Below are 246,964 nucleotides of genomic sequence, written 5' to 3' on the forward strand. Positions count from 1 at the left end.
ACCCCCGGCACAGCCACAGGACTACACCTCCCGAAGGGCTACACGCTGGGGCAGCCTACAGGAGGAGGCCACGGGCGGGTCACTTTCGTTTCCCGCGTGCGGCCGGGGGCAGCGGCTGGGGGAGGAAGGCCTCTGCCTGCAGCTTTGAGCGAGGGGGGAGCATTTACCAGCTTCTGGCAAGGGAGGCCGCTTGCGGGTGGGGCCGGGGGAGAGGGCTGCAGCAGCTGTTGCTCTGCCCCGAGCGGGAAGCCGCAGGGACATGGAGGGGGCCGGGGCGCAGCAGGACGCGCCGCTGGTGCGCTGCCCCGTGTGCCTGTGGGAGCTGCCCGCCGAGCACATCAACTCGCACCTGGACGGGTGCTTGCAGGACTCGGGGGCGGGGAGGGGCGGCGAGCCGGAGCGGAGCCCGCAGCCCTCCAGCAAGAAAATGCGCCTCTCCGGGCCCCCGGGGGGGGAGGAGGAGCGGGAGGGTGGGAGCGGCCCCGCCACCCCCATGTTCTCCCTGTTCCACAAGGGCCGGGCGGCTGCAGCCCCCCCGGGAACGCCGGGCGGGGCAGCGGGGGCTCACGGGGCAGCGCCTGCTGCTGCTGCTGCTGCAGCCCGAGACCAGGAGCGGGGGGCAGGGCCGGCTGCCAGCCCCGGGAGCCACGCGGCTGCCCTGAGCGGGGAGACCGTGGCCCAGAAGCTGGAGGGGAAGCCCCTGGCCGATAAGCTGCGGCCGGGCACCTTGGGGGACTACGTGGGGCAGGATCAGGTGCTGGGAGAACAGACCCTGCTGCGGTCCCTGCTGGAGGCCCACGAAATCCCCTCGCTCGTCCTCTGGGGGCCCCCTGGCTGCGGCAAGGTGAGTGGCGCCGGGGCTGCTTGGGCGGCCCAAGGGAGCCCCTGCCTCAATGTCACTAGGCCGCACAGCCTCCTCCCCAGTGGTGAGCCCGGCTTGCACGGGGGCACCAGCACACTGACAGGGGCCTCACAGATCCCAGCCAACATGTAAGGTTGGGGGGCAGTTTTACCCAAACGTAGCTTCCCTCCCATTCTGTGTCTCTGCTCTGAATTTCTTTGCTCACCTGGTTAAATGAATACAGTACTGCACTAGGTAGGCAAAGTGAGGGAGGTAATATGTTTTATTGAACCAACTTCTGTTGGTGAGAGAGACAAGCTTTTGAGCCACACAGAGCTCATCTTCAGGTCTCTGTGGCTCCAAAACTTGTCTCTGTCCGCACCACAGAAATTGGCCTAATAAAAGATATTGTCACCTCCACCTTGTCTCTCTAATACACTGGGATGGACAGGGCTGCAACTGCACAAGTGTCAATAACTTGCAGTCCAGCTACTCCAGGTATTCTAATTGTTCTATGCATTTCCTTAGGGCTCAGTGCTGCCTTCAGTACCATGCATAGGCACTGACTCTGTGGTGGTTGCTCCAGGGTTGGAGCAACACCATGTCCCCGCTCCTCCACCTACTTCCCAGCGTTCCCCGCCTGGCTGCTGTCAAACATCTGTTTGGCAGCATTACCATGCTCTGGAAGGCACAAGAATGTGGCACACTTAGGGGAGGAGGCAGGGAATTTGGGGAAGGAGTTGGAATATTGGCAGGGAGGGGGTGGAGTTGGGATGGGGACTTTGGAGGAGGGGTTGAAATGGGGCAGAGGTGGGGCCTCATGGAAGGGGTGGAGTGGGGGCAGGGGCAAATGGGGGGGGAGGTTGGTGCTTATGGTGCCATGGGGCAGTGCTTACCAGGGTAATTACATGGCCTTCCCTGGAATGACTGGTGGTAATAAGCAGGACACTTGACAGTCTCTCTGTATCAGGTCCTGGTAGAAGATGGCTCTGTTTAGCTTCTGTAAGGTGCTGAGCTGTATGCTGCCGGTGCTCAACCAATAATATAGCCCCTCACCTCAAAACGTCTGCTAATAGATCAATTATTTGCTTCTAATTCATAGATTCCAAGTCCAGAAAGGACCACTGTGATCATGTAATCTGACTTCCTGTATAACTGAGGCCATAAAACTTCCCCAAAAATAATTCCTAGAGCACATCTTTTAGAAAAAAAATCCAATTTTGATTTAAAAAAATGGCAGTTGTGGAGACTCCACCATGACCTTTGGTAAATTGTTCCTATGGTTAGTTGCTCCTGTGGTTAAAAAATTACACCTTATTAAAATTTGCATCTTATAAATGTACTTATTGTGTGAATAATAATGGTGTTTCTATTAGAGAGAGGATCTGAAATGCACTGTATGAATCTTGAGGGGAGAGGGCTTTTTTGGGGGGGAGGCAGGATTGTTTTCTTTAATTTTGTTCAAGCCCTTCTCTGTAAGTAAATATGTATTTCTAAGTTAGTTAACTTTCAGCTTGTTCTGGTCTCACTATTCTCTCTCTTTCTTCCTGTTTCCACACTTCCATCCTTTTTATTCACTGACTGATTAATTTCAAAAAGCTATCTGAATTGTAAACATGAATATATGTCTGCAGTCCTGCAACATTTTTCTATGCTGACACAAAGCCCCGTTACTCTCAAGTGATCTCTTTTCCTTTGTGTTCAGGTCTGCCTAACACCATTTCCAGAATATTGGTAGAATTCAGCTTTATCTTGATCCCTCCTCTACTAAAATCTTAAAATATGCCTCAATCACTTCTCATTTAAACTGCTGGAAGTTTCTTTTCTTTTCTTTTTTTTTTAAATGTTCTTCTCTAAATTTCTGGTCTGTAAACTTCACGTGGTCCACACTGCTAAACCAAGATGACTCTAATGATGAGAAACAGGACTACATTGCTGTCTGTCATCTTTCTTGGCTTTTTGTCTTTGCTAGACCTAAGTATATCAAATAAGATTTTATACTAAAGAAATAATGGGGGATCTTACTGTGTGTGGATACAGTACTCTAAGAAACTAGTCTGATGGTGAAAAACTGCCTCTTCAGAGAAGGAAAGGGAGAACCTCAGTCAGCATTCAAAATCAAAAAGACCTTAGAAAGATGATTGCTCATACCACACAGTGACTGGGCAGAGGGAGAAAGCTTTCTTTTGTTCAAAGTCTGTATCTACCAATAAGCACCTCTCCAGAATTAAACATTTATTTTCTAGCTTTTAAAAATAATTTAATAAATCATTCAGTATCAATTTACTGAGACAGTATAGCAGATAAAGGTAAAATCATTTGGCACATCATCAGAATCTTATCAAAGCTTAAAAGACCTTAAAACATCTCAGGAAAAAAAAAGACTGCTCATCTTAAAATATTTATTTGTAACCTAAGCAATATAAATAAAAAACTATGTTTTGCAGCAAAGAACCAGATAATCTTGTATTTCCCATTTTTAGAAGAACCCTTGCTTCTCCCTCCCCCCCCTTCCGTCTTGTCTCCAGTACAGACTTCCTTGTGTTTCCTTAAGACTTTGCTCCACCATCTTAGCCAGGTTTTTCAGTGGAGAAATGTTAACAGACACCATATGTAATTTAGCTTCAAGTGTATCAAATCTTGATTCTAAGCCCTAGATACCAGAAAAATCGTCTCAAGTGTTTATGTGTTGAAGTAGGAATAGCATCAGATATCTTAGGCTAAATTCAGAAGTGATACATGAGGTGGTGTAAGTTAGACTCCCTTAGACCTATTAACAACTTCTACCCATGTCTATACTACAGCCGGGATCGACTTTCTGTGATCGATCCACCAGCAGTCAATTTAGCAGGTCTAGTAAAGATCCGCCAAATTGACTGCAGATTGCTCTCCAGTCGACCCCTGTACTCTACCCCCAATGAGAAGAGTAAGGTAAGTCAATGGGAGATTTTCTTCCGTCAACCCCCCTGTGTAGACCCTGACCTAAGGTGTAACGACCTAAGTTATGTCGGCTACGTTATTCACGTAGCCAGAGTTGTGTAGGTCGACTTACCACGGTAGTGTAGACATAGCAGGGAATCCAGTTGCAGGATTCTGCAACAGTTCTGTAGGCCTCTTAATTGTCATAAAAGTATCAGTTAAGAATTTTTCTGAAGCCCCATCGTTGTTTTTTCAGTCCTTTGAAATAGGGTAGCAGTCTTACATTACCTCCTTAAAACCAAAACTAGCAATATCAAGAATGCTTAACATAAATTGTAAACTTCAGAATGGGCTGTACCATCTCCTATTCATAGAAAAGCCTCAATATCCTTCTTGCTAAGAAAAGTAAGTCTTTTCAAACCTACCAAACAGCTAAATAACAATATTAAAATCCACATGAACCCCAATCATATCATTCAACAGAAGTTGAATAATATGAGCATACATACAGTTAAGGTGTATGAGAAACACTCCATAAAGAGTCTTATCTCATTATTTTTCTTATCTTCAAAAACAAGAAAAAGGGAGTACCCAGAGGCACAGTTAATATCCACCCACTCTCAGGTCTCAAACTTTCTGTAACATTGCTGAAATTGTTTTTATCCATCTACATTTGGTCCCAGTTCAGGGGGAACGGGTGCTGACAACGATAGAGAGAGAGGTGTGTGTGTGCTAGAGAGAGAGAGAGAGAGACTAGACAAATTATAGACTAACAGACGTTTTGCAGCATGAGCTTTTGTGGATGAATACCCATTTCTTCGGATGCAACTTGCATCCGAAGAAGTGGGTATTCACCCATGAAAGCTCATGCTGCAAAACGTCTGTTAGTCTATAAGGTGCCACAGGATTCTTTGCTGCTTTTACAGATCCAGACTAACACGGCTACCCTTCTGATACTAGACAAATTATGTTGAATTCAGCCCTGAATGAATATATATGTTTGAAGGGGTGTGTTCAAAATAATGAGACCAAATTAATGTACCTTTAGATTGGATATTTTTTAAGTTTTCCTGCTATTGAAAGGTTTGTCATGTTTTCCAAAAGGGGTACAGTCTTTAAAAGCCTGCTTTCTCAGTTGGGTTTGTTAAGGTCATGAATGTGTTTGCAACTTTTGTCCCTCTGCGCTATTCTTTTATGAACCAAAAGATACTGACTCTCTTGCTAACCCCCCTTCTTTTATTTTATTATGTATTATTTATATTTTACAGCACCCACAAGTGTGCTAGTAACTTATGTTCTTTTATACATTTCAATAGCCTTGCTCATAAAAAAATGAGCAGACAGAGCATGTAAATAACACCTTTCAAAGAAATGCCATGGTTATCTACCAGTGGACCCTGACTGTTCAAATTAAAAAAAAAAACCAACCTCTTATGAATGTCTATAGTGGCCCAGCTGCTCAAATCCAAGTTTGCAATTTGAGTAAGCTGTGCTGTGATTTATGACACTTTAATGTGGGGATTTAGATTTTTGCTTGTCTGCCATGGGACACCCAATTTTAGTAAAGAGACAGCAGGGGGATGTCCACACCAGTAGCTCAAGCACAGAATAACTTTGCTGTTACAAATAAGCTTTGGGACTGCAAAATCTGAACAATTTTGTATTTCAAAGTGATAACCTTCCTTTTCTTTTTTTTTATAAGCATGCTGTTACCCAGTTACCAACATTTCCCCCCCTCCATAGGTTAACTGGGACAGTGTTGCCTAGAAAATTTAGGGCAGAGGGCATTCAGCCACTGTTGCTTGGGTTTGTGTGTGCAATCCTATACTAGGTTAATGTAGGTAATGTTTATAGGAATGTGTAACACCAAAACATAGCAAGCTGTCCTTGCAATTTGTATTACATTTCATTGGGTTTATGTTTATCTATTTTTAACCAATCCCTTGTATTTGCTTTATTCAAAACTTCATCATGAGAAGGCACAAAATATTTGCAGATTGGGATTCTGGTCTCTTGGGTGTAAAATGTACTGTAACTGATCCTTCCCCCTCCCCCTTCTAATTAGCAATTGAGGCATCATCTGAACTATTTGAATATTTGGTTACATTTTATGTCCCCTCCTAATCCTTTGGGGCCTAAGTGAAAGCCCATTGAAGTCAATGAAAGTCTTTCCATTGACTTCAGTGAGCTTTAGTGCAGATCTTAACTAAGAATCAAGATGGCTTCTACAACAGTGCGGAGTTTAAAATTAAAAACAGATAAGGAAAAGTGATAGTCTCCGAACATAATGGGCTTGATTCTGATCTTGCACTGGTGTAAAACAGGAGTAGAGTTGTGCAAATAAGGGTTTTTTTGGTTTGCTGGCAATTCCAGGGGGGAAAAATCATTTAAGATCAGACCAAACCCAAACATTTTGGATAATTGAGAAGTTGGAAAACATTGCATTTGGAGTTGAATGAAATGTGGTCAATCCAAAATGAAATGTGTCATTTAGATTTTGAGCAATTTGTACAATTTTGAATTTTTTAAATAAAATTGAAGGAAATATTGAAACAAGTCATATGGAAACAAAAAATCAAAATGTTAAAGAAAATGTTTCATCTTTTTCATAACATTTTTGGGGCTGTAGGGGCAGGAGCTGGACACAATTTGGTGAAAACAACATACATTCACAGACTGTTTTGGTATGGCCAAATATGATTTGTTGTTGTTTTCTGTTTTTTTGTTTAGGTGGTGGTGGTGGTTGTTTTTTTTTTTTTTTAAATTAGGACAAAAAATTTTACCCAGCTCTCATTAGGCTTAACTTCATTGAGGTCAATGGAGTGATACTGGTGAAAGTGAGATCAGAATCGGCCCATTGTATTTGTAAAGCAGTTTAAATATAAAGGGACAAATTCAGACCTAGTGTAAGCAGGCACAGCTCTGCTTTCAGTAAGTATAATTCAGTGGCCTTGTGCCTGTTTACACCTGATCTGAATTGGGTTGTGTAGGTGTTATTAGCCAGATTCTGACTATTGTTGTTTACAGTGATCAATACCTTGCTCCTCAAGTAGTCTATAGTAGACTATTTTTGGAGTCAGGTACCACCCAAGGTGAGTAAGCATATTAGAGTCCTCCCATAGCTAAGTGATATCAATTTTTAAATTTTTATTGTCTCCACAGCCATTGCCACAGTTGAGCCATGCTCATCTGCTACCCTGCCAGCTTCCTTCAGTCTGAAGCTGACTTGACCTTGTGTCTCCCAGGCAGAATGGGGTTCCACAAGACTAGTTCAGTAATATATCTGCTGACACTCATAGTTTGCCTGGGGCAGATCACAGGTTTTGTAAACCCATCCCAGGGAACTGCTCTCCTGGCTGGTGTCCCGGGGCTGTTGGCAGGGTAGGTATCTGTAGCCAGGCTGTGAAATGAGCACATTTAGTTCCTTTCAGTGCTGCTCCATCCCAGCTGGCTGTCTCGCTCTATAATAGCAGTTGCTCCCAGTCCTGCTCCTTGCTTCGCATTGGTGCTAAAATTGTAGACTTCAAACTATGGGACCAATCCTGTTCTCACTTAAGTAAATGCCATTGAATTAAATAGGTGTGGGAGCAGTGCTTATATTGGCTATTAGCAAAGAAGACTATTTAAACAAGAAGTACTTGTACATTGTTCCAGTATGAGGAAGCAGACTATTACCTTGCTTAAATGTCTCCTCCAATTTACTGTGATGTGTTCTGATGGGAAATACTTTTAATTCATCTAAAAAACAAGCTTCAGTGTAACACTAACAATATAGCCCGCTTATGTTGTAAAAATCTAGGAACTTAATTTCATTTCAGATGTCCATACAATATCTGGTGCTTTTTTCTCCTTATACCATACTGGATTTTAGTAGTATTCAGATTTCATTTCATCCCCAGAATACACTATAACTAAATTTGTTGGAAAACGCCATAGTAGTTTGGCACATTTCCTCAAGCTTGTCTGTGCAAGCAACTGCATTCTTGGGAGGAGTTGTACTTTGGGCTCCTATTATGTCTCCACTAGAGTATATATTTTCTGGCTTCATTGTAGTTTGATACACTACAACAATTGTATGCTATTAGCTCTGGCTACAGGAATTATATCAAAATGCATAAATGAAAAAGTGAACTCAGAGGAAACTGATGGGGAAATAAGGAAACGATCCACACCTATGTAATAGGCAGTTTAATTCTAAAGGACTGATGGCACGGAATAATAAGGAAGAGGCCAAGAATATGACGACTGCTTTCAGCATTAGTTTTGAAATGCAGTTTACCCTATCCTAATGGCAGGACCTCTGACCTTTTGTGTGAAGGGAGTAGTATTGAGATTCATCAGCTTAAAAACTTACTACGTTCTCAGTTAAAATCTGTGACTCTAATGTTACCCTCAAGCTTTTTCCCCCCCAAATGTTTTTCTTTATCTAAATAATTTTTCAGAACATCCAAAAATATTTATATATCTGGGGGAGAGGAGCCTGTCAGGGGAGTAGGTTGTTTTATTTTAAAAGTAGCATGTTCAAGGACCCTAGCTCAAATTTGCTTCACAGGAAAATACAGTAATTACAAACTTTTTTAATACCAAAAGTGAATGTTTTTTTTAAGTTGTTTGCAAGAGAGGGACATAAATACAAGTGGCAGATCTGACCTGCATTTATGAATCCTGGATGCATTGATGGACAATTGTAGAAGGTAGAAATGAAAATTGGCTTCCCCTGCATTCTTCTGCAAGGCCTTGATTTAGAAAGATACTTAAGCATATGTCAATCTTAAGTGTGTGAGTGGTCCCATTAACATGTGGAATCACTGCCTAAATTCACTGTGGGGCATACCTTGCTGAGTGGAGCTAAAGGACAAATTCAGGAAAGTGAACAGCCAGCTAGTTGAGTCATCCATTTCTTCTGCCGCTTTCAAAGAAAATGGGAGATCAGTTTTTGTTTTCAGCCTTTAAACTGGATGAGCCAATGAGTCAGCGCACCCAGTATTTTAAAGTGTGGGCATACTCTCCTGCCTCCGTTTCTGAATCTATCATCCCACTTTGTAGGGACACACCAACTTTGGTTTTACCTTGGCAACTTAATTTATAAGGCGATAATGTTTTATTTTGTTTTGTTTAGATGTCTTTGCTTCCTGACTGAAGACAGGTCTGAGGGGCAGCTTTGGTGGTGATCTCCTGAGCAGAGCAGGACAGGCAATTTAAAGTGTTCCAGCATAGTCTTCTAGAGCACTCGAACAGGGAAATTAATACTTCTCCCCTCGTCTTCCTCCTCCTTTAGTGAACAGCTCAATGAGGTTGAGGAGGAGAGGTGTGGACTCTGTATGTGAGATGACTCTGGATTGGTTTCAGAAGATCAGGCACACTGAAACCAAACCTCATCTAAAGAAAATGGGGAAGGCACCTTCCATCAACACACAATGATTAGAGCAAGCAGGAGATACCTTAAAGGTATTCTCCCCTTTAGTCACTCCTCTCCTACTTGGGGACAGTCAGACTTAGAGCCACCTTGGGGGCCAGGAGAGGAGCCATTTAAAGGAGGAGAGAGCTGTTACTGAAGGAACCCCAAACAGGTTCCTGCTGGCATCATGGGTCACTCTTAGACTAGTAGATGATTCTGTTTCCACATCTTTCCCTGCAAGAGGATCAGGTTCAGTGCACCTGCTGCACTAATTTTGATCCTTGGAATATATCTTCAAGACAATCTTTGGCTTGCTAGCACTTGTCCCCCACATCATTAGTTAAGGAGGAGGCAGCTCAGGGAAAAAACTCTCCGCTTTTTGTTGCAGTGTTCCAGAACACAGAGCTGCCTGCTCTGCTTGGGACACACCAATATACCTGCCTTTACTCAGAAAGCTAAGGTGGTTCTGGAAGAAAAAAAATTCTGAAATGTGCACATTCAGTTTAGTGTGTCTGCCTATCAAGTGGAATTAAAAAGACAAGGTGGGTGAGGTAATACCTTTTATTGGACCGACTTCTGTTGGTGAAAGAGAGACGTTTTTGAGCTTCACAGAGCTTTTCTTCAGGTCCTGAAGTTGGTCCAATAAAAGATATTACTGCACCCATCTTATCTATTTAGTGTCCTGGGACCAACACAGCTGCAACAACACTGCAGACTATAAAGTAGCATTGCAGGCTGCTCCCATACTAAAATGAACGCAATTTAAATCCCTATAAATAAATACAGCTATGAAGGAGTGGTTGGTATAGAGCGGGTCATGGAGAGGAAAACAAGAAAACCATCCTTTAAAACAAGTTAAAAATTTGTTTGGCAGGTAGTAATTGCATTGTGTTTATCCAGGCCAGGTTTGGTTGCCTAGGAAATCCTATTTAGATTGTAAAGAGTCAGTTTTTTTTTTTTTTTAGTATTATAATTTCTCTTTATTAAAATGCTGAGGCTATATGGAGAACTACTTTTTGCTGAATATTTATTCATTTATTGTTTCATTTTCCTTGCAACAAGAACAGCAAATGCTGTGATTTGATTTTTAAAAATACTGTCTAATTTCATGTAGCTTTTTTTAAGCATCTCAGTATCCTCAGCTGTTGTGCTGTATGGTAACTTACAGCAATATCCCCCAATGAAGAGCAGCATATCTCCTGTCCTCTGTAGCAACAGCACATTTGGGGGAAGGGGCTTCCTTTTTCTTCAGTGGGTGAAAAAAACAGCTGTCACAAAAGCTGTGCTAAATTAGGGCACTGGCCCTTTCTATATTGATACCAAGTAGATACTTAACATGCAACTCTGGAAAATGGAGCTGGCAGACATCTCTAGCAGAATGTTTTCACATCTTCCCTATGCTAGAACAACATGAACTTCCTATTCTCGAGGGTGTCAACACTCTCGCTAGGTTAACATGCTGCTCTATTCTTGGCTTCTTTCCTTTAGGCAAATACTTTCTATGTCCAAAATGATTTTAAAAAGCTAGTTCTTTCCTCTGTTTCAGACTACCCTAGCACATATCATAGCCAGCAACAGCAAGAAGAATGGTACAAGATTTGTGACTTTATCAGCAACAAGTGCCAAGACAAATGATGTCCGAGATGTTATCAAGCAAGCAGAGAATGAAAAAAGACTCCTCAAGAGGAAGACCATCCTCTTTATTGATGAGATTCATCGTTTCAATAAATCTCAGCAGGTACTGCTCCACCTGAATGTCAGGAACAAAGTTCCTGTCAACATATTACTTGCTTAAAATGTATGTACCTTGGTGCTGAACAATAAATGTTTTTTCTACCTTTATATTTTAAGTCACTGCTTGATATATTCAGAAGCTTTAGTTTAGAAGTTAAAAATTAAATTAGATTTCTAATTTAAGAGTCTCAGTTGTGTACTGTGTGCCTTTCAGGAACTTCAGTTCAAAACCAAATCAGCTTTTGTAGAAGTTTTACATGCATTGTCACATCTGACTCTTTTTTTTTTTTTTGCCTGAAATTTTACTTCTTTATAGCTGTATTACAACTTCACTTCTTCTATGTATCTGCCTATTAAGAAGAGCCTTCATTTCAGTGATAACATTATTCAGTTTTTAATTAAGAGCACGTCACTAGGAAGCCTGCAGACATTCCTTGTTTGTTTTTTGTTTGTACATACCCACTCTTCTCTATTGAGAAAATAAAGCAAACCAAGACATGAAATGTATTTATGAATAGTACCTCACCACAGCCAATATGAATTTTTCCTCCTTAAGCATCATTTCCTTTATTCATATTCTTTAACACTTTACTACCATAGCTTCAAAACTTCAGATGCCCTTAGGAAAAAGTTCTACAAAAACTGGTAGGCATCAAACCAATAGGGTTTGACAGAAATGGAATATGGCTATATAGAAATTTCTTAAAACTGATAGGTTAGCTGTTTCTAGTCAATTTTTTCTGTAGTTTTTTGACCTATTCTATAGAATTTAATAGAGAATTATTATCCCTTCCATAGAATTCTAAACTTGGTTCAAAAAACTATAGGAAGTATCCTGGTTGGCTGTTAAATTCTATAAGACTTTTCCATAAGGGCAGCTTTTCATCGTATCTGCTGTCTGCCTAACAATAAAACAGAATCACAGTACTAAATGGTAATGACTTGCATTTTCCTAATGCTGTTCTTTTCAGTATCTCAGTTCATTCTTGGAGAAAGGACAGGTTATTAAGGTGAAATAACCATCATGCACTGTTTGAATGGAATGAATTCATTTAGGCAACTAGCTGATGAGCTCTCTTGTCAGTGAGCTCGTAAGGCATATCAGCTGGAAGCCTGGAGAATAGCAAGCCATGAAAAATGTACTTTAAAATGCCTAATAACTACTCACTTGGGATGGTTCAGGTTGTCGTTGATTAAGATCAATTTTTTCTGTTTCCCTCCCATGTTCAGGACACTTTCCTTCCTCACGTTGAGTGTGGGACTGTGACGCTGATCGGGGCAACCACCGAAAACCCTTCCTTCCAGGTCAATTCTGCTCTTCTGAGTCGATGTCGAGTTATTGTTCTCGAGAAGCTCTCTGTTGAGGCGATGGAATCGATTCTGATGCGGGCTATCAAGTCCTTGGGGATCCGGGTTTTAGGCCAAGATGAGCAACACACTAGTTCTGCGAATGGCAGCGACAGCAAGAGCTCTGAGTAAGTACTCTACGAACTGCCATGTGTTAACACACACGACCCGAGGAATCCATTGACAGGCTGCCAGAGAGAGCTGGGGGGGGGAAAGGAAATCTTAACCACTCCTAATAGTAAAGAAAAGAAAGTAGCAACATATGTTGGATGCTAGCGGGGTAAAAAGAATACAAAGCATTAGCTACCGGTGGATCCAAAAAAAAATCCTACTGTCTGAATTAGTACAGAGTTTTATACTTGGATTTGTCGCCTCTGACTCACCCACAGGATATGTAAATCTGTTCTGCAGCTGAGGATTTGCTTTGGAAGCTGTAACTGGGTCCTGTCATACCCTCATGCAGTACTTTTTGTTGTTGGTTGTAAAAGCATCATATTACTGTGAAGTGGTAGATAGGGCATCACATGTTACTTATTTTGAGCCCACCAGCCAAAAAGCTCCTGTATTTTGCATAACTTGTTTGAATGAGTTGGAGAGGGAACCTTTGTGAACCTACACAGCAAATGAAGTTGCTATATACCGCACACGACTTTATCTCTTCACTGTGTGGAGTGAATAAAATATTAATAACTACTTCCTGTTTCCTTCCTCTAATTGTCCAAATCAATCACGTTAAATTAAAGCCATGCTAAAAGTTTGGTACCTGAGAAACTAAAATCACAATTTCTTCTGAAGTTACAGTGGGGATTACAAGTATTTTTGAGTGAGCTTGAGGGTAAAAAGGGTAGAGAGGAGTGTAATGTCAAACATCCACTTTAATAAAATTTTCTTGGAAAATAAACTCTCTATTGTGCTCCCTCTTCCCCACACTGATTTGCAGTCATCATTTTAAAATGGGCAACTAATGAATTCAAAATAGTGCATAGGTCAGTTTAAATTTCATGTTTATTTCATTTGTTTCCATACTAGTGCTTAACTGTGTTATAATTAAGAACTTTGTGTGTTCTGTTGTATTACGTGAGCAATGTGGATTCCTATATTGTACAGTTTAGGGCAATGAATGAGGGAATTCTGTTACATTATTTAGGGCACCATTCCTGACATTGTTTACCCGTTTGTTGCTTTTATATATTACACAGGGATGTGAATTGTAGCCTGGAGGAGGGAGGGCTGCATGTCAACTTTAATGTAACAGCACAGCTGTGTTTGCGACTACACCCTGACTGGGTTTTGGAGGCTTTGTATATGGGATTAAAGTACAAGGCATAGTTTCAGTTGCATTTGGTGAGGGTTTAGGTTTCATTTGACTCCATATCTGTAACTGTCCACTAGCTCTGGATGAATTAAGCAGCACAAAGAGACAGATTTCTTTTGACTAGCATAGTTTCAGGAATTTGTCCATGAGGGACAGTGTCCCCGACCAGTGACAAAAATGAGGGCCTAGCTTTTTAAAAGTAAGGATAGAACTCCAGTTTTAACATTTTCTTTTCTTTAGCTCTTTCCTGGTGTTTCCTGCTTGTCTGTCTGACAAATGGTGCTCTTATTGGTCAAAAAAATATCCTTTTATATACATCTTGTCTCTTACCTTTGATTTGTCTTTTCTTTTGTTTGCTTTTTTGCTATCCTTCTAATTCTCTTCTTATTGCATGTTCCCTCTTTCCCCCTACCCCAGCCACTTTCATCTCATCCCTGTTTGCCATTCTTCTCCATCATCAATCCCATCACCCCAAAATACATCTAGCAGTAGATGCAGCTAGCTGATAGTTCATCATGCTGCACTGGGAGATAAGCACACGAGTTTGGATACAGTCCCAAGGCCTAAAAAGTTTTCTGTGGTGTTTTATTTTCATATAAAATGAAGTTTTCCTTGAAACTGAGGGATGAAGGGGATATATAGATTAAGGCAGAATTTCCCAAAGTGGTACATGCCCCCTGTTCAATGATGTGACGGAGTAGTTAAGGTGCGCAAAAGATGTATAAATTAAAGGGTCATCTTCTTAGTGTATACGCAATGTGCCTCAGGTGGCACATGACCAGGATTCATTACCGAATTTGGTCCACTGGTTGGATCATTGGCTTCCCAGCTTGGGCAGGTACTGATGGGGAGTGCGACATGAATGCGTCACATCATATGCTGGACTTCCTCTTGCCCTTTAGCTCCGGGGTTCTCAACCTTTTTCTTCCTGAGGCTCCTCCCAACGTGCTATCAAAACTCCACAGCCCAGCTGTGCCACAACTGTTTTTCTGAATATAAAAGCCAGGGCCGGCATTAAGGGGTAGCAAACAGGGCAATTGCCCAGGGCCCCACACCACAGAGGAGACCACAAAGCTAAGTTGCTCAGGATTTGGCTTCAGCCCCGGTGGTGGGGTTCGGGGTCCCTGGTTGCAGTCCTGCGCAGGAGGGCTTTGGCTTTCTGCCCTGGGCCCTAGCAAGTCTAACACTGGCCATGCTTGGTGGACCCCCTGAAACCTGTCTGCAGCCCCCTAGGAGGTCCCGGACCCTTGGTTGAGAACCACTGCTCTAGCTGAAGGTCCTCTGTCTTCAGGAGATGGGCTGCCTCCTGCTGCAGCAATGGAAGTGCCCTCTGAAGCTCCTTGAAGGATGTCCCAGTAAGGTTCCCTCCAAATTCCAGCACCACAAAACTGTATCTCTTTAATACAAATTTTAAAATCCACTTTGGGCCATAAATGACCCTTAAGAAGTAAAATTGTTGTGATATAGATGAGGGTGGTAATTAAAGCTTAGGAACATCTTTTCATTCTCCTGCTAGCATTGGATAGAATATTTAGTATTGGGTAGGAGCCCGGGTCCTAGTGTAGAACTTGTTCTTCTGGTCCAGAGGTAAGAGTTCTATCAACTGATCTATACTGTTACCCCCCGTTTTGATTATGAGCATATGCATGCAAAGATACAGTATGTTGTATTTGATGACAAGGGAGGTTGGTGATGGGACAACTCTAGTTTAAAGCACAAAGCTGGGGATTAGTCATAAAAAAGCATAAGCAAAAGATTTCAGTGTTCAGGATGATTCTCTCCTGAAGTCACTTTCTTATGTGTAGTGGACACATATGGCCCAAGGTTTTCAAACTTGGGTGCATGAAGTTACACTACTAAATTCATGTTCAGACTCCTATATGTAAAGTGATTTTCAAATATGCAAAGCAGCTACAGATCAACTTCTGTAGGCATTGAAGTACTGAGGACCTAGCAAAATGAAGCCTCTTACATGTGGGTGCCTAAATATGGATTCAGAGGCCTGACTATAGCCACCCAAGTTTGAAACCTTGGCCATAGTGTGTAACCCCTGGCATTTTAGGGACCCCTTCTGTAACTACAACTAAGTGGATTGTCCGCCTAATTTTTATTTCCTTATTTTTGTCAATTATTAAGTTAGAGTCCTAATGTTATTTTAACAACCTTTGAATTTAGTTATTAAAGTTCTGCAGCATAATGTCTATGTGTTACACTTGGGCCAGATTCACTGTAGCCAAGTTGCCCCTGCTTATGCCAGCTGTGAACATAGATACTAAGATGAAAAATGTTGCAAATTCTATGGTCCTAATTCTGTGCCCAAAGAAACTACTCCAGGTAAAGCACTCTCTTGTAAGTTTGCACCATGTTCTCAACCACTGTAAACCTGAGCCAGGAGGAAAAAGGAAGAGAGACAAAAATGTGAGGGGGAGAAGTAAGGAAAAAGAAGTCCGTACCAAAGATTAGACATGTTTCTGAAATGTAAAGAGAGGCTACCAACACTTCCATTTGTTGGGGGTCTTACTAATATACAATATGACTCTAAAATGTATTCATTCCTGCCTTGTTCTACATACAGTGATACATTGCACTTATACAATGTAACATTAATGTCAGGAAATCAAATTACTTTACAAATATTTTTTTTAACCCTCCCAACTTTGTCTGTTTAGAAAAACATGTATAAACACACATAGAAAGGTCACATAGCAAAGTAGTGGCCGAGTCAAGCAAAATGTAGGAGTTCATATCTCTAGTCCCCTGCACTATCAACCACTAGATGCCGTGCAATTCAGTCTAGTAATTAGTGCATTGTAATTAATGGAATATTGTTCCACTTACTTGGTTTATCTTAATCCTCTTGATTAAAATCTCCTAATTGATTTCAAGCCTTTTTAGAAAGTTGTTCCCCTCTTATCACAATATTCTCTCCAACTTTCCTGCAGACGTTGTAGCTGAGATGAAGGGCCAAATTCAGAAGTGATCTTGTAAGGTGGTGGAAGCTACATATTGTATCGTCAGTTATCTGTATTATTATTTTTATGAAGAACTAATTTATTTCTTTGAAAATTGTGCTTCAAAATTGATGTTATATGGCTCTGTTGAGAAGGGAGTCTACGCTAGTGGAATTTGCTGTTGGACTGTAAGGTTTGAGGGTATACATTAAAGAAATGAGGGGCTACTTTATATTGCACCCTGCTGTTTGTTGTATTTCCAGCCCTTCCACAAGTAGGTTACACTCACTTCCACTCCCTTGCACTCACTTATAGCATTTTGCACATCACCTCAGAATTTGGCCTGATGATGACAATTTTTTAGGATAGTTCATACTGGGATTCAGATGGATTCCGTAGTGGAGATAAGCTAGCGATATATTTACTCTTGAAAAAACTATCTAGCTGTGGTTTTCCTTCACCTTAGTTAGTATACCAGCTTGTTGTCAGTAAGTGATAGTTCCTGGGGTGCCCCTGTTTGTTTGTTTATATTTTTGTCTCCAAGTATCGCTAGTTACAAGGTACAAACATCAAGACTTGGCATCCAGTATGTTCCCTGTTAAATACTAGACAGTCCATTTGTAAGATGAGCATGAATCTGTTGAGAGGTCAGAGTAGTATTCAACAACTTGCAATTGTTAAGGCATGTAGGGTAAGGGGCAAGTCTGTAAAAACACAGAGAATGGGTTTGAGCTTCTGAGCATAGGATGGCAGGCCAGGGTAAAAAAGGTGAAATAGTTTGGTTTTCAAAACCAAACTGTTGACATAATTAAATGCTACTTTGTAATCAGGATCTTGCCTGCTAAAGCAAAATTAGCAAACACACTGTGTATGAAACTCTTAATCTGGAGTCTCTGGATCACAGCTACAATTTGTACTGAAATAGTAATTCTTAAGGGAAGAAATGCGATATTTGAATGAATTAGTGTAAGTATCAGTTTCCTCTGATGAAGGAGTATTCTCTTCTACTCAGGGCCGGCTCCAGAGCCCAGCGGGGCAAGCACCCGCCTGGGGCGGCCCTTTCCCGGGGGGGCGGCAGGCTGGGCCGGCGGACCTGCCGCAGTCATGCCTGCGGGAGGTCCACCGGAGCCCCGGGAGCAGCCGACCTGCCGCAGGCATGACTGCGGAGGGGACGCTCTGCCGGCGGCTCCAGTGGACCTCCCGCAGGCATGATTGCGGACGGTTCGCTGGTCCCGCGGCTCGGCTGGACCTCCCGCAGGCATGACTGCGGCAGCTCCAGCAGAGCCGCCGGACCTGCGAACCGCCCGCAGCTGCGGGAGGTCCAGCCGAGCCGCGCGACCAGCGGACCCTCCGCAGTCATGCCCGCGGGAGGTCCGCTGCTCCCGCGGCTCGGGGGCGCCTCCTGGGCATGACTGCTTGGGGCGGCCGAATTTGTAGAGCCGCCCCTGCTTCTACTGAAATATTTTGAGGGGATGGGGAGGAATCCCAACCTTATTTAAAACCACTGACTGTACTGTATTGTAAGCATGACTGTTTCATGCATGATAGTTTCTACACTCATTTCTGTTTTAATCTCACGTTCAATGTGCAATAATTTTTTTTAAATGTGCCTAGTGAAATATCATATTTTTCAGTCTTTTACCTTGTCTCCCTTTTCAAGCAGATTTTTTTTATTTACATCTTCCTCTGTGCTCTCAATGCCCTATTGTGGAGTCCTATTATTGCCTGCCTAAAATACCGTCGCCTGAAAACGAAGAGAGCAATGTCACTGTGATACTTCTGTCATTAATCAAGGTGCTCTCTCTATTCCCGTGGTGGATTTTAGCATAATACATAGAAAGCTTTTGGGGAGAGAGCCTGCTGTCTTGATCATGTTACATATTATTGACTTTTAATAAATAATAATGGAGCTGATAAGAATTTGTTATATAATACAGTCTACATTTAGATATTGAACCTTTTTTATTTAAAATAGCTATATTGTGCCACGTTTGGTATAATGCTGTTTTCATGAAATAAGACTACTACTTCTACACCATCCATAGATCTCAAAGCACTTTACCAAGAAGGGCAAGGATTATTGTCCCTGTCATTACAATAGAGTCGGGTATATAAACACCTTATCAGTACAACTGAGGCACTGAGAGGCTGAGGTCATACAATGAGTCAATAGCAGAGCCAATAATAGAACTCAAATGTATTATTATTTAACAATTAAATTGCAATAGGGCTGGTAGCCCTCAACAAGGTTGGGGCCTATCCAAACATAGGAAGTGATAATCCCTGCCCCTAAGAGCTCTCTTGACTCCCAGTCTGATGCCCTAGCCACTGGATGTGGGTTCAGTTTCAGCCTATATTCTGAATGCAAGAAGCCTGAAATGCCTCATGCCTTTTTTTAATCAGGCAAATGCCTGGTCTCTGTCAGAACTATTCTATGAATCCTCGTCTCTAATCTTCCCCACTGGGAAATCCAAAGTATTTTGTTTTTTAAACATACAGCATGTTGTTTGCTCTTGCTCTCTGTTGACGTAGGCACTTATACTACAAGTGCTTTTGCTGCCTGCTGTGCTTTAAAAATAACCTTTTATTCAGCTACAACTGATTAGTACCTACTGGTTTGTTTCAAAACGTAACAAAACCCAGTGGCCAACTTTAGCTCTGAAGGATGAATCCTGATACCTTGATATTTAAAGAGATTGTGATGATGTATTGTTACAATGAGATGTACTGTACAGTGCTTCCTTCATTCCACAGCGCCCTCCCGCCTGCCCGAAATGTTATTGGAAAAAGTAGTTATCTCAGTGTGGCGGATGTGCATTCCCTGCACACTGTGGAGCATGGCTCTCTGGGGCTGCTTGTGCACCGTTGGAGGAGAGAATGTGGGGATGGTGTGGACACAAGAATATGCAGATCCATAAGTCATTCCCAATCCTTCAAATCCACCACATAAAGGAGGTGGGGCACATAAGCTACAGACTACACCACTGAGGCATTAGCAACACCTGTTTAATGTTCTGTATTTGAGTCCCTCAGATAAAAGTACTAAGGTGTGGAGGGGAGTGACAGCTGAAGGCATGCGTATTATGTTATCTTTTTCTTAGCAAAAATGGCCCTCTGGTTTGGGAGTGTGCAGCAAGCGTTTAGTTTGAGAGGAATAAAAACTTGATATATATATCTGGTGTTGACATTCAGGTCTGCTTCTGACTAGGCTAAAATGAGAGGGAGTTACTGCTGCCCTTGTACCTGTAATTTCAGAGCCCTTGCAGCTGTTGCCTGCTCAGCTAAGATATTTATCATAACCCTATAGAGACCCAGGTCAAATAATAAAGATTAGCAGATCAGTATGTCTGGAAACACTGGCATTGGTAGCTGGCCTCGTCATGCATCATTTCTGATAATAGTAGTAAATCTTTCAGTGAATGAAGTGCAGAGCTGTGGGTGAATCCTAAATTATTTGGTGTGTCAGAAGTCACTTTACATTATGCTTCTCTTTTTCCTCCAACCCTCGGTCTGTCTTTCTGTTTATATTGTGTGTTCTTTAATGTCTCTTTCTGTGCGTTTGTACAGAGCTAGTACAATTACTATAATACAAATTATCCTCATAATAATGACTTCTTTATTCTTTAGTTTTATCTGCACACTCATGAAGATTTGGCTCCAAGACAAATTGCTTGTTATCTATTTTCTATGGTCTAAGACTTTTATACACTTTCAAGTGAACTTTAAATACCACTTTTTAACTTTAAAAAAGTGATCTGGTGTCAATTCTCTTGTTTACAGTAGCTTCAAAGGTCATATTGATTGCATAATGCCTCATTAGTCTATAATGTGAAGTTGGATAATTTCATGCTAAAAGTACCACATTTTTGTGCATAAGAATAGTTCTGAAGTGCCTTCCATCCAAGGATGTCAGTGTTTTATTAAATATTGATTGAGTGAAGTCCACAACACTCCCAGGACAGACAGGATGAGCTTTAAAATCACCTAATCTACCATTAAATAAACTTCCCTGTCCAATCTGATCTTGCAAAAACAAGGAAGTTCAGATATGGTTGAAATCTTCCATTCCAGCTTTTACACATGCCATTGTGCTTAAGCATTATAACACACATGATGCATAGGTCACATACTGTTCTCAGAGCCCCTGCAATACTTCAGCACAATGGCATGAATTAAAGGACAGCTCTTTAAACCCAGATACTTCTCTGTGAATGCTGTTTTAAAAAAAAAAAAACACATAACATTGTGAATAATTTCCAATGAAAAGAATGTAATATGAAAACAACGTGGGGTAATTCTGTTGCAGGTCCCCTGTGTACATAGAGGAAAAAGCTGTAAGCACTCTAGCTTACCTTTGTGATGGTGATGCAAGAACTGGACTGAATGGACTCCAGTTGGCTGTTCAAGCCAGATTAACTGCAGGGAAAACCTCTCATCAGGCTAGCACACAAGGTTGCTCTGTGGATGGAGTTCTTATAACAGAAGACCATGTGAAGGAAGGACTACAGCGATCCCATATCCTGTATGACCGAGCAGGTGAGCGGTTACCCTGAAGGTAGTGCTATGCAGCAAGGACTGATGATATAAAATTATATCTTATGAATTATTTATTTTTCCCAGCTGTCACTGATTTACAAACTAGTCTTGAATTGTGGTTCTACTCTGAAAAAAGGTCTGATATCTCCCCCCCCAAAAAAAGATATTGTGGGGTTTCTTATTTCTCTTAATGACTATATCAAATGTGCTCAGTTTCCAACTTTAGTCTAACTGCCAGCTCTACAAACTTGCCCTGAGAACTGAGAGTCAAGCTGGGCTCTTTCCATTTCAGGTGTGGGCCAAAATCAGATGAGGTTCACCTAGACTTATGTTGGCATAAACTTAGGCCCCATGATATGGAAAATTTGCCAGAGGGTAAAAACCAAGTGACTAAAACCTCTCCTCCATCTGGAGCCTAGAGGAAGCAATTGAAGCCCATTATGTATTTTGTTGCAAAGTGGTAATAGCAGTTTGGTCAGGGTTGACAGGGGATGCATGGATTTTTCTGGTAGGCATCCAAAAATGCTGTTTCAAATAAACAAAATCGTGTGTAGTTAAAATGTTGCTGGGAAATTGAGGGAGCACACCTCCCATTTCAAATAATTTTTTAAGACTTAGCCTAACATTTATTAACCTCAGTTTTTTTAATGCAATTTGGTTGGTTGAACCCAAATCACATGACCTAAAGTAGTGTGCTGGTCTCACAGAAGAGAGCACCACACAGGGGCACTGTAACAATTTGTATAGTGGGTTTGCGGAGTGCCTTTGAACCAAACTGTAAACCCTGTATATAATGGAAACCACTTAAAGCCAGCACTCCTAGTTCCAGCTCATGGTTTCAGGGAAATAGTTCACTGCTCATGTCTGATGTGGATGCCTGCAGACTGTCGATCTGGCAGAGGCTGCCAGCTGTGAAACACCAGTGCTCTGAGTCCCAGCCTAATCCCAGAGTGCTGGTTTCTGAAGGCCAGCAAGAGTTAGGAGTCTTTCCAGTGCCAGTGAGAGAGACTTTCCTTTCCGCTAATTCTAGGTCTCATCTGAGTCCTGGAGAAGCATTGCATCATGGTGATGTGTAAGGCCTGGAATGGAATAGCTGGAACGGCAGAGCAGAAGGTGCTTGTAGTACAGCGCAGGGCACCACCCCAGGGCCGTCAGTGCTTCTACTTGCACACCTTTCAGTAAAGAAGAAGCCAGGCCTGCCTCTCACCTGGACTGTTTGTCTGGGGCAGAAGGACCCTGCTATCTTTACCTAAAGAATCTCTGTGGAAGTATGGGTGGAGGGTTGCTGACAAGAGGATGGGAGACAAGAGGAGTGGAACAGCAGAGAGCTTTGTCTGTGCACACGAGCAGTCAGCAAGGAACAAAGTTAGAGGGGACAATAAAATAAATTCCAGATGTCCCTGGGGACTGTTAAATATAATTGATTTGCTGTTAGCTTAAAATATTTCCTGATATTGTATGTGTTACCCGAATATGTTGCTTTGGCTAGTACACTTCAACCTTAAGATCTGATTTTTTTTTTTTAATAATTTTATATGTAGCCTTTTTTAATAGAACAGTTAAATATTCACTCGGATGCAGTAGTAACTGTGTTGAAATACTGCCCTTAACATACCCAAGTTATCTTCTTTTACAGGACTGCTAAATGTCTAAATCTTTAGAGCAGTGGTTCTCTACCTTTTTCATATCAGGATCTCCTGGAACCTCCCTCCCCTCTGCTGGGATCCCTCTCCCATTTAGTATTATAGGAAGGGCAGGATGGTTGTGTTCTTCAGATTGAGAAATAGGCTTTAGAGCAGTATAGTACCTCTTTCGCACTATAAGCCAGTCAATATTCATCATATTTATTTCATGTAAGATAATTATTCTGAAGGATGGAAAATTAAATGTTTTATGAAAGATATAACTAATATCTTACATGGAATCCAGAAATAAATTTGTGACTGTAGTGATGTAAGTTGTCGTCATTTTTTTAGGCAACATTTAGTTGAGATTGGCCTGCCTAAAGGTGATTTAAAAACTCTAAAATGGTTATGTTGTTGCTGTTATGTATTTGGTTGGTAGGTGTTTGAGATAGAAGGATTTTTTAAATTAAATGTTTATTTTGTGGGGAAGATGGAATGCTTCAGTGGCATTTTTATTAGGTCTGAAAAGTCTTTCAGTGCTCATATTTGCAAAACCATTCAGATTTTCAAACTGCATTTTGAACTTTATTTTTGGAGTTGCTTTATAAGGTAATGAATTTTGTAGTTTGCTGATGTCAGGCCATCTACGTATAACTGCATGTAAGGATTCCTAATATGGTACCAGCTCTTGCTAAATTCGTGACTTGGCAACATTATATGTCTCAAATGCTGGCTATTTGTACCTTTTTATGCCGTAGATGTGGGAATTAGAGATTGAGTATTAAGGATTAGATGAGTTTCCTTATACTTAACAATTTATATGCTAGTGTTTTGGAAATATGTGAATGACCCTGCATCTTAGCTTCTAAAAATTATGCCAAGAAAAGTTTGGAAAATGGATTGACTTAATTTCCAGTAGATCAAGTGTGATGGATTATCTGTAATTACACTTACCAAAATTTGTAATGAGAGATTTTTGGGGGGGATTTTAACTTTGTATGGTGCTTTTAAGGTTTCTGTTGCAAAGAGAAACTGTAGTCTAAGAAAATAATCTTTGGGTAAAGGACACCCAGCCAGCAACTGATTTAATTGGGGGGAGTATGTGGGGGGGAGAGACAAAAGACCAGTGGTAGACAGCGCGCAAAAAAAAAAAAAGGCATTGGATAGAGATAGAAAGGAGAGGAAATTGTGGCATTAAGGAGACAAATGCCAAATTTCACATTCTGGGATTCACGAGTGTGTTATATACCTTTCCCCATCCTTTATCAGTTTGCTCTCTCTTTATTTCCCAGTCCTTTGAAATGCTTAACCCATCTTGTGAGGTGTTGAGTGCCCTCAGCTTCCACTCCTCTGTCTAGTTAGAATGTATCCAGGTGCCATAGTCTATGTCTCTCTGAAGCCACTAGTTCAAATATAAGCATATTGGGTCAGCTGCTTGCCCTTGAGGTAAATATACTGGGTTCCATGCAGTTTACCTGTTTGAATTTATCAGATATTGCCTTTGAAAGATTAACACACAGAGCAAACAATTTTTAAGAGCCCATGACGCATTCTGTAAGAGTCGAGGTTTGCCTTCCTATATCCTCCTACAACATTTCCCTTCTCCCTACTCTGTGAAATCTCATGTGTGCTGCTTAACAATTGCCCTCTATGCTAGAGGTCACTGCAGTTCAGTGATGCTTTAGGTATACAGTGTGTAAAGTGCTTCTAGACAGCAGGAGCTGTATACATACAGAATTTCTTACAATATGCTCTAACCGGGACATGGTGAATCAAGATTGCCCTTCTAGTAGAATATGTTCTAAGAAATGTATTTAGCCTAACAATAGTGAACGGTAATTATTGTTGCTTAATCATGATCGTAATAGCATAAACTCTATATAATAACTGTGCATTTAGCTAATCCAAGTGGTTAAGTGGCATTTAATCAGATGTTAAGTAAATATGAAATTGAGAGTTCTTGTCAGTTTATGCAAGTGTGGCCAAATAAATATTGAGGTGTATTTTCCTATATACTTCCACCAAGCACTAACCAGAAGCCTAGGGAGCAAGCCACTCTCAACCCAAAGTGTATAAATCCTTCCCCTCGTAGGGAAGCTGCTCTCTGTGTGTGCACACCAGCGAAGATTGAGTTGTACAGTGTAGCATCCAGATAAAGGAGGTGTTCTTGCCAAACTCAGCCACCAATTGAATGCTGCAGCATTTGCAATGTACCAGTAGATCTGAGGGGAACAAGTGATTCTGGTCATCTTGTAGTTTTTGGGGGGTTTTTTATCTTGATTTTTTTTCAGTATAATTTAAGGGTATGTAATGGTTGATACAGCACTCACTCTTGAACAGTGTCCATATTGTAGTATTGGTTATTTGTATTACCATAGTGCCTAGGAGCTTCAGTCATGGAGCAGGACCCTATTGTGCTTGGCACTGTACAAACCCATATCAAAAAGGAGATCCCTGTCTCTAAGAGCTTACAATCTAAGTATGGGACAAGCGACAAATAGATGGGGAAGCACAAGAAAACAGTTCCACAATATTGATATTTATGTTAATGGATTAATCGATACAACACTGCCTTTCAGTTACAAGTTTGTATACTACCCCATCACTTTTTACGTTTTATTTTCCTATTTGTGATTGTATTAGTGTTGATTTAATTGAAAACAACAATGATAAATAATCACTGTGATGTTTCTATTTATTTCTATAGTCATCATTGTTTTGCTTTATTCAGTCTTTGGCCTCTGAGTTTGTTTAGCTTAGCTTCTGGGAATATCTTATTATCTGGAAACCCCTTCAACTTATTAAAAAAAAAAGTCTTCCTTCTTCATGAAGTTGCAAAGAGCCCTACATTACTTATGTGCAGGCTGAGGGTTATGTACTGGCTTTTCATGCTTTCTTTCTCATAAGTCCCAGGCAGAAGACCTCTTCTTTTCAGTTCTATTGTTGTGGTCTCCCTTTTACTGTGTACTTGCTATCCCTTATCCACAGGCTGGCTACATTCTTCTCTGGCTGAAAAGGGCAGAATATGGGTGCGACAGGGACTATTGCTTGTTATCTGTACAGTGCCTAGCACTATGAGACGCTGACCTGGTTGAGGTCTCTAGCTGTAATTGTAATGTAAATGTAGAATAGTAATGTGGCCTTTTCCATGCCTGCTACCAACAAGACTTAAAGTCATCTGCTGTGAAATACATACCTTGTTGTGTTTCAGGGCTTATATACATGTGTGGGTTCTCCCCATCTGGTGTTGTATTACAAAGTGAACTCCCGTCTAGCAGCCTAAACAGCACAAGAAAGCACTTTCATTAGAAAGAGATGGGCAAGTGTGTCGTCTTTACTTTTAAGAGACCAAGAGACGCCTTTTCCGAGAGCATGATGCGAGTTCAGCTGCTTGGGTTTATTGCTACCAGCTGAAGTTGAAAGTTTGAGTGCTATGACGGAGCACAGATATCCTGCGTATGTTGGCATGATAATGACTGCATACCAGTGGACTCTGTGTGGAATACTATCAAAAATAGCTGTCTGCAGGCTTGTATGTTCCAGAAGATCACACTTGTGAGCCTAAAATCTGGATAGAGTAACAATATGATATTTACAATAACCATATGGGACTTGGGCCCAGGTCTTGCTCCCATGAAAGTCTGCAAGTGTTTTCCTTTTCAGTTCAATGGCAGAAGGTTTGGGGCCTTTGTACTCAAACTAACGTGCACAGCTTTTATTACACAACACCTATGAATGCTAAGGATATGGCCCTGTGGTTGTGAATTTTTGGGGGTAGAGGAGGACGAGAAATGTAACCGTTGTTTCCCTTTCTTAAGTTCCCCCTTTTATTCTTAGTTATATCCATTTTTGCTTTGCTCAAAAATTCCTTTTCCTCAGTTGTCTCCCTGGAGGAGTTAGTTAGCCAATTTCTGTATATTAAACTTCCTTGGCATTTCAGTCCTTCTAGCCCCATATGTAATTGCTTTCTTCCCTCCTGAGCTCCCATCCATTTGTCAGTGTCTGTCTGGTAAAGAAAGTGCCTGTAACTGAATCCAGTATTTCAGGATGCAGTTGCACCAGCGCTGTAGAGAAAAACTATTTCCTCCAGACTTTGTGATATGACATCTCTATGTATTCATCATAAAATTGCATTGGTTTCTTTGTTGGTATCTAACATTGCAAATTCACATCTGATTTACTGTCTTCTGTCATCCGTAGATCTCTTTCAGTATTGCATCTTTCCAGGTTTCTCCCTGTCTGAATGGGAAAAAATTGGCATAGGAGTGAAATACTTTTCCTTAATTTTTGCTGTATGTCGTCAGAGATATTGTTCAATTTATGGGAATATATTTGCTAGGCTCCTTTTCTCTTTGTTAGATCAGTAGTACAGTGTTTGTTTTTTGTCCAGTCTTCTGTCACCTCCCCAGTTTCCCATGAATATTCAAAAGTGGTAGCACAGTAAGCTTGTTGACAAATTCTTTACCCAGTAATACTCACCAATCGACTGGAATATTTTTCCCTTTTCTTGCTTCTCATCATTAGCTATTCTATAGGGCTTTCCTGATTCCCAGTTGCCCTAAAAAAATTTTTAATTTCTCTTGTTGAAGACAGATTTTAAAGGAGAACTTCCATAACAATTTTGTTTTTCAGTGTATAAAGAAAAGGTAAAAACTTTAAAAAATTGAATAAGCCCTGCTGCGTATCAGACACACCTTACACACACAGATTTAGGGTATTGGATCTGGAGATTTGGCCCATATCTAGTTATTACTTAGTTAAAAAAAATTCCCTTAAAATGTATTTACCATTGAAAGCACAAGTAATAAACAAATAGATGTTTTGTGGGTTTATTCAGTTAAATTTCTGTACATAACATTTCTCGCCATTTTTCCCCCTCTCTAAATAGGTGAAGAGCATTACAACTGTATTTCTGCACTTCATAAATCTATGCGAGGCTCAGATGAAAATGCTTCCCTCTACTGGCTTGCCCGAATGCTCGAAGGTGGTGAGGATCCACTGTATGTGGCAAGAAGGCTGGTGAGATTTGCAAGCGAAGATATAGGTGGGCATCACAATAATAGTACTGGAACATTTTAAAAAATAATATCTAGAAGTTCTTTGGTTTGCATCAGTTACTTTTGGAAAAATCTGTTTGTTTAAAAAGACAACAGTTCAAAGCCTGTTGCCATAACTAGAGTTCAGGGCTAAACTTTTTCTTTTGCAACAACTGATGATATCATTGACACCTCAGATTAAGTGGATGACTGCATTCAGCATTCCACTTTGGGTGTTAATGATTTGATCAACTGTTACAGGAAAAAAGAACAGGAGTACTTGTGGCACCTTAAAGAAGTACTCCTGTTCTTTTTGCGGATACAGACTAACACGGCTGCTACTCTGAAACCTCTTACAGGAAAAACACAGATCCCTGAATTCAGGTTTCAGTAGAGAATCAAAACATTTTATTTGATTTAACTAAAAATGTATTTTCATTTGAACTTAAATTATCCAGAGGGTGTTAGGGACACCCATATTTTCTGGTAATTGGGGAAACTAACTCTATAGATCACCCTGACTTCAAAGCCTGCTAGCTGTTTTCCCAGTTGTAAACACCCTGCTGGCTTATCCACGGCTGACTGATTCACCAAAACTTCCTTCATAATACTTTAGTGAAGATGTGATGGTTGCAGTCTTGGGGAAACCATCTACATATATTATCTAAAATGACCTGTTATCTGAAAAAGCCACCTCAAAATATACCTGCATACCTTTGTTTCAGTAGCACAGGTATGACTTTGTAGTGTAGATGAAGAACGACAGTACTTGCTCTGCTTTCCTGGTTTTAATTTACTTATCTATGATCCTTTTTGTTGTAGGACTGGCAGATCCTTTGGCATTAACACAAGCAGTTGCTGCATACCAAGGCTGTCATTTTATTGGCATGCCAGAATGTGAGGTAAGGCTGTCACAAAATTGTTTGTACGCGTATACACATATTTTTAACAAGTTTTATTTTGTCTTGTCACTCTTGGTTTCTTTGTATGATATTTACAACTTTGTATTCTAAGTTAGCTATTCTTTTGCTTCTTAATTAGCCAAAAGCAAGAGGAGGTGGTGGTGCTGGTGGTTTTGTTATTAAACATTATTAGTGCAATAGCAGCTACAGGCCAGACATGGCCCTTGTGCTACATGCTGTACAAACAAACTAAATTATGGTCTTTGTTCCAAAGAGATTACAATTTAACAGTCACGTAATATTGTTCTCCCTCTGTTTTGCAGGTCATACTAGCCCAATGTGTAGTCTACTTTGCTAGAGCACCCAAGTCTATTGAGGTGTACAGTGCATACAGCAATGTCAAAGCATGTTTGAGAAACCACCAGGGACCACTTCCACCTGTTCCACTGCACTTGAGAAATGCCCCAACCAGGCTCATGAAGGACTTGGGCTATGGTAAAGATTATAAATATAACCCCATGTACCAGGAACCTGTAGAGCAAGAATATCTGCCTGAAGAGCTGAAAGGAGTGGACTTTTTTAAGGGACAAAAAATGTAATAGTCTTACTGTGCCTTTATTTAAAAAAAAAAAAAAAGTGTTGTTGGTTTTTTTTTTGCAATTGAGTTGAAAATCTCTTCTCACTTCAGACATATGCCTGCTGGGATGACATGATGAAACTATTGGGCCCATGATGACACTGTTGTCCTTCTGTTTTGTAAACATTTTGGAGGATGTTTTAAAAACAATCTACAGTTGCACAAATTAGGAAACCAAAGGTGGCTTTTATTAACTTAGTAACATTTTGTGGTTGAAGCAACATGGCTTTTGCCCTTTAAGGAAAATAAATGTAAAACTGAGGAGAACAGACTGAAACTGTCAGAACAACACAATGAAGGAATATTATATATTTTAAAAGCCACCTTAATTTACTTCCTATTTTGAGGATGCTATTTAAAAAAAAACTGAAATTGCACAGAATAAAATATAAAATCCTATGGTAAAACAATATGTAATTACAATGTAATATTCATTATACTGTGTTTTAAACTGTTTTTGATATGACAAGATGTCATAAATTAATAAAACTGTTCCAAAATTATTGTAAGTTATTTATGTGTATGTGTGTTAAACATTTTTATGGTAGTGGTGGGGTTCTTAACATTATTGTGGTGTATTTATTTCTAATAACCAGCTTCCATACCAAATTCCAATCATTTGCTGGTAGACTAATTCAGGTTGAAAGTAGCATGACCACATCACATTGAAAAATAACATTTTATGTGTAGCTCTCTTTATTTTGTTTTTAATAATCTGATGCTTTCTTTAAATATAGCTTTTTGAGAAGTAAGACCCTATAATACTAAATTATCTGCTAAATACTTCCAGTCTTGCTCAAGAGTTTCCATTAGCTTTGAGTCAAGACAGTTGGGAGGCACAGATTTGACTTGTCTCATGGTAGGAATGGAATGGCAACTGTCTGTCTTGAAAGACAATGGTTTAGCCATCAAAGCAGTTCAGTTTCTGTGTGCACTCTTTAGCCACTCACGATGCTACAGAAGTCCAATTCTCAAGCAACAGTCCTTGCCACAGATAATGTGTGCCAGAAACTGAAGCTGGAACATGACTAGTGTTTGAGGCCCGTTGCGCTTTCCTCTTTGCTCTCTTCACTTTCACTCTCTTTGGTCTCTCTGACTTCCTGGCACATCCCTTCAGTATGGTCTGTTGCTAGCTGCATCTTCCCAGCTGGTGGTGTCAATGTTTCTAGCAGTTGCCTTAGTGCAACACTGCACTGACTCTCTGGATATATGCAGATATACAGATAATTGATCTACCGGCATAGACGCAAAAGAACTTGCAGTCTTTTGAGTGACCTGTGCTAATGTCTTGCCAGCAACTCTAAGGAGAGAGATTCCTCTGTAGCTGTTGCAATCACTTTGATCTCTTTTGGTTTTTGTACAATGTTGTGATGGTGGAATTCTTCATGTCTTGTGGTACACCTCCTTCCCTCCAACAGGCAACCAGGACATTGGCAGATGTTTAAGCACAATCTGTCCTCCTTGTTTCACTATGTCAGCAGGAATTCCATCTTTTCTTGTCACCTTTCCTGGGAAGTGATTGCCTTTTCAAGCAATAGGTGATTCTATATCTAGCTCTTGGATAATCTGACTGTGTTCCATGCTGCATCAGCATTCAGGGATGATGCAATCAATGACATAGCTTCGCTGAGATTTGCAATGAATTGAAGACACCTTGCTTGGTCTTTTGAGCTGATAATGCATAGGTGGCAGTGTTAATTGGTACAATGGATTTTTCTAGTAAAAGCCTTATTTTGCAGCACAGTCCAATCTTCACTGTGAAAACTGAAAGTATGGATAACATCCTGTAGGTGTTTTCTACAGGTGACAGTTAAGTCCAGTTGCTGCCAGTGTTCAAATCTGTGGTGTCTCCATGACCAGCACTGGCAATGAACATCTTGGAAGTAGCTGTTGATATCATAGAACAGGGGCAGGCAAACTTTTTGGCCTGAGGGCCATATCGGGTTTCGTAAATTGTATGGCGGGCCGGTTAGGGGTAGGTGTCTTGCCACCTTCAAGTCTGTCACTGAGTGGTTAGAGAGGTTGAAGTGTTCTCCCACTGGTTTTTTAATGTTATGATTCCTGATGTCAGATTTGTGTCCATTTATTGTTTTGCGTAGAGACTGTCCGGTTTGGCCAATGTACATGGCAGAGGGGCATTGCTGGCACATGATGGCATATATCACGTTGGTAGATGTGCAGGTGTACGAGCCCCTGATGGCGTGTCTGATGTGATTAGGTCCTATGATGGTGTCACTTGAATGGATATGTGGACAGAGCTGGCATCGGGCTTTGTTGCAAGACACAAATCTGACATCAGGAATCATAACATTCAAAAACCAGTGGGAGAACACTTCAACCTCTCTAACCACTCAGTGACAGACTTGAAGGTGGCAATTTTGCAACAAAAATCTTCAAAAACAGACTCCAAAGAGAAACTGCTGAACTTGAATTAATATGCAAATTAGATACAATTAACTCTGGCCTAAACAGAGACTGGGAATGGTTGGGTCATTACACTAATTGAATCTATTTCCCTATGTTAAGTTCTCCTCACACCTTCTATGGGCCATCTTAATTATCACTTCAAAAAGTTTTTTTTCCTCCTGCTGCTGATAGCTCATCTCAATTGATTAGACTTTTCCTGTTGTTATGCATACTTCCACTTTTTCATGTTCTCTGTATGTATAAAGATCTCCTGTCTGTGTGTTCCATTCTATGCATCCAAAGAAGTGAGCTGTAGCTCATGAAAGCTCGTGCTAAAATAAATTTGTTAGTCTTTAAGGTGCCACAAGTACTCCTGAATCATTACAATGATTCCTGTATTACCTGAATTTTCCTTGGCGGTCTATCCAAGCACAGAGTCACTCTGACCCAGCTTCGCTTGTGAGATTTGATGAAAGAGAACACCTTGTAGTGAAAAATCTGAAGGCTGTGGGTAATTGTATGTGTTTCATTGAAAGCTAAGAACTTAAATCCTGAGCTGCATGGGAGGCTTATGGAAAGTAAATTCAACAACCATACACCACTCAAAACCATACTGGCAGATTGTCTCTAATTCCTGAAAGGGCGAGTGGCCAAATCTGTAACAAACACTGCTAAAGAATAGTGTTTGTGATGCATCCAATGTTGTTGGACAAGAATCTGTCAATCTCAGCAACTTCACTTTAATTACTCCATCTCATTTTAACAAAATAGCACTATAGAAGTTATGGCACAGTTGTATCCTTTTGTAGTTTTTTTCCTTTTCATGGTTTCATTAGCAGTTTTCACAGGTTACTGTTGATGAAGAGTAGGAAGCTATTTCTTTCCATTCTGAACATTAGGTATGTAGCTGGGGTAGTCCTGGATTTGAGACTGCCGTGTCAGTTGTGACCTGGGAAGTGCAAAATGAACAAGTGCTGTTTTCCTCAGTGAATTCTGTGCCATGGAGAGAGAATGTGGGTCAGAAAAGTCCAGGCCTTCCACTATTGTTACTTGTTGGGGTCTGGTGAGATTGCAGACAAGTGGTGTGGAAGAATATCAAATCCCTGGCAAACTTTAATTTGTCTGGATTTATAAAATTTACTTCTAAATACTATTCATAGTTAGTAGGGAAGTTAGTACATACTAAGAGAATTTCTTTGCAACTAGTTCTAAACCAACACACTTCTGAAAGAGTTCAAATTCCATCCAAATTTCTAGTCAAAGCTATTAAGTGTCTGTCCACCAAAACTGTTGGCTGTAGATTTGAGCAATTTTGATTACAGAAAAGTTAGAGATACCCTCTCTGCTGTTTATATTTTGACATGTCGCATTGACCAGAAAGCTGAGAGATCTCTTCTTTAATTTTCTCAGATGTAAAGATTTCCCCGTCAGTTTTTGTCTTAAATAATATAGAGGCAGATGATAATGCCCTCATTCACATTGAATTGTTCCTCACGCTGTGAATAGTCCCAGCAACAGGATTGTATCCTTCATTTTTTGTTTCCGTGCAGTTCCCTTTCTGGATGTGCTAGTAATACTAGGCCTGGCTTAGTCTACTCCACAGCTGTTTCGATGTGGAACGATTCTTTCTTCCTCCTATTGTATATAATAGAATTGAACTTCATACTAATTATCAACAACTCCTGCATTCAGCAAGCCCATCTTTCTTAGAGAGAAATATCTGTGTACAAGGGCCATGCTTTGGATTTGGCCTCCTGTGGATCAGTTCATTTAATAAAGAATTCCTTTCCTATAAAGGTTTTTTGCCTAATAACTTGTTTCTGTGATTTCGACTCTTTCTACATTAAGAAAATGCATACCAGTCTGACTCTGAAGTGAGCTTCACCAGTGCAGTGTGTTTACATTAGGGGTTTACTGGTATAAGTACATTGGTACTAATATTGTTACAATGGTATGCATTTCCTTAATGTAGACAGAGCCTAAGTTATGACAGCATCTCTCACAATGAGATGCTTCTCAGACCTGTTTTGAAGGGGGTAAGAATTCTGATGTCCTTTGATAGGGAATTTAACTGAGAATGTCCAGATCTCAAAGGAGGAAGGACATGCACCTGCTTATGTCCCCCAAAAATGTCAGAAAGGCTGTAACAAGCCATTGTGCTGTCACTAAGAAGGCCACTGAGTGTAGATTTTGCTTATAATTCAAGATTAATTCCTCCTATCCTTCCTGCCCCATCTCAAAAAAAGATATAGTGGAATTGGAAACGGTTCAGGAAAGGGCAATGAAAATTATTAGGGGTATGGAATGGCTGCCATATAAAGAGAGGTTAATAAGACTGGGACTTTTCAGCTTGGAAAAGAGATGACAAAGGGGGAATATGATTGAGGTTTATAAAATCATGACTGGTGTGGAGAAAGTAAATAAGGAAGTGCTATTTACTCCTCATAATACAAGAACTAGGGGTCACCAAATAAAATTAAGAGGCAGCAGGTTTAAAACAAACAAAAGGAAATATTTTTTCACACAACGCACAGTCTTTGGAACTCCTTGCCAGAGGTTGTTGTGAAGGCCAGGACCATAACAGGGTTTAAAAAAGAACTAGATAAGTTCATGGAGTATAGGTCCATCAATGGCTATTAGCCAGGATGGGCAGGGATGGTGTCCCTAGGCTCTGTTTGCCAGAAGCTGGGAATGGGCAACAGGGATGGATCACTTTGCTGATTACATGTTCATAGAATCATAGAATATCAGGGTTGGAAGGGACCTCAGGAGATCATCTAGTCCAACCCCCTGCTCAAAGCAGGACCAATCCCCAGACAGATTTTTACCCCAGTTCCCAAAATGGCCTCCTCAGGGAGTGATCTTACAACCCTGGGTTTAGCAGGCCAATGCTCAAACCACTGAGCTATCCCTCAGTGTTCTGTTCATTCCCTCTGGGGTACCTTGCATTGGCTATGCTCTGGCAGGATACTAGGCTAGATCTGACCCAGTATGGAGGTTCTTATGTTCTTTTATTTTGTATTATACTTGTTAATCATATAAGCAAATATTAGCATGTTGCTTTGTACTCTGAGGAAAAAGGTTGTTGTAGCTTCTCTTTTTTGGGGGATGGGGGTGTTAAATATATGATTAATTGAAAACCCACTGGTGCCTCTTTGTAATATTTCATGCAATGATTAAAAACAAACAAATGACAACAAAAATGGGATGGCCACATGCCACACCATGAAGATAATTGGTAAAAGATAAAGCATTTGACAAGGTAAAAAAACTGCCTTCTGTTGGAAGCCGTATTGAACCCCTTGCTTCTGTGCCATGCTGTATGTGTGGTGCAACCCAGCCATCTGGTGGACAGCTACTTGATATACATGGATCACAGATATGTATTTATTGGAAATGTAGGTATGTTATTTCTGTTTCTGAAGGCAGCAGGCTGGATTCAGAAGGAATGCCAGGACCCCATAGCTATGGAATCAACCACGGAACTGTTAGCTCTTCATATGTATTTGAATATACAAAAGAAGGTAAATGGGTAGGGTTCCAATTCAGCAAGTTATTTGAGCAGATGCATAACTTTAAGCATGTAATTACATTGATGTTAATAGAATTAGTCATATGCTTAAAACTACTTTGCTGAATCAGGGCCTAAAACCTGTGTAACCCTTTAAAAATGTAGGGGATAATATTGCAAAAAGGCACTTATTATACAGATCTCTTAGGTGTTTATAGGAGGCCAAGGGCCAGATCCTATAAACTTTTACTCATGAAAGTACTTACTCAAAAGAGCAGCCCCATTTACTACAATGGGACTGCTTACTAACATTTGGACAACTTCCATGAGTAAAAGTTTGCCCTTATTTATTAAAAGAGGAACGGTGAGCACAAATCAAGTTTATTCCACCTATTGTGAAGGATGTTTAGGTATCTGCACATGTCAATAGCTCAATTTTAGAAGCAGGCATCTATTGAATAGCCTGTAAACTAAAGGCAAAAAATGATGCAATTTTGGTGTTTTATATTAACCTTTTTTTAACCAATACTGTGTGTAAAACTATATACCAGTATACACTTTTAGAATGAACATTTCATTTTTTCCCCTAAGAGGTAGTGTCAGTATAACTATTGCTTAAGATGTTCCAGATTGTCCCTTCACCTCCTTTTCAGCAAAACAAACCAACCCCTCAAAAAAGTAGAGCTGCGAGTCATGTAAAGGTATTTTTCCTTACAACTGTACAAGAGACTGATGTTGTTAACAACTCACAGGTGAAAAAATGCGAGCTAATGCAGGCTGAACTATTGTCTGACATAAGGGTTTCTTTACTCAGTATGTTCCCTTAAAATAATTAATTCAGTTCTCTTAGCTCAAAACAAGTTGAGTAAGGGAGCTTCTATGTGCCTGACCAAAGCTCAGACTGAATCAGCTAACATTCGCCTGTGGCTGTCACAGGGCAACACCACATTGTAGTTTCTTGCCTGTTTTAGGGAGAGCTGGTAGCTACATCTATTATCACGGTTGCCTAATGCTTTCCATGATTAGACCCTGTGTTCAGCTGCTTATCCCTTTGTCAAACTTCAGCTATTGGAGCTGAAATGTTCCATGCTGGGCTGTATCCCTGCGGCAATTTTTTGGGAATGTTTCAGTAAAAATAGTTCAGCCATTTCTCCGAATGCTAGGAGAAAAAATGTTATTTTGCCCATATTAAAGTCTTACAGCCCCTTCACTGAGAAGCTACAGTTGGAGCAAGGACTTGAAAATTTGGCAAGAGGCTCTCCCTAGTGGCAGGGATGTGCCTGTGGCTATCCCCATGAAAATTCCTCCAAAATTTGGTCAATTTATAAATCTTTGAAAAACTGCAGTTTGCATGTGTTCCATAGAGACTTTGCACCTACGTTTTCTGATGATTGTGTTTGTACATGGCTTGCTCCAGCCAGAGCTGCAGGGATTGACCAGGTCTTTCCCTGCAATTGTTACTTCCAGGAGCTAGAGGAGTGGGGGGTACTGTGGCACTAGATGGAGGAACTGAGAGTAAGGAGATTCTTTCCTTGCTTCCAGTGCTCCCCCGATGGGATTTCCTCCCTCCCCACCAGCCTTGAGGAAGAGGAGGAAACAGCCTGCCTCCACAAACACTATTTCCAGCTTTCTTTGCTCAAAAAGAACAGCTATGTGTCTATCAAGGTTGCCTGATATGTGGCACCAAACTGGTTATTCCTATGACATTCCAGTCATGAGTACTCCAAGATTGAGATGAAGACTATTTGGGAATGGTAAAAGAGAAAGTCCTGACCAGGAGTTTTGTGAGTTGGCAAGGAACTGATGCACAAATAGAGGAAATGGCAAAACAGCATCAAGGTTGTCAGCAAACCCAACATATGCCTCACATGCTTCATTGCATACCTGGGAGTGGCTAACTACCAGAAGCAATGAATATATATAGTCTGTGCTGGACTACGTATGAGACAGACATTTTTTATTGCAGTAGATGCCTATTTTAAAGGGCCTGAAGTATTCTGTATGAACTCAGCTAATTCAATGGAGATAGTGAAGGTGTAAAAACTGTTATTTTCAAGGATGTGGGGGGGGAGGGCATCCTTGAACAGGTTGTAATAATGAAACTCAATTCACAGCCAAAGAGTTTCAGATGTTCCTCAAAAGTAATGGTATCCATCATGTCGCATTAGTTGCTTACCATCCGACCACTAACGGTTGGTGGAATGCCTTAGCCAGACATTTGAGAGTAAGCCCCTGGGCTACAATAACTAACGGGATGGAGCTCTCAGGCCAGCTTCATTTGAATTACTATGTTTTTTACCCATAATTCCACCTACCAAATGTTGTTGTTTTGGTTGGAATTTGCTTATGATTTGATGAATAAATGTGACAATAGATTATTATTTTTATGGTACTCATAAAAGGACACAGGAATTGTGCAGATATACCATAGGTGCAGGGCCAGCTCTAGGCACCAGCGCCCCGAGCACGTGCTTGGGGCGGCACTTTTCAAGGGGCGGCACTCTAGCCTTTTTTTTGCTTGAAGTGGCAAAAAAACTAGAGCTGGCCCTGCCTAGGTGAGCTGTCAACCTGAGTTTATGAGTAATGGATGTTGGTTGGGTAATGAAGCTCAGGCTAAGAAAAACAATGGCAAAAGGCTGTATCCTGGAGATGAAGAGTGGTATCTCATGAACTCCATCCAAGCAACCTGTTTGTTTGTTTTTTTCATTTCCTCACCTGAACTCTCTCTGGAAGAATATCCTGGACTGGACCAGTGGCTATAGAAGCAGAGCTGACTCTACACTGAGGACTGAGGGGACTCAGGTGGCCCAGCGGTGGCAAGTAGAGATGATTTCAGGGCAAGGAGTGACTGGAGCAGCACTGGCTGCAGTGCTAAACTGACTTCCTCTGGCTCGTGGAAGCAGAGCTGAAATCACAAAACTGGACCAGATAGCTGCACGTTGGAGCAGGAGGAGCAGTTTTATCAGGCCTGGAGCAGATCAGTGGGGGACAGTCACCCTCAGATGTCTTTGACAACCACTAAGACTAACTCAACTCATGAGTGTGGTTTTAGGTGGGTGGGCATGTGGTGAGACAGAGTTCTGGATCTCCATAAACTGGACATTCATTATTTAGGACTGGGGATTTGTATTAATATATTAATTAGGGTTGCTCAGTTTCTTATATGCAAACCTAATACTGAGTTTCCATGTTTCTTTTTACTGATTCCTCCTCCCCCGTCCCCCACTCCCCATGCGTGCCATGTTCCCAAAAGACTTTTGAGTGATTGCATGTGAGGGGAAAACCTTTCAATGTGACCAGGGAGGTTTTATTTATTTATGTCCCAGAGTTAGAAGTAATACAGCTCTGGGTGGGCACTTGAGCCATAATTTTATTTATTTTATAAAAAGATTCCTGGATAGATTGAATCTGGCAAATGTTGCTGCCACCGGCACTTGACAGAAGGGTACACAAATGTGCGACCCACTCGAAATGTCGTTGTTTCCATAGTGTGCTGCAACTTCTTCCACAGCTCCTATGAAAATCTTTCCTACAGGAAATACTATTGTAATGCAGGTTTCCTGTAGGATCACACAGGATACAACTTTTGAATACGCGCATTGAAGGCATGATCTTGACTTAGTTCTGTTTCAGAGGTGGCAGAAGACTGAGCTCACAGTGAAAGATAATTAATTTTGTCCAGTGCAGCGGTCTATAAATTAAGAGGATAGAAAACACTTATCACCATTAATAAATAGGGAAATATATTGGGCAGTTAAGCATTACCCTGCTGTGAAGGACAGTTTTCATTGGTCCCGACTGCGTACGTTAGATGAGACATTGCATTTTTAATAAACCACTTCAGAGTGCTTGACATTTGCTAATTCACTTATGGATACATGCAATACCTTAGTGAGATTCTGCAGTCTAGAACAAAAAATCAATTATATTGTCATTAAATTGAGTCAGAATTTCATACTTGCAGCTGTCCATTCTCTCCCACAAGCTCCTTAGGTATCACTTTCCCATCCCACTTTATTTCAGCGGCACCCTGAAACTCTCCTATACCCACCCCCTGCCAGGGGCTCTGTCTCCCATTACTCCTTCCCACACACCAGGGTCCCCCATTTTTTCTCCCCCCCCCCCTCTGTGTGAGCCTTCATTCCTCCCTTCACCCTCACCTATTTTACTTTTTCTTTCTGACTGGGGCGGGGTGGGTGTGTCATTCAGCATGTCAACATTTTAAATCATATTTGGAGGATGGGCAGAGATGAGATGGAATGTTTTGATGCTGGAAGATGCTCATAGCTGCCATCCACAAGTTCTTTGATCTATAAACAAGTACAGAAGTGGCTGAAGCTGCTGGCTCCTCTAACCAGATGCCATGTGTCCCTCTTCTCTGGTTTTCTAGTCTTCACCAAAATCAGTCCATTAATGCCTAAAACAGTCCCTACAATTTTGGAATTTATTGGCTGTGGTGTTCGAAATTTTTCACATGGAGGTGAGACAGACAAACAGAGAAATGCCATTGAGTTGAGAGTGAGGCCTCACTTTGCTTCGCCGGTTATATTTCCAGGTTAAGTTAGGCACCATCCGTCAGAGGTACAACTTTTTTTACAATGTTATTCAGCTGAGTAAAATGTGCAGCCACCAGAGGGCATAACAGTTTTAAAAAGTAAATGGTTTCAACATCCTGTTATGCTGTATTTCCTAGTCTTTCTCATGTGAAGGCAAAATATAATTCGTAGTGAATGACAATCCACAATATTGACAAACTGGAATAAGATATTTTCAAAGCTTGTTGTTGCACAGGTGATCAATTCATACTCATTGATTTTTAAGATCAGATGGGACCATTATAACTAAGATGATGGAAAATCCACCACGTCCTTTGGTAACCTGTCCCAATGACTAATTAGCTTCACTGTTAAATATTAGCACTTTATTTCCCATTTGAATTTGTCTAGCTTCATCTTCCAACCTTTGGCTTTTGTTGTACGTGTGCCTGCTAGATTAAAGAGTCCTCGGTTAAGAGACAAGTTGGAAATGGACATTTAACTTTGAACCACTTCCTCTCCCCCATAAAGTCTGAGATAGATATAAGGCCAAAATGCCCACTTCCCCACTCCGATATCTCCCCTAAATTTTTCAATTTTCTGCACTATTGCCAACTCAAGCATTCAAAAATCATAAATCTGGCCCTTCCAAAATGAGACTGGATCAAAAAATCATAAGCAGGACTTTCAAATTTCTTGAATTGTCTTCTGACTTTTGAACATTTAGCATTCAGATTTTGAAGCTTGCAAGAGGACTAGAAATGTATTTTTTCAAACTGGAAGCTGAGATTCTGGGATATTCACTTGACTCCAAGGTCCAGGATGTTAAGACAAATGCCAAACATCTCAAGATTCATGCCAAAATCACAAGAATTGTCAATACCATTCTGCCTGGGCGCTGCCTTTCATACCAAATTATTCTTGCATTTTATGGTACATGTGCTGTATATAGTTGGTGATGAGCTTTGGGATTAAACATGCTGCAGATGTAAAGTATTGGTATGCAGCACTGCAAATGTGGGTCGCTACTATCTGCTTGTGTGTTACTGATATTTTTTTCTTTATTTATTATAAAGTTTTAATTAAAAATTTCCAAACAACTCCAAAAAGTGCATTGTACAGCCAGATTGCTTGTGGAAATTTTATGGACAGTAAAGAAAATTTGTAATCAGGATATAAAATAAGAAATTAAGAAAAATGAGGATAGCAGCTGACCCAAATAGTAACATACAAACCTCAAAAGTAGAGAGAGGCCAACAATATTATTTGAATAATCTAATGGATGAATAAGGTGATATTGTTCTAATGGATCTATTGAATCACCAGCTTATAGTGGTGGAGAGGCTTGCATGTCTCAATGCCACCTACAGCGATGCTGCCTGGAGTCATGTACTCCCTTAGGGTCAACCATGGCAGAATGATCAAGGGCAATATTCCAGACAAAGTGTGATCCAAGAAGTCCCTAACAGCAGAGCAGATGGAGGAGAACTGCACAATGGAGGTGAAACTGTTGTATAATGTTACAAAGCCTGTGGAGGTGGATGAAGGCTGCAGCAGGTAGAGATCCTCGAATCGTCATGGTGTCCATGCTATTGGTTTCAAGTCTTCTATCTGTTAAGGATAGTGTGGTGACTGCTGTGCACCAGTCTCCCCACTTTAAAAGAAGTCCCACACAGGCATCTTCCAGTTTGGGGGAAAATAACATTTGCACAAGTCAAAAATCCAGTGGCAATCGGTGAGTGGCAACGGGAACAGGACAGTGAAATCCGGAGGTTCCTAGTCACAGACCGACACACAGGCGATGTGTGTGTGATACAGTCGTCTTGCTCAAGGATTGAGGTGGGTCGAGCATCTCAGCAGCTGCACCCACAACTGAGCAGTCTCTTTTAGGATCCCCAGATGGGGATGAGGTTAGAAAAGGTACCCTAAAAATAGTCTTGCCTCTGTTTCTCCTGGCTGGATAGCCGCATCCAGCAGGAACACCACCTCAGCGGTCAAAAATGTAAGAAACTTTTCAACTTTGGACCTTGGAATGTATGTACCCTGATGGACAACTCAAACAGCAGTTGACCAGAGTGACGTACAGCCATTATTGCTCGTGAATTGAGTTGGTTTAACATCGATATTGCTGCTTTGTCCAAAACTAGAAGAGCTGATGAAGGACAGGTGAGGTAGGAGAAAGGAGGCTACACCTACTTCTGAGATACCAGCTGGCATCAATGAGCGGTTTATGATGCTCCTATTGAGGCTCACCAAAAATCAACAGGCAACTATTGTGAGTGCCTATGCACCAAGACTGGATGCAGATGAGAATGTAAAGGAAGATTTTTATTCTCAGCAGGAAACCATTTTATCGGAGACCCTTATAGAAGATAAGATCATCCTTCTGGGGGATTTCAATGCATGTGTTGGATGAGACTCAGACCTGTGGAAAGGAACAATCGGGAAAGAAGGAGTTGGCAAAAGTAATTCCAATGGAATTCTGCTCCTGACCAAGTGTGCTGAACATGAACTTATTATTATGAACACTCTTTTCCGACAAAAGGAAAAGTTCAAAACACCTTGGAGACACCTACAGTCAAAGCACTGGCATCTCCTTAACTACATCGTAGTTCGTGCCCGAGATCATAGTGACGTACTTCTCACAAGAGTAATGACAAGTGCTGATGACGGTTGGACTGATCATTGCCTTATTTGATTCACAATGAAAATTAAGATCGCTCCCAAATGGAGGCTGCAAAAGAAGCAAGTCAGGCGCAAGCTGAAGGTTCAAGATTTGAAGGACCCTCTTAATCGTGACCACTTCCAAGCAGTCTTAGAAGAAAAGCTCCTATCAGAGTTTCTGGAAGAAATTGAGGAACATTGGAGCCAGTTGAAAGCAGTAATCTTCAATGCCTGTGAGGAAACTATAGGCTACCAAACCAGAAAACATCAGGACTGGTTTGACAAGAATGATGCTGAAATTGAGCAACTCATCAATGAGAAGAGAATGGCATTTCATGCTTGGCAGAATGACATACATTGTAATATAAAGAGAGATGCCCATACAACGTAAAACCCGAGAACTTAAGAACAAAGGGTGGACTGAGAAAGCGCAAGAACTCCAACATCTCACGGACATCCACAATACATGTGATTTCTTTGGTGGCACCAAAGCTGTTTATGGGCCAATTTGTCATGGTATGAATCCTCTTCACTCTAAGGACGGAACCACACTTCTGAAGGACAACGAAGCCATCAATTCTCGCTGGAAAAAACATTTTGAAGATCTCCTTAACCGTAATTCTATGGTTGCAGATGAAGTCCTTGAGCAAATCCCTCAACAATATTTAGGGATGAGCTCGGAGACACTCCCAATTTGTATGAGGTACACAGTGCCACCAAGCAGATGAAGAACAACAAGGCAGCAGGTCTAGATAGGATCCCCACTGAAATCTTTAAAAATGGTGGACCACATCTAATTCGGCAGCCTTACCTGCTTATCCTTAAATCTGGATAAAGGAGGAGGTACCCAATGAAATAAGGGATGCCCTGATTGTCACCATCTTCAAGAAAGGGGCTAAAGTGGATTGTGGAAATTATCGTGGTATCTCCCTCCTAGCCATTGCAGGCAAAGTTCTGGCATGGATCTTTGCAACCCGCCTTCTACCCCGTCAGAAGGAATTCTACCAGAGTCACAAAGTGGTTTCTGACCATGTTGTGGAACTGCAGATATGATCTTCACAGCACAGCAGCTGCAAAAAAAGTGTTGGGAGCAAAATGGACCACTATACATGACTTTTATTGATCTAATTAAAGCCTTTGACTCAGTGAATCGCCGTGCCCTCTGGACTGTACTTTCTAAGATTGGATGTCCTGATAAATGCATCAATGTCCTAAAATTGCTTCATGATAACATGAAAGTGACTGTTCTGAGCATCATTGGCTCCCAGAGTGAACCTTTCAAAGTACAAACAGGAGTCAAACAGGGCTGTATCATTGCTCCAACCATGTTTGCACTTTTTATTGCTGTCATTATTCACCGAATTGCTGGGAAATTTACAGCTGGCATTGAAATCATTTACAGAATGGATGGAAAGCTGTTCAGGATTAGCAGGCTGAAAGCCAAGAGTAAGATTTCCACAACATCTGTTGTGGAACTTCAGTATGCTGATGAAATGCAATTTTTGCCCACTCTGAGAAAGATCTTCAAACTCTCTTGAATGTGTTTGCCGATGCTTATGCATGTCTTGGTTTCACTCTTAATATCAAGAAGACTAAAGTGCTGTATCAGCCCTCTCCAAATGATGTATTACATGCCCCATCTATCAAAATCAATGGAGTGGCACTGGAAAATGTCGATCATTTTCTCTACCTTGGAAGTCATCTTTCACCCAAGGCAGACATTGATGCAGAAATTCAACATCACCTGAGCTGTGCCAGTGCCATCAACGCTGCCTTCATAAGATTCTGAAGATCAAATGGGAAAACAGGCGCACCAGTATTAGTGTTCTGGAAGAGGCGAAGACCACCAGTATTGAGGCAATGATCATCCATCAGCAATTCTGCTTGACTGGTCACATTGTCTGGATGCCAGACCATTGCCTCCCAAAACAGGTCCTGTTCTCTCAGCTGAAAGAAGGGTACCATAACGTGGGTGGACAATGGAAGCGTTATAAGGACTTGCTAAAGGACAACTTAAACAAATGTAATATTGACATTGATACTTTGGAGACACTTGCCCAGGATCACTTAAAATGGAGTGAAGTCCTACGTGATGGTCCCTTGCATTTTGAACTTGCTCACCGACAAGCTGAAGAGGACACGAGGCGCAGGAGGAGGGAGAGACTGCTCTCATCATGGTCAACAGCCTCCTGCTGAGCCTGAAAACATCTGCCCTCATTGTAATAGAATTTGTGGTTCAAGGATTGGCCTTATTAGCCACCTGAGGACCCATAACTCCCATGGAAGATGATAATGCTCGGTAACGAGTGATCGTCCATCATCATCATTGTTCTAATAAATTAGCTAATGGATTTTCTTTCCATTATTTGCCCGGTTCTGCACTACCAGATGAGAGAACCAACCTGTTAAAACATGGGGGGGGGAGGAGTTATCCAGAAGTTCCCAATTTCCTTGTGCTATTTTCCAAAAGAGAGTTAATCCCCAATTAGCCTATGGACCATATCATTTTATCTGTTAAGGAGATTCTCTCATTTGTTGAAAGTTCATGTTTGCAGAAGCTACATAATATTTTTCATAATTATATGTAAAAATAAAATCTAACTGGGTAGATCCAGCCAAGTGGGGTAGACTTACTGCTATTGATTTGAAAATGCTAAATGCTAACTATGGTATGAAATAGAGTCCAAGAGCCAGATTCTGATGTCAATTACACCACATGTCAGTAAATCCCAAATCAAGTGGTCAAATGTCTCTCTCCAAGATATTTTCATAACTTGGCCAGCCAGCTTCATGCAGTTGACCATATAGTTGCTCATATGCAAACGATAGCAACGTTTAACAGAGTATGTGGTTTAATATTAAATCTTCTATGAATTAGATCTTTAACCAACCCAATTTAGTTCATTTCTAATTTCAGAAGACTTTAACCTGGAGATATCGGAAGTCCTTATGCAGAATGCACTGCTTAGTTTGCAGAAAGGGCTGTTCCAAGTGTGCAGATCAGACAATGACCAAATGTCAACATTCCTCTGGTATCTCATAGGCATGTACGTTGACACTGTTAAAAGCAAAGAGTCATAAAGAGGCCACGCAAGCAGCAAGACTAAGTCCAACTTATTCATCATTCCAAAATCACATACATTATGTTCTGCATTTTGTGATGCATGGTAGTTTCTGGTCAGGAGACACCAACATGAAACAAAATGGTATCCTTTAGAAATCCTCTACCCTATCCTAGAGAAAATTTTGTTGTGGCTTCTTATATTGTACCACCCCTATGAACTGGGGGCTAGATGGAAAAGCTAATTTTCAAACATTTACCAGTCCTTTAAAGGGAAACAAGTACACTTGTCTGACTATTTTCCAATAACACATAGGACTAGTATAAATGAGTTGGGTTTTTTTTAGAGAAAAATATATATTTTGTAGGTTTTGTGTGTGTGACTGTGCTTTGGCCAAGATGTGTGCCTGAAGTTAGACCCCGGATTCCATATTCAGGCCTCTAGGATGAAAAGCTGGCTTCAGTGAAGTCAATGGGGGTTTTGCCATTGATTTCAGTGGGGCTCCAATTTCATGCATAGTGCCTGATTAAGACCCCAAATGAGTGACCTGATTTTCAAAAATCCCACACACCTAGAATCTCCCACTGTCTTAAAGTGGAGGTGGTGTTTGCTCAGGTTTTAAAAATTAGGTAACTTATCTAGACACCTTAATCAGGATTTAGCCTGACTTTAAGCACCATTTTTATATATCTTGCCGGAGGCTATAGTCACTTTCACCATTCCCCAGTATAATCAGTTTTCCCTCTTTGTTTAAATTTCTGATATGAGAACAGGGGAGCCCATCTTAAAAAAAAAAATTGGAAAATGCGATCGTGGAACCACAAAACTCGGCAAGGAGATACGGGGACAAGTGTATTATGTCAAAATACTTTTTTTTTTTAATTGACCATATTTCAAGAAGTAGATGGTTTTACTTTTATCAATTGCTGTATTACAACCATTTGAACTCTGCATCTCACATTGCTGGAGAAAGACGTATTTGTATCTCACAATCACCAAACAACCAAAGCCAAAGGAAGGATTTAATAAGAGAGTTTCCATTCCCTAAATCCCTACATAACAGTCCAAAGACATGTCATGTCACATTATTCAAACTTGCTAAGTAATTTGTTTCTACATTCAGGGCTACATTTTTCAAACTGTTTTATGGTCTTTTCTATACTAAAAAGTTGTATTGCTTTAACCAGTATAATTAAAGCAATGCCATTGTATCAGTGTAGAGGGGCTTTTTATGGGTATAGCTTCTTCCCACGCAGGAAGGTGATAACTATACTAATATAAGTCACCTTTATTGGTATAATGACATCCACACTAGGGCTTGTAGAGATATACCAGTATCAGAGAAATAATCAGAGTCCTAACAGACATAGTTATACAGTAGAACTTTCAAGTGTAGACCAGGTCTAAGCGTGCAGTAAGGGAAAGAGTGTGCAATGAAACAGGACCTAACCATTACTTTGGCAAAAGCCCCGCTTGTTATCAACAGAAGTTTGACTTTTAAAGACTGAACAATCACCCCAGAATAATTTTCAGAAGGGAAACCAATGAGCCTAGTACAACTGAAAATAATTCTATATGAGGCATTTTGCAGACATGTTATTCCTCAAAACAAACAAAAAACCCCTCAGTATATCAGATTTCAGAGTAGCAGCTGTGTTAGTCTTTATCTCCAAAAAGAAGAGGAGTACTTGTGGCACCTTAAAGACTAACATTTATTTGAGCATAAGCTTTCGTGGGCTACAGCCCCACTTCATCAGATGCATGTAGTGGAAAATACAGTAGGAAAATGTATATACACAGAGAATATGAAACAATGGGTGTCACTATAAGGAGAGTGATCAGTTAAGGGGAGCTATTATCAGCAGGAGAGAAAAAGAACTGTTTGTAGTGGTAATGAAAATGGCCCATTTCCAGCAATTGACAAGGAGATGTAAGGAACTGGGGCGGGGGGTGGGGTGGGAAATAAGCATGCGGAAATAGTTTTACTTTGTGCAATGGCCCAGCCACTCCCAGTCTTTATTCAAGCCTAGTTTGATGGTGTCCAATATGCACATTAATTCCAATTCAGCAGTCTCTCGTCGAAGTCTGTTTTTGAAGTTTTTTGTTGTTGTAATATTGCACCTTTTAGGTCTGTAATCGAGTGGCCAGGGATTGTTATACAACAGTATATCTGAGTTTCTAAATCTCCAGGGATAGGCCATTGTGTTTGGACAGTGTGGATCTGTAATGTGGCCTTCCATAGCCCCCTCATATTTGGACTATACATACAAAGATTCTAGCAGCTCCTCCTCTGATCTGGTTCAAACAAACAGAGCCTTTGAACCCAAGACGTTAGTAACAGATTCAACCTTATTTTTTACTGATGCTGAAACCACACTGTTATGGAACATAATTTAAACGGTTAGTTGTTCTCCCCACATTGCTTTTAAGTTCTCAAAAGTATTAGCTGCAGTCTGTTACATTGACAGTTAGTCTTATGAACTTCCAGAGGAAGTTCAAAAATGATTTAAGGACGTGCCAGTTTCCTGAACACCCACATCATGAGTCGGTTCAGCTCCTAGCATCAGTGTTCTGCCCACCAATCACTCCTTCAGTTCCAGGCATCATTCCAAATATTTTCAGGTGCATTTAGCGCACAGATAGTGCAGCGGCTCCTGGTTCTCTCAACACTTCTGCCCGCCCCTTCCCAGGTTTAATCTCCAGTTCTCTGCTCTCCCTCTCCCATTGCAACAGGCTGGTGCCCAATAGCCACCAACTATTCTGAAAATGAAAAAGGAGAACTTATATAGCAGACCACACCCACCGACCCACTTGCTTACTTTGGTGTTATCACTTAAGTATCCAATGTTTTTGTGCTGTCAAACGCCACATTTTGTGCATAAAATTGCCTGCTGTGGACAAACAGATGCCTTTTTTTAATTAAATACAACCGTTTATTTGTACTTCCAAGGCAAAGTTATAGTGAGGTTCACAAAGGAATACAGAATTAGACACACAGAATATATCTGAGGTTATACTGTTAATGCACAGAAATAACTGTGCAGGATATACATTAAATTATACAGGCTACTAGTACTAACAGGAAGCAACAGCAGGATATTACGAGTACATAAGTACACCTGTTCCTAGAAATCAAACTGTCATTTGGTACAAAAATCAGTTTGTAAAGAGGCAGTAGGCAGCCAGCCAGCCATGTGGGCCAGAGCGCACTGTGGCATTAATATATATGAATTGTACTTAAGAAATTTGGAACAGCTACAGAGCAGTTCCCTGGAAAGCTGGGATCCTTCCTGTATTGATATTATAGTTTTAGACCAAGATTGCACAACCTTTTGGAAAGTTAGTTTCAACGATCTGAAAAGTCTTTCAAGCCCTCTCAAAATCTCCATACATTTTGAATGGATAAAACAGTTTTAATTTTTTTCTTCAAAATGTACAGAAGTGTTAAGATGTCTTAAAAACCATTAAGAAATTGCCTGTCCCATTTCTGCCTCCTCAGAAGCAATATCATACTAGAGTTCTGAAACAGTGATTGAAAGGGTTGCACGTGTTTAAACAGCTTAATGCTTAAATGCTAATTGACCTTTTATCCCAAGACATAAGGCCCACTCGGCTGTTCAATGCCTTCTGGTGCCAAACGGCATTTTGTTTAAAGGCCTCTAAAAGAAGAGACTCTAAGGGCACGGCTACACTTGCAGATGTAGAGCGCTGAGAGTTAAACCAGCCCTCAGAGAGCGCAGTAGGGAAAGCGCTGCAGTGTGTCCACACTGTCAGATTCGAGCGCACGGGTGTGGCCACATTAGCAGCTCTTGCAATGCCACAGAGAGCAGTGCATTGTGGTAGCTATCCCAGCATGCAAGTGGCTGCAACGTGCTTTTAATATGGGGTTGTGGTGAAGTGTGACAGGCAATGTGTTGTGTGTATGTGGGGGGAGAGAGAGTAGGTTTTTGGGGGCTGAGAGCATGTCAACATGCTGTCTTGTAAGTTCAGACAGCAGCAGACCCCTTCCTCCCCACCTCTCTCTCACACAGTCACAACAGCAGCATTCCACAGTAATGGCTAGCTTTGTCCCAGAGCAGAAAAGCATGTCGGCTGTCAGAAATGGAGCTTTGAAAGGGCATATCTGCATTCCTACAGCCGATTCCAAAACAATGACAAGAGTGGACACTTGACTTAAGGGGATTATGGGATGTTTCTGGAGGCCGATCAGAGTGCAGTAATGCAACACCACATTCACACTGACGCTGGGATGTTTCAGCCGAGGCAGAGCAAGCGTTATACTTCTCATGGAGGTGGATTACCAGGAGCGCTCCAGCTGCAGGGTCCTTGTCAGTGTGGATGGGTCGAGTTAGGACACCTAGGGCTACTTTAATGCGCTCTAACTTGCAAGTGTAGCTAAGCCCTAAGAAAGGAAAAGCCTTGCAAACTTATCCTGCTGAGCAAGCACATTGAATTACTGGATCAAAGTCAGCAGAGAGGGGAATTACACCAAAAGGAAGTCACTAACAGTTTATGGCAAAACCCACACAAGAGGACATTCATACTTTAGAGAATTTTCTGACTCAAGTAACCGTCTCAAAGAATCCCCAAAAGCACTATGTTCAATTCTGGTCCACCTTTATTAAAAGATCAACCATGTTGAGCAACCAGACTTTGTCAGCCCTGCAAGTCATTGCATAAGGCAGATTTTACTGTACACAAACAGATATCAGTGCTAAGGAATTGGAAAAGAAGCCCAGGAAGGATCTTAGGTATCAATTTCTGAGTCGTGATTTTATTGTGAAATGCAGAATTTCAATGAAAATTAGAAAGAACATAATTACAGGTTCCCACTGATTTAAGTAGAAATTCGATCAGGTCCTCAACTGTAGCTCTGTCTTCTCTTTTATGGCGAAGCATACCTGCCAAAGAAAAGTATGCTTCGTGTTGAGTTGTGACGGATGAAGAAAAGGAAAGGGTGATCAGCGTTGAAATCCTCTTCCATAAGCATGCAGAACATAGCAATGCCAGCAGTGGCAGCTGCAGCTTCTGTGCCTTCTTCATTCACTTCTATGAAAGACTTGTGTACAATTTTAGATAGAAAGAGGTCTCGTGCACCTGACATTCCAGACAAGTCAGCCTTGCCACTGTCAAATATATCCTGCAGGCCCAGACCTGATAAATCTGATTTAAGGTCATAGCTGTCTTCCAGCTTAAATTTAGGCAGATGCACGTGAACATCAATGGGATGCATATTTTGTGGCTGTGTCCATTCCTGGAGCTTTTCTAAGGTGATTTGCTTCTCTAGCTGAAATTAAAAGCACAGAGATCATTAAACTGTGTAGAGAGAGTCTGAATACCACCAGTGTAAAAGTATTTCTCTTCCAAAAACATTTAAAATGCAATATTGAAAAAGACGGTCTCTAAAGATACATGTATACAAAGTAAAGTAAATATAGACATAAAAGGCCTGACTCTGATCTTTGCTATCCCTGTAAAAACCCACAGTAATTCTATTAAATTCAATGGAGTTACTGCACATTTACACCCCAGTAATCAAGATCAGAATCTGACCCAAATCATCCAACTTTTTGCTGCTCTGTACAAAGGAGTTAAAGAAATACTGTACTAGTAACTAAAAAAAAAAAATTCTATCACTTCATCTAGCTACTTGGAAGTATAAGTCACTAAAACTCAATGAAAATAATTAACAATCAACAAGGGAGTTGCTTTTTCTTGACCCTTCAGTAAAGATAATCAGCTTCACCGTTTGAAAGCACAGAAAACACAACATCCAAAGCAGCTAAAAGATAAACTCCACCATTTAAAGGAAAATACAGGTTGACTATTATCTGTAACCTATTTTTATTTCACTTTGTCAACTACCTCATGGCTCAGTTTTGAGGATTAATTAATTGGTTGGGGTTTCTGCAGCACTTTGACAAAGTGAAGGCTGGTGTAAGTAACACTGGCTGCCAATAGATTTCTAAGGGACTGAACTGACCATCAGCAGAGTGCAAGGAAACTTCTGCCCTACTTTGGGCAACCCCACCCCAGGCCATCAGCAAGGAGAGGACTAGCATAGCATCCACTACACCCACCCAACTTGAGAAGATCCCCCTACTCAGAACTGACGCTCTTGGGGATAGTTAGTCAAGCTCCACGGCCGGATTCCTCCAACAGTGTGATGCAAAGCAGATGCACCACACCCTGGAAACTGGCCCAATATTTTATTTGATCAGTAAAACTCCTCCTACACTTCTAAAATAAATAACAATGAAAGTACTTAAGGACTATCAGAGGATGACGATAACTGGAAACAGCACGATTTTCCCCTTTTGTTATTAAATCTTTTCTGTTTTGTTGGTAGGATGAACAGGTGAAGGCATAATGTTAAAAGTTACAATTTGTGGGCTTTTGAATGGGTGAGGGGCAGACTGAAAACAAGGTTCTATATTACATGAAAACTGAAATGCTATCCAAGCAGAAACTGAGACTGGTTTGTGTAAATCACCTGCTGGAGTCCAGTGGAGTTATCATCAATGTCATCAGGTAACAAGATAATCATGCTAAGTTCTTTTCCATCATAGGGAAGCTCTAGCACACGACATTTCAGTTCAGAGATGTACCCCAAAGGATAGTTCTCTTTCTGATACATCATTTGCACTGTCTTTCTTTCATTCTGGATGGTTTACAAAAAATAAAGAACATTTTTTAAATTACAATTAAAAATCAGATTTCCTTACCTATGTTATTAACAATACCTTAGATTAAAATTGACTTTTAAAATCTAAATTTCTTTTCACTGTATGGTTTACCCCCTCTGCCCACATGGCAATGAAAATACTCACAGGTCAGATTCACGAATGCTTGATTTATTAACAATTCTTTGAAGACCTGGGGCTATGTAAATGCTAAGAATTATTAGCATATTATTATGTTCAGTTTTGCTTTCGGTTTCTCTTGCCTAGCATAATGTTTCCTTCTTCGACTGTAGAAACTAGCCCAGATTCTTCATTCAATTGTAGCTCCTTTACGCTCCTCCAATAGCAAGAGGGGCCACAAACTATATTAACGGCCTGTGAGAAATAGCCTCAGTGTAAAAGCTATCCCCAGGCACTGTAAAACTAATAGATTGCTCTGCATGGTCTAGGGTTGCCAACCCTCCAGGACTGTCCTGGAATCTCCAGGAATTCATATTTAATTAAAGATTATGTCATGTGAGGAAACCTTCAGGAACATGTCCAAGCAAAATTAGCAACCCTAGCATGGTTCCTCCCACAGTCACTGGCATAGGGGCATATATGGCAAGGAAAGAAGCCTTGGCCAAGTACAGGGTGATTCAGTTATGCTCAGCTAGCATAACTGCTTCCAGGGAGACATTAAAAGCATAATTTAAAGCTATGCTAAATTATATTTGGGGAAAACAGGTCCCGAGACAGAGTATTGGAGGGGCAAAATGTACTTCATGCCATATTTTCCTCCACTCTTCCATTCCTGCAGAAAATGGACAAGCAGTGAAACACAGAATCTAGCCCACTGATTTCAGGAACATGTTTATGTCAGTGTTTCTCAAACTTTTGTACTGGTGACCCCTTTCACATAGCAAACCTATGAGTGTGACACCCCCCCCCGGTAAATTAAAAACACTTTTTTTGTATTTAACACTATTATAAATGCTGGAGGCAAAGCGGGGTTTGGGGATGGAGGCTCACAGCTCATGATCCCCCATGTAATAACTTTGTGACCCCATTAGGGGTCACACCCCCCAGTTTGAGAACCCCTGGTTTATATCCAAACAAAAAACTGTTTGAATAAATTAAAGAACAAAACAAAAAACCAGAACGTGAAAATGTTTCTATTCATATTTGGTTTGTAATTTTAAAAAAATTTATAAAAACTTTAATTTGGGGCCTAAATTACCTGAGAGCATCCCTTTATAGATATTCTACAAGCAAAAAGATAACAGCATGTATCTACATTACCTTATTTAACCGAAATGGCATTGGTTTCGTGTTTGCTTCTTTAAATTTCTCAGCCCAATTTCCTTTGAAATAAATAGCATTCACCAACACTAGTTTGGTCATATTATTAACTGAGCCCTCAGACAACAGGTTGGGGATTTTATCTTAAAAGAAATAAAAAATCATTACAACATTATTTTACACCAGACATATCTACATTTAAAAAAAATCTGCTGTCTTAATTCAAGAAAAGATTTCTGATTTCCCCCCCCGATACAAATATAGTATATATAAGCACCATCCTCTTGTACTGTACTACATTATGCTGTGTATCATAATAATAGTCCATATATAATAACTTCACAAAAGTGTAAACCCTTATGGCCTAAATTTTCAGAAATGCTTCAATTTTTGGGTGCTCAACTCAAGACAACTTAAAGGGGCCTGATTTTCAGAAAGTGGTGAGCATATGCTATCTGGCATAGGGCTTCTTTAGGGTATCTGTAGTTTGGCACCCAACATTTAGGACTACATGATTTAGAAATAAGACCAAGATTTTCAAAACCAGATGCCTAAACTTAGGCTCCTAAATCCATATTTAGGCACCTATTTCGGCAATCGTTGGCCTTAATGTATGAAAATGCACATTTCTTTTGAGTTATATAGCTGCCATAAACACTATGTTCATGCATTTTCTGGTTTTACCAGCCATGTTATTGGATATCCCATAACAAGATGAAACAATTCTAACGGCAGCAGAAAATTAGGACATATCCCTAATGAGTAGCCACACAAAGACGCCCTTTATTTAACTAACCAAAATCTCTTACCTTCAGTCTGCTCTGCTACCCACTGGTTAATTTCTTTCCTTGCTTCATCTGAAGCAAGTAGAAAATCAACCGTAGCTAAATCAGCTCCATATAATTTCTGAGTCTTAGTCAAGAAGTCCTAGAATACACAGTCAGAAGGAATAGCTTTCATTGCACATAGAGAATATCTTTATAGCTATGTCTGGAAGGATTAGACTTTTTTCAGTACATGTTGGTAAACATCTATTTCATTCTACATATATAAACTGATGAAAAGACATTTCCATCAATAATAATTGAAATTTACAGAGAGGCACAGTAAGAAAAATGCTGCTTTCCAGAGTTTGATTTAAGGATCTTTGATTTCTATATTTTGACATATGATGTTGACAATTTGTGTTTTAACTATTATATATCTTAACTTTTTGAATCTCTATTGCTATTAAATCATTACTCTCTGACCTGCCCATTGTTAGAACCCCCCCCATAATTTCCCACAACTAGAAATTTAAATAGATAAATACAAAGGATAAAATGCTTAAAAATATTATCCGCCAACATTATAAAATAATAAAAAATAAATTCTGCCAAGCCTATTTAGAGCCTAGTGAAACAACACTAACTTAGGTCAGCTAAAGAATCTGTCTATCTCAAGGGTTGGGTGAACTGATCTTGCATTTTATTATTTTTGTTTCTGACAGATACAGGTGAACACTAATATTTCAATGCTCCCATTATGCATGAATATGAACTGATTGCTTATTACTGATGTTTCAGCGTTAGGCTTTTTAAATTGGGTGACGTTCTCCCCCGTGCAACAGGCCCATACAAGCCTAAGCACTACTGAACTCCCACTGAGATTTTAAGTGGGACATAAGTGGCCATCAGACCTCATGTAGGCTCTCTGCATAGGGGAGAATTTCACCTATGGAAGGTATGCTGGTTTTAAAGTATATCAGGTAGTGTACCACTGATATAACTAGCGAGTGGGATTTTCAAAAATACCTCAGTGACATAGCAGCACAATCCCCATTGAAAATCAATGGCAGTAGGCACCTAACTGCCACTTGTGCCCTTAAAAATCTCTCCCCCATATTTACAGATTTATCAGTTTGAGAGCCAGAAGCACAAATGGATATCAGACTGCTACTTCCCAAAGCAGGGTACTAAATTTGTAGCCAAAAATGGTTTGTCTTGTGGGTCCTTCAACTGACCTCAAATTTTTTACCTCATAAATATACAAATAATTAAGCTATTCTGCTTGGAATCAATCAATAACATGGCAGTTATGCAGTTTACTAAATTAATTCCAAATTGTATTAAGGTTTTATATAAATCCTGTTCCAGTGGGAGTTTTGCCACTGACTTCAAGAGGGGCAGGACCAGGCCCTAACAGAAATGGGAAGTAACTGATGATTGAGTTTTGAAAAATTCTACAGGAATTCTGTCACATGAACTCACTGCTAAAAAAACGTAGGACTTCTCTCCATAAAGCCGATTGGCAAGCTTCAACAGATAGGAAGCTCCACTTCTGTTTATGTCAGAGGTCAGGGTCTGAAATCTTGAATGAAGCTCTTCAACAACATCAAAATGAAGGGTCTAGATTAAAAAAAAATATCAATTAATACAGAATACTTAGTAGTAAGTGTTTGAACGATCAGGCCCTTTGAATAAGGAGGAAAACAAAAACAGTGTTTGCCTTCTGATTGATTGTAAGCTATCTGAAAACTTCAGCTAGTGCAAAATCTAGTGGTTGACTTAATGGCAACACAAATATATCACCTGTGCTCAGTCACTTGCACGGTCTACTAGTTTATATTTGGGCACAATTCAAGCTGTTTATTTTAATCTATAATATTTGGCAGCTCTCCCCCTATACGCCATCCAGCCATAGAGATCTGTTTGGACACTGATATTAGTCCCCAGATACTAAATCTGTATGCAAGGTGCTACCAACAAAGGGACCTTCAGTTCTCAAATTCACTTCTTTTGCTTTTGCTCCCTCAGAGCATATTGCAAGCCCTATCTATTCTCCCACACCTTATTTGAACATGTGAGTAAGGTGAGCTTGATCTGATTTAGTGTGGTTTTCTTTTATTTTTAATAGATGATAATATAAATGCTGCCACATATTATTGATGTCTGATAATTTAAAAATTAAATATGTTACTGTAGTGTCTCTTTAAGGGCATATTTTCTCTCTGAGTGATTCTCAGAGATAAGTTATTCAACAGGATATATGCATTATGGAGAGATCTACCTGAATCTAGATGGGCCGACGAGAGCGTATCAAGGACCTTCAATGCACAGAGAAATATTTGGACAAAGCTAAACTAAACCAGAGACCACACGTAGGACATGGTCTAGGGTCTTTTCCAACCCTGATATTCTATGACCTGATCCAAAGTCCATTGAACTCTATGGAAAGATTCTTATTGATTTCAATGGGCTTTGCATCAGGCCTCGGTGTCCTGGGAAGTTTCAATCTGCTTTGTATAGGCGAAAAGATTCAGTATTAAGGCACTATAAAATGGGTCCATTACCCACAGAAACAAATATCCACATGCATCTTAAAATCTTTGGTAGCTATAACCTTTCCCACAAGTTTCTCTGACCTCCCTCCTTCCGATGACGGTTAATGTATTTTCACAAATATTACAAAGTACTTTGAATTAGAACATAGAATATCACAGATTAGCATGTCGAAACTTGTCTGAGTGGTTTTCTATTAGCCCCTTTTCATGCTATTTCTGCTCTGAATAGGTTCAACCTGGGTTGGGCTGTTAGTTTAATTTAGATGATAGAATGGGAGTTAGTTTCTGAACAAAGTTCAGGTCTGACAGGTGGTGATGAAATAGTTTTATTGTTCTAATGGATAACTCAATGCTGCCTAACAACATAAAAGAGCCCCTCCTAAAGCCAACAATACAAAGGAGACAATATTCTTAAACAAATATATTGTGACCCCCAGCAGAGTGAATTCAAACATACCCTTTTACAACTCCATGTGCCATTCCAATAAAACAGAAAACCATGAATAGCTGAATCCCTCCTAAGCAATAAATCCCACATGAAATTAGTACCAATGCTGCCATCCAGAATTGTTTTTTGTATTTTAAAATTTATAAATACTAATTTTGAAATCTCCCATCTCTAAAACCAGAATTTAACCTACAGGAAATCTTCACCGCACTAGTTAATGCAGTTTTTTTACTGGCTGAATTTGATAAAGGCTGAACACAAAGAGCTCAGTTCTTCAACCCTTGCTTATATTCAATAGTGTTAATCCCTGCAGAGTACTCCCATTGATTTCACTAGAATTGGGGCCAGCCACAGTAATAAAACAAAATTGAACAGCTTTTGTTATTAAAAAATGTGGCTAATGTAAAGTTATGTGGAAGTGCCTGATTAAAGCCCATTGAACTCAAAGGGAGTCTTTCCATTGACTTCTGTGGACTCTGGATCAGGGCCATCAGGCACAAAATACAATGAAAACACAAAATACAGTGTTTAAAGTTAAGCATGTGCTTAAAGCCTTCATGACTTAAGCATTTAAGTGGTGTGCTGAAAAGGAAATAATTTCCAATCGGGGCCTTATTTAGAACATTAGGCACCTATTTTTGAAAATATTAGTCTGCAGATGTGCTCAGGGCTGACTCCAGCGGTTTTACCGCCTCAAGCAGCCAAAAAAAAAAAAAAAAGCTGCAATCGCGATCTGCAGCATTTCAGTGGGAGGTCCTTCGCTCTGACCGGGAGTGAGGGACCCTCTGCCGAATTGCCGCCGAATAGCTGGACCTGCCGCCCCTCTCTGGAGTGGCTGCCCCAAGCACCTGCTTGCTAAGCTGGTGCCTGGAGACGGCCCTGGATGTGCTGAATATTACTATTGTGGCTGATCTCATTCAGATCATCTTTGATATGAGACTGATAATGACTTGACTCTAAATGAGAAGGTGGGTGAGAATAGCTTTTATTGGACCAACTTCTGTTGGTGAAAGAGAGAAGCTTTCGAGATACCTTTCCCAGACCTGAAGAGCTCTGTGTATTCAGTGTCACAGACAAATAGAAGATTAAACAGGTAGTTTACCATCCTAGCCACTATGGATGTAAAAGCCCTCTACACCACATTCTACACAAAGATGGACTACAAGCCATCAGGAATAGCATCCCCAATACCATCACGGCAAACTGACAGTTGTGGGTGAGGACAAAGTCACAAAGTTCAGCCATTTCAGATTTGGGGACAATTTATACCTTCAAGTCAGCGGCTCTGCTATGGGTACCCGCATGGCCCCTCAGTATGCCAACATTTTTATGGCTGACTTAGAACAACGCTTCCTCAGCTCTCGTCCCCTTACGCTACATTGATGACATCTTCATCATCTGGACCCATAGGAAGGAGGCCCTTGAGGAATTCCACCATGATTTCAACCATTTCCACCCTACCATCAACCTCAGCCTGGACCAGTCCACACAAGAGGTCCACTTCCTAGATACTACAGTGCTAATAAGCAATGGTCACATAAACATCACCCTATACTGGAAACCTACTGACCGCTATACTTACCTACATGCCTTCAGCTTTCATCCAGACCACATCACACGATCCATTGTCTACAGCCAAGCTCTAAGATACACCCGCATTTGCTTCAACCCCTCAAACAGAGACAAACACCTACAGAATTTCTATCAAGTGTTCTTAAAACTGCAATACCTGGTGAAGTAAAGAAACGGATTGACAGAGCCAGAAGGGTACCGAGAAGTCACCTACTACAAGACAGACCCAACAAAGAAAGTAACAGAACACCACTAGCTGTCACCTACAGCTCCCAACTAAAACCTCTCCAGCGCATCATCAAGGATCTACAACCTATCCTGAAGGACAATCCCTCACTCTCACAGACCTTGGGAAACAGGCCAGTCCTCGCTTACAGACAGGCCCGCAGTGAGGAAATACTCACCAGCAACTACACACCACACAACAAAAACACCAACCTAGGAACAAAACTCTGCTACAAACCCCAGTGTGAACTCTGTCCACGTATCTATTCAAGGGACACCATCATAGGACCTAACCACGTCAGCCACACCATCTGGGGCTCCTTCACCTGCACATCTACCAATGTGATATATGCCATCATGTGCCAGCAATGCCCCTCTGCCATGTACATTGGCCAAACCAGACAGTCTCTACACAAAAGAATAAATGGATACAAATCTGACATCAGGAATCATAACATTCAAAAACCAGTAGGAGAACACTTCAATCTCTCTGGTCACTCAATAACAGACCTCAAAGTGGCAATTCTTCAACAAAAAACTTCAAAAAATAGACTCCAACATGAAGCTGCAGAACTGGAGTTAATTTGCAAACTGGATACTATCAGATTAGGCCTGAATAAAGACTGGGAGAGTTTGGGTCATTATAAAACCTAAACTTAATTTCCGCAGTGCTAATTTCTCCCTACTGTTGCTCACACTTTCTTGTCAACTGTCCATAATGGGCCACTCTCTTACCACTTCAAAAGTTATTTTTCCTCCCTTGATATCCTGATGTTAATTAATATATCTCGTTAGACTGACCTCACACTTGGTAAAGCAACCCCATCCTTTCATGTATTTATACCTGCTCCTGTATTTTTCACTTCATGCATCTGATGAAGTGGGTTCTAGTCCACGAAAGCTTATGCCAAAATAAATGTGTTAGTCTCTAAAGTACCACAAGGACTCCTAGTTTTTTTCCCCACATATTCTAAGGGGCCTTTCAAAGTGAAGCAGCCTGTTAATACCCCTGTAGTCATAAAATAAAAAAGGGGGCTAGTGGGTTACAGATTGTTGTAATAAACCATAAATCCAATGTCTTTATTAAGATCATGATTTTTGGTGTCTGGCAAAGTTATGAATTTAAGCTCCTAGGCTTGTCTTTGGAAAGTATTGTGCAGGTTTCGTTTGAGGATGGGGACTGAGAGGTCATGATTTATGGTTTATTACAACAATATGCCACTAATCCCCCTTTTTTGTCCTTTGACTGCAGGGGTATTAACAGGCCACTTCACCTTGAATGGTCCCTTGAAAGATGTATTAACTACTTACGCTAAACAATCTGTTCCAGCTTGTATTTAACTGTGACATGCTGAGTACCTTTTCTAGACCTGAAGGAGAGCTCTGTATAGCTCAAAAACTTGTCTCTCTCGTCAACACAAGTTGGTCCAACCTTGTCTTTCTAGTATCTTGGGACCAACATGGCTACAACAACACTGCAAACAACATTAACTGTGACTGGACTGAAATAAGATTCACATCTGTTGTACGTGTCTTGTGGGAGATAACAATCCCGTCATTTAACAAAATTCATGATCTCATGCAAAGATATTGTCATCATGCATTATCATAATTATGACACTTAAATTTAAAGGGGGGGGGAGGTGGGTTGAGTTTTTGTTTTTTAACATGGCCGCAGTATGCATAACATTATGTATTACAAAATCACCGATTTCTTTGCCAGAGTCGCACAGGGGATTTGGGCAAAATCTGAAACAGAGGCTCCCCTCCCTTCCAAAAAAATAAAAATTATCAAGGACCAGGGGAAGTGGAGAGTGAGCCCCCCCTGCACTCACCCCACAGTGATGAACCCTGTCCTGTGGGACTGGGCCTTGCTCCCCTCTCCAGGCATTGTGACCACTCAGTTTATGGGCCCTTTCAAACTGGGGGCCTGGAGCAGCCCTGCTCTTAGCATCAAAAGGCATGAAAACAAATTAAAAAATAATTTGCTTCCAGAGGTTTTGATCAAATTAATTAGTGACTGAATTAAGTGGGAAACAATAGGAAGGGTCAATGAATTCTTACATTTTTCTCTTAAAACTTATTTTCTATAACATTAAAAATCTAAACAAGAGAGAAATTTTCACTGACCTTCAACAGCTGTATCTCTGTGTTACCTTTAGCCCCTAAAAGGACCATGGCCAGTGCAGAAGAAATACTGACTGGCGAGAAAAAAATATTTCCTGTTGGGTTGGTTTCATTCAACTTTCTAAACAGATCGAGAGCAAAATGGGTGTTTGCATTACTCAGTTTCTCCATGGTTACAAGCTGAAAAATAAAATAAGTGCAATCAAGGCTCCAGGAAGTGATTTTTCAAAAACTAAATATCCTGCATCACGCAAAGCAAAGGTGAAACTAACAAAACAGCATTTGTAACATATGGAAATCAGGAATATTAACTTCAGTTTACCTTCCTCACACATTAACAAATTCACATAAATAGATATAACAGCTAGTAGATTGCTTACCCCAAATGTTCTGGTTACAACCTTACAGATGTTATATAATAAACTTCAGTAGCCTCTTATTTCTAAATTTGGAACAAACAAAGGTTAAGGAGGGTGCAGGAATGGACACTATAGTCCTCTTATTCCAAATTCACAAATTAGACACAGTCAAGACAACGGGTGGGTGACCTCCTCCTTGTTTTCCCACCAGTGGATTTATTAATTGTAATACACTAAGGCATCCAGTATAGTAGCTGGTGAAAGGTACTTAAATCTCCATCTCATCTGAGACCTGTTTCTGTTAAACAGACCACACCAAATTAAGGTCCTAGTCCTCCAAAGACTTACACATCTGCTTAACTTCATGCACTATGAGAACTCATCAAATTTACTGGTACTACTCAGTGTGTATCATGTTTAGCATGCGCCTAAATCTTTGCAGGATCAGAGCCCAAGAATGGAACCAAATGTGTACATGAGAGCTGGAGTTTTGAAATCAAAAGTGAAATACAGGATATACAAAGCCTGGGCCTGATACTGCAAAATCCTTTTGTCCGTTGATTTAACTTGCTCAATTTCTTTTGTCTGCCTATGCCTGCAGGCAAATCCCCCACTGATTTCAGGGGGAGTAAGCACTGCAGGATTTAGCCATTTATAATTCCTTTTCATTCTAAAATTTATTTTAAACTTAATAGTCTATATAGCTGACACTACAAATCAGAGCTTGCATCTGAAGAAGTGGGTATTCACCCACGAAAGCTCATGCTGCAAAACGTCTGTTAGTCTATAAGGTGCCACAGGATTCTTTGTTGCTTTTACAAATCAGAGCTGTTACTCAGGATCAGGAATATTGTTAAAACATGGTTTTGTCCCAAATACATACATACATACATACATAAACACATACCCCAAACCATGTTATAAAACTGTGCCCTGCTACGGTAGTTCTACACAAACTCTAAAATCTACAATTATCCCCTTTAACTGACAGCAAGGAATCATTCAGATTCAGACAGGTACTGACTGTTCTATAAAACTTTTCAATTACTATTAGCTAGGATGGTCAGTGATGGTTTGCCAAAAACTGGGAATGGGCGACAGGGGATGGATCACTTGATGACTACCTCTTCTGTTCATTCCCTCTGGGGCACCTGGCACTGGCCACTATCAGAAGACAGGATACTGGGTTAGATGGATCTTTGGTCTGACCCATTGTGGCTGTTATGTTCTTAACTTCTGCAATTCTGCTCTAATTCTCCACTAAAAATGAATTTAAAGCAAAAGAGAGTGTTTCTACTTTCTCCCAACACTGTAGGTATTTGCCTCAGTCTTTAACAAATATGGTAACAATTGATTTTTTTCAGACACAGAAAAAACAAACCAACCATATCATGTCACATAGGTGGAACAAAACTGTTTTAATTAAAATAAATAATTATAGCAATGTTTATGAATCATGCCACTGCCCCACCATTAGGTATTTGCTACAGCACAGACAGGCTTTCTGGCCTCTGGGGGTTTGTCCACACACTGAAGTTGTGATGTTTAACTGGTGCCGCTTTAAGTGTGAACGTTCTTACGTCATTTAAACCTGACTTGCACCCGTTTTGCTTCTGCCCGCGAGTGAAAATCGAGAAGGGAAATTATAAGAAAGGAAGGAGGAGGAGGAGGAACAGCTGCATCCAGGGCTTCCCCTGGAGGGCTGCGGAACCGGAAAACTTGCCATGGGCAGGTTATTGCGAAGCAGCTTCATCTCCCTGGGGGCGGGTGGGAGAGGCTCAGCCGGGACTGTGGGCTTTTCTCTCCTGCAGGGCTGTCTCCGGTCCCCTCTAGGCACGCAGTGAGGGGGGAGGAAGAACAGGCCGAGGCGCTCGGGACCAGCCCAAGCTGCACATTTCTAATACGCTGCACAGGGGGCAGATTGCAGGCGCCTGCTGGGTCCCCAGCACATGGCGCAGAGTCCTCCCCTTAGCCCCGTTTCTCGGAGCCAATGAGCGTCCCCCTCCCCTGCCCTGGGACTGGGACAAATTCCCACCGCTGCTGTTTCTTACCCTGCAGGCTGCAGCCAGCCGGGGAGTCACTGGTTCCAGGCCGTAGGAGAGACACGTGAACCGGTGACTCAGCCCTGTGGGCTTAGCCAGGCCGGGGCGGGGAGCGTGTGCGCGGGCTGGGCTGGGCTGGGCTGGGCTGCAGATAAGCCTTAGGGGAGGGAAACGCACCGACCGACCGAGGGAGGGTGCGGCTGCTCGGGGAGGACCGAGGCCGCCAGCCCCGCGCCAGCTGGGTGCGCTGTGACTGCCGGGGGAGGGGGCATGGATCGGGAGGGGAGGATGAGGGGAAAGTGGGGAATGGAGGGAGGAGATGAACCAGCTACGGCTGGGTGGAAGAGCGTAGGCACGAAAGCCTGTTTGGCTGGGGTCTGTGTGTAGGGTTGTTGTATCCCCGGGGGTCCCAGGACAGAGACCAGGTGTGGGAGGTAATAGCTTTTATTAGACCTGCATTCTCAGCACCTCTGCCTTTGCTAGAACTGGGGGTGTCACTAGGGCGAGGTTGGTGGTAGGGTCCCTAAGGCCTTTGTGGGCAAATGTGCCAAATGGTGGGCAGAAGAGAGGGGTAAAGGGGTAGGGGCAGCTTTCAGCATCAGTAGGTGGGAGGGGAAGGGCGAGCTAGGAAGAAATGGTGGGAAGACAGAAAAGAAGAAAATTAAGTTCAGAAGAGAAAAGGGAAATATGACAAGACATGAGACGGAAAAACCAGAGAACAGAAAGCTCATAATGAGGAAGAGGAGAAAAGAGATGTGTGTGTGCACACGTGTGCAAGAAAGAGGGGTGGGTCGGTCTGCCCAGGGGTGATAAATAGACTTGAAATGAATCGAATAGTACTGTAGATAGTATAGGAAAGGGGCTGAGACTGAGAGAAAACAGCAGACTGTTGTGTTCTCGCATCCTGCCTTTTCCTACAGTCTGTGCCCCAGTTTTCTGTTTGTGAAACAGGGAAAGTTGCTGTCTGAGGGTTGGCAGGCAGTGGACACCTTTCTCCTCACCAGTTGCCAGAAGCCCTTCCCACCCAGGCGCAGCTCAGGTTGCAGCATAGTAGTAGCAGGTTCCACAGCCACATTGTATTCCACTAGAAATTCAGCCGTAACTGTGATTTTTCTCTGTACTGTCTAACTGCAGTGTGTGTCTTGAATTTTGTTCTTGGCCCTGCACTGTAAATACAAAGCTACTCCACTGTATTTACAGTGTGTAATTGAGCAAAATTTGGCTCAATGTCTTTATTGAAGAATGAACAGTTTCCAAACAAAAAAAAATCCTGTACTGTGACCACAGTTTCCTCTCTCTCCAGTTGGATTTAGAAAAGGCTGCAACTGGTTGTTACAGTACTACTTTGTGTTGTTATAGCTCCTTCCAATGATTTCAAAATGCTTTACAAATAAGTAAACCAACTTTGTAACACAAAGATTATTTACAAATAGATGAATGGAGTTGGAAACCGGTTAATTTGCCCAAGGTCTATATGTCTCAGATCTGACTTCTAGCCCCATATATTTATTACAACAGCTTTAAATAATTCCCCCACAAGGAGTTTGGCAACACCTTTAGATGTGAAACAATGATAATACAATGAGGACAGACTGAAATATCCCCTCAAAACAAATTAAAAAATCTTTCATTAGAGAGGGAAGGACTTTAACATTTACCTAAAAAGTTTCAAAAGGGAGGAATGTGCATAAGAACAACCAGGCTAGGTCCAAATGATGGTCCATTGATCCCAATATCTTGTCTCTTGCCAGTGGTGAGTACCAGAGCTTCAAGGGAGAGTGTACAGAACAGGGCAATTTTGGAGAAATCTGCTGCTGTCTTCCCCTCTCAGCTTCTATCAGTCGGAGGTTTATTACCTCCCTCAGCTGAATGAGACTGACAAGATTTGCAGAAAAGATCTCTCAGCCCCTTATCCTGATATGCCAAGCTTTTGTTTTCCTCTGAAAAAGGCAGAGAGAGGAGCCCTTGCTTGTGGTTTTTTATGAACTCTGCAGGAAGCAGTGTGCCAGCTGGAAAAAGGTGCACAGATCTAGACTGCTGGTATTATCCACGCTTCAATGACATGGACAGTCTTTTCTGCCTCTGGTGAGGGAGCAGGCTGTCTCCCCCAGAAACACCTTTTCAACCACTGCCTTTTCTGTATGTTGCTTTTCTCTACTATGACGTGATACAGGATCCAGTAACTCCGTCTATTATTGTTAATGTTTCCCTTTTTTACTCAGTGGTAAGACCGTGTACATAGTTATGCTATATAGTAAACATTGTTCAAGTTAACTTAGTTTCTTTATCTGGTAGTTACGACATTGGAAGAGTTCATGGGCTACATGACTGAAAGGCAGAAAGTCTACACGACTGGGCCCCTGGAGCTACCTGCCTTTTTTTCAGCTGCAGTGCTGTATTTGCCTCTCTGAGTGCACAGAATCTCACTGGGTACTGCTGGCCGTGACATCATAAGGTAAAGAAAATACATTGCTAAGGAAACAACAAATGTTATCCAGGCCTTCATGAGTCTAGCTTTACAGGGGAGGCACCACTGATGTTCAGGTGACCATTTATTAGGTAATAGCCCACCTTTGACATGAAGATGACAAGAGCACCCTTCCCCTCTCTGTTGCAATAACAACCTTCAATTTTTAAAAGTCTCCAATTCCATTATTCTACCTACAATAGCTGCATATTTGCTGAACAGCCAGCTGGAAAGTCTTCCCTTCTTTTCCAGCTGGTGAGATGAGCTCCAGGGACTGTGTAGTCAGCACAGTTGTTGAACAGTTCTTCTGATTGGCTGCCGTGATATTTTAGTCAGCCCAAAGAGGAAAGCAGAAGGCAAGTAGTGAAGCAGCCCAGCTTACGTGTTGGGTATAGGACAGCTGTCCTCAGAAACGTAACTAAACCATCAGCTGAGGAGGCGCTTTTTTAAGTGCTTAACTATAGTTATATCAAGACTAACCAAGGACAGTTTACATTAAAAACAAAAAATGCCCCCATGGAATTAATAAGATGCATGCTTACCAGCCAATCATTGTGTTTGCACAGCATAGCCCATTTCCCCTCCCTGCGTAGATCTTGTTGAGACTTTCTTCCTTGAGGTTGTACAGTGCCTACCAATGGGGCTCCCATTCTGCTTGGAACCAGTGAGTGTTGTCACAGTATGAATAGTAACCATCACTTCAGCCCTCACTCTTATAAATACTTAACTACTGGTCCAAAAGAAACACTACAGCTTGCAGTATTGTCAGTTCAGTACAGTGTGTTAATAGTGTAGCTTTTTATTTAATAGACACAAATGATGGATAAATCTCTCCAAATATTATTACCTAAAGAGGACAATATTTCCTTTACTTACCAGAGATAGAGGAAATTCTCAGAAGAGGCCCAAACTCTGCAATATACAGCTCCTTGACCTCTATGGAGAAATGTTCTTACAGAAGTCTAAAAAATGCCAAAACTTCATGTAAGCTTCAGACCAACCTATTGGCAACAATATTTCACATTGTGACCTCAAACAAATCTGTAGAACTAAATAAGTTTGTAGGACTTTATGCTATAAGAGATGAGATTGATATTCTTTTGGGGATGGGGGAGAAATCTCACTGCCAGCTTTCCCTTTCATTCAAGAGGTGTCACACAACTTCGTAAATATTGAGCCTGTTATGTAGCTTATTCTTTTGGTCCTGTCTTAAGGGGTGTGTGGTGAATGATGTGCTGTTAATAGCTGCAGCATTCTACCCCTGAGATAGGTATACTTCAGTGATGGATTAAGTAATTGCTAGGCAGTAGTTTCCCTTAAACTTGTCAGTTTTGTCTTTTATAAAAGAGTACCTCGGTATTTCCTAATCTTCCCCTTACTTACTATGGGGATCACCTAGAAAGACTGAGGTGAAGTTAGTTATCTTAAAGGTACAATGAAGGCACAATTGGCAAGTCTATGGCATCACTTCACCTACCACAGAAATGCAGTCACCTCAGCTGGAACAGATTTTCAGTACTGCATACGAGCACTAGTTTACACCAGAGACTGAAGAACGGGTTAATGTATGAGGCTGTTAGGTTGAAGAATACCTTATCCCAGGAGTCTCAAACTCAAATGACCACGAGGGCCACATGAGGACTAGTACATTGGCCCGAGGGCCGCATTACTGACACCTCCCCCCCGCCGCCCCCCCACTCCTCCCTTTCCATGAGGCCCTGCCCCCTGCCCTGCCTCTTCCCACCCCTTCCCTGCCCCCATTCCAACCCCTTCCCCGAAATCCTCACCCCAACTTTACCCCCTCCCTGCCCCCAGGAGGTGCAGGAGGGGTGTGAGGTGTGGCAGGGGGGTCAGGGTGCGGCAGGTGGCTCAGGGAAGAGGGTTGGGGTGCAGGATGCAGCAGGGGGATCAGGGGAAGGGGTGCAGGGTGCAGCAGGGGGCTCAGTGCAGTGGGTTGGGGTGCAGGAGGGGTGTGGCAGGGGGTCAGGGTGCAGCAAGGGGCTCAAGGAAGGGGGTTCAACTGCAGGAGGGACTCAGGGGGTGAGCTCTGGCCCGGCATGCACTGGGGGCAGGGCAGACTCCCTCCCTACCTGCCTGCCCTGCCCCCGTGCTGCTCTGGGAAGCGGCTGGAACATGGGGGAGCAAGGGTACAGGGGCATGTGTTGCTGTTGCTTCAGGCACCGCCCACATCTCCCATTGGCCAGGAACAGGGAACCACATGTTTGAGACCCCTGGTCTAGGATATAGGGCACTGGGAGTCAAGAGACCTGGGTGGTATTCCCAGCTCTGCCAGTGACCGGCTGTTACTTTGAACAAGTCACTCTCTCCCCCCCCAACTTTGCCTTTCATCTAGGAGGTGTCAGAGAACTTCATAAATGTTGAGCCTGTAATGTAGCTAACTCTTTTGCTCCGCACTTAAGATGTGTGTGGTAAATGATGTGCTGTTAATAGCTGCAGCACTCTACCTCAGAGGTGGGTATATTTCAGTGATGGATTAAGTGATTCTTAGACAGTGGCCCCCCTTAAATTTGTCAGCTTTATCTTTGATAAAAGATGACTTCAGTATTCCCTAAACTTCCCCTTACTTAATATGGGGAACACCTAGAATGCACCGAAGACTGAGATGAAGTTAATTATCATAAAAGGTACAATTAGCAAGTCTATGGCATCACTTTACCTACCACAGAAATGCAGTCACCTCTGAACTGAAGCAGATTTTCAGTATTGCCTAGGAGCGTTAGTTTAGAATAGACTGAAGAACTGGTTAATGTAGGTTGCAGAATGCCTTAACCCACATTGGGATTTGGTCAGGACCCCTCTGCAAACAGCCCTTGCTTTTATTTTCTCTTTTCACCGTCTCGGAACTTAACACTGAAGCATGTGACTCTGGGATTTAAAAATCCCAAAGCTATGGAAGTAAAGCAGCACTAGCCCTCTGTTTAATTTAGTCATATGGAGCAACTTATATTCTGAGCTAACGTTAATTTTTTAGCACAGAATTTCTACTGCATTTGAGTAATGGATGACAATTTAAAAAAAATACACAAGCTGCTGGCAATAGTATAAATGAAGCTAACTGAAAGAGTCTCCCTTTTTTTTCCTGCCAAGAGAAAGAATCATGGGCCAAAAATCATTGCTGATGGAAGCACGAGCAACTCATCTGCCACCAATGATGTTTGGCTCCATGGTGACAATGAGGCAGCATGGATCTAAGCTACAGGGCACTGGACTGGAAGTTAGGAAATGCGGGTGCTACTCCCAGCTCTGCAAGTGACCTGCTGTGACTCTGGACAAGTCAGTTTACTTCCCCTTTCTTCTGTTTTGACTCCCTGTACTAGACATTGTACAATCACAATAGGCCCCCAGTAATGGTTGGAGCTCTAGGCACTACTGAAATACATATAATGAAATACATTTTAATAGTGAACTGACTCAGTTGGTAGGAGGGTTTCCCTCAATTTCCCCAGAGTTAAGGATCTGCTGTGGTGCATATCCACAATCAGTTCCCAGGGTAGCTTATAATGCCCTGTCTCTGCCCACAGGGACTGTTCCTTTTCACCACCTTCAAAGTCAAGTCAGTGTTTCTATAATGCTGAACTCTGTTCTAGTGCCTGTAGGGGCACGATTGTGAAGGGTCAGGATTTGTAGTTGGCAGAGGGAATGAAAACCTTGCATACAATCCAGGACTGGTATCTTACTGCAATTTATAATACAGTGAAAGGTTATTTTCAATGAGGTTTTCATTGACACTAATTCCTTACCTCCTCAGACTTCACTCTGCCAGGTTATGAGGTGCTGTTGGCAAACCTAGTTGGACACTGAAACTGAGTTAGCTGCAACACTCAGAACACCACTAAATTCTGTGTTCCAAGTTAACCACCCTTTTGCCTCTATTTACGTATGTTCTTGGCAGCCAAGTATTCTAAAGGAAGCAATAAATACTGGACTTGATTGGAGGTGGGAGCCCTGCTAGTGAAGTCTTAGAATGGCAGGGCCTGTCTCTGCTAGTTATCGATGGCAAAATTCACACAATGTTTGTTTCATTCACACTCCAGCTGAAGAACTACACAATTAAACCCAAACAAAACCTGACCCCACAGCACTTCACATCAGTTCCTTTATTGTTGGTTCGAGGAGCAGAAACAGCAATACCAAAATCACTGGATAAAGCCATTATGGCTGGACAGTTTATAGCATCATCAGTCTAAGTGAAAAAGATATAAAACTGCTGAGTTACATATTGCCTTCATGGTTTGTTACATTAGATACAAATAAGAGCTTTCGCATTTACGTTACTGTATATGTCCTGGAAGCTTATTATAATCTTTGCTATAGATAGAAAGGTCTGTCCTATTTCACAAGTGTTAAAAATATTAGTGTAACCCAGGTTAACTAGTGATAAGACACATGCAGAGTGAAATTCTGACCCCACTGAAGTCAATAAGAAGTTTTACCATTGACTTCAGGGGAGTTGACTTCATTCCTTGTCTTGAATAAGTACTTGCTCAATTTTCCCCCAAGAGTAACAGTTGTGTTAGCATCATTCATAAAAATCTGTTAGATGGCTGCATAGCTAGACATGGAAGGAACCAGTCTGGAAAATGAGCGAGGGAGAAGGGAAATTTGCAAAAAGCATTTGGAGGTCAGTCAGAAGTCAGTCTTCTTTCTTTTTCCTCTCCCCACGAGATCTTACCACTTGCTGCTAAGAAACCCCAAGTATGAGAACCAAATTTCTAGGGGAATATGTACAGAGATGGAGGGATGCAGTAAGCAAGGTGTCATGGCTAAAGATGGGCTCAAGTTAAGGAACCCTGCATTTATTAAGGTATACGGGATACAAGGGGTGCTTTACAGATAACTATGGCAAATGCCATTTTAAGTCTTACGGCTTGGAATACATATTAAATGATCCTGTTATTTAAAACTGTTGCTTAAATTTGAATAGAGGACTACAAAAAGCTGTTTCAGGCACAAGAGAGAAGGGTGTTTAGGGTTACACCATGTAATGTACAGCATCTGTACAAAGCTTGTTGCTTAGAGTGCAAAAAAAATTCCCAAGATAGTAAAATAGAAATAACTTTACTGTGCTAAGGGCTGCATTTTTTCTTTTTAGGGGGAACAAAATCTGCCATAGAACAGAATATTGCCAGTTTTGTTGTGCCGGATAAAGAAGAGGAAAGGATGGTCAGCAGTGAACTGTGGTACAATCAGTGCACATCGCATATGGATCACTGCTGCAGTAGCAGCTGCTGCCTCCGTGCCTTCTTCATTTACCTCCACAAAGGACTTGTGAACAACCTCAGACAGAACTAGGTCATTGCTGGCTGACATTCCAGATAAATCCACCTTGTTGCTGTCAAATGCATCAGCCATTCCCATGCTCTTCAGAACAGGCTTCAGATCATAAGCTTGCTCCAACTTAAATCTGGGTAAAAACACCTCCACTTCACCATAGTCCATCATTTCTGGATTTATCCACTCTGTAAGTTTCTCATAGGTAAGTTCTCTTTCCAGCTAAAGGAAAAAAGGTCAAAATTAAAGAGGAAGAAAAGCCAGGAATTTATACTAACAAAACAATGACCACTGTGTGTGTTTACACAGTAGGGATTAGCATCTTCTCCTAGTCTGGAGTGAATGCTACTGCTGTAGTCAGAAACAAAATATAAATGGCTGTCAGATACAATCTTATATTAGTACAGTCAAAAGGCCCTCTAATTAGGATCAGAGCCCCACTGTGCAATATGCAAGTACCGTCACAAGCCCATCTTTCATGGTGACAAGTTAATGCAATTGCACGTTGTCACTAGTAATGAAGTGTACTTTGCAGAGGTGACTACTGTGGGAGAGGCATTACTATTTTGCCATCCCTTGCCAACTCAGTAACAATATAGCACAGAAAGGAAATCAGTAGCTCTTGAATGGAGCTCTCCAGGATCTCATTCAGTCTGTCACTATGTTCTGGCTTCATCCCAATCCCTGGTGACCCCTCCTCTGGTCAAGAAGTCTCTCCTTTCACAACTTAACATATCTCTGGACATCAGAGAGAGCTGAGCCTGACAGTGACACATGGTATTCCCAGCTCTCGGGGAACAGATGCAACACCTCCACAGCTCTCCCACCCTGTGCTAATACTGGTAAGTTCAAAGCTTGGGACTTGAATTCACAGATCTAATTGAGATTTAGTCAAATGCTCTTCTCTGGCAGGATTTGAGGTTTTTATTCAGTACAAATGCCTTACCTGTTCCAGGCCAGTGGAATTATCTTGGATTTTATCAGGAAGCAGGATGATCATACTAGTCTCGTTATCAACATAAGGGAGATCAAGGATTTTGGTCTGAAAATCTGCTACGTAACTCATGTTAAATTTAGCTTTCTTGAACATCATCTGCACTGGTTTGGTCTCATTCTTAAAAAAAAAAAAAAAAAAAGTCAATGTCAACAAGTACTACAGAGCCAGCGTGTTGGTACTAAACCAGAAGAACTGGGATTCAAATCACACGAGACATCTGAAACTAGGCTGGACAGAGCACTAGAAAATATTGTAGGGAAGGGTCCTACCATTGCCCTTTGGGATGACAGGAAATGAACCAAAATTCTATCAGGTGTTTCCCATTTGTAATGCCCAGTCCTTTGAGATTTATTCTGAGGAAACCACATGTGTATTAGTTGCTTAGTGTGTAGCTTCCTATCAACAAAATTGTTAAAACACTGGACCTCTGTGCCTAAAGAGTTTCATACCTGGATTCAAGCCTGTTAGTTTACTGACATATTTTAAATCTTTGCTTCAAATGGACAGGGAACATCTTCAGCTTAAATATTTTGTTCTTTTAGGCTCAAAAGAAATGTCAAATATTTTAGTGATATTAAAATTAAATCCTAAAATTATAAAGCCACTAATGGTTTGAAATCCACTATCTCCTACCATTTCTCTTATGGAGCACAAGCTAGTGAGGCTATTTCATTATTTTCTTATAATTCAAGATGAGAAAATAAGAATTAGCCTGAAACTTTAAGGCCATTAATCCAACTTTTCCAAAGCTTGAATCTAAAAGGTTAGTAGGCAGGAGATTTCAAACCTCTGAATGCTAAATGGCAAATATGGCCAGCACTGCTATTGCCTGTTAATACGGAAAAGGAGACGTTGAGTGGACAGGGGCACAAAGCCAGATTTTCTTAAGGATCTTGATGGGTCTTAAGAAAGGAGCAGGCAGCAAAAACAAACCGTGATCCTGTGAGTAGTTTAACGAGAGTGGCTATTAGTAGAAAAAGAGAGTGGCTATTAGTGTGCTGGAAAGGCTGTTGAGAGTGTTCATGGTTGATACCACAGAGGAGCTGAAAAGGTCAGGTAGCATCTGGATTTCTGCATGCTTATCTGAACTCCATTTCTGACCGTTCTTTATGACTAGTCAGCGTAAGCAGGCTGAAGATAAGAGTGATTTTTACAGTTTGTTCTGGAAGCACTGAGATTTGTGGTCATTCCTATGCCTTATAAAGTGAATTCCATAGCTGTGGGTCATCTGCCCTCTTCCACTCGAGTTTTTGTGACTGACAGTTCTCTCTCCCCTAATGTATTCCTTTAAAGGTTATATTCCCTGTCAGGGGCGGCTCTACAAATTTGGCCGCCCCAAGCAGTCATGCCCGGGAAGCGCCCCCGAGCCGCGGGAGCAGCGGACCTCCCGCGGGCATGACTGCGGAGGGTCCGCTGGTCGCGCGGCTCGGCTGGACCTCCCGCAGCTGCGGGCGGTTCACTGGTCCCGCGGCTGCGGTTGAGCTGCCGCAGTCATGCCTGCGGGAGGTCCAGCCGAGCCGCGGGACCAGCGAACCGTCCACAGTCATGCCTGCGGGAGGTCCGGTCCTCCCGGGGCTCCGGTGGACCTCCCACAGGCATGACTGCGGCAGGTCCGCCGGCCCAGCCTGCCGCCCCCCCGGGAAAGGGCCGCCCCAGGCGGGTGCTTGCCCCGCTGGGCTCTGGAGCCGGCCCTGTTCCCTGTCATGAAGAAAATGCAGTCCTCTGGTAGCTCAGGCCAGTTTCATTGACAGCTTTGAAGATTAGAGTCAAAACCTTAATATGACCCTGTATTCAATGGGGAGTCAGCATAGTATTGATTTCCTGCCCACCCCCAAAGAAGAAAAGGGAAAACTAAGCAAATTCACAAGTTAGGGCTCTGTCTGAGAATGGCCTGGTATGAAAGATTGGAACCAACTCCTCAGTAGGTCTAAGGCAGGACAATAGCATTCTATCAAATGCTTCAGAGAGATCCAAGAGTGTGAATGTATGTCTCTTATCCATGGACAAGAGCAGGTCATCCATCAACACTACTTGTACTGTCTGTTACCTATCAAGATCCGAAGCCCAGATTTGGGAAGGTCCACTATACAGATGGTAAGTAGGTGTATCCACTTGCATTTTCATTACATTATCCACAAATAGGAAGGAGGTTAGACCCCCACGCAGTAATTAGTAAAGTCTGTGGTTTCCACTCATGACTTCTGGAGTGCTGGCCTGACAACTTGTTGGGCTGGCCGATAAAATTCTCTAACAGACGATGTTAAGAGATAGCAGGGATTCCAGGCACTCCTGAATGTCTTTACCCATCCAGGAAGGGATGGGTACAAGTCACACAGGGTGGCTCACATTTCATTCAGTTTCTTGGTATGCAAATGGGCTGAGCTCTTCAGAGTCACCTTACCAGTCCCTGTTTGTGCTATTTGTAGACAACCTCATGAGGATGGATGAGCTTCTCCAAGAAGGAGGGCTGGCCTATTGCCACAGTCAGACTGTATTATGCCTTGGGGTAGAGTGGATGCACTTTAAGATGAGGAGATTTGCACACTGATGTGAGTAGCTAAAAAAAAGGAACCTGATCTAATTTGTGTATCAATTTAATGGTGGAATACATTTAAAAGCAAAAGTGATGTTGTTTTGTTCAAAGCTTGCTGTAAACTGAAGTGTTCCATGTGTAAAAGCATCTGAACGCATGCATCTTCCCTTCTGCTTGTAGACAATAAGGACCCAATTCTTCTCACTTTTTTTTATGCTATTGTATACCCAGTGATGAGCTGCCAGAATGTTAATAACTGGTTCCCTACCGGGTCTTCGGTGGCACTTGAGCCGCGGGTCCTTCGCTCACTCCCAGTTTTCGGCCACCCTAACTGCCCCCCGGGGCTCCACCCCCTACCCAACTCGCCCCTCTCCCTGTCCCCTGACTGCCTCGATCCCATCCACCACCATCCCAACAGACCCCTGGAACTCCCACACCTACTCAACCCCCTGTTCCCCAACCCCTGACCGCCCTCCCAGAACCTCTGCCTCCTCCCAGCCCCAGCCCAGCCCCCTTACCATGCTGCTCAGGGCAGTGTGTATCGATACCACATGGCCCACTGGAGCTCGCTGCCCCATCCCCTTACCTTGCCACTCAAAAGCGGCAGGAGCTCAGAGCTGCCCAGGAGCAGTCCAGAGCGCTGGCACCGGGCTCTGCAAGAGGGGGGAAGGCGAGGGAAGGGCCAGGGGAGCCTCCCCAGCTGGGAGCTCAGGTGGACCGGATGTGGCCCACGGGCCAGAGTTTGCCCACCCCTTTAACAACAGGTTCTAAACCGGCTTCTAAATTTAACAACTGGTTCACGTGAACTGGCTCCAGCTCACCACTGATTGTACTCCTTGGAATCCCAGGCCCACACTGTGCTAGCAAGAAGACTGACCCTGCTCCCAAGAGCTTACAGTTTAAGTATAGCTGTTTTAGCTCCACTGACTACAGTGGAGTTACTCTTGATGTACACTGATGTGAGGAGAATTAGCTATCGCCACATATTTTACAAATCCAACCTTACAAGACATGAGGTACTTGAGCATTATTCATGTTCCAATTTTATCACTGGGTAAAAACTGATGCAGAGGGAACCAGTTTCTGTAAGTAACCATAATTCTGTGGTAGTTCTGCACACAAAACTGCAGCATGCTGGAGGACAGGGAGGTTAAATGACTTCCAAGTTCTCTAACCACTGAACAATTTACAGGTCCCAATTTATGGAGTCCGACACTCGTTTATCCACATTCTTCCCTGTCATGTTCAAGGCTACCTCCCTCCAACACTGAAAAGGTACAGTGAGAGGTGCAGCTGAAGGCAAAAGGAGGAAACAAGGGATACATCTATGTATTTAATTGAAAATGTAGTTTCAAAGATGTTTACAATAAACTAACCAAAGGGGTTGTGTTGAGGGGATGGGATAAGATAGAATAGAGGGTTGTGGTAAAGTGTACTTAGGGCAATCCTGATTAAAAGCATTTCTTGTTTCTCTGGGTGAAAATCAGTACAAAGTTAGTGTCATTTTCCTACTTCATACCTTGTTAATTTTAAATTCCCTTTCCACTGTGCGATCTTTGTCGAATTGGGTTGCCCAGTTGCCTTTGAAGTAGATGGCGTTCACCAAGACTAGTCTGGTCAATGAATCAATAACACCCTGAGCCAACAGATTCTGGATTTTACCTTTAGGACACATTAAAGGAAGCATAGTTTTTAGCTGATACACACCTATCTACCTAGTTGTTTTGTTAACAACAGTATCCTCTACCCGCTGCACAAGACAAGAACTACATCTTAATCTGAAGGATTCAGTTCTGGTTTTCCCCTCCCTCCCTTATTCTATCTTTCCTATGGCCATATGCTTTTTAAGCAGACTTTGGCTGTTTAGAAAAGCAGAGTTCCACAGTGTAAGTTACTTACCTTCAGTTTTTTCTTCTACCCAGGCATTTATATGTTTTCTGGAATCTTCTGCAGCCCTAGAGAAGTCAAGTTGTTCTAGCTCTGCATGGTAGAATTTCTGGCAGGAGTCTATAAATGTCTAGGACAAACAATGGAGCATGTCTTAACAATATATTTTTCTGACGTGCTGTTGTAGAAGACTCAGTCATAGAATCTACCTCTTCTTCCTCCATCCCTTCAGAAAGAGTCAGTCTTAACACCAACTTGTCGTCACTTCTTTTCAAGCTGAGCATTTTATTTTCTATTATTACATTCTTAGTCCAAGCACCTGTCTTACTGACAGATCAAAAAGACTGCATGGTGAAAGTGATGCAATCAATTTGCTTTGGTTTGAGAGTACAAGGCTTTGTAAATCGGTCTCTAGATAACGTTTTTTGTAACCCTCCCAGAGTAACCCAAACCTGATCTAGTTCAGAAGTGAAATCTGAAGAGGGTTATTTCTATATCTTTTTTTGTATAGTATGTGTGGACCATAATAACCTGCTGTTCAGCCTCATAAAAAGCCTGCTGTGCAAATATCAATAGGTCAGTAATTACGTGGTTAGGTCAAAATCATGCTGTATCTTATTTTGTGGACGAAATGCCAAAGATGCCAAGTTTAAATATTTAATCATGTGGTTTTAACTTCAATTGAGAAGAGAAGCTCTTTATCTGAGCCAATTTATGCTGGCAATCCCTTTTAGTAATAAAATGACTGTAGATTGGGGAGGGTAAGGTTGATTGCCTGACTGAAAATGTAAGTTTGTTTTTTAGAATCTAAAACTTGAGAGACTCAACTACCTCTTAATTTTTGGAGATGAAGGAAGGGTATCAGAAAGAGTAAGGTGAAAATCAGTGGTACACTTTTTTTGGATACATTTTAAAAGGAAACTGTACACAATAGTATCTATTTCTCCAAAGAGTTAGCTGAGAGTATTTCTAATGTCTCTTTTATCTTATTGAAAAAATAATCATGGGCTATGTTCTTTGAATGCACTGTCCAATTTAAGGGGAGGAACCCCTAAAAACATCACACAACAATGCCCATTCCACACCCTGTCCCTGCCATCCTAGCCCAGCATCTGAAAGAAATACTTAAAATCTTAGCTCCCAGCCAAAAATGCCCAAGTGATGAATGGAATGCTGAAGAGTTGGGGTTTGATGGATCTTCCATTGACAACATGCTGCTCCAGTTCTCAAGAGTTCAGAGTTAGGGACTATCATACAATCAGCTGAGCACATGAATGGATTTTACAAGGAGACTGGCTTTGGTTAGTCAGATTCTGAACTATATAGTGCCTGTAGGTTAAAGCCAATCCCTTGATTAGCACTCAGAAATTGAAATGTAGCAAATGTGTTAACACAAAAACAAGCTGAATGTTTGACTTACTGCAAGAAATTTAAACGTCTTTTCCCCATAGAGCCGGTTGGCAATCCTAAGCACATAATTAGTGCCTGGTTTGTTAATTTCAGAAATAAGTGACTGGTATCCATCGTGAATCTCTTCAGCTTTGTCCAAAGCAAGCACCTATAGAAAGAGACAGGAATACACTCAGCATGACCCACATGTGCTTTGGGACAGGTTAGTACAATGCCTTTCAGCAGCTTAGAGATGAAAGCTGCAGCCTGAACACCCAAGGCAGCCCTAAAAGGGAAAGGATTTCCATTACACAGCATATTTGGAGCAAATTGTGCACGTTAGAAGAGGGAAATTTCATAATAAAACCTTTTACCGTGGAAATAAACATAGCTCTTTTGAAGAGACCCCTCACTCCATTCTAGCTTTAGGGCATATAAAATGAACAGTTCTGGAGAGTTTAAAGGAAAACCCATCAACCTGAAATCTACTCAGTTTCAAAACATGAATTTAAAGTAGCTTCGGGCCCTATAGTTGTCTCTATCTCCCCGGGTCAATTTTTGTAGGTTTATCGTTACTTTCTTTTAATTTGTTTCATTGTGCAAAAGAGCCTGACAAACAGGGAAAATGTCTCTATGGAAGAAAGTGAAACACAAAGTGCTGTCAAATGCACAAGTATGCAAATTAGGGGAAATTAAGGGATATTTCCCCCAATCTTAACTGTTACTTGCAACACTAGGAGGTTTAAAAAAAAATTCAGACAAGGTATGATTTATGTTGACAGTGTCTCTTTCAACAGTCCTTTCCCCAAAGCTTCCAGCACTGTTTTGGAACTATGCCTTCAATTCAAGCACTCCCATAGGATGCCGCTGCCTTTGCAACAGGGCCTCCATTTTGCCTTCCACAATGGAGTTTTGTTGCATCATTTCATGTTTGCATTGTTCTATTCCCCATTCTTTTTCTTCTTCACTAAAATGAAGCACCTGATAGTACAATAGTTAGCATAGGTTCTCTTGCGAATACATTCAACAACAGATCTGGCTCTTATTGGAGCGTAATTGTTAGTGGAATGAAGAAATGTTATGGAATGACCTAGTGCTCTAGTACATTAATCCTTTGCTTTAATATGAGCAAGAGTTATTTAATAGAGATCAAGAATGGCTCTTCTAGTATGAAACACTGTAGTGAAGTAAGACACCCTGAAAAGGCCTTCCTAAGGGAAAACTTTAGCTCTACAGTGCTTTACTGCATGTGGGCAGGAAAATGCCCAAAGTAACAAAAATAGCCCAAGACCCCACAGGCTTCCCAAAAGGCCAAACAGCCAACAGGGCAGACTGGCAGCTTATTGAAGGCACTGTCCCCATAGGACACAACAGGCCCAATTCAACCAAATGCAGTCTGGGATAACTCTGCAGGAGACCCATGGTAAGTCTCTGGGCAAAATTCACTGATGTCAGGTCTCGTAGGTCAATGGTTTTAAAATCAAGATCAGGCCATATTCTGGTTTCATTTACATAGGTGTAAATCTGATACAATTCATTGAAATCTAATAGTTACTCCGGTTTTACACCAATACAACAGCAGAATTTGTCTCAATGTTTATTTAAACATTGTAGTTTAAATAAATAACCCTAGGATCAAAGCTTAAAATTCATCCTCGGTTTGAGTTAAAGTGACACTAAAAAGATAATATTTTTACAAAAATACTACCTCTCAAATGTTGGGTTTGCTTCCAACTGCTAAAAAATGCCATAATATGAATTCCATGACAATTGCAGAGCTGTTATACTGGTTGATATTTTGAGCAAGAGATTTTACTGACACAGAACAAGGGAATGTTCACACCCATTAGTGCATGTAATTTTTAGCAACATCTGCTAGTATGGTAGTTAATCATTCTAAACAAAAGACATATACAGGCCAATTCTAAAAGTCCTTACAGATTATAAGGAATCAGTTTCAACTCCACCCTATTTTATTGTTGAAGCTGCAAGTTTAGACAAAATCTTCCCCTCCCCTAGCCCCAATATTGTATAAGGCTCCAAATGGCCAGCTATAAATCTAGTTTTGAAATTTATACTTCCCACTCCAAGACTCTTAGTAGACTATACTAAAAGTCCACAAGCTAAGAGTGCCTAAAAGGATGTAGCTGCAACATGGAAGTCCTTCCCTCTAATAACCTCTTCGCAGCCCAATCTCAGGGCCTCAACTCCATCCTCATCTTCCCTGACTCCTGCCAATTTTGCCACTGTTCATCACTCTCCTTTTCTAAATCTTGTTCTTCCTTCGCATTTGTGACTCTGTCTCCTGGGTCTCCTCTTAGATCTTTGCTTGACCTTTCAGGGGACCTCAGGGATCCATACTTGGCACCCAACTCTTCTTCCCTAGGCCCTCTTTCTCTCTGGAGGTTCCGAGTACTCAGTGGAACAGGATTTGGCATTAAGAGTTTAATGAACTAGACCTACATTTTCAAAAGTGACTAGTGATTTTTTTGGTTGCCCAACTTGACACCTTAAAGGGGGCTGATTTTAAGAAAATGCTCCTGGCTATGTTTTAAAGACATATTTAGGTGATTAGTATAATCTGATACTGATCACAGATAATGTAATTGAAGAAGTTCTTTTCTAACTCTTGAGGCAGCTAGACAGCTCTCTCTTCTTTAAGGCAGCTCAGCTGTATGGTGCCACCAAAATTCTACTCTCAGGCACACCTGGATGATAATGGGAGTTTTCCATAGGTACAGAACATACAACAGAGATCTGTAGTTCAGCGTCTAGAGCAAAGTTGTGTTAAGTCATTCAAATTTATTCAGACATACCTTTGCCATCTGGGCTGCAGTGTTACCTTTTGCACCCAAAATTACCATGGACAAAGCAGAGGAGATACTCAAAGGAGAAAAGAATAAGTTCTGTGTCTTGGCATTTTCACTCAGCTTTTTGAATAGGTTGAGCGCAAAGGTGGTGTTTGCTTTACTGAGGTTATCCATGGTTTAGAACCTGTAAGATAAAACACAAAGGAAAGATCACATAAGATACAGATTTAAAATATGAGTATTTAATTTGCCACATTCTCAGCTGGTATAAATTACCATAACTCCATTGAAGTCAGTGGAACTACACTGGTTTTACACCATCTCAGGATACTGCACAATGTCAAATAAGTTTAAGGACCATGTGTTCTCTCTCTCTCAAAATCTGAGTTTATATAAGAGCCTTCAGATAACAAGTGGGACAAACTTAGAGAATTGGAAAACTTTGCAATTTTTGTAAGATTTCGTGTTAATTTTCAGTAACATTATACACTGTTTTTCAGGAATTCAGTAGCTAGCTTACAGAACTGTCTAGTCACATGAATACAATTTATATTTCATATTTAGACAGGTGATCCAAATTTATCAGCAGATGTTTGTTTTACATTTAATGGTCATTATTGGAGGCACATTGTTTAAGTCACAGTTGTGCAATACTTAATGCCTCAAATTTACTTTAATCCAACTTGTAGTACATAATTATTTGAATTTATATTAGATTCTCTAGCGTAAAATATTCACTACATGTACTTTATGATCTGGGTGGTAATTTTCTTAGTCAACTAAAAACTGATTTTGGGTGTAAAGTTCTATAAACACCTGCCTTATTCACTCATTAGTGGTAAATCCACATATTATCTCCCGCTGCTTTCTAGCCCACTAGGATAGTGCTTGTCTTCTATTTCACAGCAGAGTTATGGAAAGTGGATCCTGTGACTATGTGTTCCAGAGGGGTGGAGTGCCACTTCTGCAGAGATAGGGAGATTGAGGCAAAATGGGAAGAGACATAGGAAAATATAATGGGCAAAGTAGGAGGTTGTGATGGTGAGGGAAACACGGGTAAGAAAAGAGTTCTTTATTACAGTCTTCTCTCTTTAATGTTTCACCCCTTTCTTTTGTTTCAAGTCATTTTTAACTTCCTTTCCTCTTCCATTCCTGACTCCTCAGTTAGAGGGCAATTGTTCAGCACTGGTTTTGTTTTATACTCTCGGCCCATCTATTCCTGTCTGACAGTGACCAAAAGGAAATTCTGCTTCCAGCATTTCTCATTCAACCAATTGGGAGATTGACAGCAATCATGACAAGAGGATTTTAAGAAGAGTATTATCCTTAATTCACATTGCAATATGAGAGAATCTTTAGGATTAAAGAAAGTCTAATGAAGATGAGTAGTAAATATGTGCCCATCCAAGAATACATACTAGTGATAAAATGAAGGCTGTGTTGGCATGTGAGGCCTGTTCTGTAGCTTATATGAAGTTAATTCGGTTGTCTCAGTCCAATAGCCAGTGAAAAGGAGTCTATATTACAGTCTCTTTACTAATCTCAATAACATAATGGCTTTATTTTTTATGCTGCCGCCCCGTAGTTCCTCATTGTAAATATGCTTGTGCATAAAGAAATTACTGGAAAGCTCCCAATCCGGGCACCACATTTCAGGAAAGATGTGGACAAATTGGAGAGAGTCCAGAGAAGAGCAACAAAAATGATTAAAGGTCTAGAAAACATGACCTATGAGGAAAGATTGAAAAATTTGGGTTTGTTTAGTCTGGAAAAGAGGAGACTGAGAGGAGATGTGACAACAATTTTCAAGTATGCAAAAGGTTGCAACAAGGAGGAGGGAGAAAAATTGTTTTTCTTAACCTCTGAGGATAGGACAAGAAGCAATCGGCTTAAATTACAACAAGGGAGATTTAGGTTGGACATTAGGAAAAACTTCCTAATTATGAGGGTGGTTAAGCACTGAAATAAATTGCCTTGGGAGGTTGTGGAATCTCCATCATTGGAGATCTTTAAGAGCAGATTAGACAAACACCTGTCAGAAATGGCCTAAATAATACTTAGTCCTGCCATGAGTGCAGGGGACTGGACTAGATGACCTCTCGAGGTCCCTTCCAGTCCTAATATTCTATGAATTAGAGCTGATTGATAATGTTTTGTATTTTCAGAACCTATAATCAGCAGGCAATACTAATTTAAATTAATTGTGTGGAGGATTTATTTGATTATTGATATGGCAATAAAAAGCTAAAAGAAACTAGAGAGTCTATACAAAACTGTCAAGGAAATTTTGTAATAAAAATATTCTAAAACTATTCAGCTAGTTAGGGGATTTCTCAAGTGCACAGTTACAGCCAGGGGCGGCTCTAGACATTTCGCCACCCCAAGCACGGCGGCATGCCATGGGGGGTGCTCTGCCGGTCGCCGGGAGGGTGGCAGGGGGCTCCGGTGGACCTCCCACAGGCGTGCCTGCGGGAGGTCCATTGGAGCCGCAGGACCACCGAACCCTCCGCAGGCACGCCTGTGGGAGGTCCACCGGAGCCGCCTGCCGCCCTCCCGGCGACCGGCAGAGCGCCCCCCGCGGCGTGCCGCCCCAAGCACGCGCTTGGCGTGCTGGGGCCTGGAGCCGCCCCTGGTTACAGCACAGTAGCAAAGAAATCATTATTGTAGAAAGATGGACTGTTGATTACAGAGCTATTTTGGGAGGCAGAAGACCCAGTATCAACTTCCTGATCTGCTACAGACTTCCTGTGGGGCCTTGGGCAAGACACACAGGCTAAGTCTACACTGCGGTGAAAGTCCTGAGGCACAGATGTGGCTAGCGTGGGTCAGCTGACTTAGGGCTCCAGGGCTATAAAACTGCAGTGTTGAATTCAGGCTCAAGCTGAAGTCTAGCCACTGAGACCCCGCAAGGTGGGAGGGTCCTAGAGCCCAGACTCCATCCTATTGCCCCCACTGAATCTAAAAAAAAAAGAAAAGAAAAGGGGGAGAGAGGAGTTACTGTCGGTCATTATGACATTCAGAGATTACAAATTGGTTCCTGTTGCAGTGTTACCAGAAACTCGAAGTCTGATTCAGTCCATGTTTGGTTGCCCCAAGTATCACTGGAACATGAGACACTTGTGCACTGTAAAGCTTAGACTGAATTTAAAAAAGAATCCACAGAGAATTTTACACCACACACACACACACACACACAGGTAAACACTTGCACTTCTGAGGTTGTTAGAAAATAAGTGCAAACAGTCCACCTAGAGGAAGTGGGGGGAGGGTTAAATGTTAACCTGAGGTTACAGATCCAGCCACCTACAACATGAGCAGTTGAGATAATAGTGAATTAACTACAGATAAGAATTTACAGCCACTTTATGATCTCAGCCAGTAACAAAAACTTCAAAACCTCTCCAATCTTTTATCCTAAGGCAGCAACTAACATTGGTATGTTTATTGCTACAAAACACAATCCTACACCAAATTCACATTCCTGACTCACCATCTCTAACATCGAGGAAAAACCCCACATCCTACTAACTTCTTGTTTGAACCTAAGAAAAATGCTTGCTGTCAGCTTCGCTGGTAACCGAGGCATTATTCAACACACCTGCCAAACTGTCAAGTATATTTGTCTGATATTGTACGTTATTGTAACTGACTCAAGACAGAGGCTTTGTTAAACTCAGGAAAGAGTGCAAAAGCACTGCATTTAAATAAAAAATAAAGAGCAGCAGTCTCCACTGCCCTTCGGCACTCACAAAGAGAAAAACATTTAGCTGGAGATTTTTTTTCTGTTTCACTGAGAATGAGTAACTAAAATTTAAATTTGAGATTAATGAAGATGAGTTTTCTACACTACATTATCTGACTGATCTTTAGATAATTGAGGTGTACTCTGAAAATTATCAGAGCTCAAGCAATAAGAAGGGCATTTACTCTACAACACTGAATTAAGAATAATATTTAGTGCTGTCTCTTTGTGGGACTTACAAAAAATAAAAAAAAATTGCCCTGCACAGAATGCAGTTAAGTTTACTCATGCAAGTCTTTGTAGTCATCTTACTGAAAAACACACTCCAACCACATTGTATGTTACAACTGCAGTAGCAAAAATTCTACTAGCTACACACACACAAAATAACAAATGCTAGCCAGTTGAACTATTGTAACAGCAGATTTTCAATGTAATTCCATCTAAAAGTTGTATTGTTCCAGCAATCCAAGCAGAAGACTGGGAATCAGGAGCTCTATTCCTGGTTCTGACATGGACTTTCACTGTGGTCTAAGACAAGTAACTCCACATCTTCCTCCTCTCAGCTGTCAGAAAGGAATAACCCAGTACTAACAGAATTTTGAAATTAAAAAAAAATGCTATTTAAAGATAATGTTATGACACCGCTTTCAGTTTTGATTCCATCCAGCTAACACCCAAACAATTATTTTTAAAGTATTGGAAGAAAAATACCATCATGACCTTGCAAATTTCATAAGTTTCCACTTTCAGACATACTTTGCAGTATGCTTACTGTAGTAGGCTACACTTAGATTATTTTTCTGTCATTGGTCTAACTGACTACATGTACTGACTGGGCCTTTATCAGAGACTAGAACTCAGGGATTCACACAACAAGTTTTTTGGTGGCCTCAGAGTGCGGCCACCACCTCTTGCTGGCGGTCACACTGACACTTTTTCCTAAAATACTTTATTCACTTTGGGAAAAATAAATATATATGCACAGACAGACAGCCAAATCATGGTAATTTACTTATGTATGTTTTTTGTGTGAGTGGTGCAGACTCAATAATAAAAATAATGCTGTGAAAAGTGATATTTGCATGTTTGTTAATATCACTTTTCGTAGCAAGCCCCAGGACAAATTAAGCCCTGGATGGAGGGGTTGGATGGGGAACAGCAGGGGCTAGGAGTGATGAGGGGATGGATGTGGGACCAGGAAGGCAACAGGGACATGGGGCAATGGCAGGGGGGGGGGGGAGGTTGGATGCAGAGCCAAGTGAGGCAGCAGGGACCAGGGGTGATGGGGGTGAGTCCTGCCACCAGACCTGGGCATCGGTGGCCATGCAGCTGGGGGTCGGTACCCACTGCCAGAGCCCAGGGGCAGGAGCTGTGCAGCCAGAGCCAGAATCTACTGCCATGTGCCCAGAGCTGTGGCTCAGCGCCCAGGGCCAGCATACGCTGGAGCCAGAGTTGGCACCCGCTGCTGCATGGCCAGGGCTGGGGATTGGCACCCAGGGCCAGCTCCCACCAGAGGCTAGGTCAGCACTCACAGTGGGGGCTGTGGGGCTGGCACCTGAGACCAGTGGCCGCTGCTTCAAGGCCGGAGCTAGGGGTCGGCGGCCAGGGCTTGGAGTCGGAGCCTGCCGCCATGAACATAGGGGTCGGCGCCTGCCACCAGGGATCTGCACCCAGGGCTAGATCTGCACTGCTAGAGCCCGGAGTTGACATCCAGCGATGCACGGCCAGGGGTCACCAACCAGGGCCAGCTCCTGTGATCCGCAGCTGGGGCTGGCGATCGATCCGCAGCTGGGGCTGGCGATCACTGACAGGGATTAACGCCCAGGACCAGCAACCACCAGAGCCCATGGTCAGTGCCTGCTGTCGCACAGCTGGGGCTAGGAGTTGGCATTGAGGGCTGGAGGTAGGAGGTCGGCATCCAGGGCTCGTGCCCGGGGTCAGCGGCCAGGGCTGGGGGGTCAGAACATGCAGCCAGGGGTTGGCGCCGTGTGGCCAGAGCCAGGGATCAGAGCCTGCCACCGCAAGGCCAGGGGTTGGAGTCTGAAGCCCTATGGGCCTGGCCACAGGCCGGGGTCATGTGGCTAGAGCTAGGGGTCAGCACCCGAAACACTGCAGCTGCAGCCAGGTGTTGGGCACAAAGCCCCATGGTTGAAGCCCTGGTCTACATAGCCAGGCTCTCTAAATCCCACCATCCGAGCCTGCTGCCCAACCACCCCAGGACTGAAGCCTGACCCCTACTGTGCCCCTGCCCCATAGGTCAAGAACTCACCTTGCTCCTTCAGCGTTGTGCCCTACCTCTCTCCAGAGGCAGTGCAGGGTAGTGCATCCAGGAGCAACAAGAAGGGAGGGGATAATGCTTTGCTCTCCCTCCTCCATCACCACCCAGGTGGTCTGTGGCTGCACAAAAAGCCCCTGGTAGCTACATTTGGAATGACCTGCTCACATCCCACTTGTCAAGAAAATTGAGAGGTGGGAGGGGAAGACAGATCTCTTCTATTTTATATTACACAAAGTAAGAGAGAATGGACAATCTTATTTTTGCTTTCCATAGTTTTCAATATTAGATGGTGTGCTGGGGGAGGGAGAAGGCTTGACTAGTGCATTCCTATGTACTGGCTGTTCCCCAGTTGCCACAAGGCCCATCAATCCAAGACAGACAGGGCACAAATTAGGTAAGCCCTGTGGGATACTCTAACCCACATGGAAGGGCCAGAGGATACAGATGAGGTGTAAGCCAATTCACCCCCTCCCTGTACTGGAATTGCATCTCCCTCTCTCATGTAGCTGTGATACGTTTTATAGTTTTAATTCCTGCGGTGTTTTTTGCTTATTTGGTTTTTGCATCATGTACCTTTTCGGCACTATTAAATGCACCTTGAACTTAAATCCCAAATTGATTGAAATTAAATTTATTATGTTATAGAAAAACAACAGACTCAGTACTGGCACTTGTTCTTTGTCCTCCTTGACTCCAAGCTAGGAGACAAGAAAGCAAATCACAGATCTGCTAGCTCCTAAACCCTCTGACCAAATATTGCAAGACCAATCTGTCTTGATCATGCTGTCTTATTACTGAAGACAGAAGTTTATCAAAACCCTAAAACAGATAATCAGCGTACAAAGGGACACTCATTCTGGTTCCGAGATAGTTCTAAGTTGGAAATAGCAGGAATACAGTTTGACTCTGTTTGATTTAGATATTAATTGACCATCTGGTTTGAGGGCAATGTTACCAAGTAACTGAATCATCTGCCCTTTTCCATTTTACAATAATCCTATTAGGAAAAGAACACTCTTCTCTCTCTCTCCCTTAGAGGAAAATATCTCTCTGTGGTGTACAGGTCTATGTATATCATGGCCCCTACTATTAGGCTAGCCAATCAGATTCCTTTCATGACCATGATGATGGAGCTGCTTTTTTAGTTTACCAAACAGTGGAGTCTGTATGTGTGCTGGTACAGACTGCTACATGTCAGAGGGAATAAATTTCTGTGATTTCATACAACAGCATTTCTCATATTTCCCCTTTGCTCTGTGCAGTGTAGGATAACTCCCTGCATTACAATGTAAGTTTCCATGCCGCAACAGACAATTCTTTTGGGATTTAGAAAACTTTCTAGATCTATGGTCGCAGTCTAAATAAGAACAAATCCTACAATCATGACAGCTGCCACAGGCTTTATAGTCTTGCAAATTTGCAGTGTATTTCTCCTCTAGTTACTGAAGTTGAAATAGGGGAAAAAGTCAAGAGTAAGGGGAAAAATCAACTCTATTTGATAACTGCTCACCTGCATATACATGAAAATAAGAGCTATCTTTTTTAGAATTGATATTACATTTAAAAACTATCAGAGATATTAAGAGGCTATAATGCTAATAGAGGACTTCATTTCATATAGTTCATCACAGTGCATCTGAGGCATGTGTCAGGTAGCGCTGCGTATCAGGTTGTCCATCTGTTTAAATACTGTATTTAACGGATACCTAGTCAAGAAATCCAGTTGAATCAAGCAAAAAGTTATGGAGTGGGAATGGGAAACTAGGAGATGTGAGGGATTTGTTTATCAAAGGGCTTGCTCGTGTTCCATTACGTTCAAGCTTCTTGGTCTTGACTTCAAGGCCCTGCATAACTGTTCTACCTTCTTTGGCTGTTCATTCCAACAACACCCCATGCCTAAACTGCCCCATGCCCTTCACTCTGCCAACGCTAGCAAACATCAGGTTAGTGTAGGACTCAGATTTTAAGGATCACAATGGTCTCTCATGACCATCTGCATAACCCTAAGAATTTCACTCTCTTTATGAGCACGTGAAGATACTTCACTAGGACAACATCGACTCCATAATGTGTGGTTGAACTACAGCATCTCTTAATTTAAAAATGTGAAGTGACATCAAGTCTTTTGGTAAGTTATTCCAATGATTATCCACCCTGTTAAAAATTTGCACTTTACCTTCCATTTGATTTTGTCAAGCTTCACCTTCCAGCTATAGGATCTCATTATGCTCTTCTCTCCATGTTGGTACTTCTCCCATGCATGAAACACCCTTCTTGAGCTAGTCTGCAAAGCAACTTCAATCCCCATATTTAAATCCTTCCTTAAGGCCCACTCCAAATGTGACATCTACAAGTCAACCAACTGATTAGTTTTTGGTCGAAAGGAACGTCAAAAATCTCTTCTCTACTCTCTGAATACTGTGAATAGTTTTGAGTTTTAAAAATTCATCTAATAAAAAATTGTGTATGCATATCTATATCTATTTCCCCTTGTGTGGGAGTGTAACGGGAGCCAAGGCAAAGCAGTATTTAACAAGTTGTAATGTTTGCGCAGATATACAGTTATCTTAAAAACTAAGGCCACAGTCTTACAGTTAGTCTGCATGTCTAGACCTCTGCAGCCTGGTAGGACTCCATGAAGCAGTGAGTGGGCCTTTATGCGGGGTTTGTTTGAGGATGGGGCCCAGTGTGTGTACCCAGAAGTGGCTATCCCCAAGCCCTCAAACAGAAAAAGCTTGTTTTACACTGAAATAATACATAAGGCTATCTGGTGACCACAATGTCACATACCTTCAGAAATACAGTTAGCTCTATCTGTAAAGCGAGAAAAAGAAAGTGAGGAACCCAGAATGAGCATAATACAAGCAATGAGTAAGAAAAAATTAATCCGAACATTTCAATTAAAATGTAATTCAGGCGCACAGTCTAACCTTCCAATGAGTTTGTACTGTCTGTTTTATAGACTTATTAGAGAGAAAAGGTGGGGAAGGCAATAGCTTTTATTGAAGCAACGTCTGTTGGTCAGACAGACAAGTTTTCAAACTTCTTCAGGTCTCGGAAAGGTATTGAAGAGCGCTGTATAGCTTGGAAAGCTTGTGTCTCTCACCAGCAGAAGTTGGTCTAATAAAAGCTATTACCTCACCCACCTTGTCTCTCTTATATCATGGGACTAATAGGGCTACATTATATACTTATTGAAATACCAGCCAAAACAACATGCGGGCCTTGCAGCAAATTGTAAAATCTTCAGGCTCAGTTCTGCCATGGGTAGTGCGGATTTATGCCACTATACAGAGCTTATGAAAATAATCGTGGTATGTTCATTGCAAGCTTTATTGCCTTCTTCAATTCAGTGCTGTAGGGTAGTCATTTAGAGACAAGTGCCCTGTTTTAGTGGCTCAGTAAACGGCAGTGCCAGGCACCTCCCATCGCAGGAACCTCTCCCACAAGAATCAGCAGCCAAGGCCGGGCCCCTGTACGTGCAACGGATTTAATAAATCCCAAGTACCAGCAACCTGCGCTGCGTGTACCACACCCACCAGCTCCGTCCTACCCCACCGGCAAGGGAACCGGGGGAGGCTCCTTGGCGGGCGCTGCAAACCCCAGGGCAAGGTGCACAGAATCACGGGGCTCCTCCCCGACCCGGGCTTGCTGGGAGGGGGAAGCCCCAGGCTGAGCCACCTTCTCCAGGTGCCTGTTGTGAGCTCTGGATTCAAGGTTCAGTGTCTGGTCTCTTAGGAGCCTCGCTCCTCCCGTCCCCCCCAGGCAGACCTGCCCCCCGGGCTTGCGGTGGTTTCCATCACACGGCGGGGTCGCAGGTCGGTGCCTGGCCCCGGCCCCCCGCGCACAGACTGTCCCAGCCCCGGAGCCGGAGCCGCCACTGCCCGAGAGACAAACTCACCGGGCACCACCGGGCCCCCCGCCCTCGGCTGCTTGAACCAACCGTGCGGCCGATGCCCAGGGCGGCCTCCGGCTCCCGGCGTCTCCTCCCCGCCCGCCGGCACCGAGCCCCGGGCTGGAAACCAAACCCAAGTCCCAGCCCCGCTCCCGGTTCGGGTTTCCTCCGCCCGGCAGCGAGCGCGGCGGGACCCGCCCCACACGCCGGCGGCCCCCGGGCACCGCAGCAGAGGGCACCAGGCCGGGACTGACCCTGGGGCGGTATCGGGCGGCAGCGGCTGCTGCAGGGAGCCGGACCCCGGCGATCGTCGCTGAGCGCAGGTCGCTGAAGCGGCTCCGGTGGCGCTGGGCAAAGGGGCGGTGGCCTCGGGCTTGTGTTAGCTCCGCCGAGCCCCGGGATCCCGCCCCCTGGAGCCCGGAAGCGCCGGGAGCCACCCACGGGGCGTTTCATGCCTCCGCCCGTCCCTGATTCCCTGCAGCAGCAGCAGCCGCGGCGGCCTAGGGCGAGGTAGGGGCTGGCTTGCAGGGCCGATGTTTCTCCGGCAGTGTTACGCGCAGTCGCGTTGCCCGAGGCTGTCCCACTGCCGCGCGTGTGCACAGGCTCATTGCTCCTGCCGAGAGGGAGCCTTGGCGCCCTTTCGCTGCCTTTTGCCCAATGAGTTTCAGTGCGGCCCCACTTTCCAGGCCCCCACTAGCGCTGCCGCTGCTGGGGGAGAGGGGCGAACAGAGATCTGGGTGGGGTGGAGGCGAGACGAGCTGGAACGATTCAGGCGGGGAGGGGGACTTAATAGGGACCTCTATGCTGTGCTGTAAAGTCGGTGACCCCACCCCCCGCTTTTTTCCCTACCAGAACAAAAGATCTAAGTCCATAATAATAATGAATAAGGTATTACGCTGAAACCAAAGGACAGTGATGCGGGTGGAAAAGAAAATCTATTTTCGTTTGTATAGACAGGAGCGGAAAGGGGAATGTACTGTCAGGTGGATTTGGCTGCAAATGTGTATTGTGTAAACTGTACGTAGAGAACAAGGAGTAGGGTGACCAGACAGCAAGTGTGAAAAATAGGGCCAGGGGATGGGGGGTAATAGGAGCCTGTATAAGAAAAAGACCCAAAAATCGGGACTGTCCCTATAAAATAAGGCCATCTGGTCACCCTAACAAGGAGTCCGGTGGCACCTTAAAGACTAACAGATTTATTTGGGCATAAGCTTTCGTGGGGAAAAAACCCACTCCTTCAGATAGCTGAAGAAGTGAGATTTTAGAAGTGAGGTTTTTTACCCACGAAAGCTTATGCCCAAATAAATCTGTTAGTCTTTAAGGTGCCACCGGACTCCTTGTTGTTTTGGGGGATATAGACTAACACAGCTACCCCCTGATACTTGTACATGGAGAGTATTTTTCACTTGTGAGGGAGGAGCACAACTGGTTCATTATGATATTTTATGTGGATATGTACACTCGTCTAGAAAAGTAAGATTTATTAATTTTTGTTTTGGTATAATCAGTTTTACTGTATTTCTTTCAGGTAGCATAAACCCTGCTGGCTTAGACAAATAGTTCTGGTCAGCATCTGTGACTCTAGTACAGCAGTACTGTGAAAACGGGCTTGTTAAGCAGCTGAACAAATAAAACTCAGTTCCAGTGGTGTCACAAGCAGCTGTCACAAAACAAACAAATTTCAGCATCTAATCTGGGCCAAACTAAGTCCTGCAGTAATAGAATTCAAATTCACTGGCTTCAGTGTACATGCCAAGGTTGAATTTGGTTTGTTATCTGAATCTGTATGTATATATATGTATTTGGGTACATATAGAAAAAAAGTAAGTATTTTTCTTTGTATTAGTGAGCTAGTTATGTTCAGGGAAGCTTGCACACACTGCCTTTGCAGCTTTGAGTTGTTCTGTTAGGGTTAAATTTCATACATGCTCTCGGCAGATTCATAGAAAGAAGTTACTAAGGCCCTGTCTAGACTAGGAAGAGGAGATGTGTCTACCAAATGTATTAGCTAACATTTTAAATAACATGATTTTAAACACCATTTTGTGGCCTAATGCAGACAAAGAAAACGATATTTTTAAAAGTCTCAGCTGAGCATAATCAGCGCTTAATTTGTGCCAGGTTTTGCCAGGGCTGAGCCCCGGCACCTCTAGGCTTGGCAGTTCACAGCTCTGGCACCTCTGGGTTTGCTGCATCTGTTATGTATGTAAAAAAAATAAAAAATAAAAAAAATTGCTTGAGCCCTGGCACCTCTTTCATTACAAATTAAGCACTGGGCATAATCAACCCTAGTTAAATGATCATTTTGGAATGGTAACAATGAAAACATACTGTAAATATTAAGAGTGCTTAGAATATCATATCCTAACAAAACAATACTGACGACTCCCCCGCCCCCCGAATCCTCCACTATCTATAATCAAGTAAATCACCAATTTGAATAGTAGAAACATAATCTCAGTGTTTTTTTATTGCTTTAAGTGCAAGTCATACACTAGAGTTATGGAGTAAAATATCAGCTAAAAGCACATTGGAATTTGGGTAAATAACGGAATATCTTTGCTATACTGCATTCTTGAAATGAAAACCTATTTTTCTACTTTATTAGTGATACAGGTATCTAGGAATGGGTGCAAATTACAATCAGTAATTACATTAACAACACATGACTGTTGTTTGAATGATGCAGACTATAGATTATATGTCCATGAGCATTATAGTCAGATGGGAGGCATGCTGGTGAAAGTTTTCATATCAGTTGTGCCCATCAGAATTGTTAGATAAACTAATTTACAAATATTTTTAAAAGATCAGGCACAGGAACAAACATTAGTATGCACAACATGACACACCTGCATAGCCCTCTAGAAACAGCTGCAGGTCATGAAATGGACAAAGATGACAAGTTCACTGGCTGGGGAGGCTAGGCCAGTTAACTGACTCTGTGCCAACACTGTCAGAGAGCATTTGCAGAATGTTTAATGCTTCATCCAGAGTCCTTCCTCTGACAGCAGTAAAAACTGAATTGGGCCCTTAGGGAGGTAAAGGATGGTCTTAGTAAATATAAATGTGTAGTTTAAAGAGCCTCTAGGGAGCACTGAATTTCACATGCTTTTGCCTTAGATTTTATGAAATTATAATAATTTCCAAAATGTTAATTTTCAAAGTGAAAATTTAGACTAAAGATATGGAATGCTTTTTTGTACACTTCCAAGTTTATTACATGTCAGACAATAAAATCTCTAACAAACTCATTACAGTCTATGTGATAACACTTCAGTCAGCCAAATCACACTCCTAATGAAATCAATGGGTGGAGGATTTGGCCTAATGTTGATTTTCCTATGCTTCTATGAGCAGTGTTGTTACTGATTGAACAACTCTTTTAGCACTTATGAATGTACAATGTATGTCCAGCAGACTGACTCCTCAATGGTCCAGCATCAGTCATTTAGACAGAATGGCATAGTTCCAAATGGAATGCTGTGGACAGTATGTGATGAGGTTAAATTTCTATTTTAACACTCTGAAAGAACAAAAGAAAATATATTTTCGTTGGGAAAAACTTCATAAATACAACTCAAGGCAAATATTATGAAATTCAGAGTTAATGCTGAATTGCTATCATTAACTGGCCTTGTGCCTGGGATTTGCAAACAGGACTTAATGTGTTTTCTGTTACCCTTTGTATACAGACTTGCAATACCTGTGAAGAAGAGTCTTAATTATTAAGCACTTCACTGTGGCTGGGTCTAATGTGTCCATGGGCGACAGTAGCAGAGATTAAGAGAAATTATCCTCCCCCAAATCATTTTGCATGACTGCTTTAGACCTGCCCCCATCTTGTCTGCAAGTATGGGGATGCAGTCATGGCATGAATGCTGAGGTGTATTCTCCTGTCCTATGAAGAAATAGGTGGGGAGGGACAGAGACTACAGAGCCATGACTCTGGCCCCCATAACACTAGCCAGGAGAGCAGGCTCAGTGCAGTGGGTAGTATGCTGCACTCTGTAAGGGGCTGCAGTAGATTACTGTCTGCTCAGTATAGCAGAGGAGCACAGAAGAAAATGTGCCTCAGCGTGTGTCTCTGAGGCACAATTACTTCTGAGGCTACTCCTGACGGAGGCAGCTTATGTTCAGGGCTCTAACTAAAATCACCAACTAGATCTAAGCTTTGAATTTCAGGCTTCAATTTGTATTTCCCAGTTGCATGGTGAGCAAATGATGTTATTTGGTAGCAGAGAGTAATACATTCTAGGGGGAGCAGAATCTGCCAAAGAAGAGGATGCTGTTGGTTTTGTTGTGCCTGATGAAGAAGAGGAAAGGGTGATCTGCCTTAAATCTTACAGAGTTTAAGGATGCTCTCACTACTACAACGACTGCACTTGCACCTGCAGCCTCAGTGCCTTCTTCATTGACCTCAACAAAGGACTTGTGAAAAACTTGTGACAAAAACAGATCATTATTATCAGACATCCCTGTGAAATCAGCTTGGCTCTGACTGAAGGCATCTTTCATCCCCATGCTGCTCAAAGTGGATTTGAGGTTATAGCTCTCTTCCAATTTGATCCTGGGCAGAAACAACTCCACTTCAGACATTTTCATCATTTCTGGGCTGGTCCACTTGGATAATTTCTCATAGGTCAATTCCCTCTCTAGCTACAGTGAGTTAAGAAAGAGAGGGATTTAGACAATTAAAAAGCAAAAAGGAAATCATGAGTAAATGAAAAAAGCTCATCATAAAGGCACAAAACACATACATTGCTACCACCCCTGGCTATTGCCATCATTATAGGATGTGCTACATGCAAATAGGGTTTGATCTTGCAAGGTGCTAAGTGACGTACGCTCCTGTTTATCTAAATGGGAGGTGACCTTACATGCAGGATTGGGTTCATAGAGGAGTTCCTTGTTTTTTCTATTTAAACATACATGGGAATGTTCCTCTCTTATGCATATATAGTGCTCCTGTTAATGTTAATATATCATCTACATGTGCTTCCAAGGAAGACTTGTCCCTTCGCAATTATATATGATTGGTGTTCATGGGAACAAGTAAGAGGATATGGTCCTTGCCCAGATGTGCTTGCAAATGGAGCATCTGATTTTTCATGTTGTTGAGATCTCTTGGTTCCCATTGAGTTGAGGCATTCAGAACCAACTGTGAGGAGCTTAGTCCCTTGTAAGGTGGGTTACTAATTTCTTATTTCACTAGATAAAGAGAGGCCAGAAAACGGGGAAAGGGAGTACAGCTCTTGGAAGAGCATTAATTGCAAGGGGCCAGAGAGTCAGATTGTGGTCAGGGCAAAAGAACTGGCTTCAACAACCAGTTTGGAATTCTTGTTTAGGGGAATCACCACATAATGTATAGCAAGTACTACACTTCCCATTTAATGCAGTTATCCCAACAGAATGCTGAAAATCCTGCATATCACACTAGAAAATCAAGTATTCCCTAAATACATGTATGACTTTATGGAATCCACGAGACATGCACATGTTGAAACCAATTATCCCCCTGCTACAAGCCTTCTACTTCCTCACCCCACTTCCTTATGGTTTGTTACTCTCTCATTGCACCACATCTGAAACTAGGCTGTTAGCTGTTCTGGGACACAGACCTGGTCTATTTGTTCTGGAAAATTCCTTGTGCTCTTTTGGGCTTCATCTAGATAATAATACATCATGCCAGTCAGGGGTGGCTCTATGTATTTTGCCACCCCAAGCACGGCAGTCAGGAGGCTTTCAGTGGCATGCGTGCGGAGGTCCACTGGTCCCGCGCCTTCAGTGTACCTGCCGACGAATTGCCAATGAAACCACGGGACCAGCGGACCTCCCGCAGGCGACCAGCAGGCCACCCCCAACAGCTTGCTGCCCCAGGCTGGTGCCTGGAGCCACCCCTGATGCCAATGATACCCCTTAACATTGTACCTTAGGTGGTGTCGTCATCAGAACTGCTAAGTTTCACTTCCCAGTTCTTATCCTGCTCACAAAAAGGCACATGTATGCCATACATTTGTCTACAGCCGTATGCATTAATGTACAGGATATTGCTAAATTCATTCTGAGCATTATCCTGTAGCTGTCTCACACTGAGGAAACGTTAAATTCCACTTTTGTGGACCAACAATATGTTGTAATGGTTTTACCTGTTCCAGACCAGTAGATTTATCCTCAATGTCATCTGGTAATAGGATGAGCATGCTGAGGTCATTATTGACGTATGGAAGCTCAGCAATTTTGACCTTCATTGTTTCCAAGTAGCATATTGGAAATCTATCTTTTAGAAACATCATCTGCACTGGTTTAGTCTTGGTCTGTGAAATTATATATCTCCATAAGAAAATAAATATTACTTCTTTCTTTAAAACATATGGGTTATCAGTAAATATGTATGACTTGCTTCAGATGAAATAAGAATAAAAGTTTGAGTACAGATTTATGAACCAAAGTTGATTGCATGGTTTAACAGGGCTCCTTTCATGAGAAAATATTAATTGCAGGGCCACCCGGGGGGGGGGGGCAAGTGGGGCAATTTGCCCCGGGCCCCACAGGGGCCCCCACAAGAGTTTTTCGGGGCCCCTGGAGCGGGGTCCTTCACTTGCTCCGGGGCCCCCAGAAAACTCTCACGGGGTCCAGGGCCCCCGGAACGTCTTCCGCTCCAGATCTTCGGCGGCGGGGGGTCCTTCCGCTCCGGGGTGGAAGGACCCCCAGCCGCCGAATTACCGCTGAAGCGGGACCCGCTGCCGAAGTGCCGGGTCCCGCTTCGGCGGTAATTCGGTGGCGGGGGGCCCCCGCCGCGGGTCTTTGGGGCACTTCGGCGATGGGTCCCGGAGTGAAAGGACCCTCCGCTGCCAAATTACCGCCGAAGTGGGGGCCCCCTGCCGCCGAGTACCCCAGGCCCCCTGAATCCTCTGGTTGGCCCTGATTAATTGTCCTGTTGTTTGTCTCAAAGCATTGTTTTCCGTGACCTGGACTTATCTTCCACTGTTCCCCAGTACATACATAATAACTCACAGAAGGTGGGACAGAGGAGCCAGAAAATTCTGCAAGGATCACTTCATTGAGTTTCCTGACATTTGTTCCTATTACAGGAAAGACCTTTGAGGGGAGAAAGTCGGGGGAGGCACACAGCTCCTAACACTGAAAATTCTGGGGAACCTCTGAGTACAAGGAGAAAGGTCACTGCATTCAGGGGCTGCTTTGGTCTCTTCTCCACCCTGGCAGAACAGAAAAATGCTGTCTTTGGCTGACTCTCTGCGGGCTTAGCAGTAGCAGCTGTAGAGTGGAATCTATAGATATTAATGATGCCGCATGGATAATAAATACAAAAACTCAGTGTTTGTGAAGTTTCAGGGATTCAGGAAGATCACTTAGTTTCAGTTATGGAGCAGTGCTATGCAAAGAGTGGGTGTGGGTGTGCTATATTTAGACGCACAAGAAGTAATTTTGGTTTGCAGGAGTTTCATGAAGTCCTTTACAATTTCACTTCCTATGTGTTTGCAACCCCTGAGTTCCATAGACTATAGGTACCTACATGGGGAACAGAAACTGATAATATAGGGCTCTTCAATCTAGCAGATAAAGGTAGAACAAGAACCAATGGCTGGAAGTTGAAGCTAAGCAAATTCAGACTAGAAATAAGGCACAATTATTAAAGGGTGAGAGTAATTAACCATGGGAAAAACTTACCAGGGTTGTGCTGGATTCTCCATCACTAGAAATTTAAAATATCAAGATTGGCTATTTTTCTAAAAGATATGCAGTAGTTCAAGCACAGTTATTGGATTTGAGGCAGGAATTTAGTACCGTGGCCTGTGTTAGGCAAGAGGTCAGATTAGACTATCACAACAGTGCTTTGTAGCCTTAATCTAAGTCCTACTGACTTTAAATGAGTGTTAGGCTCTTAAATCACTTGAAAAATGGGATTTAGGCTCCTAAATCCCATAGGTGACTTTGAAAATGTTACTATAGTCTATAGAGCTGTGGAGCCTTCACATTAACAGGGTATTCACACATAGTTAGGGTATTCACTAGCGTTTCTAATAACATAAGGCCCAACAGTCTCCTCTTGAAGCTAAAACCCATTTTTCAAATCTTTGCTTAAACTATGTAGTAGTTTTACTAACTAAATATTAAAATTGTCACAGTTATTTACTTTAGGCCATGCGTCGAGCTACCAATAGTTTTACGATGGAATATGAACCGTGGGTGAAAGATTTTCATGCCATATAGAGGTTTCTTACTGTTCAACGGCATGAACGTTAGTGGAACATACCTTGCTCAGTCTGAATGGATTCTCAGACGTGTTCTCATTCAGAAATCTCTTTTCCCACTTTCCTTTGAAATAAATGGCATTAACCAGGACCAGTACAGTGATGGGATCAACAGCACCTCTAGGCAGCAGATTCTGGATTTTCCCTTTCAGAGGGAGAAGAATGGTGTTTTTATTCCAGTGCAGTACAGCAAGTGACTATTTCTAATCTTGCTTTCTCTTTAATTATCCGCTGAGAATGTATGTGCCTCAGAACCCCTGATCCCTGAGTGAGTTTCCAAATTCTGCCAAATCAGAATGGTAGCATTTTATACCCATTTCACCCTCCTTTTGCACAGGAGTAAATAGCAGCACAAGGGGCTAGGCTGTGAAAAATCAGGCTCATGAAAAAGGGAGTCGATGGTCATAAATCCTGCTCCTGTAGTTCCAGCAGTGATGGTGGCCCATGAGACCAGAGGCCCTGCAGGAGCTGTTGATTCTTTAGAGGAAATCAGGTTCTAAAGGCGATTCCCTTCTTTCTTTTGGGATTTTATCCAAAACTCATTGAAGTCAATGGGAGTCTTTCCATTGAATTAAAAAAACTCTGAATCAGACACTTGAAACTGTTCAACTGTTCATTTGTCCACCTCTCCCTCCTCAATTTCCACATTAGCTCCACTAGTGCCTGACTACAGGAGGAACACATGTACAAATGCAGCCACTTACCCAAAAGAAATTAGCAACTATAGTGGGAGAAGAGCAAAATTCTGATTGTTTGTCCTTAGCTTACCCTCAGTTTGGCTTTCAACCCAGGAATTGATTTCTTTTCTGGCTTGTTCTGCAGCTTTTCTAAAGTTAACTGCTTGGGGCTCTGCATGGTAATAGTTTTTTATGAATTCTACGTATTCCTGAAAGGTAGGAGAGAAAATTTGCTATTAAAGTAAATTCAAAATGGCATCACTTAAAAAAATTCAGATTGCTGTACAACATAACTACTACAATACTAAAGAGAGTACAATTCAACTTAAGCTAGATAAAATTTAAAAGTAAGACCGACAGCACAGTATATTTAATAATTAGAGCTGGTTGAATCTCTATTTCAATTCCACCGGAAATTCCCTTTTATCCCAAATCAGAACAAAAAGTTAAAATTTTGAAATTTTCTGTGAAATGATAATTCTGAAAACATTCTTTTAGGAAATATCAAAATGATCTAATAATAAGGATAACTGGAATGCTGTGTGTCTAGTTCTGGAGCCCACAATTCAAGAAGGATGTTGATAAACTGGAGAGGGTTCAGAGAAGAGTCATGGAACAGAAAATGCAGTGGTAGACCCAAGGCGCTCAATCTACTTAACAAAGAGAAGGTTAAGAGATGACTTGATTACATTCTATAAGTACCTACATAGGGAATAAACATACAACAGTGAGCTCTTCAGACTAGCAGAGAAAGGTATAACAAAAAGAACAAGAGTACTTGTGGCACCTTAGAGACTAACAAATTTATTTGAGCATAAGCTTTCGTGGGCTACAGCCCACTTCATCGGATGCATAGAATGGAACATATAGTGAGGAGATCTATATACATACAGAGAACATGAAAAGGTGGGAGTTGCCCACTCTAAGAGGCTAATTAATTAAGATGAGCTATTATCAGCAGGAGAAAAAAACTTTTGTATGTATGTATATATATCTCCTCACTATATGTTCCATTCTCTTCATCCGATGAAGTGGGCTGTAGCCCACGAAAGCTTATGCTCAAATAAATGTGTTAGTCTCTAAGGTGCCACAAGTACTCTTGTTCTAACAAGACTAACGCAGCTGCTACTCTGAAAGGTATAACACAATCCTGTGTCTGGAAGTTGAAGCTAGACAGATTCGTACTGGAAATAAGATGTACATTTTTTACCGTGAGAGTAATTAACAACTGGAACAATTTACCAAGGCTTATGGTGGATTCTCCAACACTGGCAATTTAAAAATCAGGACTAGACGTTTTTTTAAAAGATCTGATCTAGGAATTATTTTGGAGATGTTCTATGGAGGTCAGACTAGATGATGGCTGTGGTCCCTTCTGGCCTTAGAATGCATGAAAATTTTCCATTTTAATAAGGTTGAAGTGGTTTGTTTCAACTTTATTGTTTTAACTTTATATAATATGAACTATAAGTAATAATATAAATGTATACTATCTAATATAGAAGTTAAATAATGTCAAAACAAAGCACTTTGACTTTATCGAAGAGTTTTGATAATTTTTCATCAGAAATTTAGACAAAATCTATGTGTTCCCACAAAACATTTCAGTTTTATCACATCAGCATTTCCCATTGGCAAATTGTTCTTTTGGAAATTTTTCAATCTGCTCTATTAATAATCTTGGGTTTTGATCAGTATTGAGTGTCATAAATATCTTTCAAAACTTTCTCTTCAGCTTAGTAAAAGTATTCAACTTACACTATGGAACTGGAAAGTCTGTTCCTCATACAGTCTGTTGGCAGTTTTAAGCAAGTAAGAATTTTGGGGTTTGTTGATTGAAGAGATTAATGCCTGGAACTCAGAATGAATGTCTTCATCTTTGCAGTCCTCAGGTTCCTTTAAAAGGGACACAATGAACTTGGAAATCACATTTCTTTATGAAAATGTTGTAACTCCTAAGATTACTACAGTTAACAGAAATTACTGGGGGGAGGAGAGGGCGGATTCCTCTATTTTTTCTGTTTATTGACTCTGTGCATTTGACTGAATTGTCTGTAATCAGATTGTTTTCACTGGATAGTGAGCGGGTCAGTTTCTACCTTGCTGCAAAGACTTTTACAAACATCATCAGGTGAGTATTCTAGCTACAGCTTAGGTGGGACTTAAAGTTTGAGCTCCACTCCTGCACCATGAAGACTGTGATATTCAACACAGGGTCACATAGCTCTGGTGGAAATCATCTCTCTGATGGAGCACAGCTGTGCTGGGGATGAGGAGTAGCTTTCCCTCAGCATTAGAAGCAGCAACGGGGTGCCATTACTGAGGGATTATAAAAGGGGAGCAAGTTAGGAGACTTAGAAGGTGAGAGATAGAGGCCTCTGTTTCTCTTAAAAGCAGAAGACCTTGTCTAACAAGCCATCCTTAGTTCAGCAGCCAGAGATTCCCTGCTGAGGAACTACAACTGGTTCACCTGCAGAAAATGCTGGCACAGAGGCTTTTGAGACATCTTCAGGAAGAACATCCACCCCTATCCCTGACCCACTCTGAAAATGCTGAGAGGAAAAGGGCTTGTCCTTAGAGCTGTCCGAGGAGCAGAACACCCTAGGCAGCTCCCCCGTCCGGTCTAATGAACCAAGGCAGATTCATCAGAATGCATCTGCTGTGGAAATAGGGGTATCGTCTCCCCTCCTCCATCTCTCCAGCACCACATGCACCAGGCCATTCTCCTACCTTCCAACAGACACTTTCCAAGTCTTTCCTAGACTCAATATATTGTCACATACCCCATTCCCACCTTAACTTCTACATCATGCTTTCCCTCTTTATATCAATACATCATACCCTTCACAATTGCACATATGCCTTTAGGATATGTCTGTAGCTATCCAATCTCTGAGTTCAGAGTTCAGGTTTTGCATTGCAATGTGAGTTAGAGGAACTCTGTGTGTGAGTGTGTTGTCCATCTGTACATGTGTGAGGTGGAAGGGAGTTCCCTGGGGAGGTGCAGAGTCAGTGGCACGTTACGTTGCTGTTCAGGAGTGTGAATCAAGGTGCCTTTCCTGCCTTTGAAGGTTTGAGTGAGTGTGTTTTGCACTTAAGTAACCTTAATTGGTTATTAACTACGATTTTTCAGGATGGGGGGAGCAATATAGATGTAGGCTGAAAACAACCAACCAATAGCCTGATTCAAACTAGTGCCGCTGTTGAACTTTCCTATTCCCAGAAGAACAGCGGATTTGTTTCTCTGATATTTTGGTTCTAAAGAATACCATCTTCCTTTTCTTTGGCCTCCCACGAGAAGTTCTTGTCACCTGCAAACAGCCTTCTCCAGTTCCTGTTGTTTTCTTAAAATGAAGCACCTGCAAGCCGAGTTTGTAAAAATAGTAAATATACTTGAAGACAGCTATCTAAGACAAATGTACACACAAATTGATTACTTGTGACCTATTTGTCCAAACCTCCAATTTATTGTAATTAGTCAGCAAAGATGGTTGCTATTTAGCCTGCTAAGGACACCATAGCTATGATTTTCAATGATGATTTGAATGTAACTGAGACCCAGGTCACAACCACACAGTCTCATTGCTGGCTTAATAACAGATCATTATTATGAATCAGGTGGAAATTAACTTAGTCATATAGTCAGACCATGTGAAATTCATGATGGCTTCAGCCATTTATTATTATGCTCTGTTTATTATTGGGCATCATTGATATGGTAGATGCTGTACAATATATAAAGATTGCTTCCTCAAGGGTTTACAACCTCTATTAAAAAGACAATGCAATTTAGTTGCATAATACATGGAATGGCCAAATGAAGGTGTAATGACAGAGCCATCAAATGGTAATGATCAGATAGATTTATGCTCAAAGCATAGGTAGTAGCAGCAACAAAACACAATTCAAGGTATGATCACTGCAAATTACAATGGTTATGCAACTTTATCATTTTTATTAGCAAAATTCAGGCAAATGTAAATAGCTTAAAATAGGACTAAACTGAAAAGGTTTCAATTGTGAGTGTAAGCCGATTGTCATGGAAGAGCTATGGATGAACCAAGCCACGTTTTCAGCATTGGCATTTATTTATGTACAGAACACTCATATTCACATCTTAGAAACGTGTTTAAAATAATGTTAAATTGAGTTTTAAGGGAAAGCTAAAATGGAAGGTCAGGTTCTAAACTATCGGGGCGGCTCCAGTCTGGCAAACCAGCAGCACCACTCTGGGAAGTATGGGAGCAAGTGAGATGCAGGGGCTAGTGAAGGTGTTGAGAAATGATGGGGTCCTCAGTCTGAGTAGGGGACTTTTCCCTTTCAGTGGGTTACCTGTTGGATTCAGAGAACCTCAATCCAAAAAGAATTCCAGAAAACTGAGGTAAATAAAGGAGATTTCTGCCTAGGGAAGGTAAGGAGACACCTGGAGAAGTTACTAGGAGCCACTCAACTACCCAGGATCAGTGTGCTCCGACCAAGCCCCCTTTCACCTCAGGAAAGCCCCCAAACCAATAGGGCCAGGAGCTACCACCTGGAACTCCTCTTTACAGGGAGCTGCCCCAGTAGTTTAGAACCTGACCTTCCATTTTAGCTTTCCCTTTGAACAGAACACTGGATCCGGCCCAGAGTACCTGAACTGTGTGGGGTACAGAGAGTTACCGGGAAACTCTGAAATTAGTTCAAATTGCAGGGAATTTGTTATTCCCTATAGTCTACCCGGCATTTCCATTCACCATTCCTTCAAAGATATTGTGTTTGATACTGTATTATCAGGTTGTTGTAGCATGTGTAGGAACCATTTGTCATATCAAGATATATACAGGACATAGTCAAATTTCACAACCTACCTCAGCCATCTGCGTTGCAGTGTTACCTTTTGCCCCCACATAAGTCATGGCCAGAGCAGATGAAATACTCCAAGGGGAAAAGAAAATGTTTTGGCCTTTAAAAGATTCATTCAGCTTTTTGAAAAGGTCGAGGGTAAAACTACCGTTTGATGCTGAGAGAGAGTCCATTGCTGAAACCTAAGACAAATATATGAAGACAGAGTGTAACAGTTTGACTTCACTGGAGCCAAGATTTTACCTTGGTCTCCAGCTTGTGTTGTTTTCTCTGTATCATAACAAACTAAATTTCCTCAGAAACTGGAAAATGTATCTAAGTGACAATGATTCCAGACTCCCTTAGACTATCTGCCCTATAGTTTCTGCTGTAAATTGATCCCTAGGTACTTGTACAACACACAAATCATATCATGCACACTCTTTACTGTTATATAAAGATTTCAATATGACTTAGGCACCTAATCTGCTTTGGTGCTTTTGAAAATACCAGTAGGCACTTCTCTGCATCTCTAGGTGCCTAAATATCTTTGATAATCTGGGCCTCAGTCCTTAGCCTCTTTGGGTCCCGTAGCTGTCAACAAGGTGCATTATGGAGTATCCAAACACATACTAAGTCTGGATTCTTTTGTTATGAGAAGACTAACAAGAGGATGACAGAATACAAATCTTTTTCTTCTCCCTCAGGGGAACAAGAATTTAGTACTTGGCCCATTAATTTGCTGTGTTGTACCATCTCACAGCAAGAACTACCACCTGAATAGATTTATCCTTACTTATCTAATCTAAGATTTTAAGGAACAGGATTGTCATCTACTCAAGAAAATTCTTCCTTTGATTGATTCCTTTTGCCATATCAGCATCTTTTCTTAAACTCTGTAAGTATATAATATAATACTCTGTTTTCTAAGAACTGAAATCTAAATTAAATTTACAATGAAAATGTGCAATCCCTGTTTTACTGCATAACATTTAGTTTTTATCATTTAATCTGCCCTGTCGGGCATGGTTTAAGTAGTTAAAAAGAAGTTTAAAAGAAAGCTAATTATGTCTATTTAAATATTTACATTACCTCAGATTCCTGTGAGAGAGAAGGAATTACTTGCGTCGTGGGCTGTGTTCTGGGTCTGTTTGTTAGGCAATAAACACGTTTAGAAATATAAAACAGTTGTGCTTCCTTCTGGCCTACATCCTCCACTCTTACTACCCTATGTGTTTCGCCACCTACGTTTACCCCTCCTCCCCACCAGTTTCCAGAACTTTCTGTTGTAAAGTGCGCCCCAATTGTTGACATACTCTATATTAGTTTGGCAATAAATATGTTTAGAAATAAAGTGAGATTGCAGCTCACTCTTCTTCTAGCCTACATTCTCTACTCCTAGTCCCCAATATGTTTCCCCACCTAAACCTATCCTTACTCCTCACCACTTTCCAGAAATTTTTGTTGTAAAGTTTGACTTGATTATTGATTCACTGTATGTATTTTAAACAGCAATCTTAGAGATTTAGAAGAGGAATACAATGATCTTATAAGATCTGCTATTTTAGGCATAGGATAAGCAAAAATACCACAGAGTGGCCTAATGTAAGAATGGCCGGTGATGTTGTCCATTGCGACTCTCTTTTTGGTAGTGGTGAGACTTTTTGTTTAAAATAAGTGCAGTTAGCATTTAACTTACACCAAACAACACAAATGTCTGTCTTTGTGCTGGATGGGTGTTCCATGTGGCCTGATTCTCCACTGCATTATTCCAGTTTTAAACCAGTGTAACTCTATAGATTTCAATTAAGGCATGTCGGTGTAAAACTGGAGTAATGCAGGGATTAATTAGATCTTGTGACTCCACCATCCTCATTTAAAACCATTAGGAATATAGATACCGCCATGCCACCAAATCAGACTAACAGTCCAGCTCGCTTGGTATTCGGCCTCCAACAGTGACCAATACCAGATGTTTAAGTGGAGGACTTAAGACTCCGAAAATGGGCTTGTCAAAGAATGCATGGAGTGAGCGCTAAAATATTCCCATGTCAGAAGTTTCTCTCTAATTTAAGGCAGTTGTGGGTGCTCTGTGTACTGAAGGATGAGGGATGGTATCCCTTTTTAATTTAAAGGCTGAACTAAAGAACATCCCTGGATGCACAAACTGATCCACGCTCAGTGCAGTGGATGCTGAAATGTTGAAACATTTTTTTTAAAACGTCAAAGGCTTTTTTGTTTCTTTGTTTCATGCTGAAAATTAATAGGTCATGTGCTGCCAAGAATTCCCTCTCTCCGAGATAGTACAAAAGGAATTCTGAAATGCACAGGTACCCTCACCTTGCCTTGTATTTTGAAAATCTAATGCTGTTAGCTGTATGAAGAAGCGCTTTTCTAAAAAGTATGTCTGTGTAGACCAGGGGTCGGCAACCTTTCAGAAGTGGTGTGCTAAGTCTTCATTTATTCATTCTGATTTAAGATTTTGCATGCCAGTAATACATTTTAACGTTTTAGAAGGTCTCTTTCTATAAGTCTATAATATATAACTAAACTATTGTTGTATGTAAAGTAAATAAGTTTTTTAAATGTTTAAGAAGCTTCATTTAAAATTAAATTAAAATGCAGAGCCCCCTGGACTGGTGGCCAGGACCCAGGCAGTGTGAGTGCCACTGAAAATCAGCTTGCGTGCTGCCTTTGGCACGCGTGCCATAGGTTGCATACCCCTGGTGTAGACATACCATAATAGGTACTTCTTTGGGGTTACATTTTAGCACACAGCTTTATCTTGTTATCTTCAACAGGACAGTATTTAGATGGAATGCGTTCATGCAGTCAGAGTGAGTATAATAAAATAAATAAACCCTTATGTAATGTTATTTCATGTTTGTTCTTTTCCTATTCAGGAAGCAGCACTTAGAAGAAAGGTGTGTTCTGCATCCCAGAAGCATGGACTTCCAAAGTGTTTGCAGGCAGGTGGGAATATTTTTAATAGAGCTGGAGGCTTGCTAGAGTACCCAGCTTATTTAATCTCTGCCCTTAATTCAAAGAGTTAGGAGCAGTCCCAGAAAAGGTAGGAAATTATTCAAAAAACTCTGTGCTTCTAGTATTTTATTCCACTGTAACTGATTGCTGAATTTGAACAAAGAGCTCCAACACCAAAATGTATGAAGATATGGGTTCTGCATAAACATACTGCATGATAGTTACAGATAAATAATTAGGACCCGTTTCTCCATTGCCCCAGTGTGACTCCATCAATTTCAGTGAGGTTACTCCATCATAAAGCTAGAAGGCGGCAGTGGAGAACTAGTGCCTAGTACAGGGGTGGGCAAATTTTTTGGCCCAAGGGCCACATCTGGGAATAGAAATTGTATGGATGGCCATGAATGCTCATGAAATTGGGGTTGGGGTGTGGGAGGAGGTGAGGGTTCTGGTTGGGGATGCAGGCTCTGGGGTGGGCCAGAAATGAGGAGTTCAGGGTGCAGGAGGGGGCTTCAAGCTGGGCAGGGGGAGTAGGGTGTGGGGGGGGGGTGAGGACTCCGGCTGGGAGGTGCAGGCTCTGGGGTGGGGTTGGGGATGAGAAGTTTGGGGTGAAGGAGGGTGCTCCAGGCTGGGATTGAGGGGTTTGGAGGGCAGAAGGGGGATCAGGGCTGGGGCAGGGCATTGGGGTGCAAAAAGAGGCTCAGGGGTGCAGGCTTCAGGCAGCACTTACCTCAGGCAGCTCCCGGAAGCAGTGGCCATGTCCCCACTCTGGCTCCCACACGGAGCCGTGGCCAGGCAGCTCTGTGCGCTGCCTCATCTGCAGGCATCGTCCCTGCAGCTCCCATTGGCCACAGTTCCCAGCCAATGGGATCTGCGGGGGTGGCAATTGGGGCAGGGGCAGCATGCAGAACAGAGCCCCCTGGCTTCCCTTACACGTAAGAGCTGGAGCGGAGCCAGGGCCGGCTCCAGAGCCCAGCGGGGCAAGCACCCGCCTGGGGCGGCCCTTTCCCAGGGGGGCGGCAGGCTGGGCCGGCGGACCTGCCACAGTCATGCCTGCGGGAGGTCCACCGGAGCCCCGGGAGCAGCGGACCTGCCGCAGGCATGACTGCGGAGGGGACGCTCGGCCGGCGGCTCCAGTGGACCTCCCGCAGGCATGACTGCGGCAGCTCAACCGGAGCCGCCGGACCAGCGAACTGCCCGCAGCTGCGGGAGGTCCAGCCGAGCCGCGCGACCAGCGGACCCTCCGCAGTCATGCCCGCGGGAGGTCCGCTGCTCCCGCGGCTCGGGGGCGCCTCCCGGGCATGACTGCTTGGGGCGGCCAAATTTGTAGAGCCGCCCCTGAGCGGAGCCATGCTGCTGCTTCCAGGAGCAGCCTGGAGCGGCCCCCAACCCTGCTCCCCAGCTGGAGTGCCGGAGTAGGGAAAGCAGGGGCTCGAGGGCTGGCTTAAAATGGCTGGTGATCCGAATCTGGCCTGCAGCCGTAGTTTACCCACCTCTGCCCTAGTATGATGCTGGCTGAAAGTAAAATTATTACAAAGCAGATGGTTGTAAGAAAAATGCACTTTATTTCTTATAGTTCACACAATTGATTCTTGTACAATACTTGCCCATTGGCATGTTATCTGCAGATGAAACAGAACACTTGCAAGCGGTCTACAAACAAGAAAAAATGCCAGCAGAAATGTAAAGATTACAAAACATTTACATTCAAATGGTTTTATTGCATTGCTAGCCATGCCTATCTTAAGTCAGTATAATTCATGAGACTGTGGGCCACAGCCTCATCTGGTATAATTGGCCTAGCTCCATTGACTTCAGTGGGGGTGGTCCAATCTGCACCTACTGAAGATCTGGCCCTGCTTGTGTACTCTTTGTATGCCTGCCCAGGTAATTGTTTTATTCCTGAGATGCATTTCTCTATATCAAACTTGTTCTTCTGCTTTATAACATAAGAATGGCCCTGCTGGGTCAGACCAGAGGTCCATCTAGCCCAGTATCCTGTCTTCCAACAGTGGCCAGTGCCAGGTGCCCCAGAGGGAATGGACAGAATAGGTAATCATCAAGTGATCCATCCCCAGTTGCGCATTCCCAGCTTCTGGCAAACTGTATAGTTGTGCAGTACTAAGAATGCAAATTACAGTCATTTAGAAAGCAACCAGTGCATTTTTATTGTGCTTTTGAGAGTCGTAGCCCAATATTATCATTATCAAGTCCTCTAACCACATGAACAGAAGAGAAAAATTCTTAATAATTTGCATTATTTGTTGTTCCCCAAGCTAAAAGATTGACCAATAATACAGGAAAGTGAAGTAAAATTACCCAAGCTATTTAGACACTTGAGGCGATGTCTTTGTGGTACAGTCCTGCTGCTGCAAGATCCTGTTTAGTAACAGAAATCTGAGTGGTTACGGGGAGCAGAATCTGCCAAAGAAGAGGATGGTCTTAGTTTTATTGTGCCTGATGAAGAAGAGGAAAGGGTGATCTGCTGCAAACTGAATAGCAGAAATGAGACTTCGTGATGTCATAGAAGCTGCACTGGCAGCTGCAGCCTCCGTGCCTTCTTCATTGATCTCCACAAAGCACTTGTGAAAAACATTTGACAAAACCAGATCATTTTTCTCAGACATCCCTCTGAAATCAGCTCGGTCCTGACTGAAGGCATCTCGCATCCCCATGCTGCTCAAAGTAGATTTGAGGTCATAACTCTCTTCCATTTTGATCCTGGGCAGATACACATCCACTTCAGTTTTTTCCAACATTTCTGAGCTGGTCCATCTGGATAATGTCTCATACGTCAAGTCTCTTTCTAGCTACAGTTAGTTAAAAAAGAGAGAATCAAAAATTACGCAGTGAAAATGAAACGTCCTTAACGTTGATGTCCTTCATAATCCTGAATGGAGAAACTATGGAGATGGTTTACAAATATAGTGAAGATCACTGAAAAGCTTCTGGCTTGTTTACAGGTGTCTTAACTGTAAAACAGGGTGTTTTCTTACAGCAGATTAGTGCAGTAACTGGAAGTTCGAACAGACTTTAAAGCCAGAAGGGACGATCACCTAGTCAGACGTCCTGCACATCATGGGCCACAGAATCATACCCACCCTCTCCTGCAATAGACCCATAACCTCTGGCTGAGTTACTGAGTCTTCAAACCTTGATTTAAAGCTACAGAGAATCCACCATTTACTTTAGTTCAAACCAGCAAGTGACACATGCCCCACGCTACAGAGGAAGGTGAAACCCCCCTGCGTCATTGCCAAGCTGACCTGGAGGAATATTCCCTCCTGACCCCACATAGTGAATACTTTCAGTGTTGAATATTTGTAGCGTAATAGCAGCAGAGTCCTGATTTACTTAATAGTAGCCCAGTTAATGTATTGTTGTATCTGTTGAGCCTCTGGCATTCTAGCTTATCCGCTTGCAATCTACCAGAAAAGTATGATTGTTAATTAATTACACATATGCTTAAGTCACTATTTGTTAGCGGAGTTGTTCTAAGTTATAGTTTTCCTTATTTAAAATATTTATTGTATGACAATACATTTGGAAATCCGGTCACCTAGTATTTTTTCAAGGGGGAGCTGGAAAGGAACAATGAAGATGATGGCATTTCCATCATCCCTTCTTGGAACTGATCCAGCAGAGCTTCTCCCCTTGCAAAACTCCAGTTAAGTTAATGGGAGTCTTGCTGGAGAAAGGGTACTGCCGGCTCTGGTGTCCTTACAGATTAGTGCTGGGAAACCTTCAAAGATGTAGATATTTGTTTAGTATGAAGTGTTCCCCTCTATCCTGGCTTTTTGTCAGGGGTTCTAGTAGTCTCTGGTTTTGCTTGGGCTGAAAGAACTGCCTTTCTTGGAGGATTTTTTCTGCATCTAGGACTGGATGACAGCAAGAAGTGCAAAAAAGTATCGGGTTTATGAAAATCTTGTCATAGGTCAAAAAAGGCTTAGGTTCTCTGAGTGTTAGACAATGTTTTGGATCTGTCCTTATTTTTTCCTGAGCTAGATCTTTTCACCTGTTCTTAATACCAGAATGGAGTGTCACCTACTATCAGACAGCAGCCATATAATCATCTAGGATATAAAAACAATTGAATTCCCCGTATTAATATGATTAATTTCTTTACCACTTCTAGGCCAGTGGTGTCATCGCTGATGTCATCTGGTAGCAGTATGAGCATGCTGAGGTCATTATTGACATATGGGAGCTCAATAATGTGGGTGCGCATTGTTTGAATGTAGGTCCAATTAAATTTCCCTCTCTGGAACATCATCTGCACTGGCTTAGTTGTATCCTGCAACAAGGCAAAGGAGGACAAATGCCACTTTTAAAGGATCAGGCAAAAACAATATAGTTAAATATTAACATTAATTTTTCTTGCCTGTGTTACTTATAATGAGTTAGGTTACTAAAAAGTGATACTTCATAGAACCAATTTATTTGTCACTATTTATGCTGATACACCTCTACCCCACTATAACGCAGTCATGGGGAGCCAAAAAATCCCTACTGCGTTATAGCTGAAGCCCCGTTATATCGGGGTAGGGGCGGCAGGGCTCTGGCGGTGATTTAAAGAGCTCTGGGCTCCAGCCACTGCGGGGAGCCCCAGGCCCTTTAAATCGCCGGCGAGCCCCACTGCCACAGCCCCGGGGTAGCGGCGGCAGGGCTCCGGCGGTGTTTTAAAGGGCCCGGGGCTCCACAGCAGCCGGAGCCCTGGACCCTTTAAAGCACCGCCAGAGCCCTGCTGCTACTGCGCTATATGCGAACCCGTGTTATATTGGGTTGCGTTATAGCAGGGTAGAGGTGTATTTCTACCTCTCAGTTTTGATACTGAGATTATGTCTGCACAGCAGTTTAAGCCCGGGTTTGAGCCCGGGCACAAGGCAACCTCTCTTTGTGTCCACACTCCAAATGTGCTAACCTACGGTTCAGACCTAGGGTTACAGGATCCTGCGGGGCTGGAGGGCTCCAGCCAGTGTTAAACTGGGATCTAGTGTCTGAGCCCTATTGGTTTCCTGTGTGCACGCAGCCCTTGCTTGACTCGGGACCGAGAAGTCCTCCAGATATATCCCAGAGTTCCCAGCGCAGAGAAGCAGACAGTCAAAGTAGTGGCTGGAAGTGCCATTATTGCCTGGCTGAGCCCATTCCCACTTCCTGCTCCAGCTACTCCTTGCTGCTGCGTGGAGCTTGCCCGGAGCAAGGAGCAAAGCTGACAGGCAGGAGCTGGCTCCTAGTCGCTGGGATATTGGGGGTCATCCCTCCCCATCAGCGCTTGGTCCCAATCTGCTCTCTGTCCCTTGCTACCAGCCCCCCCGGTCTCCCTGGAGCTGCGTCTGCAGGGGCGCAGTGAGCACTGTGAGGGCGGTGACTGGAAGGTAGCTCCAAAACTTTCCTGCAGCCTCCTGGGGATCCCTGATCCCTGCCTCCCGGGATACAGTGGGTGCAGGGATAAGGGAGCCCACTGGGTGTTGGAGCACACTGCACCCAGGCCATGGGGATGCACTTTGCTACTCCATAGCCGGCAGCAGCCAGGCTGGGATGTGTGTTTTTCTTCAGGTACCTTCATTTTATGTCAAACTTTAAAAAAACAGACAAGAATAAATAAAAACCCAACCAAAGAAAAACACCTTCATTGAGCTTCTCATTTTAAAAATTAAGAATTGAAAAGTTTCATTTCAATAGTTTGATAGCCCTGGAGACCGATGTCCTAATTCTCTTCACTACAGGTGCACTTGGCTATTTTCCTGCCAATGTAACTCGGTCTAGAGCTGGAGAGCCCAATTCTGAGATTAGAAAAAAGCCTTCTCAAACTGCAGTCATTCTACTGAGACAGCCACCAAAGGAGCTCATTATGTGGTTTATGTACTCCTGTGCGCCTTGTGAGCCCCTGAGTCCCATCAGTAGCACCCTCATAGTGAGGAAACAGGGTGGGCAATAGGCTAGAGTGTCAACATTGCAGGGTAGGGGGTACTAGGAACCTTAGGATATGTTTACTTTGACTCTGGTCTGTGCACTGCGGTGTGGATGCCAGAGCCCTAGGTTCAAGCACTGGTCAGAAAATTCTTAACCTATTGTTAAAATTCAATGTAGACGCTCAAGCCCAGGGTTCCCTAACACAAGTCAGCTGACTTGAGTCCCACTAACCCGAGGCTGACATTGATGTGTAAACACAGCTTGAAAACAGACCTGAACCCTAAGTTTCACTTCTTTGTATTGTCAGTTCCTCTGTTGGTTGCACTGAGTGCACTGTGTAGGGTGACCAGACAGCAAATGTGAAAAATCAGGACATGGGGGGGTAGGTGGGTAATAGGAGCCTATATAAGAAAAATACCCCAAAATCGGGACATCTGGTCACCCTAATGCTGTTTGAATTGCAGATACTTCAGGGGAATTCTTATGATTTAATTAAAACAACTCTGACACCGTGAGGATTTAGAGACTGGCAGGCTTTTGAAAATGGGGGGACAGGTCTCTCCCTAACTTTTCTCTCTGTTCCAGCCCACCAGCATTTATAACATTTCATGGCTTAGTCACATACCTTGTTCATTCTGAAAGGTTGTTCCTTTGTAACTCCATCCTTAAATGTCTTTGCCCAGTTTCCTTTGAAGTAGAGGGCATTGACTAGCACCAGCTTGGTGAGTGAATCAACAGAGTTGACAGGCAATAGCGCCTGGATTTTACCTTTAGGAAATAGTGAGACAGTCATATATTTGTGCAGCTTTTCTGCTTGGAGTAAATGTAGGAACTGAGTTTTGGAATATGTGCTATTGAGACCATACTTGTAGGGCAGCTTCCTGTCTTAAAAGACTATTGTGAAATATCCTCAAACATTGGGCTGGGCTCTGTGGTCTCCTTCAGTGATTTTGCCCTACTCAGGCTTCCTCTTGCTAGTAATAACCCTGATAGATAGTCTTAAGCTACATTCCCCCCCTGGACAGAGAAAGAAGACTGAAGAAAAAAAGGAAGAGGTGGGGACATGTCAAAATAAAAATAAAAAAAAATCCAGTGTGGCCTCCAAGAGAGGAAACTAATTTTGCCTGAGGCAAAAAGATACTACTGTGGTGAGTATGGCCTACACATGATAAAAGTACAGTATAAAGATATAAGAGGCTCAGAGTTTATCCCTCTGGCTGCAGAACCTTACCCTAGTGCTGAAACTTCTTCACCCCCTTTCTATTTTTGGAGGAGAAAAGGCCTACAAACTCCTCTGAGGAGTTTCAGCAGAATGTACCCTTTCTGTCAGACTGTTTCATGACACCATTTATAACAGAAAGTGAACCCCCTGAACACATTGAATGGAATCCCATCAAAATGAAACACATTTTGCTATGTAAGTATTTGTATCAGGCCCAACACTGTGGTATCTTATTGCCTTCAAACACATGAAGGTTAAATTGTTATCCTAAATATTTGTGCAAATGGAAAGCAGTAGTCACCAGTGTTTTTCCTTGGGGTGTGAGTAGTGTTATAACTGAAGGGGAATGTCATTTTGGATTTGGTGTTACTGAACTTTCATATGTAGTTATCTGCCTGCCTCCAACCGGGGCAGTGAGGCAGCGGCCGTTTTGTGTTTCAGTTCAAATGCAGAGTGTAGCAGAATAAATCAATGTTTTCTCTCTCCCTTCATAAACAATTTAGGGTGGGAAAATACATGATGTTTCTTTGTAAATGGTAAAAGAACAGTCCCGAGCTCACCTTCAGTCTGGTGTTCAACATTGGAATTGATTTCTCTTCTTACTTCTTCTGCTGCTCCCATGAAATCAACAGCTCGTGGCTCTGTGTGGTAATATTTTTTAATCGATTGTAAATATTCCTTCAAGGCAAGAGAGAGAAGAGTCTTACATATTATTTAGCAATATATCTGTGCCAACTACTGCCAAATAAAAAGGGGAGTTCATGTTATGACACAGTGTACTAGGAGCATAAAACTCTGTCTTCAGAGAAGCAAAATGTTTTTAGTTATATTTGTTATCAATCATTTACTCATCTATGATTGTTCATGCTTAGATACAGTCCAGTCAGGAAAAGCAAATAAAAAGAATACCTGTAATTTTGATCTGAGTATCTACAAAGAGTCAGTGAGAAATAAATCTTAAAGGATAATAAACCATTTTGCAGATGTAATTAAAATATTTGCATTTAGGTCTTGTCTGGTTTGTTGTCATAGACCAATCATAAAGATGAGTTGTATCCCTATTACACAGATAGATGAACTGCTTCACTTACTTTATTGAAAAGTGATGATTTCTCTCCATATAACTGGTTGACACTTTTAAGCAGGTAATTTTTAATGGGTTGGTTAATTTCAGAGCTAAGTGCCTGAAACCTTGCGTGGATGTTGCTTGAGTTCTCCGGATTGGCCTTGAAAGAAGGAAGAAATATTTTGGTTATTTATCTGCGATTTCTAGGCAAGTGATTCTGAACGTCTAATATCATATATTGCACATAGCTCCACTGGTGACAGTTGCATGTAATCTCCTGTACAGTTACTCAAGTAATTTTTTGTGAACTGTGTGTTGATATGAATGAGGAGCACTAAACCTATCAATAAAATCTCCAGACAGTGGACACACCATAGACACTGTGTGAGCAAGAGGGAGCTCTGTAATAAACTGAAATATAAAGTTAATATTAAAAAACAAAGCACATGCACAGAGATAGTGATAGTACAGTGTCTCTACAATGCATGGAGACTTAGCTATATGATGCCCATTAGCATTTATGAAAGTCCCATAACCAAAAATTCCCATCTATCACATTGAAAGTTTGCCCCAAATGTGTAGAACATGTGATTCCAATATTGGCTGGTAGTGTTAGGAAACTGTTTGTATTGTTGCACATGAAGCAGGTAAAATTATGATGTCAACCTATTTAAGGAAGTTAAGCAGGAAGTCAGTAATTTTGGGCACAGTTTTGCAAGGTGCTTATTATCTGTGGAAGTTAAGAATATATGAAGATAAGAATAGCCACCCTGGATCAGAGCAATGATCCATCTAGCCCAGGATCCTGTCTTCTGACAGTGGCCAGTGCCAGATGCTTCAGAAGGAATTAACAGAATGTATTGAGTGGTCCATCCCCTGTCATCTAGTCCCAGCTTCTGGCAGTCAGAGGTTTAGTGACACCCAGAGCATGGGTTCGTGTCCCTGACCATCTTGGCTAATAGCCATTGATGGACCTATCCTCTATCCTCCATGAACTTATCTAATTATTTTTTGAACCCAGTTATATTTTTGGCCTTCACAACATCCCCTGGCAACAAGTTCCACAGGTTGACTGTGTGCTGTATAAAGAAGTGCTTCCTTATGTTTCTTTTAAACCTGCTGCCTATTAATCTCATTGGGTAACTCCTGGATCTTGGGATCTGTGAAGGGGTAAATAACATTTCCTTATTCACTTTTTCCACACCATTCATGATTTTAAGGGCCTCTATCATATCCTTCTCCCCCCCCCACCCCCGCCATCTCTTTTCCAAGACAAACTGTCTCTGTCTTTTTAATTTCCACTTTTAGAGAAGCTGTTCCATACCCTTAAGCATTTTTGTTGCCATTCTCTGTGGCATTATCTCTGGCATTATGTAATTTCCTGTCTTATTATCTATCCCATTCCCATTGGTTTCTAACATTGTTTTTTCACTGTCTCTACACACCGAGCAGATGTTTTCAGAGAACTAGCCACAATGACGCCAAGATCCCTTTCATGAATGTTAACAGCTAATTTAGACACTATAATTTTCTATGTACACCTGGGATTGGTTTTCTGATGCGCATTACTTTGCATTTCTCAACATTGAATTTCATCTGCCATTTTCTTGCTCAGTCACCCAGTTTTGTGAGATCCTTTGCAGTTGGCTTTGAACTCTATTATCTTGAATAATTTTGTATTGTCTGCAAACTCACTGTTTACCCCTTTTCCCCCCCAGATAATTTGTAAATATGTTGGACAGCACTGGTCCCAGTACAGATACTCAGGTAACCCTGCTATTTCCCTCTCTCCACTGTGAAAAATGACCATTTATTCCTACCCTTCATTTCCTGCCTTTTTAACCAGTTACTGTTTTATGAGAGAACCTTCCCTCTTATCCCACGGCTGCTTACTTTGCTTAAGAGCCTTTGCTGAACAACCTTGTCAAAGGCCTTCTGAGAGTCCAAGTATACTGTCCAAGTATACTATATCCACTGGATCGCCCTTATCCACATGTTGTTGACCCCCTCAAAGAATTCTAATAGATTGGTGAAGCATGATATCCTTTTACAAAAGCTGTGTTGACTCTTCCCACATATTGTGTCTGATCATTCTGTTTTTTACTATAATTTCAACCAATTGGCCTGGTACTGAAGTTAGGTTTACCAGTCTGTAATTGCCAGGATCACCTCTGGAGTAGGGTGACCAGATGTTAAGGGGAAAATATTGGGACCGCCACGGGGGGCGGGGGGGGCGTTTTTTTTCTTCTTCACATCACCTGTCCGGGAATTCGATGGCAATTCAGTGGAGAGTCCTTCAGTCGCGGACGGTCTTTGGCAGTAATTCGGGGGCAGGTAATAAACCTTGCCGCCAAAGACAGAAGCACCCGCTGCTGAAATACCGCCGAAGACCATCCACGACTGAAGGACTCTCCGCCGAATTGCCACCGAAGACCAGGAAACAAAATATCGGGACAACAGGATGCGGGACAAACTCCTCAAAATCAGGACGTCTGGTCACCCTACCTCTGGAGTCTTTTTAAAAAATGCTGTTGAGAGAAAAGTACAGGAAATACACTCCATTAAATTTATTATAGAAAATAAATTAGAGAAATAAAGATTGTATCAGTGTTCAAAAACTGCAGGGTGGCTCAGAATTTGGGATCATAGTACATTCATATCTTACAAGCATATGACAGTGAAGGATTTATGAAACAATTTGAAATTTCTAAACAGACAGAAAGTTCCCTGCAGCACTTCCATAATCTCAAAATGATGATATCCTGTTGCAAACGGTATGAGCTCTGATTGCTAACAGAGAGGACGCAGTTAGATCTAGACACTGGGCTTTATGCCAGTCTGTATGGTGAGCTCCTACTGGCAGAAAGTAAACCCCTTCTCCACCAGTGGGGTCTTTGGCTTGTCAGCAGAGCCCCAAAGGTGGGTGGAGTTGGCCAGGAAGAGTTTGGCTGTCAAATGCGCTGATTAATTAACACTCTTGACCATCATCCGCTGTCAGGTCTTCTGTATAGCCAGCCACACTTTAAAGGTGCTCAACTGTAGGGTAGGGAGTTAGTGAAAAGACCATCTCTCCTCTACCATGAGGGAATCCTACCAGCAATGCACCAGTGGTGGAGACGATTGTGATTTGCTCTCCCTTGCACCAAAAATGATTAATCAAGCACACTCCATCTAACACTATAATGACCGATAAAGGACTTTTCAGGGTGCCATAGAAATATTCCCTAACATGATTGTTTTGCCCATTTACACCCAGCACAATAATTTTATCTATATCAGAACATTTCAGCACAGCAGTGTATTTCCTTAGCATTGTCATGGGGAAAATCCCTCCCTCTCAAAATCTCACATGCATGTCTCTTGTATGAGCCAATAATATCTTAATTTCACCCAGCACTGCATTTACATGTGTGAGAGCAGCCTTGATGCTGTTGTAAGCAGGGATCATGTCTTTAAGAGTGCAGAGCACACTCTAATATTCAATAGCTAGAAATTTAACAATAATAAAAAAAGGAAAACCCACAAATTTAAAAAAGAGAAAGGCAAAGAAACACAGAGAATGGTCACAACTCTGCGGAGTACCTCAAATGAGGAAATGCAAGTCACACCCTTTGCAATTTACATAAAAGGGAAGGATGTCTCTCTTGTTGTATCAGGGACAATATTACAGGAGGAAACCTCTCAGAATACCATACTCATTCACTGTGTACATTTAACAGGAGAAAGGCAAACCAAAGTGAATTCAAACATGGAAGGAAAGGCAGTCTAAAAAAGAAGGGAACATGCCTATAACTTGGACACCTTAGACATTTATTTTGGTGAGCTACCTTTTTAACACTGATACACGGATTTGATAGAAGCTCCTCCATTTTGGAATAGGCTCGTCGTGGTTTTATGGTTGTGATGTCAACTCCAGCTCCTCCAACTTTGTTAAAGTGAAGCACCTACAATGAGAATTGCAAACAGAATAGATGCAGTGAGAGACAGATCACTTGATATGTAAGAACTTATGGTTAAAGCAGAAGACTTGGGGTCAGGAGACCTGGATCTCGGTTCTGTTCTTGCCTCTGCCCCAACTTACTTTGTGGTCTTAGGCTAGTCACTTAGAGTACGGCTAGACAGCAGTTAAACACCTGTGGCTGGCGGGGTCAGCTCACTTGGGCTTCCACAGCTTGGGCTGCAGGACTGTAAAATTATGGTGTAGACATTGGGGCTTGGGCTGGAGCCTGAGTTCTGGGAGGGTCCCTGTGAGGGGGCTCCAGTCCGTGCTTGAAGGAGTCTTTTATTCCAGTTTCTGCCTGACTTAATAGTGTGTGGAACACTACCTTTGGCTCTCCTATTAGTATCTTGTAAACACCAAAAGCTACCAATTTTCTAGAAACGAGAAGTATAGCTGCACCATCCAAAATATGTAACAACAAGCTAGCATGTGTGTGGGTCAGTAAAACGCTAAGCAGCATTGGGGGTGGGGAGGTTAAGCCTTAGAGCCAGGAGCGGATGGTTTAAGGGGAATGAGATACTTTTGGTGAAAGGGGTCGTTGGCCTCAGGGGCAGAGGAGGTGGGGGGTGTCCATGTCTGAGCTACGTGGAGTCTGGGGGAGGTCCTTGCCCCTTGTAGGAGGGAGGGTTGGGAAGGCAGGCCTCTCAGAGGGAGAGGGGGAGGGCAGAACTTTAAGCACAGTGACAGGGCAGTGCACCTCAAAGACTGCAGCTGGCACACCTGTCTCTCTCTATGATCCCAGCCACAGTCCTCTTGTAATAATTGGGCCTCCCAAATAATCCTAATTGTGAGCTCAACTGTGAAAAGTGAGTGAGAGCTCATAAAGTGTCACAATAACCTATAACAATAGATATTGATAGGAAACGTTGCAAAAGGGAGACAGACTGAATTACTCTCAACAAAAAGGCCCATGTCTGCAACTCAAGGACTGTGTTAAGATCTTGCCTCGAAAACAAGAAAAGCTGGAGACTGGAAATCAGTGGACCAAAGCTGGCATGTCAGATATTAGGCTAACTGGCAAACACAATAATGAGGGATGGGGCATAGACAACTCATGCCTGATGATACTGTGGGGCCAGGGCAGCCAATCCTGCCAGCTCCTGGGAGTCTGGAGACATGGAACACAGAGGAACGGGTAGCACGAGCTGGAGTCCTGTCCTCCCCACATTACGTTTCCGGTTCATTTGGCCCCTGTCTCCAGCAGCTGGGCCCAGGCAGGGATTGGAGTTGGGGGGCTGCTGCCGCCGCCTCCCCAGCTGAGTTCTCAGGCAGACAGTGATCCTGAGTGGAGTCAGCTGGCATGAGAAGTGGCTCCAATCCCTCAGCTCCCTGCCTGGCCCGGGCATTTACGGGGAGGGGCCGAATGAGCTGGAAGTGCCCAGGGAGAGGTACAGCAAGAGAAGGACAGAGCTGCCCTCCCTTGGCAGCAGGCCGAACAGAGCAAGCCCTGCACGGGCAGCTTGGCACTCACTGAAATCGGGGTGTGTGGGGGGCAGCAATTGCCTCTGCATGCCCCCGACTCCCGCTATGCTTCGCCTATGGGATGGGGTAGTCCACCCTTCACTCCCTCTTGGGGTTCTTTAAAGAAAAGAGCCTTTGGGACTGGGAGGGGAAGGCAGATGGATGTGATTGGCGACTGACTGAAAGACAAGAGAAGGGGAAAAAGTGAATGTCACCATCGCAGCTGCCACCCCTCTGTCTCCTGGGACCCCAGGATCTAGCATGGCACCATTGTGCCTTTTTCTTCCTAATCTCAAAAGATGTCCTGACCAGACTGGGCCAAGAAAGAGGGACCCAAGTGACCTCACCACCTCCACCCGCTCCAGCTGAATCCCAAACACCACCTAAGATGTAAGACTGCCTCTTTCTCACCCCCCATCCCACTCACACTCTTTTTGTGTCCTTTTCCTTCTCCACCTTATTTCTGTTCTGGCCAGCCAGGACTGTATGTTTAGCAACACTGCTGTAAGCCGGAGGCCAGAAAGGCAGCTAAAAGCAATGCCCAAAACAGCCTGATACTTGTACAAATTTTCCTGATTTCCGAGTGGCTGACAAGATCATGTGCTGTGCCTGTGTTTTTCCATCAGTGAGGTTTCAAGTGAGAGTCAAAGCCAGAGACAGAAGCTGCATTTTCTATCTTTGATGTTCTTTTCTTTTCCCTTTTCTGTGTGTTTGTCTTGTTTTGTCTTTTAGGAAAGAGGCTTAAACTTTAACAACAACAGCAACAATGACAGCTCCAGCCCATCTCAGCAAACTTCTTCTCTTTTCCCCAGACAGACAGTTAGGGCATGTCTCCTGTCAATTTAGGCACTTACTGGAATGAGAAGATTAAGGGAATGTGACCAAATAACGGATCCTGTTGACCCAGCGTGGTGTAGACACTGCTGTAAGTCGACCTAAGGTACGTCAACTCCAGCTACGTTATTCACATATCTGGAGTTGCGTAACTTAGGTCAACTTACCTCCTCTCCCCCCCCTTAGTGTAGACAACGCCTTAGTGTCATCTTTAACACCATCTAAAAGGCTGTCAGACTAGGGGAGGTTCTGTCTTCAGCTAAAGGGAAAGAGAACAAGGGATGCTGTTAAAAGCCTTTTTAAACATATTAACTATTGTTTCTTTTTTTCTGTATCTTTAATAAAAGATGTAAAGGATTTTTAGTGATGTGTTTGCCCTGGTACCAGGCTGGCTGTGGTTTCTGTATACCAACCTCCAAAACTTGTTTTAAATTGTTTGATGTTGGACAGCGACAGAATCATGTTAACAAATTTGGCTCTTTCGGCCTCTATATTCCATCTAAATTAATACAGGAGTCCCTCATCCACATCAGTAAGCACCAGTTGTTGTACAACACATGTTACTCAATAGTAGTGGCATTTCTCAAAAGCTGACATTCTCTGTAGTCCCAGCTCACCTTTGCCATCTGATCTGCAGTGTTGCCTTTGGCTCCAAGGTACACAGTGGCCAGGGTAGTTGAAATACTCCAAGGGGAAAGCAAGATATTTGTGTTGGTTTGTGTCTTACACTCATGTTTGAAAAGGTCGAGGGCAAAACCAGTGTTTGCCACACTCAGAGCTTCCATTATTTGAAACCTGGAAAGCGAGAGAAAAGAAAATACATCTCTAGCTGGCAGCTCATTGCATAATGCTGGTGACTGCTGCCCAACCCTATTTCCTACTGAAGAAATTAAAGTGGTTTGAAAGTTTCTGAGGTGTAGCTACCCTGAGAGCTAAGCTTTTCAGTGCAGGCAGCTAAATAGTCATTTGGACCTTAGTATGTGCTACGTGTCTGTGTTAAAACACATTTCCCTCACTTTAGTTATTTCATAGAGACCCTTCTACAGTATGTGTTAAGCCTTTTCTTTTCAAAAGGCCTCTGATAGAGGATATTGATTCTACTTATAGATCTGACCCAAAGATACCTTGTGGCAATAAGTTCTGCTGGCTTTTTATGCATTTGTGTATAGTATTTTGTTTTGAACTGAAGGAAGCTCTGGAAGTTGAAGGAACACATTTCACCCTCTCAGGAGTCTATGGGCTGCTCACTTCAACCATCTGCTATCTGTTATTCCTGCTGTCTGATTGGCCATCTAAGTTGCATGTAATTGTCTATTCCTTGATTACACAGTGTATAGTGAAATAGGTAGATGCACACATAACTCCTTTTTTTATAACAGACAAAAGAACGAGAACTTAATGGAACTGAATGGTAATAAATTTAAAGTAATAAAGGAAAAATCTTTACACAATGCACAAATTTACCCATGGAGTTCATTACCACAAGTATCATTGAGTCATCAAGAACTTAGTAGGATTCAAGAGAGAATTAGATGGTTATATGACTAATGAGAACATTAAATAGTTACTTTAGCTACGATAAAAATATTATAAGGTTTAACCCCTCATGGTTCATTGCATATGCCTGCAACTAACTGGGTTTAGAAGAAGCTTCCTCTATTGCAGGTTATTCCATAGTTGGCCACCGTGGGACTTATTGCACCTTCCTCTGCAGCATCTGGAATTAGCCACAGCTAGAGACTGGATACTTGACTAAATGAACCCCTGATGCAATTGTTTGTGGCAATTCCAATGTTCCTGTTTGTGCAAACAAAAGCCCTTTGACTTGGATATTTGTAAAGAGTGAATAAATCAGAAACAAACATGGTCAAATTGATCAACCATTCAGAATGTTTCTGAACACTTTGCTATATTCAGTGAGCTAGACTGCCAACTACTATATGTCAAATACCATGTATTCCTTTCTTGCCTTTCAAAAATCTCCTGAAATCCTATCCCTTCTGTGAAACAGTCCAGCTGTAACAATCTGTAGTCACTCTGACTTATTCAGTATTTTATTTTTCTGCATGGTACTCATACATGTTATTAGACATCCAGCTCTTCAGGGCAAGGATTCTTTTGGGGGGGCGGGGGGAGGAGATAGTTTACAAATATACACACAATTATTATTTATTATTTGTACTTTTTGAAGCCCCAGATATGAATCAGGGACCCCACTGAGGTAGATACAGCACAAATGCTGAACAAGACAGTCTATGCCCCAGACATCTTATAATCTAGGTATTTTGATGTAAATAATAACACTAGAATACAGTAATTTTAATATATACACAGGTCCGTACTCTGCCCTGATTAACACATCATCCAGTGGAGTTGCATAAAATATAAGTAGGCTTGGAAGGATTAGATTTTTATCAGTAAACATCAATTTCACTGTACACACAAACTGATGAAAAAATATTTCCATCAATCATAATCAAAATTACACATATTAAAAGTAAGAAAAATGCTTCTTGGGAACATATAAGTGATTTATACTTTTGAATTAGGCTTGGTACAAATGAACTACAAAAAGAATAATAAAAATAGGTATTGTTTGTTGATTTAAGAATATTTACTTTGTATATTTTGATGTTGACAGCTTGTGTTTTTAACATAACATTTGAGTCTCAACAGCTACTGTCAGGAAACAATTGTCTGACACACACACACACCAATTTCACCCAACAGTGATAATTTAAATCCATGCAAATCTAAAAAATACTGAAAAATAGACACTGATATTATCTAGCAAAATTTAAAAAACAAGACAAATTCTGCCAAGTCTAAAGGTAAGTCACAATAGAATTTGATCTTCTTGTGTATTTTTCTGTAAGAGATAAAATTAAAGTTAACTTACTCTTCTAGACAGTGTCTGCTATCTCGTTAAAATGTGTTTCTTATTACACTGCTTCCATCCAGAGCCCCTCCATGTATACTTTCTATGCATTTACTAACACCACAGTATATCAATGAGAATTAAAATGTGGAATCTATTGAAGTAATTTTACAATACCTTGTTTTGCTCAAGGATGAAGTCTGGCACTCGATGTATTTCTTGGGTTTGTTACAATTCACACACATGGTAGGCTGAATATATAGTGTTTCTTTCACCCCTCCCACAGAAAGACTTCCAGTGACTCAGAATGTTGCAGTTTAGTTTTGCCGAAAGGAAATATCTCTATGGAAGCACTGAGCCATCCCATAAGAGCTGGATGCAAAGGGATGGTGGGAATGATCTCATGTACAGGACTGGCTGCCACATTGTTACTACAGGCATTTAATGGGAACAGGCTAGTAATGACATGAACCAGCACTACTTGAAACAACTTTTGCTTTGTAATGTGTCGATTTCCACATAATGCAATATCTGATCACTTTCTCCCATGAGGTCATCAGTTAATAACCTGCAAGGGAGGGAGATGGAGAAAGGCCTTGTGCCCTTTTTACTGCTCCATAATGTGTGAAAAATACATGGGAGGGTGCTTGTCACAGGGTTCAGGGGAACATATATTTAGATTATAAATATTTGCTTTTTCGTATTAGATACTCAGGTTTTGTCTACCTATTGTAGGAGTAGAACTTGTGAAATTATAAAATCCCAAGAGAGACAAGGGACAGAGGGTTGCTGAACAGACAAGGATTTTTCACCTGACTACCCCTTGTGATTTAAATAGAACAGTTCTTTCTGAGACAAGGGACCTTGCTGGCTAACCCTGTGAGTTGTGCTAATTTGCTTCATCGCTTTAGAAGTCCATGCAATTTTAACTAACAAAAAGATGGTGACATCTTTCCCCAAGCTCATTCCAGAGAAAGTGTGAGGCTATGTCACACTGCACCACTGCAAAGCGTCTGGTGAAGACACTTTATGCTGCCAGGAAAGAGCTCTCCTGTCTGCATAAAAAAAAACCCATCCCCACGAGCAGCAGAAGCTGTGTCAGTGGGACAAGCTCTCCCACTTCATAGTGCTGTGCCCATAAGCACTTATATCCCCTTCATTGGGTGAATGACAGATGTACTGGGCCAGTTTTTTCTGTAATCAGTGGTGTTACAGTGAGGATGTTACAGCTTGGGAAATGGTTGTGATGCACTGTACACACACGTGCAGTATAAGGTGAAATTAAAGACTTCTGTGGTTATTCAATATAATTTCTAAGTAGCCCAATATTTTTAAAGCTGTCTTCTCTTAAATCCTATTCTCCTGTGACATGTAATCTATGAGAAGTGCATCTATGTTACACACAAAATTCTGTTCAAGTAAAAGGACAATATATATTAAATCATTGTGATGGGATGAGAGATAACAATAAAAAATATATATCCGCACGTTCTTCCATGTACTGAGGTTCTCCAAGGAAAACACAAAAGCGAGTAGGAAGCAGTGCTGGTGATTTGGTAATTGTGGAACTCTTCCCTCTAAATTCATGCTAAATTAAGGCACCATCGTGTTGTTAGAAGACATTGTGTTGGGGGAGGTGCTGCCATCCCCATTCTGAAGGGATGTAAATGTGAGGGATTGTCCGCTGTGGTCATCCAAGCTTCCATTGCACTCTGTGCAGGGCTAATATTGACCATTACAGTGACCTGGTAAATTTCCACTTGTGTAATGGCATTCTGCCTACCTCTCTTCCTCCTGCAATTAATTCAATCTTTTTCTTAACTTATTTTTCTACACTGTTCAGTGTTTCTCTCTCTAATTAAAGAAATACAAGTTTATTTCCAAAATCGAGGCAACAATGCATCTTCTATTGTAAGTATTCTTCTCTTGCTCCCCCTCAAGTCTTGTTCAACTCTTTCAGACTGCTCAGGGGCTGAAACTTTCCATGGCTGGTTTCTGCCAACAAGTGACTTAGTTTTGGAAATTTTTGCCAAAATCTGTACGGTTGTTCATGACTCCTATTTGTTTACAAACATATTTATTCCAGTGAGAAATCTTGTTCATGCAGAACTCTCAGAGTAAAATAATTTGGTTCAAACTTGATGTGTTTTGTAGATTTCTGTTAGATCTAAAGAACAACCCATGTTAGAAAGAAATGGATGTTGAGTAGTCTTGATGTATCAAAAGTTTCTCCATGCTGATGAAGCATGATTTCTTTGCTCAGTGGAAATCTTCAAAACTGGCAATATTTATATGCAGGGGATTCTTCTGTTCAGTTTTTTGCTTATTCAAAAGCACAATCTAAATTTACTTCTAAACACTTTTTGGGAGGCTGCAATTCATATATAAACTATATTACTTTGCTAGCTATACACACCTTTAGATTTTGTATTCACAAAAATGCAGTCCCAGTGATGATGCAGACATCAGCAAGCAGTCTTGAAATTTTCCAGTTGACTTGTAATGCTAAAACTATGAGGGGGAACCTGGGTTTCTCTGTAACAAAGCATAGTAACACTGAAACACACTGTGATTAATGATAGGTTTACAGGTAATATTCATGTATAAAAACTTCACTGAGATTCTTTTGATGTCACAGGGTGTGACTTTGTGGCAGCTGCCTTACTGCTGAATCAGAAAATTCTCTGCTTCATGTTACATTATTTTAACTGGTGCTAAGATCTTTTTTCTATCCCCCTTTTTTCCTGGAAGAGAACACCAAACAGAAACCAGTTATAAAAATGTAGCTTAGTATCAATGCACTGATGCGTTGAGAAGGGCTATCTGGGGGCCTCTTGTTAAAATTTTTGCTTTTTTTTTTTAATTTCTGAAAACCAATTGATTTTGCCTTTTTGAATGAACTAAATTGCATCAAATTGCACCAGCCTGGGGTCCCCTCTTACACTGTGCTACTGTGATAAGCTGGCAAGCTCTCCAAGCTTGCTCTTTCACCAGCATACACACAGATAGGAAGAAACCCAGCTGCAGTTTCACAGACAGATGCTGAGATCAGCTCTGCATAGGAAGGCTCAGTTAAGGCATCTCCCAGTTGCTAAGGCACACCCTCCCCTCTGGAGTGTAAACCCAAAATTATAATGTCTTGCGCTGCACAGGGAACTGTGCAGGATAAGCTCATAAAATTTGCCCCCTCCCTCAATGTGGAGAGAGACATCAAACAACTTTCTGCCCCAAGTTATAATTTCCACACACTGGTTTTAGACAAAACAAAAACAAGTTTATTAACCACCAAAGATAGATTTTAAGTGATTATAAGTGATAGCAAACAGAACAAAAGATTACCATAGTAAGTAAACAAACAAAACTGCAAACTCAGCTTAACACACTAGATAGGTAGGATATGAATTAACAAATTTTCACCCTGAGTGATAAGCAGGCTGGCAGATTCTTAAGACACAACCTGCTGTGGCTTTCCCAGGTTTTCATACACAGGCTAAAAATCACTCTAGCCTGGGACTATCACTTCCCACAGTTCAGTCCTTGCCCCTCAGGTGTTTCCAGGTGTGCTGTTGTAGGGAGAATGAGGTACCCATTTTATATCTTGTTCCCACTTGCTGGAAAGCTCTTTTGCTGTGACCTGGGTCAAACAGTTGCCATTGTGCAGTGCTATCTCTGAGAGGTTTCTGTTTTACACAGTTCCTGGGGTAACTCCAGGTGCATTTCCTCAATAAGCCATTAACGTTGTTTGGCCTGTTTACTGTTGAACCTGAAAGGCTGCTTGAGGGTGTTTTCAACCTCACAACATGTTTCAGTAACACATACATAGCCAAACTTCCTAACTTCATATACGACAATAGCACATACAATCCAATGAGCTATAACTGGCTAACGGATCAAGACTTTTAGAATGATACTCACAAGGCATACTTTGTACAAAACATATCCTAATTACATGACAGTGACGAATATTGGGTTTCCAGGGTGTCACAGAGCTTAACTTCCCTTTTGGACTATCGAAGAGGACTGAGTTAGGGTGCCAGAATCTGGCCCATAGGGCCCAATTGTCTATGGAGGACCCAATTTTGCAAACACTTATGCATGCAAGTAAGTATATTCATGTGAGTAATGTTATTTGTAAGAGCAGGAAAGAACTAGCCCTGAATTTTGAGTTACATAGAAATTTGAAAGTAGAAATCCTCTCAGATTGAAAATAGCCTTGCTTAATCTTTAGAAAAATGACAAGAAAAATCACCTTTTGACAGAGACTAAGCATGGAAAACTCCAGCCCAATATCTGACTGGTTCAGACAGATGTAGAAAAAACAGACAGACAACTGGTGAATTTGCCTGCATTTCTAGCCAAGATAATTGGGTGGGGGGCAGGTTTTCTTGCTTCCTATATTTTGATTCTCCCACAAACCACCTCTTACAGCTCTAATGGCAATAATGCCTCCCTAAACATTTTGGTCTTTTAACTCCACACTGCAATCTACTGTGAATGCCAGTAAATTCAAACCACTGCCTGAAAAATGGAAAAGCAGATTTCTAGATAGTTGGCACTGGCATAGGAATGTAGGTCAAATAATGCTTCGTTATTTGCTTCATGCTATACATTCCTAGTTTGTTTCAAAGATGTGTTCCCCCTTCCTCCCTACATACTTTGTTATTGTGTGTCTTGTGCCTCTGCTCCCTTCCCTCCATCATGATATTTTTAAAAATAAAGACGCTGATACATTAAGCTAAAGTAACATGGACTGAAGGACTCACCATATTTGTGAAGTGAGCAGACACATCTTGATTGGACACCATGTCTGATTGGTCCCACAAACACCACCTCCCAAAAAAGCCTGTCCTAACCTGATTTCAAGTTCTTAGTTTTATGAACTATTCAGCTGATTATCAAATATTTATAAATAGGAGCAAGAGATCCATCCAGAGGAAGAAATCAGTAGAAACAGTCAGGATCATCTACAGTCAGTGCACTTCTGATGATGATGACCAAATAACCCACATATGCAAGGGGAGAGGATGGTATCCAGGGCCAGTTTGCTGAGGGCTCCAACATGGAAATTAGATTTAATCAAGAACATTAAGAACTCCCCAAATGTCATGTTTAACTGACTGGGTGAGTTTAAAAATAATATAAGACTATATTGACTCCAAGTTAGACAAACTATTCAAAAAGCTGATGTGACTGAGCAAAGAATTAGCCATGTAGAAGCTCAAGAGACGTGTAAAGAAATGGCTGATGTCAGGAGAGGTGGATGTGCGGATAAAATGGGGGTTCTGGACAACAGAAGATAGAATCTGAAAATAACTAACATACAGAGGTAAGTGTTGAATTGGGAAGAGCTTGCAGAACCCATTGTGCTGAACCAAAAGAAAATGAGCCACCCAGAGCTCCAATAACCAGATTCCTGATATTTCAGAGAAAATAGCTTGTCCAGCAAGAACCTAGAAAAAATGAGAAACTGCAATAACAATGATACACAAGTCTTTGAAAATTCTCAACTCAATCTGGAAACATGCCATAAAAAGAAAATGGAGAGAACACCAAGTAATTTTTAAGAATGGTCTTGACACTGCCAAGTGGTACCACCCTAACTCGCTCCAAGTAATACCTTTCTTATAGAGTAAGGCCTCCTGCAAACACTTGAACACATGCTTAACTTCATGCAGGTGAGTAGTCCCTTTGAATTTAATTGGACTGTTCATGTGTGTAAAATTAAAGACATATATGTGTTTCCAGGATGAGAGTTTCTACAGGGCCAGAATCTGTCTCAAATCTAAAACTTTTCCAAAGGTGTGAATATTTGAGAATATGGGTTAGAAAATGCACATTGACAATTTGTCAGTTGTTGTTCAGATAAAGATGGACACAGTGTAAATGCTTGTTCAGCTAGTGAAGACTACAAACCAATCCTTACAATAAAATCCTCTTTCTAGTCATGCCTGTGTGTCAAGTCAATGAAATCAGGGTGGGGAGGTTGTTTCTACATTTATTTACTTTTTTTGCTGAGATGTATTTCTCAAATGAAGCCTGTTTTTACTGCTTAGAATAGGGGCAGGCAAACTTTTTGGCCTGAGGGCTGCATTGTGTTTGGAAATTGTATGGAGAGCCGGTTAGGGGAGCAGGGCTTGGCCCATCCCCCATCCCCTATCCACTCCCTCTGCTTCTGGCCCCCTGTCACCCCCTCCCAGACTCCTGCCCCATCCAACCCCCCTGTTCCCTGATGGCCCCATGGGACCCCTGCCCCACCCCACCCCACTCTCTGTCCCCTGACCCCCACACCTGACTGCCCTGTGCCGCCCTATCCAACCCCTCCTCTCCTTCCTGATGGCCCCCCTGGGACCCCTGCCCCATCCAGCCACCCCTTCTCCCTGACTGCCCCCGGAACCCCTGCCCTTGACTGTCCCCTGCCACCCCATCCAACCCCCACTCCTTCCTGACTGCCCCCCCCGAATCCCTGCCCCCATTCAACCCTCCGGTCCCTCACCCTCTGACCGCCCTGACCCCTATCCACACTCCCACCCCCTGACCACCACCCCAAACTCCCCTGCTTTCTATCCAACCCAGGGGTGGCTCTAGACATTTAGCCACCCCAAGCACGGTGGCATGCTGCGGGGGGCACTCTCCTGGTCGCTAGTCCCATGGCTCAGGTGGACCTCCCGCAGGCGTGCCTGCGGAGAGTCCGCTGGTCCCGCGGCTCCACCGAAGCCACGGGACCAGCGGACCCTCCGCAGGCATGCCGCCGAAGGCTGCCTGCCTGCCACCCTCCTGGCAACCGGCAGAGCGCCCCCCGCAGCATGCCGCCCCAAGCACGCGCTTGGCGTGCTGGGGCCTGGAGCCCCCCTGATCCAACCCCCCCGCTCTCTGCTCCCTGCCCCCTTACCGTGCTGCTTGGAGCACTGGTGGCTGGCAGCGCTACAGCCGCACTGCCCGGCTGGAGCCAGCTATGCACTGCACAGCACAGAGCACTGGGTCAGGCTGGGCTCTGTAGCTGCCCTGCCCCAGGAGCTCGCCGCCCAGAGCATTGCGCCAACGGCAGGGCAAGCTGAGGCTGTGGGGGAGGGAGAACGTTGGGGGAGGGGCTAGCCTCCCGGGCCAGGAGCTCAGAGGCCAGGCAGGAGGGTCCCGCGGGCCGGATGTGGTCCACGGGCCGTAGTTTGCCCACCTCTGGCTTAGAACAGCTACAAAAGTCTAAAATGATGCAGTTTAGAGCATCATTGGAAGAAAAAATTGGTACATTCCTGCCGAGAGTTTAAGTTGAAATTCACTTACCATTATCAGGTCCACACAGATTACTGTAGGGACAGTCACACTTTTTTATCTTTAAATGTATTGTGGTCACTTGCACTGTTTCCTATTCCTGATTCTACAGCTGACCAAGATACAGGAAAGTGAAGAAAAAGTACCCAAAATGTTTAGACACTCAAGAAAATGTGGTACATTCCTGCTTCTGCAAGATCCTATTAGGTAACAGCAAGTTACACTTCTTAAGGGGCACAGAGTCTGCTTGAGCAGGGGTTCTCAACCTTTTTCTCTCTGAGGCCCCCCTCAACATGCTATAAAAATACCAGGGCCCAACAGGGTCGTGGGGGAGGGGCAGGGCTCGGGGCAGGGGCCTTGGGCATAGTTTGACTTCTATTGGTGGGGGCAGGGAGCAGGAGCCAGCAGGGATTGAGCCACCTCTGCATGGCAAGGTCCAGGGAGGGAGTGCCAGCTCCACCCCCTGACTCACCTCAGCAGGTCACCCAGCCTGTCTCAGTTGTGAGGGTGGGGACATGCAACCGAAAATTATAACTCAGAGGTGGGGGGCTTAGCTCAAAAAGTTTAAAAACAGCCCAGAGTGCAGGCAGGGGGCTGGCTAGGGGCTGTGTGCAGGCAGGGGGTAACTCAGGGTATAGGGAGGGGGGTACTAGGGACTGTGTGTGAGCAGAGGTGTAACTCAGGGTGTTGGAAGGGGGGTACTAGGGACTGTGTGTGAGCAGGGGATAGTTCAGTGTGTACGGAGAAGGTATTAGTGGCTGTGTGCAGGTGGGGGGTAGCTCAGGGTACAGGGAGGGAGGAGGCTAGGGGCTGTGTGTAGGCAGAGCATAGCTCAGGGTACAGGGAGGGGTAGCTGGGACTGTGTGCACACAGAGGGTGGCTGTGGGTGTGTAGGGAGGGGGTGGCTAGGGGCTGTGTGCAGGCAGGGGGTAACTCAGGGTGTAGAGAGGGATACTAGGGGCTGTGTGCGGGCGGGGGGGTAACTCAGGGTGTTGGGAGGGGGTACTAGGGATTGTGTGTGAGCAGGGGATAGTTCAGTGTGTAGGGAGAAGGTATTAGTGGCTGTGTGCAGGTGGGGAGTAGCTCAGGGTTCAGGGAGGTGGGAGGCTAGGGACTGTGTGTGGGCAGAGGGGTAGCTCAGGGTGTCGGGAGAGGGGTACTAGGGGGCTGTGTGTGGGCAGAGGGGTAGCTCAGGGTGTCGGGAGAGGGGTACTAGGAGGCTGTGTGCGGGCAGAGGGGTAGCTCAGGGTGTCGGGAGAGGGGCACTAGGGGGCTGTGTGTGGGCAGAGGGGTAGCTCAGGGTGTCGGGAGAGGGGTACTAGGAGGCTGTGTGCAGGCAGAGGGGTAGCTCAAGGTACAGGGAGAGGGCATTAGGGGCTGTGTGCTGAGAGGGCTCCCCTTTGGTCCCTGTTCCCGGAGGGGCCTGCGAGCCACGGAGCCGGATCTCCCCACCCAGGGGGCTCTTACCGGCTGTCTCTGCGGAAGCAAAGGGGGCTGGGAGCTGAGGAGCAACTTCAACCTGGGGCACCAGCAAGAGAGGAGGGAACACTGCTGCTGCTAACGGCTCCATGGCACCAGCCAGAGCAGCAGCTGCCCCACACTGCCTGGCTCCAGCTTCCACCTCTGACCTGGCCAGTGGGTGGGGAGAGAAGATGGGGTGGGAGCTGCCCCCGAGACTGCCGTGATCTTGCCATGCAGTTTGGGGTGGAAGGCAATGCCCTCCATGTCCCCAGTGCTGCTCATGGGCTCAGGGCTTCTGTTCCACAGGGAGCAGCAGGGCTCGGGGCTCCAGGATTCAGCCCTCCGGGGGGCGCTGGGGATCGGGGCTTCAGTAACAGGGCTCCGCGGCTCCCTTGAAAGGGCTCGCAGACTCCCAGGAGGCCACGGAACCCCAGCTGAGATCTGCTGTGCTAAAGAACAGGATGCTTTTGGTCTTGTTCTGCCTCATAAAAAAGAGAAAGAAGTGTTCTGCTACAAATTGAGTGATAGTACCAGAACAATATGGCACCATAGAAGAGCTAACAATGGTGCCTTGTAAAATCAGCTCAGTGTGGATTGAAAGCATCTTTCATTCACATACAGCTCAGAATGGATGGAAGTAATATTTCTCTTCCAACTTGATCCCTGGCAGATATACTCTGCTATAGCTTTCACCATCAGTTTTCTGCTGGTCCACTTGGAAAACCTCTCATAAGCTAATTCTCTTTCTGGCTTCAGAGAATTAGTAAATCAAAGACTGAAAATATAACCAGTTGGCCCTGTCTACATTACATGTTGTTTGCCTTAATGTGAACATTCTCTATAATCCCCAAAGGGAGACTTTGAAAATACACTAAAGATCACTGGAAAACTCCTTGCCAGTTTTATTTACCAGTCCCTGTATTTTAGAAGGCATTGTGTTCCCTTTCACTACACAATGTGTGAAATTTTGAATAGTCGATGGCTTAATTTTTTTAACATAAGAAGTAAGAACAGTTCTAAATACAAGCTGTTTGCATCAGTAAAATCTCAAGAATATATTGTCTGATAAGCCATATATGTAGCCTTCCTCACAAACTTGTAGAAATCATATTGTACACTACACTGAAACTGAGATCTGGTAATTGGATAGCTGTAGACATATAAATGTTGTTTAACAGACATTATCTGGGCACTCTAGTCCCATGGACAGATCAAACGCAATTTTCACCAACATTGTGTCCAAGCCCAGAGCTAGAGCAGAATTCCACAGCTAGCCCCTGTCTTTGCAATGGATCAATCCTAATCCAAACTCCAAATTTTAGGGTGTTTGAAAGGTGGTCTAGTAGAGGTTGGGCTGAATAGAAGATGATAAAGTGGCCTAGAGAACATGGATTTGGAGAGGAACAGGTCTTTTGGTTGATTTTTAGCACCTGTTCAGAGACTGACCTCCAGTGGCTGACTTGGTTTATCACAGATGTGACTTTTCCAGATACTTGCGGCTGAGTACGAGTGCTAAATATGGGAGCTTTCATATCTACCTGTAACAACTTGCTAAGAAACACAGTGTTGGCTGTTTATTTGTACTGCATTAGTGCCCAGACAACACATCTTGACTGGGACAGGTGCTATCAAACGCAGTCCTTTTAATCCCATTGAAACTGTTTAGGCAGTGAAGTCAGTAAATTTTAAATTTAAATAGTGGAACTAGTTATTCAACAGGTTGCACAAGTCATTTCCTAGAATTTGTACAAGGTATGAAATGTCTCAACACTAGTCTCCTTAATTTAGGGTGATGAGAATTTTTCAGACTCTAAACTCACTCAAAAAGGTTGAGATTCGAGACCTTTTTGGCCTCACAAAATGTTGATTTTGGGCTGCTTCATTTTTGTTTTGTTTCCCTGGTAGTCCCAGAATTGGGGGCACAAATTCCTTTCAAACACAAACTGTTATTGTATGGGCAGCCTGCTTTTCAGTTTAGATTTCTTTGCCCAAATTTTGATGGGGCAAACATCCATCTGAGGCTGAGATGGCCCATCAATTATTCCCTTAATAGTAATTCTTGGAAACAATAATGTGTCTTTCATTCATCCAGGCTCAGTTATGTGCTCTTTTCTAAGAGATTTAGACTAAAACATTACTGACACTTCACTGTTACTATCAGATATAGAGCCGGAATAACTTGGACTTATTGAGGCAAAGAAATACATGGCCAATATGTCCATTCTTCTGGGCTTGTTTCATTTGATTTTTTTTAAAGTTGTGTTTGAATTGAATCCTGTATGCAAATGCCCTTGATATTTGGACAAGATCTGAGCTAATTCTGCCTGCAAACTCTTTGATTCATCAAATAGTGAACTATTTTCTCTTTTGTTGCTGGATATTCTGCCACTTCTCAGTACTTGTGTCAGTGACATAGTATATTGATCAGATTTATCATCTTATGCTGTGTGTGATGTTTGTTTTGTCAGCATTTGTGTGTCTGCTCTTGGTTGGGTGATGAAGAGGGGAGAGAGACAGTGAGAACCCGAGCAAAACAGTAATTTATTAGCTTAATCCGTTCAGGAAATACACCACTTTATCAGTGGATCTACTTTTCTTCTTAGAGTTCAGAATGATTCACAGAGTCAGACACAGCACACACCTATTTAGTGTTAAAGGCCTGGTCTACACTAGGACTTTAATTCGAATTTAGCAGCGTTAATTCGAACTAACCGCTCAACCGTCCACACCAGGAAGCCATTTAATTCGAACTAGAGGGCTCTTTAGTTCGAATTTGGTACTCCACCCCGGCAGGTGGAGTAACGCTAAATTCGACATGGCTAGTTCGAATTAGGCTAGGTGTGGATGGAAATCGAACTTAGTAGCTCCGGGAGCTATCCCACACTGCACCACTCTGTTGACGCTCTGGACAGCAGCCCGAGCTTGGATTCTCTGCCCAGCCACACAGGAAATGACCCGCGAAAATTTGAATTCATTTTCCTGTCTGGGCGGTTTGAATCTGACGTTCTGGTTGCACATCGGGGCGAGCTCCGCAGCACCGGCAGCAATGCAGAGCTCTCCAGCAGAGGAGTTCATGTAATCTCTGAATAGAAAGAGGGACCCGGCATAGACTGACCGGGAACTCTTGGATCTGATCGGTTTTGGGGCGAGGAGTCTGTGCTTTCGGAGCTGCGCTCCAACGAACGGAATGCAAAGACCTACGAGAAGGTCTCCAAAGCCATGATACAGACAGAGGATACAGCCGTCATGCAACGCAGCGCCGCGTGAAAATCAAGGACCCCAGACAAGGCTACCAAAAAATCAAAGCGGCCAACGGACGCTACGGAGCCTGCCACCACTGCCCCACCAGTGACCATGGACTCTGATGATGGGACAGTGTCGACGGACAGTTCCTCGACGATGTTCACGGACGGGGAAGATGAGGAAGGGTTTGTGGAAGACGAGGCAGGCGATAGCGCTTACAACGCTGGTTTCCCCGACAGCCAGGATCTCTTCATCACCGTCACGGAGATCCCCTACCAACCCTCCCCGGCCAGGAACCCGGATCCTGAATCAGGGGTAGGAGCAGTCGGTAAGTGCTTTAACCATGTTAACTTTTATTCTTAATATAACAGCAATCTGAAGTGTGTGAAAAGGAGGTCTCTGTATATATGGTGATAGAACAGAAATCCTCCTGGGAGAACGCCACGAAGCTCTCCTGCCGTTAATCGATAAGCATCAGCAGGAGGTTCCTGGGGAGAGCTGCCTTATTGGGTGCTCCGTGATAGCACACTTTTCCCGCGAGGCTTTCATGCGGTATTCAGGGAGCACTGCCTCCCAGAGCACGGCTGCATAGGTCCGTGGTTCGTGCTAGATTTCACGCAGCATGCGCTCTCTATCTCCTTCAGTGCCTGTCCTCACGGTGATCTCGCTCGGAGACTCCTGCATCTAAGTAGGGGAAGAAATGTTACGTTACGCCTGGTCCAAAGTATTTTTAATAAATAAACGGACAGACGGCATAGCACAGACTCAGCACGCAGCTGCGTGACGAGCGTAACGGAAAGCCAAAGAATCAAATGGACGCTCATGGAGGGAGGGGGGAACGAGGACGCAAGGTATCCCACAGTTCCTGCTGTCTCCGAAAAGCATTTGCATTCTTGGCTGATCTCCAAATGCTTCTAGGGTCAAACACAGTGTCCGCGGTGGGACGGGGCATAGCTCGGCAATTTACGCACCCCCCCGACCCCCAGAAGTTAAAGGGAAAACAATCCTCTGTTGACTCTTTTACATGTCACCGTATCTGTACTGAATGCTGCAGATAGACGCGATGGTGCAGCACTCAACACCAACATCCTTGCTCCCCCCACGCTATGGATGGCTGATGGTACAAAACGATGGAAATCCATCCTGATCATCAGCCTATTGGCACATGGGGCAGTGCAAAAGGGCTGGTAACCATGACAACCGTACCAACTTGCTTGGGACCGGTCGGTCAAGGCCGCCTGTTGCTAATTTTTCATGGTAGATGGTGCAGTATGGCTGGTAACCGTCCTCATCATTGCAACAGGGGGCTGAGATCCATCAGCCCCCACCCTTCATTGTAAAGAAAAGATTCAATTGCCCCTGGACTAGCAGAGGGATGAGTGGCTCCCTCCTCCACACCCCTTAATGTCATCTCTGGACTATCATTGCAGCTGGAGGCTTCCTTCCACTCATTTCTCACAAACGACTACCTGTGTCTTATTCATGCATTCTATATTACTTCATCACACAAGTGGGGGGACAATGGTATTGGAACCCAGGAAGGCTGGGGGAAGAACGGAATGAACAGCTGGGGTTGTTTCAGGAGCACACCCTGTGAATAGCGTTCAGCTCAAAATTTATGCAGGATTGGACAGAGAGCAGCTGTGGTCTCTGGTTGTATGATACAGTGGTTCTCTAGTACACTTGCACATAATCTAGGCAGGACTGATTCTATTTTTAGATACCCAAAAAGGAGGGATTGACTCGGGGAGTCATTCCCAAATTTTGCTTTTGCGCCCCTGGCTGATCGACCAGGGGCACTTATGACAGCACCAAATGGCGCAGTGCAAAAGGACAGGTAACCATGACCATCTTATTACCATCTTCTTACCAGTTCATGGTATGGTAGACGGTGCAGTATGCCTGGTAACCATCGCTGCTGTCATGCAAAAGCATAAGCATGCTGCTGTGTAGCGCTGCTGGTCCGCCTCTGTCAGCGGCATACAGTACACATACGGTGACATACACAAAAGGCAAAATAGGGTCCATTGTTGCCACGCTATGGCGTGTGCCAGGGCATTTCATGGAAAACGTGATCGAAATGATTGTCTGCCCTTGCTTTCCCGGAGGAAGGAATGACTGGCGACATTTACCCAGAATCCACCGCGCAAATGATTTGTGCAACAGCAGGCACAGGGGTCTCAACAAAAAATTCACAGAGACAGCCTAGACTCAGTTAATTGTTCGCAAAAAAGTATCATTGCAAGGAATTAACTAACTGTTTCCCATCTCACAGCTTCCACTGTCTCCAGACCTTCCACAGCATCCACCTCGCAGAGGCTGGCGAAGATTAGGCGGCGAAAGAAAAAGACAAGGGACACGATTTTCGATGAATGTGTGGGCTGCTACCTAGCCGAGGCGGACCAGCAGAGGCAGTGGAGGGAGAAAGTCTCTCTGTACCAGCGCTCACACAGCGAATGGGAGGAGAGGTGGCGTGAGGAACACAAGCAGGCGACTCAAGCAATGCTTGTACTACTGAGGGAGCAAACGGACACGCTCCGGCGACTTGTGTATGTTCTGCAGGACCGCTGCAGGACAGAGCCCCCGGCAGTATCTCTGCAACCGCCCTCCCCCGCCACAAAGTCACATACCCCCCTCACCCTAAATAACCAGGAGGATGCCCGCCCTGGGCCGTGAATACTGTCACTGCACCCCAGCAGAGTGCTCAAGTAACCAAAAGCTCTCATACCCTACGTTTGCATAAGTCCTTCCCTTCCGGACTCAAACAAGTCCCAATCCCAGTCCCATCCCATAACTGTGTACTTAAGTAATAAAAATACTTTGCTGTTAAGTACTGTTTCCGTCATGTTTCCTCACTGAAGACTGTGTTTGAATGGGGTGCGTGGGGAAGTGCGTTGCTAATTGCATAGGACAGGCACCTTTCGCAGGGTACAGACACGGGGGCCGGATCAGCAGCGGGTAACACACACAGTGCAGTCAGCAGGCACCGTGGTCGGTATGGGAGGTGGTTTCCAGGTTCTGTGTGGGCGGTGGGGATGTGACTTTTTAGCGGGGGAGGGCGGGTACAGATCTTATACAGCGGTCCTTGTTGTGGACCGCTGAGTCACGCAGCAGAGGAATCTGTATCCGTCCTCCTCCGCCACAAGGCCACATAGCCTCCCGCACACAGAATCCCAAAAAGGAGGGATGGCAGGCTCCGTTGAAACAAGCAGTCCGGCAATGCGGACCGCTGTAGGAGCAGGAGCCTGTCATTCCTTGAGTTTAGAGGCGGTCTTTACATCAGTGCACACCCGAGCCACCGCAGTCTGCGTTCCAGTTTCGACCCTTTAACGAAAAGTCATGAATAAAGAAACCTCTCCTCAGTAACAGTGTGACATGTATTTTATTTTTACACGTGTCTTGGAAGTGGAGGAAACAGGGAGAACGGGGTATTTAACCGAAGAGGAGAGTCAACAGTAACTGGGTAAAGAAACAGGGGCAGGTTCAGCTTCTCTGTAAAGAAACTGAACAGTCACAGGTCACGCTGCTCGCTGGTATTTAAAGAGTTCCTTGTCGCTGTCCCAGGCGCCTGTATAGGGCTTCATGAGCAAGTGCATTAGCGGGCAGGCTGAGTCACCGAGGATCACTATAGGCAAATGCACATCCACAACAGTTATTTCGTGGTACGGGAAGAAACTACCTTCCAGCAGGCGTCTGAGCAGCCCACAGTTCCTGAGAACACACGCATCAGGAACCTTGCCCGGCCATACGACGTTCATGTTGGTAAAAAGGCCCCTATGGTCCCCCAGTGCTTGCAGAACCATTGAAAAGTAGCCCAATTTCTCAGCAGCTGAATGTGGAAGAGGTGGACGATAAAGTGCGAGGAGGAGAAAACGGCGAGGATCGCAGCGGGCTCCATGCTTGCAGTGCTGTGGCGTCCACGCTGTCACTGACCAGAAAAGTGCACGAATAGATTGTCCGCAGGCGCTTTCAGGGAGGGAGGGAGTGAGGGCGTGATTGACGGTTCAATGACGACAGTTACCCAAAACCACCCTCGACACATTTTTTCCCCCAGCATGCATTGGGGGGAAATCCCAGAATTCAAATGGGCAGCGGGGACTGCGGGAACTGTGGGATAGCTTCCCACAGTGCACCGCTTCGAAAGTCGACGCCGGCCCTGTGAATGTGGACTCAGAAGTTCGAATTAGTGTATTTAGTATGGATACACAAATTCGACTTCATAAGGTCGAATCCACAAATTCGAATTAAGTAGATTCGAAATAGTCCTGTAGTGTAGACAAGGCCAGAGACTCTTCTATGAGCTCTTTCATAAAAGAGTCTGCATGGAACAGTGGATTAAGATAGATTGGGAGTTCCTTGTGGCCTAAAACAAATCTCAGGTAACCTCTCTGAGCCGCTATTTCTTCATCTGCTAATCTACTTCACAGGCTCACTGTATCAGGTAACACCTGTACAGTGTGCAGCCCTATAGGGGTGATAATTGCTCACTGTGATTGTTGTGGCAGGATACAGTGAAAATGTGTTGGTTCAAAAAGTGTCACTTTGTACAGAATATAGTGTTCCCTGGCCGAATGCTTAACACCTCCCAGCAGAACAGAGCATCACTGCGATGCGGGACTCTTCAAAATGACTATCATTTAAGGTAGTCTGCATTTGCTTCCTAAAATGAGCACCAAAAGATTCCCAGACTTGGAACAGATGTGTGTCTAGAGTAGAAGTGGAGATGCTGTCTGTTAGTCTGCTCCCTAAGCCTTCAGTTGTGTGTTGTAGTCAATCCGGCTGGAATCGAACTGGTCATTGATCTACTAGTGTAGCTGCAAATATGGCAGTTGAATGGCTGGCAGCTTTCTGGTGGTCTGAGTTCCAACGTGCTGCATGTTTTCTCTGTTTCTAGGTGCTCCTTTGTTTGTATCTCACTAGACTGACCATTACCACCATGTTTCACATATCACATGTGGGGTAATAAGATGAGAAGAACTATGTGTGACAGGATCTATACCCAGGGTGAAATCTAGACGCTGTTGGAACTACTGTGCGCCCTAACTATTTAGCTGAGTTGATCTCCCACACTTGCTCTGCTGGCGACTCACAGCCAACCCCTGCAGGCCCTGTTATCACCCAACACGACAGCAGGTGGCGCCACACATGCAACTGTCTTACCTGAGGGTTTTACCTAAGCCACTTATGGACCAACAATGGAGGCCCCAGCTAATTTCCCAGCTCCCCAGCCTTACGTGCCCACTGGAGTATAAACCCAGAATAGAGCCATCTTGCACTGCAGAGTAGTCTGTACGGTGCAAGCTCATTAAATTAGTCTGCTTCCCCCTCAATGTGGGGAAGATATTCACCCAAGTGTGTTAACAGAATTAAGATTCACTAACACATCACTCAAAAACACACAGTGATTATAAGTGAGAACAAACAGATCAAAGCAGGTTACCTAAGAAATCAAACAAAATGCAATCTAAGTCATCTATACTAGATAGGATTTGAATCAGCAATATCTCACCAAGACTGATGATACAAGCAGGCGTACAGATTCTTGAGGCACAAGATGCATCTGTTTTGTAGCCTGGGTTTCCCATGCCCCTATTCAAAGTACTTTGTCTTCTAGCGTTTCTTTTAGGTGCTGAGTTGTGGGGGAGTGAAGACCAAAAGATGACACTCCCCAGCTTTGTTTCAAGCCAGCTTCCCAGCCCAGTTTATGGTCTGGTCACATGCCTTGCTGACTCATAGCAGCCATTATTCATAGGCTGGGTGAAGGGTCCCCAGGTGAGGACAAGCCCTTTCCATGGGCCATTGTCTTTGTTGATGAACCATAAGCACTATCTAGCTTCTTCATCTTTGTACCTGAAAGGCTAGTTGTGGGTGTTTCCAACTTCACAACATCTTTCAGTAACACACACAGCCAGGGCCGGCTCCAGGGGTTTTGCCTCCCCAAGCAGCCAAATAAAAAATAAAAAAAAAGCCGCGCTCGCGATCTGCGGCAATTCAGCGGGAGGTCCTTTGCTCTTAGTGGGAGTGAGGGACCCTCCGCCAAATTACCGCTGAATACCTTAAAGTGCCACCCCGCAACGGAGTTGCCGCCCCAAGCACCTGCTTGGTAAGCTGGTGCCTGGGGCCGGCCCTGCACACAGCAAAACTTCATAACTTTTTATAGAAGGACAGCACATCCTTCCAATGGGATATTAATGTTCAACGGATCAAGATGTTTAGAATGATACCTTACAAAGCATACTTTGTACAAAGCATATCATACTTACATCATCATGGTAAATATGGGGTGCTTTGGGGTGCAGCATGTCACAGCATGTTTCTAAAACTAAACTACTCTTTTTTAAGAGAACTGTTTACAGAGATGTGTGATGTGGTGTTTACCACACACAGGTGATGAAATGCTTAATGTGGGCCTGAGAGATCAATACACGCAGGTGGTGGCACTAGATGGGTAGGCCTGGCCTGTTAAAGATGAGTCCCAGATGGGGAAGGATGTGGGTGGTTTCTGTAAAAGGAGGAAGCCCAGAGTAGAAAAGGACTGAAGGGGGAAAGCCTACATGTTTCTTCTGGGTAGGAGAGCACAGAGGAAGCTCAGGAGGGAATTTACACCCTGGTCCTGATGGAAGAGGGAAAAGGGGTGAAGGGGAATCTTGAAGTGGGCCTGAGAGAAGGTCATCCCACAAGCAGAAAGCCTTGGGAAGGACTGGAGTTGAGGATCCAAAGAGGGCAAGACTTAAGGAGGATAATCCCCGAAAGTCAGCACTCTGCAGAAGAATGGAAAGCTTAGGGGGGCGGGGTGTGTGGACACAGGATGGTTTAAAAGTTCAAGCCTGGAAAAGGGCCGGCCGCTGCTTTCCCTGAAATCTGTGTTTTGCTTTTGAGTTGGCTTAATAGACTCCAGGGAGAAGCCTTGGGGCTGCAAGTCTGAAAGAAGAGTAGAGTGGAAGAGGAGTCTGGGAGGGGAGGAAGATGGCAGATCGATAACCAGTACTGTATAGGGCACTGTCCATGTGGCACACAAACTCTGGAAGGAGAGGGACTCTAAAGTGACCTGGCAGGAAGGCCAAGTCATGAGAAGAGATACCACCCAGGGCCATAGAAGCTGTCGGGAAGGGGTGCTAGATCAGTGTTTCTCAAACTGGAGTGGCCGCTTGTGTAGGGAAAGCCCCTGGCGGGCTGGGCCGGTTTGTTTGCCTGCCCCATCCGCAGGTCCAGCCGATCGCGGCTCCCACTGGCCGCGGTTCACTGTTGCAGGCCAATGGGAGCTTCTGGAAGCGGCGTGGGCCAAGGGACATACTGGCCTCTGCTTCCAGCAGCTACCATTGGCCTGCAGTGGCGAACTGCGGCCAGTGGGAGCCGCGATCGGCCAGACCTGTGGACGGGGCAGGTAAACAAACCGGCCCGCCAGGGGCTTTCCCTACACAAGCAGTGTCCCAAGTTTGAGAAATATTGTGCTAGATGGTGAGCTGCTACACCACACCCAGCCACAAGTGGTGCACCTGTCATGACTGCAACTGAAGCTAAGTTTCCAGCCATGTGCACAGACTGGCTTCCTGGTGCCTGCTCCAAACTCTTCCCTCCCAGTTCCTAGGGAGGTGCTACAAGCCCTAATTTAGAGGCAGAAGGCTGCTTTCTTGTTTCTCACCTCATATGTACAGAGTAGTTTGTAGATTTCAACTTCTTTCTTTTGCATAACTTTTCAGGGGATATAAATTATGCTAAAAACTGGTCCTGGTAGATTATATTGGTTTATTAAAGAAACAATGTTTTAAAACTAACCATTTATGATTAGGAAACAGGGGAGTATAAAACTGGAAAATGAAACTGAGAAGCATTGCCAAAATATCAATATTATTAGTACTCACTTATCCCTTAAAAAGGATTAGAAGAAGGTGTATGTTATATCTGTGATTGAGGAGAGCATCCATATTCAGGCAGCACTTAAATACATGCTAAGCACATGCTTGAGTCCCATTGCAATCAGTGGGACATAAGTACATGCCCAAGTGCTGTCTATATACTGTCTATCACCATGTGACCATTTATAGTAGTGTTCTACTCTTGCTGCTTCATTCTTATCACATGCACACAGGTATGTCTTCAACTTCTGTTCGGCTTATTTCCCTGCCACTACTGAAAATGATAAAATATGTAGTGATTTACTGAATCCTTGACTTGACAGCTGTATAGATGCATTGCAATTTTGCAAATTAAAAGGTCAAAAGCAAAATACATCTATAATACTTCACCAAAGAAAAGCCATAAAATTACAACCTCGAGAGCACTGCACCAAGAGTTGTTTTCCCCAGTTGTCCTTTTGGAAGACAATTGGTTAATTCCAATTTAGATTTTTCTGACAAAGTCTACAAAAAATTTTAATTTCGTGTTAAACTCTAAATAACTGACAGGAAATTGCTACATGAAATTTGGAAGATCCCAAGTTTCCTGTCACAATAGTCTCACAGCAAATAATTGGACTTAGTCAAATTATAACCAGTTAAATTATTTTAAAAACTGCTAATGCAACTGTGATGCTCCCCAGGGGGACCCAGGGTTCTGAGGCACCTCACCACCATCTGCCCTTAGCGTGAAGCAGCCATATCTGTGCCTGCTGTGGATCAGCTCCCTGAAACCAACAGCCTCTGACTATACAAGCACTACCCTCCAGAATCCCTCAGGCCTTGTTCTCTCTGCACAAGTAGTGGTGGACACACATCAACCCTTGAGTCCTCAGAGCATTTCCTGCAGTGTCTGATCCCTGATCCACTGAACACTCACAGAATTACTGGGCCTGCCATTCCCAAAGAAACACTACACACCAGTTTGTAAGATTCAACTCAGGATCATTCCTTTACTTCACACCACAGCACTTAGATATGTTTATAGTGAAAACAAGAATACATTGATTCTCAAAGACTAGAGATTCAAGTAATAGTGAACAAGAATATTGGTATCAAGTGGTTATATATAAAGCAAAATAACGCTCTTTCTATAGACTAGCTATACATAACTAACATGTTGACCTGCTGATAAAGAAACTTTTCACCCAAAGTTCTCTCCAGTGTTTTCAGCCCAGCCTGGCTGAGATTCCACCTTCATGAAGCAAATCTGCTGTCCATTTGCTTCTTAGCTGAGGGATGCCCGGGTGTCTTCTTTGCCCCCCAAATATAGTAGAACAAACCATTGAGGTGCACCTCAAGATAAGGTTCTCCCTCCCTGCTGTTTTCTTCCTATTAGTTCCTTTCTGAAGTATTCACAATCCTTCATTTGCATTCAGTTCAGACTGGTGATAAGAGACCCATTGTGAATGAAACAACACTCAATGTACATGTAAATACATAGGTGGCTAAACATCTCGTGTATGACAAAAAACCTGTTTTTTACCTTTGCTAGTGACCAACCCCCAGACATAGACTTTAAGAACATATGTTCAATATAGATACACCATTCCTTACATGGTGTCCTCATATACATCTCACAACAACGTTGATGAAGAGTGCAACACGGACTCTTATTTCTGACCTCACATGACATTCTTTTGAAGAATGAGAATCAGGAGAACCCTGGAGCCCTTTGCATCTCCTTGCCAGCTGGTATTAAGAGGTTCTTGGGTCACAGCAACATTATAGTTAATTTTCAATGCAGGCATCAGGAAGTACAAAGTTCCCACAACATCCCTAACTCACACCCTGACTATAGATGTTTGTATCAGTGTACGGTGTTAACTTTATATTCAAGTGCTAAAGGGTTAGACTCTGTTTTCCAACTCTCCTTTCTCCCTCTGCTCCACATCATGTTGAGCAGTACTTTCCTCCATGGTAGTCCTACTCACTTCAGTAGGATTACCTATGAAGTAAGCACAACTCTCTGTGAGTACAGGTGTACTTCAAATGAATCATTACACAAAGTTCTGTATTAATTTAGTTTAAATGAATCATTACACAAAATTCTGTATTAATATGCCTAATAAGGAATCTATTCATCAAAAAACATTTCCTGAATATATTTTTTGTCTGTATTGTTACAGACATACTTGCAGACAGATATTTTGAAATTAATTACCAAAATAATTGAAACTGGCATGATTATTTTGTGTTTTTTTCACAAATAAAAAAGAAGTTTGCAGAATTTTAAAATATTGTGCACAGAGTTTTTAATTTGTTTGGCACAGAATTCCTCCAGGGGTAGTAAAGGTGGCAGAAGGACAATAACAATAACTGTGAAAACAATGTGTCTGATTATTCACCTGTTAAATTGCTACAACTCTGGGCCAGGTTCTCCACTGCAAGAGTTTGGGCAATGCTTGTATTGATACCCATTCAGTTCAGGATGATTAATAAAATTCATAGTTCTTTATTTCACTACTAGTTATCAGAGCTCTGGTTCAAGGAGATTCCTAGTGATCTGGCACTTAGCAGAAGAGCCCTTCCTCAGGTGCTGAGAGAGTGGGACATTCTTTAAGTAAGAACCAGAAGCAAGTTTTCGGGGGAGGGAAACAGCAGCCAAGGTAAGACTGGAGTGCTAGTATCACAGTCCTGCCATGAGCATAGTGTGCATTTTCACCCATAACTATGGAGTCACTATCTAGATACAGTGCAAGGAAAAGAGAAAATGAAAAGAATAACATTCCTGTTGTATTTTCTGTACTATAGTTCCATGGTGTGGGATTTCTCTTGTCTTAATTAGAGATTTTCCTTTAAGGGGAAGAAAATCTACCATAGAAAAGAATGCATTTGGTTTTTTGGTGTCTGATAAAGAAGAGGAAAGGGTGGTCAGCTACAAACTGTACAGAAATCCCGGCTGAGGTGATACCTGTGCCAACTCCAGTTGCAGCTGCTGCCACAGTGCCCTCTTCATTGACCTCTATAAAAGCCTTATGGACAACGTGACTAACAAACAGGCCACCTCCTTTTGCCATTCCAGATAAATCTGATACTTCTGGGAGAAACACATCGGTCATTCCTAAAGCCTCTAAATGTTTTTTAAGGTCAGCAGTTGTCTCGATTTTGAACTGAGGAAAATCCACCTCCACTTCATGTTCTTTCAAATGGTCAGGGCTAATCCAAGTTGTTAATTTCTCATAGGTAAGTTCTTTTTCCAACTGCAGGTATAAAGATACATGGAAGTCAGAATATTGTGGTTATGCATCAAAATCAACAAGACACGGAACTGTGTGAGAAGGTGGGAAAAATGATTTTTCATTCACACTGTGGTAGCCACATCAGGCATGATTCTTACAATACTACTGGGCTCAGTGGCATGACGTACACTAAGAGTGTGTCTACAAAGGGATAAAAACCCCACAGCTGGCCCGTGTCAGCTGACTCAGGCTGCGCGGCTGAAAAATTGCTGTGTGGGCATTTGGACGCAGGCTGGAGCCCAGCCTCTGGGACCCTCCACCCACACAGGGTGCTAGAGCTTGGGCTCCAGCCTGAGCTTGAACATGTACACCGCAATTTTTAGCCCCTCAGCCGCAGGGCTTTTATCTCCATGTAGCCGTACCCTAAAGATTTCCAAACAAGTGTTTGTCCAGTGTTGATTATAGAATCTTGTTTTCTTTTTTTTTAATGTAAATATAATGACCACAATGCTGGGTCACCAGTGGGAGTCAACGGTGGAACTTCTAACTTCAGTGCTCAGCCCTCTACCATTAAAGCTAAAGGGCTTGATGCTGCACCAGTGAAGTCAGTGGGTGTTTTGCAACTGAAGTGTATGGGAGAAGGGTTAGGGAGCTGGATCAGATGTTAAGTCTGGCAGCAATATGTGGCAGACAGCCTTTGCGGATCTGCCGAAGTGTTACCTATATTGTTTGCATTTATTATTCATTCATTTTTAGGCTAGTCTGTGTGGGTATTAACTGTTTAGAAAGGTTGATAATACAAAAATGTAGCAATTACGTATTAATTACATTGTCACTGTGCCCCACTGGAGAATAAAAAAGGCTGGCTAATTGTTTATTTTCTGAAAATTCAGTAGTCACAGGAACATACACAGCCTGCCTTCAGATTTACTATTCAACATGCTGCATGCTCTGCAACAAAGAGGAAAGTAATTTTGTCCTATTCTGTCTGTCCATGTTCATAATCTGGTTATAAGATTACTATCTCATCATAGGTAACTTTACCTGTGTTAGACCCATGTAGTCTTTTGGCAGCAGTATATACATACTCAGGTCACCACCCTTGTATGGGAGTTCAAGCACCTGACAATCATGCTCCTCAATTGTAGCTATTTTGTACTTGCCCTTCTGGTACATCATCTGCACAGGTTTGCTTGTAGTCTGAAAGCAGTGACAAGTAGTAACAAGTGAGAGACATACAACATATCATCCAGCATTAAAACATTTTTCCTTGTACTGCATCTTCACTTGGACCCAAATGCTGCAGTAGTTGTTCATGGCTAGATAATCACCTTCTGAAGAAAGGTATAAAGTTCTCCTGAACCTCTTCCAACATCTCACAACAGTTTCATCTTTATCTTGGACTCAAGGGAAAGGGGTCAGTGAAGTATTGGGTGAGGGGAGACTGGGAAACCCCATAAAGCCCATTCCCATGATCCAGAATTCCACCATGCTGCTTCTCCTCTGCCCCTTTAAAGCTAAGATACAATTTATTATCTCCCTGTGCCAGCACACCCACCTCAAAAAGAATAAAAGGTTTAGAAGAGTTAATGCTATTTCAGAAGTTGCCATTGATATTGTGTGCCTCACAGTTTGGTTGTCCAACTTGAGAACCATGCTAAGGATATTAAAACTACAGGTTTTTCATCTTTTCTTTAATTTAAATTGCCATTTAAAAGCATATTCTCAGGTCAAATTGACCCAGAAATTTACAAAACCTAAAAGCAATAGACATTTAGAAAACAATTTAATGGAAACAGGTTCCACTAGGAACAATTTTCCTTTAGCTAAGCAAATGTTTCCCTGCAGTGTTGCCAACCTATTTTTGCTACAGTACACTAATGTGTGACCAACAGAAGGTGAAACTGAACTGAAGCAAAACGAAGCTGGCTAGTCTACATTCATTGCCCACACAACATGGGGAGGGTGAGAGAGTAGCCCAGGGACAATGTACAGAATGTCACCTAAAAAAACCCACTTTCAATATTTAACCTTAATGAGGAGGGAGATCCGTCTGGTGACAGAATGTGGAAACTGAACACGGACTAAATGGATCTCTTGGTGGCAGTCATTGTAAATGTGGCAGAAGAACAACTCATTGAGGTCTGAATACAAGCAAACCAGTTAAAAGTCTATGTAGAAAATTATTAGACACCAGACTGTGGACTGCTCCAAATTAGGAGTGTAGTGGGGAAAGGTACAAGAAGCACCCTGATGCTAGGCCTCTGCTCAGGGGCCAGTCGGTCTTTGCTCACATGAGTGCTAATCTTTACATGGGTAGTGAACCTAACTGCACCCGCAGCCCCAAAGGGGAAGGGGAGAAAGCTGACGGGCCTCAGAGAAGGGCAGATGCTTCAGCCTTTTATACACTGATTTCCCCTGTGCCCCAGGTGGCTTTGTGAGGCATTGTACCTGTGTCAGGCATGATGCACTCTCCTAGCAGAAGCTTTGGGAAACAGCTCCTTCTCCACCCCCACAGCTGGTCCCCAGGCCATAATAGAGCCCTAGATTCAAGTAGCCATTGTAGCTCCCCATTGTCTCCCAGCCATGTAAAACAATAGGAGCAATGATGTGATATGTGTATTTCTGTAATCTACCTTGTTAATATGAAAAGGTCTTTCTTTGGTGTTTTCTTTCTTAAATTCCACTGCCCATTGCCCTTTGAAGTAGACAGCATTCACGAGAACTAACACAGAAGCATCAGAAAGAGTGTCTTTGGCAAAGAGATCCTTGATTTTACCTTAAAAAAATGAGACAAATTATTTTGTTTTGGCAGTTCGGCAACTCTAGCTCCATTTATCTGTTGTAATAACATAGATGTATAGTGCATGTATGTAACTGTGTATAAGAATATAAACATGATATTAGACACACATGAAAGATGTTAGACTGACAGGCCTGAGAGGCTGAAGTCCTCTATCTATTCACAGAACAAGTGCAACACAAACAGCATTTCTGTAGCTTCCGTACACTGACACACTGATGTGCCTCAAGTGAACAATGGAGAACAGATGTCATCTCCCAAAATGGCCACTTTATTCTTTGCTTCTCCTGATTAGTCTTGCCTCCAGGTCAAATTTTAAGTAGGGCGCTGTCATTTACCATATCTGTAAAGGAGCTCATAAATCAAGGTACTTTTTGACGGTCTCCTCTCCTTGCGCAATACCTCTTGCATCTGATTGGATAATTCATTAAGCTCCATGCAATCAGACACACAGGTGGTCTCATCCAACACCCACTGAAGTTGTCAGAAGAATTCCTATTGATTTCAATGGGTGTTGGACTAGGTCCAGAGTCTGCTGGCTACTCTGTTCTCCTCAAATATGTGTTCTCTGTGGGAATTAATGACTCATCTTCAGGTCACTCAGGTGGTCAAATTGCTGAGAGCTGCCACTGCAGCTTCATACTGGGCATGCTCCAATTATGACAAAATATTGTTCTCCTCCAGGTTTTTAAGCACCTTGTACACTTTACCTCATTGGTTTTTATTAAATATCAAGAAATAGCAGCCAGTGGCTGACTTGTCCTTACCCTTTGTAAAGGTTTCAACCCACAAATTTATCTGGTTTCTGGTTTCCTCTGCAGCATTCAGAAAATCAACTGGTTTCAATTCAGCCTGGTATAACTTTTGTATGCAGGATAGGTATTGCTGTACCAAAAGAGAGAATGTCAGAACAATACATCAGAAAACAGGTCTCTTTTTAGGCTGTCTCCTGAATAAAACAAAATGTCTCTGTTTTTTAGTTCTGCAGCACTGCAAGAAATATACAAAATATTCAAAAGTGTGTTTGTACATGCTAGAGACAGTGTGAGGACTAGTAGAATGAACTGGTCAGTTGGCTAGCACATAGGGATACAGGGCCACATAGGTTTGGACAGTTTACATAAAACAGTCAAACACTGAACCTCTTTGAAATTCTGCCAGCTGACTGACTCTGCCACAGACTCATTGTATGACCTTGAGAAAGTCATTTAATCTTTGTGTCTCAGTTCCCCATCTGTGAAATAAGGATAGTGATACTGCTTTTCTCCTACCTCGGTGTCTGTTCTGTCTATTTATATTGTAAGTTTTGGGGAAGGGACTGTCTTTTACTATGTTTCTATATCATTCTAGCACAAGAGGGCCCTGACCCTGGTTGGGGCTCCTAGGTTTTACTACTGTACAAATAACAATAACTACTCACCAGATTTAAGGAGTTTTGCGGAGGTGAGGCTGGTGTTTGCTTTTGCATGTGATCTTGTTATGTAGGCTGATTTACTCTCTATTTTTTAGATGCAATAAACACATCTATCCCCCTGCAACCTATCCACTTTAGCAGGCATTTACAGAACATCAGGTTCTGGTTACCCAATGGAAGGTGGACCTAGGTCGCTCTTGAATAACCAGAATGTCTGGTTGTCACAGGTCCTCTCATGGTCCTTAAATGGCTGCTTATGCCCTAAAGGACTGGGGGACTATTTTCACACAGGCCACTTTCTACTCCCATTCAGTGGAAAGATCTGATAGATGCTGCCTCCTCTTGCAGCAACCAATCCTTAGGTCTCTCAAGTTTACTTGCCATTGTGGGTGGACTGCAGAACAGGAGAAACTGGCGGAACAGGACCCACTGCAGGTCTTTCTGTTAGTTTTACAGGTAGAACCCAGAATTTATCCTGGAACTAGAAATCTATATATATTATCTCGCCACTTCTGTCCCAATCTAACCTAGTGTGTCTGTGACTGTATATTTATATGTAATTCATGAATGTTTTGAAGCACTGTCCTGTAATGTTTCTTTTTCCCACCAGCCAAAATAACTAAAGATGCCTGCAACCATACTTCCACGTGAAATTTCAAACTAGAAGCAAAATTTGAAAGCTGATTTGAGAAAAGTTTTTCGGCCTATGAATGAAATGAAATGAAATGGTGAGGCCTTGTAAATAATGTGAAATTAATTGGTTAAAATGTAGCATGAACCCCAGAACACAGTGAGCAATTTTATTGAATTTGCATGAGCCAGAATAATTCTAGCTCACTTTCCCATCACTGTGTTGCTTCTAGGGTGCTAACAAGAGTAAAAAGCATTACAATCTTAATTTTGTCAGTGACACAAGCAAATACAACTCTGAATATATATCTGAGTATCTGGTGCTATGATTAAACAATTACTTTTTTGACTATAGCAACCCTATAATCTTTATTTTGCTGTTGATGTACTGAAGTAATTATATAAGTAATAGTTACAAAGCTGAAGACAAACATGGGTAACAATAATGTACTATATAAAACAGCTTTTCAGGGTAAGGTTTACATAACACTGTCTCTTTATTATATTTTTGTACAATGTCTAGCCCAGTGAGACCCTGGCCTGAAGGCGCTACCATAATACAAATAGTAATAGTAAACACTTACTTTCAGTGCTGTTCAACACACCTAATTACAGTTAGGTTCCAATGCTCTGTGACTGGGGACAAATGAGCAGAGCCTGTAACTAAGGCATTAGACTGAAGTTATCTTAAACATTCTATTCTGGAACCATATGGGTTTATTTTAAGATGACTGGTTGTTCTGCCCTACTATTCGGTAGCTCCATGGGATCAACTCCACGCCTTGTCTAAGTGGACACACCTCCCATTCAAGTCAGCAGGAAATGGGACCTCAATTGAACTAAGCCCATGTTGTTCATCCCTATCTGTCCTACAATGTCACAGGCCATGAATGTGATCCCCAGTGCAACTCACCTGAAGAAAATTGAATGTCTTTTCTCCATACAGTCTGTTGGCATTAGCCAGCTCGTAGGAAGTGGTAGATTTGTTGATTGCTGAGAAGATGTCATGAAACTGGGAATGAATCTCTCCAGGTATATCACACTGATCTCCAGGAACCTTCAAATAACACAAAGTTGTTGTAGTTTATTTCTGACTGAAGAAGGCTGAGAGTAACAGAGGCACTGCTTTTTAAAAAAATAATTGTTCTCCTATGAAACCATTCAGATTCAATAACTTAACTAGCTTTGCCTTCTCTGACTTGTTCTTCTTTCTGATAGTCTGGAGATCTGTGGAGCAAAAGCTCTATTATAAGGGCTAAGTAATCCGTGGCTCTTTTGGGATGTTCCACTTGTTACTTATGGAGCACTATACATGCGAATTTGTGGAACAGTGAAAAATGTTCAGGTTAGTAGAGTTGCAAATGTTTTCTGTATGTCTGATTTATACATTCACATGTGCTCATGATCATGGTAGGAGCCCACTGAAATAGCAAGATGCAAACTGAACTGATCACTTGTGAATGCGGTTGCAATTATGGCATCCACAAATCAAGCATATAATTGTACAGCATTTTCAATAAAAAAAATCCCAAACCTTACTCTTTGCTATCTTGTATACATTTTTATCCTTCCCCCTACTGTCATCTACCATCACAGCATTCCCCCTCACCCCATTTTTATGTTATAATTCTAATCTGCCAATTTTGAGTTTAGGTTCAAATTCTCCAGAGTTTGTCCAACTTCAACATTTGTTCTAAGATACCAGTTGGGGATGAAGAGGTAGTCTGCGACTGCTCTCTGAATTCTCATCACTTGTTGCTTCTGAAGATCTTCCTGTTCCTGGATTTTCATTTTCTCTAAGTTCAGTGAAGCGAAGAACCTGAGATAGAAATGTAAGATTGCAACAGTCATACGCTATATTGATTTACTTATGACAATATATAAAACTGAACTTGTCATGAGAAAATTCAGTTGTCTGTCTTACCTACTGTCCTTTCTATTGGAGATGGACATCATGATGTCAAAAGGCAGCTATTCTCAACTTTTATCACTGGATGCCCCAGTGCATCCATTGATATCAAAATCAGCAAGCCATTTGGTGAATACTACTAAATCACCAAAAGGGCGAGCTATATTTCTATGATTGTGGAACTCACTTCCTATTTCTGCCATAATATTCAGTTTTTACACTATGTTGAAATAGGGCAATAAATTAAGTAGTGTTCTGCAGGCATGTAGCAATCTGCAATAGTGGATCCTATCGCAGGATTAGGACTTGGATAAAAGTTTATTATTTAAAAACCTACATTTAAGGAACAATCTCAAAACGAGTGGAAATGCTTTCAGAGTTTGCTAGGTTTAATTCCAAAAAATGCAGTGTTTGTTTGTCAAATGTAGAGTTAGCGTCCACACATATTAAGTGGACAGGAGTTTTACCAATGACTTCTGTGGCAATAGCATTGGAACTTGTTTTTTTTTTTTTTAATTTCATTCCTCTCGTGTGCATATTCCTTTACAGTTGCTAACTGTATTTGGTCCCATGTCTAGCCTTCACAGCAAAATATCTGTCTGGAAGTTCTAATAATGACAGTTGTATTCAAAGACTGATAACACATGATTCTTGATTAGTACTAACTCCTGTGCAATCCAAGCTTTTTCCAATGAAAAATGTGACTCATACAGGCTCATGGGATCCAAAAAAATAGGTTAATACTTTTGCTAAACTAGATATTCAAATTATATTTTTATAACTACGACCAAGCTTGTGACACTTCAGCATTAGTAAATCTCAGTTCGTAGTAAGCAACTAAAAAGGACCCAGCATCTGAGATATACACATTTCTGAAATAACCATGTAGGCTACATCTCTCTCTTTTGATATAATGCACAAGACAGAAGTGACATCAGGCAGTATGAGTAAAATGAAGATGCGGGTCTGGAAATTGCAAATATTGAGGAAATATTTCTCTGGGTTTTATCTGAGATGATCTCTTCTGCTGGGGCTGAGCTATTGGCCAAGAGGCTCAAACATCCCTCCAGGCCAAAATAGACCAATCTCAGCAGAGGGTAAGTGAAGCTGCAACATAGGCCATTGTCTCACAAACAATAACCTACCCAAGTACCATTATGCACAACTCATGTATGTAATGACACACATGTATGGAATGGTTGCAAGATCAGGGCTTGAGGGGGAAAATCTCTTGTTCTTGGGCTGAAAATGTTATTTCCAGTTCACAATTATGTTTTCAGCCTGCAGCTTCTGCCAGGCATCCTTTCAACTCCATAAAGTTCAATTCCATTCAATATAGAATTGCCTTTCAGACTGTTACTAGGGTAATTGCTGCTTGTGCAGGCTTTATTACCCATGGAAAAGGAAACTGCTCTTAGTTACAAGAAAAGAAAAGGCTTGAGGAGCTCAGGTAACACTGCACACGGGATTGCTCTGCCATTGTTGAACAAAAATGAAGGTATAAAACAAATGACTTATTGATGGCTACCTTTTGTATCTGGGTGGCAGTATTACCTCTGGCCCCAAGAAGGACCATGCCCAGGGCAGCTGAGATACTCAGAGGAGAATGGATGCTATTAGATGGATGCTCTTTGTTCAATACTTTGAAAAAGTCAAGGCAAAATTTGGTAGTTGCTTCACTGATGGAGCTCATTGTGAAAATGAAAAGCTGCAGAGGAAAAAAATAAACCAAATCAATAGAGTTCAACAGTCTCTTTTCTAAACATCTTACTGCATCAGAAGGTTTCAGTGGCTTTTTTGCTAGTTATACACTCGTGTCTAGCCTCAGGGTGGAAATGGGCATAAGTGCTGGGAAGACTGTGATACAGACTTTTAAAAAAAGAATTCCCATTAAGAAAACAGCCTCATCTCCAATTCTCCACTCAGGAAACTGAGACTATCCTTTTTCTTCCATTTCTGCGGCTAATGTACAATGCTACAATAAGTAAAATCTTCTACCAACACAGTTTCTTAGAGCAATGAAACACGCAGATGCATCTCCCCATCTGACTTCAGGGGAGTTACTCATGATTTACAGCAGTATGAGTTCAAAATCAGGCTTCCTGAGAGGAATTATTGGATGCTTCAATTTCTGTTTGTATGTGATCAGGACCACATTAGGCTGTCTTTTGCACCTAGATATAGCTAGAGGAACTTCGGAGGAGTTAACCCAGATATACACAGGAGTAAAGGAGAGCCCAATTTGACCCCTGATGTCTAGGTAACAACAACAGACAATGGGTAGAGAATGATCTGATTAATATGTGATAAGGTATCACTGAATCAGCTTGTTCTATTATAAAAGAAATATACACTATGTAAGTTGCGTGAACATCTATTTATTGCAATACATTTTCCAGTTGGGTTTGGCTGATAGGAACATTATACTCTAATCTGTCTCCATTAACTCTGAAAAGGGATACCCTGGATTTCTTCCCAGAGAGGTATTCCAAGACTTTCACAAATAGATAAAAAGACCCGGGTGAAGTTTTTCTGACACATAGTTTATCTGCTAAAAAATGTAATCTTGGTCGACCTGAAACTATTCACGAATCTGACACAAATTTACCAAAGAGTTTGGGCCAAAAAACCATTTCAGGTTGGATTTGTTAAGTGGCTGGTGCTGTGCTCCTTGGCCCCTCTTTATCTTTAGCCCAGTATATAGGCGGTGGCATAAATATCCTCCATATTTATAGCTGTAAAACAGTATCTCTTTTAGACAACTGCAATTTAGTTGTGGTTTCCTGATGACTTTGGTTTGCAGGAACCTATGAATTTCCCAGCTTAATGTTCTCCTCTGCTAATGATTTGCCAAATGGACTTACAACATTTTTCATTTCCTATAAACATGTTGTGCATCAATATGGAATTCAGTTCTAGCGTGAAAAAAAATCCTTAATTTGTCTTTATTCAGAACTTGTACTGTCTAAATTCCCATTGGAGTTGGTGAAAGTTTTGGCCAGATTAAGGACTAAGAAAATATTAGGTGTCAGATTCTGATGTGGACTGAAATTGAGTAGTGCCTTCCTCTTATAGTAGTCCAATTTCAAAGACTCTTACGGATATTGAATAGGACTTTCTCCTGGAGTAGTCCTGTTCATTTCAAGGGGACTACTCAAGCAGTGAGTTGCTACTCACTGTCAGAATCTGATACCCTCAGGGATTTGGGGTAAAATCCTGGCTCAGCTGACAACAACCACACAACTCCAGTTGAATTCAGTAGGTCCAGGATTTTACCTTAGTCTCCAGCTTGTGTTGTTTTCTCTGTACAGAGGCAAACAAACTTTCCTCAGAAACTGGAAAATGTTTCTAGCTGACAATAATTCCAGACTCCCTTAGAATATCTGACCTATAGTCTCTGCTGTAAATTGATCCTTATCCAAATACTTGTTTGACACGCAAATCATGCATGGTCTTTATTATTATTTAAAGATTGATTTCAACCTCCTTAGGTGCTTTTGAAAATCCCAATACACACCAATGTACATCTTTAGTTGCCTAAATACCTTTGATCATCTGGTTCTCAGGCCTTGGCCTCTTAGGTTTCCCTGACTGTCAACATGGTTCTTTATGGAGTATCCAAACACATACTAAGTCATGGATTCTTTTGTCATGAGAAGTCAAACAAGAAGGTGGGCAAACTAAAAATATCCTTTTTCTTCCCCCTCAGGTGAACAACAATTTAGTCCTTGGCCCACGAATTTTCTGTATTGTGCCATCTCAGAGAAAGAACTACAACCTGCAGAGATTTATCCTTATTTATCCAATTCAAGATTTTAAGGAACAAGATTGTCATCTACTCAAGAAAATTCTTCCTTTGATTCATCTTGCCCCATATCAGCATCTTTTCTTAAAACTCTGCAAGTTTATAATACTTACACTCTGTTTTCTAAAAACAGAAATCTAAACTAAACTCACAATGAAAATGTTCAAGCCCTGTTTTACTGCCTGACGTGGATGTTATCATTTAATCTGCCCAGGGTTTTACTAATTCAGAATAAGTTTCAAAGAAAGCTAATTGTGTCTACACAAATATCTATATTACCTTAGAGTCCTGTGAGAGAGAAGGAATTACTTGTGTCCTCGGCCAAGTTCTGGGTCTGTTTGTTAGGCAATTGATATGTTTAGATATATAGAACAGTTGCACTTCCTTCCAGCCTACATCATCCACTCTTACAGGTCTATCTGTTTCACCACTTACGCTTACACCTCCTCCCTACCAATTTCCACAACTTTCTGTTGTAATGGTTGCCTTGATTGTTGACATACCATATATTTGTATGGCAGTAAATAAGTTTAGAAATAAAATGAGATTGCACCTTCCTTTCTTTCTAGCCTATATTCTCCACCCCTAGTGCTCAATATGTTTCCCCACATAAGCCTTCTCTTCCTCCCAACCACTTTCCAGAAATTATTGTTGTAAAGTTTGACCTGATTATTGATCCATTGTATGTATTTTAAACAGAAATCTTAGAGATTTAGATGAATACAATGATCTTATAAGAGCTGGTATTTTAGACATAGGATAAGCAAAAATAACACCAAATGGCCTACTGTAAGAATGGCTGGTGATGTTGTCCATTGCAACTCTCTTCTGTTTAAAATAAGTACAGTTAGTGTTTAACTTACACCAAACCACACAAATGTCTGTCTTTGTGCTGGATGGGTGTTCTGTGTGGCCTGATTCTCGATTGCATTATTCCAGTGTTAAACCAGTGTAACTCCATAGATATCAACTGAGGCGTATCAGTGTAAAACTGGAGTAATGCAGGGATCAATTAGGCCTTGTGACTCCACCATCCTAATTTAAAACCATTAGGACTATGGATACTGCCATGCCAGTTCAGACAAACAATCAAACTGAGCCTGGTATTCGGTCCTCAGCAGTGACCAATACCAGATGTTTAAGTGGAGGATGTAAGACTCCCAAAATGGGCTTGTCAAAGAATGCATGGAGTGAGCGCTAAAATATTCCCATGTAGGAAGCTTCTCTCTAATTCAAGGCAGCTGTGGGTGCTCTGTGTACTGAAGGATGAGGGCTAGTATCCCTTTTTAATTTAAAGGCTGGATTAAAGAACATCCTTTGATACACAAACTGATCTGCACTCAGTGCACTGGATGCTGAAGTGTAGAACCATTTTTTTTAAATCAAAGGGTTTTTTGTTTGTTTATTTCATGCTGAGACCCACCATGAAAATTAGTAGCTCATGTACAGCCAAGAGTTCCCGCTCTCCAAGACAGCAGAAAAGGAATTCTGAATTAAACAGGTACCTTCATTCTGCATAGGTTGGTCTTGTATTTTGAAAATCCAAGTCTGTTAGCTGTGTGAAGGAGCCCTTTTCTTGAAAGTGTGTCTGTGCAGACATATACCATAAAAGCGACTTCTTTGGGGTTACATTTTAGCACACAGCTTTATCATGTTATATTCAACAGGACAGTATTTAAATGGAATGTGTTCATGCAGTCGTAGTGGGTATAATAAAATAAATAAACCCTTATGTAACATTATTTCATGTTTGTTCTTTTCCCATCCAGGAAGCAGAACCAAGAAGAAAGGTGTGTGCTGCATCCCAGAAGCATGGACTTCCAAAGTGCTTGCAGGCAGGTGGGAATATTTTCAATATACCTGGAGGTTCACTAGTGTACCCAGTTTATTTAATCTCTCCCCTGAATTCAAGGAGTTAGGACAGGGGTCAGCAACCTTTCAGCTGTGGTGTGCCGAGTCTTCATGTATACGCTCTAATTTAAGGCTTCGCATGCCGGTAATACATTTTAATGTTTTTAGAAGGTCTAAGTCTATAATATATAACCAAACTACTGTTGTATGTAAAGTAAACAAGGTTTTCAAAATATTTCAGAAGCTTTATTTAAAATTAAATTAAAATGCAGAACTTATTAGTTTAGTGTGATCCTTGCCCTTGCTTTTCCTTGCTGAGTTTTCCAATGTCTGGTGGCATCTATTTAGATACTTTAAGCTGCAGACAGGCTTCTGAGTTATAAGTTGATAACCAGCTGGCAGCAGGTCAGTGGCTGGAACCCCAGATCGGCAGCTGAGGTGAGTGGAGCTGGCAGCTGGTAGGGTTGAGCAGTGCCGGAAGCCTGGACCCTGTCTGGCAGCGGGCCTGCACTGGAACTCCAACTGGAAGCAAGGTGAGTGGGACTGCGGATGGGACCCCGTCTGGCAAGGGGCCAGCAGCCAGAAACCCAGAGCAGCTGCGGGCTGAGCGGCTCAGCCCGCCACCGCTCTGGGGTTTCCACCACCGACTCCTGTCAGCTGGGGTCTTAGCCCGCTGCTGGCCTGGGGTTTCGGCTGCCGGCTCCTGCCAGCTGGGGTCTCAGCCTGGGGTTCCTTCCCCCAGGCCAGTAGCGAGTACTGAGTGCGGCTGTGGCGGGTGTGGGGGGACCCCGGCTGGCAGGGGCCAGCAGCGGGAACCCTGGAGAGGCAGCAGGCTGAGCAGCTCCCTTATTTAAATATCACTTCCTTATTTACTTTCTCCACACCAGTTATGATTTTATAGACCTCTATCATATCCCTCCTTAGTCATCCCTTTTCCAAGCTGAAGAGTTCCAGTCTTACTAATCTCTCCTCATATGGAAGTCATTCTGTACCCCTATTCATTTTTGTTACCCTTTTCTGAATCTTTTCCAATTCCGATATATCTTTTTTGCAGTAGGACAACCACATCTGCACACAGTATTCAAGATGTGAGCGTACCATGGATTTATATAGAGACAACATGACATTTTCTGTCTTATTATCTATCCCTTTCTTAATGATTCCCAACATTGTGTTCACTTTTTTGACTGCTGCTCCACATTGAGTGGATGTTTTCAGAGAACTATCCACAGTGACTCCAAGATCTCTTTCTTGAGTGGTAACAGCTAGTTTAGAACCCATTATTTTATATGTATAGTTGGGATGATGTTTTCCAATGTGCATTACTTTGCATTTATCAACATTGAATTTCATCTGCCATTTTGTTACCCAGTCACCCAGGTTTGAGAGGTCCTTTTGTAGCTCTCCATGGTCTGCCTGGGACTTAACTGTCTTGAGAGTTTTGTATCATCTGCAAATTTTGACATTCACTGTTTACCCCTTTTTCCAGAACACTTGCAAGCAGTCTGCAAACAAGAAAAAATGCCAGTAGAAATGTAAAGATTACAAAACATTTACATTCAAATGGTTTTATTGCATTGCTAGCCATGCCTATGTTAAGTCAATATAACTTATGAGACTGTGGACCAGATCCTCATCTGCACCTACTTGTGTACTCTTTGTATGCCTGCACAAGTAATTGTTTTATTCCTGAGATGTATTTCTCTATATCAAACTTATTCTTCTGCTTTGTGGTTGTACTAAGAAAAAGTGCAATTTGCAATCATTGGAAAAAGCAAGCAGTGCATTTTTATTGTGCATTTGAGGGTCGTAGCCAAATATTATCAAGTCCTCTAACCACATGACCAGAAGAGAAAAATGCTGAGTAATTTGCATTATTTGTTGTCCCCCAAGCTACAAAGACTGGCCAATAATACAGGAAAGTGAAGTAAAATTACCCAAGCTATTGAGACACTTGAGGTGATGTCTTTGTGGTATAGTCCTGCTGCTGCAAGATCCTGTTTAGCAACAGAAATCTGGTGGTTACGGGGAGCAGACTCTGCCAAAGAAGAGGATGGTCTAAGTTTTATTGTGCCTGTTGAAGAAGAGGAAAGGGTGATCTGCTGCAAATTGAATAGCAGAAATGAGACTTTGTGCTGTCATAGAAGCCGCACTAGCAGCTGCAGCCTGAGTGCCTTTTTCATTGATCTCCACAAAGCACTCATGAAAAGTATTTGACAAAACCAGATCGTTTTTCTCAGACATCCCTTTGAAATCAGCTCACTTCTAACTGAAGGCATCTCGCACCCCCATGCTGCTCAAAGTAGATTTGAGGTCATAACTCTCTTCCATTTTGATCCTGGGCAGATACACATCCACTTCAGTTTTCTCCATCATTTCTGAGCTGGTCCATCTGGATAACGTCTCATACGACCAGTCTGTTTCTAGCTTCAGTTAATTAAAAAAGAGAGAATCAAACATTACACAGTGAAAATGAAACTTCCTTAACATTGACGTCCTTCATAATCCTAAATGGAGAAACTATAGAGATGGTTTACAACTATCGTAAAGATCACTGAAAAGCTTCTGGCTAGTTTACAAGTGTCTTCTCAACTGTAAAGTAGGGTGTTTTCTTACAGTAGGTTAGTGTAGTAACTGGAAGATTTCAGTGTTTGGATGATCATGATAATCACTTCTGGCTTTAATCTGACGTCCTGCACATTGGTGGCTGCAGAATCATACCCTCCTGCTCCTGCAATAGGCCCATAACCTCTGTCTGAGTTACTGAAATCCTCAAATCTTGTTTTAAAGAATTCAAGTTACTTAGGCCTTGGCTACACTTGCAAATTTGCAGCGCTGCAGCAGGGTGTGAAAAGGGTGTGTTTTCACACCCTGCTGCAGCGCTGCAAATTGCGGCGCTGCAAAGCGCCAGTGTGGTCAAAGCCCCAGCGCTGGGAGCGCAGCTCCCAGCGCTGTACGTTATTCCCCACAGGGAGGTGGAGTACGGACAGCGCTGGGAGAGCTCTCTGTCAGCGCTGGTGCTTTGACTACACTTAGCGCTTCAAAGCGCTGCCCCGGCAGCGCTTTGAAGTGCAAGTGTAGCCAAAGTCAGAGAATCCACCGTTTACTCTTGTTCAAACTAGCAAGTGACACATGCCCCATGCTACAGAGAAAGGTGAAACCCCCCTGGGTCTCTGCCATGCTGACCTGGAGGAAAATTCCTTCCTGACCCCACATAGTGAATACTTTCAGTATTGAGTATTTGTAGTGTAATAGCAGCTGAGTCCTGTTGTACATGATAGTAACCATATTGTATGTCTTGAGTTTTTGGCATTCTAGCATATCTTGGAACTGATCCAGCAGAGCTTCTGTCCCAGCAGAACTCCAGTTAAAGTTAACGGTATTCTTGACTGAGTAAGGGCTGCAGGCTCATTACATTGGTGCTGGTGTCCTTACAGATTAGTGCTGGGGAAAACTTCAAAGATGTAGATAGTGTAGTATGAAGTTTTCCCATCTATCCTGGCTTTTTGTCAATGGTTCTAGTAGTCTCTGGTTCTGCTTGGGCTGAAAGTACTGCCTTTCTTGCAGGATTTGGGGGCTTCTGCGTCTAGGACTGGATGACAGCAAGAACTGAAAAAAAAAGTGTTGGGTCTATGAAAATCTTGTCAAAGGTCAAAAAAGGCTCAGGTTCTCAGGTTCTCTGAGCCAGATCTTTTCACCTGTTCCTAATACAAGAATGTAGCATCACTTACCATAAGACAGCAGCCATTTAAACATCTAGGACATAAAAACAATTGAATTCCCTGTATTAATATGATTAATTTCTTTACCATTTCTAGGCCAGTGATGTCATTGCTGATGTCATCTGGTAGCAGTATGAGTGTGCTGAGGTCATTATTGACATATGGGAGCTCAACAATATGCGTGTGTACTGTTTGTATGTAGGTCCAATTAAATTTCCCTCTCTGGAACATCATCTGCACTGGCTTAGTTGTATTCTGCAACAAGGCAAAGGAGGACAAATGACACTTTTAAAGGATCAGGTGAAAACAATATGGTTAAGAATGAAAGTTAAATTTTCTTGCCTGTGCTGCTTCTAACTAGTTAGGGTTGCTAAAAAGTGATACTTCATAGAACCAATTTATTTTTACTATTTATACTGATATTTCAATGTCTCAGCTTTGACACTGAGGTTGTATCTACTCAACAATTTAAGCCCAGGATCCATGTTAAGCTGGGACCTAGGGTTGAGCCCTGTTGGTTTCCTGTGTGCTTGTTTTGGGTCCCAGAAGTCCTCCGGATGTATCCCAGAGTTCCTGGCAGCCAAGGCAGCCGCCAGAAGTGCCATTACTGCCTGGCTGAGCCAGTTCCCACTGCTCCAGCTACTCCTTGCTGCTGCATGGAGCTTGCCTGGAGGAGGGAGCAAAGCTGACAGGCAAGAACTGGCTCACAGTCACTGAGATGTTGAGGGTCATCCCTCGTCAGCTGTGCTGAGCCAAGAGCTCTGCTGCTCCGCCTTCCTGCAGGGCAGTGCTTGGTCCCAATCTGCTCTCTGTCCCTTGCCCCTGGACCCCCCTGGGTCTCCCTGGAGCTGCATCTGCAGGGGCACAGTGAGCACTGTGAGGGTGGTGAGTGGGAGTTGTCCCCAAAACTTTCCTGCAGCCCCCTGGGGATCCCTGATCCCTGCCTCCTGGGATACAGTGGGTGCCGGAATAAGGGAGCCCACAGGGTGCTGGAGCACACTGCACCCAGGCCATGGGGATGCACTTTGCTACTCCATAGCCGGCAGCAGCCAGGCTGGGACGTGTGTTTTTCTTCTGGTACCTTCATTTTATGTCAAACCTCAAAATTGGCCAAAAAATCCCAAAGAAACAAAAACACCTTCACTGAGCATCTTATTTTAAATATTAAGAATTGAAAAGTTTAATTTTAAATGGTTGACAGCCCTGGAGACTGACGTCCTAATTCTCCCAAGAACAGGTGGACATGGGCATTTTCCTGCCACTGTGACTTGGCCTAGAGCTGGAGAGCCCAATTTTCAGATTAGATGGTAGTTCAGTATAAAGCCTTCTCAAACTGCAGTCAGGGCCAGCTCTAGGTTTTTTGACACCTCAAGCAAAAAACTAGCCACCCCAAGCTCCAAGAGCGCAACTGGAATTGTGCCGCCCCAAGCACGTGCTTGCTTTGCTGGTCCTGACTGCAGTCATTCTACTGAGACAGCCACCAAAGGAGCTCATTATGCGGTTTATGTACTCCTGCGTGTCTTGTGAGCCCCTGAGTCCCATCGGTAGCACCCTCATAGTGAGGGAACAGGGTGGGCAATAGGCTAGAGTGTCAACATTGCAGGGTAGGGGGTACTAGGAACCTTAGGATATGTTTACTTTGACTCTGGTCTGTGCACTGCACTCAGGGCCAGCTCTAGGTTTTTTGCTGCCCCAAGCAAAAAAAAATGTGTCTGCCCCCCACCCCAGCCCTGGGATCCCACCCCCCCGCCCACCAGTGGCCCCTCTCCCGCCATCCCAGCAGTGGATTCTCTCTTCACTCCACCCACCCGCACCCCCTGCTGCCCCAGCACTGTGCTCCCCGCCACCAAAGTGACCTCCTCATTCACCACAGCAGTCCCCGTTTACACTTGCAGTTGGGATCAAACAGTTTCTCCTATTTTTATTTCATTTTCCTATACATCTTGCCACCGTCCCCCGCAACCCCATCTTTAGTGCTCCAAATGCACAGGGAAGGCATAGGGACTAACCCTCAAACCTTGTACCCGGAAAGGGATGGGGATCCAGTAAAGAGGGTTCAGGCAGAGGAGCAGGTGTGGGGGTGCTTTGGGGCTCTACACTGGCAGAGAAGTGGGGTGTGATGTATTCATGGAGGAGGAGAGGGGGGTATCAGGAGGGTTGTGGGAGAAGAGGTGCAGAGGAAGAGGGGAGGTGCGGGAGGAGAGGGCTGGGGGAGGGTCCAAGGGGGTGAAGGGAGAGTACAAGGGGACGGGGCGTGGCGAAGGAGCGATGGGGGGAGGTACAAGTGGAGGGAGTGCAAGGGCTGAGAGAGGCAGGCACTGTCAGCTGCTTCCACAGCCCCGTGCAGGCAGAGAGGAGGGACACTGACCCCCGCAGGTGCCTGAGCCACGGGGGTCCCCCAGGCAGGGCAGTATCCCCGGCTGTGCCGCTCGGAGCTGGACTCTGCCTTTCCACGCCCAGGGCAGGCAGCGCGGGCCTAAGGTGGGAGAGGTGCGCAGCGGGCTGGGTCCGGGGGCAGGAGGGGGCGGCGGCAGCTCCCTGGCAGCTCGGGCTGCCCAGCCACTCACCCTGTCAGCGCGCGAGCCAGGATCTGTGCCCCCTGCCCAGCCCAGTGGGGAGGAGACCGATTGGAGCAGGGCATCCAGGGAGATACTCTGACTCACTGCTACTCTAGCGGCAGCTCTGGCTCCATCTGATCTGCCGCCATCAGGGCTACTTTGGGAACAGCTCTCCGCTCGCTCTGGCGTGCCTGGCTCAGTCCTTCCCTGGTTTATTCCCGATTGCGGCGGAGGGGGCGGCGGGCGTGCAGGTGTTGGAGGGGGTGAACTGTGGGACACAGCAGAGGCTTAAGCAAAGTAAGCATCCATAGAATAAGAGGGAAAGTTCTCTCATAAAAGAGTAACTGGTTAAAATGACAGGAAACAAAGGGTAGGAATAAATGGTCAGTTTTCACAGGGAAGAGAGGTAAATAGAGGGGTCACCTGAGGATCTGTACTAAGACCAAAATTGTTCAGCAAATTCATAAATGATCTGGGGGAAAAAAGGGTAAACAGTGAGGTGGCAAAGTTTGCAGATGATACAAAATTACTAAATATAATTAAGTTCAAAGCTGACTGCAAAGAATTACAAAACTGGGTGACTGGGCGATGAAATGGCCGATGAAATTCATTGTTGATAAGTGCAAAGTAATGCACATCAAAAAACAAATCCCAAGTGTACATACAAAATTTCTAAATTGGCTGTTACCACTCATGAAAGGGATTTTGGTATCATTGTGGATAGTTCTCTGAAAACATCTGCTCAGTGCATAGAGGCGGTAAAAAAAGCTAACAATATTAGGAACCATTAGGAAATGGATAGATAATAAGACAGACAATATAATAATGCCAGAAATAATAATGCCACAGAGAAGACCAACAAAAATGCTTAAGCATATGGAACAGCTTCTATAAGAGAAGAGATTAAAAAGGCAGGGACAGTTCATCTTAGAAAAGAGATAACTGAGGGGGGATATAATAGAGGCCCTTAAAATCATGAATCGTGTGGAAAAAGTGAATAAGGAAATGTTATTTTCCCCTTTACATAACACAAGAACCAGGGGTTACCCAATAAAATTAATAGGCAGCAGGTATAAAACAAACATAAGGAAGTACTTCTTTATACAGCACACAGTCAACCTGTGGAACTTGTTGCCAGGAGATACTGTGAAGGCTGAAAATATAACTGGGTTCAAAAGAGAATTGGAAAAGTTCATGGAGGATGATAGGTCCATCAATGGCTATTAGCCAAGATTGTGAGAGACACGAGCCCATGCTCTGGGTTTCCCTAAGCCTATGACTCCCAGAAGCTGGGACTGGATGACAGGGGATGGATCACTCGATAAATTCTGTTGATTCTTTCTGAAGCATCTGGAACTGGCCACTGTCAGAAGACAGGATCCTGGGCTAGATGGATCATTGCTCTGATCCAGGGTGGCTATTCTTATCTTCATATATTCTTAACTCTCATAGGTAATAAGCACCTTGCAAAACTGTGCCCAAAATTACTGAGTCCCTGTTTAACTTACTTTAAATAACTCAGTTCACCTCATGTTGTGATAATTTTACCTGCTTCATGTGCAACAATACAAACAGTTTTCAAACTAACACTATCAGCCAATATTGGAATCACTAGTTCTACACATTTGGGGCAAACTTTCAAAGTGATACATGGGAATTTTTGGTTATGTGACTTTCATAAATGCGAATAGGCATCATATAGCTAACTCTCCATGCATTTTACAGACACTGTACTATCACTATCTCTGTGCATGTGCTTTGTTTTTTAATAATCTCTCTAGATAACTTTATATTTCAGCTCTCTCTTGCTCACAAAGTGTTTATGGTGTGTCCACTGTCTGGACACACAGTCCATAAAAATTACTTGAGTAACTGTATAGGATATTACATGCAACTGTCACCAGTGGAGCTATGTGCAATATATATTAGAAGTTCTGAATCACTTAAGCTAGAAATCGCAGATAAATAACCAGAATATTTCTTCCTTCTTTCAAGGCCAATCTGGAGAACTCAAGCAACATCCATGCAAGGTTTCAGGCACTTAGCTCTGAAATTAAGCAACTAACTAAAAATTACCTGCTTAAAAGTGTCAACCAGTTATATGGAGAGAAATCATTACCTTTCAATAAAGGAAGTGAAGCAGTTCATCTATTTGTGTAATGGGGATACAACTCATCTTTATGATTGGTCTATGACAACAAAACATACAAGACATAAATGCAAATATTTTAATTACATCTGCAAAATAGTTTATTATCCCTTAAGATTTATTTCCTACTGACTCTTTGTAGATACAGGTCTGTTACATCTTACGCGCATTTAACATGCGCGATTTCAGCTTTACACGGTTGGCAAAAACAAAAAAAAGAGAAAAATAACAATTTAAACACTGTACTGTAGTCAATTCTGTAGTGCAGGCAATTCCACCCGCCAGTCAACTCAATGTAATTTTGACTATACGCGGTTTTTGCTTTACGCGCTAACCGCAGAATGGAACCCCCGCGTAAGATGAGATAGACCTGTACTCAGATCAAGATTACAGGTACAGTATTCTTTTTATTTGCCTTTCCGGACTGGACTATATCTAAACATGAACAATCATAGATGAGTAAATGATTGATAACAAATACAACTAAAAACATTTTGCTTCTCTGAAGACAGAGCTTTATGCTCCTAGTAAACTGTGTCATAACGTGAACTCTCTTTTCTATTTGGCAGTAGTTGGCACAGATATATTGCCAAATAATATGTAAGACTTGTCTCTCTCCTGCTTTGAAGGAATACTTACATTTGATCAACAAATATTACCACAGAGCCATGAGCTGTTTATTTCATGGCAGCAGCAGCAGAAGTCAGAAGAGAGATCAATTCTAGTGTTGAATGCCAGACTGAAGGTGATCTCAGGACTGTTCTTTTACCATTCACAGGGAGTCATCATGTATTTTCCCACCCTAAATTGTTTATGAGGGGAGAGAAAAATGTTGATTCATTCTGTTACATTCTGCATTTGAAGTGAAACACAAAATGCTGCTGCCTCACTACCCCAGTTGGAGGCAGGCAGATAACCGCATTTGAAAGTTATAACACTACTCACACCACAGGGGAAACACTGGTGACTACTGCTTTCCATTTGCACAAATATTTAGGATAACAATTTAACCTGTATGTGTTTGAAAGCAATAAGATACCACAGTATTGGGCCTCATACAAATACTTACATAGCAAAATGTGTTTCATTTTGATGGGATTCCATGCAGTATGTTCGGGGGTTTCATTTTCTGTTATAAATAGTGTCATGAAACAGTCTGACAGAAATGGTACACTCTGCTTAAATTCCTCAGAGGGGTTTGTAGGCCTTTTCTCCTCCAAAACTAGAAAGGGGTAAAGATGTTTCAGCACAAGCCTGAGGTTCTGCAGCTAGTGTGATAAACTCTGAGGCCTGGCCTACACTACAGCATTAGGTGGATGGAAGCTGCCCTAAGTCGACCTGTTAATGTATGCGTCTACACCACTGGGTCCTTTATGCCAACCTAAGTCGCCTCAAATGTTGACTTCAGTCTTCTTTCTCTGTCCATGGGAGGAATGTAGATTAAGACTATCAATCAGGGTTATTACTAGCGAGAGGCAGCCTGAGTAGGTCAAAATCACTGAAGGGTACCACAAAGTCCAACCCAATATGTTGGAGGATATTTCATCTCTTAAGACAGGAAGCTGCTCTACAAGTATGGTATCAAATAGTGCATTTTTCTTAAATATATTCTCCAAAACTTGAATCTGGTATTTACTCCAGGCATAAAAGCTGCACAATGATATTACTGTCTCACTATTTCCTAAAGTTAAAATTCAGGTGCTATTGCCTGTCAACTCTGTTGGTTCACTCACCAAGTTGGTGCTAGTCAATGCCCTCTACTTCAAAGGAAACGGGGCAAAGAAATTTAAGGCTGGATTTACAAAAGAACAATCTTTCAGAATGAAGTATGTGACTAGGCCATGAAATGTCATATATGCTAGTGGGCTGGAACAGAAAGAAAAGCTGGAGAGAGACCTCAATCCCTCCATTTTCAAAAGCCTGCCAGTCTCTAAATCCTCAAGGTGTCAGAGTTGTTTTAATTAAATCATAAGCACATTAATTAACTCACATTAAATCTGCAATTCAAACACTGCACTCAGTGCAACCAACAGAGGAACTGAAAATCTGTTCCTTACAATCTTAAATTAGATAAGTAAGGATAAATATCTGCAGGTGATAGTTCTGGCTGTGAGATGGTACAACACCGCAAATAAGTGGGCCAAGCACTAAATTGTTCTTCCCCTGAGGCGGAACAACAAGATTTTTATATTGTCACTCTCTTGTTACTCTTCCCATAACAAAAGAATTAATTTGTTTAGGTGCTCCATAATGAACTCTGTTGACAACCACAGAACCTGAAGAGTCCAAGGCCTGAGGGCCAGACTATCAAAGATATTTAGGCACCTAAAGATGCAGAGAGGTGCATACCTAAGCAGGATAGATGCTCGGTGTAGAACGTAGGCTAGAAGGAAAGTGAACTGCAATCTGATTTTATTTCTAAACTTTATTGCCAAACAAATACACAGTATGTCAACAATCTAGGCAAACTTCACAATAGAAAATTGTGGGGAGGAGGGGTAAACATAGGTGGTGAAATCTATTGGACAGTAAGAGTGGAGGATGTAGGCCACAAGGAAGCACAGCTGTTTTATATTTCTAAATATACTTATTGCCTAAAAAACTGACCCAAAACCCAACCGATGAGGCAAGTAATTTCTTGTCTCTCACAAGAATCTGAGGTAATGTAAATATTTGTATTAAACATGCTTAGGTTTCTTTGAAACTTCTTCTGAAGTAGTTAAACCCTGCCCTACAGGGCAGATTGAATGATAACATCCATGTCATGCAGTAAAATAAGGACTACACATTTTCATCATAAATTTAGTATAGATTTCAGTTTTTAGAAAACAGAGTACAAGTTGCAGGGTTTAAGAAAAGATGCTGAAACGGGACAAGATTAATCAATCTATGTTTTGACCATAAGTTTATCTGATCATTACCATTTGATGGCTCTGTGATTACATCTTTATATGCCCATTCGGTGTATTATGCAACTAAACTGCATTGTCTTTTTAATATAGGTTGTAAACCCTTGGGGCAATACTGTGCCTTTATATATTGTACAGCATCTAGCACATCAATGATGCCCAATAATAAATGGAATATAATAATAAATGGCTGAAGCCATCATGAATTTCACATGGTCTGACTATATGACTAAATTAATTTTCATCTGATTCGTAAAGATGATCTGTTATTAAGCCAGCTGTGTGGTTCTGTCCTGGGTCTCAGTTACATTCAAATCCTCATTGAAAATCATAGATATAGTGTCCTTAGGAGGCTAAGTAGCAAACATCTTTGATGACTAATTATAGTAAATTGAAGGTTTTGACAATTAGGTCACTAGAAATCAATTTGTGTGTACATTTGTCTTAGATAGCTGTCTTCAAATATATTTACTATCTTTACAAACTCTGCTTGCAGGTGCTTCATTTTAAGAAGAGTACAGGAACAGGAGGCTGTTTGCAGGTGACAAGAACTTCTCGTGGGAGGCCAAAGAAAAGGAAGATGGTATTCTTTAGAACCAAAATATCAGAGAAACAAATCCGCTGTTCTTCTGGGAATAGGAAAGTTCAACAGCGGCACTAGTTTGAATCGTGCTATTAGTTGGTTGTTTTCAGCCTACATCTATATTGCTCCCCGCCTTCCAAAAATTGTAGTTAATCACCAGTTAAGGTTGCTTAACTGCAAAACACACTCACTCAAACCTTCAAAGGCAGGAAAGGCACCTTGATTCACACTCCTGAACAAGAACGCACCATGCCACTGACTCTGCACCTCCCCAGGGAACTCCCTTCCACCTCACACATGTACAGATGGACAACACACACACACACAGTTCCTCTAACTCACATTGTAATTCAAAACCTGAACTCTGACCTCAGAGACTGGATAGCTACAGACATATCCTACAGGCATGTGTGCAATTGTGAAGGGTATGATGTGTTGACATGAAGAGGGAAAGCATGATGTGGAAGTTAAGGTGGGAGTGGGGTATGTGAGAATATATTGAGTATAGGGAAGTATTTGGAAGGTGCTTGTGGGAAGGTAGGAGAATGGCCAGGTGTATGTGGTGCTGGAAAGATGGAGTGGGGTGGTGGTGACATTACCCGTATTTTCCCACCAAACCAGCAGATGCATTCTGATAATCATGGTTCATTAGACCGGAGGGGGGAACTGCCTGAAGTGTTCTGCTCCTCAGACAGCTCTAAGGACAAGCCCCTTTCCTCTCAGCATTTTGGGAGTGGGGCAGGGATAGGGGTGGATGCTCTCCCTGAAGATATCTCAAAAGTTCCTGTGCCGGCATTTCCTGTAGATGAACCAGCTTTAGTTCCTCAGCAGGGAATCTCTGGCTGCTGAACTAAGGATGGCTTGTTAGACAAGGTCTGCGTTGCTTTTTAAGAGAAACAGAAGCCTCTATCTCTTACCTTCTAAGTCCCTTAACTTGCTCTTCTTATATAATACCTCAGTAATGACACCAAATCCCTCAGAGCATGAAATCTTCCTTGCATGCACATGTAGATGGTCTATTAACATTAACAGGAGCTCTAGTTGTACATAAGAGGGGAACATTCCCATGTACATTTAAATAGAAAAAAAAGGAACTGCTTTACGGACCCAATCCTGCATGTAAGGTCACCTCCCATTTAGATAAACGGGAGTGTACGTCACTTAGAACCTTGTAGGACTAAACCCTTTTTGCACATCCTATAATGATGGCAATATCCTTGGGTGGTAGCAATGTATATGTTTCATGCCTTCATGATGAGCTTTATTCATTTACTCATGATTTCCTTTTTGCTTTTTAATTGTCTAACTGCATCTCTTTCTTAACTCACGGTAGCTAGAGAGGGAATTGACCTATGAGAAATTATCCAAGTGGGCCAGCCCAGAAATGATGAAAATGTCTGAAGTGGAATTATTTCTGCCCAGGATCAAGCTGGAAGAGAGCTATAACCTCAAGTCCACTTGGAGCAGTATGGGGATGTGAGATGTCTTCAGTCAGAGCCAAGCTGACTTCACAGGGATGTCTGAGAATAATGATCTGTTTTTGTCACAAGTTTTTCACGAGTCCTTTATTGAGGTCAATGAAGAGGGCACTGAGGCTACAGCTACCAGTGCAGTGCAGTAATGTAGTAGTGAGAGCATCTGTTAATTCTATAAGGTTTAAGGCAGATCACCCTTTCCTCTTCTTCATCAGGCACAACAAAACCAACAGCATCCTCTTCTTAGGCAGATTCTGCTCCTCCTAGAATGTATTACTCTCTGTTACCAAATAACATCATTTGCTCACCATGCAACTGGCAAATACAAATTGAAGCCTGAAATTCAAAGCGTAGATCTGGTGTGTGCTTTTAGTTAGAGCTCTGAGCATAAGCTGCCTCCATCAGGAGTAGCCTCAGAAGTAATTGTGCCTCAGGGACAACACTGAGGCACAATTTCTCCTGTGCTCCTCTGCTGCACTGAGGGGACAATAATCTACTGCAGCCCCTTACAAAGTGCAGCATACTACCCACTGCACTGAGCCTGCTCTCCTGGCTAGTGTTATGGGGGCCAGAGTCATGGCTCAGTAGCCTCTGTCCCTCCCCACTTATTTCTTCATAGGACAGGAGAATGCACCTCAGTGTTCAGGCCATGACCTTATCCCCATGCCTGCAGACAAGATGTGGGCAGGTCTAAATTAGTTTTGCAGAATGATTTGAGGGAGTGTGGCTCTTAATCTCTCCTACTGTTGTTTATGGCCACATTAGACCAAGTCATAGAATCATAGGACTGGAAGGGACTTCAAGAGGTCATCTAGTCCAGTCCCCTGCACTCATGGCAGGACTAAGTATTATGTAGACCATTCCTGAAGTCACAGTAAAATGCTTAATAATTAGCACTCTTATTCACAGGTGTTGCAGATCTGTATGCAAAGAGTAACTGAAAACACAGTAAGTCCTGTTTGCAAATCCCAGGCACAACAAGCCCAGTTAATGATAGAGAATCCATATTAGCTCTGAATATTGGCCTTGAAATGTATTTTTATAAAGTTTTTCCCACCCAAAATATATATTTTCTTTTGTTCTTTCAGAGTGTTAAAATAGAAATTTAACCCCATCACTTACTGTCCATGGCATTCCATTTGGAACCACGCCATTGTGTCTAAATGACAGATGCTGGACCATTTAAGAGTCAGTCTGCTGGACATACATTGTACATTCATAAGCACTAAGAGTTAATAAATCAATAATAACACTGCTCATAGAAGCAGAGGAAAATTGACATTTGGCCAAATCCTTCTCCCACTGACTTCACTGTGAGTGTGATCCAGCTGACTGAAATTTTATCCCATAGACTGTAATGAGTTTGTTAGAGAGCTTACTGTCTGATATGTAATAAACTTGGAAGTGTACAAAAACGTTAACTATCTTTCATAAAATCCAAGGCAAAAGCATGTGAAATTCAATCCTCACCAGAAGCTCTCTAAAGTAAACATTTATATTTAGTGAGACCATCCTACCTCCCTAAGAGCCCATTTCAGTTTTACTGATGTTGGAGGAAGGACTCTGGATGAGGCATTAAACATTCTGCCAATGCTCTCTGACAGTGTTGGCACAGAGTCAGTGAACTGGCCTAGCCTCCCCAGCCAGTGAACTTGTCATCTCATACTAATGTTTGTTCCTGTGCCCGATCGTTTGTAAATTAGATTGTCTAACAGGTCTGATGAGCACAACTGATATGAAAACTTTCACCAGCATGCTTCCTGTCTGACTATAATGCTTATAGACATACCATGAAACCTGCAGCATTCAAACAACAGTCATGTGTTGTTAATGTAATTACTAGCTGTAATTTGAACCCATTCCTAGATACCTGTATCACCAATAAAGTAGAAAAATAGGCTTTCATTTCAAGAATACATTCAGCAAAGATATTCCTGTTATTTACACAAATTCCAATGCTTTTAGCTGATATTTTACTCCATAACTCTAGTGTATGACTTGCACTTAAAGCAATTAAAAAAACATGCTGAGACTATGTTTCTACTATCGAAATGGGTCATTTAGCTGATTATAGGGGAGTTTGGGTTTTTTTGGGGGGGGGTTGTCACTTGTGTTCTGATATGATAGTCCGAGCACTTTTAATAGTTTCCTTGTTACCATTCCAAAATGATAGTCACTTAACTAGGGTTGATTATGCCCAGTGCTTAATTTGTAACGAAAGAGGTGCCAGGGCCCAAGCAATTTTTTTACATACATAATGGATGCAGCAAGCCCAGAGGTGAACTGCCAAGCCTAGAGGTACCAGGTTTATGAACTGCTCAACCTAGAGTTGCCAGGTCTGGCACAAATTGAGCACGGGCTACGCCCAGATAAGACTTTTATAAAAGACCACTGTTTTGTGTGCATCGGGTTGCACAGTGGTGTTTAAAATCAGTGATTTGAAATGTTCGCTAACACACGTGGCAAACCCAGCTCCTTCTCCTAGTCTAGGCAGGGCCTTAGTGACTTGCTTCTATGAACCTGCCCGGAGCAGCGTGTATGAAATTTAACCCCAACAGAACAACTCAGACCCGCTGCTGCAGGGAATTAGGGACGGGCGGAGCCTGAGGCATAAAACGCCCCGTGGTGGCTCCCGGGGCTCAGCGGAGCTAACACAAGCCCGAGGCCACCACCCCTTTGCCCAGCGCCACTGGAGCCGCTTCAGCGACCTGCGCCGCCCGATTCCGCCCCGGCCCCGCAGCGTTGCCCTCGGTCAGTCCCGGCCTGGCGCCGCCGGCGTGTGGGGCGGGTCCCGCCGCGCTCGCAGCCTGGCGGGGCGGGGAGCGGGGCTGGGACTTGGGTTTGGTTTCCAGCCCGGGGCCGGCGGGCGGGGAGGAGACGCCGGGAGCCGGAGGCCGCCCTGGGCATCGGCCGCACGGTTGGTTCAAGCAGCCGAGGGCGGGGGCCCGGTGGTGCCCGGTGAGTTTGTCTCTCGGGCAGTGGCGGCTCCGGCTCCGGGGCTGGGACAGTCTGTGCGCGGGGGGCCGGGGCCAGGCACCGACCTGCGACCCCGCCCTGTGATGGAAACCACCGCAAGCCCGGGGGTGCGGCCCCTGTGCCCCGGGGGGCAGGTCTGTCTGGGGGGGACGGGAGGAGCGAGGCTCCTAAGAGACCAGACACTGAACCTGGAATCCAGAGCTCACAACAGGCACCTGGAGAAGGTGGCTCAGCCTGGGGCTTCCCCCTCCCAGCAAGCCCGGGTGGGGGAGGAGCCCCGTGATTCTGTGCACCTTGCCCTGGGGTTTGCAGCGCCCGCCAAGGAGCCTCCCCCGGTTCCCTTGCCGGTGGGGTAGGACGGAGCTGGTGGGTGTGCTACACGCAGCGCGGGTTGCTGGTACTTGGGATTTATTAAATCCGTTGCACGTACAGGGGCCCGGCCTTGGCTGCTGATTCTTGTGGGAGAGGTTCCTGCGATGGGAGGTGCCTGGCACTGCCGTTTACTGAGCCACTGAAACAGGGCACTTGTCTCTAAATGAATCCCTGCAGCCCTGGATTGAAGAAGGCAATAAAGCTTGCAGTGCACATACACCTGTTACGTTAATAAGCTCTGTACAGTAGCATAAACTACACTATTCTAGACTGAGACTAAAGCAATGTCTTGGTCCAATAAAAGCTATTACCTCCCCCATCCTGTGTCTCAATAAAACAGACAGTACAAACTCATTGGAAGATTAGACCATGGGCCTGAATTACATTTTAATTGAAATGTTGGGATTAATTTTTTCTGACTCATTGCTTATATTAGGCACATTCTGTGCCCCTCACTTTTTTTTTCTCTTTTTACAAATAGAGCTAACTGTATATCTAAAGATATGTGATATTGTGATCACCAGATAGTCTGATGTATTATTTCAATGTAAAACAAGCTTTTTCTTTTTGAGGTGGGGAGAGCCACTTATGGCTATATACACTTTAGGCCCCGGACCTGCAACAAGCCCTGCATAAAGCCCCTCTAACTGCCTTATGGAGCTCTATGAGACTACAGAGGTCCACACATGCAGACTTATTGCAGGATTGGGGGTCTTAGTTTTTAAGATAACAATATACCGGCAGTTCTTGACTTTACAACGTTCTGGTTACAACGAACAGCACTTACGACACTTCTGCATTGACAACCCGATTTGACTTACGATTATAGGTTTTGAGTTTACGCTGTTCCATCCCGTAATGGAGTAGATTGCAGTTCCAAGTTATGACATTATGACACAACGCAATTGTAACTAACCAATTGTGTCAGAGGTCCGAGGATTGCCTGTATCTACAAAAACATTACAGCTTGTTAAATACTGCTTTTGCTCCCATTATGCCCCCACACAAATGGAGATAGATATAGATATGCATACACAGTTTTTTAAATTTATGAGATGACTTTTAAAAACTCAAACTATTCACAGTATTCAGAGAGTGCAGAATAGTTTTTTGACATTCATTCAAAAAAGATGTAAAGTGTTTATTATTTGTTTCCAGCAACATTGTAATATCCTCTGCAATTTCCAGTCATTAAAAAGGGGCGATCCCTACTCTGTTAAGGTTATAACAAAATTTGTTAACAAAAGGTTTTAATAACACCATATCGTTTTGTTCCCTTGCTCTTTTTTGTGTGAGAAATAGATGATTTCCAGCTACCCTTAACCCTTACATAGTGAAGTTATGGGTGCTGTGCCAAACCTTAAAACAAATAAGTAATCAATTAGCTGGCTTGTAGGTGTCACATATGGAGTATGAAGCAAATACTCACCAGCAACTGCACACCATACACAATAAACACTAACCCAGGAACCTATCCTTGCAACAAAGCCTGATACCAGCTCTGTCCACATATCTATTCAAGATGACACCATCATAGGACCTAATCACATCTGCCATGCCATCAGGCAGGGGCGGCTCCAGGCACCAGCATGCCAAGCGCGTGCTTGGGGCGGCAAGCCACTGGGGGCACTCTGCCGGTCGCCGCGAGGGCTGCAGGCAGGCTGCCTTCAGTGGCTTGCCTGCAGAGGGTCCGCTGGTCCCGTGGCTTCAGCAGACCTCCTATTTCATGCATGGGAGAAGTGCCAACATGGAGAGAAGTTATTTGGTAATCTAGCAGACAGAAACATGACAAGATCCTATAGCTGGAAGTTGAAGCTTGACAAAATCAAATGGAAAGTAAAGTGCAAATTTTGAACAGGCAGGATAATTAATCATTGGAATAATCTACCAAAAGACTTGATGGCTTCTCAATCACTTCACACTTTTAAATTAAGATTGGCTGTATTTCCAAAAGATATGCTGTAGTTCAACCACAAGTTAGGGGGTTGATGTTGTCCTAATGAGCATGTGCGAAGTATCTTCACATACTCATAAGGAGAGTGAAGCTCTTAGGGTTATGCAGATGGTCGTGAAAGACCACTGTGATCCTTAAAATCTGAGTCCTGTACAAACGTGATGTTTGTTAGCATTGGTAGAGTGGGGGAACGGGACGGTTCGGGCCCAGGTTGCTGTTGGAATGCAAAATGAGGCATGGATAGCCAAAGAAGGTAGACCAGTTATGCAGGACCTTGAAGTCAAGAACAAGAAGCTTGAACGTAATGCAGTTTGGAAGGGGAGCAAGTCCTTTGATAAACAAATCCCTCACATCTCCTAGTTTCCCATTCCTGTTTTCTGCTTGATTCAACTGGATTTCTTGACTAGGTATACGTTAAATACAGTATTTAAACAGAGATGGACAACATGATACACACCACTATCTGACATGTGTGTATCATGTTTTCCATCTCTGTTTTAATACTGTATTTAACAGTTGAATCAAGCAGAAAGTTATGGAGTACAAATGAACAATATGAAATGAAGTGCTGTTTTAGCATTATAGCCTCTTAATAGCTATGTGATAGTTTTTAAATGTAATATAAATTCTAGAAAAGGTAGCTCTTATTCTCATGTATATGCAGATTAGCAGTTATCAAATTGATTTTCCCCCCTAATTTTGACTCTCTTCCCTATTTCGGCTTCAGTAACTAGAGGAAAAATACGCTGCAAATTTGCAAGACTGTAAAGCTTGTGGCAGCTGTCAGGATTGCAGGATTGTTTCTTATTTGGACTGCGTTGACCATAGATCTAGAAATTTTTCTAAGCATGGAAACTTGCATTGTAATGCAGGGAGTTATCCTACACAACACAGAGCAAAGGGAAAACACAAGCAATGCTGTTTTATGAGATCCCAGAAGTTTAATCCCTCTGACATGTCGCAGTTCGTACCAGCACACATACAGACTCCACTGTTTGGTAAACTAAAAAAGCAGCTCCATCATCATGGTCATGAAAGGAATCTGATTGGGTAGGCCTAATAGTATGGATTGTGGTATACCTAGACCTGTATACCACAGAGACATGCATTCCTCTCGGGAGGTGGGGGGCGGGGGGGAGAGAGAGAGAGAGAGAGAGGGAGGGGCGTGTTGTTTTCCTAATAGGAGTATTGTAAAATGGAAAAGGGCAGATGATTCAGTTATTTGGTAACATTGCCCTCAAACTGTGTTAAAGAGCTTTATTCCAGATGGTCAATTAATATTCTAAGTCAAACAGAGTCAAAATGTATTCCTGCTATTTCCAAGGTAGTAGCACTATTTTGGAAGCAGAGTGAGTGTCCATTGGTACATCGATTATCTGTTTTAGGGTTTTGATAAACTTCTGTTTTCGATAATAAGACCGCATGATCATAAGAACATAAGATCAAGACAGATTAGTCTTGCAGAAGTATTTAGGAGCTAGCAGATTTATATTTTGCTGTCTTGTATCTCCTAGATTTGGGGTCAAGGAGGACAAAGAACAAGTGACAGTACTGAGTCTGTTTTTTTTCTGTAATATAATACATTTAAATTAAATCAGCTTGCAATTTAATTTAATAGTGCCCAAACCAGTACATAATGCAAAAAACAAACAAAAATCTCTGCAGGAATTAAAACTCTAAAACATGTATGACATCTACACAAGAGAAGTGCAAGTCTGTACCTGTGTGTGTGGTGTAAAATTCTCCATGGAATCTTTTTTATATTCAGTCTAAGCTTTAAGGTGCACAAGTGTCTCATGTTCCAGTGGTACTCAGGGTAACCAAACATGGACTGAACCAGACTTTGATCTGATTTGAGTTTCTGGTAACACTGCAACAGGAACCAATTTGTAATCTCTGGATGTCATGATGACCAACAGTAATTCCTCTTCCCCTCCCCCCCCCTTTTTTTTTAGATTCAATGGCAAAATGGAGTCTGGGCACTGTGACTTTCCCCTCTCACGAGGTCTCAGTGCCTAGGCTCCAGCTTGAGCCTGAATTTTACACGCAGGGCTGGTGCAACCATTTAGGCGACCTAGGCGGTCGCCTAGGGCACTGGCATTTAGGGGGCGCCATTTTCTTTGGCAGCAACCGCGGTGGCCGGATCTTCGGCCACCCCGGTCGCCGTCGCATTTAGACGGAGGGAGCTGGGGCAGGGGAGCGCGGGGAGGGCCGCCTGCAGCAAGTAAGTGTCGGGGGGTGGCATGTAAGGGAACTCCCCGCCTGCTCCCCGAGCATGCCGTGGCTGCTTCACTTCTCCCGCCTCCCAAGCTTGTGGTGCCTAAGCTGATTGCAACTGCAAGGGGGGCGCCTCAGGGCGGAGGAGGGGAGCTGCCACGGGGGGGGCTAAGGCTAGGGTGCGAAACATCCTTGCACTGGCCCTGATTACACTGCAGTTTTATAGCCCTGCAGACCAAGTCAGCTGACCCAGACTAGCCATATCTGTGCCTCAGGTCTTTCATTGCAGTGTAGACATAGCCTGTGTGTCTTGCCCAGGGTCAAACAGGAAGTCTATAGTAGAGCAGGGAGTTGATACTGAATGTCCCGCATTCCAAAATAGCTTTGTAATCAACAGTCCAGCCTTCTACAATAATGATTTATTTGCTACTGCGCTGAAATTGTACACTTTCCAATCCCCTAAATAGCTGAATAGTCTTTTAGAATATTGTTATTAGAAAGTTGCCTTGACAGTTTTGTAGAGACTCTGCAGTTTGTTCTAGCGTTTTATTGCCATATCAATAATCAAATCAATCACCCACACCATTAATTTCAATTAGTATTGCCTGCTGGTCATAGGTTCTGAAAATACAAAAGGTATCAATCAGCTCTAACTGGGAGCTTTCCAGTAATTTCTTTATGCACAAGTGTATTTACAATGAGCAACTACTGGGCGGCAGCATAAAATTAAAGCCACTATGTTACGGAGATTAATAGAGAGGCTGCAATGCGGACTCTTTTTCATGGGGTATTGGATGAAGACAACCAAATTTGCTTCATATAAGCTACAGAACAGTCATTAGATGGCAACGCTGGTTCGATTAATATGTGTTCTTGGATGGGCACATGTGTCTACTACTCATCTTCATTAGACTTTCTTTAATCCCAGAGGTTCTCTCATACTACAACGTGAATTAAGGATAATACTGCCTTATCATGATTGTTGTCAGTCTCCCAATTGGTTGAATGAGAAATGCTGGAAGCAGAATCTCCTGTTGGTCACTGACAGACAGGAATAGATGGGTTGAGAGTATAAAACAAAACCAGTGCTGAACAATTGCCCTCTAATTGACGTGTCAGGAAGGGAAGAGCAAAGGAAGTTTAAAAATAGTGAAACAAAAGAAAGGGATGAAACATTAATGAGAGACGACTGCAATAAAGAGCTCTTGTCTTACCTGTGTTTCGCTCACCCTCTCTTTATATTTTCCCATTTCTCTTCCCATTTTGCCTCAATCTCCCTATCTCTGCAGAAGTGGCACTCCACCCCTCTAGAACATATAGTCACAGGATCCACTCTCCATAACTCTTCTTTGAAATAGAAGACAAACACTATCCTAGAAAGCAGCAGGAAGTAATATGTGGATTTACTGCAAATGAGTGAATAAGGCAGGTGTTTATAGAACTTTACACCCAAAATCAGTTTGGTTAACAAAAGTTAACAACCTAGATCATAAAGTACATGCAGTGACTATTTTACATCAGATAATCTAATATAAATTCAAATACAGTAATGATATACTACAGGTTGGATTAAAGTAAATTTGAGGCACTAAGTATTGCACAGCTGTGACTTAAACAACATGCCTCCAATAATGACTATTAGATATAAAGCATGTTATATGAAATATAATATTATATAAAATATATTAAATATTAACATAAAATATAAAACATTATATGAAATATAAATTGTATTCATGTAACTAGACAGTGTGGTAGATAGGTACTGAATTCCTGAAAAACAGTGTATAATGGTATTGAAACGCAACACAAATCTTAAAGAACTGGAAAACTTTTCAATCTGCGTGAGTTTGTTCCACTTGTTATCTGAAGGCTCTTTTATAAACTTGGATTCTGATGATCCTTAAACTTATATGATACTTTGCTATATCCTGAGGTAGTGTAAAACCAGTGTAGTTTCACTGACTTCAGTGGAGCTATGGTGCTTTATACCAGCTAAGAATCTGGCACATTAAATACTTATTACATTTTAAATCTGTATCTTATGTGATCTTTCCTTTGTGTTTTGTCTTATAGGTTCTGAACCATGGATAACCTCAGTAAAGCAAACACCACCTTTGCACTCAACCTATTCAGAAAGCTGAGTGAAAATGCCAGTTCACAGAACTTATTCTTTTCTCCTTTGAGTATCTCCTCTGCTTTGTCCATGGTTTTTTTGGGTGCAAAAGGTAACACTGCAGCCCAGATGGCAAAGGTATGTCTGAATAAATTTGAATGACTTAACACAAGTTTGGTCTAGAAGCTGAACCACAGATCTCTGTATGTTCTGTACCTATGGAACACTCCCATTATCATCCTTGTGTGCCTGAGAGTAAAAATTTGGTGGCACCATACAACTGAGGTGCCTTGAAGAAGAGAGAGCTGTCTAGCTGCCTCAAGAGTTAGAAAAGAACTTCTTCAATTACATTCTCCGGGATTAGTATCAGATTATACTAATCACCTAAATATGTCTTAAAAACATAGCCAGGAGCATTTTCTTAAAATCATGCCCCCTTTAAGATGTCAAGTTGGGCAACCAAAAAAATCACTAGTCGCTTTTGAAAATGTAGGTCTAGTTCATTAAACTCTTAATGCCAAATCCTGCTCCAATGAGCACTCGGAACCTCCAGAGAGAAAGAGGGCCCAAGGAAGAAGAGTTGGGTGCCAAGTATGGATCCCTGAGGTCCCCCTTGAAAGGTCAAGCAAAGACCTAAGAGGAGACCCAGGAGACAGAGTCACAAATGTGAAGAGAGAACAAGATTTAGAAAAGGAGAGTGATCAATAGTGGCAAAACTGGCAGGAGTCTGGGAAGATGAGGATGGAGTCGAGGCCCTGAAATCTGTCTGGAAAGAAGGACTTCTGTGTTGCAGTTGCATAGCTTTTTAAGTTCTCTTAGCTTGTGGGTTTTTAGTGTAGTCTGCTTGGTTTCCTGGGGTGAGAATTACAAATTTCAAAACTAGCTTTATTGCTGTCCACTTAGAGCCTTATACAATGTTTGCCTTAGGGGAGGGGAAGAGTTGTCTAAACTTGCAGCTTCAACAATAAAATAGGGTGGAGTTGAAACCAATTCCTTATAATCTCTAAGGACTTTTAGAATTGGCCTGTATATGTCTTTTGTTTAGAATGATTAACTACCATACTAGCAGAAGTTGCTAAAAATTACATGTACTAATGGGTGTGAACATTCTTTTGTTCTGTGTCAGTAAAATCTCTTGCTCAAAATATCAACCAGTATAACAGCTCTGTAATTGTCATGGAATTCATATCATGGCATTTCTTTAGCAGTTACTACTTTTAAGCAAATCCAATATTTGGGAGGCAGTATTTAAAAAAAAAAATCTTATTCAGTGTGTCACATGAATTCAAACGGAGGATGAATTTTAAGCTTTAGTACTAGTTATGTTTAAATAAATACCGTGACAAATTCTGCTGTTACATTGGTGTAAAACTGGAGTAACTATTAGACTTCAATGAAATTGTCAGATTTACATCTATGTAAATGAAAGCAGAATATGGGCTGATCTTGATTTTTAAACCATTGACCTACGAGACCTGACATCAGTGAATTTAGCCCAGAGACTTACCATGGATGTCCCACAGAGTTATCCCAGACTGCATTTGGTTGAATTGAGCCTATTATGTCCTATGGGGACACTTCCATCCATGAGCTGCCCGTCTCCCCTGTTGGCTGTTTGGCCCTTTGGGAAGCCTCCAAGGTCTTGGGCTATTTTGTTGCTTTGGACATTTTCCTGCCCACATGCAGTAAAGCACTGTAGAGCTAAAGTTTTCCCTTAGAAAGAGCTTTTCAGGGTGTCTTACTTCGCTACAGTGTTTCATATTAGAAGAGCCATTCTTGATCTCTATTAAATAACTCTTGCTCAGATTAAAGCAATGACTAATGTACTGGAGCACTAGGTCATTCTATAACATTTCTTCATTTCCACTACCATTTAAGCTCAAATAAGAACCATATCTGTTGTTGAATGTCTTCCCAAGAGAACCTATGCTAACTATTGTACTATCAGGTGCTTCATTTTAGTAAAGTAGAAGGAGGAAAAGAATGGGGAATGGAACAATGCAAACATGAAATGATGCAACAAATAATTCATTATGTAAGGCAAAATGGAGGCCCTGTTACAAAGGGACAAAGGCAGCAGCATCCTGTGGGAGTGCTTGAATTGAAGGCATAGTTCCAAAACATTGCTGGAAGCTTTGGGGAAAGGACTGTTGAAAATAATTCCGGCAACTTAAATCATAACTTATCTGAATTTTTTTTTTAACCTCTTAGTGTGGCAAGTAACAGTTAAGATTAGGGAAAAATAAGGGACATTTCCCCTGTTTGTATACATGTGCATTTGACAGCTCTTTGTGTTTCACTCTTTTTTCCATAGAGACACTTTCCCTGTTTGTCAGGCTCTTCCGCACAATGAAACAAATTTAAAAAAATGTAACTATAAAGCTACAAAAATCGATATGGGGCTCTAGAGACAAGTTTGAGACCTGAAGCTACTTTAAATTCATGTTTTAAAATGAAGTAGATTTCAAGTTGATGGTTTTCCTTTAAACTCTCCAGAACTGTTCATTTTATGTGTCCTAAAGCTAGGACTGAGTGAGGGGTCTCTTCAAAACAGCTATGTTTATTTCCACGGTAAAATGTTTTTTCAACAGGGTCTCTCTTCTAACACAATGAGCTACAAATGTGCTGTGTAATGGAAATCCTTTCCCTTTTAGGGCTGCCTTGGGTGTTCAGGCTGCAGCTTTCTTCTCTAAGCTGCTGAAAGGCATTGTACTAACCTGTCCCAAAGCACATGTTTCAGCACATGTGGGTCATGCTGATTGTATTCATGTCTCTTTCTGTAGGTGCTTTCTCTGGATGAAGCTGAAGACATTCACGATGGATACCAGTCACTTATTTCTGAAATTAACAAACCAGGCACTAATTATGTGCTTAGGATTGCCAACCAGCTCTATGGGGAAAAGACATTTAAATTTCTTTCAGTAAGTCAAACGTTCCGTTTGTTTTTGTGTTATAACACATTTGCTACATTTCCACTTTTGAGTGCAAATCAAGGGATTGGCTTTAATCTACAGGCACTATGTAGTTCAGGACCTGACTAACCAAAGCAAGTCTCCTTGTAAAATCCATTCATGTGCTCAGCTGATTGTATGACAGTTCCTAGCTCTGAACTCTTGAGAACTGGAGCAGCGTGTTGTCAATGGAAGGTCCAACAAACCCCAACTCTTCAGCATTCCATTAATCACTCAGGCATTTTTGGCCAGGAGTTAAGATTTTAAGAATTTCCTTCAAATGGTGGGCAAGGAGGGGAATAGGCATTATTGTGTGACTGGGGTGGGGGGAATGTCTTCCCTCCCCTTAAACTGGACAATGCATTCAAAGAACACAGCAATGGGCACATAATTCTTTTTTAAAATAAGACAGAAGAGCAATTAGAAATTCTCCAAAGACTTAGCGGAGAGTAACAGGTACTGGGGTATATGTTTCCCTTTTAAAATCCAAAAATTGTACCCCTGATTTTAACCTTACTCTTTCGGACCCCCTTCTTTCATCTCAGACAATTAAGAGGTAACTGAAAGTCTCACTTGAGTTCTAGACTCAAAAAAACAAACTTACATTTTCAGTAAGGCAATCAACCTTACCCTCCCCAATCTACAGTAATTTTATTACTAAAAGGGATTGCCAGTATAAATTGGCTCAGATTCAGATATCCTCTTCTCAATTAAAGTTAAAACCACTGTGATTAAATATTTAAACTTGGCATCTTTGGCATTTCGTCCATGAAATAGAAGACTCCAAAATACAAATTGGAAAGAGAGAGAGCATGATTTTGACCTAACCACACAATTACTGACCTATTGACATTTGCACAGTAGACATTTCATAAGGCTGAAGAGCTGGTTATTATGGTCCACACATACTATACAAAAAAGATATAGAAATAACCCCCCTGAGATTTTACTTCTAAACTAGATCAGGTTTGGGTTACTCTGGGAGGGTTACAAAAAACGTTATCTAGAAACCGATTTTACAAAGCCTTGTACTCTCAAACCGAAGCAAATTGATTGCATCACTCTCACCATGCAGTCTTGTTGTTGATCTGTCAGTAAGCCAGCTGCTTGGATTAAGAATGTAATAATAGAAAATAAAACGTTCATTTTGAAAAGAAGTGACAACAAGTTGGTGTTAAGACTGACTCTTTCTGAAGGGATGGAGGAAGAAGAGGTAGATTCTATGTTTGAGTCTTCTACAGCTGCACACCAGAAAAATATATTGCTAAGACATCCTCCTTTGTTTGTCCTAGGCATTTATAGACTGCTGCCAGAAATTCTACTATGCAGAGCTAGAACAACTTGACTTCTTTAGAGCTGCAGAAGATTCCAGAAAATACATAAATGCCTGGGTAGAAGAAAAAACTGAAGGTAAGTAGCTTGCAGAATTCCACAGTGTGTCTCTAAACAGCTAAAGCCTGCTTAAAAAGCGTATGGCTATAGGAGAGAGACAATAAGGGAGGGAGGGGAAAAACAGAACTGAATCCTTCAGATTAAGATGTAGTTCTTGTCTTGTGCAGCGGGTAGAGGATACTGTTAACAACATTACTAGGTAGACAGGTGTGTATTAGCTAAAAACTATGCTTCCTTTAATCTGCCCTAAAGGTAAAATCCAGAATCTGTTGGCTCAGGGTGTTATTGATTCAATGACCAGACTAGTCTTGGTGAATGCCATCTACTTCAAAGGCAACTGGGCAACCCAATTCAACAAGGATTGCACAGTGGAAACACAATTTAAAATTAACAAGGTATGAAGTAGGGAAATATCACTAATTTTGCACTACACTTCACCCAGAGAAAACAAGAAATGCTTTTAATCAGGATTGCCCTAAGTACACTTTACCACAACCCATTCTATCCCATCCCCTCAACACAACCCCTTTGGTTAGTTTATTGTAAACATCTTTGAAACTACATTTTCAAATAAATCCATTAACATGGATGTATCCCTTATTTCCTTCATTCTCTCTCTGTTTTCTGCTGTACCTCTCAGTATATCTTTTCAGCATTGGAGGGCGGTAGCCTTGAACACAATTACAGAACTTACAATAGTCAGAATTTTAACATGTAAGGGAAGAAGTGGATAAATGAGTGTCAGTTTGGGATTCCATACATTGTTCAGTGTTTAGAGAACCTGTAAGTCATTTGACATCCCTTTCCTCGAACCTGTTGCTGTTTTGTGTGCAGAACTCCCACAGAATTATGGTTACTTACAGAAACTGGTCCCCTTTGCTTCAGTTTTTACCCAGTGATAAAATTGGAACATGAAAAATGCTCAACTACCTCATGTGTTATAAGGTTTGATTTGTAAAATGTGTGGCAGTTGCCAATTCTCCTCAAAGCAATGTAAATCAGGAGCAACTCTACTGCAATCCATGGAGCTAAAACAGCTATACTTAGGCCTGGTCTACACTAGGACTTTAATTCGAATTTAGCAGCGTTAAATCGAATTAACCGCGCACCCGTCCACACCAGGAAGCCATTTAATTCGACATAGAGGGCTCTTTAGTTCGAATTCTGTACTCCTCCCCGACGAGGGGAGTAGCGCTAAATTCGACATGGCTATGTCGAATTAGGCTGTGTGTGGACGGAAATCGACCTTAGTAGCTCTGGGAGCTATCCCACAGTGCACCACTCTGTTGACGCTCTGGACAGCAGTCCGAGCTTCGATGTTCTGACCAGCCACACAGGAAAAGCCCCAGGAAAATTTGAATTCCTTTTCCTGTCTGGACAGTTTGACTCTCATTTCGTGGTTGGACATCGGGGCGAGCTCAGCAGCACCGGCAGCAATGCAGAGCTCTCCAGCAGAGGAGTTCATGTAATCTGTGAATAGAAAGAGGGACCCAGCATAGACTGACCGGGAAGTCTTGGATCTGATCGGTGTGTGGGGCGAGGAGTCTGTGCTTTCAGAGCTGCGCTCCAAAAAACGGAATGCAAAGACCTACGAGAAGGTCTCCAAAGCCGTGAGAGACAGAGGATACAGGCGGGATGCAACGCAGCGCTGCGTGAAAATCAAGGACCCCAGACAAGGTTACCAAAAAATCAAAGCAGCAAACGGACGCTACGGAGCCTGCCACCACTGCCCCACCAGTGACCATGGACTCTGACGATGGGACAGTGTCGACGGACAGTTCCTCGGCGATGTTCACGGACGGGGAAGATGAGGAAGGGTTTGTGGAGGACGAGGCAGGCGACAGCGCTTACAACGCTGGTTTCCCCGACAGCCAGGATCTCTTCATCACCGTCACGGAGATCCCCTACCAACCCTCCCCGGCCGTTAACCCGGACCCTGAATCAGGGGAAGGAGCAGTCGGTAAGTGCTTTAAACATGTAAACTTTTATTCTTAATATAACAGGAAGCTGAAGTATGTGAAAAGGAGGTCTCTACATATATGGGGATAGAATAGAAATCCTCCTGGGAGATCTCCACAAAGCTCTCCTGGAGGTAATCGAAAAGCCTCCGCAGGAGGTTCCTGGGGAGAGCTGCCTTATTGGGTGCTCCGTGGTAGCACACTTTTCCGTGCCAGGCTTTCATGAGGTACTCAGGGAGCATTGCCTCCCCGAGCACGGCTGCATAGGGCCCTGGTTTGTGCTGGCTTTCACGCAGCATGCGCTCTCTATCTCCTTCAGTGACCCTCCTCAGGGCGATCTCGCTCGGCGACTCCTGCATCTAATTAGGGGAATTACTGTAATGTTACGCCTGGTCCAAAGTATGTTTAAAAAATCTCCGGACAGACGGCGTAGCAGAGACTCAGCACACTGCTGCGTGACGAGCGTAACGGAAAGCCAAAGAATCAAATGGACGCTCATGGAGGGAGTGGGGACTGAGGACGCAAGGTATCCCACAGTTCCTGCAATCTCCGAAAAGCATTTGCATTCTTGGCTGATCTCCCAATACCTGTATGGTCAAACACATTGTCCGCGGCGGTTCAGGGCATAGCTCGTCAATGTACCCCCCTCCCACACCCCCAGAAGGAAAAGGAAAAAAAATCGTCTCTTGACTCTTTTAAATGTCACCCTATGTGTACTGAATGCTGCTGGTAGACGCGATGTTGCGGCACTGAGCTGTAGCATCCTTGCCCCCCTCCGCCTCATGTGTGGCTGATGGTGCAATAAGACTGATATCCGTCATCATCATCATCAGCCTTGCTGTAGATGGTGTAGTGCAATATGACTGGTACCCGTCCTCATCATCAGCCCATAAGTAGACGGCCTGCTAACCATCTTCAACATAGCAACAGGGGGCTGAGCTCCATCAGCCCCCGCCCTTCATGTGTAAAGAAAAGATTCTGTACTGCCTGGACTGTCATAGCAGCAGGATGCTATTTTCCTCTCCCACCACACTGCTTAATGTCCTGTCTGGACAATCATAGCAGCTGGAGGCTGCCTTCCCCTCATTTCATTTCAGTAACAAGTCACTGTTTCTTATTCCTGCATTCTTTATTACTTTAGCACAGAAATCAGGGGACACTGCAACGGTAGCCCGGGAAGGCTGGGGGAGGAGGGAAGCAACAGGTGGGGTTGTTGCAGGAGCACCCCCTGTGAATGCCATGCAGCTCATCATTCCTGCATAATCTGACACGGAGCGGCTGTGCTCTCTGGTTCTCTGATACACTGGTTCTCTACTACACTAGCCCCATCTTCTATGCAGGAATTAGTCTATTTTTATATACCATAAAGGAGGGATTGACTCGGGGAGTCATTCCCAGTTTTGTCTTTTGCGCCCCCGGCTGATCTCGGCCAGGGGCACCTATGACAGCAGCAGAAGGTATAATGCAATACGGCTGGTAATCATCATCACCTTGCCAATTTACAATGGCATGGTAGATGGTACAATATGGCTGATAACCATCTGTGCTGTCATGCAAAAGCAAATGAATGCTGCTGTGTAGCGCTGCTGAATCGCCTCAGTCCGCGGCATCTAGTACACATACGGTGACAGTGACAAGAGGCAAAACAGGCTCCATGGTTGCCATGCTATGGCGTCTGCCAGGGCAATCCAGGGAAAACGGGCTCAAAATGATTGTCTGGCGTTGCTTTCCCGGAGGAAGGAATGAGTGACTACATGTACCCAGAACCACCCGCGACAATGAAATTTGCACCATCAGGCACTGGGATCTCAACCCGGAATTCCAAGGGTCGGGGGACACTGCGATGGGGTGGAACAGGGGCAGAGTTTATGCTTTCCGGATTGCCTGCTGCAGGAGTGCGGATGAGATAGGTGCTGTGCATGGTGTTGTTCACAGACACAGACTAGACTGTGTTCATTGTTCGCAGAAATGTATCTTTGCAAGGAATTCACTCCCTCTTTCCCATCACACAGCTTCGACTGTCTCCAGACCTGCCACAGCATCCCCCTCACAGAGGCTGGCAAAGATTAGGCGGCGAAAGAGAGAGACACGGGATGAGATGATCGCTGAAGTTATGGGGTGCTCCCGAGCCGAGGCGGACCAGCAGAGCCAGTGGAGGGAGACCCTCTCTCTGTACCAGCGCTCACACAGCGAACAGGAGGAGAGGTGGAAGACAAGCAGGCGACTCAAACGCTGCTTGGACTAATGAGGGAGCAAACGGACACGCTCCGGCGCCTTGTGGATGTTCTGCAGGACCGCAGGCAGGAGCAGAGAGCCCCCCCACAGTGTATCTGCAACCGCCCTCCCCCGCCACAAAGTCCCATACCTCCCGTCACCCAAAGTAACCAGAAGGAGTGGCGCCAGGGGCCGTGAAAACTGTCACTGCACCCCAGCAGAGTGCTCAAGTACACAAAAGCTCTCATACCCTAATTTTTGAGAATTCCTTCCCTTCCTGACTTACCCTAGCCCCAATCCCAGTTTCATCCCCTGACTGTCTGGTTAATTATTAAAAATACTTTGCTGTTAATTACTGTTTCCGTCATGCTTTTTTACACAACGCTGCGTTTGAAGGGGTGAGTGGGGAAGGGGGTAGGGTATTGCATAGGACAGTCACCTTTAGCAGGGTACAGAGACGGGGGCAGGATCAGCAGCAGGTCACACACACACTGCAGTCAGTAGGCACCCTGGTCGGTATGGGAGGTGGTTTGCAGGTTCTGTGTGGGTGGGGGGGTACGTGACTTTGTAGCAGGGAAGGGGGGTTACAGATCTCATGCAACGGTCCCTGTCCTGGACCACAGAGCCACGCAGCAGAGGAATCTGTATCCGTTCTCCCCCGCCACAAGGCCACATAGGCCCCACACACAGAGTCCCAAAAATGAGGGATGGCAGGCTCCGTTGAAACAACCAGTCTGGCACTGCAGACCGCTCTGGGAGCAGGAGCCTGTCATTCCTCGAGTTTAGAGGTGGTCTTTACATCACCGCACTCCCTACCCAGCACAGTCTGCGTCCCAGTTTCAACCCTTTAATGCAAAGTCATCAATAAAGAAACCTTTGTAAAGTTACAGTGGAACATGTATTTTATTTTTAAACATGTGTTGGAAGTGGGGGAAGCGGGGTGGACGGGGTATGTAACTGCAGATGCTGGTCAACAGTAACTTGGTAAAGAAACAGGGGCAGGTTCAGCTTCTCTGTAAAGAAACTGAACACTCACAGGTCACGCTGCTCGCTGGTACTTGAAGAGTTCCTTGTCGCTGTGCAAGGTGCCTGCACAGAGCTTCACGAGGCAGGGCATTAGCGGGTAGGCTGGGTCCCCGAGGATCACAATAGGCATCTGCACATCCCCAAGAGTTATTTTGTGGTCCGGGAAGAAACTACCTTCCTGCAGGCATCTAAACAGAGCAGAGTTCCTGAAAACACGCGCGTCATGAACTTTGCCTGGCCACCCGACGTTGATATTGGTAAAACGTCCCCCATGGTCCACCAGTGCTCGCAGCACCATTGAAAAGTAGCCCGATTTCTCAGCAGCTGACTGTGGAAGAGGTGGATGATAAAGTGCGAGGAGTTGACAACGGCCATAACTGCCGCGGGCTCCGTGCTCGCAGTGCTGTGGTGCCCGTGCTGTCACTGAGCAGAAAAGTGCACGAACAGATTGCCCGCAGGCGCTTTCTGGGAGGGAGGGAGGGCGTGATTGACGGTTCAATGATGACAGTTACCCAAAACCACCCTCGACACATTTTTTCCCCCAGCAGGCATTGGGGGGAAATCCCAGAATTCCAATGGGCAGCGGGGAGTGCGGGAACTGTGGGATAGCTTCCCACAGTGCACCGCTTCCAAATTCGACGCTGGCCCCGTTACTGTGGACTCACACAGTCGAATTAGTGTTTTTAGTGTGGATACACAAATTCGACTTAAGTTGATTCGAAATAGTCTTGTAGTGTAGACGTACCCTTAGACTGTAAGCTCTTCGGGACAGGGTTGGTCTTCTTGCTAGCACAGTGGGGTCCTGGTCCATGACTGGGACTCCAAGAGGTATGATAGTATAAAAAATAAGTGAGAAGAATTGGGCTCTTACTGTATACAAGCAGAAGGGAACACACATGCGTTCAGATATTTTTACACATAGAACGCTTCTGTTTACAGCAAACTTTGATCAAAACAAGATCACTTTTGCTTTAAAATGGATTCCACCATTAAATTGATACACAAATTAGATCAGGTTTCTTTTTTAGCTACTCACATCACAGTGTGTAAATCTCCTCATCTTAAAGTGCATCCACTCTACCCCAAGGCATAATACAGTAATTCTCAATGTGATTATAGGCCAGCCTTCTGTCTTGGAGAAGCTCATTCATCCTCTTGAGGCTGTCTCCAAATAGCACAAACAGGGATTGGTGACATGACTCTGAAGAGCATACCAAGAAACTGAATGAAATGTGAGCCACCTTGTATGTTTACCCATACCTTCCTGGATGGTGAAAGTCATTCAGGAGTGCCTGGAAGTCCTACTATCTCTTGATGCCATCTTTTAGAGAGAGAATTTTATCGCCTAGCCCAACACATGCTGTAGTCAAGCAGCACCACAGAAGCCATGATTTGGACAAACTGGAGAAATGGTCTGAGCTAAATAGGATGAAATTCAGTAAGGACAGTTGCACGCATCCTAAATGGAAAATGACTGCGTAGGAAGGAATTCTGCGGAAAGGGATCTGGGGATCATAGTGGACCACAAGCTAAATATGAGTCAACAGTGTAATGCTGTTGCAAAAAAAGCAAACATAATTCTGGGATGTATTAGGAGGAGTGTTGTAAGCAAGACACGAGAAGTAATTCTTCCGCTCTACTCTGCTCTGATTAGGCCTCAGCTGGAGTATTGTGTCCAGTTCTGGACACCACATTTCAGGAAGGTTGTGGACAATTTGTAGAAAGTTCAGAAAAGAACAACAAAAAATGATTAAAGGTCTAGAATACATGACCTATGAGGGAAGACTGAAAAACTGGGGTTGTTTAGTCTGGAAAAGAGAAGACTGAGAGGGGACATGATTACAGTTTTCAAATATGTAAAAGGTTGTTACAAGGAGGAGGGAGAAAAATTGTTTTTCTTAACCTCTGAGGATAGAACAAAAAGCAATGGGATTAAATTGCAGCAAGGGAGGTTTAGGTTGGACATTAGGAAAAACTTCCTAAGTGTCAGGGTGGTTAAACACTGGGATAAATTGTCTAGGGAGATTGTGGAATCTCCATCATTGGAGATTTTTAAGAGCAGGTTAGACAAACATCTGTCAGGAATGGTCTAGATTAGTAGTCCTGCCACGAGTGCAAGGGACTAGACTAGATGACCTCTTGAGGTCCCTTCTAGTTCTTTGATTCTGTGATTGTTTGGAAAAAATCCAAAAACTACCAAGATAAAAGACGGCCTTTTAAATTTACAGTGTGAGAGAAATACATATCCCCAGTACAGAGGAGGTATTTTAAAAACTGGTTTGTTTTAAGAAAACAGATAGGCATCAGAACCAATCATATCGTATAAATTCTGTTACTTCAATGGGATTACTCACATGCTTAAAACTAAACCCTTGAGTAAGTGTTTGCAGGATCAAGGCCTTAACCAGAAGATTAGTTTAAAAGGACTGTAAATTAATCCACCTGATTACTGAACGGTACAAATACCAACCCTTCCACTATCATGAGTAGAATTTACAAAAACTTATTCTAGTACCTATATGTTTTAGGAAAATAAACCAGTTTTCAAATACTTCCTATGTATTGTAGACATATATTCCTCTGATGCTATAAATTTAAAGGGAAGTGTTTTAGCTTGGTAGCATGTTATTTTTTTCCCAAACAAACATGGACCAATGTTATTTTATTGTCAGATATTCTGAATTTACATCTTGAATTATCATGTTTCACTGTTAGTTAACATTAAAAATTACTCAGGTGGTGCTAATTCCAATACTGACATAGATAGTAAACATCAGCATGAGCCTATGAACCAAGTATACATTTCCACTCATAGAAAAAAGTATTGGTATTCAATATGAATTAAAAATTAATCCGACTTACATGAAAAGAAAATCAAAGCATATATGTACTTCTGCATTATGTGCAATTCTGCGCAATATTTAAAATGATGCTGTGTTAAATTCTGAGTGAAAAATTCTGCCAACTATAAAAAAGTACCTTATATTAACAATAAGCATTTTAGAACTACATAGGCAGAAATAAACCCATGGAAATTTTATGCTTAAGTAAAGCAATGGGCCTGATTCTGTTCTTATTTACACAAGCTTTACACCAATATAACTTAAACTGATTTCAACAGCTATTCTAGAATCAGGCCCATAATGTTGAAATTCCTCAATGTACTGTGAATTCTTTTTCTACGGCATAAAATATTTCAGCTAAACAGCATTTTGGGGGTACTATTAGAAGCAAAAACTGGCCCTGTGTCAAAATATTCAAATTAGCAATGCATTAGTAAATCTGAGCCAAAACAGAGATGTTGATGCAGATGGATTAAAATCTGCTACTGGAGGGTAACTGGTTGTTTGAAGTATTCCTCTTGTTTAGTCACATATTGATTTTTCCCAGCTGACAACATTTGGGAGGCAATGTGGTTCAGTGGACAGAGGGCAGGCCAAAGAGTGAAAAAAACAGGATTCTACACACACAGGAAGTTGTTCAACTTTTCCTACCATCCCAGTTTCCCCATTCCAGTTCTATGATTCTGTGAGTGGAAACCACAGACTTTACTAATTAGTGCTTGGGATCTAACCTCCTTCCTATTTGTGGATAATGTAATGAAAATGCAAGTGGATACACCTGCTTACCATCTGTATAGTGGACCTTCCCAAATCTGGTCTTCAGATCTTGATAGGTAATAGACAGTACAAGTAGTGTTGATGGATGACCTGCTCTTGTCCATGGATAAGAGACATACATTCACACTCTTGGATCTCTCTGAAGCATTTGATAGAATGCTATTGTCCTGCCTTAGACCTACTGGGGAGTTGGTGCCAATCTTTCCCAGAAAGAGCCCTAGCTTGTGAAGTTGCTTAGTTCTCCTTTTTCTTCTTCAAGGGTGGAGGTGGGGGGGATCAATAATATGCTGACTTCCCATTAAATACAGGGTCATATTAAGGTTTTGACCCTAATCTTCAAAGCTGTCTATGAAACTGGCCAGAGCTACTCAAGGACTGTGTTTTCTTCATGACAGGGAATAAAGCTTTTAAAAGAATTCATTACGAACTACAGAACTGTCAGTCAAAAAAACTTGAGTGGAAGACGGCAGATGACCCACAACTATGGAATTCACAAATTAGTGCTTCCAGAACAAACCGTAAAACTCACTTTTTTATCCCCAGCCTGCTTACGCTGACTATAAGGTGGATAGAAAGCTGGCTAGATTGTCGGGCTCAATGGGTACTGCCCAACGGCTCGATGTCTAGTTGGCAGCTGGTATCAAGCGGAGTAGTCCTGGGGTCGGTCCTGGGGCTGGTTTTGTTCAACATCTTTATTAATGATCTGGATGATGGGATGGATTGTACCCTCAGCAAATTTGCAGATGACACTAAACTTGGGAGAGAGGTAGATACACTGGAGGGTAGGGATAAGGTCCAGAGTGACCTAGACAAATTGGAGGATTGGGCCAAAAGAAATCCAAGGAGGTTCAACAAGGACAAGTGCAGAGTCCTGCACTTAGGAAGGAAGAATCCCATTCACCGCTACTGACTGGCTAAGCAGCAGTTCTGCAAAAAAGGACCGGGGGATGTGGCCGAGAAGCTGGATATGAGTCAGTAGTGTGCCCTTGTTGCCAAGAAGGCTAATGACATATTGGGCTGCATTAGTAGGAGCATTGCCGATTGAGGAAAGTGATTATTCCCCTCTATTTGGCACTGGTGTGGCCACACCTGCAGTATTGCATCCAGTTTTGGGCCCCCCACTACAGAAAGGATGTGAACAACTTGGAGAGAGTCCAGCAGAAGGCAATGAAAATAATTAAGGGGCTGGGGCACATGACTTATGAGGCGATGCTGAGGGAACTGGGCTTAGTTAGGCTGCAGAAGAGAAGGGTGAGGGGGAATTTGATAGCAGCCTTCAACTACCTGAAGGAGGGTTCAAAAAGGCTGGAGCTCGGCTGTCTCAGTGGTGGCAGATGACAGAAGAAGGAGCAATGGTCTCAAGTTGCAGTGAGGGAGGTCTAGGTTGGATATTAGGAAACACTATTTCACTAGGAGGATGGTGAAGCACTGAAATGGGTTACCTAGGGGGGTGATGGAATCTCCATCCTTAGAAGTTTTTAAGGCCTGGCTTGACAACGCCCTGGCTGGGATGATTTAGTTGGGGTTGGTCCTGCTTTGAGCAGGGGAATGGACTAGATGACCTCCGGAGGTCTCTTCCAACCCTAATCTTCTATGATTCTATGATTTTAAAATGGTCATTTCAAACCATTAGTGGCTTTATGATTTTAGGATTTAATTATTTTTATAACATCACTAAAATATTTGACATTTCTTTTGAGCCTAAAAGAACAAAATATTTAAGCTGAAGATGTTCCCTGTCCATTTGAAACAAAGATTAATATATGTTAATAAATTAAAGGGCTTGAATCCAAGCGTGAAACTCTTTAGGCACAGAGTTCCAGTGTTTTAACAATGTTGTTGATAGGAAGCTACACACAAAGCAACTAAAATACTTGTAGTGTTTTCCTCAAAATAAATGTCAAGGGACTGAGCATTACAAATGGGAAAAGCCTGATGGAATTCTGGTTCATTCCCTGCCACCCCAAAGGGCAATGGTAGGACCCTTCCCTACAATATTTTTTAGTGCTCTGTCCAGCCTAATTTCAGATGTCCCATGTGATTTGAATCCCAGTTCTTCTAGTTTAGTATCAACATGCTGGCTCTGTAGTACTTGTTGACACTGATACTTTTTTTTTTTTTAAAGAATGAGAGCAAACCAGTGCAGATGATGTTCAAGGAAGCTAAATTTAACATGAGCTACATAGCAGATTTTCAGACCAAAATCCTTGACCTCCCTTATGTTGATAACGAGACTAGTATGATCATCCTGCTTCCTGATGAAATCCAAGATAATTCCACTGGCCTGGAACAGGTAAGGCATTTGTACTGAATACAAAGCTCAAATCCTGCTAGAGAAGAGCATTTGACTAAATCTCATTTAGATCTGTGAATTCAAGTCCCAAGCTCCAAACTCACCAGTATTAGCACAGGGTGGGAGCAGGGGTGGCTCCAAGCGCCAGCACGCCAAGAGCGTGCCTGGGGCGGCAAGCCACGGGGGGCGCTCTGCCGGTCGCCGTGAGGGCAGCAGGCAGGCTGCCTTCGGAGGCATGCCTGCATAGGGTCCGCTGGTCCCGGGGCATCGGCAGACCTCCCGCAGGCATGCCGCCGAATCCACGGGACCGGGGACCTCCCACAGGCAAGCCGCCGAAGGCAGCCTGCCTGCCGTGCTTGGGGCGGCAAAATACCTTGAGCCGCCCCTGGGTGGGAGAGCTGCGGAGGTGTTGCATCTGTTCCCCAAGAGCTGGGAATACCATGTGTCACTGTCAAGTAAGCCCAGCTCTCTCTGATGCCCAGAGAAATGTTAAGTTCTGAAAAGAGACACTTCTTGACCAGACATTGGGACAGGGGTCAGCAACCTCTGGCACGTGGCTCACCAGGGTAAGCACCCTGGCGGGCCGGGCCAGTTTGGCCGAATCTGCCGACACGGCAGGTAAACAATCGCAGCTCCCACTGGCTGTGGTTCACCACTCCAGGCCAATGGGGGCGGCGGGAAGCCGCGGCCGGCATGTCCCTCGGCCCACGCTGCTTCCCGCCGCTCCCATTGGCCTGGAGCCACGCAGCAAGTGGGAGCCACGATTGGCCAAGCCTGCCACTGCGGTAGGTAAACAAACTGGCCCAGCCTGCCAGGGTGCTTACCCTGGTGAGCCACGTGCCAGAGGTTGCCGACCCCTGCATTGGGATGAAGCCAGAATGTAGTGAGTGACAGATTGAAGGAGATCCTGGAGATCTCCCACTGTCACAAAAATCAATTCCTGTGTGATGGATTTCCCCCCATATTCCTTTCTAACTGTAGTGGGTTGGGCTCTCCCTCACTGTACCTGACTCTCTACCTAACATTTCTTCATTTGGGAGTCCTCAAGTGCTCCTCCTCCATTCAAGAGCTACTGATTTCCTTTCTGTGATACATCGTTACTGGGCTGGCAAGGGATACCAAAATAGTAATACCTCTGCCAAGTACGCTTCATTACTAGTGACAACATGCAATTGCATTAACTTGTTACCATGAAGGATGGTCTTGGGATGGTACCTGCATATAGCACAGTGGGGCTCTGATCCTAACTGGGGGGCCTTTTGACTGTATTGAAAAAAGAATAAGAATGTTTCTGACTGTCATTTAGTTTTGGCTTCTGACTACAGCAATAATCTTTTTTTCTTGTAGCTGGAAAGAGAACTTACCTATGAGAAACTTACAGAGTGGATACATCCAGAAATGATGGACTATACTGAAGTGGAGGTGTTTTTACCCAGATTTAAGTTGGAACAAGCTTATGATCTGAAGCCTGTTCTGAAGAGCATGGAAATGGCTGATGCATTTGACAGCAACAAGGTGGATTTATCTGGAATGTCAGCCAGCAATGACCTAGTTCTGTCTGAGGTTGTTCACAAGTCCTTTGTGGAGGTAAACGAAGAAGGCACGGAGGCAGCAGCTGCTACTGCATTAGTGTTCCGTATGCTTTGTGCACGGATTGTACCACAGTTCACTGCTGACCATCCTTTCCTCTTCTTTATCCGGCACAACAAAACTGGCAACATTCTGTTCTATGGCAGATTTTGTTCCCCCTAAAAAGAAAAAATGCAGCCCTTAACACAGTAAAGTTATTTCCATTTGACTACCTTGGGATTTTTTTTTTGCACTCTAAGCAACAAGCTTTGTACAGATGCTGTACATTACATGGTGTAACCCTAAACACCCTTCTCTCTTGTGCCTGAAACAGCTTTTTGTAGTCCTCTATTCAAATTTAAGCAACAGTTTTAAATAACAGGATCATTTAATATTTATTCCAAGCCGTAAGATGGCATTTGCCATAGTTACCTGTAAAGCACCCTTTGTATCCTGTATACCTTAATAAATGCAGGGTTCCTTAACTTGATTCCATCTTTAGCCATAACACCTTGCTTAATGCATCCCTCCATCTCTGTACATATTCCCCTAGAAATTTGGTTCTCATAGTTGGGGTTTCTTAGCAGCAAGTGGTAAGATCTCATGGGGAAAGGAAAAAGAAAGAAGACTGACTTCTGACTGACCTCCAAATGCTTTTTGCAAATTTCCCTTCTCCCTCTCTCATTTTCCAGACTGGTTCCTTCCATGTCTAGCTATGCAGCCATCTAACAGATTTTTATGAATGATGCTAACACAACTGTTACTCTTGGGGGAAAATTGAGCAAGTACTTATTCAAGACAAGGAATGAAGTCAGCTCCCCTGAAGTCAATGGTAAAACTTCTTATTGACTTCAGTGGGGTCAGAATTTCACTCTGCATGTGTCTTATCACTAGTTAATCTGGGTTACACTAATATTTTTAACATTTGTGAAATAGGACAGACATTTGCTTAGACTGATAATGCTAAACTGCACAGCCATAGTGGTCTTATCCAGTGATTTTGGTCTTGCTGTTTCTGCTCCTTGAACCAACAATAAAGGAACTGATGTGAAGTGCTGTGGGGTCAGGTTTTGTTTGGGTTTAATTGTGTAGTTCTTCAGCTGGAGTGGGATTGAAACAAACATTGTGTGAATTTTGCCATCAATAACTAGCAGGGACAGGCTCTGCCATTCTAAGACTGCACTAGCAGGGCTCCCACCTCCAATCAAGTCCAGTATTTATTGCTTCCTTTAGAATACTTGGCTGCCAAGAACATACGTAAATAGAGGCAAAAGGGTGGTTAACTTGGAACACAGAATTTAGTGTTGTTCTGAGTGTTGCAGCTAACTCAGTTTCAGTCTCAAATTAGGTTTGCCAACAGCACCTCATAACCTGGCAGAATGAAGTCTGAGGAGGTAAGGGCACAGCTGTCTCTTCTATGCATGGAATTAGTTTAAGTGAAAACGTCGTTGTTAAAAATAACCTTTCACTGTATTATAAATTGCAATAAGATACCAGTCCTGGATTGTATGCAAGGTTTTCATTCCTTCCGCCAACTACAAATCCTGACCCTTCACAATCGGTGCCCCTACAGGCACTGGAACAGAGTTCAGCATTATAGAAACACTGACTTGACTTTGAAGGTGGTGAAAAGGAACAGTCCCTGTGGGCAGAGTTAGGGCATTCTAAGCTGCCCTGGGAGCTGACAGTCGGCATGCACCACAGCAGATCCTTAACTCTGGAGAAACTGAGGGAAACCCTCCTACCAACTGAGCCAGTTCACTATTAAAATGTATTTCATTATATGTATTTCAGTGGTGCCTAGAGCTCCAACCATTACTGGGGGCCTATTGTGATCGTACAGGGAGACAAAATACTTCAGACAGAAAAGGAGTGGAAAGGGGGAGTAAAGTGACTTTTCTGAAGTCACAGCTGATCACTGGCAGAGCTGGGAATACCACCCAGGTCTCTTGACTCCCAGTGCCCTATATCCTAGATCCACGCTGCCTCATTGCAACCAATAAGCAAGAACACAACTGACTTTAGATGAGTGCTCATGCTTCAATCAGCAGTGATTTTTGGCCTATAATTCTTTCACTTGGCCAGAAAGAAATGGGAGACTTTTTCAATTAGCTTCACTTACACAAATTGCAGGTAATAGTACATTTTTTTAAAATTGTCATCCATTACTCAAATGCAATAGAAATTCTGTGCATAAATGTAAGTTCAGCATTTAAGAAGTTGCTCTGTGTAACTAACTTCAGCAGCAACAGCACTCTTTGTTTTACTTCCATAGTTTTAGGGTTTTAAAATCCTAGAGTCAGATGCTTCAGTGTTAAGTTCTTAGGCAGTGAAAAGTGAAAATAAGAGCAAGGGCTGTTTGCAGTAGTGTTCTGACCAAATCCAAACTTAGGTTAAGGCATTCTGCAACCTAACAGCCCCCTACATTGACCTGTTCTTCAGTCTCTGTTGTAAACTAGTGCTCGTACGCAATACTGAAAATCTTCTCCAGCTCAGAGGTGACTGCAATTCTGTGGTAGGTGAAGTGATGCCATAGACTTGCCAATTGTGCCTTAATTGTAACTTTAAAATAACTAACTTCACCTCAGTCTTTGGAGCATTCTAGCTGTTCCCCATAGTAAATAAGGGAAAAATTAGGAAATACCGAGGTACTCTTTTGTAAAAGACAAAACTGAGAAGTTTAAGGGAGACCACTGCCTAGCAATCACTTAATCCATCACTGACATATACTCATCTCTGGGGTAGAATGCTGCAGTTATTAACAGGACATCATTCACCACACACCCCTTAAGACAGGAGCAAAAGAATAAGCTACGTAACAGGCTCAATATTTACAAATTCTGTGACACCTCTTGAATTAAAGGGAAAGCTGGCAGTGAGATTTTTCCCCCATCCCCAAAAGAATATCAATCTCATCTCTTATAGCATAAAGTCTACAGGTGTTTAATTCAACAAATTTGTTGGAGGTCAGAGTGTGAAACTATAGTGGTAGGTTACAGGTATTTGGTAAATTGTTTCCAAGAATGTTAGTCTGAAGCTTACATGGAGTTTTGGCATTTTTTAGATTTTTGTAAGAATGTTTCTCAATAGGGGGCAAGGAGCTGTATATTGCAGAGTTTGGGCCTCTTGCATGAATTTCCTCTCTCTATCTCTGGTAAGTAAAGGAAATATTGTCCTCTTTAGGTAATAGTATTTGGAGAGATTTATCCATCATGTGTGTCTTTTAAATAAAAAACTACACTATTAACACACACTACTGCACTGACAATACTGCAAGAGTTTATTTTGGACCATTAGTGAGTATTTATAAGCGTGAGGTCTGCACTGATGGTTACTATTTATACTGTGACAACACTCAATGGGTCCAAGCAGAATTGGGACCTTATTGGGTAGGCACTGTACAAACTCAGAGAAAGAGAGTCTCTGCCCTGAAGAGTTAACAGTCAAAACAAACAAGATCTATGCAGGGAGGGGAAATGGGTTATGCTGTGCAAGCACAGTGATTGGCTGGTAAGCACGCATCTTATTAATTCCATTGGGGCATTTTTTGTTTTTAATGTTAACTTTCATTATTTAGTCTTCCATATAACCACAGTTAATCACTTTATTAAAAAAAAAAAGCCTCCCCAGCTGGTGGTTTAGTTATGTTTCTGAGGAGAGCTGTCCTATACCCAACACGTAAGCTGGGCTGCTTCACTACTTGCCTTCTGCTTTCCTCTTTGGGCTGACTAAAATATCACTGCAGCCAATCAGAAGAACCCTTCAACAACTGTGCTGACTACACAGTCCCTGGAGCTCATCTCACCAGCTGGAAGAGAAGGGAAGACTTCACAGCTGGCTGTTCAGCAAACACACAACTATTGTCTCCAATTATATTATTCTACCTAATTTAAAAGTTGGAGGTTGTGATTGCAACAGAGAGGGGAAGGGTACTGTTGTCATCTTCATTTCAAAGGTGTGATATTACCTAATAAATGGTCACCTGAACATGAGTGGTGTCTAAGGCTAAACTCATAAAGGCCTGGATAACATTTGTTGTTGCCTTAGCAGTGTATTTCCTTTACCTTATGGTGTCATGGCCAGCAGTACCCAGTGTGATTCTGTGCACTCAGAGAGGCAAAGTCAGCACTGCAGCTGAAAAAAGGCAGGTAGCTCCAGGGGCCCAGTCATGTAGACTTTCTGCCTTTCAACCATGTAGCCCATGAACTCTTCCAAAGTTGTAACTACCAGATAAAGAAACTAAGTTAACTTGAACAATTTGTTTACTATAGCATAACTATGGACACACGGGCTTACCACTGAGCAAAAGAGAGAAAAATTAACAAAAGCAGACCAAGTTACTGGACCTCATATCACATCATAGTAGAGAACAGCAACATAAAGAAAAGGCAGTGGTTGAAAAGGTGTTTCTGGAGGAGCTTGCTTTCCCACCAGAGGCAGAAAAAATTGTCCACACCTTTAAAGAGTGGATAATACCAGCGGTCTTGATCTGTGCACCTTTTTCCAGCCTGCACACTGCTTCCTGCAGAGTTCATAAAATCCCACCAGCAAGAGTGCCTCTCTGTGCCTTTTCAGAGCAAACCAAAAGCTTGGCATATCAGGATAAGGGGCTGAGAGATCTTTTCTGGAAATCTTGTCAGTCTCATTTATCTGAGGGAGGTAATAACCTACGACTGATAGAAGCTGGGAGGGGAAGACTGGAGTAGATCTCTCCAAAATTGCCCTGTTCTGTACACCCTCCCCCCGAAGCTCCAGTACTCACCACTGGCAAGAAACAAGATATTGAGCTCGATGGACCATTGGTTGGACCCAGCATGGTAGTTCTTATGCATATTCCTCTCTTTTGATACTCTTTTTGTGTAAATTTTAAAGTCCTTTCCTCTTGTGATGAAAGATTTTGTAATTTGTTTTAAGGGGATATTTCAGCCCAGCCTGCGCACACACTCCCCACCCCTGGCCTGGCTAAACACGTAGCTCTGAGTCACCAGTTCACGGGTCTCTCCTACTACCTGGAACCAGTGAATTCCCAGATGGCTCCAGGGTAAGAAACAGCAGTGGTGAATTTGTCCCAGTCCAAGAGCAGGGGAGGTAGAGCCATGCTGCTTGCTCTTTAGCTCCGAAAAACAGGGCTAAGGGGATGACCCTGCACCATGTGTTGGGGACCGAGCAGGTGCCTGCACTCTGCACCTCTCCAGCGTATTAAATGTGCAGCTTGGGCTGGTCCCAAGCGCCTTGGCCTGTTCTTCCTTCCCCCCTCACTGCGTGCCTAGAGGGGACACAGAGACAGCCCTGCAGGAGAGAAAAGCCCACAGTACCGGCTGAGCCTCTCCTACCCGCTCCCAGGGAGATGAAGCTGCTTCAAAAGAGCCTTCCTGTGGCAAGTTCTCTGCAGTCTTCCAGGGAAGGCCAGGGATGCAGTTCCTCCTCCTCCTTCCTTTCTTCTGATTTGCCTCCTCAACTTTCACTCATGGGCAGAAGCAAAACAGGTGCACATCAGGTTTAAATGAAGGAAGAGTGTCCACACTTAAAGCGGCATCAGTTAAACATCACAACTTTTGCGTGTGGACAAGCTGCCAGAGAGTGTCTGTGCTGTGGCAAATGCCTAATAGTGGGGCAGTGGCATGATACATAAACATTTACTCCTGGGGAAATTATGCAGGGAAAAATTAAAAATTCTGTGCTCAATATCTTAAAATTCTGCATATTTTATTTGTGAAAATAACAAAATAATCACACTAATTTCAATTATTTTGGTAATTTATTTCAAAATACCTGTCAACAAGTATGTTTGTAGCAACAAAAATGATTCAGGAAATTTTTTGACAAGTAGGTTTCATACTAGGCATATTAATTAATTAATAATTAATTAATAACATATTTATTAATTATCCCTAAGGGGGGAGGGATAGCTCAGTGGTTTGAGCATTGCCCTGCTAAACCCAGGGTTGTGAATTCAAACCTTGAGGGGGCCACTTAGGGATCTGGGGCAAAAATCAGTACTTGGTCCTCCTAGTGAAGGCAGGGGCCTGCATTCAATGACCTTTCAAGGTCCCTTCCAGTTCTAGGAGATAGGTATATCTCCAATTATATATATATTTAATACAGATCTTTGAGTAATGATTCATTTAAACTACAGTACAGAAGTACACCTTTACTCACAGAGTTGTGCTTACTTCATAAGGAATCCTGCTGAAATGAATAGGACTCCCATGGAGAAAAGCACTATGGTGGAGCAGAGGGAGATGGGAGAGTTGGAAAACAGAGTCTGACCTGTTCATGCCTGAACATACAGTTAACACTGTACACCGATACAAACTCCTACACTCTGGGTGTGAGTTAGGGATGAATTAGCAAGAATGTTGTAAGCAAGACACAAGAAATAATTCTCCCTCTCTACTCAGACCTGATAAGGCCAGTTCTGGGCACCACACTTTGAGAAAGATGGGACAAATGGAGAAAGTTCAGAGGAGAACACCACAAATGATTAAAGGTCCAGAACACATGACCTGCGAGAAAAGGTTGAAAAAATAAGGTTTGTTTAGTTTGGAAAAGAAAACATTGTGTGGGGACATGATCACAGTCTTAATGCACAGCCAAAATTGTTACAAAGAGAAGGGTGATAAATTGTTTTCCTTAACCACTGAGGACAGGACAAGAAGTAATGGCCTTAAATTATGAAAAGAGAGGTTCAGGTTGGACATTAGGAAAAACTTCCAAACTGTCAGGGTAGTTAAGCACTCAAACAAATTACCTAGGTGGTTTTGGAATCTCCATCACTGGAGGTTTTTAAGAACAGGTTAGACAAACACCGTTCATGGATACTCTAGATAAAACTTAATCCTGCCTCAGTGCAGGGGACTGCACTAAATGACCTATCGAGGTCCTGTCCAGTCTTATATTGCTATGATCCTCCATGGCTCCTTGCTCTATTGAATATGTGAATGCTCCCCTAACTTGGAGCTAAGTTCTCTCTTCTGCTAATGTGCTCCAGCCAGAGAAAGCAGGGCCCTTGTTTGGACTGAGGAGTGAGCCAAAGGTTCACAGGTGAACACCGTTTCTACACCACTGGTGGTACTGAGGGAGATGAGTAGGACTCAAGTGCGGGACAAAAAAAACCAACCACATCTCCCACTGCAGTGCTATGCAAATCTTCAAATCTCCTTCAGCTTGAAATTGACAATTCCTGTATTTATCATTAGAGTCAGAGAAAACTACTGCTGTGGGGGAAGAGGGTGGAGGACTCATCAGAGTAAGAGAGACCTGCCTCAGATGTTGGTATATTTTTTTAATTGAGAAATGATGTCATCTTTTGAATTATTCAGCTGTAAAAGTTGCTTATTTGTTGGTTACTGACAACAGAAAGGGAATCCCTGCCCAAAAAAGTGTATGATCTGCATCCTGCCTGTCCCTAGCTCTGCATGGGCTAGGTTTTGTGTCCATGTGGTGCTCATGGCAGGATCAGGGCCTAGGGGACAGAAAAAGGCAGGATGTACTGAGTAATCTAGGGGAACCAGATTTATAACCTACCTTTTTTGAGTGACTATGTAAATTATAAGTACGGTTAATTATTTATATGGGATGGTGATAATTTCTGGGATAACAGAGGTGTCAGCTAATACTTAGAACTCCTTATCTGTTTTACTGGACACATTATAATCTGAGATTCATAGATTATAAAGCCAAGAGGATTATAAGGACCACTATGATCATCCGGTCTGACCCCCTGTATAACATGGACCATAGGACTTCCCTGAATTAATCATTATATTCCTCATCTTATTTCAGAAATACCATGCCAGGTGTACAGATTTAATAGGTTTGTATTAATAACCCATCAGGCTCCAGCAATCTGATTAGAATTCTCACTACCATGCTTTATAAAGATGGAAACAGAGCCAAAACAGCAAGAGACAGGCCAAGCGCTGAGATGAACAGCAATAGACATGTCAAACTCAGCTGCAAAAAACCTACAAAAATCAAACACGAACCAACCCCAAACCGCACACTTAATTTAGTGACTTATCAAAATAACGCGTACTATGGTATTCTCTTCCCTGATTCTCTGAACTCACCCACAAAGGAGTTGGGGACCCTGAGAAGTCACCTACTATGTCCCCTCTGTCACCCCAGCCCTGTCCTCCTCCTTTTGCTCCTTTTGCTGCTGTGGTTCCAGAGAGCCCTGATCTCCCGGGAACCATAGGAGCAAAAGGATCAGAACATGAGGCCGACGGGCGGCCCTATGCCGGCAGCTGCTCCGGCGCAGCTGTACTGCCCCCAGCACGGCTCCCAGTCCTTCCAGGCAGCTGCGTCTCCTGAGTCCTCCTGCCTGGGGTCTGTACAGCAGAAGTCTCTGGCGCAGCGGGAGGAGGACAGAGCGCCCCCCCCCATGTAGCGTGGGATGAATATGGATCATGGGGAGCGTGGGGGCCCCGGGCTCGGGAGGAGTCATGTGAGGGGTCACGTGGGGAGGTCATGTCCCCCCCTTTGTATCCCTCCCATGAGTGCAGTGTACTGGCAAGAAATTATTTCTACTTGCACCACTGGATACAATCCAGACCAATAAGTAGCTGTGTCACCCCTGCCCTGTCACCTGGGGTGCCCTTTAAAATGCCCTGCTGCTGTAGCCTCCAACCTGGACAGCTCACAAGCAGCCTCCAGCATGTAAGTCACTCCCAGCTATGTCTGAGTGTGCTGCAGCCAGCCAGCCACAAACTGACTCTTACCAGCCTTAAGGATTACTGCAGGGCAACCCCAACACACTCCCAGTCCCAGATTTCCCCCCAGAAACGTATGTCCTGTACTGCCCAGCCCACTCCTGGACAGTAAAAATATATTGAGTCCATTATTCCTTAAAAAAAATAACATGCACACAACTTGTTACCCCAAATGGAGTTACCCAAACACTTCAACTTGAACACACTGGATTAGATAAAACAATAAAACAAGTTTTCTTAAGCACAAAGTGAGAGATTTTAAGTGTGTACAAGTAATGAGGCATCAAAGCCAGAAATGGTCACAAGAAAAATAAAGGCAAAACACTTACTGGTGCCTAACTTAACAAACTCTATTAGATTCAAAGCAAAGTTTTCTCACCACATTCTTCCAGTAGTCTTTGTCTCTTAGGGACTGGTCTGAGCACTTCCCAGACTCGTCTGGAAAACCTGCTTTTAGTCATGATCTCAGCTTATGTTCAAAACTTTACATATAATGTTGCTCTATGCATTTTGCCATGATATTATTGATCAGCAAGTTTTGAGTTTTAGATGATACCTTGTACAAGGATTATTACAATAGTCTGTAGGGTGTGAACATAGGGACATATTTTGTCACACATGCTTAGGGCTTTTAGTTAAAAAAAAGAGAAGATAGACCAACTTATTGATTCTGCACTGCCATGTGGAGAGTTGAGTTCTAGTACCAACAGATAATGGAACTCAAAGGACCAAATCTATTAGGGTAATAGAGATAAAATGATGTAGCTGAGGGCAAAGTTTAGTTCTTTAGATCCTATTGCATCTCTTACACAGAAGCTGAAAAAGCATCCAATAAAAATATTTTGACATGCATGAGTCAGAAATACTTATGGGTGGTTACTAAGGAGCAGATTTGGACACATGGCAGATCACGATTACTAAGTTTAGTAATTTATGACCAGACTAATGAAAGACAGCTTTCAACAAGATGCTTCTGTAGCTGTGTTTCCTCAGTTGGTTCAGTATTTTGCAGCTTTTGATCCATATTTGCATAATTCTGATTTCCCTGTTTTTGTCTTGATAGCTTGAAAGTAGAATCACCTTTGAGAACTAACTTCCTGGACCAGCTCTGCTAACATGAAAAATAGAAAAGTGAAAGTAGACCTGCCCAAGATGAAGTTGGAGGAGCAATATACAGTAACTCCTCACTTAAAATCATCCCGGTTAATGTTGTTTCGTTGTTAGGTTGCTGACCAATTAGAGAATATTCTCGTTTAAAGTTGTGCAATGCTCCCTTATAATGTTGTTTGGCAGCCGCCTGTTTTGTCCACTACTTGCAGGAAGAGCAGCCCGTTGCAGCTAGCTGGTGGGAGCTTGGAACCAGGGTGGACCGGCATCCTCCCTAACAGCTCCCCTAAGCTCTCTGTGCGGCAGCTGCCCAGCAGACTATCAATTGCCTGGCAGCTCAGCTGTCCCTCCCCAACTGCCATGTGCAGTGTGCCGCTCCTGCCCTCTGCCTTGGAGCTGCTCCCAGGAGCCTCCTGCTTGCTGTGCAGGGGCTAATGTCAGGGGAGAAGAGGGGCTAATGTCAGGGTGTCCCTCTCCCCGCAGCTCCTGCCCCTCACTTACCCCATCTCCATAGACGGAGGGAGTTTGCTAGCTGCTGTCTCAACTTGCGGATCTACTTAAAAAGCTGATGTGGGGTCAGCATACTTAAAGGGGCAATGCACAGCTCTCTCTCACACAGGGTGTGTGTGTCTGTTTCTGTCTGCCATGCAGGGGCGGCTCTAGGATTTCCGCTGCCCCAAGCAGGGCGGCACGCCACAGGGGGCGCTCTGGCAGTCGCCGGTCCCGCGGCTCCGGTGGACCTCCCGCAGGCATGCCGGCGGATGCTCCACCGGAGCCGCGGGACCAGCGGACCCTCGCAGGCATGCCTGCGGGAGGTCCACCGGAGCCGCCTGCTGCCCTCCCGCGGGATGCCGCCCCAAGCGCGCGCTTGGCACGCTGGGGTCTGGAGCCGGCCCTGCTGCCATGCTATCTCCCCTCCCTCCATTTGTGCTGCCTTGTAGAGTGTGAGGCTACATTAACAACAATGTGTTAACCCTTGAGGGCTCAGCCAAGTGCTAGTTCATCATTCAGCACTAATGCATTCCCTGGAAAATATCCCCCCCCCCCTTTGACTTCACTACCTCAACCAAGCTTCACAATCATTGTGTCTATGTTGATACAGGAGAGGCAGGGGTAGAGTGCTAGAGGGGAAATATATAAGCCCAAAGCTAATTAAGGTGTGGTTCCCTGTACATTAGGGAGGGTGGCTACAGGTTAATTGGAGCACCTGCAGTCAATTAAGGCCCTGTCAGGAACCTAATAACACCCCCCGTTTCAGGCAGACAGGGGGAAGGAGAGAGGACTGGAGCTTGGAGATGTGCTGTGAGACTTGAAAGATCAAAGAACTGAAGTAAGGGAGACTCTCTCCCCCACTGTCTAAGGGCTGAAGGTACCCCACCCAAGGGGGAAGAGGGTAAGAACCTGCAGGGGTTGAGAGGGGCTGGGGCTCAGAGTAAGGAACAAATCCAGACCCCTCTCCTGCTCCCCTCCTTTACAACCTTCCTGGGCCACTAGCAGGGGCCCTTGGTGCCCCAAGAGTAGGGCAAGGGGTGGCATCTTAGCTCCCTGCTAAGAAAAGCACAGGACCCACCATCCTAACATCAGCCATCTTGTCACTATATATATAGTGTCTGATGAAAATTTTTTCCCTGGAACCTAACCCTCTCTATTTACATTAAATCTTATGGGGAAATTGGATTTGCTTAACATGGTTTTGCTTAAAGTTGCATTTTTCAGGAACAGAACTACAATGTTAAGCAAGGAGTTACTGTAGTCTCAAATCAATTTAACAGCTTTGGCCATAACTGACCTCTTTACTCATGCAGCTGATCTCTCTGGCATATCCACAGAAGGGGGCCTGTCAGTTTCAAAGGTCACCCATAAGTCCTACATGGATGTTAATGAAGTGGACACTGAGGAAGCAAGTGTCAGAGGAGTGGTTATTATAACAACCTCTTACATACCTCCAGTAGTGCTTCAGGCTGATCATCCTTTCTTCTTTATCCACCACAAAAACTCCTACATGATTCTCTTCTTGGAAGACTCTCCTTCCCTTAATAAAACAACAATTAATTAACACTAAGGACATCAACAAATTAGTAGTTTCATTATGAACAGCAACTGGATATATAGTACAGTATTTTCTTTCTAGCTCTTTTCTTAGCACATTAAATTTATTTTGTCAGTAACTAGGAACAATAACAGGAACTGACTGCCCCAGATCTGGATATACAGCAGTTCTGATCTCACCTACAAATCCTAGCATTTCTCTGTTTTCTCTGGAAACTTTCTGGTTTGTCTATTTTGCACCTGCTCTTCTCCCATCATTAGCTGAACTACAAAATCTGTAAAACAAAGGAACCTTGTTATTACTTATGGTATTTGTGCTGCAGTCATTATTACAAGATGTATGCTCTTTTTGCCTGGGAATGTCTGTTCCTAGATGTATAAATTAATTTTTTTGCCCTAATCTGAGCAGGGCCTCAGGGTATTAGCACAACAGTAAAAGTTAACCTGTTTTAAGAGGTTTACATGGGAACACTTTGCACTGCTAGTGGCTGTGTCTATTTCAACTGAGGTTGTTGGACTCTCTCAGCAATTTATTAAACAGAAAGCTGCTTTCCTTGGCACGGGGGCAGACTAACAGACAGCATCTCCACTTGGAACAGACATGTGTCTAGAGTACAAGTTTGGGAATCTTTTGGTGCTCATTTTAGGAAGCAAATGCAGACTACCTTAAATGATAGTCATTTTGAAGAGTCCCGCATCACAGTGATGCTCTGTTCTGCTGGGAGGTGTTAAGCATTCAGTCAGGGAACACTATATTCTGTACAAAGTGACACTTTTTGAACCAACACATTTTCACTGTATCCTGCTACAACAACCAGGGCCGGCTCCAGACCCCAGCGCGCCAAGCGCGTGCTTGGGGCGGCGTCCCGCGGGAGGGCGGCAGGCGGCTCCGGTGGACCGTCCGCAGGCATGCCTGCAGGAGGTCCACCGGAGCCGCGGGACCAGTGGACCCTCTGCAGGCACGTCTGCGGGAGGTCCACAGCAGCCGTGGGACCGGCGACCGCCAGAGCACCCCCCACGGCGTGCCGCCCTGCTTGGGGCAGCGGAAATCCTAGAGCCGCCCCTGACAACAACAATCCTAGTGAGCGATTAGCACTCCTGTAGGGCTGCACACTGTACAGCCTTACATCTTACGTGGTGTTTGGGATTCAGCTGGAGGTGGTGAAGTCACCTGGGTCCCTCTTTCTTGGCCCAATCTGGTCAGGACATTTCTCAGGATTAGGAAGAAAAAGGCACAACGATGTCACACCAGATCCTGCTGGGGTCGCAGGATATAGAGGGGTGGCAGCTATGATGGTGATGCCCATTCCTTCCCCTTCTCATCTTCCAGTCAGCTGATGTTCACATTCATTTGCATTCCCCTCCCACCCCCAAAGGCTCTTTTACGAAGCCCAAGAGAGTGAAGGGTGGAATACCCCTTGAAACTACTTGAAACAACCTTTGCTTTGAAATTTGTTGATTTCCAAATAATGCAATATCTGATTGCTTTCGCCCATGAGATCATCAATTAATGACCTACAAGGAAGGGAGATGGATAAAGGTCTTGTGCCCTTTTTACTCCTTCAGAATGTATGAAAAATGCATGGGAGGGTGTTTGTCACTGACCTTATCAGGTCTGAGTAGAGAGGAAAAATTATTTCTTGTCTTGCTTACAACATTCCTGCTAATACATCTCTAACTCACACAGGGTCTGTAGGAGTTTGTATCAGTGTACAGTGTTAACTTTATGTTCAGATACAAATGGGTCAGACTCTGTTTTCCAACTCTCCCATCTCCCTCTGTTCCACATCATACTGAATAGTGCCTTCCTCCACAGTGGTCCTACTCACTTTAGTGGGATTCCTTATGAAGTAAAAACAACTCTGTGAGTAAAGGTGTACTTCTATATGGTTGTTTTAAATGAATTATTACTCAAAGTTCTGTATTAATATGCCTAGTAAGGAATCTATTTGTCAAAAAACATTTCCAGAATCTTTTTTGTTGTCTGTATTGTTACAGACATACTTGTTGACAGGAGTTTTTGAAATAAATTACCAAAATAATTAGGACTGTCAAGCAATTAAAAAAATTAATTGCGATTAATCCCATGATTGCATGATTAATTGCGATTAATTTTTTTAATCACGGGATTAATTGCAAGTAATTTTTTTAATTAATTGCACTTCTAAACAATAATAGAATATCATTTATTTAAACATTTTTGGATGTTTTCTACATTTTCAAATATATTGATTTCTATTACAATGCAGAATACAAAGTGTACAGTGCTCACTTTATATTTTTCTGATTACAAATATTTGCACTGTAAAAAAACACAATAGTATTTCAATTTACCTAGTACAAGTACTGTAGTGCAATCTCTTTATCATGAAAGCTGAACTTAGAAATGTAGAATTATATACAAAAGTAACTGCATTCCAAAATAAAACAATGTAAAACTTTAGAGTGAGTCCACTCAGTCTTACTACTTGTTCAGCCAATCACACAGACAAACAAGTTTATTTATATTTGCAGGAGATAAGGCTGCCCACTTCTTGTTTACAATATTACCTAAAAGTAAAAACAGGCATTCACATGGCACAGTCACAAGATATTTACCTGCCAGATGCACTAAAGATTCATGTCCCTTCATGCTTCAACCATCATTCCAGAGGATAAGCGCCCACGCTGATGACAGGTTTGCTTGATAATGATCCAAAGCAGTGAGGACCGACCCATGTTCATTTTCATCATCTGAGTCAGATGCCACCAGCAGAAGGTCGATTCTCTTTTTTGGTGGTTTGGGTTCTGTAGTTTCTGCATTGGAATGTTGCTCTTTTAAGACTTCTGAAAGTATGCTCCACACCTGCTCCCTCTCAAATTTTGGAAGGCACTTCAGATTCTTAAACCTTGGGTCGAGTGCTGTAGCTATCTTTAGAAATTTCACATTGGTACCTTCTTTTGTGTTTTGTCAAATCTGCAGCGAACATGTTCTTAAAATAAGCATATGCTGGGTCATCATCCAAGACTACTATAATATGAAATATATGGCAGAATGTGAGTTAAATAGAGTCATACAATTCTCCCCCAAGGAGTTCAGTCACAAATTTAATTAATGCATTATTTTTTTTAATGCAAGTCATCAGCATGGGAGCATGTCCTCTGGAATGGCTGAAGCATGAAGGGGCATGTTTAGCATATCTGGCGCACAAATACCTTGCAATGCCAGCTACGAAAGTCCCATGCAAACACTCGTTCTCACTCTCTGGTGACATTGTAAATAAGAAGTGGGGAGCATTATCCCCTATAAATGTAAACAAACTTGTTTGTCTTAGTGATTGGCTGAACAAGAAGTAGGACTGAGTGGACTTTGTTTTTTTGAGTGCAGTTATGTAACTATTCTACATTTGTAAATTGCACTTTCACAATAAAGAGATTGCACTACAGTACATGTATGAGGTGAACTGCAAAATACTATTTCTTTAGTTTATAATTTTACAGTGCAAATATTTGTAATAAAATAGTAATATAAAGTGAGTAGTGTACACTTTGTATTCTGTGTTATAACAGAAATCAATATATTTGAAAATGGAGAAAAAACATCCAAAAATATTTAATAAATTTCAATTGTGATTCAATTGTTTAACAGTATGATTAAAACTGTGATTAACTCAAAATATTAATCACAATTAAAATATTAATTGTGATTAATCACATCAGTTAATTTTCATTAACTGACAGCCCTAAAATAATTGAAACTGGCATGATTATTTTCACAAATAAAATATGGAGAATTCTGTAGCAATTTAAAATATTTTGCACAGTATTTTTAATTTTTTTTATGCACAATTCCCTCAGGAGTGAATGTTCATGTATCATGCCACTGCCCCACCATAAGGTATTTGCTACAGCACAGCACAGACAGGCTCTTTGCCCCTCCAGTCTCTGGCAGCTTGACCACACACAGAAGTTGTGACGTTTAACAGGTGCCACTCCGGGTGTGGACACTCTTACTTCATTTAAATCTGATGTGCACCTGTTTTGTTTCTGCCTCTGAGTGAAAGTCAAGGAGGGCAAATCATAAGAAAGGGAGGAGGAGGAGGAACTGCATACAGGGCTTTCCCTGGAAGGCTGCGGAACCGGAAAACCAGGGGTAGCTCTAGGTATTTTGCCACCCCAAGCATAGCAGGCAGGCTGTCTTTGGCGGCTTGCCTGTGGGAGGTCCCCGGTCCCGCAGATTCGGCAGTACACCTGCGGGAGGTCCGCGGGACCAGCAGACCCTCCTCAGGCATGCCGCCAAAGGCAAGCTGCCTGCCGCCCTCGCGGCGACCGGCAGAGCGCCCCTGTGGCTTGCCGCCCCAGGCATGCGCTTGGCGTGCTGGTGCCTGGAGCCGCCCCTGAGGAGAACTTGCCATGGGCAGGCTATGGCGAAGCAGCTTCATCTCCCTAGGAGCGGATGGGAGAGGCTCAGCTGGTACTGTGGGCTTTTCTCTCCTGCAGGGCTGTCTCCGTGTCCCCTCTAGGCACGCAGTGAGCGGGGAAGGAAGAACAGGCCAAGGCGCTCGGGACCAGCCCAAGCTGCACATTCTAATATGCTGGAGGGGGAGCAGATTGCAGGCGCCTGCTCGGTCCCCAGCACATGGCACAGAGTCCTCCCCTTAGCCCCATTTCTCGGAGCCAATGAGCGACCCCTCCCCTGCTCTGGGACTGGGACAAATTCACACCGCTGCAGTTTCTTACCCTGCAGCCAGCTGGGGAGTCACTGGTTCCAGGCAGTAGGAGAGACACGTGAACCAGTGACTCAGCCCTGTGTGCTTAGCCAGGCCGGGGCGGGGAGCGTGTGCGCAAGCTGGGCTGGGCTGGGGACAAGCCTTAGGGGAGGGAAATGCACCGACCAAGGGAGGGTGCAGCTGCTTGCGGGAGGACCGGGGTTGCCAGCCACACACTAGCTGGGTGAGCTGTGACTGCCGGGGGTTGAGTGGCCACCTCTGCAGGAGAAGTAGAGGCAGCGAGGATGGGGGCATGGATCGGGATGGGAGGATGAGGAAAAAGTGAGGAATGGAGGAGGAGATGAACCAGCTACAGTTGGTTGGAAGAGTGTAGGCACATAAACCTGTTTGGCTGGGGTCTGTGTGCAGGGTTGTTGTATTCCCGGGGGTCCCAGGACAGAGACCAGCTGTGGGAGGTAATAACATTTCTGGACCAACTTCTGTGGGGGGCTAGGTCTGCTCAGAATCCTCAGCACCTCTTGGGGTGAGGCACTAGGGCTAGGCTGGTGGTAGGTGAATTCTCAGGGTCCCTAAGGCCTTTGTGGGTGGGTGTACCAGTTGGTGGGCAGAAGAGTCAGGGGCAAGCTTCAGCATCAGTAGGCGGGAGAGGAAGTGTGAGCTAGCAAGAAATGGTGGGAAGACAGAAAAGAAAAAAATAAAGTTCAGAAGAGAAAAGGGAAATATGACAAGACACGAGACAGAAAAAACAGAACAGAAAGCTCATAATGAGGAAGAGGAGAAAAGAGATGTGTTGTGTGTGTGTGTGTGCACACGTGTGCAAGAAAGAGGGGTGGGACTGCCCAGGGGTCTTGAAATGAATCAAATAGTAGATAATATAGGAAAGGGGCTGTGACTGAGAGAAAACAGCAGACTGTTGTGTTCTCACATCCTACCTTTTCCTACAGTCTGTGCCCCAGTTCTCTGTTTGTGAAACAGGGAAAGTTGATGTCTGAGGGTTGGCAGGCAGTGGGCACCTTTCTCCCCACCAGTTGCCAGAAGCCCTTCCCACCCAGGCGCAGCTCAGGTTGCAGCATAGTAGTAGCAGGTTCCACAGCCATGCTAGAAATTCAGCCATAACTGCGATTTTTCTCTTTACTAGCATCTAACTGCAGAGTGTGTCTTGAATTTCTCAGCCCTACAGTGTAAATACAGAGCTACTCCTAGTAGAACCTCAAAAGCCTGGTCTACACTACGCGTTTAAACCGGTTTTAGGAGTGTAAAACCGATTTAACGCCACAACCGTCCACACTAGGAGGCACCTTATATCGATTTTAATGGCTCTTTAAACCGGTTTCTGTACTCCTCCCTAACGAGAGGAGTAGCGCTAGTATCGGTATTACCATATCGGATTAGGGTTAGTGTGGCCGCAGATCGACGGTATTGGCCTCCGGGCGGTATCCCACAGTGCACCACTGACCGCTCTGGACAGCAATCTGAACTCGGATGCAGTGGCCAGGTAGACAGGAAAAGCCCCGCGAACTTTTGAATATTTCCTGTTTGCCCAGCGTGGAGCTCCGATCAGCACGGGTGGTGATGCAGTTAAAAATCAAAATAAAGAAAGAGCTCCAGCATGGACGATGCGGACGTGATCGCTGTAAGGGCAGGCAAATCTGTTCTATCAGCGCTCCGTTACAGAAGACGAAATTCAAAATCATTTTTTAAATATCTCCAGACAGACACCATAGCAGGGACTCAGCGCACTGCTGCGTGGCAAGCGTAACGGAAAGCCAAAGAATCAAATGGACGCTCATGGACTGGAGGACTCAAGCTATCCCACAGTTCCTGCAGTCTCTGAAAAGCATTTGCATTCTTGGCTGAGCGCCAAATGCTTCTAGGGTCAAAAACAGTGTCCGCGGTGGGTCAGGGCATAGCTAGGCAATTTACGCACCCCCCCCACCCACCCCCAGAAGTGAAAGGGAAAACAATCCTGTCTTGACTCTTACATGTCACCCTATCTTTACTGAATGCTGCAGATAGACGGGATGGTGCAGCACTCAACACCAACATCCTTGCTCCCCCCGCCATGGATGGCTGATGGTACAATAAGATTGATACCCATCGTCATTATCAGCCTATTGGCACATGGGGCAGTGCAAAAGGACTGGTAACCATGCGTACTAGCATCTGTCAGGTCGATCAAGGGTGCCTGGTCCTAATTTTTCCTGGTAGATGGTGCAGTATGGCTGATATCCATCATCGTCATAGCAACAGGGGGCTGAACTCCATCAGCCCCCACCCTTCATGTGTAAAGAAAAGATTCAAGTGCCCCTGAACTAGCAGAGGGATGCACTCCTTACTGTCCTGTCTGGACTATCATAGCAGCTGGAGGCTGCCTTCACTAACAAGTCACTGTGTCTTATTCCTGCATTCTTTATTACTTCATCACACAAGTGGGGGGACAATGCTACAGTAGCCCATGAAGGCTGGGGGAAGAATGAAATGAACAGGTGGGGTTGTTGCAGGAGCACCCCCTGTGAATAGCATACAGCTCATAATTTCTGCAGGATCTGACACAGAGCAGCTGTGCTCTCTGGTTCTCTGATACAGTGGTTCTCTAGTACAGTTGCCCATATTCTAGGCAGGACTGATTCTATTTTTAGATACCAAAAAGGAGGGATTGACTCAGGGAGTCATTCCCAATTTTGGCTTTTGCGCCCCTGGCTAAGAGCAGCCAGGGGCACTTATGACAGCAGCAAATGGAACAGTGCAAAAGGACTGGTAGCCATGATCATCTTATTACCAATTTATGGATTGGTAGATGGTGCAGTATGGCTGATAACCATCTCTGCTGTCATGCAAAAGCAAAAGCATGCTGCTGTGTAGCGCTGCTGAATCGCCTCTGTCAGTGGCATCTAGTACACATACGGTGACAGGCACAAAAGGCAAAACAGGCTCCATGATTGCCATGCTATGGCATCTGCCAGGGCAATCCAGGGAAAAAAGGCGCGAAATGCTTGTCTGCCGTTGCTTTCCCAGAGGAAGGAGTGACTGACGACATTTACCCAGAACCACCTGCGACAATGATTTTTGCCCCATCAGGCACAGGGATCTCAACCCGGAAATGCCAAGGGGCGGGGGAGGCTGCGGGAACTATGGGATAGCTATGGGATAGCTACCCACAGTGCAACGCTCCAGAAATCGACGCTAGCCTCGGACCATGGACGCACACCACCGATTTAATGTGTTTAGTGTGGCCGCGCGCACTCGATTTTATAAAATCTGTTTTACAAAACCGGTTTATGCAAATTCGGAATAGTCCCGTAGTGTAGACGTACCCAAAGATACGAACACCAAAGTTATGGACCCAAATACGAATACCCAGGGCTCGCTCCAGGTTTTCTGCTGCCCCAAGCGGCCAAAAAAAATAAAGCTGCGGCAGCGCGATCGTGCAGCTCCTCTTCGGCAGCAATTCAGCAGCGCGTCCGTCGCTCCGAGAGGGACTGAGGGACCCGCTGCCGAATTGCCGCTGAAGACCCGGATCTGCCGCCCCAATAGTGGCTGGAGGGCCACCCCTTGGTATTGGGTGCCCCAAGCACCTGCTTCTTTAGCTGGTGCCTGGAGCCGGCCCTGGACTTACCGGTCAACCAGACACCCTGTGGAACTGGGAGTAATTAATCAGGCAGGGGATGCCCAACAAACCCCAGCAGCAAATATTATACCGCCTTGGGGCTTTGGGATGGGAGGGGTCAGGGCTCCAGGAGGAGGGAGACTTGGGACCTCAGGAGCCCTGGGGTTCAGGGCTATAGACTGGGGGCAGCTCTGGGGCTCGGGGCTTCAGCCCTGCGGCTCCGTTGTTGGCTTTAGCCGCGTGGGGGGGGGGCACAATGGCTCGGGGCTTTACCTACAAGCAGAGTGTCCATTTCAGCCCCAGCGCTGCCCTGGTAGCTAAAGCCCTGATCCTGGCACCCCACCCAGGGGGAAGAAGCTGGGAGTGGAGCTGTGGGGCTGAAGCCCTGAGCTCCAGTGCTGCCCCCAGCTCTAAAGCCTTGAGCCCTAGTGCTCCCACAACCCAGAAGCCCTGAGACCCTGCCTGGACCCCTGACACCCCCATCCCCTGCAGCTGCAGCCCCAACCCTCCAGTGGCTGAAGTCCATAATGTAATGTTCAGAGTTACAGAACACTTCAGAGTTACGAACAACCTCCATTCCCAACGTGTCCATAACTCTGAGGTTCTACAGTAGTTTGTATTCACACTGTGTAACTGAGCAAAATTTGGCTCAGTGTCTTTATTGAAGAATGAACAGTTTCCAAGCAAAAAGCTTCTCTACTGCTACTAGTGTTTCCTCTGTCTCCAGCTGGGTTTAGAGAAGGCTGGAACTGGTTGTTACAATACTACTTTGTGTTACTATACCTCCTTCCAAGGATTTCAAAGTGCTTTACAAATAACTAAAGCAAATTTGTAATACCTCTGTGCCATAAGGATTATTTACCAGTAGGTGAACGGGGGTGGAGTGCGGTTAAGTAATTTGATCAAGGTCTTTATGTCTCAGACCTGGCTTCTAGCCCCATATTTTTACCTGAACAGCTTTAAATAATTCGCCCATATGGAGTTTGGCAACACTTTTAGATGTGAAACAATGATAATAGGTGTGATAACAATGAGGACAGACTGAAATATCCCCTTAAAACAAATTACAAAATCTTTCATCACAAGAGGGAAGGACTTTAAAATTTACACAAAAAGAGTATCAAAAGAGAGGAATATGTATAAGAAAAACCATGCTGGGTCCAACCAATGGTTCATTGAGCCCAATATCTTGTTTCTTGCCAGTGGTGAGTACCGGAGCTTCGGGGGGGAGGGTGTACAGAACAGGGCAATTTTGGAGAAATCTGCTGCTGTCTTCCCCTCACAGCTTCTATCAGTAGGAGGTTTATTACCTCCCTCAGATGAATGAGACTGATAAGATTTGCAGAAAAGCTCTCTCAGCCCCTTATCCTGATATGTAACTGTCAGGGAGCAGGCTGTCTCCCACAGAAATAGCTTTTCAACCACTGCCTTTTCTTTATGTTGCTGTTCTCTACTATGCTGTGATATGGGGTCCAGTAACTTAGTCTACTATTGTTAATTTTTCTCTTTTTTGCTCAGTGGTAAGCCTGTGTGTACATAGTTATGCTATAGTAAACTTTGTTCAAGTTAATATAGTTTATCTGGTAGTTACACAACTTTGGAAGAGTTCATTAGGCTACATGACTGAAAGGCAGAAAGTCTACATGAGCTTCCTGACTTTTTTTCAGCTGCAGTGCTGTATTTGCCTCTCTGAGTGCACAGAATCTCACTGGGTACTGCTGGCCGTGACATCATAAGGTAAAGAAAATACATTGCTAAGGAAACAACAAATGTTATCCAGGCCTTCATGAGTCTAGCTTTACAGGGGAGGCACCACTGATGTTCAGGTGACCATTTATTATGTAATAGCTCCTCTTTGAAATAAAGCTGACAAGAGCACCCTTCCCCTCTCTGTTGCAATAACAACCTCCAATTTTTAAAGTAGGTAGAATATAATTGGAGACAATAGTTGCATGTTTGCTTAACAGCCAGCTGGTGAGATGAGCTCCAGGGACTGTGTAGTCAGCACAGTTGTTGAAGGGTTCTTCAGATTGGCTGCAGTGATATTTTAGTCAGCCCAAAGTAGGAAAGCAGAAGGCAAGTAGTGAAGCAGCCCAGCTTACATGTTGGGTATAGGACAGCTGTCCTCAGAAAAGTAACAAAAAAAACCCCAAAAAGCTTCCTCAGCTGGTAGTTTAAAGTGCTTAGCTAAGGTTATATGGAAGACTAATCAATCAAAGTTTTTGTTTTTAATGTAAAATGCCCCCAAAGAATTAATAAGATGCGTGCTTACCAGCCAATCACTGGGCTTGCACAGCATAGCCCATTTCCCCTCCCTGCCTAGATCTTGTTTGTTTTGACTGTAAACTCTTCAGGTCAGAGGCTTTCTTTCTTCCTTGAGTTGTACAGTGCCTACCAATGGGGCCCCAGTTACTGAAAGGTACCCATTGAGTATTGTCACAGTATGAATAGTAACCATCAGTGCAGACCTCACTCTTATAAATACTTCACTAAGGGCCCAAAATAAACTCTACAGCTTCCAGTATTGTCAGTGCAGTACAGTGTGTTAATCGTGTAGTTTTTGATTTAAAAGACACACATGATGGATACATCTCTCCAAATACTATTACCTAAAGAGGACAATATTTCCTTTATTTACCAGAGATAGAGGAAATTCACGCAAGAGGCCCAAACCCTGCAATATACAGCTCCTTGGTCCCTGTGGAGAAACCCTCTTACAAAAGGCTAAAAAATGCCAAAGCCCTATGTAAGCTTCAGACCAACATTCTTGGCAACAATATACCAAATGCCTGTAACCTACCACTATAGTTTCACATTCTGACCTCAAACAAATTTGTTGAACTAAGCACAATTGTAGACTTTATGCGATCTGAGATGGATTTTCTGTTGAGGGTGGGGGAGAAATCTCACTGCCAGCTTTCCCTTTCATTCAAGAGGTGTCACAGAAGTTCATAAATATTGAGCCTGTTATGTAGCTTATTCTTTTGCTCCTGTCTTTAAATATGTGTGGTGAATGATGTGCTGTTAATAGCTGCAGCATTCTACCTCAGTATTTCCTAAACTTTCCCTTACTTGCTATGGGGAACACCTAGAAAACTAACTTCACCTCAGTCTATCTGAAAGGTACAATGAAGGCACAATTGGCAAGTCTATGGCATCACTTCACCTACTACAGAAATGCAGTCACCTCTGAGCTGGAACAGATTTTCAGTATTGCATACGAGCACTAGTTTACACCAGAGACTGAAGAACGGGTTAATGTAGGGGGCTGTTAGGTTAAGGCATTCTGCAACCTAAGTTGGGATTTGGTCAGGACACCACTGTAAACAGCTCTTGCTCTTATTTTCACTTCCTAATAACTTAACACTGAAGCATGTGACTCTAGGATTTTAAAATCTTAGAACTATAGAAGTAAAACAGAGTGCTGTTGCTGCTGAAGTTAGTTACATGGAGCAACTTCTTAAACGCTTCTTAAATGTGAAAGAATTATAGGCCAAAAATCATTACTGAGGGAAGCATGAGCAACTCCTCTGATGTCAGTTGTGGTGTTCCTGCTTATGCTGCCTATGAGACAGCATGTGGCTAGGATCTAGGGCACTAGTAGTCCAGAGATCTGGGTGGTATTCCCAGCTCTGCCAGTGACCAGCTATGACTTTGGACCAGTCACTTTACTTCCCCCTTCCACAATTTTTTGGTCTTGAGTATTTTGTCTCCCTGTACTAGACATTGTACAAACACAATAGGCCCCCAGTAATGGTTGGAGCTCTAGGCACCACTGAAATAAATTTATATATAAAAATAAATATAATGAAATACATTTTAATAGTGAACTGGTAGGAGCTTTTCCCTCAATTTCTCCAGAGTTAAGGAACTGTTGTGGTGCATATCCACTGTGAGCTCCCAGGGCAGCTTAGAATGCCCTAGCTCTGCCCACAGGGACCGTTCCTTTACACCACCTTCAAAGTCAAGTCAGTGTTTCTATAATGCTGAACTCTGTTACAGTGCCTGTAGGGGCACTGATTGTGAAGGGTCAGGATTTGTATTTGGCGCAGGGAATGAAAACCTTGCATACAATCCAGGACTGCTATCTTATAAAATTTATAATTTATAATATAGTGAAAGGTTATTTTTAACCATGAGGTTTTCACTGAAACTAATTCCATGCATAGAAGAAACGCCTGTGTCCTTACCCCCTCAGACTTCACTCTGCCAGGTTATGAGGTGCTGTTATTCGTGCTCTAATTTGAGACTGAAACTGAGTTAGCTGCAACACTCAGAACAACACTAAATACTATGTTCCAGTTTAACAACCATATTGCTTCTATTTACGTATGTTCTTGGCAGCCAAGTATTCTAAAGGAAGCAATAAATACTGGACTTGGTTGGAGGTGGGAGCCCTGCTAGTGCAGTCTTAGAATGGCAGAGCCTGTCCCTGCTAGTTATTGATGGCAAAATTCACACGTTTGTTTCAATCCCACTCCAGCTGAAGAACTACACAATTAAACCCAAACAAAACCTGACCCCACAACACTTCACATCAGTTCCTTTATTGTTGGTTCACGGAGCAAACAGCAAGACACAAATCACTAGATAAGACAACTATGATTGTATCCTTTAGCATTGTAAGTCTAAGCAAAAAAGATTTACAAACTGCTGTTACATATTGCCTTCATGGTTTGTTACATTAGATACACATATGAGAGCTCTCGCATTTACATTACTGTATGTGTCCTGAAAGCTCTTTATTATAACCTTTGCTATAGATAGAAAGGTCTGTCCTATTTAACAAGTGTTAACCTGGGTTACGCTAATATTTTAAACTAATGATAAGACATATGCAGAGTAAAATTCTGATCCCACTGAAGTCAATAAGAAAGTTTTACCATTGACTTCAGTAGAGCTGACTTCATTCCTTGTCTTGAATAAGTACCTGCTCAATTTTCCCCCCAAGAGTAACAATTGTTAGCATCATTCATAAAAATCTGTTAGACAGCTGCCAACAGCTGTTTTTCTTTTTTTTTTTTAAATGGGAACACAGCTAGACACAGAAGGAACCAGTCTGGAAAATGAGATGGGGAAAAGGGAAATTTGCAAAAAACATTTGGAGGTCAGTCAGAAGTCAGTCTTATTTCTTTTTCCTCTCCCCACGAGATCTTACCACTTGCTGCTAAGCAACTCCAAGTATGAGAACCAAATTTCTAGGGGAATATGAACAGAGATGGAGGGATGCAGTAAGCAAGGTGTCATGGCTAAGAAAGAGCCAGGACTCAAGCTAAAGAAATCAGTATTTATTTAGGTATACAGAATACAAAGGGTGAATACACAGTGAACTATGGCAAATGCCATTTTAAGTCTTACCACTTGGAACAGACATTCCTAAATGATCCTGTTATTTAAAACCGTTTCTTAAATTTGAATAGAGGACTACAAAAAGCTACTTCAGGCACAAGAGAGAAGGGTGTTTAGGGTTGCACCATGTAACGTACAGCATCTGTACAAAGCTTGTTGCTTAGAGAGTGAAAAAATCGCAAGATAGTCAAATGGAAATAATTTTACTGTGTTAAGGGCTGCATTTTTTTTGTTTTTTGTTTTAGGGGGAACAAAATCTGCCATAGAACAGAATGTTGCCAGTTTTGTTGTGCCGGATAAAGAAGAGGAAAGGATGGTCAGCAGTGAATTGTGGTGGAATCTGTAAGCAACACCCAACGAGGATTACTCCAGTAGCAGCTGCTGCCTCCGTGCCTTCTTCATTTACCTCCACAAAGGACTTGTGAACAACCTCAGACAGAACTAGGTCATTGCTGGCTGACATTCCAGATAAATCCACCTTCTTGCTGTCAAATGCATCAGCCATTCCCATGCTCTTCAGAACAGGCTTCAGATCATAACCTTGTTCCAACTTAAATCTGGGTAAAAACACGTCCACTTTAGTATAGTCCATCATTTCTGGATTTATCCACTCTATAAGTTTCTCATAGGTAAGTTCTCTTTCCAGCTACAGGAAGAAAAGGTCACAAAATTAAAGTGCAAGAAAAGCCATGAATTTATACTAACAAAACAATGACCATTGTGTGTGTTTACATAGTAGGGATTAGCATCCTCTCCTCGTCTAGAGTGAATGTTATTGCTATAGTCAGAAGCCAAAAATAAATGGCTGTCAGAAACATTCTTATTCTTTTTTCAATAAGACAAAAAGGTCCCCCAGTTAAGATCAGAGCCCCACTGGGCTATAGGCAAGTACCGTCGCAAGCCCATCTTTCACGGTGACAAGTTAATGCAATTGCATGTTGTCATTAGTAATGAAGTGTACTTAGCAGAGGTGGATACTGTGGGAAAGGCATTGCTATTTCGCTGTCCCTGGCCAGCCCAGTAACAACATAGCACAGAACAGAAATCAGCAGCTCTTGAATAGAGGAGCACTTGAGGACTCCCATATGAAGAAATGTGAGTTAGACTCTCCCTCACTGTACCAAACAACGGTTAGAAAGGAATATGGGGGAAAATCCATCAAACAGGAACTGATTTTTTGTAAGAATGGAGCTCTCCAGGATCTCCTTCAATCTGTCACTCACTACATTCTGGCTTCATCCCAATCCCTGGTGACCACTCCTCTGGTCAAGAAGTCTCTCCTTTCACAACTTAACATTTCTCTGGACATCAGAGAGAGCTGGGATTACTTGACAGTGACACATGGTATTCCCATCTGGTGGGGACAGATGCAATGCCTCCGCAGCTCTCCCACCCTGTGCTAATATTGGTGAGTTCAAGAGCTTGGAACTTGAATTCACAGATCTAAATGAGATTTAGTCAAATGCTCTTCTCTAGCAGGATTTGAGCTTTGTATTCAGTACAAATGCCTTACCTGTTCCAGGCCAGTGGAATTATCTTGGATTTCATCAGGAAGCAGGATGATCATACTAGTCTCGTTATCAATATAAGGGAGGTCAAGGATTTTGGTTTGAAACTCTCCTATGTATCTCATGTTAAACTTAGCTGTCTTGAACATCATCTGCACTGGTTTGCTCTCATTCTTAAAAAAAAAAAATAGTATCAATGTCAACAGGTACTACAGAACCAGCATGTTGGTACTAAACTAGAAGAACCGGGATTCAAATCATATGGGACATCTGAAATTAGGCTGGACAGAGCACTAGAAAATATTGTAGGGAAGGGTCCTACCATTGCCCTTTGGGGTGGCAGGGAATGAACCAGAATTCCATCAGGCTTTTCCCATTTGAAATGCCCAGTCCCTTGACATTTATTCAGAGGGAAATACCACATGTATTTTAGTTGCTTAGAGTGCAGTGTGAGAGAATAAAGGAAACAAGAAATACATCTACATTAATTTATTTAATTGAAAATGTAGCTTCAACGATGTTTACAATAAAAATAATCAAAGGGGTTGTGTTGAGGGGATGGGATAGAACAGAGGGTTGTAGTAAAGTGCACTTAGGGCAATCCTGATTAAAAACATTTCTTGTTTTCTCTGGGTGAAGTGTAGTGAAAAATTAGTGACATTTTCCTACTTCATACCTTGTTAATTTTAAATTGCCTTTCCACTGTGCGACCCTTGTTGAATGGGGTTGCCCAGTTGCCTTTGAAGTAGATGGCGTTCACCAAGACTAGTCTGGTCATTGAATCAACAACACCCTGAGCCAACAGATTCTGGATTTTACCTTTATGACACATTAAAGGAAGAATAGCTTTTAGCTAATACACATCCATCTACCTAGTTGTGTTATTAACTACAGTATCCTCTACCTGCTGCACAATACAAGAACTACATCTTAATCTGAAGGATTCAGTTCTGTCTTTCTTCTCCTTCCCCTACTGTATCACTTCTATGACCATATGTTTTTTTTTAAAGCAGGCTTTGCTTGTTTAAAAAGACACTGTGGAACTCTGCAAGCAACTTACCTTCCGTTTTTTCTTCTACCCAGGCATTTATGTATTTTCTGGAATCTTCTGCAGCTCTAGAGAAGTCAAGTTGTTTCAGCTCTGCATGGTAGAATTTCTGGCAGGAGTCTATAAATGTCTAGGACAAACAATGGAGGATGTCTTAATATATTTTTTCTGGCGTGCCGTTGTAGATTCAGTCATAGAATCTACCTCTTCTTTCTCCATCCCTTCAGAAAGAGTCAGTCTTAACACCAACTTGTCATCACTTCTATTCAAGCTGAGCATTTTATTTTCTATTATTACATTCTTAGTTCAAGCAGCCGGCTTACCGACAGATCAACAACAAGACTGCATGGTGAAAGTGATGCTTTGGATTGAGAGTACAAGGCTTTGTAAATTGATCTCTAGATAAAGGTTTTTGTAACCCTCCAAGAGTAACTCAAACCTGATCTAGTTTAGAAGTGAAACCTCAGGGAGGTTATTTCTATCTCTTTTTTTGTATAGTATGTGTGGACCAAAATAACCTGCTCTTCAGCCTTATGAAACGTCTACCTTGCAAATGTCAGGAGATCAACAATTATGTGGTCAAAATCATGCGGGCGCGCGCTTTCTCTCTCATTTGTATTTTGGAGTTTTCTATTTTATGGACGAAATGCCAAAGATACCAAGTTTAAATATTTAATCACAGTGGTTTTAACCTTAATTGAGAAGAACTCTTGATCTGAGAATTTATACTGGCAATCCCTTTTAGTAATAAAATTACTGTAGATTGAGGAGGGTAAGGTTGATTGTCTTACTGAAAATGTAAGTTTGTTTTTTAGAATCTAAAACTCAAGAAAATTTTCAGTTACCTCTTAATTTTCCTGAGATGAAGGAAGGGTATCAGAAAGAAGGTTAAAACCAGGGTACACTTTTTTTTAAGATACATTTTAAAAGTTGCTGTTACTCTCAGGTAAGTTTTTGGAGAATTTCTAATTGCTCTTCTGTCTGATTTAAAAAAAGAATTATGTGCCTATTGCTGTGTCCTTTGAATGCATTGTCCAATTTAAGGGGAGGGAAGACCCCCTCAAAAAGTCACACAATAATGCCTATTCCCCTCCTTGCCCACCATTTGAAGCTAAGATTTTAAGAATTTCCTCCTGCCCAAAAATGCCTGAGTGATTAATGGAATGCTGAAGAGTTGGGGTTTGTTGGACCTTCCATTGACAACATGCTGCTCCAGTTCTCAGGAGTTCAGAGCTAGGGACTGTCAAACAATCAGCTGAGCACACAAATGGATTTTACACAGAGAGTGGCTTTGGTTAGTCAGGTCCTGAACTACATAGTGCCTGTAGATTAAAGCCAATATCTTGACTTGCACTCAGAAGTGGAACCATAGGAAGTGTGTTATAACACAAAAACAAACTGAATGTTTGACTTACTGCAAGAAATGTAAACGTCTTTTCCCCATAGAGCCGGTTGGCAATCCTAAGCACATAATTAGTGCCTGGTTTGTTAATTTCAGAAATAAGTGACTGGTATCCACCATGAATCTCTTCAGCTTTGTCCAAAGCAAGCACCTATAGAAAGAGACAGGAATACACTCAGCATGACCCACATGTGCTTTGGGACCAGTTAGGAAACATGCACTTTGGGACAGGTTAGTACAATGCCTTTCATCAGCTTAGAGATGAAAGCTGCAACCTGAACACCCAAGGCAGCCCTAAAAGGGAAAGGATTTCCCATTACACAGCACATTTGGAGCAAATTGTGCAGGTTAGAAGAAGGAAACTTCATTCTAAAATATTTTACTGTGGAAATAAACATAGATGTTTTGATAAGACCCCTCACTCCATTCTAGCTTTAGGGCATATAGAATGAACAGTTCTGGAGAGTTTAAAGGAAAACCATCAACTTGAAATCTACACAGTATCAAAACATGAATTTAAAGTAGCTTCAGGTCTCAGACTTGTCTCTAGAGCCCCAATGCCAATTTTTGTAGCTTTAGCACTACTTTTTTTTGTTTTGTTTCATTGTGCGAAAGAGCCTGACAAACAGGGAAAATGTCTCTATGGAAGAAACAGTGAAACACAAAGTGCTATCAAATACACAAGTATACAAACTGGGAGAAACGTCCCTTATTTTTCCCTAATCTTAACTGTTACTTGCAACACTAGGAGGTTAAAAAAAAATTCAGACAAGGTATAATTTAAGTTGATGGTATCCCTTTCAACCGTCCTTTTCCCAAGGCTTCCAGCAATGTTTTGGAACTATGCCTTCAATTCAAGCACTCCCATAGGATGCTGCTGCCTTTGCCACAGGGCCTCCATTTTGCCTTCCACAATGGAGTTTTGTTGCATCATTTCGTGTTTGCATTGTTCTATTCCCCATTCTTTTCGTTCTTCTTCTCTAAGATGAAACACCCAATAGTATAATAGTTAGCATAGGTTCTCTTGAAGACATTCAAGAACAGATCTGGCTCTTATTTAAGCTTAAATGGTAGTGGAATGAAGAAAAGTTACAGAATGACCTAGTACATTAGTCCTTTGCTTTCATATGCGCAAACTTTAATTAATAGAGATCAAGAATGGCTCTTCTAGTATAAAACACTATAGTGAAGCAAGAGACCCTGAAAAGGCCTTTCTAAGGGAAAACTTTAGCTCTGCAGTACTTCATTGTGTCTGGGCAGACAAATGCCCAGAGTGACAAAAATAACCTCAGAGGCTTCCCGAAGAGCCAAACAACCAACAGGGGAGATGGGCAGCTCACCAAAGGATCATCATAGGACACAATAGGCCCAATTCAACCAAATGCAGTCTGGGTAACTCCGTGGGACACCCATGGTAAGTCTCTGGGCTAAATTCACTGATGTCAGGTCTCGTAGGTCAACGGTCTTAAAATCAAGATCAGGCCATATTCTGGTTTCATTCACATAGAAGTAAATCTGACACAATTCCATTGAAGTCTAATAGTTACTCCAGTTTTACACCAATGTAACAGCAGAATTTGTCTCAATGTTAATTTAAAACATAACTAGTACTAAATCTTAAAATTCATCCTCAATTTTGAGTTCAGGTGACACACTGATTAAGAAATTTTTATTTTATTTTAAATCAGCCTCCTAAATGTTGGATTTGCTTAAAAATAACAGCTAAAAAAATGCCATGATATGAATTCTATAACAATTGCAGAGCTGTTAGACTGGCTGATATTTTGAGCAAGAGATTTTACTGACACAGAACAAAAGAATGTTCACACCCATTAGTACATGTAATTTTTAGCAACCTAGTTTAGTATGATAGTTAATCATTCTAAACAAAAGACATATACAGGCCAATTCTGAAAGTGCTTACAGATTATAAGGAATCAGTTTCAACTCCACCCTATTTTACTGTTGAAGCTGCAAGTTTAGACAAACTCTTCCCCTCCTCTAAGCCAAATAATACTGTATAAAGATCTAAGTGGACAGCTATAAATGTAGTTTTGAAATTTGTAATTCTCACCCCAGGACACCTTGCATACGTCACAAAAAACCCACAAGCTAAGAGAACCTAATTGCGTACGTAGATGCAACACAGAAGTCCTTCTTTGCAGACAGATTTCAGGGCCTCAACTTCATCCTCATCTTCCCAGACTCCTGCCAATTTTGCCACTATTGATCACTCTCCTTTTCTATATCTTGTTCTCTCTTCACATTTGTGACTCTGTCTCCTGGGTCTCCTCTTAGGTCTTTGCTTGACCTTTCAGGGGGACCTCAGGGATCCATACTTGGCACCCAACTCTTCTTCCCTAGGCCCTCTTTCTCTCTGGAGGTTCCGAGTGCTCATTGGAGCAGGATTTGGCATTAAGAGTTTAATGAACTAGACCTACATTTTCAAAAGCGACTAGTGATTTTTTTGGTTGCCCAACTTGACATCTTAAAAGGGGGCTGATTTTAAGAAAATGCTCCTGGCTATGTTTTTAAGACATATTTAGGTGATTAGTATAATCTGATACTAATCCCAGGAGAATGTAATTGAAGAAGTTCTTTTCTAACTCTTGAGGCAGCTAGACAGCTCTCTCTTCTTCAAGGTACCTCAGCTGTATGGTGCCATCAAAATTCTACTCTGAGGCACACAAGGATGATAGTGGGAGTGTTCCATAGGTACAGAACATACAGAGATCTGTGGTTCAGTTTCTAGACCAAACTTGTGTTAAGTGGTTCAAGTTTATCCAGACATACCTTTGCCATCTGGGCTGCAGTGTTGCCTTTTGCACCCAAAAAAACCATGGACAAAGCAGAGGAGATACTCAAAGGAGAAAAGAATAAGTTCTGTGAACTGGCATTTTCACTCAGCTTTTTGAATAGGTTGAGTGCAAAGGTGGTGTTTGATTTACTGAGGTTATCCATGGTTCAGAACCCCTATAAGATAAAACACAAAGGAAAGATCACATAAGATACAGATTTAAAATGTAATGCACCAGATTCTCAGCTGGTATAAAGCACCATTAACTCCACTGAAGTCAGTGTAACTATATGGGTTTTACACTGCCTCAGGATCTAACACATTGCCAAATAAGTTTAAGGATCATGTGTTCTGTCAAAATCCGAGTATATAAAAGAGCCTTCAGATAATAATGGGACAAACTCACACAAATTACAAACTTTTCCAGTTAAGATTCTTGTTGAGTTTCAATAGCATTATACACTGTTTTAGAGGAATTCAGTTCCTAGCTAGCAGATTGTCTAGTCGCATGAATACAATTTATATTTCATATTTAGACAGGTGATCCAAATTTATCAACTGATGTTGAATTTGTTTTATAGTTAATGGTCATTATTGGAGGCACGTTGCTTAAGTCACAGCTGTGCAATACTTCATACCTCAAATTTATTTTAATCCAACCTGTAGTACATAATTATTTGAATATATATTAGATTCTCTTGTGTAAAATATTCACTGCACGTATTTTATGATCTGGGTTGGTAACTTGCTTAGTCAAGCAAATTGATTTTGGGGGTAAAGTTCTATAAACACCTGCCTTATTCACTCATTAGTGGTAAATCCACATATTACTTCCCACTGCTTTCTAGGCCACTAGGATAGTGTTTGTCCGCAGCAGAGTTATGGAGAGTGGATCCTGTGACTATATGTTCTACAGAGGTGGAGTGCCACTTCTGCAGAGATAGGGAGATTGAGGCAAAATGGGAAGAGAAATAGCAAAATATAATGGCAGGGGGGAGAGAGAGAGAGAGAGGTTGTGATGGTGAGGGAAACTAAGAAAAGAGTTCTTTATTACAGTCTTCTCTCTTTAATGTTTCATCCCTTTCTTTTGTTTCAGTCATTTTTAACTTCCTTTCCTCTTCCGTTCCTGACACGTCAATTAGAGAGCAATTGTTCAGCACTGGTTTTGTTTTATACTCTCAGCCCATCTATTCCTGTCTGTCAGTGACTAACAGGAGATTCTGCTTCCAGCATTTCTCATTCAACCAGTTGGGAGACTGACAGCAATCATGACAAGAGAATATTATCCTTAATTCACATTGTAGTATGACAGAACCTTTTGGATTAAGGTCTAATGAAGATATGTAGTTGACATATGTGCCCATCCAAGAACACATAATAATAAAACGAACCAGCGTTGCCATCTGATGACTGTTCTGTAGCTTATATGAAACAAATTTGGTTGTCTTGGTCTAATAGCCCATGAAAGGAGTCCACATTTCAGTCTCTTTATTAATCTCTGTAACATAATGGTGTTATTTTTATGTTGCTGCCCAGTAGTTGCTCATTGTAAATACACTTGTGAATAAAGAAATTACTGGAAAACTCCCCATTAGAGCCGATTGATATCTTTTGTATTTTCAGAACCTATGACCAGCAGGCAATACTAATTTTTTATTATTGATATGGCAATAAAGAGCTAAAACAAACTGCAGCGTCTCTACAAAACGGTCAAGGCAACTTTCTAATAATATTCTAAAAGAATATTCAGCTATTTAGGGTATTTCGCAAGTGCACATGGGGATGGGGTTGGGGTGTGGAGCGCTTACCTGGGGCAGCTCCCATTTTGTGTGAGGGGTGCAGGTGGGTATGCGGGGGTACAGGAGTCAGGGTGGGCAAGGGGCTGGGAGTGTGTGAGGGGGGTGCAGGAGTCAGGGCAGGGGGTGCTCCCAGCCCTTTGCCCCACCCCAGCCCCCTGCCCTGAGCCACTCACGGCAGGGGTGGGTATGTGTAGGGGGAGTGCAGGTGCCCCGCCTTTGCTCTGCCATGCCCCAATTCCACCCCCTTCCCCAAGGCCCCGCCCCTGTCTCCTCTCCACCTCCTCCCCTGAGCACTCTGTGGCCTCGCACCTCCCCCTCCCTCCAGGAGCGACCTGAGCACCGGCAAACAGCTGTTTGGCGGCGGGGGAAGCACTGGGGGGGGAGAGGCGGAAATGTGGCACACTCGGGGGAGGAGGCAGGGGAGGGAGGAGCTTGGCTGCCGATGGGTGCAGAGCCTGCAGCAGGAGCCATGAGGACAAAGCTTCTGCCTCTGCAGCTGCCCAGCCCTGGGGCCCCCAGTTGCTGGGTGGCCCCGTGCCAGGGCACCCTGTGTTTTACTGTAAATCCGCCTCTTGTATTTCTCCTCTAGTTACTGAAGCTGAAATAGGGAAAGGGTCAAAATTAGGAGGGGGGGGGAAATCAAATGTATTTGAAAACTGCTAACTTGCATATACATAAGAATAAGAGCTACCTTTTTTAGAATTTATATTACATTTAAAAACTATCAGAGATATTCAGAGGCTATAATATTAATAGAGCACTTCATTTCATATTGTTCATCACAGTGCATCTGAGGCCTGTGTCCGGTAGCGGTGTGTATCGTGCTGTCCATCTCTGTTTAAATACTGTATTTAACATATACCTAGTCAAGAAATCCAGTTGAATCAAGCAGAAAGTTATGGAGTACAAATGGGAAACTAGGAGATGTGAGGGATTTGTTTATCAAAGGGCTTGCTCCCCTTCCAAACTGCATTACGTTCAAGCTTCTTGCTCTTGACTTCAAGGCCCCACATAACTGATCTACCTTCTTTGGCTGTCCATGCCTCATTTTGCATTCAACAGCACCCCGGGTCCAAACCGCCCTGTTCCCTCCACTCTACCAATGCTAACAAACATCACATTTGTACAGCACTCTGATTTTAAGGATCACAGTGGTCTCTCATGACCATCTGCATAACCCTAAGAGCTTCACTCTCCTTATGAGTATGTGAAGATACTTCACACATGCTCATTAGGGCAATATCAACCCCTAACTTGTGGTTGATCTACAGCATATCTTTTAGAAATACATCTAATTTTAATTTAAAAATATGAAGTGATTGAGAAGCCATCAAGTCTTTTGGTAAATCATTCCACTGATTTATTATCCTCCCTGTTCAAAATTTACACTTCACCTCCCATTTGATTTTGTCAAGCTTCAACTTCCAGCTATCGGATCTCGTTATGTTTCTGTCTGCTAGATTAAACAACCTCTTCAACCAAATATCTTCTCTCCATGTTGGCACTTCTCCCATGCATGAAACACCCTTCTTGAACTAGTCTGGTAAGCAACTTCAATCCTCATATTTCAATCTTTCCCGAGGGCCCACTCCATATGTGACATCTACAAGCCAGCCAATTGATTACTTATTTGTTTTAAGGTTTGGCACAGCACCCATAATGTCACTATGTAAGCACTAATGATTGTGAGAAGGTTATGGGTAGCTGGAAATCATCTATTTCTCATACAAAAAAGGGCAAGGGAACAAAATGACATTGTGTTATTAAAACCTTTTGTTAACAAGCCACAAACAATTTCAATTTTCTTATTTTGTTGTAAGCGCAACAGAGCAGGGATCACCCCTTTTTTAATGGCTGGAAAGTGCTGAGGATATGACAGTATTGCTGGAAACAAATAATAAACACTTCACTTTTTGTTGTTGTTGAATGAATGTCAAGAAACTATTCTCTGCTCTATGAATACTGTGAATAGTTTTGTAAGAATAAATCCTATGTCTGCAGTCATATTAGGAGATCAGCAGCCATTAGCTAACAAGCAGGAAGTCACATCTTCACATGCCATCCAAATTAAAACAATGTAATATCAAACTGTTGAGAAGGCGGTCCTGTCCTAATAGCACCCACCATCACCAGATAAAGAAACAGATCTTAAAATGGTTAGAGAAAACTTAGTTTGATAACATTCTGTCTGGCAAGAAATCACTCATCAATAGTTGGGCTTGTGAAACCCACATTTCTTTATTGTTTTATCTTTATGGTCCCCACTTCCCTATTGTTTGTCTGTATGATCTCTGTCTAGTTCTTTGATTGATTCTGTCTATTACACATTGTAATTTACACCGGTGGCGCTGGGCAAAGGGGCGGTGGCCTCGGGCTTGTGTTAGCTCCGCCGAGCCCCGGGATCCCGCCCGCCCTCCTAGCGCCCGGAAGCCACCACGGGGCGTTTTATGCCTCAGGCTCCGCCCCTCCCTAATTCCCTGCAGCAGCGGGTCTGAGTTGTTCTGTTGGGGTTAAATTTCAAACATGCTGCTCCGGGCAGGTTCATAGAAGCAAGTCACTAAGGCCCTGCCTAGACTAGGAGAAGGAGCTGGGTTTGCCACGTGTGTTAGCGAACATTTCAAATCACTGATTTTAAACACCACCGTGCAACCCGGTGCACACAAAACAATGGTCTTTTATAAAAGTCTTATCTGGGCGTAGCCCGTGCTCAACTTGTGCCAGGGGTTGTCAGGGTGAGCCCTGGTACCTCTAGGCTTGGCAGGTCACAGCTCAGGCACCTCTGGGCTTGCTGCAATTTTTTTACATACATAACAGATGCTTGGGCCCTGGCACCTCTTTCATTACAAATTAAGTACCAGGCATAATCCCTAGTTAAACGATTATCATTTTGGAATGGTAACAATGAAAACATACTGTAATATTAAAAGGGTTTAGAATATCATAACAAAACAAAAATGTCAACCCCCCCCAACACTATCTATAATCAGCTAAATCACCCATTTGAATAGTAGAAACATAATCTCAGTGGTTTTTTAAATTGCTTTAAGTGCAAGTGCAAGTCATGCACTAGTTAAGTGCAAGTAATACACAAGTCATACACTAGTTATACACAGCTACAAGTACATTGGAATTTGTGTAAATGACAGGAACATACAGTAACTCCTCACTTAAAGTCACCCTGGTGAACTTTGTTTCCTTGTTACATTTCTGATCAATTAGGGAGCACACTCATTTAAAGTTGTACAATGCTCCCTTCTAACCTTTGGCAGCTGCCTGCTTTGTCCATTGCTTGCAGGAAGAGCAGGTTGTTGCAGCTAGCTGGTGGGGGCTTGGAACCAGGGTGGAGCAGCAGCCCCTCCCCCATCAGCTCCCCACTCCCCTAAGTTCCCTGTGCTGCAGCTACTGAGCAGGCTGGCAATTGCAACTATACCTCCCACCACTGCAATCTGCTGCTCCTGCCCTCTGCCTTGGAGCTGCTCCCCAAGCCTCCTGCCAGGGCCGGCTCCAGACCCCAGCGGGGCAAGCACCTGCCTGGGGCGGCCCTTTCCCGGGGGGGGGCGGCAGGCTGGGCCGGCGGACCTGCCGCAGTCATGCCTGTGGGAGGTCCACCGGAGCCCCGGGAGCAGCGGACCTGCCGCAGGCATGACTGCGGAGGGGACGCTCGGCCGGCTCCAGTGGACCTCCCGCAGGCATGACTGCAGACGGTTCGCTGGTCCCGCGGCTCGGCTGGACCTCCCGCAGGCATCACTGCGGCAGCTCAACCGGAGCCGCCGGACCAGCGAACCGCCCGCAGCTGCGGGAGGTCCAGCCGAGCCGCGCAACCAGCGGACCCTCCGCAGTTATGCCCGCGGAAGGTCCGCTGCTCCCGCGGCTCCGGGGCGCCTCCCGCGCATGACTGCTTGGGGCGGCCAAATTTGTAGAGCCGCCCCTGCCTCCTGCGGGGGGAGGCTAATGTCAGGGTGTCCCTCTCCCCCCTGCTCCTACACCCCACTTACCTCTTCTTCTCCAGGGCAGGGTACGGACACAGAGGGAGATAGATACAGAGAGCCTGGGGCACAGCTTCTATCTCAACTTCCTGATCTACTTAAAAAGACAATGCACTTAAGAGTGCGTCAGTTTACTTAAAGGGGCAGTGTGCATTTCTCTTTCTCTCTCCCACACACAGAGTGTGTGTCTGTCTCTGTCTGCTATGATAGCTCCCCTCCCCTCCATTCCTGTTGGCTTGTATCTATTGGGTTTCCACCCGCCCAATGCTAAAGGATCCCCACCCCACAGCCTAAGGGAAGGATCTACAGGACCTCAGAAACCCACTAATTTCGGGGGACAAGGGAGAGGCTACATTAACAACAGCGTGTTAACCCTTGAGAGCTCAACCAAATGCTAGTTCATCATTTAGCAGCAAAAAAGAACAGGAGTATTTGTGGCACCTTAGAGACTAACAAATTTATTAGAGCATAATCTTTCATGGGCTACAGCCCACATCCACCTTTTCATGTTCTTTGTATGTATAAATATCTTCTTCTTGTATGTTCCAGTCTATGCATCCGATGAAGTGGGCTGTAGCCCACGAAAGCTTATGCTCAAATAAATGTGTTAGTCTCTAAGGTGCCACAAGTACTCCTGGTCTTTTTGCGGATACAGACTAACACGGCTGCTACTCTGAATCCTGTCATTTAGCAGCAAGGCATTCCCTGGGAAATATCCCACCTTCTGCCACCCTCTAACTTCACCACTTCAACCAAGCTTCAAAATCATCATAGCCGTGAACAATATTAAATTGTTTGTTTAAAACATATACTGGGTTAATGTTAAGTGAGGAGTTACTGTATTTACTAAACTGCATTTGTAAACTGAAAACCTATTTTTCTACCTTATTAGTGACATAGGTATCTAGGAATGGGAACAAATTACAACTAGTAATTACATTAACAACACATGACTGATGTTTGAATGCTGCAGGTTTTAGATCATATGTCCATAAGCATTATAGTCAGATGGGAGGCATGCTGGTGAAAGTTTTCGTATCAGTTGTGCTCATCAGAACTGTTAGACAATCTAATTTACAAACACTTTCAAAAGACTTTACAAACACTTTCAGGCACAGGAACAAACATTAATATGAGCAACATGACACTCCTACATAGCCCTGTAGAAACAGCAGGAGGTCATAAAATGGACAAAGATCAGGGGCGGCTCCAGGCCCCAGCACGCCAAGCGCATGCTTGGGGCGGCATGCCGCGGGGGGCGCTCTGCCGGTCGCCGGAAGGGCGGCAGGCGGCTCCGGTGGACCTCCCACAGGCGTGCCTGCGGAGGGTCCGCTGGTCCCGCGTGGCTTCGGTGGACCCGCGGGACCAGAGGACCGTCTACAGGCACGCCTGCGGGAGGTCCACCGGAGCCGCGGGACAGGCGACCGGCAGAGCGCCCCCTGCGGCATGCCGCCCTGCTTGGGGTGGTTAAATGTCTAGAGCCGCCCCTGACAAAGATGACATGTTCACTGTGCTGGGGAGGCTAGGCCAGTTCACTGACTCTGTACCAACATTGTCGGAGCACATTGGCAGAGTGTTTAATGCTTCATCCAGAGTCTTTCCTCTGAGATCAGTAAAAACTGAAATGGGCCCTTAAGGAGGTAGGATGGTCTCACTAAATATAAATGTTTAGTTTACAGAGCTTCTGGTGAGGATTGAATTTCACATACTTTTGCCTTAGATTTTATGAAACTACAATAATTTCCAAAATGTTAATTTTCAAAGTGAAAATTTAGACTAAAGATATGGAATGTTTTTGTACACTTCCAAGTTTATTACATCAGACAATAAGATCTCTACCAAACTCTTTACAGTCTATGTGATAACACTTCAGTCAGCCAAATCACACTTACAGTGAAGTCAGTGGGAGAAGGGACTGTTGATTTTCCTCTGCTTCTACGAGCAGTGTTATTATTGATTTATTAACTCTTTTAGTGCTTATGAATGTACAAGGTATGTCCAGCAGATTGACTCCTAAATGGTCCAGCATCAGTCATTTAGACAGAATGGCATAGTTCCAAATGGAATGCTGTGGACAGTATGTGACGGGGTTAAATTTCTATTTTAACACTCTGAAAGAACATAAGAAAATATATTTTGGGTGGGGAAAACTTTATAAAAATACAACTCAAGGCAAATATTATGAAATTCAGAGCTAATGCTGAATCACTATCATTAACTGGGCTTGTTGTGCCTGGGATTTGCAAACAGGACTTACTGTGTTTTCAATTATTCTTTGTATACACACCTATGAATAAGAGAGCTAATTATTTAAGCACATGACAGTAGCTGGGTCTAATGTGGCCATGGACGACAGTCAGGGCTGGCTCCAGGCACCAGCTTATCAAGCAGGTGCTTGGGGCGGCAACTCCGTAGGGGGGCCGGGCACTTTTAGGTATTCGGCGGCAATTCGGCGGAGGGTCCCTCACTCCCGCTCAGAGCGAAGGACCTCCGCTGAATTGCTGCAGATCGCGATCGTGGCTTTTTTTCTTTGGGCTGCTTGGGGCAGCAAAACCCCTGGAGCCGGCCCTGACGACAGTAGCAGAGATTAAGAGCCTCCCTCTCTCCAGTTCCTGACCTTAGCACTGGCTCCTGACTATGGAGTCCAGCTCGACCCTTGGCTTTGGTACCCATTTTCTGCCTTCTGATTTTATCCTTGGCTTTGGCTCCCTATGACTCTATTAGGCCTGCTAGGCTAGACTGCTCTCAACTGGGTCAACTGACCAGTATTCCTTCCTAGGCAGTCATTTCCCACTTTGTATTTGTGCAATTAATTATTCCTTCCTAAGTGGTAACTGTTTAGAAGTGAGGAAAATTAATAGATTGGTGGAGAATGGGGGAGAGGTAGCAGGAGGTGGTGATCTGGTGGGGGAATAGAGGAAGCTGAAGGGGAAGTAGGAAAAAATCCCAAACATGGGACCTGCTTTCTCCTGCTTCCCTGTATCTCCTTCTCCTCTCTGTTACAAATCTCTGCCCTTCCCATTACTCCTCAACATCTGGTTTATCTTTCTACAGTTGTCACAATTTTCACCACAATTACTGTCTTCTCCTGAATTTCCTGGAAAGAAGAATAAACCATGGGAGTTAACAGATTCATAGTTCTAAAGGAATCATGAGAATTTTAGACCTGTCTTTAGTTTGGGTGCTGGATCTTAACCATTCCACTTCCCTCTTTGCTCTATTTAATATGTTGTGTCATGTGAATCCACTGCTGAGTACAGGGGAAACCCTTTCTCTTCCTGATTTTGAAGTTTCGTCACACTTCAACATTCTAATTGATGATCTTAACAAAAAAAGAAATGCAAGCCAACACATGGCCTGTCCTTACCATTTGTCTGGCTTTCCATCCAAGAATTAAACAACACTGGCATCTTCTGCCGCATTTTTTAAATCAACAGTTCCAGGCCTGCTTTGTACAGTTTCTTAGCACAACTTAAGTATTGCTCTAAAGAGAGAAATTACTGCCAATAGGTTACTCGGTGTCTTAAAAGAAATGACAAGAATGTGAGAAAAAAAATCATTGTATTTTATAATGACACTTGGTATCCCATGTTCTCTATTCCCTTCTTGATGGAGCTGATTTTTCGAGCTGGGTGGGAAAATTCTCATCCCAAAAGGGACAAAAAGACAATATCACAAAAAAATTTCAAAGCTAAAGAAACCGCTCAGAACAAAAAATGTGAGGGAGGGGAGAGAGGGGGCTGTTCAAGTTATTTGAAACATTTTGATCATTTCAATATGTTTTGTTTCAGTTTCAACCATTTTTGAACTATGGCTGCATCATTATATGTTAATGGTCTCAAGGGATCACAGGCTTCTACAAGGTGGAAACAGAATCCAGAAAGATCATTGGCCGTCCCTATAAATTGCTGGACTCCCTTTGATCTGGGCATTTCCTTAATGGCACTCAAAACATCTCTGTGTGCCCCCAAATCCCTCCAAAGTCAACAAATATCAGTCTTCAAAGCTCCTTCTTCAGTGACTTCACCAGAGATAATGAAACTCTGCATTTCAGTAGTATCTTGGGCTGCATGTGGGGATGTATTTCTAACTTCAGCTTGCCCTCTCAGTGTCCATCTCCTTCTATTATGTCCTTACATTCTGTTAGAATGCTGGACAGGGTGCATGGTGACTGGTATCCCTCCTCTCTCACATTAAGGATATTCTGGTGTTGTACTAAGATCAAATCCATGGCTTACACTGCCCAGCTGTCCAGCAGTGGCTGGTGCTCCTGTGTGTTAAGTACTATAAGTTCTAAGCAGCCTCTCATTTTGTGGGTTTCTTATTGACTCGCTGTATTTTCCCACTGGCTTCCAAATGGTTTAATTGTACATAGCCGTACCTGGTCACCTTTCTCCAGTCTAATGGTGCTGAAGTACCCTACAGAGTTAGGTCAGCTTAGCTATATTGTGCAGGGCTATGAAAAATTTCACACCCTGTACAGTGTAGTTAAGCCTCTCTATGCCCCATTGAAGACACTGCTGGTCAACAGAAGAATTCTTCCATCAACCTAGCTACTACCACTCAGAGAGGCGGCTTTATTACAGCAATGGAAGAACTTCTTCTGTTGCTGTAGTGCAGAGGTCTCTGGCCTTTTTATGCTCAAGATCACTTTTTGAATGTAAGGGCAACCCAGGATCTACCCTGTCCCTTCCCCGAGGCTCCACCTCTTCCCCAAATCCCCACCCCACTCACTCCATCCCCCTCTCTCCCTGTCACTCACTTTCTCCATGCTGGGGTAGGGGGTTGGGGTTCAGGAGGGGGTGCGGGCTCTGGGCTGGGGCCAAAGGGTTTGCAGTATGGGAGGGGGCTCTGGGCTGAGCCTGGGGTAGGGAGTTGGGGTGCAGGAGGGGGCTCCCAGCTAAGGTAGAGCATTGGGATGCAGGATGGGGTACAGGTTGTTGGCTCTGGAAGGGGGGTCAGGGCTGGAGCGCAGGAGAGGGGTTAGGGTGCAGGAGGAGGTTTGGGGTGCTGGCTCTGGGAGGGGGATCAGGGCTGGGGGTTGGGTTTCAATCTCCCCCCAAGAAGCACTTACTTCCAGCTTCTCCTGGTCAGCAGCACAGTGTGGTTGCTGCTAAGACAGGCTCCCTGCCTACCATGGCCTCATGGCACTCCCAGAAGAGGCCAACTCACCCCTTCGGCCCCTGGAAGGGGCAGGCGAACGTGGCTCCACGCGCTGCCCCTCTCTGCAAGCACCGCCCCCACAGCTCACATTGGCCACAGTTTCCCTTTCACGGCCAATGGGAGCTGCAAGGGCAGTGCTTGCAGGCAGGAGCAGCATGTGGAGGGAGACCCTCCATAGGGCTGTGCTGGTCACTTCTGGGAGCGACGTGGGGCCAGGGCAGCCAGGGAGCCTGTCTTAGCGGCAGCCCTGCTGTGCCACTGGAGATTGTGATTGACTGATTGGTGATCACTGCTCTAGTGAGTGTCTACACAATAGTGCTAGAGTGGTGCAGCTACATCTGTAGTTTCTAGGGTAGTTACATCTTCTGTGTTCCAGGCCATCTGACTGGTCATTGATCTACAAGCATAGCTGCACATATGGCTGTTGAATGGCTGGCAGCCTGTCCAGTGGTCTGAGTCTCTACGTATTGCATGTTTCCTCTGTTTCTAGATGCTCCTTTGTTTGCCTGTTAATCACACACTCTTCCTTATTGTGTCTCTTGCTAGACTGACCATTGCCACCATGTTTCATGTATCACATGCAGGGTAATAAGATGAGAGGATCCGTATTTCTAAAACAAAACTTCCTCTTTTTTGAAGAGAATTGTTTACAGAAGTCTGTTATGTGGTATTGTACCCACATAGATGGTGGAATGGTTAATGTGGACCTGAGAGACCAATACACACACGAGTGGTGGCATCTGGAGTTAAAGATAAGTTAAAGATAACTCCCAGCTGAGGGAGGATGTGAGTGTTTTCTATAAAGGGAGAAAATCCAGAGTAGAAAAGGGTTGCAGGGAGAAAGGCTACAAGTTTCTTCCTCTTTCTCTGGGAAGTTCAGGAGGGAGTTTACAATCTTGGCCCTGATGGAAGAGAGAAAAAGGGGTGAAGAGGAACCTTGAAGTGGGCCTGAGAGAAGGCCACTCCAGAGACAGAAAGCTTTGGGAGGGACTGGAGTTGAGGGTCCAAACAAGGCAAGATTTAAGGAGGATAGTCCCTGAAAAGAGAACTGCGGGGGTGCAGAGGCAAGTGGACACAGGTTCAAGCCTGGAAAAGGACCTGATACTGCTTTTATTGAAATTTGTGTTTTGCTTTGGAGTTGAGTTAACAGACTCCAGGGAGAAGCCCTGGGGCTGCTAGTCCGATAGAAGAGTAGAGTAGTGTTATATCCTTGGGGCAGCCGGTGTAGGAAGCAATCACTTGAGGCCAGAGAGCAGGCAGCTAACCAAAACCTCCATTTTATTTACATATATACAGAGAGCTCCTCAGCCGGTTGAAACCGGTTGAGCTAACCCATAATAATCTAACTCAGTTGCCATAGCAACAAAACCATGACAACCAAATACACAACATATTCCTCCCCCCCTAATAAGAACATCCCCTAAATAAAACACACACTAGACTAGAGAAGGAGGGTAGACTGCCTCCATTCCCGGCTAAACCCTGGGGATTATTTTGCCCCATAACCGTGGGTTCGCCCTAGCTAAAGATCCAGCCGATGAGGAGGCCTTCTGTCTCTAGGTGGATTACGGCGAACTACTGGTGTTATTGCACCCGAAAGCACTAGGGGCTCAGGGTCCGCAGCACGAACAGGTGAGGAGGTGGTATCAGCTCGTGCTGGGCAAAGGGGTATCTCAGCCGCCGGCAGTAATGGAGGAGAACAGTCAGAAACAGGTGACTCGTGATTCGATCCCTCACCAGAAGAGGTGAAGTCAGACCCCTCAACTGCAGATGGGTCCTGAGGACTGGCATGACCTGGCAACAGCTGATCTACATGTCGCCGCCAGGTAAGATTCTCTGCAGTCCGGACTGTGTAGGAAACAGGTCCTGTTTGAGTGATGACTGTGGCCGGAACCCATTTAGCTCTGGAAGTATAATTCCGAGCCAAAACTGGCTGTCCCGGGCTAAAGGTTCGGTCTTTTGCTCTGGGTGCCCGTCTGATGACTTGATATTGCTGCTGATGTTGCACAATTTGTCGGGGTTCAGAAGTTTCAGCAGATCAAAGCAAGTGCGCAGCTGTCGTCCCATCATTAGAAAGGCCGGAGATGCGTGGGTCGTAGCATGAGGTGTGTTTCTGTAGGAAAGTAAAAAGGTATCCAGACGCTTTTGAATGGAGTGTTGTCCCCTTGCTGATTTCAAAGCGTTTTTCATTGTCTGCACAAATCTTTCAGCTAATCCGTTGGTGGATGGATGATATGGTGCTGACGTGATGTGGTGTATCCCATTTGCTTTCATAAAATTTTGAAACTCCTGAGAAACGAACTGCGGTCCGTTGTCGCTCACAAGTTGTTCTGGCAGACCAAAACGACTAAAGAGTCCTCGTAGTTTTTGGATAGTACTCTCTGCAGAAGTGGACTGCATTATAGAGACTTCTGGCCATTTAGAATGGGCATCTATTGCCACCAAGAACATGCTTCCTTCAAGGGGGCCAGCAAAGTCAACGTGAATACGTTGCCACGGGTTTTCAGGCCAGTCCCATGGGTGTAGGGGTGCCCACTGGGGTGCATTCCTCACACCCTGACATGACATACAAGCTTTTGCCTTCTCTTCAATAGCGCTGTCCAGTCCAGGCCACCAAAAATAGCTTCGTGCAATTTCCTTCATGCGCACTATTCCACAGTGACCGGAATGTAGCTGTTCTAACATCTGTGATCTCAGTGGTGGTGGAATAATGACACGTCTCCCCCACAACAAACAACCAGATTGGACCGATAACTCCGTCCGCTTGGACATGTAGGGAACAAGGTCGGATGAGACCGGAGAGGTTTGTCGAGATGTTCCATGTGTGTAAGGTCCAAAAATTGATGTCAGAGGTCGATGGTCTGTGAGAAGAGTAAATTTTCGCCCCAACAGGTACTGATGAAACAGTAGAAGAGACGTCTGGGAGTGGAGGAAGATGACAGATTGATGACCAGTAGAGCACTGTCCATGTTGCACACTAAAACTTTGGCAGGAGAGAGATTCTAAAATGACCTGGCAGGAAGGCTAACTCATGAGAAGAGAGAGCACCCCATGGCAAGAGCAGCTGTTGACAAGGGGTGCTAGATGATGAGTTGCTATGCCACACCCACCCACAAGGGGTGCACCTGCAGCTAACTTTCCAGCCACTTGCACACATACTGGCTTCCTGGTGCCTGCTCCAAACTCTTCCCTCTCAGTTTCTAGCAGGTTGCTACAAGCTCTAATTTAGGGGCAAGAGGCTGCTTTCTTGTTTCTGACCTTATATGTACTGAGTAGTTTGTAGATTTCAACTTCTTTCTTTTACTCATTTTT

The 246,964-nt window shown here is 43.1% G+C and overlaps 8 protein-coding genes across 15 annotated transcripts; 2 read left to right on the forward strand and 6 right to left on the reverse strand.

Moving 5' to 3' along the window:
• The first annotated feature begins 244 nt into the window (after window positions 1-244).
• On the forward strand, window positions 245-29,726 carry WRNIP1 (WRN helicase interacting protein 1). Its single transcript, XM_045007529.1, has 7 exons — window positions 245-844; window positions 10,705-10,896; window positions 12,123-12,367; window positions 20,812-21,041; window positions 27,555-27,710; window positions 28,525-28,604; window positions 28,928-29,726. The coding sequence occupies exons 1-7, from the start codon at window positions 260-262 to the stop codon at window positions 29,201-29,203; spliced, it is 1,764 nt and encodes a 587-aa protein (XP_044863464.1). The 5' UTR covers window positions 245-259; the 3' UTR covers window positions 29,204-29,726.
• Window positions 29,727-50,173: 20,447 nt separating this feature from the next.
• Window positions 50,174-91,323, reverse strand: LOC123363200. The gene is made up of 15 exons (XM_045004082.1): window positions 91,026-91,323; window positions 80,860-81,037; window positions 78,075-78,212; window positions 76,667-76,784; window positions 76,287-76,429; window positions 72,184-72,351; window positions 71,058-71,459; window positions 70,039-70,149; window positions 63,488-63,919; window positions 61,081-61,257; window positions 55,633-55,770; window positions 54,193-54,310; window positions 53,384-53,526; window positions 51,913-52,080; window positions 50,174-50,706 (listed from the first exon to the last, which is right to left on the reverse strand). The coding sequence occupies exons 2-15, from the start codon at window positions 81,025-81,027 to the stop codon at window positions 50,305-50,307; spliced, it is 2,826 nt and encodes a 941-aa protein (XP_044860017.1). The 5' UTR covers window positions 81,028-81,037; window positions 91,026-91,323; the 3' UTR covers window positions 50,174-50,304.
• Window positions 91,324-94,692: 3,369 nt separating this feature from the next.
• Window positions 94,693-104,775, reverse strand: LOC123363787 (serpin B10-like). 4 transcript variants are annotated; one of them, XM_045005169.1, is made up of 7 exons: window positions 104,572-104,775; window positions 102,994-103,083; window positions 101,483-101,620; window positions 99,816-99,933; window positions 99,050-99,192; window positions 96,921-97,088; window positions 94,693-95,430 (listed from the first exon to the last, which is right to left on the reverse strand). In XM_045005169.1, the coding sequence occupies exons 1-7, from the start codon at window positions 104,737-104,739 to the stop codon at window positions 95,026-95,028; spliced, it is 1,230 nt and encodes a 409-aa protein (XP_044861104.1). In that variant the 5' UTR covers window positions 104,740-104,775; the 3' UTR covers window positions 94,693-95,025. The 4 variants fall into 4 exon arrangements, with proteins under 4 accessions (XP_044861104.1, XP_044861103.1, XP_044861101.1 ...); XM_045005168.1 differs by lacking the exon at window positions 102,994-103,083 and adding an exon at window positions 102,917-102,924 and having other exon boundaries at window positions 101,483-101,611; window positions 104,568-104,739; XM_045005166.1 differs by lacking the exon at window positions 102,994-103,083 and having other exon boundaries at window positions 104,572-104,739.
• A 4,937-nt stretch (window positions 104,776-109,712) lies between these two features.
• LOC123364015 (serpin B10-like) lies at window positions 109,713-127,384 on the reverse strand. Of its 3 annotated transcripts, none has more exons than XM_045005700.1 (8): window positions 127,318-127,384; window positions 122,641-122,818; window positions 119,556-119,672; window positions 115,754-115,888; window positions 115,223-115,340; window positions 114,066-114,208; window positions 111,654-111,821; window positions 109,713-110,337 (listed from the first exon to the last, which is right to left on the reverse strand). In XM_045005700.1, exons 2-8 carry the CDS (start codon window positions 122,806-122,808, stop codon window positions 109,933-109,935), a joined length of 1,254 nt encoding a protein of 417 aa, XP_044861635.1. In that variant the 5' UTR covers window positions 122,809-122,818; window positions 127,318-127,384; the 3' UTR covers window positions 109,713-109,932. The 3 variants fall into 3 exon arrangements, with proteins under 3 accessions (XP_044861635.1, XP_044861634.1, XP_044861636.1); XM_045005699.1 differs by lacking the exon at window positions 127,318-127,384 and adding an exon at window positions 125,079-125,129; XM_045005701.1 differs by lacking the exons at window positions 122,641-122,818; window positions 127,318-127,384 and adding an exon at window positions 119,810-119,915.
• Window positions 127,385-146,959: 19,575 nt separating this feature from the next.
• Window positions 146,960-158,819, reverse strand: LOC123364016 (serpin B3-like). Its single transcript, XM_045005703.1, has 8 exons — window positions 158,789-158,819; window positions 156,233-156,412; window positions 154,498-154,614; window positions 153,709-153,852; window positions 151,519-151,636; window positions 150,585-150,727; window positions 148,993-149,148; window positions 146,960-147,969 (listed from the first exon to the last, which is right to left on the reverse strand). The coding sequence occupies exons 2-8, from the start codon at window positions 156,395-156,397 to the stop codon at window positions 147,565-147,567; spliced, it is 1,248 nt and encodes a 415-aa protein (XP_044861638.1). The 5' UTR covers window positions 156,398-156,412; window positions 158,789-158,819; the 3' UTR covers window positions 146,960-147,564.
• A 3,778-nt stretch (window positions 158,820-162,597) lies between these two features.
• On the reverse strand, window positions 162,598-166,874 carry LOC123364017 (leukocyte elastase inhibitor-like). The gene is made up of 3 exons (XM_045005704.1): window positions 166,746-166,874; window positions 164,170-164,337; window positions 162,598-162,787 (listed from the first exon to the last, which is right to left on the reverse strand). Exons 2-3 carry the CDS (start codon window positions 164,314-164,316, stop codon window positions 162,626-162,628), a joined length of 309 nt encoding a protein of 102 aa, XP_044861639.1. The 5' UTR covers window positions 164,317-164,337; window positions 166,746-166,874; the 3' UTR covers window positions 162,598-162,625.
• A 9,513-nt stretch (window positions 166,875-176,387) lies between these two features.
• LOC123364873 (serpin B6-like) lies at window positions 176,388-200,599 on the forward strand. 3 transcript variants are annotated; one of them, XM_045007355.1, is made up of 7 exons: window positions 176,388-176,507; window positions 183,352-183,529; window positions 186,175-186,312; window positions 187,635-187,752; window positions 187,987-188,129; window positions 198,678-198,845; window positions 200,193-200,599. In XM_045007355.1, exons 2-7 carry the CDS (start codon window positions 183,362-183,364, stop codon window positions 200,595-200,597), a joined length of 1,140 nt encoding a protein of 379 aa, XP_044863290.1. In that variant the 5' UTR covers window positions 176,388-176,507; window positions 183,352-183,361; the 3' UTR covers window positions 200,598-200,599. The 3 variants fall into 3 exon arrangements, with proteins under 3 accessions (XP_044863290.1, XP_044863289.1, XP_044863291.1); XM_045007354.1 differs by lacking the exon at window positions 176,388-176,507 and adding an exon at window positions 176,592-176,714; XM_045007356.1 differs by lacking the exons at window positions 176,388-176,507; window positions 183,352-183,529; window positions 186,175-186,312; window positions 187,635-187,752; window positions 187,987-188,129 and adding an exon at window positions 196,327-197,070.
• A 25,274-nt stretch (window positions 200,600-225,873) lies between these two features.
• LOC123363842 (serpin B6-like) lies at window positions 225,874-238,619 on the reverse strand. Its single transcript, XM_045005295.1, has 7 exons — window positions 238,499-238,619; window positions 232,701-232,878; window positions 229,921-230,058; window positions 228,518-228,635; window positions 228,134-228,276; window positions 227,463-227,630; window positions 225,874-226,595 (listed from the first exon to the last, which is right to left on the reverse strand). The coding sequence occupies exons 2-7, from the start codon at window positions 232,866-232,868 to the stop codon at window positions 226,191-226,193; spliced, it is 1,140 nt and encodes a 379-aa protein (XP_044861230.1). The 5' UTR covers window positions 232,869-232,878; window positions 238,499-238,619; the 3' UTR covers window positions 225,874-226,190.
• Window positions 238,620-246,964: the final 8,345 nt, after the last annotated feature.

This window comes from Mauremys mutica, chromosome 2, assembly GCF_020497125.1.
Source record: "Mauremys mutica isolate MM-2020 ecotype Southern chromosome 2, ASM2049712v1, whole genome shotgun sequence".
Lineage (NCBI taxonomy): Eukaryota > Metazoa > Chordata > Testudines > Geoemydidae > Mauremys > Mauremys mutica.

Coding starts and splice junctions, on each gene's coding strand:
- WRNIP1 (XM_045007529.1), top strand. CDS start 260: ATGGAGGGGGCCGGGGCGCAGCAGGACGCGCCGCTGGTGCGCTGCCCC. Junction 845..10,704: donor GGCCCCCTGGCTGCGGCAAG/GTGAGTGGCGCC, acceptor CCTCTGTTTCAG/ACTACCCTAGCACATATCAT. Junction 28,605..28,927: donor TTGGCATGCCAGAATGTGAG/GTAAGGCTGTCA, acceptor TCTGTTTTGCAG/GTCATACTAGCCCAATGTGT.
- LOC123363200 (XM_045004082.1), bottom strand. CDS start 81,027: ATGGATAACCTCAGTAAAGCAAACACCACCTTTGCGCTCAACCTATTC. Junction 54,311..55,632: donor AGTCCTACGTTTTTTTAGCA/GTGAGTTCATGT, acceptor TGTGTATTCTAG/GACTTCTTGACTAAGACTCA. Junction 50,707..51,912: donor ACTCCACTGGACTCCAGCAG/GTGATTTACACA, acceptor TTTTAATTTCAG/CTAGAGAAGCAAATCACCTT.
- LOC123363787 (XM_045005169.1), bottom strand. CDS start 104,739: ATGGACTCTCTCTCAGCATCAAACGGTAGTTTTACCCTCGACCTTTTC. Junction 99,193..99,815: donor GGTTGAAAGCCAAACTGAGG/GTAAGCTAAGGA, acceptor TCCCTCTGAAAG/GGAAAATCCAGAATCTGCTG. Junction 95,431..96,920: donor AATCTACTGGTCTGGAACAG/GTAAAACCATTA, acceptor AACTCACTGTAG/CTAGAGAGGGAATTGACCTA.
- LOC123364015 (XM_045005700.1), bottom strand. CDS start 122,808: ATGGAAGCTCTGAGTGTGGCAAACACTGGTTTTGCCCTCGACCTTTTC. Junction 119,673..122,640: donor CTGCAGATCAGATGGCAAAG/GTGAGCTGGGAC, acceptor TTCTCATTGTAG/GTGCTTCACTTTAACAAAGT. Junction 115,341..115,753: donor AATCATCACTTTTCAATAAA/GTAAGTGAAGCA, acceptor CTTGCCTTGAAG/GAATATTTACAATCGATTAA.
- LOC123364016 (XM_045005703.1), bottom strand. CDS start 156,397: ATGAGCTCCATCAGTGAAGCAACTACCAAATTTTGCCTTGACTTTTTC. Junction 149,149..150,584: donor GACCTTTTCATATTAACAAG/GTAGATTACAGA, acceptor CACTGCTTTCAG/ACTACAAGCAAACCTGTGCA. Junction 147,970..148,992: donor ACTACATGGGTCTAACACAG/GTAAAGTTACCT, acceptor TTATACCTGCAG/TTGGAAAAAGAACTTACCTA.
- LOC123364017 (XM_045005704.1), bottom strand. CDS start 164,316: ATGATGTTCCAGAGAGGGAAATTTAATTGGACCTACATACAAACAGTA. Junction 162,788..164,169: donor ACATCACTGGCCTAGAAATG/GTAAAGAAATTA, acceptor AATTAACTGAAG/CTAGAAACAGACTGGTCGTA.
- LOC123364873 (XM_045007355.1), top strand. CDS start 183,362: ATGGATAACCTCAGTAAAGCAAACACCACCTTTGCACTCAACCTATTC. Junction 186,313..187,634: donor AGACATTTAAATTTCTTTCA/GTAAGTCAAACG, acceptor TGTTTGTCCTAG/GCATTTATAGACTGCTGCCA. Junction 198,846..200,192: donor ATTCCACTGGCCTGGAACAG/GTAAGGCATTTG, acceptor TTTTTCTTGTAG/CTGGAAAGAGAACTTACCTA.
- LOC123363842 (XM_045005295.1), bottom strand. CDS start 232,868: ATGGATAACCTCAGTAAATCAAACACCACCTTTGCACTCAACCTATTC. Junction 230,059..232,700: donor CTGCAGCCCAGATGGCAAAG/GTATGTCTGGAT, acceptor CTCTTTCTATAG/GTGCTTGCTTTGGACAAAGC. Junction 227,631..228,133: donor GGCAATTTAAAATTAACAAG/GTATGAAGTAGG, acceptor TTTTTTTTTAAG/AATGAGAGCAAACCAGTGCA.